Here is a 246,462-nt window from a genome sequence, read left to right on the forward strand (position 1 = left end):
AATTATGCGCATTATGCATTGTGTCATTTACTAACAACAATATCTCAGAATAACAATAATGATAATAGTAATTATAAAACTAAAATTAATAATGTCGATAATAATTAATTTATGTTAGAAATAATAGTAACATTAATATCTATCATTATCATTCATTACTACTACTAAAATAATTACTGTTGTTATTAAATTAATGTGTATTGGAATATTGGATCTAAATTAATAATTCTTTGAATTTAATAAAAATTCAAAAATTTTTACTGTATATTCATGAAAAATGTAAAATCTCCATTGATAAGATAGTTAATCGATTGAAACCGAGGAGTTTACACGGGTCAGTCACGTTAAGTTTTTTAAACCTCCTAGAACAATGAAAAAATCAAAATTTTAATTATTTTATTAGGACTTGATTTTCAAACTTAACGAACAAACAGCCTTTTATGAGACAATGGCTTTGACTGCATTAATTTATTTATTTATGAATTTTTAATTTTGCGCGGGAAAAATTCAAATTTTAAATTAAGAATCTACAAATATTTTATGAGTACAAAATTTCTAGACCAAACTGTTAATAACTTTGTATGCGTATTTTTTTAAACATATTTTCCTTATAAAATTTGATTAATTAACGAGACTAAATACATAACAGACTAAACATTGTTTGAGATTTACTATCTTCCGGCAAGCCAACAGTTCAAGATCTGGCGATTGACATTGGACAGTGTACACATTCTATGATTTTGTGGTCTTTGCCTATAGGTGGCATTGTTATTCAATCAAGTGGATTTCAAATAATTGTAATCTTTAGGCCATAGATATTACAATTATGCGTATGATGCATTGTGTCCTTTATTTACAATAATGTCATAATAACAATAACAATAATAATAATTATAAGAATGAAATTCATGATTTTGGTAACTATAGATTGATGTTAAAAATTATAGTAATTTTAACATTCCTCATTATCATTGTTATGACTAAAATAATTATTGTTATTATTAAGTTAATTTTTAAAATTAACGAACACACAGCCTTTTATACGACGATAGCGTTGCCTGCATGAGTTTATTTATTTATGAATTTTTAATGTTGCGCGGGAAAAGTTCGAACTTTAAATTAAAAATGTAAAAATATTTTATGAGTACAAAATTTCTAGAACAAACTATTAAACTACTTTTTATGCGTATTTTTTTAAACATATTATCCTTATAAAATTTGATTTATCAACGAGACTAAATACATAACAGACTAAATATTGTTTGAGATTTACTATCTTCCGGCAAGCCAGCTGTTCAAGATCTTGCAATTGACATTGGACAGTGTACACATTCTATGATTTTGTGGTCTTTGCCTATAGGTGGCATTGTTATTTAATCGGGTGGGTTTTAAATAATTGTAATCTTTAGGCCATAGGTATTATAATTGTGCGTATGATGCATTGTGTCCTTTATTTACAACAATGTCATAATAACAATAACAATAATAATAATTATAAGAATGAAATTAATTATATTGGTAATGAAAAATTGATGTTAAAAGTATCATTATCATTATTTACTATTACCAAAATAATTATTGTTATTGATAAATTGATGTGTATTAGAGTATAAAATCTAGATTAACAACTTTTTTAATTCAAAAAAATGTTAAACTTTAACTATAAATACATAAAAAATATAAAATCCCCATTGATAAGCTAGTTAATTGATATAAACCGAGGAGTTTGCACGGATCACTCACTTTAAGTTTTTTAATGCTACTAGCTACTATGAAGGAAACAAAGATTCAATTTTCTTGTTAGGATTTGATTTTCAAAATTAACCAAAAAATAACTGTTTATATTACAATAGCTTTACCTGCATTAATTAAATTATTCACATATTTTCTAATTTTGCGCGGGAAAAGTTCAATTTTAAAATTAAGAATGTATTAAGAGGCGAGCAAAAAAGTGCACTTAACAAAAAGATATGAAATCCGAACAAAAACAGTTTCACTGTAAAAAATAGCGCCAAGTCCACGTTCATGAAACTCGTCTCAATAACGTCTGCACTTTACAAAAAAAAAAATAAGACTCGTTTCAATAATTTTCATTCTCTACAAAAAAAAAATAAATACAAAAAAATACCAAGAAACCGTCATAATTTTGAAAAAATTGAAAAAAATTTGTTGAAAATTTAAAAATTAAGAAAAAATTTTTTTTATCGTACTTGGCGCGCGTCATTGAGTACCCCAAATTTTTTCAGGATAAATGAACATCCTTTTAATGTTTAAAGATTTATAAGTAAGTCAGCCTATAAGATGCATAAATGTAATTAATAAAATATTATTTCATAATACGTTTAACAAAAGTTAGGTACAATCAACATAGCATACGTATGTTATTTGAAATTTTTAAGTTCTCCGCACATCGTTGATGATTTCAATAAAACGTCCTCTCATGTTCGGTTATGCAATCTACTTACAAGTGAATACGTCTGCATACGGTGACTCTGTAGTAGAGTCACTGCGAAAATTGAGTTGACTAAAAAATGATACAAATGACCGACTAAATTGAGAAAATGCGGTGTGATTGCCAACTAAAATGTGTTAATTACAATTTAACAATTAAACGAAGCAATATCAAGTTTCTTCATTAAAGCTTAATGACAGAACTGAAAAAAATTAAATACAAAAATTTTACGTAATTTCAGATATCTTCACCACACCACCATATTGACAGTTATTTTCACTAAAAATCTGAAAAAAATTCTAGAAACGGATTTTATCACTGAAACTGATATTACTCCAGTAAGCAGTGTTTTTAATTAATTGAGTATACTCCACCAATGTGAATCTATAAATATAACAATGTATAAAATCATATATCATATAATTAGAGCTGATAAGATATATATAGAACTGTACATAATTACATTACATAAATTCAAGCGAAATCGTTTTTTCTCGGGTTAAAATTCTTCCGAAAAAAATTTGGGGTACTCAATGACGCGCGCCAAGTACGATAAAAAATTTTTCTTAATTTTTAAATTTTCAACAAATTTTTTTTCAATTTTTTCAAAATTATGACGGTTTCTTGGTATTTTTTTGTATTTATTTTTTTTTTGTAGAGAATGAAAATTATTGAAACGAGTCTTATTTTTTTTTTTGTAAAGTGCAGACGTTATTGAGACGAGTTTCATGAACGTGGACTTGGCGCTATTTTTTACAGTGAAACTGTTTTTGTTCGGATTTATAATCACGCACATGGTGCACGAATAAACATTTAAGCGGTCATCTAAAAATAATGAGAATATTGTCTTCGGACTTCAAAATGTTTAGATCTAATGAAAGTATAAGTTTTGAAAAATAAAGCGAAAAAATTTGTTTCTAAACGTTGACAACTTCCTTCGATAGCAAAAAGTAAGAAATACGGTTATTAACCTGAATTTTTAGAAGTCAATAGTAAAATGAAATTAATCTTGGTATACCGGCTACCTAAATGAGAAATTAAATACCACAGCAATAAAATATAAATTACTTACAGTATGATAGTTATAACATTACAACTTTGCCATGGAAAGATAAAATAGTATAGTAGTCATTAGTACAGCACACATACATCCATGATAATGAAATTGATGAATACAGTAGCCAAACGACAACTTTATTTATTTATGAGAAATAGAAGCGTTGTCATATTTAAGACTCTAAATATTTCAAAAATTATTGAGATCAATTCGGACAACTTAAACTTGTTAATATATTGACTCATTTTATAGTTTTAAGTAGATTTGATATCAATCTAATTATTATTGCATTGGTCCGTATGATGGAACTTTAAAAAAATCTTGACATATCTCAATTTAACTGGTCATGCTACACTAGTCACAAAAATTAAGGGATATAAAAAAAATTCCAAATTTTTTGGTGATTTTCAGCGAGCTGTAACTCCGAGGAAAATGATCGCACAGAAAAAAAAAAAAAGCAAATTGTAGCTCCAAGTGTCTAGTTTTTAGATATGACCATGAAAATTTTTTGTCATCGTCAGGTCTGGAGAAATCCTAAGAAAACTACTGAAAAAAATTTTTCGAAATTTTTTTCATCTTAAAAAAGGTCTACGGGCTTCAAAAAAATTTTTTCGATTGTTTCGTTTAAAAGTTCTTTTAGTAAATTTAATACCCTTTAATTTAACGTAATCAAAAGCCTGTACGATAATTTGCCGCGGAGTTATCGTCAATCAAAGCAAAAAATTTTTTTGACTTTGGAAATCAATAACTCTGGAAATAATGACCGTATAGGAAATTGAAGGAGGGTTTTGAAAACTACACAATATTCTCTATAAGAAAACGTAAACCGCTTTTGAAGAAAAAATTTTTTTGAATTGAAAACTCGGACTGAAAAAAAGACAAAAATTCGCATAATTAAGGATATTTGGATAACTTGGTATAACTTTGGATAAAATGGATGAACGAAGGATATCGTTGGTAATTTTTAACTTCAAAGTGTCCCCTAAAATCCCTAAGAAATTCAAAGCGCTGCGATTTTTTGTTCATAGTGCCCAGAAGCTTCAAATTCTGTGTTTTCGCAAAAATCACCATTATGAGCAATTTTGTGATTTTTATTCATTTTTCCATTGAAAAAAATTTTTTTCAAAATTCTTTATTTTTCGATCAAAGAGATTGATTTTTCAAGAAATTTGAAAAAAAAATTTTCAACTTTTTTCGAAAATTTTTTCGAAATTTTTTTATCAAAAATTTTTTTTTATTTTTTTTTTTATCGTCTTCAGAATGCTTCAATATTGTCAAAAAAATTAACTCAATTTTTTTCTGTCCGCTACAACTGCCTTAGTTTTAAATCTCATTTTAAAAATTCAATAAAAACAAATTGATATACCCCCGCGGAGTTCGGCTTTTCCTCACACAAAACTTGAATTTTACGTTTTCTTTTTAGCCTAAATTCCTTACGTGAATTTTATGTAAGCTTTTCTTTGATAAGCACCTTTTGATATGCCTCGTCGACATTTAGCTGCCACAGATGTGGCTCGCATTGTTACCCTCCTTCAAGAGGGCTACAGTCAGGTGGAAGTAGCAGCTTCTATGGGAGTGAGCCAGTCCGTTATCAGTCGGGCCTATGCCCGATTTAACGCGACTCAAAGTTACGATCGTCGTCCGGGTCAAGTAGACTACGAATCACTACCGAGCGTGATGATCGAGCTATCATTGGAGAAGCTCGTCGAAACCCTACTGCGCATGCCCACACGATCGCTCATCAATTTCGCAATCGTCGACAACGTCCTCCCCAACAACACATATCGGCATCGACGGTTCGAAATCGCTTTCGAGAGCAAGGACTACGCGCTAGACGCGCAAATCGCGTGCCTATGCTCACTCCACGACATCGCCGAGCCCGATTGGCCTATGCTCATGATCATCACCATTGGGGTCGTAGACAGTGGACCAGTGTATTATGGACTGACGAATCTCGATTTTGTCTTCATGGCAGCGATAGACGATCTCTCGTTAGGCGCCGTCGTGGAGAACGAGATCGGGATGGTTTTACGAGACCAGTTACAGCTTTCAATGGTGGATCAGTCATGGTGTGGGCAGGCGTGTCCTTCAATACCAGAACCCCGTTGGTCATCGTTCGTGGGACGTTGACTGCCGATAGGTACGTCGACGAAATTCTGGAGCCACACGTCCTGCCTATGCGCACACGCATGGGGGCAAGATGGTTCATTTTGATGCAGGATAATGCTCGTCCTCACACTGCAGTTCGTACGCGAACTTTTCTCCGCGCCAACAACGTAACAACGCTTAATCATCCAGCGATGAGTCCTGATTTGAACCCAATTGAGCATGTTTGGGACATGCTTGGGCGTCGATTGCGGCGAGACTATCCGCAACTGCACAATCTTCATCAGTTGACTCAAGCGTTGTTACGTTGTTGGCAAGGAATTTCGCAACGTGATATTCGACGATGCATCAACATGCAAGAGCGTTTACGAGCTGTGATTCGGAACAGAGGTGGCAATACACGGTACTGAGCAGTTACTGCCGTGCGTACAGAGGTCATTCGGCAGCTGCAAACAGACAAACACGCAGACAAAGACACACACACACACATACACACACACACGGACACACACACACGTGTGTGTGTGTGAGAAGCGTAAATCCGACCGAGCAACCTCCACGTGGTACGCTTTGGGTAACGCTAATGCCGGCGGTAAAACAACAGTCGAAAAAAATTGAGAAAATTTCGAAAAAAATTTTCGAAAAAAATTGAAATTTTTTTTTCAAATTTCTTGAAAAATCAATCTCTTTGATCGAAAAATAAAGAATTTTGAAAAAAAAATTTTTTCAATGGAAAAATGAATAAAAATCACAAAATTGCTCATAATGGTGATTTTTGCGAAAACACAGAATTTGAAGCTTCTGGGCACTATGAACAAAAAATCGCAGCGCTTTGAATTTCTTAGGGATTTTAGGGGACACTTTGAAGTTAAAAATTACCAACGATATCCTTCGTTCATCCATTTTATCCAAAGTTATACCAAGTTATCCAAATATCCTTAATTATGCGAATTTTTGTCTTTTTTCAGTCCGAGTTTTCAATTCAAAAAATTTTTTTCTTCAAAAGCGGTTTACGTTTTCTTATAGAGAATATTGTGTAGTTTTCAAAACCCTCCTTCAATTTCCTATACGGTCATTATTTCCAGAGTTATTGATTTCCAAAGTCAAAAAAACTTTTTTGCTTTGATTGACGATAACTCCGCGGCAAATTATCGTACAGGCTTTTTGATTACGTCAAATTAAAGGGTATTAAATTTACTAAAAGAGCTTTTAAACGAAACAATCGAAAAATTTTTTTGAAGCCCGTAGACCTTTTTTAAGACGAAAAAAATTTCGAAAAATTTTTTTCAGTAGTTTTCTTAGGATTTCTCCAGACCTGACGATGACAAAAAATTTTCATGGTTATATCTAAAAACTAGACACTTGGAGCTACAATTTGCTTTTTTTTTTTTTCTGTGCGATCATTTTCCTCGGAGTTACAGCTCGCTGAAAATCACCAAAAAATTTGGAATTTTTTTTATATCCCTTAATTTTTGTGACTAGTGTATTTTAGAAAATACAGATTGTTCCAAAGTTCATGTATTCATATATTTATATAAGGGAGGGTGAAAGCACGATGGGTCCCCTAAAATTTTTGGTACCTCAAAATCTATGAGGACAAGTAATAAAAAGAAATAAAAATATTTTTACTTGTAATTATGTCTAATAATCACTTACTGTAAAACGAGCAGTGTTAGTGGTGGAGGTGGTGTAATTAGCAAAGTTAAGACAACGATGCTGAAAACTGATGTAATGGTGGAGTTATACCGGTGTAAAAGCGAGGTTAGCTGAGTTCGTTTCAAATATTAATATTGCAAAAATTATAAAACATAAAAAATGTTAGTTTTTTATGAAAACGAACGAAATATTTTTCAATAAACGCATATTAAATGTAAATATTAGTAAAAAATATTACATCAATTGAACTATTAGGTACTGTGTTATACATTCTTCAATGATCATAAATTAAAAATTCTATTTTATATTATATTTTCATTAAATATTTAGGAACAATATAATAATTATTCTAATCTTAACTCAGATATTTTTCATGATATATAGGTATCTTCCACATTTATCGATACAGTTTTAATTCAAAACATTTATGATCTAAAATTTATAGGGCATTCCATGCCAAATCGACCACTTTTGACCCCGACCTCTTTCGTTCGGTTGATATTTTTTTGTCCCTTTTTACCCTATAGGAGACATTTTTCTCCTATATTAATTTCTTTCTTCTCCGCTAATTGGTATACCAAAATACACAACTCCTTCGTCGTTAAGCCGAATAGCCGACTCTTGTTCTTTTAAGTATTTCACTAGCTTTTTTTTTTAACTTGGCTAAAAACATGCTCAAAACGTCTATTACCTACAATTAATAAAATTACAATTATTAAACACTACACAGAAAGAAAAATGTGGAAATAGTTCCTGTAATTTTAATGAAATGTTTTTCTATACCATTTAAGGAGTGATTACTTCGATTATGGAAATTCTATCCATAATTTTTGGGAAAAGTTTCTACAATTCTTGGAATAGTTCCTATAATTGTAGAAACGATACTTATACTTATAGCTGTAATACTATCGGCATGATTTCCATTATATATAGGAATGGTTCCCATAATATATAGGAATAGTTTTTATAATATTATAGGAATGGTTTCCATAATTATAGGAATAAACGCTAGGTATGATAGAAGCCATCCCCGTATATTATAGGAACCAATATTAAAGTGATAACGCACATATAATGTAAAATATAAAAAAATAATATAAAAAAATCAGTAAGCCCAATTTTTCTGATTCATAATCCGTAAATCTCTAATGTAGTGACTGCAGGTTGCTCTTATGAATTATTATAATTGTTATTTTATTATATGATTTACAAAAATTTACTCCCAAATTGTAAAATCTCCGTCACCTTTCAAACGTTTGAATTTGTGGTTGTATCCATGTAGCCACAGACGCAAATTAACCAAAGAAGCATTTTGTATTTGAGTCCCTATAATTAAATATGCGGGAAATTAGAAGTAGTATTATAAACCTTATCAGTTTAGAATTGAAATACACCTACAATTATTCATGACGATGATTTTCTAACATTTCAGGCGCTTTATTTTCAGTTATGTCAGCAACAACTGTAAATAAATCAAATTACTATTGTTTTCATAGTAACATGTAAACGCCAGCTTTCCAAACTTTATTCTATTTCCACACAGCGAGCAAATCTCATACTTGACAACCCTCCTCCCACTGAAGCTGTGAGCTCACATAGACTTGGTATTAAAAGTATAACCGCCAATATTTGAACTTGGCTTGAAGACATTCTCATTATCAGAGCCAGAAGTCAGATTACTAGGCATCGACGCCAAAGATTTAGTGTCATCGTCACTGCTGTAACCCTCATGCTTAGAATCTTTCTTGAACTTGTGCTCAATGACCTGTGGAGCTTATGCCTCTTTCTCGAACAGTGGAGCTCATTGGAGTCTTGGTTTTCATCGCCGGTAATGGCTTCAAACACCGGAGATGCAGTGACGATGCTTTGTTTTGACAGCACCACCGTCGTCGTAGTGATAATTCTGTCTGAGTTGTTTAAGTCGACGGTTTTGTTCTAAGTGCTCCTAAGCTTTCTTGTTGAAATGTACTCTCTACTAAATCTGAGTTCCTTTCACTCATATTTGTTATAATTCTAATTCAGCAGCATGCTGATGTCCAAGTTGTCCTCGGATTTTGAATAACAGCGCAATCCTTATCATTAGTGACGCTATGATGACATATATTGATCAGAGATGTGTTGTTTAGAAATTGGAGCTTTCCACGCGTTTCGTCATTTAAGTTTCTGCCACCGTCATTAAACAACAAGTCTTTAGCAATCGCGGCTTGCCGCTCCAAAGAGTTACATTGCTCCTTAGCGATTCGTTTTCTACGTTTTTCCAAGTCTAGTAGACAACGTTTGTTTGATAACTTGCGATCCAGCTTGCTGACAGCCATTTTTTACGCATTTTCTCTTGATTTATTGTAAATTGTTAGAACCCTGATTAAAAAAAATATTGAGACAGAAAGAACTATTAAACAGAATTGGATTGACTAGAAAACCAATTCTTTTGAATACTTTTTTCTTTGTCTCAATACTTTTTTTTAATCAAGGAATTCTTATTCACATGACCTATTGACGAGCACATTAGTACATCGTATAAACTCATCATGGCTAGCTAAAATCGACAACGAAGTAACTTTACTTTTTAAACAGATTTTTATTAATAATAAGAATTGTTTGGCACTACACAAAATTATCCAAATAAAATATTTATCAAGCCAATGTGCAAAGTCGTTAACCTATTAGAAAACTGTTGGATTACAGCTAGGCGTCGTTTATTGGTTCAGCCTTGCATGAAACTGTCGTCGTTTCTGTCACCAGCGTCATCAACGGTCTCCTGATAACCCGTTATATAAGAAAATAAAATTTACACTCACTATTTTTATCGGTGACTTCCACTTGCTGTTGTCATTACTAAAACGTACATTTACAGATATTTACAATATTTATAAAGTTAGCTCGCACAGCTGACTGTAGAGCTTATACACGTGGGACGTAGGTATAGGCTACGTCATTAATGATGTTTTTGCCTCGACCACAACAATCGTGGTTGCTATGTGGAATGCCTGAATAAGTATTTTAAGCGTTGTGAATGCTTAGTGGGACGAACCCTAAGAAAATTCACTATTAACTTTCAATTTTTTTAAGTTATTGCTTTATTTACAAGCTTTTTTATTTTGATTTGTATATTTATTTGTTATATTTTGTGACAGGGAAAACTGAACTTCCCATGGTCGTTATCGACCACTTTATTGACGCCACGATAAATGAGGGTTTTCCCTTACCGTACGATTTTTGACAAGTAGTTCAGACTTGTCACCGGGCGTGCAAATCGAAAGTCCCCACTGCTGTCCCCAAAAACGAAGCGGGGTTGACAATAGGAAAGTTCGAGAACTCGGAGTCAAGGGTTATAAAAGATCCGACAAAAGAAACATTGACGCTTTTTGAGCCAGGCCCTGGAACAAGTAACGCTTTTTTGAGCCAGCCCTTGGAACAAGTAACACCTTTTGAGCCAGGCTTTTGAGCCAGTGACGCTTTGAGACAGTGAGGCTTTTGGCAAAACAGTGAGTCAGTGTAGTGCTGTGTAGTAAATTCTGTCATCAAGATTTAGGACCATCAAGAAGGAAGTCAATGTACGATTCGGAATTGGGAACCCTTTACTTGGAGTCAGATAGTTCATTGAAGACGAGAGAGAGACCAACCAGCCGCTGATTTCACCAGTTTCCACCAGGACATCACTCAACGTTTGGAGAGTTGTAAAAGTTAAGTCAGGTATTATTATTACAATTATTTCAGGCTAAGCTTGAATTTGAAAATTGAGAGGCCGAATTAACTGTAATAAAATTTGTCAATTAATGATCGTTATTGTCTCAGATGTCACTTTTAATTTAGTAGATTCTTTTATAAGTAAATTATTCATCAACGTCATTTATTAGTTATTACAAGTCCTTTAGTTATGGGAAATTATTTAAGTAGAATTATCTTGGTAAAAATTGAAATAGTAGAAACATTTGTGTAATTTAGATAGTCAAGGTCATTTTGGAATATATGTAGTTTGAATATTAAATGAGGCTTGTTAAATTTGTAGAATTTGAAATTTGAAATTTTGTAAAATTAATTCTAGGCCGTTGAGCTAAATTTAATTAATTTAGTAAATCTAGTAAATTAGTTATTGAGAAAATAGTTTATGAATTTAATTGAATAATTTTGATTGATAAAATTTGGTAATGAATTAAATTAGTGAATTTGGTATTTTGTATTAAAGAAATGTTAAGCGTAAAATTTCAGGAATTTAGATAATTAGTAATTCGAAGAAATTTGAGTAATTAGAGAAAGTGTGTATTAAGTTAGCGTCCGGTGGACGAATTTTGTATGGAATTTAGTGAGTATTTAGAAACGTTGTATAGACGCCCGAGTCGGGGGTACAACGGATTAAGTTAGGAAACCGCTGCGTAGACGCCCGAGTCGGGGGCGCAGTCGGGAATAGGTTTTAACTGGTATTCCGTCAGGTTGACGAGGTAAATTATGTTAATTGGTATTCCGTCAGGTTGACGAGGTAATTAATTGGTATTTTATGGTATTCCGTCAGGTTGACGAGGGAAAATTTAGGTTTTAAGGTATTCCGTCGGAGTGACGAGGTTTGAATAAATTGGCAAGGGCCAACGTAGGTGAGAGGTTCTCACAATTAAGTTAGTATTAAGGAAATTGTTAAGTTTGTAGAGTTGGTTAATAAATCAGTTAAATTTTTATAAATAAATTTTCTCAGTTTTATTTACAGCCTTTCTCGGACTTCTCACGACCCTGTCTTTTCCCTCTCATGCTTCCCCGGTTTCTGGGACACCGTGCCTAAAATCCCAGTGGCGCCCTTTCTAAAGAGGAAAGGGGTAGCTAACTGGACCTGGGCAAAACCCCACGGTTACAATTTGTTTGATTAAATTAAAATTTTCTGGTTAATCGGGACCTGCGCAATGTGTATTTTGTGTCATCGGGATTATGTATAATGTAAATTCTGCACCATTGAATATCTGTACTATAGCAATCTGTATCATCGAAATGTGGGTAACAGAGATCTGGGTAAAGTCGCCATCTGTCTAATCGAAATCTCGATAAAAGACACCATCCCCTTAAAGTGAAGGCACACGTTTGAGGCTATGAATACATTCTCATCAAGACCTCGTACTATGTCCGGACTCATTTTGCTCGGCCGGATAACTAACTCGGTCTTGATAAGAATGCGCCCGTATCCTCAAACTCGTGACGTCACTTCAAACCGTCTGAATCCCTACCTTTGCGCATATATATCGAAAATAACTTTTTTCAATGCCATGCACAGATTTTTGACTAATCAAGCTGTCCAACATTTGTGAGGGAGTTACATACAGATATTATCGTTAAAATGAAATGACATAGTTCTAAGATCTCAAACCGCTGAAATCTAATAAAAACTAAATTATTAAAAATTAGAGTATCGAAATTCATTCAATAGAAATAAAATAAATTGTAAAACCAAGAGTTCAATGAACGTTTGACACGCAAAGCACAGCAAAATCTCCACGGGTGTCTCAATAATGCTCTTTATTTTTATCTCTGAGTGGAATCCTTTCGTGCTCTTTGATTACAAGCATCCGTCAAGAATAAAAAAGTAAGAATACGATGTAGAGGATCTTTTTCTTATTTTATTTCTTCGTTTTTTTTGCCTTCTTGGGCGAGGACATTATTTTCACAAAGTGGTCACACGCGTTCATTTATACTGTATAGTTACAGTAGGTAGCAACTTTAAATGAAATGCATTCGTTATATAGGATACACTCTTGAATTCCTTCTATTTCTTGATTTAATCGATTCTCATTATAAAAAAACATAAAACTCATTAAAAGTCAAAAAAAGGAAAAGCTCTTTACAAAATTAATTTTTCAGTTTTTTTGGTTTCAAAGATATAAAAAAATTCTTTTATCGTTTTCCTTTTCAAATCAAAATTTATTACATTCAATGATTGAATATAATTTTTATTTCAATTTGAGATTGACATAATAATTATCTGTAGAGAGATACATCTATAAATGTTCATGGAAAATGATTTTATTAATCGGAATTAGCCCCAACCAATAAAGGGTTGGTGTCTAAAAAGCTAATACGTACAATAATGAATAAAAATTAATCTGTGTTATGAGGTGGCTTTTCATGAAGGATCCAGGGTGTGGTTGGATAAAATAACGACGGAAAAGAGAACAAGAGACGAGAAAATAGAAGTTAAGAGGATGAGGTCGGGTAGCATGCTATCCAGAGAGAGGGATAAAAGAGGGCGGCTGTGACGCAGAATGATGGAGCGCGGGCCGTAGAGAAAAATGAGAGTGGCGGAAAGGCGAGGGTGGAGGGACGCTGATGGATCGGTGCTCCACCCTCTGTACCACCTTTCCTTTCTCGTTTTCTCGTATTTTGCCTCTTTCCACAACTCTCATTCTCTCTTTTTCTCACACCCTGCAACTTGCCAGCAAACCATCGACTTCTAACCCCTCGTACCCCCTCATGGGGTGGTATTCGTTTTGCATCCCTTGCTTCCGTAGAGTAGAAGTGCTCCCGCGATATTACTCATACTCCACAAACCTCACTCGTGTTCTCTCTATTCGCCGTGCATATCTCCCCACAATGTTACATATTATTTATTCATTTAGCTACTGAATCTAACAACTTTTATCGTTTTATGTAATTCATTAAAATTCGATTTCACTTTGTGTAAAGATAAAAATATATATTCAGAACTTTAAAATTTGTTAAAAATGTAATATTTTGCAATTTTATAATAATGAAACATTTATCTATGAGTAACTTCATTGTCGTTCGATATTTTTAAAACGAATCAATCGATTGATTCACGCAAGACGGAGTTCGGAAGGTTGTTATCAACCAGAAGTTCTAATCATCTATTGATTAGATGATCAATTAGCTGAGCCGTTTTAAAGATATTGAAAAAAATAATAATGAAAAAAATGTTTGTTGCTTTGAGATAAATTTCAGATTTTTGAATCAATCGATTCAAGACCTTACAATCACTTTTTTTTTTTATATGGCGTTAAATTCCTTCAAGTGAATCTGAATCAAAAGATATCGCAGCTCTCAAATTTAAAAAAGTGTTTTCCGGAAACAATTTTTAAGTTTTTGTCAACTATTTTTCAGATTTTTAATTTTCATCTATATTGAATTAGTAAAATCATGTTATAAGTAATACGGATGTAATTTTTCACACAACCCTAGAAGTGTCATACTTAATTATTGTTTATTTCAAACAAATATTAATATTTACCTGCATAAGCGAATATATCAGCGTTGTAGATTAGTTTAACAACCAAACATACTTTTGAAAAGTGCAATATGCTAACGATGCTTAACGAGCTGTTGCTACTGACATACAAATCCGTATATTTATTCGTCCGCGTTTGATGTGAAATCCATGCAAAGTTTCACATCTGTTTTTTACAAAATCCGTTTGAGTTATTCATTTTGAATTATGTACTTGTATTTCAACGGATTCACGTCATGCCATATCACAACTATTTGTTAGCTATTAAATTTCATCAGCTCAAACTTTTAATCCCTTATCAACCATGATGTTTGATGTTCAAATACCTCTACCTGGGAATTATGCTGTTTTTTTAGAACATATAAATTTATGACAAAACATAGCTATAGACTAAATTTAAGTCTAAGTAAATAATGTTTTAAAGCGAAACCTTATTGAATCTCGTTATTTCTCAATCACGTTTTTAGCAATCAATCTTCTATCAGTTTTACTTTTGTATAACAATTAATATTTCTCCAGGGAAACCAAATAAATTGTTCGAGTGGATTTGTTTTGAGATGTTGATAAAGAGGAAACCATTTGGTCGAAGTACAAGAGATTAATACTTAACCTGGATTTGAAACAAGCCCACGATGAGTGTTAACAAACGAAAATTCCGCACGATATATCTCCCCATCGGAAGCTGAACATTGGCTCTCTCAACATTGCTGCTGTCAAAGCTTTCGCAGGACAGGGAGAGAAATAAATAAAGAAAGAAGAGGAGAGAAAGAGAGAGAAAACAAGAGAGCGAGGGAGGATGAGGGAAAGAGTAGCGTACTGCGACATAGAGAGGCTACGATTCGGCGGGAGCTCCCACCGACCGCTATTACTCAACTATTCACTCGGTAACGCAATCATACGTCACAAAGGCCTTTCATTTGCAAGCGCATTGTGGAAGCCCGTAATATTAATTGCCGCAGCTCGTTACCCGTTCCGGTCCTCTCCGTGTCTCACCACTTCGCTTGCCCTTCATTCACCCTTTTCATTCTCCCACATCTTCCACCAGTACTTTTCCTCTCTCTGTTCGCTATATCTCTTTCATTCGTCCTTCAATTCCTGCAGTGAGCAACTCACAGCAACCCTCTTCTCTAGTTTTACTCCAACTATTCCTGAATTACGTATTCCGCTTTCGTACAACCCAGCAGTCCTCTGTGCAACCATTCTCGACACTTTTTTGTTGTTTTTATACTTTTATTTCATGAGTATGCAACTTACTAGCGATCATGAGAAATTCGTCCCATTCTTATACTTTTATTTCATGAGTATGCAACTTACTAGCGATCATGAGAAATTCGTCCCATTCTTTTGCAAATGACAACTACAAGCAAACCCCGCAGATACTTTAGAAGCTATTCAGATTTAGATAAGCAGACCTAGAAAATCAGATATTCTTACGGAAAGTTACTAGGGTAAACACATCAATAGATGGAAAAATATTATTTCTAAAAGAAATTACATTAAATTTAGGAACAAAAATGTAAAGTTAATTTTTTTAAATAACTGCACATAATTCAGAGAGCCGGTAAACGTTATTTGTTATTACGATTGAAAATATTGAAAAAATTAAGGTATATCTATCACTGATGTCTTGATGAAATTGTTTTCCTTGTTCATCGCTATAGTCTCCAAGATTTTCGGGAAAGTAGTCAAGGTAAGAATCCATGAAGTGTAGTTTAAGGTTTATTAAGCAATCTAAATTTTTGTAATTTGTCACCAATTCTTCTACCAACGTCCTGTAATTTTTGCTTTTTTTATTTCGAAACAATGGCACGAAAGTCTGAAATTCAAAAATATGGTTTCATACCTTCTCCTTACATGCTATTTTGTACAGGTTTTAAAATTTTGTCAATTTTTAAATTCTTAGATCATATTCCATTCATGAAAATACACCCAAGTCATTAACAATCATCCCTAAGACCTCAGAACGTCAACATCCGTTGAAAACTCGTTTTTCGAAAAACGGAATAAAACCAATAATTTCCCAACTTTTGAAAGTTTTTAATTTTCTTAGCGGGAAATTAAAAAAGTAGACATCAGTCATGGAATCAAATGTCTATTTATGATCTATCTGAGAATGACTTTTTGGGACCTCACAACGTGGAGATCCGATGAAAACTCGACTTTCGAAAATCGGACCAAAATCAATAATTTCCCTTTAGTGGAAAATTTTCAATTTTCTTCGCGGGAAGTTATAAAGACCCGTGAAAAATTATTCTGATCAGACCTGATATGGCCTGATATAGACCGTTCATATCAGATTTGATATGGCCTGATCAGGGCTGATATGGCCATATCAAGATGTAGACAAACCTGAAGCATAATTAAAATTTATCATTTTTAATAGGCTGGCAATAGCCTAATCGGCTCGGTACCTGCATTTTGAAAGAGTGGAACCAGGGTTCGATTCCGACACGCACTAATATTTTTCAGTGATTATAAATAAAGATTACGGGCGTTACATTGCCAGCCTCTGTACTTGCCGGCTTTTCTGTGGTTTTCCCATGTAGCTATGGAGGTAAAATGTCATAATAGGAGTACCTCCATACTATTTAAGGCCATAATACAAATGCAGGTACTGATTATAACGCGTAAGTCGGCCACAGTCGCAGCGCCATGCGGAGTTGCAAGAATGTGTTGATTATAAAAGTGGAGAATATGTTAATAATAAAAGTGATATATATGTTGATAATAAGAGTTGAAAGATTGTGTTGAAAATATTTAATCGGGAAGGATACGTTGATAATAGAGAGTTGAAAAAGACTATATACGGAGACGCTGAGACAATCAGCCTTGTAAAAACCAGAAAAACGGTGAACAAGTAAAACTCACAACAATAATATAGTATTTTTGATTTAATTTTGTTGTTTAGAAAATATGAACGGCACTAATTCTTAGTTGATACAAAATTTATTTTAGTTGCTTGTACAACTTTATGTTAAAACCGATACATTCTGTAATAGAGTACAAAAACCCGACTCTTTTTGGAACTTTAAAGTCTTGTTTTGACTTTAAAGTCAACTATCTAGAAAAGGAACAATTCCGCGGCCATGCGCCATCTGTCGAATACTTTTAATACTAGTTTCGACAGTGCGGAAGATGTGATTGCTTCATGGTGATGTCTTTGTAACTAACTAATATGTTGTCATATTTATAAATATTTCATTGATTATTTAAATTTTTTCCAAAATTTTTAAATCCTTTTAATAATACACGAAAAATTAACTGAAAATTACATTTCATGACAAATGTGTAAATTTTACACAAAAGATTTTTTCATTTGGCATTGTAGTCCGTCTGAGTTTTTTGACGCATAGAACATTTTACGGGGCCCACTTTACCCCCTCCTCCCTTACTTGGATGCGTTCTTGAAACAATATATTGGTCTCGTCCTGACTCGAAGTCAAGGGCACTATAAGCACGTGGATTGGGATACTCTAGTTTTCTCCTTAGCGCGTATACCATTTTTTATCAAATCTTGAGGAAAAATTTATTAATTTCTACCTTCGTTTTCGAGAAGGTTAGGGTAAATGTTAAACTATTTTATCCGTTTTCACATGAGAGAAAAGTACCACTTTTTCCTTGAATTCAATTCAATTCAAAAACAGAGCAAAAATTTAAACTTTCAATACAGATATGTTGAAAATGATTTTGCAATTAAAAATTAAGGTAACGGTATCGCTCTTATTTTTACTGTGTTGATTTGATTCACCCTCACTCAAGCTTGTTCATTAAGTTTGACCCGTCTCGATCGCAAAACTTTAATTAGTATTGAACATTCGTCTTGGTTCAGTTTTCAATGGCTAATTTCATGTTCCGAACTAATATTACTGTCTATAATAATCTAAGAAAATGAATTTATTGAGCAAAAACAATGAAATTTTTCACTAGAATTCTGATCGATTTACTCAAAAATCAATTTCTTGAATATCAAGAGTGAAATATTTTGCAACATAGACAAAAATTTAAATAAAACTGTCTTGAAATGAATGACCATCTTAAAATACTTACTTTAAAGTTCGTTTTATTAAAATGCTCGCTTTTTCTCAACACGAAAAAAAATTTTTCTTTTCAATAACGATTTTGTCCAAGAATTATTCGATTAAACTTAAAAGCTTTCATAGAATGTGTAGCCATACTGTATAATGGCTTGATAGACAAAAAAGTCTGTAAAATCCATGCCAGTGGCTTGACATGGGTCTGTGAGTTTGAGTAATTTCGATCTGTCCGCTTAATGTTGATGTGAAAGAATAATCTGGTTCTGCGCTTATACACCTTTAAATTGAAGAAATCCTCTAATTTTTTCAAAAAATGATTTTATGGGCATAACAAATATTTCGGAATGTAAGAAGTTGGAAAATGAAGGGAACCAAGAAGACAGCTGCACAATGTTCTCAAGTTTTGACCTAACTTCAGCAATCCTGCTCGAAGGTTTTTCTGATTGAAAAAGGCAGTAATTTGTTTGACGTCTAACTGGTCAGATAGGCTGAAGAAAAAAGTTCGATTGGTGGCAAGAACTATTCTTCCTTCCTTCTCTTACCTTCACTGTTTTAAATGTAGTTGGCACACCAATTTGCCTTTCATGTAAGATCACACATCAAGCTAACTCCAAGAACAAAGACATCAAGTTGATAAATGTTACCATAGTCCAAAACCGCTTACGGCACCTCGTCTTCGTAACTGCGTTAATGACTATCTTTTTTCTGACTCACCCCGTTATCTTCGATGTTACTCTTGATTTTTGAATCTTAATTTCTCATCGAAATTCAAACCATTATCTTACAAATATGTAAAATCACATTTTGAGAGATGTTGATACATTTATTATAAAATTACTTTTCGAATAAATGTATTTTAGAATGATAAATTGAAATTTTCTTACAGAGTGTTTCATATCTTTTGATCAAAAATAGCTTATTTCACACATCATGAAATGTAAATTGATTATTTAGCTTCATCCCTAAAAATAACCGTAAAGTATCTTCAATTGTATTCAGCGATATTATAAATATTGGGCCAGCATGATGAGATATGATATTAGTAGAGCAGATCATTTTAGTTTGTATTAGGAAAGACATCGTTCTTTTAAAAAGATTAAAATTTTGTTTTGTTCTTCAACAAACCACACGGATGTGACTTTTTTAAAATTAAGGCAGTTTAATAAAATGTATCTGAATTGGAATTCAAGAATCTGTTGATATCAATTTTGTGGTTTAATACTAATGAATTTTTTGAAAATGATCCAAATAAAAAATATTTAATTTTTCATTTCTACACGTACTGCCAAAAAAAAAATTAAAAAATTTTTTATCGTACGATTCTATCGATTTTACAAACTAAGGGGTCAAGTTGATCGTGAAATTATGACACTTATTCCTTCTTTCGAATTTTTAGAAATTCTAGAAGTGGATTGTAAATTATAACATTCAAAATTTTTTTTAATATAAAACCTATCTTATCATCTGTAAGCTGTCGATACTCTGTCTATGGATACATTTCAAAATACATTAATATTTATTGATTGTGTACGATAAAAACTTACAATTCATTTTAAAATTACATTTACTTTTGCATTACTAAAAATAATAATAAATTATTTCATGCATGCATGTTTTTTCTCAAATGGGTTAAAATGATGTAATCCAATTTTTTCTCATATCACTTTGTTAAATATTTAGGAAAAAACGTAGACAAATTATATCGAGAAAAAAATCACTACAAAGATATAGCTAGTAATCATACTCGCATCTTTATTGACCATAAAAAAATGGTTGCTCATGAAGTCAGCTAAAATTATCCACACATGATTTCTTTCGCGAAAAGTAGTCTATAAAGATTGTGGTCTTTATATTTGAATGCATGTTTCAGTGAGATCTCTTCTGATATGAAACAAAATGGCTCCTGCCGGCTTGTTCACTCAATCGACCAAGTATATAACATTATATGCGGTTATATCTTTTTAACCCTCACTATACCTGTTACGGGAGCAAGCCATCATTATCATTAGGTTGTCAAGAATTGCGTTATTATACTTGATCTTTACAGAGCCGCATTGTACATCGCTTTAGGCGCGAAAATGAATAAAAAAAAAAAAAAAAGGGACGCCAGTATAGAAAGTGGGTTTGACAGCCGATTAAGTATGTAAAATTTAGAAATTTGAATAATGAGATCTTAATGACAACTCTAGTAAAATGAAGGCCATTAAACTCAAGTAATAAGAAACGTTTATTTGCAAACAACGCATTATACAATAACTATATTTATAAATGTAGCATAATTCCAAAATAAAAGTCAATTGCTAAAGAAATAAGAAAAGCATATATGAGGGTTAATTATTTTTTAATTTAAGCATAAATTATAATTGATATTTCGTACTCCAATTACTTTGAATCATTTTTGCTCTGTACAGAGAAAAATTGATAACGGATAGGTAAAAAAAAAAAAAAAAACTTGTGTAAGTACTCTAAAAAATTAATCCTAGCTTTGGAATAGTGTAATTTCCATCGTTACTGATATATTTATTGCATTTTCATCCAATACATTTAACTAGATTTATGAAATGTAAGAAACGTAAAAATAATATCGTTTTTTATAATAATTTTGTAATTGTTTTCTGAAGCTATGTCAATTATATATCACTGAATAAAGCCGCTTAAGTTCTAATGAACTGAAAATACATATAATTTTTGGTTTGGATTTTTCAACTTATCGATTAGGGAATTGGACTGTGAAATGTATAACGAAGATAAAAATTAACAATGCCGACTTGTAAAACATGTATTCAGGGGTAAAGTCGAGGTTTAACTGAGGCAACAACAGGTCGAGTCATCAGATATGCATAACTATAGACCCATAACTGTAGAGAACGGATAGATCAAACTTAGATTGATGTGAGAAAGAATAACCTTGAAACGATTTATGAGCAGCCTTTTGTCCATTTAAATCAAAGTCAAGGTCATCTTCGGGATAACAATCACATATTTCTTACGCTCTGCGTGAATTTGTATGCATTGCTGTAAACAGTAGGAAAGCTTACTCAATACGTATACGCAACAAAAAAAAAATAGAGCATTCACATGTTGGTAATAGTCAAAATATCCAAATTATACTCTACCCATAGCAAAAAATGACTACATAAATGGTAATTTTAATCTATTATAATTACAATAATCCCATGTTAATAATCCTTTGTTGAAATATTTTTTTTTTTCATTTAATTATTATTTAGAGTCAGTTTTTTAACTGCTATGGTCATATCGCCGACTTTAACTGTTAAGAGTGTTCAGAGAGTTTTTAAATAAAAAAAAAAATAATGAAAATGAAAACTACACTGATAAAAAAATTGACTTGACTCAAGAGCCAAACTCTTGTACCGAAAATTCCATTTTGAAGAAAATTATTTTCTTGAGCCAAGAGAATAAATTCTTGAAACAAGAAAATTCTCTTAGACCAAGAATAATTTCTTAGCTCAAGACTTTATTCTCTTGACTCAAGAAAATCATTTTCTTCAAAATCGGATTCTTGGTTCAAGAGTTTGACTTTTGAGTCAAGTCAATTTTTTTATCAGTGTAAAAATGGTAATCATCAAAAATTTGAGTTCTGTCCGAAAAATTACGTTAAAAAATCAATGAAAGCTTTGAACAATTTTTTTGCTCAAGAATTTTTTCTTTTGAGTCTAGAAATATATTTCCTTCAAAATAGTGTAATTGGTTCAAGATTTTTTTTCTTGAATCAAGTTAAATTTGGTAAGAGCGTATAAGATGATTCAATCATTCAAATCACTCAAATTTAAGTATATTTTATTGTTTTCCTGTTATTTTCATATACATTTTTATTTATTAAAAAAATATGGCTTATCATGTAAACTCAACGTTATCGGTTCTATCATTATAAAAACGGTTTTTCCAATGTAATATGACACGATATATACACGGCGAAAAATATGAAACTTTCATATGAAACATTGACATTTTCTACAAATATCCTGAAAATTTCAAAATGTTTTTTTTTCGATTTCTATTTTTTTTCAATTGAAAAAAAAATTTTTTTCATGTCATAAATGAATTTTTTCTATGTCACATGAATATTTCTATCATGTTAATAAAGAAAAAATTCCCATTTTGCCATTAGAAAAATTCCTATGTCAACATAGAAATTTTTCCGATGCAAAAATAGGAAAAATCCCTATGTTTTTTTTCACCGTGTAAGATTACCCTGTTCAGGACATAGATAAAGCTCTATTGCAACTTCAGACAAAGAGAAAAATATCGTCAAAATGACAATCCAGTATATCCTCAAATAAAGTTTAACCAAAATAACAATTCAGTTAAATGATTTAAAGATTCATTTATTTTACTCGAGTATACATCGAAGTGGCGAATTGTGGAACGTTGTATAGCTGAATTGGTTATAAGGTGTATCACTCAGAAAAATTAGTACACTGATAAAAAAATTGACTTGACTCAAGAGCAAAACTCTTGAACCAGGAATTCCATTTTGAAGAAAATTATTTTCTTGAGTCAAGAGAATAAATTCTTGAAACAAGAACATTCTCTTAGACCAAGAATAATTTCTTAGCTCAAGAATTTATTCTCTTGACTCAAGAAAATCATTTTCTTCAAAATCGGATTCTTGGTTCAAGAGTTTGACTTTTGAGTCAAGTCAATTTTTTTATCAGTGTATAAGGTGTATAGCTCGAATAGCGATACGTATTCTCATTCTGACAATAATTTTTGCATCGTGTATAACGGTCTTCAAATTATCTTGATGTCAACGCTACTTTTTAATGATAATTAAAGCGATGGCAATATGATTATTATGTATTTAAAAACTAGTGTATCTTGAAGAAATCAAAATGGAGGTTGAGAGATCAAGGTGTGCCATGTCAGAAGAACGTGAGTGACATTCCCTTAACGACATCCCCTTCCAATCCGTCGTAGAGACCCCCTAAACTGAACAGAATTGAACGGATCCCACCCCTATGAATGCCACACGGCTATGGCCCAGTAGAGACCTTCTCGTATTATCCACAGTGACAGGACGGCGAAGTTATTAATGACCGCGACAGTGACAAATGACGAACTGTCGGCGCAAGCAAGACTGATATCATGGCGGCCTTTACCTCTCCTCTCTTCTCTATGTCTATCTCATATCCCCTCTTCTCCCCGCTTTCCATCATCTCTGTATCTACCCTATTGCGTACACGGTTTTCTCTTCTACTATGTTGCTCTCCTCGTTTTCGTTCATCCCCTCATACAAGTATACTTACCTACAGTTTTTTACTTTCATTTATCCTTTGTTTTTTTGCTTGTCACTCCGGGTTCTGTACAATAAAAAAAAAGTTTTCTGCTCAGCACCATCTTCTGTTTAGCAACGAGTGTATCGTTACGGGTACAATCTGTACAACTACGAGTAGCAGTCTGGATGGCGACCGTCACGATTCATTCGGGTACCATTCGCGATACTATTGCTACTGTTAGTATACAGTTTTCCTAGCCTCACTTTTCTCTAGATAGTAAGGTTGTATCATAACAGTAGCAATATTGTATCGTGCAGAGCAAAAAACCTTTTTTTTAGTGTTTTTCTATCAATTTTATTCGATATACCGTAAGTATACTATAATTGTTTTGCTAATCATTTCTGCCAAATTTTCAAGTTTTTGTTGAGAATGGATCTGAAAGATAAATGATAGTTAAAATTTTTGAATTTTTTTTCAATACTCGTAAACTTATCACCATAGGCCATTTCTAGCCCGGAAATAACATACTATCCAATAAAGAAATTACATAAAAAAAATTGATGCACTCTGGTTATGAGTTTGCAAATCTTTTGAGGAATTATATTTTTTCCGGATGAATATGAGTTTAAATCATTATGAATAATCTTAACTGATAGAATATCAAAAAATTTTTGTGATAAATCGATGTTATTGGATACACAATACATATACTGTGTTTTTAAAATTAACAAGAATGAGTCACTCTGTCAAAAATTTCATACTTGAATCTTCGTATCCCGGACCACTACTTCAATGGAGCATACAACTCCTATCTGCAACATCCTGCATAAATTTTGCGTACTATATCATTGAAACCAATAACACATTCTGTATGAATTTGGATTAAAATATTCATAGTCAAAATATGTTTTGGCTGAACTTCTTCCAGTTTACATACATCATGATATACGCTGAGAAAAAATAATACTTCTACCAAGAATATATGTTGTTGACATAAGAACTTATATTCTTGAAAATTTCCAAAAAGGAATTGTCATCTGAAAAATTCGATTTTATTTCAAAAATTTTTGAAAAGTTGTAGTGGATAATTGCATGAGCTTATGAGAAAATTCTATGGCGCCCTGTTTGAATCCTTGCAAAGTTAATTTAAAAAAGCTTTAAATATTATAAACTTATGAATATGTTCAGGAAATGGACTTAAAAAAAATAACCAGTTTTCTCCCGCTGTCCTATTATATAACAATGATTCAAAAATTAATTTTTGTGAATAAATTAATAAGATATTTTTCATTGAACTCGACAAGCAGAGATGAGTACGAGTGAAGACATGTTTATTTTTTAGATACAACTTGACGTAAAACAGAAGACAGGGGTACACTAGGCAATGAAGGTCTTAAAAAAATTAAAAAAGATAAAAAATCATGGGAATAAACCTGGTTGTGTACAAAATCAAAATAAATATATTTACAGATTATCCATGGCAATAACTCAAAAGCGGTTTGAATAGACGGCAGGGATCCTCATTTTTATTCTTCTTCTACTTTTTCATCTTCTTCTTTACCATATCTTCTCTTTGGCTACGTAAATCCTACACATAGAACCAGAAAACCAAACTCAATCGCTTTATACTGCTTTGTATTCTACGTTATCCGTCGTTTTCTGTCCTTCCTTCTCCTCTTCGAAAACTCCTGCACTTATTTCTACGATCATCTGTCTTTCTTTCTCACCTTTCGCTTGATCATCGAAAAAAAATTCTCCTCTTCTTGATTTCACAACCGCAGCTTTGCACTAAGGCAACTTGATCCACCCCTCTACACTGCGCTATCCTCTCTGCTATGCCACTCTTTAAACTTCTGTCCTTTTCTTTATCACATCCCGACCGCCCGTTTGAATGAGCTTTTTGATTTTCGTAGAGCTCTAAACTTTCTTACATACTAAAACTTAAACTTTTAAAAAGAATTCATAACTCTTACACTTGAAACTTAAAGTTTGTCCTATAAACATTTAAAATTTTCAAAGGATTCATATCAAATCCTATAGTTCTTTATAAACTTTTATGTTTTAAATGAAATACATCCTCATCTGCTTACACAATCTTAATAAAATCATGCTCAAAAAAATGTTCAATCTCTACGTACGTCTCAACTAAAAATCGAATAAAATTTTAAAAAACCTAAAAATAGAAAACTCCTGATCCTCATTGAATGTTTTGTTAATTTATAACAAAAAGAAGCAATCAAGTAAATTAATTGTTGCCGATTATGTACGTAATTTTGTTTTGTAATATTTTGTGGTATTTCCGTTGCCCACTTAGCTTAACATCAGCTGAAATTTTTAAAAGTCATAGCGCGTACGTAAGAAAAAACTTTACCAATAATTATGGGACATATCACGCCAATCCAGCCCCTTTTTATTTGACTGAACCTTTTTTTTTTTTATTGATTGAAAACATTTTTTAGAAAATTTTTTAATTTTTTTACAACCTAAAAAAACTTCTGAATTTTTGAAAAAAATGGTTGTTTTCAATGAGTTACAACTTTTTTAAAAGTCGACTTAACGGACATTTTTTTTCTTCAAGTTTTTTTATTTTGAATGTACTTTGTGGAAAAAAAAAAAAAAAAAAATCTATAATATTTTCCACTTTTTCAAAAAAAAAAAACCTATTTTATCAAAATTAGCCGTTTTCAATTTTTGTTTTTTCCACTCAAAAAAATCTTCAATTAATCCAGAAAAAATTCCCTCAATTCCGGAGTGGGCCGATTATTCCTTATATTTTATTCCATCGATCGATAAAAAAATGTTTCTAACATGGACTTATTTCGCAAGACATCACTCTGGAAATCATTAAGGATTCTCAAAGTATCTCAGAATCAAAAAAAAAAAAATAAACTGATGATATTCGAAAAAAATTTTGATTTTTTTCAAAAATAAAAAAAAAGAAGACACTACAAACAATTTTTTTTTTTAATTACACCCAAAGATAGAAGTAACGAAAAAAAAATATTTTTTTGGATGTATAAATGACTGATAAACATTTCTCTTGTTATCAATAAAAGATAAATTGAAGACATCGAGTTAAATAGCCGTTTTAGATAACTAAGAACATGTCCTTTACGGACATAATGAACCTAGCAAAAAAAAAATTGATTTCAACAATGAATTTTTTGTAAGTACTAAATTTAGTTATGTGAATAACTTTACCATTTTGTTTTTAGTTCTGCTAGGCGGACTAAAAGAAAATAATCGATTGGACATTGTCAATGTAGCTGATCTAGAGTATTGAGGTGAATTAGCTTGTGACTTGAATCAGGGTAAGGCAATAGGGGTACTCCCTATGGAAGTCTAGTTGTTGTGGGAGATTAGAGAAACGAAACACGCGAGGTTGATCTTCTCATAAGCGTGTAAATCCCTCGGGGTAGTCTCAGAACTACGAAACAGCATGATTGCACTTCTCGAACACGAATGGATTCTATTATACTTGGGGTAAGAGAGAATGCTCTTATTGTCGTCAATCTACCCCTGAATTCTCTTGTACATTTTCACCCTCAATTCTAATGGGTTTGAACTTCTTTGATTTATTTCCCGGAAATATTATGTATTAAGAAATTAAATGCAATTGATTTCTTCGCGTTATTTACTATACACCAACATAATTATTCTTTACAATATTTAACCAAGAAAAAATAAGAAACTTAAAAAAAAATATTGCATTCAAAAGTTTTGAATTCTTAAATAATAAATATAATTTTTACGAAATAAAGTTTCAACCATTAATTTTCATAAGAGTATATCAATGCAAAACACATCATCGATAGTTACGGTAACCAAAATCACAATTATAAATTGAATAGGATTTTAATTCTTTACAGCATTTATTTTTGACGGAAAATTTTTTAAAAATTTGAAATATAATATTTTTTCATCTATTCACATAAAACGGAAACAGTGGCTGATATTCTACTGGACATTGTAGTAGGTCCTAAGTGATATATACCTGACGCAATTCTCAAGGTTCTTAAAGTTATATTATGCAAGACTTACTGCTGTGCGACACAATAGTCAGCTATGTAAAAAAAGTGTACAGTTTTACTATCGTAATGGTGATCTTCATGGTCCGATTGTGTTTTTATGTTTGTCCATTATTTTGGCTCAATTACAAGTTTAAGAAGCATTAGCTGCTAATTTTAACAGTATTTGTCAATTTTTCTTCTTTTGTATCAAAGCAAATTGAGATTTTACACAGGTACACGGCAATTGAGAAACCAAACAAATTACTATTTAGTTCCGAAGTTAAACACATTTACTCTTTCTTGGCGTAAAGTTTGTACTCTTTAAAAGTGAAAGAGTAACTATATATTCACTCATTTTTGGAGAATAATTGTTATCTGATTTTACTCATTTATCTAAATACTCATAATTCAAAAAAATATAATGACACTATTATTGTTTAAACTTACTAAAAATTATCAATCATTACGCTGTAACCTGAATTTGCTGACGATATTTAAAATTTATTTTTATAATTAAAAAATTTTGTTATTCGCATATAATCTTATTTTGTAAAAATGTAACGATATATTTTTATTTTGATACATTATAGCAAAAATATTTGCAGATCACGATTGATAAATTCATAGATCTTGTGAATTGCTCAAAAGAAGTTGCAAAGACCAGTAATAGATACACTAGTATTGGCCACTTAAAGTAATGTGTTGTTAGCTTTTTTATTTTTCTTATTTTATACTGTTAAAAGTTTAAAAAAATATAGCGTGGAACAGTAAATAAAAATTGAAATTAGCTAGGAAGAACTCGATTTTTAATTTCATAATGTGTTTCCTATCATAGCATTTTCATAAATTTTACCTAACCAAATAAAAATTTCCAAAAAAACGCTCTACTATACTCAATACAGTATTTATTGATCTAGCTGCTATTACATAGCATTTTTTAATAACTTCCATTTAATAAAAAGAAACTCTATTTCTAAGTTTCCATTTACTATGCAAGTGCAACAAGGGTAGTACACTGAAAAAAAAATTTTGCTGTGGGAGCTGTATTTTACTGCTCCAGTAACTGTACACACTCTATGGTTTGTTAGTCGGTTATTGCAGCGGTCTATTAAACAGCTCCGGTAGCTGTATGTTATTCAGCTCTCACAGCTGAATAGAATTGCTATAAGAGCTAAATGGAATCGCTGTAAGAGCTGTAAGTTGCGCTGTACTCAGGCGCGTTGACATACTACATAACCTTCAAACGTCATTTGTATCATTGAGATACAGTTAATGAATTATCATTTAAATAATCAGTTAAAAAAAGTAAATCTTTATAAATAAATAATATTGATTTAAAAATAATCGTTATAAATAAACCTTTCGTAATTGCTATTATAAAAATATGTGTTATAATAATAATAATAATAATAATAATAATAATAATAATAAGCGGTGCTTGCTACGTGGCCTCCAAGCGGCGCATCGCGGGAAACGCAGACCATAACATCAGGTCTGTAGGCGAACGACGTAGCCCGTGCAGTGGGCCAACTACCCACTGCATGGAAATAACTGAGTTACCACAAGATACCAACTCAGAAGTGCTCCCCACAACCGGTCCTTTTCGGATGAGGACCATTCATCAGGTGGGAGGAGCACGCCGGACCCGATGAATGATGACGACCCTGGCGCCTTAAGGACTTACTTTAAGTGGACGGAGGAACTGAGAGTCGATCTCTTGGTGTGCTACCAACGTAGCGAGCCGGGGGTGAGCGGCTATATGGCCCGGATGCACACTCTTTGGAGTGATATGCATCCGGAGCTAGCGCATTTTACGCCCAAACACCTGCGTAATTATGCCGCTCATCTTCGGCGAAATAGAAGATCGCTTGTGCCGGACAGAAGGCAGTCTAATAGATTTTCCTTTCCGGCGCAACTACACCAAGAGCGACGCCGTTCCTCCTTGGACAACAACAATCCCTTTGTAGGACGGCAAGTAAGTATATCTAAAAAGATAACTTACTCCCAACAACAGCTTGACGCGGTAAACGAAGATCTCCGTGCAAACATCCTGGAGGATTCCACCCTGCTCACTGTGAGCCAGGTTGTGTATGGTGCAGCAGTTTCGGCTTTTCCGAGAGAGAGACAATGTCTCTCGATCGAGGCAAGGTTGAAACAGCGCATCTCACAACTTGGCTTGAAAATTGACATGTCCCGGAAACAGGTCTCCCGCATTCAGTGTGTGATTGAGTACGACACAACTCAAACACCATACACGCCCCGAATTCGGCGCATTGCTGCTGAACTTCGGTGGCGTCATCACACACTGAACAAGAGTACTCTTCATGTCATCAAGGAAGAGTTTCTTAATAAATTGCGGGCTCTAGTGGCTGCTAAAAAGTCATTAGAGAAAAGGCTGAAGCGGTTGGTCGACAACTCGTTGTTTCGATCCAGCCCTTCACGGTTTCTGACACCAAAGACCGATGTTACCGGGAATTATCCAACACCTGAGCGGGTGGAAGCTTTTGGACTGAGTTGTATGGAGATCAACCAAACGTGAACGCCAACACTCCAGCTCTGCACGACTTCAAAGTATTCTGTCGGGAACACCGTCGACAGAATGCTGATGAAGAGAGCCCTGCAGTCAGTGTGGATGAAGTTCGTTCAGCTCTAAATGGCAGCAAAAATTGGGCTGCCCCGGGACCAGACGGCATTAATGTCTTTTGGTGGAAGAAGTTTACTTCTACCCACCTCCATCTGGCCCGCATATTTACATCATACATTAGAGCTGACGATCCGATTCCGGACTGGCTTGTAGAAGGGCGAACCGTACTGATACCTAAAAAAGGTGACTTGTCTGACCCTAAGAATTTCAGGCCTATCACCTGCTTGAATGCGGTTTATAAAATTTTTACAAAAATTTTAAATAACCGTATCTTGCAGCAGAAAGAGCCTGTATGGCAACAGATATATGAACAACGTGGCAGTAAAAGAGGCCTGTCAGGTTGCAAGGAGAACCTGATAGTGGATCGATGCGTCTTACAAGATGCGATCTACTATCAACGCAACCTGTCAATGGCTTGGATTGACTATCGCAAGGCATTTGACTCAACTCCACATGAGTTGATTTTATATCTACTCAAATGCCTGAGAGTCAATCCCGAAATAGTGGAATGCATTCGGCGTACAATGCAGCTCTGGCGAACGCGATTTCACATTGGAAGTGGAAACGCATTGCACGTAACCGGAGTTGTAGTAGTACAAACGAGGGGTCTTCCAAGGCGATTCCTTGAGCCCTCTGCTGTTTTGCATTTCACTGCTGCCTATATCTGTTGCTCTCCGTAAAACTCATGGGTACTCTGTGGGGCCTCCGGGTGATCGAAACTATTCGATTACCCATCTGCTTTACATGGATGATCTGAAGTTGTATAGCGCTGATAAAGATCATCTACAAGCGGCCCTCAACATCGTAGCAGAGTACACACGAGATGTCGGAATGTCTTTTGGGTTGGACAAGTGTGCGGTCGTACATCTGGCGAGGGGTAAGTGCTCTGATACTGGTGATGATGTCGAATTAGTGGATGGGAGCGTCTTAAGCCAATTAGACGCCGGGGAGTTGTATAGATATCTAGGAATGGAAGAGCACCGCATGCATGCGGTCTCTGAAGTCCGAACAACTTTCCAGAGCGAGTATGTTAGGAGACTCCGGAAAATTTGGTCCTCCGAACTTTCCGGCAAAAACAAAGTCTCAGCTACTAACATGCTCGCTGTCCCAGTCTTACTATACTCTTTCGGTGTCCTGAAATGGACCCGAAAGGATTTACGAGATCTCGACATCAAAACCCGTAAGATCATTAATATGAATCGGAGCATGCACCCCAATTCATCAGTCGCCAGATTATACCTCTCCCGGTCCATCGGTGGGAGAGGTTTGCAGAGTTTGGAGCGGCTTCACGACCGTTTGGTCCTGGGTTTAACTCACGAAGTTGTCAATTTCACTGCAGACGAGGATGACTTTCTTATGCAAATTGTACATAAACATGAAAATGCGCATAAGGGGTCATTCTTGTATAAGGCAGCAATATATGCGGCAAGAACCCTTGGTCTTGGAGAAATAAACGCTCTTATGGAACTCCGAAAGGAGGAATTTAAGAGCGTCATCAGGAACGCCGAGGAAAACCTACTCCTTGGCGAACTGATGGACAAGTCCATGCACAGCGTGTTCTTTAAACACGTGCGTGATCATGGCTTGTCCATCCAGCTGACGTTTTCCTTCTTAAAGTCAGCGGGCCTGATGTCCGAGGCTGAAGGGTTCATATTTGCCTGCCAAGATGGTGTCATTAACACTCTTGAGTACCGTAGCAAGGTGCTCCAGGTGCAGCTTCCGGACACGTCCTGTAGGAGGTGTAGACAACATCCGGAGACGCTTATGCACCTTTTGTCGGCATGTCCAGTGCTGGCGAGAGGTGCATATATCCAGCGTCACAATGCTGCCCTGAGAGTACTGTACTACTATCTTCGTCATTGCTACGGTATTGACGTGACACCAGTGCTGCCTTATTTGCCAGGAGATATTCCCCAGGTTGTTGAGAATGATAGTTGCAAAATTTATTGGAACATGCCATTTGCAACAACCCGGCGGATAGATCACAACAAACCTGATATTGTGCTCTTCGACAAGGCCACTCGTGACATTTATGTCATTGAGTTCTCGGCCCCGGCTGAATACAACATCTCAGCCAAAGAAGAGCACAAAAGACAAATATATCAGGATCTCCTGTTTGAAATTGGCAAACTTTACCCAGGTTACCGTGTCAAGCTTGTCGTCCTGATTGTTGGCGTCCTAGGAGGGATGAAACAGTCTTTTGTATCCTCACTTGCCAAAGTTCCAGCTTGCTCATCAAAAGCTGAGTTCTTGGCAGTTAGGATGCAGAAGGCTGTTTTACTTGGTTCTCTCCGTCTCTTAAGGGAACTGACTTTGGCCTGCTGTGATCAATAACCGCCTTGTTGTGCGGAGTGGTCCAGCAGTAACGGATGGAGCTCAGGCTGGGCCCTCGGAGAATCGGACTCCGGGGATAACCCCCCTGAGCATTTAATAACAAAATAATAATAATAATAATAATAATAATAATAATAATAATAATAATAATAATAATAATAATAATAATATCGCCGATATCGCAGGATATCGCCGAAGAGAGCCTTGCAGTCAGTGTGCAAGAGGTTCGTAAAGCCCTGAATGGCAGCAAGAACTGGACTGCCCCGGGTCCAGATGGCATAAACATCTTCTGGTGGAAGAAATTTTCTTCTACACATGCTCATCTGGCCCGGATTTTTACATCATACATTCAGGGTGACGAACCAATTCCAGACTGGCTGGTAGAAGGGCGAACCGTACTCATCCCTAAAAAGGGTGACTTGTCCGACCCAAAGAACTACAGGCCTATCACTTGCTTGAATGCGGTTTACAAGATTTTTACAAAAATCTTAAATAACCGTATCTTGCAGGAGATAGAGCCTGTGTGGCAACAGATATACGAACAACGTGGCAGTAAACAGGGCGTGTCAGGTTGCAAGATCAACTTGTTGGTAGATAGATGCGTCATTCAAGACGCAATCTACTACCAACGCAACCTGTCTATGGCCTGGATTGACTACCGTAAGGCATTTGACTCAACTTCACATGAGTTGATTCTCTATCTGCTCAAATGCCTCGGAATCAATCGCCAAACAGTGGGATGCATACAACGTACGATGCAGCTCTGGCGAACGCGTTTTCACATAGGAAGTGGAAATGCATTGCACGTAACCGGAACTGTTCAGTACAAGAGAGGCGTCTTTCAGGGAGATTCTCTGAGCCCTCTGTTGTTTTGCATCTCACTGCTGCCAATATCTGTTGCCCTCCGACAAACTCGTGGGTACTCTGCGGGGCTACCGAGTGATCGAGTATACTCGATCACTCACCAACTGTTTATGGATGATCTAAAGATATACAGTGCCAACAAAGATCATCTACAAACGGCCCTCAACATCGTAGCAGAGTACACACGAGATGTCGGAATGTCTTTTGGGTTGGACAAGTGTGCGGTCGTACACCTGGCGAAGGGTAAGTGCTCTGATACGGGTGGAGATCTCGAATTAGTGGATGGGAGCGTCTTAAGAGAATTAGACGCCGGAGAGTTGTACAGATATCTAGGGATTGAAGAGCGGCACATGCATGCCGTCTCTGAAGTCCGAACAACTCTTCGCAGCGAGTATGTTAGGAGACTCCGGAAGATCTGGTCATCAGAACTTTCCGGCAAGAACAAAGTCTCAGCTACTAACATGCTCGCTGTCCCGGTCCTACTTTACTCTTTTGGGACCCTGAAATGGCCTCGAAATGAGTTGAAAGGTCTCGACATCAAAACCCGTAAAGTCATCAATATGAATCAGAGCATGCACCCTAACTCATCAGTCGCCAGGATGTACCTCTCCCGGAACATCGGAGGGAGAGGATTGCAGAGCTTGGAGCGGCTTCACGATCGTTTGGTTCTGGGTTTAACATACGAGGTTGCCAATTTCACAGCAGACGAGGACGACTTCCTGATGCAATTAGTTCATAGTCATGAAAATGCGCGGAAGGGGTCGTTCTTGTATAAGGCAGCAATCTACGCGGCAAATACCTTAGGTCTCGGAGAAATAAACGCTCTCATTGAATTCCCGAAAAAGGAGTTCAAGAGCGTCGTCAGGATAGCCGAGGAGAAAAAACTCCTCGGTGAACACATGGACAAGTCCATGCACAGCGTGTATTTCAAACACGTCCGTGACCATGGCTTGTCCACCCAGCTGATATTCTCCTTCTTGAAGTCAGCTGGCCTGATGTCCGAGACCGAAAGGTTTATATTTGCCTGCCAAGATGGTGTTATCAACACTCTCGAATACCGTAGCAAGGTGCTCCAGGCGCAGCTTCCGGACACGTCCTGTCGGACGTGTAAACAACATCCGGAGACGCTGATGCACCTTTTGTCGGCATGTCCTGTGCTGGCAAGAGGTGCCTACATACAGCGTCACAATGCTGCCCTGCGAGTACTCTATTATCATCTCAGATATAGCTACGGTATCGATGAGACACCAGTGCTGCCTTATCTGCCAGGAGATATTCCGCAGGTTGTTGAGAATGACAGTTCCAAAATTTATTGGAACATACCATTCGCAACAACCCGGCGGATTGACCACAACAAACCTGATATTGTGCTCTTTGACAAGGCTACTCGTGACATTTATGTCATTGAGTTTTCGGCCCCAGCCGAATACAATATCTCGGCCAAAGAAGAGCACAAACACCAGATATATCAGGATCTCCTGTTTGAAATTGGCAAACTCTACCCAAGTTACCGTGTCAAGCTCGTCGTTTTGGTTGTCGGCGTCCTTGGAGGGATGAAACAGTCTTTTGTGTCTTCACTTGCGAAGATACCGGCTTGCAGTTCAGCAGCCGTGTCTCTAGCAGTGCGGATGCAAAAGGCTGTCATTTTGGGATCCCTGCGTCTACTTAGGCAAATGAACTTGGCCTGCTGCACTCACTAACCGCCTTGTTGTGCGGAGTGGTGCAGCAGTAATGGATGGCGCTCAGGTTGGGCCCTCGGAGAGTCGGACTCCGGGGAAAACCCCCCTGAGCAATTAATAACAAATAATAATAATAATAATAATAATAATAATAATGATAATTATAATATTTCAACTATTATTTAAATTTTTTTGACTGATTTACTTCTTTATTTGTCATTTTATTTACAATAAATTTTCATCAAATATAGTTTTATTTATTGTAACAAATATCCAGTCCAAATATAATTAACAACCTTGTATTTCTTAACTATACGACATTTAAAAAATTATTTTGAATGTACTTAGAAATCAACACGGAGAACAATAAATGATTTATTTTGGTTTTTAATTAACCCTGTTGGACGAGGATGATGTAAATCTTCATATTTTATTACGCTATGTAATTCTTCGGCTTTCAAAACTATATAAGCATAATAGTCATTGTCAAAAATTGTAATCAATTCTTGATAAATAAATAGTAGCGAATCTTTTATATGAAAAACAAATTTAATTAAACCAAATCGAAAAAAGCAATCAAGCTCTCCAACACAGATAACCATTCCAGGTTTATATGTACTACTATTTTTTTTTATCCAATTACAAATGCTTATTACAGTATTACTTAGTAAACATTTTTAAAATTTTGATTTGATTGAATTGGTAAATTTGCAACTCGATAAATTCTTGTTGGTCCAGTTTTTAAATCGTTAGTAAATAACGTATTAAAATAAATCATATGGGCCAATTTCAACTGTTGTTTTTTAGAAATCGTTTTGCAAACATTAACTTTAGAATTTGACGAATCTAATGCTGCCTTCGAGTCCTGATGCAAAGATTCAAAACAAGTACACCACAAGAAAATTAAAGGACCGGATTAATCCATAACACTTCATATTGGATAAGATGATCAGTAGCCGTTAGTTTTCGTTTTAAAATTTTGTGTGCTGAATAGTTGTGTTCTTGAACCAAATTCCTCAGAGTTATGGTACATTGTTTTTTGATTGAAGTAGAACATACAAGAGCAAGAATTTGGCGTAAAATAATCCAAAGTTGCCACTGCAAATAACCTTCAGGAATAAGGTATCCTATTATTATGCCAAAATGCCGGACAAATGTCCACATTTCTGATGCCGACATTTTAATTGTATTATTTTTCAGATTATTACTGTTGATTTCGGGTGGTATATTATCATTGTCAACCATTCCGAAATCATGATTTTTCAGTCGATTATTCAATTCATCCAACGTATACACCCTATTCGTAATGTAAAAGTTTATGATAGCTATCATATCTGAACGACAAGCTCCTTCAATTAAATCATGCCGATCTATTAGATATCTACCGATAAATTATTAGTTACATGGAATCCCGGGATTGTATGAAAAATACATTCGGATTTAATTCCAGTTGCACTGAAATCATACAATTTCACATCGTTTTCATAAGATGTTTTACTTCGCAAGTAGAATTTATCCTCCACAGTGGCTAATGACCTTTGAATTTTATTCATTTTACACATTCGGCAGCAGTAATTAGCAACAAAGCACTCAACAAATCCAAATAATGAATGCAAACCGAGATTATCTCCTAGTATTATACTCAATTTGAAATAAATCTTGTGTTTGCTATTTGATAAGTTTATTTCTATTCCTTCTGTTTCTAAAAACTTTAACTCTTCTATTAATTTTCTGAACACAGCATTATTTCCAAATTGTACTCGGTCTTTTGTATAAAATAGTAGAGCATGAAAAATTAAACCTAACGAAGATTGATACTCTAATGGAAAGCAAGGAATGAAAATATCTCGTAAAGGAAATAAATATGCTTTTGCTTCAATAAACTTTTCTTTAGCATGTTCATCGTTTTCTGGAGCTACAGATCTTCGACCAATGATCAATTCAATTGCAGGTAAATAATGACAACTTTTACATCTTTATCAGGCCTTTTTTTTAATATACATAAGTTATAAATTTTTATCTTAAAAGCACTGAATTCTTTTTGTAATTCATCGATTTTTTTCGGATACTGCACTTCAAAGTCAAGATTTATCTTCATAAAAAAAACAAATAAATACAGATTTAGTGAACATTATTAAATGTGGTCAGATAAAAAGTATAACTTACCAATATAAGACCATTTTTTATGCGTTGCAAAATTGGGAAACTATTTATATAGTCAGCACTGGTGGTGTCTTTGTTTTCTACTAACCTTTTCAATCTTATAATTGAAGTATTTTTCCAATACTTTTGGATCGTTGGCCACTCGTCAATACCGTCTTGCAAATCATCAATTTGCTGATCCAATTCGCTACTAGATTTTATTTAACGAAAAAAAAAAAAATCATCATAAACAATAATATTTTAAGTTTTTTTAATTCATTATTCATAACACAAAAGTACCTTGACCACTAAAAGAGTCGTAAAATCCCAAATAAACTGATGATTTTTGGAGTATTTTGCGCTTCACTCCTCGTGAAGCTACCACAAGTTTGGACTGTAGCAAAATCCCTTTGTAGTGACAATATCTTACGTATCATTTACTTTTGGCTTTTACTGTCTTCTCAGTGATTTCATCGTGTTCATACGAAACGTAATATATTTCTTTTTGTTCCGTAGGAAATACTTCCACAATAAGTTCGCTCAACTCTTTACTCAACGTATTTTTTACCTCATACTCACCAAAAATTTAAAATTCGTCTTCTGTTTTACAATCATAAAAAGGCCATTCGGCAGCCGAAATGGAAGTAGATTTCATAAATAGCGAATTCTAATTATATATATATATTAATAACAATTTACTTATTTATTAATTATACATAATGACTTAAAATTTTTTACATTTAAGAATTTTTTATTAACAATATTTTAATCCAAATTTTTAACATTATATTGTAACATCATGAAATAAATTGTCGATTTTTAAACATTTTTAATCTCAATAATTTTTTTTTTTTTTTTTTTTTATTAAGTGGAGTAAGGTTAGATGAAGTGAGGTAAGGTAAGATAAAGTAAGCCCAAATAGATGATTATGTACCAGTATATGATCACTCCATGTATTTGTATACATATATAGACAAATATAGGTATACAAATACGTGGAGTGATCGTATACTGGTAAGGTAAGAGCCTCAGTATATAATCGCGTACCAGTATATGATCACTCCATGTATTTGTATACTTATATTTGTGAATATAGATATACAAATACATGGAGTGATCATCTACTGGTACGTGATCAAATACTAGGGCTCTTTGGTCAAGCCCCTTCGAATGGCAGCAACCGAGATCAAATCGATCCAGCCGTTCAAAAGTTATAAGAGGTTTACATATATCCGCACACACACACACACACACACACACACACACACACACACACACACACACACACACACACACACACACACACACACACACACACACACACACACACACACACACACACACACACACACACACACACACACACACACACACACACACACACACACACACACACACACACACACACACACACACACACACACACACACACACACACACACGCGCACGCACACGCACACACACAGCCATACAGACACCCTCGCTAGAGAAGTCAGGGAAGCTTCCTGACACCTTAAAACGTCGAGATCTGATAAAAACTCGATTTTTGAAAGCGGGGTAAGAACAATAACGTCCCGATTTTTGAATATCTTCGATTTTCTTAGCGGGAAGTTAAGAAATTTGGACGCGTTATACTTATTAAACAAAAAATAGAAACGACTGCAAGAGTAAAATTTCATTAAAAATCTACAGACGAAGAGGTTAATTTGAGTTGAGGAGAATGAATTGGTATGGAAATTGAAGCTCATTAAATGGGCTTTAATACAAAATTTACAAAAATTAAATAAGTTATTTCATTCAAAAGTTATACGCGAAAGAATCTGCCAGAAAATGAGTTTTTATGATTTTGAAAATTTTAAAACCCTGTAATTTCTGAACTACTTGACCGATTGAGCTCATCTTTGAACTTGGCCTTAATTTTCGTCTGAAAAATAAGTATGATGAGTTTGGAAAAGATCCATGATGAATTGGAGACGCTATCGTCCGGATAAGCCGCGTTATATCGTATATATATATATATATATATATATATATATATATATATATATATATATATATATATATATATATATATATATATATATATATATATATAAATACATACATATATATACTTTTGAACTAATGGTATTTTCTAAATCAGCTTGACGAACTGAGTCAGAAAATAGCAAAATTTTTCGAAAGTTGCGTCATGAGGACAAATGCAATAGTTAGATTTCTATGAAATCTACTAAAAAAGTGACACTTTTCTCTTGCAAGAACCATATGGCTCGACAGGTGTAATAATCTTCTCGCAAGAATAAAAAATTTAGGTTACAAAAATGTTTAAAGATACTATGAAAACCCTAAAAGATATTACTTACACTGTAAAAAATCCGGAGTGAATTTCATTCCGAAAAACATCCGCATTCGGAGTTTTTAAAATAAATAAAATAAAGATGAATTTTCGTTCTACAAAAAAAATCTCATAATTAATTTACTATAAATAACTTATTATAAACCAACAAATAATAATAACAGTTATAATACTAATAATAATACTAATAATAATAATGATAATAATAACAATAAAAATTTTATAGCAGTAGGTATTTGATATTTAGGAACAATATAATAGTATATTACACCCCTAGGGAAGTAAAGTAAGAAATGTCTCAGAGCACATGCAATTGTTGGCCGAGGCAAAACCGAGGTCAACAAACATGTGATCTGAGGCTTTCTTATTTACTTCCCGAGGAGTGTATACTATTTTTTTCTCCGACGAAGGCGTAAAGCGGAAACTTCGTTTAGCGCAGCGGGGCTAAAGTTGACGCTTTACGCCCGGAGGGGAAAAAAATTTACTTTCATGGTAAGGTTGGTGCACATCATACGATAGTTTATGACTTATTGAATCTGATTTCTTTACTAAACAAAAAGAGTTCAAGTTTTAAACTTCATAAGCATGAAAATTATCATTATAAGCAATTGTAAACCACTGCTTATAAATACAATAAGGATAATTTTCTAGTATAAATAATTTTACAATATTAAAGAAAATATGGTAATCTTGATCATTGTAACCAGAAATGATAAACGCACCAACTCGATATTTATGTATATATATTAATTCATCAACTATATATACATTGGAGTTTATTTATTTATTTCTAAATTCATTTATTTTGGGAGTGAATGCGAAGTGAATTTTATTATTAATTAATATTAACTCCTTCTCGGAGTAAATATCACTCCCGCCGGGAGTGAATCGATTAAAAACCATTCACTCCCAAATCATTCCGCGTTTAGTCCGCAAATTTTTTACAGTGTATTGTTTACTTTCCAAACTGATTGTTTTGTATGAAAATTAGAGCACCTATCGAGGCCCTAGTAAAAAGGGAATTCCGCCGCACCACCGCTGTAACGAATTACAAATTATCAAGTTTAAATGCTACTAATATTAAATGCTTTTTATGCACATTGCAAATAATTTGTGCCAACTCATAATTTCTACAGTTCACAGGAAAGAAGATGATTGATAGTTCAGAGTCAATATTTATTTTCGACCCAAATAACGATAATGAGTTTGGTGTCTACCTAATGATAAGTTAATAGATTGAAATAGAAACAACAATTGGAATAGGATTTTTTTTTTGACAATTGTTTATAGATATGAGAGCAAACTTTGACATAATTTGTCCAAATTGGTATGTTTACATGCAAATTAGAAATTTAATGGAATTAATTGCACGCCTCATAATGCGGAACAGTGATTTACGATTGAAAATTTTTCTCCATCTCTTCTCTGCAACGATGTTCATTGTTATACTCTTGTCAGTATACCAAAACGAAATAATTCGTATAACAATAAATAATTTAATCGAGATTCATTCTGTGATTTTCAAAAAATGATTTAGTAAAATAGAAACGAAGAGAATATCAAACGAAACCAACAAATTTCTCCCGTCAATCAATGTAGAAGAGTTTAAGCACAAAAATGAATGATATTGGTCTTCTATACATCTATGTCGATAATGATCAATTTTTTTTTTTTACGCGCATGCGTTGTAATTCCAGCTGAAGCTCAGTTAAGTAAGTAAAGAAAATACCGCGGAATATTTAAAATAAACATTACGTCAACGACGATTAATCCTTTTCGGTACTTTTTTTTATAAATTAACAATAGAATATTTTTTCATAACAAAATCAATGAGCATCATGACTCGTACAGTATTGTTATATTTTCCAAACTTTTCAAACTTCTGTTTACAAAACTGAATAAATAAAAAAATGTTCTAATAGTTTATTCAATCATTTAATTTTATACATTACTATTATCTGTATAATTAAGGCAATAATGAAAATTTTTTTTCTGGTATATATAATATATATTATAAACAAAAGACTTTTTTTTTTTTTTGTTTAAATCGCAGTATTCCTTAATTATCGCGAATAAAAAAATTAACGAAAATCGCTTACTTTTTCGGTCGTCACAGTGGCTATCCCTCTCAAATTTAATATCATTTACATTGAAAATGTCTTGACCCAAATTAATGCTTATGCAAAGTATGCCATGGTTTTCAGCGATAAACAGTTTATTATGGTTAGTTTTTGTATTAGCTCTATAAAGAAATTCAAATTTCGCGCAAGATAATATTTGTTCATTTATTTATTTTATTTTGTATATGTGAATGTAAATACTATATGTTAAATGTTAATCCATATAATTAAATAATAAAGAAAATTTTGCGACGGGCATATTTTTATTATAACATATTTTTTTTTTCACTAATTGAATTTGGTTTCATCGAAAAATTCTTAACCTAAATTTTGTATGGTTTCCGGTGACAGCCAATGTTTATGTTATACGTTTTTAGAGCTTTTTTAAACAGTTCATTGGCTATTGATCTTATTATTTACGAGATTAAGACTATAATAAAATCATAATCCTAAAGTTTTTTCATTTATCATCCGTAATTCTTCGTAGTGACTGCAGGTTGCTAGTTTAAACTATACAATTATCATCAGCAGTACTTACTTTCAAAAATGATTACATAGATAGTTGGATTTAGCTTGTGATGTTAACTTTTGGTTCACTCATATGCAATAAGTCAGAAGAGAGTTAAGTTTAAGAGTAATCTTTACATTTAGAAAAAACTCTATTTCACTTGTCTATATATATTTTATATCTATGTATGTTTGTATGTAAATATCTATGTATATATCCATTACATCGTTGTAGCGCCAACGAGTCATTCTCGTTTTTGAAAAGTCACATAATTTTAAGTGATTTACAACTTTAGGCCAAACGCTGTTGTTGATCTTACTCACACTTTTACGCCATATGAATAAGAAGCTCGCGGGATCCAAGTCGTCTCAACCGGGTGGTCTGAGTAAAAGATGGACAGCGTGAGAGTTTACACCAATAACTATAAGGAGTATACCAAGAACAATATAAATTAATGTCATTGCATGTTCCGAACAAATGATAAATGATACAGAATTAATAGAAAAACGCATGAAATTTGATTACAAACGTTATGTATTTTGACAAGCTATTAACAATCTTCAACTTTTATTATGCTATCTAATTCTATAAATGTTAATAATGTATAGAAAAAAAAAATAATAGCTATGATTATTATTATAATTGTATATAAAATAGATATTTGTGTTTTGTAGTAATTATGTGTTATATATGACTGAATAGTTTTCTTAAATTGATAATTTCACCCTGAAAAACCGCAAGATCATCAATCAACTAATGCCAATGAGGCTGTCAGTGGAATTCATTAAGCTACTTGTACAATTTATCATTATTAGATATCACTGGTCTTAAATTTGACAGTTATTCATTAGGAAAAAACAATGGTTCTTCTTGACACCTCATCCAGATGTTTTTCGACATCTGCCTTCTTAAACATTTAACACCCACACTTCCGACTTCATTTAACGTGTTAAACATATATAATCATGGTAGATAATCAGAGTATTATATTTTAAACATTTAAATACCTTTCAGAATACAAAATAAGACGTAAAATTATGGTTAGTGGTGCTTAGATCTTCACTATAATTGGATTCTCGCCAATCTTATGGTTTTAGGTTATTTATTATTTTGCAAATTAATTTAAATGCAACTTAGTATCTTAATCATAACTTACTACTTAAATCTTAAACTAAATGTTTGATTAAATTTATAAAGTCAGAGTTTATTAATCATTTATACAATGCTTGAAATTACAAACATTACTAATCGAGATGAATCATAAGCTATATATTTTATTCGTAAGATGTTTTATATTTTAATATTTTAGTTTAATTCATTTATTTGTGTTTTGTTTTATACACTTGTAGACTTGATGAAAGATTCGAAATCAAAGATTTCATTTATTATAATTTTACAATAAGTGTTGTTTTTCATTTATCGATAACTCATAAGAAGCAAGTTGGTCAGGCTACTTTAAAATTTGTAGGATCGATCGAACGTACATTATTCCTATTGATATGTTTTTTATGGAGACGTTAAAATTTCTTCGATGGAGAATCCAAAATTTTTCATTTTTTTATATTTTTCATCCAAAAAATGTCATTTTTTTTTCCTCAACGCCGAAGTCTAACCAACTCTTGGCCTCGTGGCCTCGTAGCAGCTTAGTGGGAACTATGGACGACAAACGATAAGTTTTAAAGTAGGGGAGACGCCCATTCGACTCACAGCGTTAATAGTAGTTATCTCGTTTATGGTCAATCGATTTTAATTCCTAACAGCGTGTTTAATAAGTTTAATTATATATTGGTTAGATGCAAAAAAGTACTATGGAGTACTTGTTGACTATTAGTTTGAAACGTATCTATACACAGAAAAAAAAATTAACTTGATTCAAGAGAAAAATTCTTGAATCAAGTAAAATTTCCTTAAATTAAGAAAAATTTTCTTAAATCAAGAATTTTTCTCCTCAAATCAAGAATATTAAGCTCTTCAAAAATATATACTTGATTCAAGAACATTTTTTTTCTGTGTACAGAACGACAGCATACCAAGCATCATGCTCAATGATTTTATACTAAACGTATACTTAATATACACTAATGTGTAAAGTATTACACGTGTTTGTCAGTTTCGAAGACTTTGTGAAATTTTGCAGAAAAAGAGTTTCTACCTTTAAGCCACTTCTAATCGTAAAGTTTCAAAATTTTAGTATTAAAATAGGTAATAAATATTTATTAACTGCCGTGGCAATGATTTCGGAAATCAAACTTGATTTGTGCAATTTACCCTGCTCGAAATTGGGTTCTTTGAAATCACCCTAAGTATTAGCTCAACCAGGATGTAATGCTTTTCATAAGGACTTTGGCTGGAATGCTCAGTTGGGTAAATAGTCGGATGAAAATTTGATAACCTGTCGGGGTGTAACCCGATTATTCCCTATGAAAGTAGTATAATCACAGAAATACTAAAAGGTCTTAAAAACTTGCTGTTAAATATATATAATCCTGCATGAAGTCAGTGGGTCAATTTATATTCCTAAGAGGTACATACACAGTACAAAATTTTGCGTTCACTGAAAGAACAATTTATTTGTATCCATTAAGACTCGTTTATTATGAAGAAATCTCTTAATTAAATACCACCCACTAATACTTATTTGACACAATTAAATAATTTTATTTGAGACAAAAATACGTTTTATTAAGTGTATTTATTTGAATGTAATAGTTATTTGCTTATACCCAGGTAGGAAGCAACTATTGGCTAAGAGTTGGACCACTTGGCCCCGTCGTCTGCTGATGCTGCCAATGCTTGGGTCGGATTTTCTATTACCAAAAACAAATACATGATCATAGTTGAGTACATCTAAATTAAGAAATTGTAACTTTTCATTGATAGAAAAGTAACTACTTATTATAATTTCATTTGATATTTTTTTTTTAGGAAATGTTCTTACTATTATTTAAAATAGAGTGACTATAAATAATGAATAATTGAAGCATTTTTTAGCGTTAGATTTTCTTCATAAAAAAAAATTAATATTTTTATCAATAAAAAAATTTTATCTATGATTCAATTAAAGCACCAAGCTAGTTCTAACTTATATATGTCCAATGGTAACTTCCCAAGGCTCAATTTGGAAATATCGAACCATTGGGCCAAGTCTCGAGCTAAACCTGGGCCAAGCCTCGGATGTCAGTGACTTCCCAGAGCGTTTTATATATTTTTCAGCCACAAATTATTTTTATAATTTGTTAACGGTTAATGAATATGTCGATTAAAAATTTTTTGTAAACAAGTAATTTATTAAATTCTTCTATCAGTTTTCGAAGCATCAGGCTAAGTATCGAACAGGGTTTAAGTCTGTAGTGATTTTTCAAGGATTGGTTATATCTAACGAGATATTAGGCCAAGCATCGAACCAGGCCTCGGCCAGTCGTGACATCTCAAGGCTTGGTTTCAAAATTTCGAACCATTGGATCAAGCCTTGGGCCAGGCTTGAGCCAGTGGTGCACCCCAAGGCTCGGCTTGTGAATGTCGAACCAGTGGGCCAAGCCTCGGACCAAACCTCGGCCAGTCGTAATCTCCCAACGCTAGGTTCCAAAATATTGAACCATTGAGCCAAGCCTAGGCCACTGGTAACTTACCAAGGCTTGACAAAATTACAAATGGTCTAATGGGCCATTTGTCAGCATTGGGAAACCCTACCTGGGTAGTTAACAAATATTTCTTCAATCTTTTAAAATCATTTATTTTAGCCAAATCAGGTTTGTTAACTATAAACAAATGTGACATTTGAATGTCGATTAAGAAATCATGCTCTGTTATATAGTAAATAATATCTGATATATTTTTAGGGTTATAAAAGCAATGAGGTGACCCAGGAAAAAATGATCAGACCTCATCATATATGAATAGGTATGAGTCTTGAGGCCTAATCAAACATGAAAAATGATCATGCCTGATCAGGCATAAATTGACCTGACCAGGCTTGATCAGACAAGCCAGGTTTGAAAGCCCATTGATAAAAATTGATTTTATAATATATTTTAATAGTCCTAATTTATTTATTTAACCGGATTTCATTATAACATCACATTGATTTAAATAAAATAAATAATGATTTTAATATTAGGCAGGAGCAGAGCAAACCAAAACACCCCATAGGAAATATAACAAATTTTTTAATTCAAAATTATTTAAAGGCGATGATAAAAATAATTTTGCACTTTTTATGATGACAAAAAAAAATGTTTTTCGTCAATGAAAAATTTTTTATCACATCTCCGACTATACAAGTCTGATCAGAGCTACCCGGAAAAAAATGATCAAATTTTTATTTTTGTTTTTATCACTAAATGAAAAAAAAAAAGTCTATTATCGGATCATAAAATGTTGTCTATTTTTGCAAAAACATGAGTAATGGACATAGTATCAAGATTTTTATTGTTAACATTAGAAAAAATACACAGAAAAAATTTACTTGAATCAAGTAAATACTTTTAAAGAACTTCATTTTCTTGATTTGAGTAGAAAAAATTTTCATCTAAGAAATTTTTCTTGGTTTAAGTAAATTTTAATTGATTCAAATTTTTTTTTTTTTTATTGAAGACAATGAAACTCTTTAAAATTATTTCGTTGGTTCAAGAATTTTCGTCTTGATTTAAGTTAAATTTTTTTTCAGCGCAGTTATGAAAAGCTAACAAATCTTTTTTTTTTTTTTTTCTTCAAAAAAAGTCTATTTAAAATAGATAAATATATTGTAAAGAGTTCATATTATTGATTAAATTTTTGTAGAAGTTACTGATCAATTAAAAAATTTTTGATCATGAATACCTATAAGAAAAAAAATCGCGGAAATAATTGGGTATAATTCAAGATTCTACTGATTATAATTCAAATTTTATAGGATACAATCTCGGATTATATATAGCGAAATCTTACGCGGTATAATCTGAGATTTTACTGGGGGAAATAGAAGATTACAATGAGTACAGTTCAGATATTTATTAGTATAATCTGGATTATACTAGCTACTATCTGAAATTTCTTTCACTACAGATGTCACTAAGTATAATCTGAAATGTTATCCAGTGTAATCTTGTTCTTTCTGTAAACATAGACTTTAAATTTTTCTGAAGAGAAATACCGAATTGAAAAAGTAAATTATTGCTAACCGATACTTTATATCCATTTCTCCTTGAAAGAGGCAGCTACTAGTAAATTAATGATAAGATAACAGCTTTATGAATTATATACTGTTATCGTGTGTTAGATACTGCATTTCATTTGAGAAAGTATTTTATTAGAAGTGAGTTATTTTTTTCTTCGAAAAATCAATAACCACTTATTATCTATTACTATAAGCACTCGATTATGCAAAGAAAAAATAACTGTTAAAATTTAAAACTACCTGTGAATCTTTAATGATGAAAATATTATAATCGCATAAGATTTATTGATGTAAAAAAGAGAATATGAATTATTTTGTGGAGTATATTAAATCATTTGGGAGATAGTAAAATAAATAAATTTATGCGCTAATTTTATTTTTTTAACTAATGTATTTTTAATTATTTGTTTGTTTCGATCATTTTGTTCCCTTTTACATGTTTTAAATGTTATTGAATAATCTATTCTTGACGATTAAAATTATATTTAATATTTTAAATAAATAATATAATTGTACACAATGATTTTAAATTTCAGAGTCTGTTTTTTTTTGGTTTTAATTTGTTACAAACCAGTGTTCCTTTTGAAGTTTATATGCCCCAAATTCTTTTCGGTTTTATTGGTACAAATATTTGACTGTGTCATTACTATGAAGACAACATTAATCATTCTCTTAGACTCACATGCGTAAATAAGATCAATTTCTCCGTATCACTTGAATCCGCAAACTTGCCAAAACAGATTCTACGGTTATGGTTTAAACTATCATTTTTCAAGCATTGAATGTAACTTCTCAGTTTACTGTACAAACCCAAATGTCAATCACCCGTAATCCTGAACACATGCCCGTATGAAAAATCGGTTTTCGTAACCATCGAAAATTCAAAATTCCTTACATCAACAAATTCTATTTGAATTTCAAAGATCACCGTTGTCCTTGAGCATTGAGCATAACTGAAGCAAGACGAATTTTTCCGTTTTGTTGAGCCAGCGGGGTAGCCACTGTTGCCGATCCGACGGTGACTGAACGGGTATTATCCTGGAGTCAACTACTCTTTCTTGAGTTATGCGGTTATGCAAAATGAAGGCAGAGTGGAATATATACCTCTACTTGTACCTGCTAGTATGACCTTCAGCCAATTCTTGGACTCAAGGCATTAGTTAATCGTTAACCTGAACAATCTTCCTATTTTACTTGCAGCCGCGAATGCACTTTGTCCGGGAATTTGATTTACGGCTTGGGGCAAAAAGGCTTGTCAAATAAGAGCATCTTCGTATTTTTCCTTCTTTTTTCTACACTCATTTCTTAAGTTATGCTTTGCTTTTTTTTTTCATTTATTTTCTTGAACAAACTTAAATACTGAAGGTCATTGTATACTAGTTCAAAGTCAGCAGCCGCTAAAAGGAAACATTTACTACGTGTTAGTTGCAAAAAATCAGTACAAGTAGACGGCCAGGCTTAGAGATCTCTGGTTTGATAAGTTTTGTGAACTTGTAAGGATCGAGTGCAAGTTTAGTTGAGTAAGCGTGGGTGATGAGTTTAATTTATCTTTACTGTATTCCATTACATGTGCTCTACCTCGAATATATTATTATACATATATAGAGTAATTGTGCCGTCGTAAGATAACTGAATAATGATGTAGCCATCAACCATCATTTTCGAACTGCTATCAGCTCACCAATATACTCAATATCTTTTTTTGTCTACTGTAAGTTATTTTGAAGATACATTAATCATTATAAAAATTCTGACTTTTGACGAAATGTCATAACTTTAAAATATAGGCTCTTGACTTCAAGAGTGTACTTAACTTGTACCCAAACACATATGCGTTTGACATTAAATATTTTTTCCGGTCCCAACCCATATCTTTTAATAAATAGAAAAAAAAAATGAAATATATTTTGACTTCTTGATATACACAGAAAAATTACATAATTTGATTTTTTTTTTTTTAATAATTTTTCGGTCTTTTGAGAACTTTTTTATAGATCATGATAGTGATTCTATTTTATATTCTAAAAATATTCACCAAATCAATATGATTGAGTCATTTAAAATTTTAACTCATTAACGTTAATCAGAAATCTATCTTTTTATTTTAAACTTTTAATGAATACTTGGAATTTATTTAGACTTGATAAGTTGAAAAATTTGTTAATTATAATAAAAATTTTCTAACTTGAAGTAAAATTTAAATTTGGATATCTCACTATTAAAACAATATGAATGACAAGGTAGACTATAGGAAAAATGTGCAAATGTTTAATTAAATGATATTTAATTATAAAAACAAAAAAAACCTATCTTAAGTTAAAGATTTTTGTAATTTTCTAGTTAAATATTTATTTGATCGTTTTAATTGGATTCATGATTCGTTTTATAGTGGTAATTTGCTGACAAATAAATGATAATATAAAAACAAGCGCATGTACTTCACATCACGTCAAAATTATTAATTAAAGAATGATTGATTTTTGATAAAAATTGAAATTACTTTATACTTTTTAAAACATGACCATATTAAATACAATAACACCTAGTTTAATAAGTAAATTTATGTATAAATGTGTCCAATTTAACCTTTTTATGATTTTTAAATAGTGAAAACAGTTTGTACAGAAAATTGTAGAAATTTCTGTTTAGAATAGAGTTACGTATCTGATCAAATTTGAAGTTATGAGAGACTATGTTTTACGGTAGTAGGTCACAATCCATCCTTGAACCAATAATTTTTACATATATTTCATTTATAATCCGGTGCCATATAGCTTATTATATGATACTATAATCTAAAAAAACGTTTTTTTTTTCCATGGAGTACCAAATTCAAACATATAAGTTTGTTTCATCACGAATTATAATAATTTATATATAAAAAAAATCAATGCATAAATCATTCAACATGAATATACAAAAAGTGAAGACTGTCAATTTCTATGAAATATGTTGTACGACTGTTTATCTAATAGATTGCAAACTGGATTTTTTGGAAAGTATGATTAAAACTTTATTGCTTATGCTTCTATAAATAGAGTAGAAGCACCGTTTCTGGACACCATACCGTTTTTAGACATTTGATGTCCAAGTTATTTTATAAATTATTTATAAACGTAATAGCAACATAAATTCTGCTTATATGAATGTAAGCGTTTAAAAATTCTATGAAAATATTATTTTAATATTACAATCTTCTGCATATTCATTGCATTTTAAAGTGTCCACAACTAGCACTGAGTTGTCCAAAACCGGTGATTCTACACTACATTTACAGAAAAAGTTTAAAATAAGTCTAAGTATTATGAATAAAATTGAGTAATTATCAAATTGTTCTAAAATTATTTTTAAAGTATTAATAATATCTCACAAGTTTTATTTTTCTGAATGAAAAATTTGTAAAAACTCAATATGTGCATTAATAATAGTTTTAATCTATTTTTTCTTTAAATTTCATATCATATGAGATTTGTAACTTTTTCGTAAATCAACATGATTACATGATCAAAAGTAACTTCCCAATTAGGTTAATTTATTTTTGTAGCCAAGGGATGAAATAGGACGATATCAGATATAATTGAACCTAGCATTAACCGCCGGCTGAAGTCATTCCAGACGTCGATCATTACATTTTTCATATCATTCGTTTTAAAACGCAATGCTCAAACGACTGGAACTAATAGTCAAAACGAGACAATAATTTTAAGGTAACAGTGCGGTGTTAAATTATTGATTCATTTATATAATAATCTCGAAGTTTATTTGGAACAACAGTATTTCTGACAAGCATATGAAATATGATATTGACTTCAATTATCAGGCAGAAGCTAGTCGTTAGTCAAATTAGCTTGGGATTGTCCTATTTTGGCTGGTTAAGCAACATCAACTTTGAACACTTCTTGAAATCGTAGCAAAAAGTTATTTCATAAGCTATTTAAAAACAATATTTTACATCATGTTCTTGATATTAATCTCATCTTTGATGCAAAATTATCGAAAAAAATACACATACTTAACATCTTGGTTTATTTAAAAAAAGATATTCAACAAAATCAAATAAAACTAAATTTTCAATCCAATAAACATTAAAGAATTTGTTTGCTAAAAATATTGAAAAAAAAAAAAGTATGATTGTTGGTAAGGTCAACACCTTACATTAAAAATGATATCTTCATTCATCGCATAGGACTGTATTTCTGAGCTACGTATAATTTAAACATATTTTTAAAAACTTTCACTGAAATATTTCTAAAAATTTTTAATCCGTTATCCCACATCCTATCGTTAACACAATTTTAAAATTTAGAAGAAGGGGTACAAAAATATCTCACGCCCATGTTATACTAATCTAAAAAACATTTCCCACATTTATTTTCCCTGCTTAACGAGTGTTATACAGATTGAGTTAATTTAAGAAAATAATAATTAATGCTTTTTACCCGCAATCTCGGTTGTTAAAACAAAAACTTATTATTATATTTGACCCTCGCACGAAGTTCTTAATCCGTCGATATTTCAAAAGCATTCATAATTTTCATTTTCTGAAGTTAAAAGTCAAATCATTTCGATGTCATAATTTATTTCTTTGCAATGTATATGATTAATTTGGTTGTATTCAAGTCAATGATCTATGATTAATTAAAAATAGTTTTATTTCTGAGTATCGGTTTTTATAAAAGATTGATGAAATCAGCCAGAGATTTGAAACAATTTCCATGAATATCAGATTATTTATGTTTTAACAATAAAATGAAATCTATACGACACATTATGTGATTATCAAAAATGGTTTAAATAAATATTCTAAGCATTGAATCCGTTTGTCTTTTATAAAATGACAGGTTCGCTGTCAAAATTGACTTCGATCATATGATTGTTCGTGTACAAAAAATGCTCTAATCAAATAGTACCGAATGATATTTTTCTTAACATTTTTCTTCAAAGTTTCTGTAGCATGTTTTAGCTTTTATAAGATTCTGTAGTTTCAAAATGTGAGAAAAAAATCTTGTGAATGACAATTGTCGTGATTAAGACTTAAAAGTTTAAAAGAAGTTTCTTTTAGTTGACAAATTTTTCCTGAAATATTCTATAAGCTCGAAGATATAAAATTCGGTCTAACTTTTATTTTCAAAGTCTTCGAGTATTTGATAACTTCAACTTCTCTGAACAATCATTAGTATAAAAAGTCACGAGTCTCATGACTTTTTTTACAATTATTCGCATTGTATATAGTTATCTATCAATAATTCTTGTTCTGTAATAAATCCGTCTATTAATTTACAAAAGACACCTTTACCCCTTCACAGTCAATCACCAATAATAAGACTTTCATGTTATAAAGTACTTTATAAAAATTTACTGACAGCATCAAAAAACAATGTTTCGCGAGATTCAGCTCTGTAATGACAGTTCTTGTGATTGTATTGTTGAACAATATTACCTGAAAATACGTGACAGAGAATTCAAAATTTTTCATATTATTAATATATGTTTTTTTTTCTGTTGCATCTTTATATACTCGATCTTTCAAAGATCTTTATGCTTATTTAAGACATATATATAGATCGTAGTTATGAAGATAAATAATTATTTTCAAAAAAATTTCTGTAAAAATAATTAAAACAACTAAATCACTGAATTGAATGAATGAGAAAGCTTTGTGATCTTTACCTCATAATTATAGCTTTCCTAGATGTGGTTCTTGAGCCGAAAGAAAATTGTTGAATAATAATTTTTATAATTTCATGGCTCTAAATAAATTTAGAAAAATAATTCTAAAGGTCAAAAATTTTTTCTATGTATAATCATCATTTTGTTTTACTGATGTAGTTATTTTTTGAATTTCTTAGCACCGGAAATACGGTGTTTCTTAGATACAAATATGAGTTATTTCGACTTTTTTTGTTTCTTTTATTTTTTTTAAATTTTTTTATCAAGATTAATAAAAATTACTATTATAAAACATTTGGGTCACAAGAATTTTGAATGCTTTTATCACGTGAATCATTCGATCCAGATTATTTCTACTTTGATTATGACTCGGAATATACTAATAATTTTAAAAAATATTTATTATCTGATCAATACTTTGCTAAAACAGGTAGTAAAAAGATTGATAGTAGATACTACGGATATATAATAGTTATGCTATAAAGAATCATAATATCAATTTTTATAAAGAGCTTTGTTTATGTTTAGCACATGTACTCTCCTATTGAAGCATTAAATTAATAGCTAACGCTGAAAAATACATTAAAAAGTTAACATCAATGCGTTATTAATGTTTATGTAAACAGAATAAGATGATTAGATTAATTTATCATTCTAATGAAGTATAACGTTTTAATATTTTTTATTCTAAAAATAAATATACAATATTTTTAATTTAAAGACCTTAATCTCAGTATTTTTAATCGTTTTCTCGCTATTCTAAATAAAAAAATTAATACGATTCATACATAATAGTAGAAAATTTAATATTTATCCTGTAAATGCTTACACTTAAATAAGTTATATTACAATTTCTAATGAAGAATTGATTATTTCAAAAACTTATACATTAACCTGAATCTAAATTTAGAAATTTTTGTTGTTTTGAGTAAACTTGACTTGATTAAATCATTTTTTTATTCACTTCAAGGCCGTTTATTTTTCTGAAATGATTTTTTTTTCAGTCAACTTAATTTTTCGATTGGTGTCTGATTGTCCATTCGATAACTTTTGGGAAAAACATTGTTATTAAAGATGAGTTTTAGTTGAGATCATTTTGTCCCGAGATATTTTTGTCAGATACATTATCGTTGAGCAGATGTTTTTGTCTGCGAAACGTGATTTGTGAGACAAAATGACATGGATTCATAACCACAACGATATATAAATGCATGCAATCAGTGATATTGGTGCATAAAAAAATACGAAAATATCAATTTGAGAAAAATAATTATGAACAAAACATGTAATATTTAATCCTTAACATTGAATCTGAGCAACACAAATGTCTTGAAAAAACAAAAAAAATGATTATAATACGTTTTTAATCAAAAAATGGCTTCAAAGTAATAAAATTCGTTCACAGTCGGTATCAAGTAAATTAAAATCAGAAAAAACACACACGCATGCACTAAATTAGTAAATTTTAAGTTAATTTTACATAACTTCAAAAATTGATATAAGTAATAAATTTTCGTAGTATATTTTGGCCGTAAAATTCTTAGTTTTGAATTTTCCACTGTTGCAACTTTAATTTTAACATTATTAATAGCTCTGTTAATTCCTCTTAATTATAAAATTTGCATTAAAAATTAATTCAATTCTATAAAATGAAATTTTTAGTAAATTTTAAACATTTAAAAAGTTTTTATGAATTGTAACTTTTTCACTGCACTGAATAAAACAATACAAGACGAATTTAAAGACAATAAAGAATAAGTAACTTCATGCCGCACTTCAGGTTATAATTTAATGAAGTATATTTTATTCCGGATTTATTTTTATTGTTATTGTGGTTGAAAACTAATGATTCTTAAAATAGTTTAATATAGTCCAATAAAAACAAAAATTATGTGTGAAGTTATTTCAGTAAACGAAGTATTAAACGAATATTTTTTATTGTTGTTTGAAGATTTAGCAAAATTTTATCAAAATATGAAATCTCTTACGATCGAAGATGTATAAGACGCGTTTCAATGGTGGACCGGTTTCTTCCATACGTATTGGCCGACGGCAATGGCAATGGCGTCTTTTTTCACCATACTTTCTTTTCCAATATTTATTCCATCTCCATCATTCATTTTGAAATAACTTTTTAACTTAGGATTGCCTTTTTTTATTAGTATACTATTCGAATGTAATTTTTTGCTTATTAAAATACAATTTTTAATTAACATTCGACAATAGTTATACTGTTTATGTGTATATAATAGCTGTATTACAAATAATTTAAAAATAAATAAAATAAAATGAACAAAAAATCGCTTAAGGTTTTAATAAGTTATCAGTATGAAGTATGAAGTATACATTGTTACAATATAGTATATTGTTTTTTAAAAAAATTTGATTAACTTCTATCACAAACTTTATTACATTTTTATGGTCTAATTATAATAAGTTATTAAAATTTTAATCTATGTTATTTTTAATAGATAATTTTTCATAACATTAACTAAAATCATTATAAGAGCGCTAAATGGCTCATGACCACTTACAAATTATTTTCTCACCTTGAAACATGATAAAAATAATTAATAATTATAATTGCGAAAACATTATAATGATTGAATTTTCTACGTATTAATCATTTTCATATGTGCAAAACTTAAAGCTGTACAGTATACATATACCTGATGCTGTAGTTGTTGCCGCCGGTTAGAAAATCTTAAATCTACTCTGGGCATACATATATACATACAAAGACAGAGGCTCTCATTTCCAGAAGAAATATGAAGAAGCAATTTCTTTATGTCATGAATATAAAACTTTCTTGTATATAGAGATAATATGATTTATGTTTTATTACCGGGTGAATACATAAATCTATTTTTAATAAATATCACAGTGTATTTAAAATTCACTGTTCATTTGTATTTTTTAACAAACGCCATTATTGATCTACGATTATAACCAATTACGTAGTGATGATAATTAAGTAATTGATTTTCATATACTTGTAGTAGAAAGTAGTATAGAAAAATTACTTATCTTCGATCAACAATGGAAATATTCGCGTGAATTATGATAAATTTAAGAACTTTTTTCAAAAATCAGCTGAATTTAAAATTTTTGGAAGAAAGCTTCCAATTTTTAAATCTTTCAAAATAACATACTTCAAATATTTTTGCGGTGAATTGTAAGTGCGCATATTAAGGAATTTTAGATCCAACTCATCTAAATTTATTGTACTTTGAAAATTAAAAAGATCTTGGATAACCCCTAGAAATGAAACTATCGACTTAAGACTTTATAAATACAGATAGGGGAAGGGGGGGGGGGGGGAAAGTGGGCCCCGTAAAATTTAGGACTCAAAATTTTGGGGGCAAAGTGGGCCCCCTAAAATTTTTTATAAAAAAAAGTGCATAATAAATCATTTATACTTTTGACAATGATTAAAAGTGGTTTTTGTCAAAAAAACTGTCATTGATTCTGAAAAGTAAGAAAAAGAACTAAAAAGAACGGTTCATTAACATTAAAAAGCTACACGCTTTTTCCTATTAAAAAATAGCAGATTATTGATGGAACGATTTTATTAAATTTACTATAAGTTAGTCATTTAAATGTTTTTCGTAACTCTTCTCGGTGACGAGAAAAGGACAGAAAAACGTAAATTTTATGAAAAAAATGGATTTTGTGGTCAATACTCCCTTGCCAGTGTCAGCTACGATTATGCCACGATGAGCAGTTTTGTGGAATATTCAATTTTAAGTGAAAAAACCCATCGTTGATTGAAATAATGCTATGAAATGCTGCTGAGCTGTAAAAATTTAAGGAATCAATTCAAGTTTTACAAGTGTAATTAATGGGAAATCTTTTCACACCTTGATCGAGCTTTTCTTAGTAACATAGGAAGGCTTAAATTATCAGAAAATTCTTTTAGGATGTTTTGAACAAATTTTCATGATAGAATCAAGAAAAAATTAGTCGAAAAAGGCATCTTATTGCTCATTCGCGAAAGTTTTATTCGTCTAAAAAAAATCATAACTCAAAGCTTTTAAAATTTTCGAAAAAAATATTTATGTCAAGATTTTTGGAGGGGGCCCACTTTGCCCCACATTCTAGATTTTTTATTTTACCGGACATAAGTTATCAATGTTGAATCACAAACAAGGGGCTAAAAAGTAGTGCAAAGAGTAAGAGTAAGATTTCTAATGATGACTGCGTAACTATGACCAAGAATTAACAGATTTTCATATATGATTTGAAAACATCAGAACATCTTAAACGTTTGAAAAAACAATTTTTTTTTGTATCAAAAGATTATGAATGGAAATGCATTTTTTAAGGTTATTTTAGTTATTTGTCACCCATAGATCGTATTATAAAAAAAAATGATTTGGTATGCAACACCCGTGGACGCTGTCGTCAGAGCGCCGTACGAAAAGTAAAATATTTCGCTGTATTTTTAAGAGTCGGCGATATATACGATGAACAATTGTTTCAGTGCGTCTGACTGTGTTAGCAACCCGGTGTCAATAGCCATTTTAAAAATAGTCAACAAATCTTGAAAAAATATGAAAAATATGTCCCTTGTCATCAAAGTTACGATAAACAAAAATCGGAATAGTTGAGAAGAGTGAGAGCTAAATTAGAGCTTGACAGTCCTAACTGAAGTTAAACTTTCACAAAAATATATTATCGTAGTGTACTCTCAAATAATGATACTTTAATGCTTATTACCGGAAATGTGCACCTTCATCTACTATTATAGGTTAAATTACTGCATTCAATAGTGAAGTCTGATTATCGGGAATTATTTCATCTATCAGCCGTTATTGTTAGTGTAATACAGCAGTAATATTGGCGCAAAATCATTGACAATTAAATAGCATCAACCGATAAGTATATACATTACGGTTTACATTGATACTTAGATTTCATTACGCGCAAATAAAAAACTGTAAATAGTAAATAGAAACATATTTGGGGTTTAAGTACATAGGATAACGACTGATCTATTCCGATATTTGTATGTACATTTTTGTTGTTGTGATTGTTGTGATTGTTGTTGTTGTTGTTGTTGTTGTTGTTGTTGTTGTTGTTGTTGTTTACGTGTTCTATTGGTATGAAATTTAATCCGACTATGTGTACAAATGTGTTCATCAATGATATAGGTTTGATACAAAGAATTAAAATCAGGAGATGGTGGGAAAGTAACGATCTCGATGGAACGCATGTCAACATGTAGCCGCATCAGCGTCCGCGATTGTATACACGTATAGAGGATCTAGACACGGCCCACTGGATAACTTCTCTCGCCACTCGGCATTTTAGCTCATTCGCGCTCTCTTACTCAGTGAATTCAACCTCCCAGGATCCGGTCCGGCCTGGCCGGTTGGGGTTGCCAGGGGAAGAGATGGATCATCCATCGCGGCGGCAATGAATCATGGGAGTCGTAGCTGCTAACGAGAGAGAGTGAGCGAGATTCTGGACTGTGGATGTCCGTTGGCACACTAAAAGAGGGAAGAATGAGCTAGAGTGAAAGCTAGGGGATGGTAAAGTTGTGAAGCGGGGGTGGATAAGAGAACTAGTTGTTTGGGGACTCCAGGGTGGACGAGGAAGGGGCCGGTTACACGGAATGGCTTCCGGAAGTCCGTTCGCTCTATTTTTTATAAATAAAATCCGACCACAGTGCCACTCTATTGTTTGGTTTACCCGAAACGCTCTGCTGCTAAGGGAAATTTATATTTTCCATCAGACCGAAAAAAATACTTTGAGAAAATATCAAAGTTTTTTCCAAGTCAGTACCCGGTTGTTATTCATTCTTTTCACGATTTGCGATTGAACATTAATGATTAAAACTTTCAACATTTATTATTTTCATTCTTATTATTATTTTATTCACTGATAAATCTACTCAAACGCACTTGACTTGCAATTGAGATATCAAGTCAAGCCGTTTCCTTTCAAAACATACTGATCGATGATAATAATCTGAGAAATCGATACACACTCGGAAGTTTTGAAATCCGAGAACGGCAATATACAATTCCAGATTTAACGAGCAAGATCAAGTCACCGGATCTTTGAGGTCGCATAAAGTCTCCACTTTACACGAGGATGCCTGGGAGTTCTTCTAGTGTTCTATATGCTGGTTAACAACTAACTAATTACTATTCTTGATTCTTGATCATTTATATAGATACGTCTAGCACACCCTTTTCATCATCGTTAAATCAACTAAGTATTCTACCTTTCATGTCTTCATTAAAATCTCTTTGTTATTCAACATCCTATCCAAAGTCTGTCAACGTTGTTATTCATTTTAAATGTAATCAATAGTTATTATGTAAAATGATTATGTACCAAAAATTAAATGGCTTTATTATGTTTGAAAAAATCAGTACAGATTCATAGGAATAATAACAGTAAAATATTGGTTGTTTTTTTTTCTTTTTCATGCTTCTAAAGCTGAAAGTCCTTCTATTTAAGATCAAAAGAATTTTTGAGATAAAAATAAAATTATAAGCGACTTTTATATACGAACTTGTGGTAGTATTCTCATACTGCTACTGGAAAGGACAAGCATAAATTGTAAAGAACATGCATAGCTGAGAAAATATAGGACAAGCCGCATATTTATAGTTTAATTTTTGCAACACCAGGTATACAGACCATACTAGAAAAATAGGAGACTACTGAGTTTGACCTTATTGCGTCATGTTGCGTTATGGTACCTCATGGTGTTGAACAATTATACGGTACATAAATTATTTTACAAGCTACAAATATCAGAAGTCAATTGTCTGTCTGTCAAAAATTAAAATTTCCCCATTTCAAGTATGATTATGCTTTCCTTAAAGTAAAATATAGTTTTCGGAAGCAGGAATCATCAGTGTGACCCAGTAACGTGTATTTTCAAAAATAGATGAAAAAAAAAAAAAAATTAGATGATAAATTTCTTTGAACAAAAAATTAAAAGTATATTCGAAATTAATAGAATTTAATAGAAAATATAAGAAAAAATTAAAAGCGGTCAAAATCAAGTTGGTAGAAAGCGTGAACATAAGCAATATGAAAGCAAGAGAGCAGCAAGTGGCTCGTACGTCAGCCGGTGGCTCGTAAACGTCAGCGGCGGTACTCGTAAACGTAAACGTGATGCTATAAAGGGGATTCATGAGGATGTAACTGGTAGCCTGTGCTGTCGCAGAACGAAATTGCTGGTGAATACATAGAAAAAAAAAACACTTTTGTGAGGATGTAAATTTATATCTTCATCTGATAATCTGGAGCTTTTATAAAAATAATTTGAAATCTTAAGAAAGAGATTTCGTAAGTGCTCTATTTTTGTTTGCATATACTTACTTTATTCGTCATAAATATTTTAAACTTACGTTTCAAAATGTTTAGTTAAATATTGTTCAACTCTGTCGAATTTTTTTCTTTTACATTCTAAAATAATCAAATAATACTAAATCAGATAATCTTAATTGTTGCTAGTAAAAAAATTTTAGTTTTTTTTTTTTTAATTTTTTCCAATTATGTATGAGCATTGATATGACTATAATACTGTTCTAATGGGTCAGTCTATAAGTAAGCTGCTTACAATCAAGGCTTCACATGAGATGAGATAAGGCGAGACTGAAAGATGAAAGTTTTATATTTGGTAATGTCAATGGACTCGTGAGTGAAGCTGGCTAGATATAATTTGCCTCAGACTATCATTTCTTACCAGTATTTCAAGCGCTAATACGATTTAATGAGCCACAAGACTTCAATGGAGCTGCTAGCGACGGCAAAATTTTTTGTCTAGATGCAACTATCCTGTCAATGAAATGTAAATAAAATTCAACACATTTTCGAGTATTGATAATTTTAAAGATCTAGATTATGTTAGATATAAATATATGTATTGGGTGAGGTAGTAAGAGAAAATTTTAAATTTGACGGACTAAGCTGACTTTCCAAGCTGACAGCATGAACTGATAACTTCAAAATTTGAAGTTTTGCTTCAGTAATCTGTACCACTCATTCAACGTCCTCATCAGTCATATTGAAAACTAGAATTCTCTATAAGTTATTATCCAGTAAATTGAAATTATTTTGCATGAAAATAAAAACACTATCTGATGTCAATTTTGACGGTAATTTTCAAGTAAACAATAATTAAAACGAATTCGGCCAATGTTGAAATTTGATTTGAAATGATTTAGATTTTTTTTTTTTATTAAAAAAAGACATTTTTTCAAGATTAATGACGAAAATAAAAAAATAACCGTTATTACTGAAGTATAACAAAACAGTCTAGAAAAAAAAAGAATTAATAACTGTAAAATAGCTACATTGATCGTGGTGTTTAAAATTGCTGTTATCATTTCTGGATCTCATAAATAAATATTTTCAAGCCAACCAAAAATGATTTTTTCTTGTATCTGTCGGCTGATAACATCTTACAACTTTTCTAAGTTACTAAAATCATGGTTATTTTTACTATCTAAAATTATCTCAACAATTTTACACCAAAATTTGAATACGAATGAATTATTCGAAAAATATTTATCTTGACTTGATGTTACTATCAGAAGCAATATTAATAAAATTTTATGTCTTAAAGTTAATTACGAATGATCGTTGAATGTTTTGAAAGAATAAAATCACTTTTGATCAATGCAAGACATTTATTAAGAGACAGATACAAATTAATCGGCATTGTTTAACAATAATGATTAACAATTATCACGGACAAGCGTGCGGATGGAATCAAAACAAAGCAAGATGAATTTATGGAAATAGAATTAAAGGGAGAGTTTCGGTAAATTGTAAGGGGATGCTAGAAGGGTTATTAAATGGTATAAAAGCAATGCCGCAGGTTCTCGGAGCAATGATTAAGTTGGGTTGGAATCCCAGAGATCGGTTAACGAAGGTTCGTTGAGAAAACTTGATGGGGAGAGAGAGAGAGAGAGAGGGGGGGGGACAAGCGAAGAGAAAAGCAACATGGGGCGGTACGAGGGACTAAAACAGTGGCATTCTGTGTTTAATCATGCCTGAGCGAGTAAGGGGACTTTCAAAAGAGAAGGGATACTGGAATTTGCATATAGTTGATGATCTTTTGCGTTTATGAATAACTACAATGTACAGCTTCTAAAAGGATCTCGACACTCTTGACGCTAGAATGCTTGAAATTTTTCAAGTTTCCATAAGAATTTTTTATAATTCTTTATAATGATAATAATAACTATTTTAACTAATTTCTCTTCAAGTTTTATAAGCCGAATATTTACAAAGCTAGCGCTGCGATTTAAATTTCGATAATATAAATTCTTTTTGTATGATGACATGTGATATTTCTTTTACTGACATTAAAAATTAAATTTTACTAAAAGACATTTTGCAGTTATCTTAATTTTTTTTTTTTAATTGATTGATATTGTATTAAATTAAATTGAATCAAAAATATTAATAATTTTTATTTATCATAAAACAGATTAAATTGTTTGACCTGGATGATGATTCTTTATTTCCAGGACTGATATTTACTTTACTGTTAATTCGATAAATTGTATGGAAATATGATAGAACAAGTAATTATAAAACAATTAAAGAATCTAAAATTTGATTAGCTTAGATAAAAAAATATATTATAAATTATTATAAATCTAACAAGTCTTTACCTAAAAATTAATAAGCATTGAATCTGAAACGTTGGGCGATAAATGTTATTAATGTCAATGGCTTAATAGATTAACTGCCCAAGTTAAGAAACTAGGACAGTTTTAAATTTTAAAAGTTAATCTAGGTCTCGTTCGACCATCATTTTCTGGGTGGGTCTCAATTAGAGCTCAAACGTTCGGAATAACGAATCAAGGCTCATTTTGTCCAATCCCCATATTGTTCTATATAGGCTCCCTCTTTTTCTATTTCCGAGTATTATCTCAAACAATAAAATCTTAATAATAATAATAATATCTCAGTCAAAAATATCTTAGGACAAAAAATTATTTGTAACCTATATTAAATAAAGATTTAAAATTTGAGATTTTTTTAAAAATATTTATATCAAAAAAATGTAGCCACGTAAGTAGTGATAAGTTTGTGATTAGTTATTGGACACTAATTACATAATCTAAGCATATTCTGATATTGATTCTGGGTAAAAATTCTAAAACAAGAAAATAATTATTTCGAAGAATTTCATCGTCCTAAATTTTTTCAAATTTTTATTATGGCTTTTCATACACAGAAAGAAAAATTTTTTGACTGAAAAACAAAAATCTTGGCTCAAGAAAATTTTCGGGTGCCTGAAGGAAGACCGAAGTTGTGTTGGCCAAAGTAAAAATTTTTTTTTGAAATTCTTTTCTTGGTGGAAGTAATTTTTTCTTAATTCAAATTATCTTAGATACTTCATACAATAAATTTTTATATTTGACCAAGATTCTTAGATACTTTAGGGAAGCAGCGCCACCTACTTCAGCTAAGATAAAAATTTTCTCACCTCGAGGAAATTTTTCTTTTGAATATTTGATACCCATTTTATATTATTTTAGCGTACAATTATACATATTGGATGAAAAAAAATGATTCAATATTATTTGATCTTTCCATTTGACATATTAATCAATGAAAATATTAATTAAAATTTACTTCTATCCAGATATTTAATTTTTTGGAGCAAGAGAGAAATTTTCTCGAAACAAGAAGATTTTCTAGACTCAAATAAATTTTTTTGGATCAAAAGACACGTATTTCTTAAAGTGAGAGAATTAATTTTGTCGGGATAAGTGAAATTTCTAGTGTCAAAAAAAATTTTTTTTTCGCTCAAGATAATAATTGGGAAGAAAAATATTTTCTTGGCTCAAGTAAACCTTTTTTTTCTGTGTAATTTAAGAACGGAGGCATTTTTCTTTTCTTGAAAACTTTTTTTAGTATTCGTAACTTATTGAATTCGAGATCATCAAATTTATTTACAATATCTTCAGCATATCCTCTCATCAGTGGAATATCATACAGCTGAATTAATTCGCTTTGCTTCGCTCGATCGATAACAACGTATTCGGTTTTGTTGAGAATGCACCCATAATCTCAGCCTCATGATGTTACTTCAAGCTTACCAAAATACCTACCTTTGCGCATACTTATCGAAAATAACTATTTTATGATCTTCTAGTAACACTAGTAATAATTCGGAGCGAATCTTTTCTGGGTGAAAATAATTGGTCGAGAATCGAGAAAATTTCTGGCTACAGTTTAGACTAGTAAACGAACACGTATTAGGTACTTAACGTTGCGTTTCAAATATTGTCCCAATCTGGCGCTAGTTCATGTACAGAAATTTGGTTGATTGTGTCGGTCAACGCTTGTCAATTTTTTTATCAATAACGTATACTTAAATATCTTAATTTAGAAATTTATCTAAAACTAACGCTTCTAGAAAAAAAAGTTGTTGATGTCCCCTGTAAAAGAAGATAAATGCTGAATCTAAGTAATGATATTAAAAATAAAAATAAAAAATTGAAGATTCAATTTCAGCATGAAAAGTAATTTATTTCAAGTATCTAGTGAAACAATTAGAATAATAACTTAAATTATTTTTACTTTCTCTTGATACATAAAGGTCATGAAGAAATTATTTAGAGGGGTTATTCTATAAAAAAAGAAAAAAATTCAGGATGATATCTCAATCAAGGATAAAAAGGCTAATAATTTACACCGCCACCCAGTAGAAAGATGATTGCACTGCTACAGCAATGGCGCAATATAAACGTTAAGAAAATGCCCAAAATTATGATAATGATTCAAAACAGCTTTTAGTTAAGACATTAGAAGACATATAATTTTGGATGAAAAGCAGGCACGTGTAAGTAAAGACTCCTTGCAAATCGATTCTCTTGGCTTGTTTCATACACTCTTTTTCTTCTTTGTATATTATATATAGCTGATAATAAAGTTTAACGTGAATTATGGAGATAGCTCTGCGTCATTATACCATAAGATTTCTATCCACATTCGCTTTATTCACATAAATTCACTCACGAATCAATTTTTCTACATTGTATTGAGAAATAATACACTTGTCGTCTAGATAAAAATAATCATATCTCTTTAACTGTATCGAAGTCCCTTATTTTCTTGGACCTTTTGTATCGTTTCAAATTGTCACGCTCAAAATTCGAAATAACTGCCATACTGTGATGTGATGAGAGTGTTATTTATGAGTATGTTATCATTTTATTGCAGTATTATTAAAAAGAAACAAAATATGTAGCATGAAAAATTATTATGTAAAAATAAAGATCATACTTTGACTACATTTCGCTCATATAATAATAATTTGAATTTAAAATTTAAGAATAAAATTTTCATGGAGTTCAATTTATATAATATTGTTAATTTTTACACGGAACATTTAAAAACAAAAAAAATATTTCCATATTATGGGGCTTCTTAATGTATTCATCCTTAAAACAGATACCGGTTAGCAAATGTAAAAGCTTGTAAGTTGCGCGTGCATGGGAGCTAAAGGAAAGTGGTGAATAAGGTGTATGTTAAAAAGAGGGTGGGATAATCTTCCCGAGTTCCGATCAAAATTATAGCTGTCGATAAATGAATAGTTTACGAGCAGCGAAAATCGCTCGGGCAAAATATCGTCCTGCCGCGTGGAGACGTACTGCTCAATTCGCCCTTCTCTCACTATCTTTCGAGCTAACCAGATTGTTTTTTGGTTTTTTTGTATTCCATTTTTTCGTAGAACAAGATAAGTCAAAGACCGCATGAATGTCCGCACTAATTACATTCTTCAAAATTATCCCTAATATTTCTTATATAAGTATTCTTAACTAATTCTGTAAGCGCATCGAAAATCCATTATAGCCATCATTCGACAGAATACTCAGATCAATATCATAGTATTAGCGGAAATGATCATATAAATCCTTACAGTTGAATCTTTGATGAACAATGATGACCTAAAAGTCGACTTTCAAGACTGTTGATATGAAAGATTCTTTAGCCTCATCATTCGGTCAAGCGAGGAATCTTTAGTTTTACTGTGTCTATAATATGTCAAAACAATTTATGAGTGTGAATGTATGTGTCTAACCAAAATGAATTTATTGTTGTGTTTGATGGATAAAACGGCGGGTGGCTTGTTGTATACTGTCTAACCAAGTTAAGTTTCTTTGTTTACAGTGGAGAGTTATTGATCTTTTATGCTCTCTCTTATCGTTTCTTGTACTTGTACCGGATTTATAGTTCTTTAGGATCATATATACAACACAAACAAATCAATGGAATTATAATTTAATCGTACGGTTGTTCACGTATTTTCATCATTATTAATAATTTTTATTAGAAAGTTACGAAAGAAATGTAATAATTTTTTACGATTCATGTAATTTTCATAAGTATTTCGCGTGTGATCATGACGACCAACGGACGCACCTTAACATGCTGTACCACTTATATTTTTTTGATTAAATTTAAAGCAATATTAAGGGAACAATGTAGTAATATGATTTCATACATAACTGTAGCATAGAAACGATTCCATGTCGGCAGAGTAGCGTAGCATAATGTTCGAGTGTACAGCACTCCCACACATTATTGAATTGCGAGACGCACAATAAGATATATTTTTCTTTAGAATAAGGAAAAATAAGATTAGAATTGAATCCTTATGTTATTATAAGTTTTAGTTCCTTATGAAAATATGTTGAATCAACAAAAAAAGATAAATCTGAAGAAAAAAAAATGTGATAAAAAAATTGTGATAAGAGTATACAAGCTGGTGCTCTCTCTGCTATCTTAGTATGAGCAACAGCATGCTGATGGATGACAAATAGGTTCTCCACAACGCGTCACTTTGGACGTTGCTGGGGGGCTATGTATAGGAGATCTAGCCTCAACTGGGCTAAGAAGAAAAGAGATGAGCAAGGGAGTCAAGATGAAATGAGATGAGAGAGTTGGTAGAAGAAGACTCTGATGTGGATGAGAAAGCATAGATGCAGAAGGAGGGTGAATCCACGGGGTGGTGAACGGGTCGGCGAAGATAAAGTGGGACGTCTGATCCTCCGACGAGCGAGCAAAAAGATCCCTGCGCTTTAAGTCCCGAGAGACGGAAGCTGAGAACGAGGAAAAACTCTTCTAACGCCAGCACCTCATCTCTTACTCTTCACCTCACCTCTTTGACCTGCACTCTCATCCACCTCAGTTACGAAAAGACATTCCCTCTTATACTCGTGAAGAAAAGAAACTTTGAAGGAAAAGAGTCTTCTCGCGTTTGTGCTACCTTTTTTTATCTTTATTCTTTTTCTGATGTATTATTCTTCTCTCTTATTTTCCTTCATCAGTACTCCTCATTCTTCTTCGCTGGTTTTTTCCCACCTTTCTTTCGATGAATACTTTTGTTTATTTTTTATCTTTTTTTCTCCTTAACTACCAACTACGCTATTAATGAGTTAAGACTAACTTCCATAAATAGACCTGTCTGTCCATATGAAAACTAGTCTTTAAGACTCACATCCGTTCTTACCATCAGTGGTAGCCTTTTAATAAAAAATTTTATTGCTATTATAATTAGTAACACGTTTATGACAATTATTGAGATTAGCTCTCATTAAAAAACATATTATTAATATAATTATTATGATTATTAGTTATGTTTAAATCTTCTGCTATAATATTGTCGATATCCGAACTTTTAGTTCGCTAAAATACCTATATAGATAGCTATCAACAATCGGATATTGCTTATACATTAAGAATAAAGACTTCATAAACACAAGGATCCCTGATCGTTAAAGATAACAGCTATCGTTGTTGAAATTCTCATTGAAGTACAATATACTCAAATCAGTCAATATTTCTTTACTACTATATACCCACTATGATGGATGATTAGTACGTTGAGAATAACACTGAAGTGGTAGAATAAATCTGATAAGTAAGCGGTGCACGACGTCTTAAGATGGCCACAAATCCGCAACGATAAACCCTTGAAAGTGAGCTAAAATGCTGTAAACGTTGAGTTAGATTATAAAAGAAGTAAAAGAATCGATGAAAAACTGATGGTACAAGTCTAGTGACAGGAAATAAAAACAATGTATAAAATTGATCGTTCTTGTTAATAAACACATCAGATCAGAAATCAAATTTTTCATTTATTTTTTTTTTACCCTGTCATCTTATAAATAAGTAATGAGTATAAAAATTGATTTGAAATAAATATCAGTTACATGATGTTACCGAGTAGTTTGAAATATATTTTTAATATAACTTGAAGTTTCAACGTCTATTGAATCAATTGCAATGATAACAAATTCAAACTAATGTGATTTAATGTTTCATCTCATTTTAGACATTAGAATCGCTTTTGTTTATTTTAAACAATAGAATAACTCACACCATTGTCAGTTGAATAAAACGCTATTGATCTCAAATTGTGTCATTATGATAGGCTTATGACATTTAAACATTAAATTTCAATATAAAAGTGATATGAAAAATCTAATGTGTAGAACGGAATAAAACACGATGTCAAACTACGAGAATGACAGCTCTCTCTTAAAATCGTCTCGTATCATCTCTTGTCCCACAAAATACAATTTTGAATTATGTGATGAGAATAGTTCTCTTTCTTTCAAGGATTTTTTGGATTTAATTTTTAAGCCCAAGAGCTGCTATATATTTTCGTGCCATGCTCATATGTTAATCATCATATGGTAGATTTACAACAACAAATAAACGTTAATAGAAATTAATCAAAAAGATCACATGTTATTCACAATTTTCATAATAAAATATCACAAAAAAATTCACCGAAGAAAATTCAGATATTAAATCATACATTTGTTAACCCTTTGAAATTTTCAGATTTCGATAAGTCTCAGTGTAAGCTATGTGGAGAAAATTCCATTATCGTCGTCTATTGTAACACTGTGAGAGTAACAGTTTATTTATAGTAGTGTATATATGCGCCTTTTTCTTTCATTTCTCAAACCTCTTCTTTACATAATAGACTTTTATTAACTCACTCTCAGATAAAGACATTTGATTTAAACTGAGAGTACGAATTTAAATTCAAAAGTTACAGTGTTAATATAAAAAGTCCAGATGAAAATTTTAATATATCAGAATGATTCAATTTTTTAATATTTGAATAATTACTTAAAAATTAGAGGATTTTAATTTATCAACATACACGACTAGATTGGTAATAAGTACACTAAAAAAAATTTTTCAATTTTCTTAACGGGAAGTTAAAAATTAACTCGAATCAAGAGAAAAATTCTTGAACCAAGAAAATAATTTTGAAGAGTTTCATTGTTTTGATTCAAGACAAAAACTTTCTGAATCAAGTAAAATTTAAGTGAATCAAAAAAATAGTATATTACATACCTAGGCCAGTAAAATAAGAAAAGTCTCAGATCACATGTAATTGTTGGCCGAGGCGAAGCCGAGTGGTCTGAGGCTTTTCTTTTTATTCGCCCAGGTGTGTATACTATTTTTCTGCTCGACGTAACCGGAATGTGGTAACTTCGTTCAGCGCAGTGGCCAAAAAGTTGCCACTTTCCGGCCGGAGGGCAGAAAATTTCTCGGCTTCGCCTAGGCCAACAATTACATGTGATCTGAGACTTTCCTTATTTTACTGGCCTTGGTATGTAATATACTATAGTTTAAGAACTTTTTTACTCTCATCAAGAAGACGAAATTCTTCAAAATCGTTTGACACAAGTTAATTTTATAACTTCCCGCTAAGAAAATTGAAAATTTTCAAAAATCGGCAAGTTATTGGTTTCACCCCGATTTTCGAAAATCGAGTTTTCATCAGATCTCGACGTTTTGAGGTCCCAGAAAGCGATTTCGACTATTTCCCTGAGGATGTCCGTATGTATGTATGTATGTATGTATGTATGTATGTATGTATGTATGTATGTATGTATGTATGTATGTATGTATGTATGTATGTATGTATGTATGTATGTATGTATGTATGTATGTATGTATGTATGTATGTATGTATGTATGTATGTATGTATGTATGTATGTATGTATGTATGTATGTATGTATGTATGTATGTATGTATGTATGTATGTATGTATGTATGTATGTGCAAGCGCGCGCATGTGTGTGTGTGTGTGTGTGTGTGTGTGACCCTCTCATAACATTTGAACGGCTTGACCGATTTCATTGCGGTTGGCGCCATTCGAAAGAACTTGACTTAATTTAGATTTTGAATACACTTTGGAACGGTTCGGACCCGTAGATTTTGAGAAACCTCAAAAAAACCACACAAAAAAAATTTTTTTAAATGTGGTATTTTTTAAATAACTTTTAAACAGCTTCATCGATCGATTCCAAAAACTAATCAGCTCTAAACATCAAAAGACCACGTCGATTGACGTCAGCTTGGTCAAAATCGGTTGAATCGTTCGTGAGTTATCGTTGTCGAAAGAAAGCCGAAAAAAGTGTTTTTTTCGGAATCACTCCAAAATTCTTAGTTTGATCAATTTATACTCAATGATTCTTTATAAGACTTTAAAAACTGCATCGAATGCTGCCAACCGCGTGAAAATCGGTTCATTCATTCAAAAGTTATTGCGGTTTGAAAATTCAAAAAATTGTGTTTTATCAAACTGCTATTAGAGTTTTGAGCTCGAAGAGCTCAAAATGACACAAAAATCATATTTTTGAGCTTGAAGTGCTCAAAAACGCTCAAAAATGTGTTATTTCGAGGGCTTGCACAAAGTGAGCTGGAAGTTGCAGGGATGGCCTTTAGGGTCAACCGTCGTCCTAATATTTTTTCTTTGAATCAAGTCAGTGGATGCGGACAAAGTTTTAAGCCATGCGCCATCCGTTGAAAATACTAAGTACTAGCTGATGAATATAAAAACCGGCTGCATAAGGGAATAAATTGTTGAGTAAGGGTGATAATTGGGGGTGTGAGATTATTTAACAGACAAAAATGATCGGTGACAGAAATTACACACGGATCGACATCCATTCTAATTTGTTTTCAGTCATATTGTTTTATAATGATTTTTTTTTCAAGTGGCGAGTATATTAATGCTCTGTGATTTTTATACTTTTATTATACACACGTTCAAGATAAAGTATTATAGTCGTAAATGGAGTTTGAAAAATAGGTTGACTTTGACCAATTGAGAGTTATGCACAACCTTAAATGCTTCACGTTATGAGGTGTGAAAATCACTTTTAAAGAATAATTTTATAATTTAACAATTCGGATTATTGCTTCAAATAATAATCTTAGAAAACTTACGTAAAACTTCTTGTCAATAGATAAACTTTTTTAATAATAACTCTCTTCAATGTTTTTGAAGAAACATATTTTTTATTTTGATCTATCAGATCTTAAATAACATTTTATTATATTCGTTGTAATATTAACTTCAGAGATATTAATCACTCGGATATATTTTAAAATATAATAAAGACATAAATTATAGACAGATGAGATTCTAGTCGCCTTAATCAAAATAGACACATCGGAAACACACTAGAGGATGACCGACGTTGAGAAATTACGAGCATGTTTCCCTCCAGGTAATCTCCTGAAATGCTTGGTCAGTACTGTATATACATAAATGTAAGATGTATAATACCAGTACTCAGAATTAATTGACCATCAATTATTAATGTTTAATTAAAATACTATCACACAATATTATTTGATATTTTAAATATGTAAATATTTGCCGTAACACATAAAAAAAAACGAAAAAAAAAAAAAGTTTAGTAATACAGCATAAAAGCAAAATATAAATTGCTATTCACTATAATATCCAAATGAAATCTGTTCTTATAAATGGCGGAAGAGACACGAAGAAAAAGTAAATACGATGCCGACTAAAAACGAGATACATCTTAGCACAGCGCGATAGGAAATCTATAAATGAAGGCTGGTAAAAAAGTGGAATTCAGTCCGATGGCATCATTAATAAAAGTGTCAATGGTGTCAGTGAACTAATGTCGGTAGTCACTCGTTAGATATAGGTAACGAAGAGGTAGCGTTCCTATCTTAGGAGGTAATTTTACCCTCAATCCGAATCGTTCTTGAGTGCTACTTCTTCTTTCCATTTCGATATATTCTCTTTTCTTTTTTCTTTTTTTTTTTTTTATCTTTTCGAAATAGTTATGTTCACCGGTACTTTTTTTAAAAATAATACTTTTTGCGTCTTTGACTTTTTAGTTAACCACACAAAATGTTATTCCGTAAAGATCTTCATCTTCCACTGAAATGAGCTTCATTTTTGGTCACCGGTTCAGTTGCTACTCGTATATCGCTGTAATTAATTATCATTCAGCATTACATGCTAAAGAAAGCCGTTTAATTGACCACAAGAAAAAATCTTTTGCATTAATGCCCGAATTTTTCATTATCTTTTCAAGCTATATTTAACAATTGTCAGCAACTCATGATCATTCGTTTTCGCCAATTTCAAATTCAAATCGGTAGTTTATCGACTCATATCTTACAATTAATGTAACAATTACATATGTACATAGAACTCTGGCAATATCTGATTAATAATTATTAATTATGTACTTGAAATTAAACTTATTCATTTTTGTTTAGGAATTATAAAAATGACTCGTATGTACATGCAAATATTGACTCCATTAATTTTTCTTACATTCTATGTACATATAAGTATAACATTTGAAGTAAAAATAATTCGCAAAAAAAAGAAGCAAGAGAAACTACTTGACACGACGTTAGTAAATTTATCAGTGTTGAGAACGTATTTTATCATCGTCTACTACAAAAGTGCACATACGATGCTACTCTGTTTTAAATAAAAAATTGCTCACACGATGCAACTTTACTTTAATTACATTACTGTCATCAATTAATATTTTAAAAATGAATTAGTTCTCGATTTTTTTTAGTTATGAGTCATATGAAAATAATATGAATCATAAAATATATGGAAACTGTTCATTATAAATTAAAAAAATGTAATCCGTTTAATCCTATGAAAGAAAATAAGAAACAAAATAAACGGTAAGAAATTTATGAGAATTTTTTCCATACATTGTGTGAATGGTTTTTATAATGCTATAGACTGTGGAAAATTTTGGTGTTAAAATAATCCTGAAACTGATTAGTTGTTAGAATTGAACAGCAAAACCATTTAAAAATAAAAGTTATTCCAAAAAAACCACATTTGAAAAAAAATTTTTTTTTAGTTTTTTTAGAATTTCTCAAAATCTACCTGTCCAAAATCACAAGAAATCTAAATTTGATAGAATTCTTTGAAACGCTACTAGTTTAGTTCGAAGAGCTCAAAAATAAAATAAGTGAAATTTTGAGTGCTTACACAGAAAAAAAAATTAACTTGATTCAAGAGAAAAATTCTTGAACCAAGAATATAATTTTGAAAAGGGTAATTATCTTGAGTCAAGACGAAAAACTCTTGAATTAAGTAAAATTTTCTCATATCAAGAAAAATTTTCTTAAATCAAGAATTTTTCTACTGAAATCAAGAATATTGAGATCAAAAATATATACTTTATTCAAGAACATTTTTTTTTCTGTGAAGATATGGAGTTAGCGGGAAGTTGTAGGGATAGCGGTTAGGGTCAACCATTTTCCTAATTTTTTTTTAACCTCCCGCTAAGAAAATTAAAAATTTTCAAAAATTGGGAAGATTTTGGTTTCATCCCGATTTTTTAAAATTTTTTTTCGATCATATTTCTTAAGCGCATTAACCAATTCTGATGCAGTTCTTGGAAATCAATGTTGTTCTTTCAACTTTAGAACTGATTAGATTATGGAAACGATTACTTTAGTAATTTTAATGATATTTCAAAAAAATGTTTTTTTGATAATTTTATTTTTGAGACCTCCATTTAAGTTTATAAGAACCCTTTTGAATGCTACAAGCCTCGTTTCGATCAGTCAAATCGTTAAGAAGATGTGAGAAGTTCACACACACACACACACACACACACACACACACACACACACACACACACACACACACACACACACACACACACACATAGCGATATCCTCTTAAAAATAGTTAGAGTAACTTCCTAGAAATTCAAAACGTGAAATCGATTTTCATGGCGGGAAATAAAAAATTTCTTGGCTATCATTTCTGAACTAATCGTCTGATTTTTCTCATAATCGAACTCGTTCAAGATAACCGTCTAAGGAATAAGTATGCCAAGTCTTATTAAGATCCGTTAAGAATTGTTGGTGTTGTCGTGTTTACAAGCTGTGTTATATTATATACACTGATAAAAAAATTGACTTGACTCAAGAGCCAAACTCTTGAACCAAGAATTCTATTTTGAAGAAAATCATTTTCTTGAGTCAAGAGAAGAAATTCTTGAAACAAGAAAATTTTCTTAGACCAAGAATAATTTCTTAGCTCAAGAATTTATTCTTTGTTTGGCTCTTGAGTCAAGTCAATTTTTTTATCCATGTACATAAATAAACTTTTTAGAACCATTTATATTTTTTAAAATAAAAATTTACGAATCGGTCCGATTTGAAGTTGAACGCCCTATTTAAAACATATAACAATTATTTTAACAAATAATAGAATAACAAAATTCTTGTCGTCTGTATATTGTTATTTGATATCACGTAAAAATCTATTAGCATATTTACCTTCTTTAGCACACCCTATGTATGGCATACCCTCTAGTCTACAGTACATACTATACGTATAAAAGTAATTCTTTCCTTGTCAATTTTAATTGGTCCCGCAATTATCTATGCAAAAGGCACGAAGGGACTGAGAAATACACGATTGGAATATCAAATCCGTAGCCCCAAGAGAGGGAGAAAGAGTACCGGTACGCAGTTCGCATAATGATCGTAGGGTATGCTACAGAAGGGTTGTCGTGTTAAAGGGTTATATGAAGTAATCAAGAGAATGAAGAGGTCAAGAACATGTATTTATGTAGGCAGGGTGGCTTGACGTCTTACTTGGCCAATCGAAGTAATATTAATTAATAAAATGTCCTAGTCTTGGTCATAATAAGTCTACCGTCATGAAATTTTCTGGTAAGAAAATTTAAATAAGCTTCACTTGAGATTAAAACTTGATTAATTATACTTATTTTTTCGATGATCCTCTAATATAAAATTTATGACTACACTGATAGAAGGATTTCTTAGCATTTAAGAAAATTTCTTTGTTTTTAAGAAATAATTTCTTAAACATAATTTCTTAATGTTTAAAAAATATTTCTTAGTATTTAAAAAATATTTCTTAAATGCTAAGAAATGTTATAAATACTAAGAAATATTTTTTTTGATGCTGAGAAATGATGTTCAAAAAATGATTTCTTAAATACCAAGAAATTATCTTAAATACTAAAAAATCCTTCTATCAGTGTAAAGTGAAGTTAGTTGAGTATTCAATTTTTCGATACTCATAATAAAAATAGACCCTGATTCTTTATTGGTTTAGGATTAGAGCGCGCAGTTTGAGTTTCTAGTGTGATATCAATATTGATGATAATATTTTAATCAAATTAATTTGGATTTATTATATAGATTAAAATTTAAAAAAAAGCAATATGCTCATATTTTTTCAAAATAGTAGTGTTCAAAATACTCAATAGAGGGTGCATGATCGCTAAATCATCTTCTAAAAAAAAGTCAAGTATGAGGTGTTAAACATAATAAGTTCTCAATAATAAATAATTTTTTTCACTTCTCTGAGAGTCTCATCTGTCACTACAGTTTATTAATTATTCAAATGGTAAACTTATTCTAATCTTATATACGATATGATGATTGTCATAAATATTCCTTCTATGAAACATATAAACATTAAAAGTTACAATCAAAGTTTATTTTTTATCTCATGTTTGATTAACTTAATCAGGTATGTTACGAAAATTGGCCTTATCAGAAAATTTTCTGCACGAGAGCAATCTTGCAGAATTAATTGCTATGCATATTTTTAACATGAAAATTATCAGTCTATTAAATAATATATGTTTTAATGTTCGACTTTATTGCTATCTTTGATTTCATTTAAAATGAAATTTTTTCATCATTCTGAATTTTAAGTGTCACATAATTTATAAGAGTAAAAAAATCTGAAAAGATCACATAAATTTGATACAATAAGCATGGAAACCTATACACAGAAAAATAAATTTACTTGAATCAAGTAAATAATTTTGAAGAATTTCGTCTTCTTGGTTTGAGTTAAAAAATTCTTAAACTAAGAAATTTCACTTGGTTTCAGTACATTTTATTTGATTTAAGAATTTATTGTCTTGATTCAAGACAATGAGCTTCTTCAAAATTATTTTCTTAGTTCAAGAATTTTACTCTTGGTTCAAGTTAATTTTTTTTTCAGTGTAATAATGGAAAAAGTAAAGATTAAAAAAATATTAAATAATATTTTTGGAATGGAAAATGAAAGAATTTGTAGACTAAAAGAAAAATAGTTATCCGTAAAGTGATTGAAGAAATTAAATAAATAAGGTACTACCCTTTTTTGGTTTTACCAATGATCTTTTCCCATTTTCCAACCATTTTTTACTACATCTTTTCATCTCTTTTTTCATTCGCCCTCATCTTTTCCACTCATTACAGTGTGGATTTCGTACTTGTATACGAATCTACGTCTCAATGTACAGGGAAAACGACGATTCCACGTACCCCGACGTCGCCTGACGCGCTCCACTGACGCTCTGGGCGAAGATTAATGGCTTCGAGCTCTGAAATCCTAGAAAATAAATAGCGAGAGGGAGGAACGAAATGTTAGAAAGAAAACGAGAGTGTCCTAGAAGAATCGTTGAGCAAGACGCGCGCCTGTTGTAGAACCGTCGTATACACTCTGGGGAATAACCACCATTGCTCTTTTTTCATCTGTCGAAGGAAGTAAGAACATGTAGAGAGCTAGAAACTACCCCACCCGGATGATGGATATCATGAGCCCATTATCGCTCGATTCGAATAGAGGCTGAACCATTTCTTTTATGCTATTCCTTTCTGTTCGTTTATTTTTTGTTTGTTTCACCCGATTATTTATTGTACCGATGAAATTAATTAAGAAAAAATATTTCATTTTCTCGAACTTTACTCATTTTTTCCTCCTTAACTTTTAATATGGATATCACAGTTAAGTTAATGAGAAATCAGTAATTATAACTAATTAGATATTATTGAATTTACAACTACATTTTAGTATTCTTCTTCCACTTTGATTCTATTTCATAAAATAACTCTTAAAAATACAATTCACACTATCCATTAGTTTGGATAATGCATTTTTTTTTTTTAGCAATAAATTTGTTTTTAATTAATTCAAACAAAAAATTCGGGAAATCCCAAAATGCACGCCTCATAACATTTATTAAATTTCTAACAAAAAACAAATTAAAATGGTAGTTTTTGACCCACTCTATGTAACGCTGGATTATTTACAGAATAAATTATTATTTTTCTGGAGAAAAAAAAAACTAAATAATTTTGAACTTTAAAATGATGATTTTTATTGAAAAAGTAAGAAATTCTATCTTTACATCTAAAATTATTCTTGTGCATTCTTTTAAATTTGTTTAAAAAAGAAAATAAGAAATAATTATTCTGATTAGGTAATTTTTGAAAAAGTTATGATGATTTGAAAAAAAGTCAATTTTTTTAATTTGCTTTTGGTTTTTTTAGTTTAAAAAAATTTAAAAGGATACCGAAAAATGTTTTTATTGAAAAGAAAAATTTGATAAATATGAGCTTCAAATCGAAAGAGATTCATTTCGAAAAGGATCAATTTGAAATCAAAATGGCTTATATGCACAGTAAAAGTTTTTGCGTCATTCCCATACAAAGTTGCTGTTAATGGAAACAATCCCAACCATCGGCCGATATCTGGCAGCCAACGATTGGCCAGTTATAGGGATATGTCAACGGGCCATACTTGGTTAAACGCTGGTCGCCGTCTATTGCGGACATTAATGTTTTGTAATTAATATCCATTTATCGCCCAAAGTCTGGCTGTTCTTGGCCAATTATTGTTATTTTATAATAACACAAATTTGGGTTTTCGGAGATGCATCACGCGAAGTATAATATTTAAAAAATTAAAAAAGATATTGTAATGTTTATTTAAGATTATTATTGATCCAAATAGAAGTTATATATAAACTTATATAAATAAATAAAAAAAAATATATAAACTTTTATACAAGATTATCGTAGATCTAAACAAAAATAATGAGCAAATAAAACAAGACAATAAAAATTTTAAATGTGATTTCGAAGTTTGACTTGAGAAAAGGATGGCATAATTTTTGAAACAAACATATAACTATTGGAAGGATCAACTGTCCCTTATTAGAAAAAGAGATTTAAAAAGATTAAAATTGTTTGAAAAAATTGAAAAAGATTTTATTTTTACTACTACATAGATATACATTTTACATTGAGGTAATCTTTTTGAATCTCTTTTTCTAATAAGGGATTAGCCTAAATAGGTTTGGTGCAAATTAAATTTAGAATGAAAAAAAATAATCGTCTTCAGACATTTAAAAACTTTATACAAAAATCGACAAAATTGAGTACTAATAAATTTCATAATCTGTATATGCAGTAATAAAATATATTTCAATCATCCAAATAGCTAAGTAGAATTTTTCAGTTAGATTCCAGCATGCAGCGCAGCCGGTAATGATCGAGACTTTCACGCAGACGAACCAGGTTCGATTCCCACTTCGACTTAACCTTTAAAATTTTTCGGAATATCCGACTAGGATCGACGCTCCTGTGCTACATCTTCTACTACTTGACTTCATAACGCCAATACGATTATAGGAATAAAAAATTCTACGGCATATCGGCTAAATTTTTAGTTTTTTTTTTTTTTTATTTTAACATACTCAGCCGATGATCAGCCATTAACGGCCCGATAACTTTTTTTACAATCGGCCGATAATCAACTGCCGTTAATGGGCCGTTGTTATCATTTGGACATTCAGCCGTCCGTGGGCCATTAAAAGTCGCCAATGATCGGCCGTCAATCAGTATCCTTTGCCCGTCGATGGGCCATCCGAGGGCCGGTTTTCGAACTTTATATGGGTTGCGTCAAAAAAGATTTTGTTAAAAATTTTTTTGTTAAATATTTAACACAAAAATTTTTAACACAAAAATTTTTTACTGTGTATACAAATTATTTTTTTTTTACAAGTAATTTTTTCTTTATTATACTTTTAATAAAATATTATTGTTACACAGGTATAATTCAAATATAATAGTAACAATTGAAATTAAAACAAAGCTTAACCTTGACCAGTTGAGAGAATGACCGCTTCGCGTTGTGAGACATGCTATCATTTCTTTCATTTGCTGCTATCATCCACTTCGTTTGTCATTAATCTTCTCTTCCATTCTTCAATTTTAAATAACGTTTAATGTAACAAAATATCTAATTTCATATTTAATAATTGAAATTTTTATTTTAATTTTTTGCCCGTCTTTAACGAAAAACTATTACATGTTGTTAGATTTATGATCTCTTTTCATCGTTCCTTTTTTTCGAGCACAAAATATGAATTATTTCTATCAAAAGTAAAGTACAATGTCAAATCTTATCGTGAAAAAATATCTTGCACTTCTCATAAATCACAATGTAATGAAAAAATGAACTATTTTCAGAGATTAAGTTACTAGCATACATTGTACTAATGATATAACTATATTTTTTGTGTTTTAGATACGGTTGAAATGCTAAAGAGTGAAAAGTGCTGAACGTCAACATTAACCGCATCACAGATTACGAATTGGTGAGAACAAAGTGAATACACCCATGAAAGAAAAATTCTAATTGTGTTAATTTACATGATGCCCGTAGGCTTGTCTAAAGTTTCCCTTTCTCAGCCAACCTAATTTTTACATTGCTTTTGTTCTTTTGGCTTGAACAATGAATAACAATATCAAAACGTACTTAATCATTTTAGCACTTCAAAAATGATCATGTAAACTAAAAATCACCAGGCGTGTGATTTCATTCAAAGTAACTCTGTTATACTGTAACATGGCAAGAAGTTCAAAAGTAAGAATATTTTTATTGTCAGCAAATATAGCGATCATGAATTATTTTAAATACAAAATAGATAATGTAAAAGATTACAGTCTGATTACTATCTTATTTGCATAATACTTGGTTTGCAAAGTTTTTTTAATATGTCCGTTCTCTTTTATTTTCTCTTCCGCAAAACTAGACTGTGCATCCAACCATGGATAAGTATTCAGCGTCATCAGATTAACAACTACATTGTATAATTTACCAATTATACCATTAATTATTGTCAAAAGAATCAATTAATAGAAAGAACCGCATCAAACAATTTATAAAATACTAATTATAAATTCACTTTTAAATAATTCACGGTAATTTTTATAAAATTATACTCTCATAATAATTATGAGAAAGATAACTTATATTTCTAATAAACACAGTATTTTAATGCATATGTAATTAAATTTATTAATTATTCTAATTTCGATAATACTGAAATTAACAAGCACCTAATAATTTCTTAGATCATTATGACAATTAAATTAATATGAAAGAAATTTAGTAAAAAAATTTTATCAGTAGAAATTCCAAAAATTGTAAGTGGAAGTTTTTAAAAATATTATTTTCATCATAATTAATCTATACTATCATTATAAAGAGGAAAAATTTGATTGTTTGTTTGTTTGTTTGCATCGAATAGGCTCCAAAACTACTGAACCGCTTTGAAAAATTATTTCATTGCTGAGAAGCTTCACTATCCCCGGGTGACACAGGATATATTATATTAATTTTTATTTTGAAATTTTTGTTAAATACCCGTGCAAAGCCGAGGCAGACTGCTAGTTGTTTATAAAATTATTAAAAATTTTCAGATATTGGCTGATTTTAGTACCATTAATTTTACATTTTTTCTCTTTAAAATAGTATAAATTAGTTCTAAAAAAAGAGGAAAAATGGGGATTGTTCCTATTTTTGCATATAGAAAAATTTTAACGTGAGCGTAAGTATTCTCATTAAAATGAAAAAAATATCTCTAATAACAAGTAAAAACTTTACTTAAATAGAACAGGAACTCCTTCTTTATTTACACATTAACTTTTGTATGCAAACATGAGAAAAAATTTTGATTTCAACAAAGCCCAAATTCCTATAATAATATGGGTATTTTCATAACACACAGTAAAAAATTTTACGTCATTGCGTCAAAAAACTTTGTGTTAAATTTTTAACACTTTTGTGTGTAAATTTAACACTTTTATGTGTAAATTTAACATTTATTCTGTTAAATCAACACAAAAAAGTTTTAAATATTTAACATAAAAATTTTTAACACAAAATTTTTTGACACAGTGACGCAAAATTTTTTACTGTGCACCAACATAAAAATTTTGCCATATCGACATAAAAGAAATTTTTTTGTAAACATAGGAAAAAAGTTTCGTCATAATAAGAGGAATTCCTATGCTGCAAAATAAATTTTTATGACATAGTAAGAATGTTAATATAGTAAGAATTGATGATATGTTACCAAAAGAATAATTTTTTTGCTAACTTGAAAAATCTTACTGTGCCGTACACAAATAACTTCGATATTGACAGGTTAAAATTTACAATATCAACATAAAAATTTTACCCATACAAAGACGTTAAAAAATCGCCATTTTTTTTTCTCTGTGTGGGTATATTTAGAATGTACGATAAAAATAATTATTTTTAATAAATAAATATGAATACAGATGGTAGTAGAAGACAGAAAGCCCGGTGTGAGTAATATTAATAACATAGGAAAGTAAGAAAAAAATAAATAATATATACTTGATGCTGTATACAGATGATACGAGGGCTAGGGTAGGAGAATGGCTGCGGAACTTGCGTTGATTGATCGGCAGTCTTTGCTTCTCCCTTTGAATCAGGGTGCTTCTCTCATCCTGAGGGGTATTGCTTACTATATTCTTCACAGTATGCTTCCGGATGTAGCAGCCGCCGACATGCCATCAGACAACGTCCTCTGCCTCAAATCGAATCTTCTTGTCTCTTATGTAAACTGTTTTGTTGCCAGCCGTTTCATAAAGCCACTTTCAAAGAAACCTTAGGGGTATCTTACACTGTCTGCATTTTTAGATCCAGACCTATTTAAAATTTTTAGAAATTTTAATGCATCATCCTTAAATCTTTTTAAATCATAATCTATTTATCATAAGTAACTGTAGATATATTTTTAAATTTAAATAATGCTTATGTGATATTTTGACATATAGAATTTCATTAAGGAGTCATTTTTTTATTGTCAAAGGCCATATGTACGTTGTTTTTTATCTATTTTTGAGTTTATCATATACTTTGCGTTCCTACTGATGGAGTCAAAATACAATTAACGAAACGATCAAATAAAAAATGACTCTATGTTTGCTTTATTATAACTTTTATTCTAATTTTTGAGACTGACCAGATTAAAATTGTTTGATTTAGCTTGATATGCCTTGATCTGAGCTGATATGGATTGATGTGGTAGTATATGAAAATGAAAAATAAATTTTTATTATTATTATAAGCGTCCAAAAATTAATCTTTATTTTGAAATTTGACACCTCAATCTTAACTCTTTCGTAGGAAAACTACCACTATTAAGCGATTATTCATTCTGCATCGGAGATTTTCAACACCACACAGAAAAAAAAAATTTACTTAAATCAAATAAATAATTTCGAAGAACCACCTTCTTGATTTGAGTAGAAAAATTCTTAAACTAAGAAATTTTTCTTGGCTTAAGTAAATTTTACTTGATTCAAAAATTTTTTGTCTTGATTCAATACAATAAAACTTTTGAAAATTATTTTCTTGGTCCAATAATTCTTCTCTTAATTCAAGTTAATTTTTTTTCTGTGCATCTTTGGTCAAAAAATTGTAAAAAAGTAGCGTTATATGTATTCTTACAAAAAAAAATCTACAAAATATTAGTTCACTTTCATAATAATAAAATCTATATTCAAACAATATGTTTAAATTAAAACATATTTATGCAATTGAAATAAAATATGAACTATTTTTCTAACACATGTGCTCCAAATGTCGTTGGAAAGTAATAAAATTTCACGGAGAAAAATATTGCATAACAGTACTTCTGTTCTCTCTAAGACTCATTGATGAGGGTATAGTAAAATATCTGAAGAAAGCAACCTACATATGAATTATAACGAACCATAAGGATCCTCACTTTCTTCTCATTTTAAAACTGCACCAAATGCTTCTACGAACTTGATTTATTTAGGTTTAACATATTTCGTAGATTTTGTAAAAATTTGACTATTGTATATGTTTTTACAACTTTCTAAAAATTTTGCATACTAAACTGGTTCAAGAAATAGTTTTGGTTCAAAAATTTCTACATGTGTTAATTGAAAAATATTATCCTAACGATAATCAAATGAGAAATGAGATCAATATTGTTACTAAATTAAAATATATTGCGTAAGCTCGGATTGATCTAAGAAACTATGGTCAATAAACTAATAAACAATTGCATAAACTCTTAGTCATACTTTAAAATTACATGATAAAAAAAAACCAAACACATGACCGGTATCTCGTTAATGGTTCTTTTGGCTTTAATATCAGTAGCAGTTTTAAAATATTGTTAAGCGAGATATGATCGATGTACCAAGTATCAAATAATCGATTATAAGACGTATAATTATAACGGTAGAAAGTAATATAGGAAGTGAAGCATTAATATTATATTACATTAAGAAAAAAAAATTTGTTTACTGCGTCAGGATGAGTTTTTCGATATCCAGTAAAATCAACAAAACTATATGTTTATTACAGATACTTCATAAGATGATACGGGCAACATAATTTTTGCGCATTATATACTACGTGGCAAAGTTGGCACTGAACAACGTATTTTATCAACTCAATTACTCTAAAATCGAGCAGAAAGTAAATAATTTTATGCTTGTGAAATATATGACTTGATCAAGTATATGATAGTTGTTAACTTAATTATCTATTTATAACCAGAATTATTTGCACTATAATTGTAAAGATTGAGCATTTGTGATTTTAAGCATGTACTTTGAATGAATCAACTACGGTAATCAAAATTTTAACTACGACTAATATCTACTCATGTTGAATTTGATATGATTTACATTATTTCTAATCGAAACAGATGAAGGGGTAGAATTGAAATGGTTTGAAGTGATCAAAAATGAATTTATTCTTTTACAATTTTTTCAGAAAAACAAAATATTACTACAGCCGAGTTTTACTCAAAAAAAAAAAAAAAAAATTAATATTCATGGTTTCTTTTTCAAATTCAAGAAAGATTTAAAATAAGTCAAATTCTAGTCGAATCGAATTTTTGGATCTAAGACACTTTTTTTGAACATTTTTTTGTTGTTGAACATTTTTTCCAATTATGATTCATAATTTATAAATTTGATTCCTTTGAAAATTGTTGTTAAATTATTTTTCCTAAAGTTTTTTGTTATTTTTACAAAAATAGCTTATTTATCTATTTATCTGGACTATCCCGAGTCGAAATCTCCAATGTTTTTCCAACGTTTCCAACGTCTCAAACGCGATTCCAACGTTTGAGACGTTGGAAACGTTGGAAAAACGTTGGAGATTTTGACTCAGGATTTTCCATTTCTGCAGCTGTTTAAAGTGACAATTTATCCATTAAATAATTGTAATATACACAGAAAAAAAAATTTACTTAAATCAAGTTAATAATTTTGATGAATTTCATCTTCTCGATTTGAGTAGAAAAATTGGTAAACTAAGAAATTGTTCTTGGTTTAAGTAAATTTTACTTAGTTCAAGAATTTTTTGTCCTGATTCAAGACAATGAAACTCTTCAAAATTATTTTCTTCGTTCAAGAATTTTTCTCTTGATTCAAGTTAATTTTTTTTTCAGTGTATGGATTGAAAATTCTATAACCCCCAGAAATTTATTTGCATTCAAGATCCTGAGTTCGAATACCGTCGCCCAGACTATTTGAGATTTAGAACTGTATGAATTTTTCATAACCGAAAAAATTTGAAAAATGGTTAAACTTGTAGGTCATCCTTGAAACTTTTCGCTATATTCGAGTTCAAAATGCTTTAAAATGAATATAGATATAGATAAATTGGACAGGCATAAACAATAATGTCTTTACCTAAATTCTTGAAATAATTTTTTTGAGACAGAATGTTCAATTAACGAGCCATCCAACATATGATATCCAAAAAATTAAAAAAAGATCAATTTTGACTTAGACATTATTGCTTATTACTGTTCCATTAAAAAAAAAAAAAAAAAAAAAAAACATTTGATGAATTTTCATTCATATTGTGTGAATGTTTTTCTTTCTTTTAAAATTCAATCTCGTGGACACTCAATTTATTATCCTTTGTCTAATTTTTCAGTTAAGCTATTAACAGTTTTTACTTAATTTTTACATTTTAATTACTGAATCGAAAAATGTCCTGTAATTTTCAAAATAAAATTCATAACGACACTTAATTCTATTTTACACAGAAACTGCAAAGGTATTCAAACTGCACAGTACATTTTTCCGTTTCTTAAAACTTTTATCAAGCTACAATGCTCACGGTAATATTTTCCATACCATAGTAGACGTTGTAAGAGTTAAAAATTTCTTCCTTGTGTATGGAGCTTTTATACATGCCTATTCATCACCTATTTGATTATAATCCCAATAATAACTCGATTTCGTGGAATCATATGATTGTAATCAAATTATATTAGAGTGATTAAAAGCATTTTTTGTTCCTAATGTTACTTAAAGATTAATTTAAAAAATCATTTGACAAACTACCTTCCATTGCACATAGTGCATTACTTTTTTATAAAAATATATTAAAAAGAACATTGAGATACGTAATTTTTAATATGGCCAAAAAACATTCAACTATTATCAATTGACACAAGGGTACTAAATTAGACTAATTAGCAGTAATAACCGAGCTAATAGAAAGAAAATATTTGTTTAAATATACCTAATTAGTAAACTTATTCATTAAATAAATAAGCGAAAATATAAGTTATCATGAGAATAGTAAAGAACAAAACAACATACATCTCGATTCGAATAAAAAATCCACTGAATGCCTACAGCTACTGATTTAAAATAAATAGACAGCGGTTTTTCTGCACTTGAATAAATATGACAGTAAAATGAATTACAGCGATTATATATAAAATTTATATATTTATACGGCAAAATAATTCATGAGTATCACTTACTCATTTTATCGTCAAGAAATTATAATTAATAGTTATTTTTAGATCTAAGTTGAAAGTTTTTCATTATCATCTTGGTAATTGATAAGAAAAAAAGTAACATTATTTGACCACACCCACCATGAAAAACTAGACATTTCAATTGAATTTACAGAAGAAAACATAAATGCAATAACATAAGTCATTATCAAAACTCGGTACTCAATAAAATTGACTTGGTTCAAGAGAAAAACTCTTGAATCAAGAAAATGATTTTGAATACTCTCATGATCTTAACTCGAGACGAAAAATTCTTGATTCAAGTAAAACTTCTTAGTGCAAATATTTTTTTTTGATTCAAAATGATCAAACATTTTATAGCGATGTTTTTTTTTTCAAGATTTTTTTAGTAAATCATGTTAATTTTTTTGTTTTGAGTAATAAATAAATATTGATAGTAAATTGAATGATTTGAAATTAAAAGAAAAACTGTAGGGTAGAAGTACCGTTTTTGGCCACCTTAGCACCGTTTTTGGACAGTTTGAACATTATTTGAATTAATTTATAAAAAATGATAATATTATAACCATATTTTTGTTGAGTTTTAAAAAAATTTATATTTATACAAATCGAGTTTGTAATGGTTCATTAATATAAATTAATTTCTATCGTTTATTTGAACAATAAATGGCCACAAACGGTACTTCTACTCTATGTAAAAAAATTTTACAATTCTTTTTGCGATATCAACATATATTACATATGCTATAACCCACAACATTATATTTTACAAAAGTACAATACGACTTACCTTGATTAAAGTAACATTTTCTTGTTTAAATTTATCCAAATAAGAATTTACTCTTCAAAGTTTTTTTAGCTGAGATCTTTGGATCAAAATTTGAATTTGCTATAATTTTGCTTCTTCACACCAGGACTTTATTTAATAAAAAGACAAGTATTGATCTTTTTCAATGCACAAGTAAGGTTTTAATATCGTGATTGATAAATCTTTCTCCTTCCTTCATTCATGAATTATTTTCAAATGCTCAATCGTTAAAAAATATGAAAGCGTGTGCTATCGTAATTACAAAGTAATATTTTAGAGTTGTCAGAAGGACCGAACAAAAGAAACATTAGTAGGTTCAAAATTCAAAAATTAATATGTTATCGACAAAAAAATATCTTCGTTTAAAATAAAAATTATCTCTATCTTCTTTTTTTTTTTCTTATAGACAAAATAGTCGATACAAAAAATATCCTCTGAAACCATTCACTACATATATAGTGTTTGTGATTTGTTATAGTAAATAAAAAAAATATCCATTAATTATAAATATATACTCTTCTACTTAAAAATATAAATACAATGAAAACTGATTAAGTTGTTTTTAGCAGTAGCACTAGAACTTAAAACCATCTAAGTAGCTATAAGAGTACATCATTAATCATCATACTAGTTAGTGCATTAGCGTCTATATTTATGAATTTTATGCTCGAAAATTTGTCTTTTACACATCAGTGTTTTATAAAACTATCAATCGAAAATAAATAAGTAATAAATATTTTTAGGCGAAAAATTTGTTAGATATAAATTAAAAATTTTGCAGTTTTTTGTGATGTGAAATGTATTTTTATACCCTTAGATGTACATTTAGATAAACGAAAGAAATTACATTACAAAACAATATAAAAATTTTTGTATTTATTACTTACTTTCTCAATGAATATTACTCCCTATGTAAATTAAACCATACCTTTAATTCTTATACAAATTATACTAAAAAATATTCTAATACTTAATATTCATTAAAACAATGCAAGCAGACATTTTTATTCCCCTATGATGCAAGATCCAAATAGAAAATGCCTTCTTGAATAAAAATCTTATGGATTCTTCTTCAGTTATTATTTTAGAACTAAAACGGTCTAAATTATCATTAGCGCAATTCAATAAAAATTACAGTATATGAAGATAACTCTAAAAGCAACCTTATAATTTGTTCACCAGGTCTTTAACATAATTTTAAAAAATTTAAAGCACCGTCGGCTGTTTATAGCGTGTCAAAAATTACTTAAAAAAATTTTTGTTTGCATAATCATACTCAATTTCAAGGTTCTTAAAATACTCTAATTAAATTCCAGTTAAAATAAAATTTGCCGTATTTTAAAATTTAAATAAATGTTAATTTCATACCAACTGTTGCTTAGTTAGATTTCAAAGTTTATTAATATGCGATACATTTTTATTTAATTGTAGAAGAACTTTGTGAGATAATTAATTTTTATTCGAAACATTAATTATGATTATAGAAAAAACTTCAATACTTAATTAATGTCAAGGTTAACTTGTACAAGAATGAATCGCAGGTAATTTATGAAAATTTTAATTCAATAAATAATAAAAACAGGTGTATTTATCAAATCATGCGTATAAAAAATTAATTAATAATGATTAACTAATGCTATTGATACTCACCTAAACGTGTTTTTTGTTATCCGCTTCTTTGTCTTACAATTGAACTTTGATGAAAGGGATGAAGATTTACAACTAGCGACGGTATTTAGGGTTGTGTACTTAATTTTCATAAAATTTTTGTTAAATCATTTGACCGTTAAATATCGGCTTATGAATTTAAGTGCGCACGTGATAGTACTTAAAAATAACCATAGATTGATAGATCGATAGGATGTAGTTATTGACTTAGATCACTGAACTAGTTCGAGTCAACTCGGGTGAAGGTGAAGAACCTGGAGGGTGAATGAATTTGATTACAAACAAGTAGGTAGTTTTGATTGTATGAGCAGTTAATTTTATTGAAAATTTACATACTAAAGATAAAATCTCGTGCAAGGATAGAGGAGCGTGTGAACTTATGAAAAAATCGATACGAAATGAGAGAGATTAGTTCATGATTTTAGCACGGAGGGTGGCAGCACCTCGCTATGATTTTCTGGCAGACATCGATGGCAGTGTGTTTTTTGGTGTTAAATTAGACTAGAACGATGTATTCGATGAGATATGGGCCAGCGAATGGGAAAGCGTTGTGAGTGTAGCAGAGGCGTGCCGTACCTTGGAACCAACGTGCCCCGGACCAGATCCACGACGTGGACTAAGTGCTGGGTGGAGTCCCATCTAGGCACTACCTACCCGTTGGAACCATCATCGTCTAGACTAGTGTACTAGAGTTCTTGTAAATTCAATGGCTGCCTACTGTCACTAAAACGCGCCAGATTTCAAATCCTCATCTATTAGCTTCATCTTATGAAGACACTTATAATCATTATGTACTCTATTCATTTGTATTGTGTTGTTCCAAATAATAAATAAATATTTTTTAACCACTTTTCAATAGCAACTTAATTCATTTCATTATATATTGCATGGATATATGTGTGTATAGTGCGAGAATGGTCGTCGCGACACTCACCCTACTAGGGTGAGGAAGGGTAGTCCAGTTCACCAAGTGTCATCAGGACATCGAGCTAATTGTACGAATGTTTTGCTACCCTCTCAGAGGTCGCGAACGTGTTACCCTTACAAGCTTTTGCATTTAGCCCTCGTCCATCGTTTCTAGGTAATACATAACCCTGAGAGTATTAGAGGCGACGTTAATGGAATGGTCAATGGAATTTTACTTTTCAACTTTGCGTAACTCAACTTTATGGTTAATCTGCAAAAAAAAAAAGACCAAGTTTATTAAATTACATGCTTTTGAAAAAAGTCATTATATTTATTGAACTAAGAACAAATTTATTCTTACATAAATAATCTATGCACAAAATTTTTTTAATATATGTGTGAATACATCCCTTAATTGGTGGTAATTATTGTTATTTTAATTAAAAAGTTTCCAATCCATACCAATGTTATTTGTTAATAATATTTTGAGCTTCCCTCTGGATTTACAATAGCTCACGATACTCAATAAGAAATTTTTCGTCAGAGTGTAAATTTAACCCTTATTTGTGTAAGTTTATTTAAGAACATCAAATCGTATATAGTAAATCTACAATCTTTTTTTATACGCCGTTTTATTATTTATACTCATGAAATTATATTAATTTCACGGAAAAGTTTTCAGTGTGAATTTTTCCTATAGTTTTGTGCCCTTGATGATTAAATTTTGAAAATTAGTTAGTTTTGTTTCAACATTAATGGTTTTATGAATTTTTTAAGACAAAGTGTTAATATTGAAAAGTAAATTGTAACAAGATTCATCAAGAGCGATGATAGACATGCACGTGATATACGTGACACATTGTATAGACCAGGGTAAGTTAAAAGAAGGGTAGCTGTTTTATTGATTTATGGCTCATTTTGCGTTATATATACGTTTATTATATCAGCAACTTTTAGAGAAAAACTTGTATAACTATAAAAAATTATATTATTTACAAATTTTATTAAACGACAAATAATAAAGATTTTTTATGAGTGTGATTTGAACAATACTTTTAGTTGTGACTTGCAATGAAGTTAAGCAATGTTCATACCGAATATTTAATTCGATTATAAAAATACTCTATCATCTAAAAAATAAAAGCTTCTGAATCTTATTGGATACCAAAATTTTTAAAATTGATTGGAAATTAAGTAACAAAATAAACGACGCAACTGACAATGAGATACAATAAAATACAGTGTGGTATATAAGATAACCATGAAGCATAAAGAGTCAATAAGACACGAAAGAATTTTACTAATGACTTGAAAATAAAGATATCGATTGCAAATTCCATGGTTACAATAACCAAAAATTTATTCGTTCCATTTTACAATAATACAATAATAATTGAACTGAAATATTAATATCAATACGAAAAAATGCATTTACTTTAACAAAAACAAATTAACTTATTTCACGCATTAATTTACAATGTACATGTATATAAAGCGAGTTGATTGATGCTTATTGTAGGCTACAGGCAATTAGCACAGCAATAAAACTGTCATAGATAGTACTCCACCAGAGTATATTTATCATAATACTTCAATTTGAATATCACCATTCGAATTTCAATGCCATTAAAACAGTGCAAGCTCAATACTTGACAGTATGCATTTATACTCAAAACAAATAATTTATGTCTTTGTTCGTCTTGTCTGTTTTGGTGTTTTATTTACTCTTTAGTAACCTTTTATATAGAATTTGAGTAGTGTTTACCAAGGATTTTCTTATAGTACGACTGACGAAAAGTTAACATTTATCGGGAGAGATTATATCTTAAATTATACTGCATACGATGTAATGAACATATATAATCAATACAATATTACTTATCAATTTTCTATTTACAATGCATAATAATGAATGGACATTACAAACTACGATCTTACAATTTACCAATTGCGCTTGCAAGTAAAACAAATCAATGGCTACTCACAAAAAAATTCTTCAAAAAAAAAAAAAAATAAAAAATATTATTAATCCTTTCGGTTTAAGTAAATATGACTGTTTCAGAAAATAAGGACGCTACAGTTGCTTAAATTAAACTCTATGAAGTTAATTGACCATTCCAATTTAATTATTTTAGCAGTAAACGTTGATAGTTTCTTCAGCGGTACTATTGCACACTTGAAGTGCAAAGCATTTAACATGTGCATCACCATGACAATGTGATTTTCTAATTTTAGCAGCCAAAGTCAAAATCATTATCTATCCACATCGTATAATTATAAATTTTTTTAATTAATCAATAATAGTTTCGCGTTCAATCTATTATCATTTCATGTTATGATTTTATACTACTTGAAATTGTTGTCATAAAAAAAATATAACAATGAAATTTTCTCAAAATTAAGGAATTAATAATACATTTTTTACAAAGGTTGAACTATTTCCTTTATTCTCTATACACTATTCAGATCTGTTCACTTTTCAAAGTCAGCTGAAAATATAAGCATAGACCGTCAACTTTAACGAAATTTTATTCTAGTACAACAGTCCCCATTGTATGTTACGTAGTATTATGGAGACTCCAGGTGATTCTTACCCTTCGTATTAGTTATCATATCATATTATATAATGTTACTAAGGTGTCGGAAACTTTTTTGTTATAAATAGTTGCTATATCTTAATTTGAATGCATACTGCTCTTCACACTTGAAACAATCATGATATATAAAAAATTTTTTTTTTAATTGTTTTATTAACGCTAGTCACGTAAAAAGTGGTATTAGTTTTGTATAAGGTGGTGGGTAACTAAACTAGGCAAAGCTTTCAATGTGTAATATGTAATCTGAACCATCTAAATTTTTTCTCGTGTTAACAAAAAATTTTAGGGAACTTTGATTTTTTTTTATCATAAATCCATTTTTTCATTACTTTATATTGGAAGATCAGAGTTTCGCTCGACTTCATATTATGTCTCTTGTCTTAGATTACTTCTGAAACGGTCTGATATGTTCATATTTAATTTTTAAAATGTCCTCATACGGCCTGATATGGCTTGATTCTTACCTTAACTTTACTAGATGAGACTTAATATTTTCATATCAAGCTCGATGTAGTTATATATTCTCATACATAATTTTTCAACTAAAAGTAGTGTTGAAAACCTCTGATGGATGGCACATTATCGCTTAAATTTCCCCTAATAAGTGAGATAAGTTTGAAGTACTAAGTTCTAAAATAAATATGATTTTTTTTCTCTTAGGAAGAACTTTTGTTTAATACGATTTTTGCGAATTTTTGTTTAATACGATATGACAATTGACGAACATATTTTTTATAAAATAAAAAAAAATTAAAAAATTAAACAAATTTAAATTTTTTGTTCTCATAGATAGCTTGATACGGTAATACATTACAAGATAAATACACATCAGCCCTAGTTAAGCCAGCTGAAACCATATCAAGTTTAATAAGAACATTTTTTGGTGGAGTCTCGCTGCGCTTACCCTTATTATATAACATTGTCAGTCTTGTTGATAATGCACCATAATCTTATTAAAGTGACGTCACTTCAAGCATGATTCTAAAATAAGCTTTTCATTATATCAATAATCAATGAAAAGCATTTTGATATAAATTTCAAGTCGATCGATTGAGTGATACGTAGTTGATTACCATATCGTATCTCAATAAAACAAGAAAGAGACATGTAGAAGGAAAAGTTTGAATGGCCTCACCTCTTTGCTGAGAAAAGTGTCTGTAAAGTCGAGTGCCAAAGTTCATCGGTGAAGATCCCAGCGCTCTCCTCTCGTACGGTAAACGCGTGTAGCAAGGCCAGCAAAGTGATAAAGCGGCCATAAATTCTCTGGCGTATACTCTTTCCTTCTTGTACTTCCTCGTCACCGCACCATTTCCTTCTATTCTGCTTCGCATGTTGTGTGCAATCTCATTTCGACCTTCGGGCACTTTACCCAACTTGTTTCACTGTTACGTCCAAGTGACCCATCTGCTTCGAAAAATTTCAAATCCACCTGCAAAAGAAGAAATCTTTGAATTAGATTCACTGCAACAGATTTTAAGTTCTAATTGTATATTGCTCATGAAAAAGTACTATCAAAACAATTATTTTTTAACTATGTTAATGAAATTTTTAAATTATTCATTAACCACACATTTATGGTCATTTCAACCAAGTGTGTATCGTTCAGTAGCATTACTTGCAAATTGAATAAGGTGTTAATGATAAAGTACTTTTAAATAAATGTATAAGTACGATAAATAAATATGAATTAGTTAAGTAAAATTACCTTTTCAGTGAGCGTAGAGAATAGACAGTATCTATTAAACTCTTTCTCATTCAGCGGAAAGTTATCTTCTGATCTTATGATGAATAAATATGATCCAGAATAGAAGTTTGAGAAAAAAATTTCTTGAGCGAGTTGGTTAAGAATAATTTTTCGATCCAAGTGTAGCAGACTTATATCATGACCATGAGGCTATATATAAGTAACGGATAAAGAAAGGCTATAAGTGCAAGAAAGAAACGAGAAAGAAAGGACAAGAGAATCCAGTAGTGGACGTCAACAATTTGAAAGTGCAGCGTGATGATGTACCCTGTAGAGTTGAAATGGCAAGAAAAGACGCAACAGCTGTTCAGGTCAATCAGAAGTTGAAAAAGCAAGTAGAGTCCCGGATATACATGCCTACCTAGAGAGAGAAGTAGGCACGGTATGGTATGTATTGCAGGGGCGAACAGACAGAAAATCCAATAAATCATCCCGTCACGAACCATGAGCCAAGGCGGAGCCTCTCGCCTCGTATTAGCCAATAATAATCCTCTCTGACTCGGAGGCCATCTTGGATTATACAATGGTTCCTTCCGCTTTAATACGTACATAAATGCAAACTCACAGACACCCTTAGAAGAAGACCCCCCAGAGTCATATCAACTTTCACATCGCACACGAATCTCCGATTTACTTTTCCCGTTTTTCATTTACTATTCATTTATAACCATACAAGTATTACGCACTGGTGATACCAATAATCCCCACTCCCACCCCCACCCATCCCTTAAATACAGATTCTAATTAACGGTAGAAATTCGTAACTACTATAGTTTGTGATATTTTTTACCCCCTTTCCCCAAAAATGAATTTTCAATCATTATCATATTCAACCACAATTTATTTCTCGTTTCCAAACACAGTTATTATAATTAATGTCGTTATTATTAATATGGACAGACTCTTATATATAATACAGTATGGTTTTTTAGACTCGACGTGGGCATTAATACTATTAACGTTTTTTTAATCGTTACGGCCCCGTGTTATTTTTTTATTTTTATTTAGTTCTTTAGTTGTTATTTTTTTTTTTTTTATTTTTTATGAGAAACCCATAACACTATTTGACGCCCATACATTCATTCAAAATAAGCATCTTATCATTCTTTCATGATAGTATTCCTTACTCATATAAGTAATGGTAATTTTAGTAGCTATAAGTTGACATACTTTTTTTTTCATGTATACATTTAGTTTACATATTTTGAGACACTACAAAATAATTATATATACGTATATACTCTAAAATCATAATCATCAAACTATATTTATATTTATAGTAATAATAATAATTTATAGTAATGTATGTAAGTTAATAAATTATTACTTATTACGTATTACCGTTCATAATGCTTACATATTATATATACATATTATATATACGTTTATATATATAAATTTTATCTTAACCCCGTTTTTCATTTTTAATATTGAGATTTAACTCTCGATGTCACGTGTGTCACCTATTATTATTATTTTATTTACTTATTTATACATTATTTTAAATAATTTATTTGGGTTCATTATTTATACTTCTGATTTGATTTCTTTTTTTTTTTTCTTAAAATTTTTGATTGCACATTTGGACAATGTACATACGTATATCGTGTTATCTGGTTTTAATGACGCATGTTAATTTTAATTATGATTAATGATGTTATTTACTCTAATATATCTATTTATTTACTTGAAAATATTGAGCATGCTTACACAAATTATTGAGACCAATGTAAAAATTGTGTAAAGATTTTTTGCAATATATAAGCAGCGCAAATAACATAACACTAATCATTTATTTAAAAAATGTATTACAAGATTTACAATGTCACTGTAAAATAATAAAAATATTATCGTAATTTTTTCCCCTCCCTAAACTCTCAGTGTGCCCATTGTTATCTCTCTCTGAAAAATTATTATCATTTGTTATTATTCGAAATATTTTTTTTAAATAATATACACATATTATATTAATATATTTAATCTCCTGTATATGCTGTACTACTACGTTGTTTAAGTTTTGTTTTTATTATACAGGTACCTATTATACCGACGTGGTATCGTATACAGTAAGGTGGCTCGCGAATTCCAGGCCGCTACACCAGACGTCGCTCTTTGCATATTGCCGATAGAAAAGAAAAGAAGATCCGAGGAATCATCTTCTAAAGATATTAGTCATTATTATTATTATTATTATTATTATTATTATGTTATCATAAGTATTAACAGCGAAATTACTTTATTTTATTAATATTTTAGAGTAATATATGATAAAATAAAAAAAAAATAAAAGTTACATGTATAAATCAATTGTAATGTATTTTGTATTTTATCAAATTAAGTTTGTACATATAAGACAAGTTAAAAACTCCCTGCTTATTTATTATAAATTACTATTAATATTATTTATAATGCTAACAACTAATAACATTTTTAAATCAAATTCACTGAATTTTTTTCAGCCTTTATACAATAGAGCCCTTCACCTAAAGATCAATTATTATCTTTAGCTGATAACTTGTTTTTTATTTTTCTGTATTATTTAATAAATAAATTGAATTTAAAAATAAATAAACCAAAATTTTAAGTTACAATACTGCACAGAAAAATGACAATTTGACTAGATGACACAATGATTTTATTATTATTATTATTATTATTATTATTATTATTATTATTATTATTATTATTATTATTATTATTATTATATTAAAATAAATGCGCCCATTTTTACATTTCATAAATATATTTATCAATTATTCAATAGTTTTGCATAAATAATAACTGTACAGAAAAATATTAAAAAATATTTTTATTAAAAACTGCAATTTATTATCGGTGATAATTATGCACTGATAGGTACGAAAATAATAAAGTCTGACCTGAAACTCTTCGTCGAAAATTCATACGACAAAAATTGAACCTTTTTGGAGTATGACAGCAATTAATTTTTTTTTCTTTTTAAGCTCTAATTTAGTATTTTTTTCCTTGCTATTGAGCATTCGAAAAATAGGAACATAAATAAAGATAGAAAATTCGATGTATGTAATATATCTTGTTGATATTTTATTAATCTTTGTAAATGATTGAGAATTTTGACTCATCTCAATACACAATATAATAAGAAGCACAGAAAAGATACAAAAGAAATAAAATAATAAATGGAAAAAGTAATTTTTTTGCACTTTAAACTTCGTGTAAGTACGCATTTTTTTACTTGGTAAAAAATATTTATTAGACATTGATCAAAAACAAATAAAAGATTTCATTTTTTTAAAACTATAATATCATAATAATAAATACTACGAAACTAAATAATAGTACGAGTTGGCATTAATTATTTATTTCTAATGCCTTATATATATATATATATATATATATATATATATTAGGGTGGGTCAAAAAAATCGAATAATTTATTTTTTACTTTATACTCTGAAAAATAGGTTCGTAGACACCTAAAAAGAATTCTCTCCAAGTATAAGCTCTTAATTATAACGGGAAGGTCCTCCGCTTTGCGGGTTTCTAATTTTTTCGAATAATCAGATAAAAAAATTTATATCTCGCTTCCAACTGCTTGGAAAAATATTCCGTGGCATAGATTTTGTGAGAAATTGAATGCTTTACAAAAAGGTCTCTTATGACTTTTTTCAAAAACTCAACCGATTAAAAGATATTCATAGTTGAAGTTTGGCTATTTTAAGGAAAATATTCGTTTTTATTATGAATTTTATAAGTCGATGAAAAAAATTATTTCGGATTGCGGAACTCATGATTTTGTAGGAAATTTACTGCTCTACAAAAATGGTCTCTTATGATTTTTGATTAAGTGAAGCCGTTACGAGATATTCATCGTCAAACATTAACGAATATCAATATTTCCAGTTTTTGATCAATAATTCGATAAATTTTAATTTAAACTATGAGTTTCAGGAAAATTTACATAAATTTGAGTTTCGATCGATAAAGAAATGTTATAAACAATTTTTTTAATATTGTTTTCAGTCTTGAGCTTGTTTGATTGCATTAAAACAAGAAATTAGAGCATTTTTTTCGACATATAGCCAATGATTAGTTTAATTTGAAGTGAATGACATATTTCTTTGTCAAATTTAATATGAAAAGTATTGAATCAAGTAAGAAACAACCAGTATTTAACTTTTTATAGATAAATTTTTTATTGAATTATCAATTGCAATATAATTGTCTATATTTTTAACATAACAGTACGCTATTACTATAAATAATTTCTTTTATTACAATTTGGGAATGTTTTTTGATGTTCTTTGACAACTTGCAATAAGTACTGGAATTGTTCTTCATTTTTGTCAAGCATTGATTATATTCACTGACTAATGCAACAGCTCGCTCTGCTGAATCATTGACAACTTTTAGTTGTTGAAAGTATTCTTTATTTTCGAGATAACTCTCATTAGTAGGCCATAATTCAACATCGACATCAAGAAAGTCATACGGTAGATCGAAGATTTTGAAAAGATTTAATGACTTTTTAGACACAAAGTCACTCAGAGTTCTCTGCGCCAATGAATTCAAATCTTTTTAGCAATTACAAATCATTTAGCTTTAGAATCTGTACCTTCACGAGTATTAACAGCTTCAACAATACTTTTTTACTTAATGGAACGCCATCGTCAAACAGTGATAAAATGGCAAGTTCATCGCTCAAATACCATAAGTGCGAAATCATTTTTTCACACGTAGCTGAAGAAATCAAAGGATTGATATGTTTGTACTCCAATAAATTTTTCATAAACTGCAAGTCATGATAAGCAGCAGTTGTTGCAGAAGTTGATGAAAACCAAGCTTTTAAATACAATGTGACTATAAAAATACAGAAATGACGAAGACCATGCAATTCTTTCTGAGAGAGTTTGAATTCATCTCTGAATAGATACATTTTCAAACTATAAATGGCCTTAGCCATCCATCTAGCATGATGAACAGCACCAGGACGTTTGAAAGAAATCTTTTCTTGAGGCATTTCTCCAAGGAAAATCAATGATAATTCCAATAATTCTTTATCTAACTTATTATAACATTTCTTTATCGATCGAAACTCAAATTTATGTAAATTTTCCTGAAACTCATAGTTTAAATTAAAATTTATCGAATTATTGATCAAAAACTGGAAATATTGATATTCGTTAATGTTTGACGATGAATATCTCGTAACGGCTTCACTTAATCAAAAAATCATAAGAGACCATTTTTGTAGAGCAGTAAATTTCCTACAAAATCATGAGTTCCGCAATCCGAAATAATTTTTTTCATCGACTTATAAAATTCATAATAAAAACGAATATTTTCCTTAAAATAGCCAAACTTCAACTATGAATATCTTTTAATCGGTTGAGTTTTTGAAAAAGTCATAAGAGACCTTTTTGTAAAGCATTCAATTTCTCACAAAATCTATGCCACGGAATATTTTTCCAAGCAGTTGGAAGCGAGATATAAATTTTTTTATCTGATTATTCGAAAAAATAGAAACCCGCAAAGCGGAGGACCTTCCCGTTATAATTAAGAGCTTATACTTGGAGAGAATTCTTTTTAGGTGTCTACGAACCTATTTTTCAGAGTATAAAATCAAAAATAAATTATTCGATTTTTTTGACCCACCAATATATATATATATATATATATATATATATATATATATATATATATATATATATATATATATATATAATATTCTCTAAACGATTATTTTACGACTTCAGATGAACTATATAAATTCAATAAAATATCAAATTATTTACATCTCTCTGAAAATTTTATATGGTCGACTCCTATTGTTACTTATTTATGTCTTCTTTTCTCTTCCGAGCATTTCACTTTGATTAAATCGAATGGAATAGAGAACTTAAAAATACCACCCGTTTGATGGTTTCTATTGTTTCATTTTTTTTTCTTTTTTACCACAACTTGCTTCACCCTCGCTCGCTGCAACAGACACGTTTATCCTTATAAATAAAAATGTTTACTTCTAAATTAAATCGTACCTATTATATAACTTTCAATTTAAAAATACGTTAAGAAATTTTTTTTAGTTAAAGAATTTTAGCTGTTAATTTATCAATTTTTCATGTACTGAAGTTACTTGATGAAACACGACCATTTTTAATGATACTGTATTTTATACTAAGTCTGAAAAAAATAATAATTTTTTAGTCACTATTGTGAGTGATAATTACTTTTGTAAGACCGTTATTTTTTTTTAAATAATAAATAAAATTTTAGTTGTAATTGACTATATGTTTCGATTAAAAAAATTTTTTTTTTATATTAAAATTTCGAAAAAAATTTCAAATTCTTCAGACAAAACCACGCAAATTTGAAAATCTTTAAAAAAAAATTTTTTTTTCTCAGTCAAGATTTTTTTTTTTCTTTTTTACTGAGAAGCCTGACAAATAACATTTGATTATTTTCTTGTCATTATTAATTACTACCAATTAATAATAATCAAAAAATCTTACATGATTGATAGTTGAACTTTTTTAGATTAAGCATATTATTTTTTTTCTTCATATGCTTATTCATTCCTAAATAATTTCATAAGAAAAAGTTTAAAATTCTTCATCAATGATTCTTGTGTTTTATTTGTAATAATTAAATGTAAAATTCAGGCCAAATTTATATTTTGAATCAATGTCTTTTCGTCATGATGAATTGAAATTTTTTCGAACATTATTTTACATGTAAACTTATTCCCTATTCCATTAACAAAAATTCTTTTTGAATACAAAAAAATTTTATAACATCATTATTATAACCCGCCGCATTTTTTGTACAAAACCAAAAAAAAAAGAAAAAATAAAGTCTTAAAATTTAAAAGTCTTTAACAAATTTTTTATTTCATCAGAACAAACTACGGGAATTTTAAAATAATTTTATTCAAACCTCATAAGTATATATTTTTTGTAACTACCAGTATCATCTTATTCAGTACATCTACCAGTTTTTTATACACGTACATTAAATCAAAATATTATATTAAATATAAATAATAACGACGGGCTCTTAAATTGCACGTCAACGTGTTACCGGTCGCAACGAACGATAGTGAATGAGTATAATTTTTATCCTTATTCATCATAGCACATCAAATTTAAAGTCAAATTTTACAATATTTATATTTATAAATAAATTTATTGATGCATATAAAAGGCTAGTCGTACTCGAGACAGATGAGTTTGACCATATTTTACGTATATCAATTCTAATAATTATTTTTTATAATTAATTTTATTATAGGTATTAAGTAATGAAAGAGCAATATCGCAAATAATATTCCACATCAATATTCAAAAATCATACTTTACTTACATCTCGTTAGACATAATAGTAATAATAATATATCTCTTAATAAACATTTCGAGCTCATGAAAAAATTTCACAAATTGTTTTCATTTCATTTTTACGTAAACCATCGTTCTTACTCATTTTTACATTATTATAATACGAATATTGTTATTCTCAATTTTTATCAATGTTTATTTTAATAATAAGAATACGATGTCATAATGATAGTATTGATAATAATAATAATAAAAATAATTTAAATGATAGAACTTATTTTACAACACAGCACATTAATTTACCGCGGTGCGTTTATTCGACTTCCGGAATTACAAATTGACTCATGAGAAAATTATTGTGAGGATTTAGTCATATGGCATTAGAAAAAATTTTCGTTTCAATTTCCGGAAATCGAAAATTATGTCACGCTAATGCATTAACAGAAAATGCCCAGTACCAAATCGGGGGCTGATTCACTACATGCTTTGGACCAATTTATTCAAATCATTGTTTTTCTTGTATAAAAATCATTATTATCATTATTATTACTTATGCCTGATTATTACTTGCGCTAGATATAGTATTTTTTACGGACGGTTGTATGCGCTTTTGGTTCCGAAACGTTAGGTGAATTTTTATTTGTGAAATAATTGGTAATTGTAATTTATTTACAATCGTACTAAGCTTTTCAGATTTTTTGAACGTAATAAAATTTACAGACTTAATTCAATTATTTTTATTTTATCCGGTTATATGACATTTCCATGCGTGTCTTGCGTTTTTTATACACCCGCGTTCGTTTTATCAAAATTAGATTATAATGTCACTGGTAACTTGACCGCGCATTCACAACAGAAGGATACAGTTTTTTCGACAAGGTTGTTTTATGATAAATTTAAACCAATAAAACGTTTTTTGTACAGATCACATAAAAGAACCCAAGCGTTTTCATTTTTGTTTTAAATTTATGATTCACTGAAAAAAAAACTTCTTGATTCAGGAAAAATATTCTTATAAAAATTTACTCTTGTTTCAAAATTTTCAGTTCTCTCAATTTCAGAAATTCTTAAAAAAAAAAAAAACTCGAGTAAAGAGAAAATATTTTTCCATCCAAGAATTTTATAAATTCTACTTGCCATATCAGAAATATCAATTCATTCTTAACTCAAGAAAAAAAAATATTTTCAACGACAAAATTAAATTTTCTGGAGCGAAGAAAAATTTATTATTAAAAAAAAATCTTACTTGGGCTAAGACTATTTTGATTTTTCTCATTAATTTTCTTGGTTTAAGTAAATACTTAAACTAAATGAATTTCGTAGAAAACTTTAATTGTTTTGTAGCGACAAGAAGTTTTTTTTGCTAAATGAAACTTTACTTCACTAAAAGAATATCCGTTTTATTAATTACATTCTTGATTTACGAAAATTAGTTTGCCAAAGAAAATTTTTTCTTGACGTGGTCTACAAATTTGCGGATTTATTATTTTTTAAAAGGAAAATTTTTTTTGCTTTTTTGAATACAGAAATTTGTTCCTGGACCAAGAGTATAAAGTTTTTAAAAGAAAACGAAATTGTTTTTATTTTTTTTTTTTTTAATTGTTTTGGTCAAGAATATTTTTCTTGAATCAAGAAAGTTTTCAAAACAGTGTAGCTTTGATTTAAAAAAATCTAACACTGTAGCCATGAGATGAGATTTTAATGAGACTCTTTCAGTACTAACCTGGTAGATGAAAATAATCAAAAGTAGGGTAGCTGTTTCATAACCGATGACAATTACCAGCCTTAATTTATATACACACTTGCTAATATTTTTCGATGCACTTAACATTTTTTTTTATAATTATCAAGCACTGGGCTTTTACTCTTTAAATCAGAATTAAATACAATTACAAATCGTTGACTGCTGATATACATAATGATGATCGGTACAAAAAAATTATTTATTATAAATAAATTTATAATAATGATGATTGGTAAAAAAAAAAAAATAAAATAAAATAAAATAAAAAAAAATAAAACTTTGCTGGATAAAAAATTTGTCGTATGAAATTCTATAAATTTTTCTACATGCACTATTCGTATTCTCTATTATTAAATTTCACTGGACCTGTATATGAAATAAAAAAGTGTGGTTTGCTTCATCCTCCCCATGATAATCTCACATTGTCACGCATAATAGCGTGTCAAGACTAACAGTTGGCACGAATTGAAAATTTTTTTTCATCCTCATCGAGCCATCGCGGTTGTAGGGACATTATCTAAATAATTTTCGAAATACCATAATAATGTTCTTCTATCACTAATATAGATTATCTACACGAGCAAACGCTTATGTACGCGTTATATAAATAAATGTACGACATATGAGAATAAATAATCAACTGATTCTAGATTTTGAACGCAAATTATTATCATATCCTTGGTGACATTTATATATATTTATATATTATAATATACTAATACTTACATTCTTTCATGTACATCTCACATTACACAATATATAATATTAATATATTCTCAGACTTGCATTGTACCATTCTTACTAGTTATAAGTATATATATAATTTATATAAAGAACAGTCAATGTTAAACTATTCAGTCAAAAATTTTCACTCTCTTCTACAAACTAATTATTTTACTACTATCAAACATTTTGAATCACTAAGTGTCACTTCTAAGATCAGAATATCTTCGCAATGAATTATGAGATTTGAGAAGAAATTCAAATGTGAAGGAATTTAAAAATAAAGATATAATTATCACTTGTAACTTTTTATTCAAAAAAATTGTCAAGTAAATCGGAGAGAGCGAGAATTTTTGACTGGATGAGTTAACATGGAATGTCCTGTATATATCTATAAATAACATTTGCAACGCCACAGCATTCTTTTATCGAAATTCTTTTCCGTCTATTTAAATTACATGTTTTATATTTTGTATCTCTTAAGAGACTTCCGTAAATTGCATTCGACAAAATGTAATAGAGGTTAACGCGGTTCTGATTATATCAAGTAATCCAGTTTTTTTTTAAACATTATCATTATTTTTTATTATTATTATTTTCATCATATTGTTAAATCCATTATTAATTTGTATTTTTTTAATTTTTTTTTTAAATAATTGCTTATTCCCGTGACTTTATTTATCGACCTGAATAAAATTTTCACAGTCAAACAACTTAATAATCCATCACCTCTCGGTCATTCCACTTAATATGTTTTCTTTCTCTTTGTCATCTTTTTGGTACGAGCAACTTGATTAACACGACAAGGTAAGCGTCATTACTGAGGAGGGTAATTTGCAAAACATAAAAAGGGGAATCTGGGTATTTTATTTCTTTAAGAGAGAGTTGTCAAGCGAGTCTCGGGAAGGGATATCGGAGGTAGTGTTGGAGACAAGGTTCGCGAAACCCTGAGAGATGAGAAGCTCTTTGGAAGACCTTGACTCTTCTTTCAGGTTCTCAACCCTGTGGAGAGGTCTGGGGCGAAATATCGGTGTCGCCGTCGCCTGAACCAGGCTCACCCTTCGTTTTGTTTTCTTTCTTCCATTTCATCCGCCTGTTTTGAAACCATATTTTTATTTGTCGTTCTGTCAAACAAAGAGCATGTGCTATCTCAATACGTCGTCGTCTTGTCAGGTATCTATTGAAGTGGAACTCCTTCTCCAGCTCAAGTGTTTGGTAACGTGTATACGTTTGCCGACCCCGTTTCCTCTCTGCAACAAAATAAATTACATATACTTAGTTATTTATATTTACTTCTCAAATTGTTCATTTTATTATTATCTTTATAACACCGTAAATCTATGCTTTAGAAACAAAATTGTTTCGTCTGTTTTCTAACTTAATGATCTTTTTTTATGTAGTTTCATCTTTAAACAACGATATATTTATAACTATTATAATCAAAGGGCTTTCCAATCCATATTAACGTTATTTCTTGATAATATTTTCATCTCTTTTCTGTGCGCCCATTTTCAGACCTTAAATGTAAAAAGTAAACAACAATCTTAATCAAGTTAACATTGTTATAAAATCTGTCAATCAAAAATATTCAACATAAAGTTCTTAGCAACAAATAACTGCTCATCAACAAACTAACTATAAATATTAAGTTCTACTGCTGCCTTGTAGACAAAAAAAAAATGTTCTTGAATTAAGTATATTTTTTTCAAGAGCTTTGTTTTTTATTTGAGTAGAGAAATTCTTGATTTAAGAAAATTTTTCTTGAGTTGAAGAAATTTGACTAAATTCAAGAATTTTTCGTCTTGATTCAAGTTAATTTTTTTTTTCTGTGTAAAACATTGAGAGAAAAATATTGTAAATGTTAAATTTTAATCAATTGTAACCTTCAAGAACCCAAAATCTTTAACAAAAAGTATAGAGCACCTAAAATTGATTTAAATTTAATAAATTTCAACAACAATCCTGATACTAAAATAAGTGTACAACCTTACATACCAAAAACCATATTTATAGTTTTAATTGACGTTACAAGAAGGGGAGAGATTGGGATCCTCGCAATGTAGCATGTGGAAATCATTACCATGTGCATGGTTACCAGAATTATGTTCAAAGAAATAGCAAGAGGCACTATAATGGATTCATGGGATTTTTAGACATTATACCGATAATAAGTCTACTATGTTACACAGTTGATATAACCGGTATAATACTAAAGAATTCTTATTTTTCTTTAAATGTAATTACGACTGTTATGTTGACTTAGGAGACGCAGAAAAAAACCGACTATTTTTTTGAGTATTTTGTGGAAATATATTAGTTTATATTATGACTAGAATTTGAGTTAAATTGAATGTTATAACTCTTAAAAATTTGAATAAGTTAATGATTAAGAACCAATCGATTTATCATAGATGTAAATTCAAAATTGAGTTGTGATGATTTTTTGTCAGTTTTTTTTTTTTTTTTTTTTTTTTTGGTATTTTGTATACTTCATTTTTATTTTTCAACACATTAACTTTAAAGGGAAGAATTGAAAATTTCTTGATGCTCATTTCTAAACCAAAAGTTAAATCATTTAATAATGAGAATAAATTTTCATGAGAAAAATTTTAATCTTTGACTATTTGGGAAAATTTTAAAAATTTTCGGTGATCTCTGAATAATTTTGAATCAGTCTGATACTAAAATAGAGCTCTTAAAGCACGATAAGCTAATATATTTCTACAGGAGACTCTAAAAAATTGTAGGTTTTTTTTGTATTATCCCAATTTACATATGGATAAACATTTTTGCATGCTTTAAGCGCGATCGCACGAAGGCATAGCTCTACTCGGGCCTAAAAATCAAGTTTCCTATGTCGTCAAGAGAAATTGTATTTTTAATCCATCATCCTCGTAAAAATGTTTAAAAAAATACACTGGTGGCAAGAAGAATGATTACTGAACTAATTAAAAAAACTGCTATGTAAATTAATTATCGATTTTAGTGAAAAAAAACCCGTTTTTTGAATTGATATTGCTTCGTTTAGTTGCAGGTAATTGAAACATTTTGATTGATATTCACATCAAATTTTCCTATTTTGGCCGGCCATATGTGTATTATTTTAGTAAACAGTTCTCACAATGACTTTGCGACCGACACAACGTATATATGCGTATCGACTTGAAAGTAGTTGATGTAATGAAAAACGCGAGGGCGTTTTATTCGCATCATAAATAATTACTGTACGTGGGAAATTAAAAATAAATAAACAAATATTAATGAATTTTTTTAAATAACATATATATGACATGAACGCTTAAGGCATGCACATTTGGTTGTACCTAACTATTTTTTTTTTTTTCTATTTCTATGATTGCTATCCGTAATTATAATCGAGCCTCATGGTTAAAAAACAATTCAGTAACTTGAATTAGAATAATAAATCTGCGGTGGCGCATAAATATGTACTTAATAAGTGATATAAAAATGACAAAACTAAAAGTGAAGTATACAAATGAAAAAAAGGGAGAAACAAGACCATTAATTTCGGTTTACAGAACATAAGTATATGAAAGATAAATAAAAAAAAGGCAAGAAAAACATCAGTCGACGAATCTCTTCAAACAACCACAATCTGAAAGGGTTGGCGTTTGCCACGAGTATGAGGGCATGAAGGATGCTTTCAAGTGGAATAGACGGAAGGGGAAACATGAGATGAAGGAGAGAAATAATGGGTAACACGAAGAGAGGAGAAAGGACCGAATCGACAAAAAACAGAAGAGAAGAAAGACTAAGAAAACTTAAACTCGGCGTGCATTCGAGGCAAACGCCGCCCGTCGCGCTGTCGACCGATGAAGACGGATGGTGGTTCTCATGAAAAAATAAAAAATAACTAAAAAGACCAAAGAGAAAGATAATTCTCCAGGGATATAGAACCAAAAAGAAGATAGTGAGAGATATGAAGAAAGTAAGCGATAGAGAGTAAAGAAGAAAGAGTGAGAAATGTATAACGTTGTGAAGAGACACACTGATAGCGAAAAATGGACTAACAAAGAACGGCATCACGATGGGAACATGCCTCTCTCTTTCTCTTCTTTTCCTCAGGCTATACTCTCAAATTAACAGCATACCGATTTCTAGTCTTCTTTAACAGTACAATCGACGAGAATTCCAAAAAAAATTCACCGGTACGAATCTCATCTAAATGATAAACGTCTACTCGCTCAATCATCTTGAATAATCTATTTCCGAAATTATTCATTGCGAAAAAATCCGGCAGCACTAGCTTCCAAATTTTCCGATGTCTATTAATTTTTTCATTTCTAAGATACTATTTGTCTTTCTCTGAAGAAAAAATACATCAAATAAGCAAATGCATTCATTTTTTAGCTCTGAACTTGCTACTGATTCTCTGACATTCATATTATGGCTCTCATTCTGTCTCTTTCTCGCTTCTCTTTATCTCATCTTCGTAATAAAGTACATGGGGTTAATTAAAAAGGCATTCAGCTGGCTACATCTACCAAGGCCTATTAATATGTGTGGGCACGGTTGTAGCGTTTTTTTCCCCGACATCAATGATTGAGGGAACGAAATTCAGTTACCATCAAAATACCGTAACCAAAAATTATCACATAGTTTCAATTTTTTCTACACATATACTGATTTATATCCATAATGATTCCAAATAACTTACACAGCAAAATTTTTTCCTTGTTACTTTTCAAGATTTGTGTAGTTTTTGAGTTATTTAATAACTATCAAATAACTAAAGAGCTATTCGATAATTTTTGATATGGGATGGCATAATTTAAATGTTCACATTTTGGAAAAATCTTTCCTGTCTCGATGTTATGTCAATGAACCACTCTGTTGGAGAAACCTTATCAATCTATATTCGGAACCAAAGTATCCACGAAGAAACCATAATAGAACTCTATGACATAACAACCCAGTATTTTTAGCTCAGTTTAGACGAATTAGCGACTGTACAACTATGCCATTTAGCATATAGGCTCCTAGCTCCGAAAGTGCACGAGCTATCGTAAATATCGTAAAAAAATGAAGAAGTAAAAAATACTAATTTAATATTGCAAAGGTAAAAATTATCATACGTGTGAATAAAATCGATTATAAAAAAAGTATCAAATACTTCTCACGTCTCTTTCACTAGCACCTTATATATTACATATTATATACGAAATATATGTAAGTGTATATATGATTTCACAGTATGGGCTTTGCTCGCGTCTTATGATCGCCTTTTCGCATACACAGAGGTGACTTTAAGTGCGGGGCAATAAATTAACAACGTTGGGTTACGCAAGGATCAAATGTCTCTCGAAGTATGCCAAGAGATTTATGAGTCTACTTCTACTGACACAGCATACAGGAATGAAACGGAACAGAACAAAACAGAATAAGAACGTGTACGAGTATTCGCTTATTATAGGCACTCGATTTAATAGTGTACAGTGAGTTGCTGCTCCTGCTGTTGCTGCTGCTGTGTTGGCGTACATGAATTGCTTCTCTTCTATACCAGCTTCAGTAAACTGGCCCAATCTGGTCAATTCTTTTTCAGCGTTTTACCTCCAGGACACGCAGGACTTTTCAGATTAACAACTTGCCGGATGTTGTAATCGAGTTAATAAGGCGCGGCTCAGCCACTCGCAGCCCAATTAAGCTAAGCTTTCCTTGGCCACCTCTAGGCCTAACCTTGAAATGTTTCTCGATTAGATACCACGACCCCATTAATTATATTCTTTCTTGTTAAACTGTCCGAGAGAGTCTGAAAGTGAGAAAGATAATAAGTTTCATTTTAAAAAAACACGTGATTAAAGAGATCTCCGTTTCAGAATCAAAATTCTATATTAATCCTGTATATTGTGTGTGCGTGTGTGTGTGTGTATGTGTGTGTCTGTACATAATCGATAAGAATTTAAGATGGTCAACTAGTAAGTTTTGATATCAAGTCGAAATAACGGGGATTATAATCTGGAATCCAAAGGAACAACGTAGAAATGCAAAACGATTCGAGTGATATATACGTTTTAGATTCTATTAAAAATACCTCTTTATTTTTTTATACTCATTTCTGAATGTGGAAAAATTATAAGTCAAATGCCATTATGATATCCGAGGCTTTCTTTCATGGAAGTAATATTTCATCAGCCACCCTCTATTTTTTACTTCTGTCTAACATTTTTTGTTTAACATTTTTTACTGTCACGATACACTTCCGGAGAAAATATCGTTTTAACGATCAAAGAAAATTTAAAATAACATTAATAAAAATATATTTTTTTTTTTTTCAGGCTCAATTTTTACATATTTTTGGATTTTATTTTTTCTTGTTTCTGTTATGTGGTCTAGTGAATCTTCAAATACAAGCGAGAATATAATGACCTGGTTCGTCTTCTGATTAGGTGGTAATGCGGTTTTAATCTTCACTCTATGGAGTTAAAAAAAAATTATAAGCGATCAACAGAGACTTATGAATAACAGAACAAAAAAATCTTTATCCTGGAGTTTATAATAAAATGTTGGATCGAATAAAAGAAAAAATTTTCTATTCCATCGGTGGTATCGTTCACTCTCTCTTATCTTCAGTATGGCGGCCTTCAAAAACATACAGACCCAGCGAGATTCAGAGGATCATTCATCATCGTCAGCATTTCCTCCGCCTCCTCCGGGCCAGACTTCCCCGTTTGGTTCTTTAGTTGCTCCTCCTTTTATCTTTCTTTTCTCTCCTCTTTTTCACTTCATAGTGACCCTTTTTGAATATCTCCGACATCGCCATCGCTGAAAGTTACCGCCGTAAGAGATTAATTTTTTTACCAAATTATTTTAATTTTTACTTCGATGATTTATTTATAGACAGTTTTCACTAATCAACTTCCCCAGTCGTTATTAATTGGAATAAAATTTGTTTAAAAATACTGTGGTCACATTCTATGACCAGTTTTAGCAGAAAAAAAAATGGACAATGATTTTATGTTTGAATTTTATCAACCAGCAGCAACTCTTCAAAAATTGATTACATTTCTCCAAAAAATGTAGAGCAACTTTTTCATTTTTACCCACAGACATTTTCTTTCGAAATTATAACTAATAATAAAAAAAATTTTAATCCATCTGTTCTAGCTGCGATTAACAACGAAATTCATTTGCACTCTTTTGTTTCATGAATAAAAAAAAAGTAGATAAAATGCTTCAACATTTAAAAAATTCAACGATATTTTTTTTATGTTAAATGAATGAGAAGAGATAAAGATAATATAAGAGAGACCACATCTCGAATGGATGAAGATTTTATCTCAATGTTACAATGTCGCGTGACACAGTTATTCATGTTGCAAGTCAAAATCATAAATCTTTTTAAAAGAAAAAAAAATTATAAAATTATTGTCAACATATTTTAAAGAATAAATGTAGTAGTATTGACAAACTAGTTGTTGAGAATACTTCATTTTTATTGTATAATCTATGTTTTAATGCTTGTGGTCATAATCCAATTTGTTGTATGTATGCTTAACATATGGAAAAATTTATTTCCATACACTAAGAATAGAAATGATTTTTATGTATTGGTTAATAATACACAGAAAAAAAGGTTCACTTGAGCCAAGAAAATATTTTTCTTTCTAATTATTTTCTTTGACACAAGAAATTTCACTTATTCCAACAAAATTAATTCTCTTGCTTTAAGAAATACGTATCTTGATCTAAGAAAATTTATTCAAGTCAAGAAAATCTTCTTGTTTTGAGAAAATTCAGCCTCTTGCTTAAAAAAATTTAGTTCTTGATAGAAGTCAATTTTCTTGTCTTGAGAAAATTTCTCTCTTGCATCAAAAAATTAAACATCTAGATAGAAGTAAATTTTCTTTAATATTTTTATTGATTAACATGTCAAATGGAAAGAAAAAATAATATTGAATAATTTTTTTTTCATTCAATATTTATAATTGCACGTTAAAATAATATAAAATGGGTACCAAATATTCAAGAGAAAAATTTTCTCAGGGTAAGAAAAAGTGTTTTCTCAGAATTACTCCAAAATTCCTAGTTCGATCAAATTAAACTTAAAAATTATTTATGAAGCTTAAAAAACTGCGTCGAATGCCATCAACCACGTAGAAATAGGTTCATTCATTCAAAAATTATTGCGGTTTAAAGATTTGGAAAATAGTGTTTTATCAAATTTCTATCAGAATTTTGAGCTCGAAGAGCTTCAAAGTATACAAAAGCTATTTCTTTGAGATCGGAGAGCTAACAAAAAACACATAAATTGTATTTTTGAGCTCAAATAGCTCAAAAACGTCATAAGTGCAATTTCAAGCATAGGTATAGAATTGACGGGAAGTTGCACGTATGGCTTTCAAGTTCAACCGTTTTCCTAATTTTTTTTTTTAAAGAGAATATGTCCCATGTAAATAATAATGTATAACAAACATTAATATTAAATACTACCGCCGGTATGTAAAAATGTTAAAAAAATTTTTTACAAATTTTAACACAACATTTCTAAATAATTTTAGAAAATTTTTGACATTAAAAATGATTGAATTGATACTATAGATCGTAGTGTTTAAATTTGGATGATAATATAGAGGATGAAATCTCAACACCGTTCAAAATTGTAGAAAAAAATCTATTTTGGTGGGGTAGTTTATCAAACCAATATTTCGGAACCCAAATATGCTATCAAAAAAATTTGGTTGCAACGTAATTGCACATTATTATTCATTTACTGTTTAATTTATTTTTTTTTTTTTTTTTTTTTTTTTTTTAGACAGGACAATATATTGAAGCCAGATTCCTCCTTTTGTGCCGCTAATATACATATAAAAATTGATGAAGTCGTCCCTTTTCTATTGTTACTTTTCCATAGCTATATATTTCATGATTGTGATTAATTTTTCAAGTGTCAACTCAATCTCTTCTGTAATATTTTATTCGATAGAAGTTTATGAATGATATTTTCCAAAAATACCTTCTTGACGTGTTTAGTTTATGTTGTTTTCATACGCACGATAATACCAAATCAATGGAGTTATTTGTTTATGTAGATGTATATCTACCTAACATAGGTTATTATTTATATTTCACACTGTAGTAAGCATGCTAAATAAATATTTGTAATAACAACTCTATTTACTTCAGTTGTTATCCTATTTATTCAATTAGTGAAACGTAGAAATCAAATAGATATGTTACTTAATATTGATAATTTATAGTTAGCGTAATTCAGATTAATTATGAAATTAAAATTTTTCAATTTATGTGATTAATACTTCAGCAATCACGTTAAATAACAATCAAATATGTTATAAATATTATTGACAAATTATCGTTGTTTGAGTTAATGATCCAGTAATAAAACAAATTGCACATTTGATAAGGATATAAAGATGAAAAGTGATGCATATTTCAATAAAGTGAAGGTATACAAAGATGGAAAAAGTGTAAGTATAATTTTAAGTTTCAGATTATTTGCAAGAATTTCAATTATTAACATTAAAGTAAGAATAAGAATCATTTTTTGATAATTGTGGATGATAATTATTGAAAATAATAATGATATCAAGAGTATATAAAAAGTTATAGTATGAACATTATGTTGTATACTATTTTGTAATAACCTTTTCATTTAATTTGTCAATCATATAATAATAATATATTTTTATAATTAGAATTAATCGCATTATTATTTTTGGAAATATAATTCATAGAATAACGACAATATCAGCAAAAAAAATTTATAATACCGTTTTAATTACTTTATCGAATTATTCAAAATTAATTTGATCTGAAAAAAAATTATCCAACATATTGTAAGCTTCGATGAAATCGGATTTTTTATTCGAGATTTTTTTTTAATGACTATACTTTTAAATTTGAACATATTATTAATCAAATCAGTAAGAAAATATTATTATATGATTTAAAACAATAAAAATGAATTTAGATTCATTTAAGAAAGTGAGATGAGAAAAATTCTGATAAATAATACATAAGTATGTTAATAAGTTACATAATGGATTGCAAGAAATTTCGAAGCAAAATTTTGTTTAGACTTCAAGATATCATGATAGGTAATTAAAATTGAATTATAATATGAATTAATAGCGAATTTTGCTAGTCTGGCTCATCAATTAAACAAATTTTGACTGTAAACCAAGTATCGACAACTGTTAAGAATTTTCAAGTGATTTTGTCACTTTTTTTTTAACTAATCTTCTGTCTCAGTCCGTTATAAACTAGTAAAACTAAATTTTCAATGATTTTTTTGCAAATTCAAATTATATCGATAATTAATATTTTTTTTTCAATGAAGTTAGTCAGGATTATTTGTATAATTATTGCTGCTAAACATTCATAGAATAAAAAATTAAATTCAACAAAACTAAAATTTTATGATTCTCTATTAATTTTTAAAATTATTAACTAATGTCATAAAGAAAAATACGTACATTTATCACATATAATTCAGGCTATAATGAATCACTATAAAATAATTTAAAAAAAAAGGAAAAAAGAATCGATAGGGTCCCGTAAAATAACACAGTTCAAAAAAGTGCAGTAGTTTTTTAAAGTAACTTCTACCGACATCTATGATCAACTTATAAGAACTCGTACATACATAACACGTGTGTGTAATGTGTGTGACCGGTGAAGATACTCCTCAGGAAAGTCTTTATACTCGTGCAGGCACCGATTCAACATACAGAACGTTTATCGGCCAATCATGATATACTTGTACACGTTAGTTTGTTTCCACATACGACCGAGAGATGGTATAAGACGGTTAAAATTAAAGCAAGAAACACGTCCACTACTAAATATTAAACTAACACTACATAAATAAATAATATCCCAGTAAAAAACTTGGAATAATTAACGCACCCCTAACGTAAAAAAATATTAAATATAATTGCACATAACTTAAAAAAAAAAAAACTTACACTTAAAACCTCTGTACTAGTCTACAAGTCTGAAGAAACTAAATCTCAGGGAAAACTGCTGAAGGAAGAGAGTATGACATCATTGTATGTAAAGATTGCGAAGGTCCTGGCGAGGGTTAGGCAATATTTCTAGTAATAATTCACCGGGTTCAGTCAATATAGAAGTAAGAAGGTTGACGAAATAGGAGCAAAATCAGCAGGAGGTCTGCAACCTGCTTTTACCCATCCCAACTAAGCAGCAAAAACACAAAGCTCTTTAAATTACGACCTGACTATTATTACTTAGTTATAGCCGTCATAAATCGTCAGCCCGTTACGTTTCAACTAAAGTCATTTTAACACCCGTAACGAAAAGAATAAAAGGGATCAAACAAGACTTAATATTTCAGTTTTTCAATTTTTGTGCTCTTTATTTTTGCAATTGAAAATTTTTTTTTCTCAAAAACATTTGTAATATTAAAGGTGCTATTGTTGCTCACTGACACTATTTTGAACTTCATTCCATTATCCTTGTACCTCTACAAAGGGTAAATTCTTGCTTGAAAATATTTGAGAACACAATAGTTACATGAAACAATTTCAACAATATTTTAGTGGATATTTATTCGAAAATTTGATTTTCATAAGTTAGTTAGCAATTTTTTTTATTTATTTACTAATTTCATTTGTTTATACACAGAAAAAAAAATTTCTTGAACCAAGAAAATTATAATTAAGACTGAAGTTATTTGGAGCAAGAAGAAATTTTCTTGGCTTAAAAAAATTTAACTTCGTTCAAAAAATTTTAACTTCATTCAAGAAATTTTCAGTCTTCCTTAAGATTTTCTTGATTTAAGAAACTTTACGCTTGTCTCAAGACTTTTTTTCTTTTTGTGTGCGTAAACATTTTTTTTTGAAATTCAAAGTAATTAAGTATTTGTTAATAAATCGTGAATTCAATATCGTTACCGCCTTTTTAATATCACGTGTTTTATTTTTTAAGAATTTTTCAGCAGACGATAAAAACGGTTCATTATGACCATTGGTAGAATAGAATTCGACAAATTATAAAAATGATTCAAAAATGCTAAACTCATGTATTATTTATTATTTTATAAACGAATATCATAAAATAAAAACTTAAGAATGATCAATTTCATAGCAGAAATGTTAAAGTGATATTAATTAAATTTTAATTATTATTAAAACTCGTTAAAGACTTCAAAATTTTTAGATCTATTTCTACTCTTTAGGACTTTATTTTTTCTAACCGACCGAAAAAAATTCAAGCAAAAACCAGAAACCTCTAATAAATCTCTAATAGTATAGATCTTTAGTAAGAAAACACGATAAACCAACATTTTTTCGTTCAAGATAAAAAAAATAAAGTCGTTTTTCACTCTGATCTATATCTCAAGTCCAAAAGTATCTAATGTGATGTAATTGGTTATAACCGTACATCTTAGCATATCATTCTATTTTGAAGTTTTTCTCCATTTCGCACTTAATTTATCAGTCCCCTGTCATCTCTCTCTAATTCGTAAGTCACAAAGAATTAGTTAAATGATTCTCAAAGCTACATAAAATTAATAAACAAACCAAGTAACGTCATTATTTAGTCAATCAGCTCGGACAACTTATTTCAAAATGAAAACAAAATTTTTGACAGAAAGTTTTTTCAGACTGAAATAGATTTAGACCAGTAACAATAACAAATTAAATTAAATTATTAGTACTATAAAAGAAGAGAAGAATGAGACAAAACAATTTTGAACTGAAAGTAAGGAATGGCTTCACACAAAAACTATATTTTTTCCATCGTTTGTATGAAAACTTGGAATTTTAGTACCTAGCATCTGTTCGAAAAGATAATTCAAAGTTGATGTACTCATGCTAAAAACATTGCGCTCGTCACATAACATCCGGTAATCCTAGCTAAGCAATACGTTATAGAAACAAGAAAATTTTCTTAGACCAAGAATAATTTTTTACTTCAAGAATTTATTCTCTTGACCCTTATTAAAAAAAAAAAAAAAAAAAAAAAAATATTTAAAACGATTTAACCCATGCAAAATGTATATCTATATATTTGTCAAGTTAAATTGTTTTTAATCGCTTTGAGCCATTTCGAATCGTTTCAAATCTTTTTTTCTAATCAGGGGACTCAAGAAAATCATTTTCTTCAAAATGGTATTCTTAGTTCAAGTGTTTGACTCTTGATTCAAGTCAATTTTTTTTATCAGTGCAGCAGATAGAAAAAAATTAATTCACCTTTTCCCTGTTTCCTATATAAAATATGTTTTTCAAGAAGTGAAGTTACGATGTACTTGTTGACTATACATTGATCTTAAGTTGCCTTTAAAATTCCAGTTGAGTAAAAAAATAGTTTATACGAAACAACCTTTTACCGTTACGATCTACATTTTACCTATTAAAATACAATTGGAGTAATATAAAAATTATTCTTGTAGATCCGGTTTATGTTTATGTAGCTACGTGTTTGTAAAAAAACACTACTTCAGAGGTCAGATAAAAATAGCAAATAGATTATTTAAGTAGCTTTGTAGACATTATTCAGAACTAAATCTTATTTATAAAAAAGACTCAAAACTATTGCAGCTAAGCATAAACTCATAAAAATTTTGAACTTGAATAATCTCAATCAAAAACGTGACTTGCTCATCAAGATCACGTCCTACATGAATAAAAGTACTATAAAATTATGCGTACGTACACTATCCGTTTAAAGAGTGCGACAGTGCTCGATTCTTATATAAAATTAAGATGAAATATGTGTGAAACCAATTTACTCGTAATGTGATTAGTCAAGTATATGATCGTGAAAGTATATGCAATTCTATATTAAGGCGCGCACACATTGTTTCTAGTTATAGGAAACAAAGGATTATTTAGCATTAAATGAGCTTACCGAATTGACTTCTCATCCAAGGGTAGAGTGGGCTAGGTAAATTAGCGCTCGCTGCACCCTGAGGTGCACTTTGTTGCTGTTGTCCTAATGGTGACGTTACAACACCTTGATGTTGTTGTGTCGGATTCTGTTGCTGGTTGTGAATGGCAACAGGTTGGGTTTGATTATTTGGTTGTTGCTGGGACTGTTGTTGGTACAGCATATGTTGCTGCTGCGCCTGAAGATGCTGGTGTTGTGATTGTTGCTGCTGTGTAAGCTGGGACTGCTGGGCCTGCATGTGAGGATGCTGGGCATGCATTTGGTGATGCATTTGTGTATCCACAAGTGGCGGGCTATCTGGACCATCAAGAACAGTGCCTTGATGGTCAACTGCTGCAGCTTGGAGCTTACAACTAGCATAAACAATAGGTGTAGAAGAGTGACCATTTGGTGTGGGTGTATGACCCATGTGGGCCATCCCCGTTCCTGGAGATGATGACCTGTATCCAGCCATACCGTCCATACTCGAATGGTCTTGTTGTTGTTGGTAGTAAGCGGCATTTCTAATGTCCATCCTATCATAAGGTGGAAACCTTGGGTAAGGCATACCTTGTTGAGTTCCAGCTGCACCATAATGATGTGCAGGAACTCCCTGCCTGAGCATTGATGGATCACAAGGATCAGCAGCTTGTTGTGGCTGCTGGACACTCTGACCCTGCTGGGGCACCTGAACGGCAGCTCCATAGTGCTGCTGGTGCTGATGGGGGTGTTCCACCCCGCCATTACGCAGGTCTGGGATATATGAATTCGCAAAGTAAGAACTCATGCTACTATACTGTCAGCTTGATCCCACACTTTTCCACCAACTTTTGTGCACTGAACACAAACACAACTATTTCACAATTATTCAAAATAAATTTATCAATTATTTTGTTATTCAAAATTTTAATAAATTAATTCTTTTGTACTTGCGTAAGATCATCGGTATATCACTTGTCACTCACTTTAACTCGTAACACTCACACTTTTTAAAAAGACAACTCAGACATGAAAATTTTTTAACTTTTTTTTTTGACTTATCACATCACATTCACTGGGCTCACTTAGTAAAAACATTTATCACATTAGACTATAACTTGGAACAACTGAAGCACTTTTTATAAGCTTATATTAATAGGGAGGAGAGCGCTATTTAAATATAATTTTATATTCATTGAAAAAAGGCGTCACTAGTCAAAGTTCGTCGTCTGCTGCATTTGGACGGTGAACTTTCTCAGAATCTTGAGATACTGCAATAAATAATATTTTTTGATCTTCCGACCAGCTCGCTGACGACACTACGCCACACCTGAAACAAAAAAAAACATTTACGATTTACTATGAGCTCAATTAAAAATTTTTTTTTCTATTTTTATTGCAATATTACGTTACACAAGTCTCAATGAATATGCCAGAGAGAATAAAAAATTTAATACATAAAATAACTTTGCCAAGCCATGTTGAAGACTGGGGACTCATCTCTTTCAATGATAGACGGCGAGGTACACACGTGCTCGTCACGGTGACGACCATCACCCAGACTTAAAAGTCTTCCATCGACTAACTCGTTAGTTGTGGGTGGATCGTATGATGGTTAAATTTGGAAAAAAAATTGCCGACTTTACTATTATCGTAACCACCACAATGTTATAAAGATTAACGAGCTTCGTTATGTTATATTTATCAATATTGATTTTAATTAAATGCTTGACAAACATTTATTTTTTCGATATCCGTCGAACAACTTCTGATGTAATTCTCGATAAATTTTCATTTTTGTTTCAGATTATTACGAAACTCTGTTGTGAAGAGTTAAATTTTTATTAAATGTCTTCAATTTCTTACAATGCTGCTAATATTTCATTCAATGTTACTAATTTTGATTCAGGAACATCAAGATTTGATATGCAACGATGAAAAATACCAGGAAAGATCGAGTTTGTAAAATAAAGTAAAGGTGAAAACAAAGGGGTATAAAGTAAAGGACTAGAAGAAAAGAAAAAAAAAGAAGACCCATATGACATGAGCTATTTAAAATTCATTGTCCTAGACAACTCTTGAAACTAGTCCTTGTATAAACAGAATTTTCTCCAATAATTGTGAATATTTTAACTATTCTAGAAAACTGATAATTCCTTCAGTACTTAATTGGGTATTTGCATGAAAATGATTTTGCCCTAAAAATGTAATTAACGCATTCTTTAATAAGTAAACGACTAGGGAAAAAAATTAAAAATTAATTTAAACAAGTAATTTTTAAATAAATAAATAAATAAAAGTGGTCCTAAATGATAAAAAAGTCACGTGATTCGAAACGTGTTGTGATTGGTTTGACGTCATTGTGCATATATTAGCGCGATTATTTAAATCCATATAAAGTGGTAAACTGTATTTTACAGTGTTTAAAAAGTTCAAATTAAGTTTTTATAACTTTATTACTTTAAGTTTCGTTTTATTTAATAATTAATGTAAGAATTCACTGAAAGTATTAAAAAAAATTGATAATGGATTTCGCGGAAAATTTTTCTTAAAAAACTGACGTGAATAGTGGTATATGGAGGTTATGAACATGTTTAGTGTTTATATATGCCGAGTGGTACCAGTTTGACAGTATTGTTAGTGATAAATAATCAATAGATAAACAAAAATGCCCTGAAGAAAAGTAGATCCTGGTTATAGTCAGGCACGATCTGACAATTTACCCCGAGTTGATGCATTTATGGTTGCGTCTTTTCTCGCCACTAACTCTGATTTTATATCAGCAGAAATGCAAGGAGCAAAAGCTAACCGGTATGTATAATTACAGAGAAATAAAAATATTATAAGATATTTAATAAATTTTTAAGCTAGTCGATATATCTTATTATTTTTGGTTAATTTATTTTGAATTATAGATCTGGGAGACAGTCATATGGAGATGCTGCCATAGAATTTGTCCAATTGAAACTTGATGGATCAGAATGTACTCTTAAATGTCTCATTTGCCCTGAGCACAGAGTACATAATAAATCTTATAGAGTGACTTTAGTCCTAAATATTGTGGACGAAGAAATTTTATCAATTCAGTGTCATGATTGTGCGGCGTCATCAGGTAAATGAAATAGTCTATAGATATTCCGGTGATAAATTCATTACCGTTATTATTCATATTTGATCATTTTTTATAATTGTTTATTAATTACGTAAACTTGCATAATACATAGGTTATGTGCTAATAAAATTAAATATATTTTTAAAAAAAAGATACCTGTAAATTTATTGTTTTTATATCTTTGTTAGGTGGATGTAAACACTCAATTGCTTTTCTCATGTGGTTACATAGACGATCTGAAGAACCGTCAACAGATGTTGAGTGCTATTGGCGAAAGTCTGTTCTTTCTCAAGTTGGCTCATCTATCAAATACATTATGGTGAAAGATTTTGCTTCTAATAAAGACACCGCCGCTGTGACTAAGCCCTTTAATACGTTAGAAGAATTTGTGAAGAGAACAAAAGGAAAATCTGTACAGAGTCAAATCTTGAAGTATTTCAACCCTGTAAATACCGAGCAAAGTCTTTCGATATACAATTTACTCGTTGAATTTATTAACTTGGGAGGAACATCATCTGAGGAATTTTTAGATTTTAGTACTCATCGAATGCCTCGAGAACTGTGTGAACTTATCGAACAAAAGACTCAAGATCAAGCTGACTGTGACCTTTGGTTTACATTAAGATATGGACGAATTACTGCATCAAAAGCTCATGAAGCATCCCGTTGTAATACAACCGATGGAATGTTGGTGGAATTGCTGGTCGGTGGTCAAAAATTACGAAACACAAAAGCTATGGAACGAGGTAAACAATTAGAAGCTATGGTTTTACGAAGAGTTGAGCAGAAGTTGAAGAAAAAGTTTAAAAAATGTGTTGTGGAAATTAAGTGTCCAACATCTGACAAGAGTTTTCGTACATATATTGACACAAATAATTATGATAAAGTATCAATCAAATACATAACTCAAATGCAAATGCAAATGCTTTTTACAGGAAGAAAAAAAGCATTGTTTATTGTTGCGGACCCGAAATTTGAAAAAACAAATAATTTTAAGTCTATTATTATTGATTATGACTCAGAATTAATAGATAAATTATTAAAAGACTTGAATTGATTTTGGAAAAAATGTATTTTCAAGCGTTTATTTAACTCTTTAAAATAATTAAAGCTAAAAAATAATAAAAATAGAACTATTTTACTTGCATAAAAGATATTTATTTAATAAGTTTTAATGTTCATATTATTATTGTAAAAAAATATAAAATGTTACAGTTTCACTTGATGCCTAATGACTTATGTCTTTTTTATCAATGCTCCTTGTAAATTCGTTAAAGCAGCAACGATTGTCATAATATTATCCATTTGAGAAATTAGCTTTATGTTAACACACGAATGAGGTTCACAAATTTCAAATTCTCGTATTCTTCTTATCAATCTTTCAATATGAATACGGAGACTTGCAATTCGCTTTGTCGCAATGACCTCTTCATGACTTGGTTTCTGTGCAGAGCTTACTGTAGGTGGTCTAATTAACGTGCAGCTTTTTGCAATAACCAAGTTTTCAATATGCTTAAAGCCTCGATCAGCTAGTACAGCAGCACCGGGTTTCAAACGATCCAAATATCCGGATTGTGACACTATTTCAGCATCAGATGTTCTACCACCGAATCCTGGTGAAATGAAATTGACGATTCCATCAGGGGTACAAGAAATTAAATATTTAATCGTATTACATTTTTTGTACTCAGACCAAGTCAGTGATTGTTTGACAGGATCTGTTGGCTTCTCTATTTCGATTTCTAAGCAATCAATAATTGATTCAACTGCAGCATAGCGACTTCGGAAGCTTATTGGCAACTGGCGTTTAATTCTCGAAGATGAAGGCCAAATAATGAAGTCTTTTAAGTATTCTGCCATAATAGGCACAGTTTTCGTAAAAATACGACTTATATTTGAAGTAGATATTCCGAAATCATCAGCTAAAATGGCGAAACTTTCATTTAATCTTATCTTCTTCGATGTAATAAATATATCTACGTCACTCAAATTTGAAATCTGTAAAATATCAATAATATCCAAGCAGTCATTTGGAATCCCGATATATTTACGAGGAAATTGTCGAATTCTTTCAAACGTTTGTCGTAAATTCAATTTTTGAAATTCTTCTTGATGGAATTTATTTTTCCATACATTTTCCGTACTTCCATTTGAGGATAAAATATTATCTGAAGTAGTTGGGAGTGAACTTATTGTCGTGTTAGAAGTGTCCATAAGTTGATTATTACTATTACTATTATTACTATTATTATTATTATTACTGATTGGTGAAGAACATGAAACATGAAAATTTTTATTTTCTGATGATAGGTCAATTGGGGACGAAGCACGATTTCTGGTCTGCGGTTTACATTGAACTTGAGTACTTCTATATAAGCTCCGTATTTTAACTTGAACAGCAGCATTCACTTTTTGACTACGAGTAGTAGGATAATCCTGACAAACATTGGACACATAGTTTTCTGAATCTTGATATGTGGTGGAATTAACTATGTCTATGCATTGTAGATCCATTCTTTCGATTGTATTACTTAAATTTTGGTTTATTGTAACCTTATTAATATTAAAATCGTCTTTTTCAAAGTCTTGCTGATCTAGTTCCATCGGGGAAGTCTCATTTATGTTAATAGAATTTGACTGCTCAAAAAATTTATGTGGCACAACATTATTTTTCATTCGCTTGTTACCACCAACCGTTGTCCATTCTAACCAATTTTCCATGTCCACTTGTAGCTAAAACTTATTAAAATTTATAAATAACTTATCAACAACTTATAACTTATTCATTAATTACTACGCTTATGAGAAAAAAAAATTTAAGTTTATGATTTTATTTTAGATGAATTTCACGTATTTTTTTACCAATACTTACGTCAAAATGATCTTCACAACAATACAGCCGACTTGATGCTGAGTAATAATTTTTATTTCTACATGCATCTAACCAATTTTTTCGTTTCGATGCATTTAATGGAACATTTATAAAAATTTTATTTGGCGTAGATTTACCAGTATTTTCACATGCTGGCACGATACACCAACAACAACCATTTTTTGATGCCATCAAATAATTAAATAGTTCTTGATTATTATAATAAATAACACTACAAAACGTATTTTTTAAACAACAATCACAACAGCTGATTACACGTGCTTAGAAAAGTATACTGCAAGAGATTGGCGCCAACAATTTCAAACAAAATATGCACTATGACGTAACATACGCGAGAGGGAATTACTTATTCGTTTAAATTTCGACTATTTTTTATTTATTAAATAATTTAAATATTTATGGAAAAGAACCAAAAATTTTTTTTCCAAAAATTCAAAAAAATTCTACAAAAATATAAAATACTAAAAGTTAAGGAATATAAAAATCTTGCAAATACCCAATTGTTCACATGCGCTGATTTTTATTTGGAACATTTAAAATTTTTTTGTGTTACCATTATTTTAACAAATTTAATCATTCGAAAATTGTGTGTATAATATGTTTATTATTTTTTTATAAATTAAATTATTTATATTTACGTTATTTTTCATTTTATTAATTTTGTATTATTGGAAAGATTTTTGAATTTAAACAAGAATAAATCAGTTTCAAAATTTTTTATGTTAACTACGTATTTTAATATAAATATAATAAGAGATAATAAAATTTACTATAACTCCATTGATTGAGATCAAGCATGAATTAGTTTTAAAGAAAAAAAAAGTTTTTTTAAATGGCACATCACCGTTATTAGTCAATTATGAGCCCGATAAAATTTAACTCAAACATTATATAGTTAATACACATGTCTAAAATCGTCAGAATAGTTGGACCTCAGAGCATCATATTAAAATACTGAGAATAATTTGATTTTCTAATATCAAACTAAAATAGCAAAAATTTCTCATTTTTAAATATTTCAATTTTCCTAAAGAATGTTAAAAATGCTTGGATGAGTTGACGATTCTTTTTGATTTTTTTCGAGAAAATAAATTGAAAAAATTTAGCTCCCCGTATTGGCTAAGCTGTAAACTTTCTTCTCAAGAAGATCTGGTCAGACGATAATGTCTAATGATACTAAGTCAATCTGCTCTACCGACTGTCATTAAATTTTTAAAATTGTTTATAGTCAAAATTTAAAATTAATATAAAAAATGAGTTTGAGTCAATAATGAAGAAAATGTTGAATGATATTAAAGAAATAAAAAAAAAAAAAAAAAAAAAAAAATAAATAGTGTGTTGTGACAAGATCCATTAGCAAATTAAAAAGTAATATTATTATACTCAGCCTAGTGGAGCATACGCTTAGTCTGAAAAATTCATGAATATATTTGAGTGTATATGTGAAGATGAGACTTCACCTGCGCCCATTGAAAATATATAAATGGACATACGTATAGAGAATCGAATGGAATATACGGTTGACAATTTTGCGAATGCTTTGTTGTCATCAACAGCGGCAGCGCAGAGTGTGATCCCAGGGGCTAGTAACCGACCCTTGGGAGTTGACGGTACACGCGAATGTGGTTCGGGTCGGACACGGGACGATCGCGATTAACATTCCGGCCGTTAGCTCGCTGTTCGCGCGGCGCTTTCATTAATTCTAGCGTATTGATTCTCCGGATTGATGAATGGTCGCCGATAGCGATTCTATGTGCTTCGTATCCCTCCATATAAATTTTATCGCCCTCCCTTCCTACTTCTCTTCAACACTATACTACTCCTACTATTACTACTACTATACTTTTATCACCATTACAATCATTCAACTTGTTTTTTACGCCAGAACAATTCAAAGTACACAAAAATTAAACTGTTTTAGTTTAATCGTTTTGTAATCGATGTTATTATTGCATTTTTTACCTGAAGATCCTTGATTTATGGGTCCTTTACATTCCCAAAAAGATAAAAAACGTACATGATTCAAATTAAAATAATAACCATATAAAAATAAATACAGTTATTTCTAAGAATAAAATAATAAAAGTTATTTCTAAGAGTTTTTTTGTCTTGAATCAAGCAGACATATCACCGAACAAATTATGCAATTATAAAAAGAAACTTGTTTAAAACTAGGAAAATAGTCTGAATGACCAACTTTTTTGTTTTGCCCAAGTTAGAAAGAGAATAGAAAATAAAAAATGCCACTCTGAAAATTTGACAAAGCTCAGAAAAAATTTTATATAAAATAAAAGAGAAAAAAAGTTGAAAATAGTAATCTAAAACGAGAAATAAGTTTTTTTTAACCCCTCACATTTTTTGGGTTGAGCAAAAAAAATTTTTATTTCTTCGGAAAAGTTTTTAAGGAGGATAGCGACTGTGAAATTTCAAAATAAAAAAATTTTTTTTTTTTATTAAATCAAAGTTGGTATACATAAAAAAATATGTATCTAGAGTTATGTATGAAAATTCCGAATATTATCCGAGTTGTAGTCATTTTATGGGACAGCGGGTCAAATGACTTTACATGCGAGGCACTCCGACAAAAACGTGTTTTTCTCGAAACTACTTTTTTGAAACTGGTGGGAACTGTAATTTGCATAAATATGAACCAATTTGCAATTTTTTGATTACCGTATTTTTCTATTCAGTAGCTATCGCTGCACGTAGGGGATTTTGAAAATTTTGATTAGTTAATTTAAGGCTGTTTAAATCCAAAAAAATGACAAAAATTTTTAATATGTCGTCATTTTTTTTTAAATTCAAATTTTCAAAATCTCATACGTGCAACGATAATCACATGTATGCAGATTACAACGCTGTTTCTTTTTTTTGTTTTAGATAATCCGTTTTTGAGTTAAAAATTATACACCGTGGTGGGGAAAATTTTTTGGTGCTCCACAAAAATGCTAATAACTTTGTAACATGGTATTTTTTAATAGAAATTTAGGAGAATAATCTTTAATGTATACTTTATAATACAAAAAAAAAACCCGATCTTCAAATTCCTTTTTTATCCCCGTCAAAAAAGTTTCCGAAAATCACTTATTTTTTCGATCCTCACCGTGGCTATCCCCCTTCATAGGGTAAAAACAGAGAAAAAATTTTTCAATTAAATTAGGTTCAAAAGTAGTCGATTTATCACGGGAATTCCAGGGTATAAATAAGAATAAAAATTTTTTACCTTGGAGTCAGTAAACTAATGACAGTGAAAAAAAAGTAGGGCAAGAAAATAACTAAACATAATGTGTCATGTGAACGATTTAAATTTAAAATTGAGTATTTTTGAGTGGCGGCATCCTTCGGAATAATGATTAACTTTTTTGATGAGTTGAAAACTAAAACAGTGCGATGGTAATCCAAGAGATGGCGTAACCGATATTACGATGCAATAAACAAGAGAATAGAAAAAAACGGGGTGGAGCTGGCTTGACAGCTGGGTGGGTTCGGGGTAGAGGTGATTGAAAAGAGGGTGGAGCGTCACGTGACGCCATCGTAGGATTGGGAACGATGACGTCATTTTGCTACGATGGCCTCTATTTATCAAAATGGCTTCAATTTACGATACATCCCGAGTTATAGATAATATTTCGAATTCATATCTATAATAAAACATTGAATCCTATTAAATCATATCGAGTGTCTGTCAATGTTCAAGTTCATCAGAGGTAAAATAATCGTTTTAAATTTGATAGTGCAGAGAGATGCATTATTTCAGAGATTGGTTATTAAGTTACAAATCCAATAAAATTATTTCAGGCTATAACGATTAATTCACGCAAGCGATGCTGAAATCAATGACATTGTAGCTTCATTTGGTCACAATGATACCTTTATTGACAATTATTTCATAGATAGGGCAGTTTTTTTAATCATAGAGATTTTGGGGAAAATATATATGGAAAAAAAAATTTTTTTTAATTACCGTTAGGCCACAGTAATTATTAATCTTTGCGTAACTTTGATATATTACTACTTTTCAAATAAAAATTACGAAAAAATTGTTTGAATTTGCAATGAAAATTAAAACAAATTTTCTTAAAAAATTCATTCTTCATGTATCATTCTGGTTTATCAATAAGTCAAGAAATTTATTAGAATCTGCAGTCATATCTTCCAGCTAAATAACAAGAATTTTTTAAAGAGCGGTCTTCACACGTACTAAAGGTGATTAATTCAAGACAAAGTGATGCAATAAATATTCTGTCAGAAACTTAAATATTGAATGCTTCACATTGACAATACCAAATTTATTTTACGTTAAGTAGATGTGAAATCTTAAGAGTCAAGAAAGAAATGAAAACTTCCCACTGTTCTATATTAAGAATTAAAACATATAATTATACCAATAGTATATTAGTCATAAATGTTCAGAAAAAAAAAGTTATTAACACCTTTCCGATGAATTATTGCTCGTTATACATTACAATTTCTTAAACTTATCCTTAACATATAAAAAACTAATTAATTCGAGAAAAAAATATCCGTGAAATATTACAGCTCAGCACTACAGAAATTTGAATCTAATATAATGATTTAAATGATAAAAGAAAGCCAGATTGATTGAAATGTTGTATTAACGTAGTAGCTTATGAGAATTTTAGGATATACATACGCTATTTCAGCGAAGCTATCGATTCTTCTAGAAAATAATCCGTTTCTTTTTCATTTTATTTTTATTTTTCAACAGATGTCTATTATGTTTTTATGACAGTCTCTTCATGAGCATTCTTAATACGAGTTTTAAATTTTTATCCAATGTTTATTAAGAAATAAATAATTAAACGAAGATATGTCTTCACATTATATAATGATATATTTGTCAAAGAATTATGTACATGGGAAAAAATTTGTGAAGTCTTCGAGAAAGAAATAGTTAAAAGTTTCCTTTGATAGACCAGAGGAATTTTTTTATAATTTATTTGTTTTAATTTTTCCTTGCTATCGATAAAACGTGAAAATAAGATGCATTGATTTTACATTGAACTAATCGCTTTTATTATGAACTTCGAAAACTACAGTTTATTTTTCATAAATCATAAAATAGTTCAACTTAAAGTGGCACTTAAAAATAAATGAAAGAAAGAAAACAATTGCTTAATGAAATTGAAATTATTATTATTAGTTTTTTTTTTTCATTAATTTTGTTTACAATGGTTTTCCTTTGTTCGACTGTATCTACGGATCTATTTGCTTTTAGCTTCAACATTGTATCGGGGCAGACTTCCTGGCTTTCAATCATATCTACATAACCATACGAAAACATCAATGACCAATGTTGGTCAATGATATTACTTATTATATAATTTTAATGTGAAGAACATCATCAGTTTTTATCAAATTTTCATTTTCCGGTAATCCATTATTGTAAATACTATTCATCTCTTCTAAAGTATGAATAAAGTGACATGAATTGAAAAAATAAAATGTTAAGACTAATGAAAAGGCTTTAAAAATATTTTATTAGATTTAACGCACCCATTAATTTCGTAAACGAAGTTTTCTCAACTAAAAGAATTTTTAAATTTATTCGGCACGCGCGAATGATCTACTCTTATCGATACCATGATGCACATAAGCGATTAACATAATCGTGTTGAGCGACGGGAAACCAGTTTGCAAGGACGCTCAGGGATGACCACTAACACAGATTATAGCTTCTCTGATTATCTATAGTCTCAAATACACCAAATTATATAATGTAAATCTGCACTGTAAAGCTTCAATTTTAAAACATAACAGTTGATGTTTATAAATAAAATTCCATTGCACTTTAGGTAAGAATTATTTTTAGTTTTTAATCCATATTATTAACACAATTTAGATGGGAAAAGTTTATTACCCCTATTATCATTTATAACAGTAATAATTTAAGTTTGCTACTTTTCAGCTTTAGGTCATGGATTTTTTCAGCTGATTCTTGGTTTAAGAGGTCTCGGATATTGACCTTCTCTACAAAACTGTTACAATTCTAATGTACAGTATACTTGAGTCGAAATTTAGCTTATCATTAGGATATCTAGGTTCTTATTTCTTTTGTAATTCTTTAGTTAGAAAAATTTTAAAGTATATCTAGAATTTAGCGCGCCAATATTACATTTAATATTGTTAAATTTTCAATTTTATTTTAAAATAGCCAATTTTATTTCAATAAGTCATTAAAATTTTTGATATAATTATACTCAAATATCAGATATCATAACAATGATAACATAAATTTTCTTTAAGTATCATTTATTTATTTATTTATTAAATAAAGTACATATCAATTCCTTCGGCTCTGTAAAATATTAATACCATGAGGATTTAAATATTAAATGATATATGGTGTGCACATGTTTTAGTGATCATAAATACAACTACGAACTACATTTACGAATTCAGATGATTGACGTTTGATTGGTATAGTGTTTTTAAACGAGACTAAATTTTTAACTTTGTATTGAATTATTGTAACAATCTCTCTTGTCCAATACGTGTAACAGTTTTCGAATAGCGAGCAAAGTTTACAACACGCAAATTTTGTGACTACACCACCAGGACGTACATTGTTATTCGCATTCTGTTGTAGCATGATGTGTGGTTATAACTATATCTCTTTTACGTATGCCACTCTCTCCATTCACGTCGTAGCTATACATTTTTGTAATTTTTCGATTTTACCTTTATTTGCATCGCTAATAATTGTCTAAAATATTTACAAAATTGATTCGATTATTTTTACTTGTTGTAAAAAAGTATTAATATTTGAATCACAAAATCAATAATCATTATTAGTTCTAAAAATTATTCAATTTGAACCCGAGTGTGTAAAAAGTGATTGCAAGTTTAGGACCCACTATAAAAAAATTTATGTCTTATTTTTTGTGCTTAGAAAATTAAGCTAAATATAATAAACTGAACCATAAGCGAACGATTGGTTTTTAAGATACTTCTAATAAAAGACATTGAAATCCGACTAAAGTTAACGACGGGGGTCTTATAAATTACAAAAAGTTGATCGGAATGATATCAGATACAACTTTTAACTTCTTACAATAGCCAATACAGTGAAGAAAGCTTCTTGAAAACGCATTTGATCTCCAAAATGAAGCAATAAAGGTCAAGGTCATCAGTTGAAGTGATGATTGGTTTAACGAAGTGTATTTCTTTTTTTTATTTTTTGATTTTTGTTTCTTCAATAACAACTGATCACATCAGACGATAAAAGTGATGAAATAAACTGTATCCTAAAGAAACATTTTAGAACACTAGTTTTAAACTTTAAGAAAAAGATAATAAAAACTACATTGTAAGAGATTTTAATATTTAGGTAACATTACACAGAAAAAAAGGTTCACTTGAGTCAAGAAAATCTTTTTCTTCCTATTTTCTTGAGCGAAAAAAAAAATTTTTTTTGACATTAGAAATTTCATTTATTCCGGCAAAATCAATTCTCTCACTTTAAGAAATACGTATCTTGATCCAAGAAAATATATTGAAGTCAAAAAAATCTTCTTGTTTTAAGAAAACTTAGCCTCTTTCTCCAAAAATTTTATTTTTGATAAAATATAAATAAATTTTCTTGCCTTGAGAAAATTTCTCTCTTGCTCCAAAAAATTAAATATCTCGATAGTAAATTTTCATTAATATTTTTATTGACTAACATGTCAAATTGGAAGATCAAATAATATTGAATCATTTTTTTTATTCAATATGTAAAATTGCACGCTAAAATAGTATAAAATGGGTATCAATTATTCAAGAGAAAAATTTTCTATAGGTGAGAAAATCTTTTTCTTAACTGAAATAGGTGACGCTACTTCCCTAAAGTATCTAAAAGTCTTGATCAAATATAAAAATGTATTGTATCAAGTATTTACGATAAATTGAATTAAGAAAAAATTACTTCTACCAAGGATAGAATTTCAAGAAGAATTTTTACTTCGACCAACATAACTTCGGTCTTTCTTCAAGCACGCGAAAATTTTCTTGAGCCAAGAATTTTGTTCTCCAGTCAAGAAATTTTTCTTTCTGTGTAGAAAAAATACCGTTTTAATACCGTAATAAATACCGTTTATCGATGCAAAGCGTGACGTCCCTGAAGAAGTTATAGGTCAATTTTTCCGGCCAGCGCCCGGTTTATGACTGTTATCCTATTTCTATATTAGAAGTAGGTGCTGCATCATTAAACTGAAATGTTACTCCATCATATACTGCCTTATATCATTGATGAGATTGAAGTGATGTATATATATACGTATATACATCAGAAAGGATGAAATGTAAGATCGTACTGGTGATCGATTGCTTCACGTAATTAACTTGGCTATATACATGAACCACGAAGGATTCAGGAAGTCAAGCGTTAGAAACCGATAAGCGAGCTCCAATAAACTTTATCATCATACCAAGTTAACCAACAAGTAGCAACTTATCCAAACTATTCAACTGTGTGGAACTCAAAACTAAAAGGTAGACTCACGAAATGTTCTTGTAATACACAGCTATCAAGATTTAAATGCAATAGAATTTACCCTTTTTACTGTTTTTAAATTAATGGCACCAAATAATCCTTATTGAATCTGTCAAATCATTTATCATCATTATTTATTTGTAATTTTCAATTCTTTAATTTTTTTAAATCAAATATCACAATCATTAAAATAAACTATAAAAAAAAAATAAAAATAAAAAAGCAGAAACTAAATTTTTTCAAGGAAATTTTTTCAACACCTATTCAACGTAGTTTTTTTAGAAATACGCCATTAACAAATGGTCAACATACCTACCCTAGAACTCGCAAGGTTCGCCCATAACTTTCACATTTTTTCAATATAAAACCTAACGTTTTTTTCGAAGGATATTTATACATATGTCCATAAAACTGGCGTGATCTTTTAAACAGAAACTTTCACTATTTCTCCTAAAAGTACAAGGTAAGTGGACTCAATAATAGAAAATTATAATTTACAGGTAGCTTTAAAATGGCTATAAAATGCATAAAGTCAAATAGATCCCTAAAAATTCGTGTATATGATCTATAGTTATGATATTGATTTTTGGACGACTCATATGATGCGACGCCTTAGAAAATGGTTTATGATCGAAAATTAGCAATTATAAATTGTATTTTTTTTTCTTCAATATTATATTTTATACATTCAGTGCTAAACAGAAAAACTATAAATATATAATTAATGTAATGGTTGCTATGGCTTTACATGTTAATGAATAGGTGTTAAAATAACTGTTATTATAATTAATGTAATTAAGTTACACATTCTTAACTCGTATAAGTGAGTGAACCACAATATTAATTGATGAATTTATTAAGAGAAAATTATAGGTGTAAAAATTAGTTCAACCCATACAATTAAAAAGGTAAATAAAAAATTAAACTCAGCTAAGAAATTTAATACTTGTATTAGTTAAAAACTTTTTGACAATATGTATACTATGTTTATAATTTTATCAAATAATTATTTACAAAAAAATAAAATCATTTAATGATGTGATAAAGATTAAATTACATTTCGTCTAAATTCACGATGTTTATTAGGATTAATTAATAATTTCTGTCTAGTTATAAGTAAAAAAAATAAAAAAAGGGCTACGGTTGTGGATGAAGTAAAATTTTCATGACGAGTAAACATTTTTTTTGTCTCAGAAAACTTATAAAAGTAAAGTTAAATAGTTAAAGTAAATAATTTTTTAGTTCAAAACTGTTTTTGAGATATAATGAATATTTTTCAAAATCATAATACTCAATATTTATTTATTTATTTTTTTTTTTTGAAGAATAATATTTTGGAGCGCTTTGAGTAAAAAATAGCAGTTTTTACTATTTCTTGTATTTTGTTTCCAAATTATAATAAAAAAAGAAATGATAAGGATCAAATAAGCCAAAAATGATAATAAACATACGATCAATAAAGTACGCGTGTTCATGAGAATAATCATATATTTAGAAGCTAAAACTTAATGAGAGTATATAATAATTTTTTAGAATTTGTTGACTCAGCATCTGAATAACAGAAATAGACTAAAAGACCGTGTTTTAGGAGTTACAATAAAAACGAAGAAAAGAGAATTGGTGCGAGAAGATCTAAGGGAGGAAAAGTTTTGACGCCTTTTAGTATAAATCAACTTCTGATGTACTGTGGCACCCTCGGCCCGAAATGAAAGAACAGACGAAACACGCAAACTTTGCTCAATTTCCGTATGCTTTTCGCTTCGTCCGACACGGTTATATCATTCGAGTCCAAATTCATTTTAAACGACCATTCATCAAATCTTTTGACCAGGTTTATTATAATAAAAATATTGTGACTGATATTGACAGCAAAAAAATAATTAATATAGCTGAAAAAATTAGTCAAGTGTGAAGTTTTCTCTATGGTAAAAATTAAAAAAGCAATTATGAATATCTGCAACTTTTTTTTCTGCCCTAGTTTCTACGATTCTGGTAACTATTGTGAACAATAAGTGAAATAAAAATCTGCATAATAATAAAAGTGGCCCTCATCATGAAAGTCAATAATTTTCAAGCCTCTAAATATTAGATGGATTTTTTAATCGTAAAATTTTTAAGTATAAATCATAAAAATGAAACTTGAGTTGTTATAAAAAATACATTGCATAGTATTTTTGTACAGTTGTAAATTTTGTTTTCCTGGTATTACGTAAATAAAATTCCATTATAAACATTGTATGTTTAGTGAAATATACCTTCAGGTATACTCATGAGTAGGTAAACGTTTAAACTTCATTGAGGTTTATCATAAATCTAAGACGTGATTTCTACAAATTGTCCTGTTTATTTCTGTAGAAAAATAAGACTTGTACAAAAACTTTTATGATTTCTCCTACTTGAAAACTTTTCTACAAACTCTTCGTATTAGTGACCATCAATAGAATTCGAGGTTCAGTTAGTGTTTGGACTTCGGTGAAATCAACACAAAAATTTCAGTTTTTTTCAAGTGAAGTGTTGCTTGTGATTAATATATTTTTTATATTAAAGTGATGGAAAATAAACGAATAAGTGTTCATCAACAAATTAATCGTTCTAAAAACAAATTGCAATTGCAAATAAATGAAAAATGATACAGGGTAGAAATACCGTTTTTGGCGGCCACCTTAGCACCGTTTTTGGCCAGTTAACATTTGAATTAATTTATAAAAAATGATAATATTATAACCATATTTTCGTGGAGTTTTAAAAAACTTATATTAAAACAAATTGAGTTTGTAATGGTTTATTAATATAAATTCATTTCTATCGTTTATTTGGACAATAAATGGCCATGAACGGTACAGTGGCCACAAACGGTACTTCTACCCTAACTATATTCTGAATATGTAAAAACAAAAGAAATCCGGGAAACATTTAATGTAACCGAAAAAAAAGTTGATATAAAAAACATTAGTCTTTTAAATATACTACACAATAAAAAATTTTGCATCATTGCGTTAAAAAATTTTGTGCTAAATATTTAACACTTTTATGTGTAAATTTAACATTTATTGTCTTAAATTAACACGAAAAAGTATTGAATTAACACAAAAAAGTGTTAAATATTTAACACAAAAACTTTTAACAGAAAATTTTTTGACGCATTGACGCAAAATTTTTTGCTGTGTAGAAATTTGAATAGCGCACTACGCGCACGCCTTAATTTTAACCAATAATAAATCGTAGCCCGGTTTTTGCGAGTTTCGACCTATGACTAACTTTATTTAGAGGATTGATTGAACTGAAATTTTTTAGTATCTTACAATGAAAATTTTGCTAATATTTATAAATATAAAATTGATTCGGTTAATCTGGGATTAAAAAAAAATGTTCATAACAAAAATAAAGAAAGAAGTCAATTTTGTCACTTTTCTTTTTCTTATTTCATTTCAGCTAAATTTACATAGAAAATCGTTAAATATCATCTTCGATTGTTGTTGCAACTGATATGTTTGGTCTCAAAATACGAAAACGATAGTTTCCACGCCAACTTCTATTGGTTAAAAAAAATATCTGTCCCTACAGAAGAATCTAAACCTATAGATGTACACGAATAGAAGTAAGGATGAAAAAGAAGAAGGGAAAGTTTGGCTTTAGTATTGGTTGCCAGTGAGTCTACAAACAGGGGTGGTTCGACAACTTGACAAGAGCACAAAAGCCATAGTTCAGTACAGCACGGCGTGTCATCATGGAAACCGTAGTACAGCAGACAAAGAAGGATACCATAACGAGAAAGGAAGCGTCGCAGCGCTTTCTAACGGAAGGGTAGGTGGACCAAGAGATTCGCGAGGGACTGACATTTCGAACAAAGGGAAATTCTCTTCTCGCACCCTTCGTTTCCACTTTGGTATCTTGGTAGGAGTTTCCGTATTAAGCTGTTCACTCTGTGTATATATAAATTCGAATCACTTCTCATTCTCACTAACACCTTTGTATGTGTGTTGAACCACGTTAAAGCTAAACTAAAAGCATATATCTTCACAGAACTCCAACTAAATTGTCAATTTAAAAATATTTACCTCGTGATTCACTCAAGAATTAAGATCATTTATCCTCCATTTATCCGCGTGCATAAATATAGCATTGTGCAATATTCAAAATAGTTTTCTAGGACATTAAAACGTCAAGCTCTGGCAAAAACTCAATTTTCGGAAAACGGGCTAAATGGCTTTTCAAATTTAGACATTTTTCAATTTTCTTACCGAGAAAATAATAATTATTCTATTATTTTAGTTATCTGCGGATTTCTAAATCTTTTTATCTGTTGAGATTACGAGCGAAACATATCAAAGCTTTTATGTAGAGAATCAAATTTTCTACAACGATGGATATGGTCAAATTAAAAAAAATTTTTTTTCCGTAAAGCATTAATATCAGACGATGGAAGTTTTTTGTGGTTTTTGTGGAGTTAAGACATGAAACTGCGCTTCTGATAAAAATTATTTTACGACTAGAAGAAAATTTGTAGATGATATGACTAAGAAAATGAAAAACAAAAAAGGTTTTTTTTTTTTATTATGGAGCAACTTCATAGATAATTGTCAATAATAATCTTAATAGAGAATAATGATTTATATAAAAATGAAGCTCACAACTTTCACACAATACTTGATTTCATGCAATAGCCATAAAGCACATACCAGATGTCGATGGTCACGCTATTGGCAATAAATATTTTTTCTAACCAGTCAAATGGCAAGAGATAACCCCAGTAGTCTTTACATATAAGTTATCCATTCATGTCGAACGACTATACATCGTAACCGCAAACTATATTCATATAACACACACAACAAAATATAATTTAAAAGGCGTGGTTATGATTTATCGCATTTGAAAACACCCTACGGGAGATTAGAGAAATGCTTCGATTCAATCGTGTTACTCACTTTTATCTTTGCCACTCTACAATAATAATTGATAAAATGTGAAAAGATATTTTTTTCGATGAAGAAGTATATTTCTGTATAAAAAATCGATACGTTGAGCTTAAGCAACTTTTTTTTGCGCGACTCACGTAATGTAAAGCTTTAGAGAGTGCTTTGTGATCGAACAATTTTTGTTTATGCTTATTCTTCGTAACTTTTTTCATTGTTGTACTGTAAATATTGATTTTGTAATTTTTTAAAATTCATTTTATATGGGAAAAACTAAAATATTTCGGAAAATCCAAAAGTACACGCCTCATAATCTCATTTTCCATATTAAAATTGATTAAAATAAAATACAAAAAAATTGTATAATTATTTAGTAATTCGAAAAAAATACTTCTAAATTTTTTGCGCCATTATCCACCCAGAAAAAAAAGCTGTTGCGCATGTATTGTAAACGAACCTTATTTACATAGATAAATGTATACAAACGATTAGTGGATTTTTAGTTTATTGCTAATTATAAATAAACTACATTGAATTATTAGACCGTGATTTTCGAAAGGACTTAGTTTTAGATCATACTGAAGAGTAAAAAAACGATGGACTTGATCAGTCAAGTTTTTCGGCAGTTATCGTGACCACGCCAGTTTTCATACAAACATTTGTCAGCCGGACGTCCACGGAATAATTTTTTTTGTCCATTAAAAAAGCAAAATAGCTTTTGAAAAGGTCATAAGTGTTGGTACTAAAGTTTTTCCATGAAATTTATGGGTAAATAGTTATTTTCTATTGCACTTCTACAAGTGCGATAGAAAATAAATAGAGACAATTTTAGTTCTAGAAATCGCTTGATTTTAGTGAAGCGAGTGTAGAGCACAATCTTATCCGCTTCGCTTATGAAGTATGCAAAAATGCAAATCAAAATAAATTAACAACTGCTCCTGTTAAGCATTAGAAAAATGTTCATACACGAAAAAAAAAGTTTAGGAAAAATTACAATTATCCCATCATAATCCAGGATCAGACTTACAATAATTTTGCTATTTAAAATTTACGATGTTAAAACACAAGAATTTGCATATTGACTACTTTTATACGCATTTTTTTTTTATCACTCTACTGAATAAATCAACAATAGAATACATTTTTTATTAAAAATTTAATGAGCATTATGAGTCGAGCACTTTTGGCATTAAAAAACTTTTTAACTTCCTGTTATGAAAATTAATGATTCAAAAAAATTGTTGTTATAGGTTTTGACCCAATTGTCCAAAATTCTCATTAGATCACCTTTCGAGATTTCACGATTTAAAAATAATAATTACTACTCTACTTTCTGTCATTTAAAAAACGATAACAAATTAATGGTGTCACAATAAACAAAATAATCAAAATGATCTATAAGTCATTATTTATTATCATTATTATTTGTTATTTTGTAATAAAAAATAAAAATAAAATGATAAGTATTACTCAACGAAGAATAAATTAGATTTTTAAATATCAATTATATCTTTCTCCTCAATAGAGAAAAACTTGTTTGATTCATCTAAATATTCCAAGGATAACATCTCGCATAACCATTAAAATAAATGTGATCAAACGAGTGTGAAGATTTTGTTTAATTAATTGTATTCGAAAATTATATACTGCCAATTACCAGCCAAAGAAAGGTAAATTTTTTCAGTTATCAGAAGTAATGAGCTGTTAAATTTTTAATCAATTACAAAACTTTTATCGGGCAATATTTCATCGGTACTAATAATTAATGGTTTTATAAATGAGCCGATTAGTAGTTAAAATCAGCAACGTGTTTACATCACTCTACGATAATTTTTTTTTTTTGGAAAAAAAACCGATCATATTAAATAGTTATCGGATTTTTAATTTTTGTATTTTTTTTATCAATGTCAACTCAGGGTGAAAAAAATTAATTGACTCAAAAACATTTCATGTTAATTTGCTTATATTTACACCTATATTCAGCCGAGTGTATTTATTCATTTTAATCAGTGTTGACTCACCGAAACATTCAATATCAAATTTGTATAGCACGAGTATAATGAGAACGAGCATTATCCCATTAAATTAAATCTAATAATTTATCTTTCGTTTCAAGTCCGTTATATATTACAATTTATTTATATATAAACTGACTATACACAGTAAATCAGAAACGCAGCGAAGCATTTGTGAATCCACCTCAACTCCTCACTGTTATCCCCGTCTAGAAACTGAACCGAGTTGAGCGTCTACTTGGTGGTTTTATTTGGATTTACTAGAGTCAGATCACTATCATGTTAAAAACAGAATTATATTTTTACGAAAATGCATGAAACTTCAATAATTATCATTGGAACTTTACATTAAGAATCCATTGTCGACATTCATATATTATATGCACATACGATAATTTCAATAATAAAAAACACGATGAGGTTCTCCACTAACGATTCATTCGGCACGTGGACTGTGGAAAGAAGCAGGGTTTCGAAAACGATGAGAAAAATTAAATAAAACTCTATGTTGAAATTATGCTGGGTATGGAAAAATGGTCAAGCGTGAATAATATTAGATAATCAGAAAGTCTCTCTGTCTGCATGAGAATTATAAATTATAACTTCAGTACAAATTGAGCACAAATCTTTTCGATCTCTATTGGAATTATTATTGTATAATAATCTATTTCAAACTTGTATGAAATCATACATGTACATCGCATAATAATTCTATCAAAACATAATAATAATATGAAATATATACCTTAAACCAATAAATAAACATCTCTATTTTTCTTTTAGTGAAGCAAAGGATTATAGACTTCGTTTAACTAATGATAAATAATATTTTTTGTAGGTAATACACGTTAAGTTTAGACACAATGTTTTTTCAGTTAACAGCACGTACGAAGAGAAAATTATGAGAATGGTTCTCATACACACTTATATGGGAACGGTCCTCATAAATTCTAGAAATAGATCATGAAATGCACGAGTGCTCAATAGTCAAATCCAGTGCAAGCCGAATCTGTTAAACCTTTCTCACTGAATCCTATTATATTTTATTGTCTATTGCAAATAAACAAAAATATGATGAAAAGTTAAGTGGATTTCAAGGATTTAAATTTTATCATCTTCACGGCTAACACTATCAATCTAGCTATTTACTTATTTTTTCCAATTTTTTTTTCCTCTGACCGCTTCATTTGACAGCATGATTTTATTTTTGTTCGAATTTTTTTTTTTTTTTGACCACTTTAAAAGATTCAGAATTTTTTTACTGCAATAGTTCCTGAAATATGTCATTTAGTCTACTGATAAAAACATCAACAATATCGAAAAGAAAAATTCTTTAAATCAGAATATTATTTCAAAGAATTTAATCATTTGGAAACAAAGAAAAAACTTATTAAATAAAATGAAATTTACTTGAAGTAACAACAATTTTTTTTACAAGAGAAATTTTATGATTGATCGATGATGATCAAATTCTTCAAAATAATGTTCGTTTTAAGAATTTTTTTGTTTACTCAAGTTTATTCTTTTATCGTTGTAATTCTTTTGATATTGAAAATTGTGAATTTTTTATTAACCGGTTTATAAGTGAAGAAAAAATTGAATTTTTCTTTTTATAGTAAAATCATTAGCTATTTAAATTTATATATGACTCTCAGTAGACAAATATTCCGCCATGGGAAATATTTTCTTCGACAATCTTTAATGTAATTTATTATTTACAGTAACTATTAATTAAATAGTGGTGTTACTCTAATAAAAAATGTTTGTGTATGAAAAACAAGTAATATTTGTATATTGATCGCATTTTTTTTTTATTAAAAAAAAAAGTACAATGGTCAATAGAGAAAACAAGAATATTTTATTCCTAACTGAATTGTTTGTCCGTCTTAAAGTCTAGCATTCAACTATGATTTTCTACAATATTTAGTAGAGATATGTGTTGTAAAAAAATTTTGTTTTTATCTTGTCATTGGATCTTTATCTGAACAAATGATTCGTGAAAATTTTGTAAAATTCAATATTTTACTGCTCTGTCAAGTGTTAGTAAACAAATGAGGTAAATATTTTCATTTCCGTGTAAAGTTTGTGAAAGATAATTAAATACCAGATTTTCGCAAAGCGCGTTTTGCTTTGTTGACTTTTTTTTCACTTCCAATATTAAAAATAATTTTGCTAAAAATATACAAATCATCAATGTATTAGTATTTCAGAAGAAGCATCTACTGCATACAGTGCCGAAAGTAGCGCGATGATTATATAGTAATCGAACAATAATAATGCGTGTTGCACAAGACTCTATTCTCTGACATTATAGAAACCGCTATATTACCGCATATTGTTGAAAAATGATCATGCTGTCTTCCACAGTAAGTTTTACCCACCACAGTATAAAGTTAGAATCACAGTGAATATGGTAATATAATATAAATTGTATATTTCTCTTCGTGTCTATGCATTTATTTAGGACACAATTGCTTTCTGAGTAAATCGATTTAAAACTGACTTTGTTACCGTTATAAACTATCACAGAACTTTAATAATATTTTTTTCTACTTTTTCATTTATTGTACCATGCTCGATACAAGATTTGAGTTTCTTTTCTCATTTTTACTATAATTTATATCATTTTTACTCTATTTTTCACTATTGCAAAATTGTTTTGATCGACGATCAGATAATAATCGAATGATATTAATTTTTAAAGGGCTACATTGTCTCAAACTACACTTAAAATAAGTAGTTTAGACTATGTAATGTGAGCAAATATCAAGAGCTGTCACAAATATTGGTGGTTATCTGCGGGAATCGAATCCAAGCCCTGTCATTCTAATGGTTCTATTTTGTCATTGATCATTTTAATCTATTGAAATGATAGTCAACTTAATTGATTAAAACCGATCCTCTCACTCACGTATTTTTAAGACAACAAATTTTTTTGTTTTATATTTTCCTTGAAGGAAAAAAAAAGTATAGATTGACACTGATGAAAAAATTGACTTGATTGATGGCAAAAAATCTTGAGTTAAAAAAGTAATTAAAAAAAAAATCTTTGTTTTTAATCAAGCAGAAAATTTCTTTAATCAATTAAACTTTACTTGATCACATTTTTTCTCTTGAATCATGCTAATTTCTTTATTAGTGGAAATTTAGAATTATCCGTCAAATGATGATACTAGACACTAAATGATTCGAAGAGGTATTATTGAGTTACCATGAATTATAATCATCATTAATTGCGATGTGTATATATAAATAGAAAAGAGCAAAAAAAGAGAAAGAGAAAAAGAAAGAAACATCATTATGCAAGACGACTTTGTTATCTTCAGATAATGAAGTGACTTGTTGTCCTTCGCTACTAGGTTCCTGGCAGCGGCATTCCGGTTCTGTTTGAAGACCATCGGTTTAGTGAATCGCCCAGCAGCGTTCCTCAGCCGCCAAAGGAAATCTCACGAGATCCCGATCCCAGATTACTTTACGAAGGTGTCGTACTTAACGGTACATTTGTTTCCCTGAATCTTTTTTTTTTTTATTATTACTTAATACCGTGATTTTTTTCCCAAATAAATTTTCGTACAAAAGCAAAATATATTATACTTATTTTATTCGTACATCACAAAACGTATAAAAACTCTCTGTCTGGTATACATACTTAAGGTAAATAATTTTTTACAGAGCATATGTATATCTATCACCTGTATCCACGTGGTTAGATATCACGTCAAGATATCATACAGCATTTACTATCGAACAATTTGCATTCTAGGTAAACCAGACGACAGTACTTGTAACATTTACATAACTCACAAAACCTAAGTATATATGTTTTTAATATTATTTACTAACACACAGCATAGTACCCAAGAAAACTACTTAAATATATGTATAACTTGGTTGTATATGTGCTATGTGTATATTGGCATCGTCTTATCGACTTACTTGATGTCAACGACGCAAAAAGCGTCATAGACGACTGTACAAACAATGCCAATTACATATACACAGGTGTCGACCGTCTTCATTCCTTTAAAGTCATTGCAAGCAATACTCGCGAGTCGTGTACATATTTTACATGGAAAAAAAAAATATATATTAATATATTTGTTTATAAAATATTATAGTCGACGTTAATACTGGTTTAGAGTATCCTGCGATAAAAATGTTGGATCAACTGCGATTATTTTACGATAAGTTTTGTGTGCTTACTTATTTTCAAAAATGTGAGCAGTAGTATCACAAATATTGTGTTAATTTAGGTCACATTAAACACTAACTTGAGAAAACAGCTTATTTATGAAAAAAATTTTATAAATAATCAATAAATACGACTCACATTTGCAAGATTTATTCCATCAAATAAAAAACTATCAGAGATAGATCCAAAAAATTGGAACTAAATATCAGCGACACGTGCGTAATGTCCACCATGTTTATGTTGCATCAAGCACCACGTGAAATTTTTCAGTGTCATAGTTATAAATACCCTCATTTCACACAATATTTAACTTTTGTCAAGTTGACAATTTACCAACAACACATACTTGTTATTTGTAAAAAACAGCATTTTTAAAAATTAAATGAATTAATGGACAATAAGTAAATTGATTAAGACACTGATCACAAAACATCATAACATAATCGATTACAAGTTCGTAAATGTAGCGATAAAAAGCACGCGCTTGTATTTTCTAAATAATCGCGGAACCGCGGTAATATGCGCCCACATTGAGAAGCCGGTTGGACGCAGCCTATACGACCCCGGTGAGCCAAACCTTCTGACTCGATGAATGCAGACAGAAACGGAGCTACACGATATGACGGCGGACGCACAGTCACAGAGAAAAAACACAGTAGAGCAAGAGAAGGAAAAAGTGAATGACAGCGAGTAGAGAGAGACAAAATAAGCGCACAAATTGAAGCTTGTACGAGAAACAACATATATGAGCAAAAGAGAAACGAAGTTTGGCTAGAGCGGGACAGGAAGAGAGGGGACGAGAAACGATGTGAGAAATAAAAGAGGGACGTACAACTCCGCACTAACACTTTTATAAACTTATGCGTGTCTTACATATGTGAGAACACGCACGTGTGTAATGTATGTCTGTTCGACCCTAGAAATGTACTTGCACACACACACACACACACACACACACACACACACACACACACACACACACACACACACACACACACACACACACACACACACACACACACACACACACACACACACACACACACACACACACACACACACACACACACACACACACACACACACACACACACACACACACACACACACACACACACACACACACACACACACACACACACAAAAGCGTCCCGTTTTTCGGTGGCGTACTCGTGTGAATGTGTGCAGAGAACCGTATCCTCCCGTCGAGCGTCGAACGGACGGGAACATCGAGCTGTCAGCGCACCCCAACCCAACCCCTCGATTTCAAACCAACCCCCTCCTGATGAGGTATACTTCCCCTTCTTCAAACTCTGCACACGCCACGTCCCTTTCGCTTCTTTCTCTACTCGTCGTTCTCGATCTTGCTCACTCAACGACACCAAATTCCCCTCTTAGTTCCTTCCTCATCCGCCCCCTGCTCTAGCCCTACACGCTCCAAGATTCAACCAAATGCTTCCAATGAATTCTCCATGAAATATATTTTTAGGTTATCGGAATATTTAATCACATTGTTCGTATTTTTTCTCCGTTGGGACACTATTTTTATGTAATGAATAATCGGATTGTCGGTTTTCAATCCTGGGCCACAATAGTCAACTCGAATGAGAACATTGCTTTCCAACGCCATTTCAAGTCGGTTTACGATTTTCACATTAGTGTGTTATGTCTGATCTCTACTAATGTTGCAGTAGAAGAGATTAATGGTGGCTGAAAGGAATAGGGAAGCTTTTCTTCCATTGCATCAGCAAAAAACTGGAAAAAAATACTCGTTTTTATGAGTAGAAATCATAGTGATATTGGTTGAATATTGTAAGAATTTTTGAAGAAGTTTCGTAAAGAACTTTTTGAATATGACATGATGTGCTCATTTATTATTTTTAATGTGTCCTGATATGGCTTGATTGGGACTGATAAAGGTTGAAGGTCAATCTATCATTATTCAATAATTTCTGATAGAGTCTGATGTGTTCATATATAATTTTTTCATAAAAGGCAGTATTAAAAACCTCTGATAGAAGGCGCATGTCTGCTGAATTCTTCCTTTATAAGAGAGTTAAATTTGAAGTGATAAAAAACTATTAGTTTTTGCATTTTTCGAAAGATCTCATCCGTCTAACTAAATACGATTATACTAAAAATGATGATGATAAAGTCATAGAAACAAAATTCATATTTTTTACATATGGTAGTACATGACCAGATTAACCTATGTTAACTTAAATCAGCCCATATAAAAAATGATTTCATGGGAAAGCATTTCTTCTATAAATGTTTCTAATTAACACAACCAGATGTTTGTGACAAAGGGGATGGATCTTTTTTCACGATAGAAAATGGACGCTGTGAGGATTAGTGTTCCCAAGAATCGTGGCCAACTGATGATGACTCTATCCAATCCTCAAACTCGATTTCTCATACGTATTCATTTTGATGGTCGTGGGCTGACCGGCGGCTAGGGTACCCGGCACACGGGGAACAGTACGAGTAAAATCCAGGGGGAAGAGGCGCCTATGATTTATTACTACCATTACCTTCTCGATAATTATATACTGCCCTATAACCGCCCTCTCGACGTCCGTTTCATGAAAGCCTTGAACGAAAGGAGCGGTGGTGGATGATATCCTGCCGGCTGGCTAGCTGGCAGACATCACACAGACACAGAAATTATAATCACCACTACACGTTTTGGCCAAGTAACGTACATAATGCTAAAATGTATCTCGGTGTGGTTAACACTTTTTATATGTAGCTTATAGCATTATAATGTCGATTCAGTCATGTGAATCATTGATCGATACTTGGACTTTTCTAACCTTCTCGATTCGCGAAATTCTTATCGCTTTTGACCTATCGACCCGTAACCAGAACTCGGAACAGACTTCAATGTATGAGAAATCGTGTAATCTATCATACCAGCCAACAACCAATATTCGAGTTAATCATTTACGATAAATTGCATACCTGTCATTCTCGATCGTTATTTATTTTATAATAAATAAATAAATATGTGCTTCAATTATTTGATAAGTTCTAAAAACTTAAGTGCTTTTCACGTTACCCAATAATAAATTATCAAAAATAAACTAAAAAGGGAAATTCATAAAAATATTATCGAAAGATTATGTAAAAAACGCAAAAAAAGTTTTACTACTCACCCATATGCAGTACGGAACAAAATCTCCACCCTCGTACATCTGTGATCGCGGTCGTAAATATTGGAAAAAGAATAGGGGTCATGGCAACCGTTACTTTCTCTGGAACTCCCTTAGGAGCACTTATTAAGCTGATTCGCTCGAGATAAGCAATCATCTAAGTATTTCTTAACAGTTTCGTTTTTATTTCAATTATCAATTAACTGCCGCTTAATGTATTGCATCCATCAGTGCAAAGTACAAAATATATTTGTACACTGATTTAAGAGCTATGTTCTTGATTCAATAATTTTTCTTTCTTAAACTCGTTTTTTTAGCTTGAGAATTTAACTTCTTAGATAAAGAGTATATTATCTTTGATCGATACAATCAAATTCTTTATCCACTAACAATTCATTTAAATTAACAATAATTGCCTTTTTTTTAATTTTTTTTACACAAAAACTTTTTATTCTGAGTTCAAGAACAATTTTCTTTTTTCAAAATAGCTAAGAAATTTTTGAACAAATAAAATTTTGGCAAAATTTTTGATAAAATCGATTGAAAAAATTATCTTAACTACAAATACCAAAGTTTTTTGTTAAATTTTTACACTGTGAAAATTTTTGTTCATAGGAAAATTCATAAATGCTACTATATACAAAATTTTAGTGTAAATTATTGAATGATGAACTTCTGGCTTTCTATTCTCGAGTTAAAATTCCTTGATTTGTGAGTGTTGATTTTAAATTAATTCAGACTGAATATCTTAAACCAAAAATAATAATTTGAAGAGATGATTTTTCTTATACTAAGTAGTTTATTTCAGTGCAAATAAATTACAGCTATATGATGATGACAGAGTCAAGTATAAAAGCTTTAATTTACATAACAGTAATAACTACAACTGATTGAGATGTTGTGCAATGTAATGGTTTGTAGTTTAAGTATTGGATACGGTTGATTCACCATGATAAAACAAGTAGTCTATTAAAATAATAAATTGTCACATCCGTATCTTCCTACAGAGTATAGCTATGGTTAAAATACAATTTATATATTGTTCACATATTGAAGCGCATAGAAGAATTTATGCACGCATACAGCATACATTTGCTAAAGAGTACGCATTATTTATTATTATTAGTATTGTTATTACTGTGTACACATGAATGTAGAGGTAGTGGTTTTCGTATGTTTAATATTTGCATAATAACCAACCTAAAGTGAGGGAGAAATGACATACATAAGCTACACGTTGAATCAACAAAACATAAAAACCCATTATAGTAATAATTTATAATGCTTCAAGTTTCTAACGTGTGAAAGCAGTAGAAATATACGTATGTGTATATATAAAGAGGGAGAGAGAAAAAGTTTATGAATCTCCATGAGAATGAACCGGCTGATGTTCATCTGTTATTATGATATCATATCGTACACGCAATCTCCCATATTTAGTATAAAATAGAATCTTCCTTTTTTTAATTTTACCCGTGTGTGGAAAAAATATACATTCTTTCTGTCCGAAAAAATGATAATTAACGGTTTTAAAAACCGATTTTTTATTCACACAATTCTTATACGTATTCAAATCATTTTCATAGATTTAAATATTCGTAGCTGGCCACATTGTGGCTAATATATTTTTAAAAGAACGGAAATAGGTATTAAGTAGATTTAGAAACATCGAGGTATACTGATAGAATTTTCTAGAAAAAAAATTACTTTGCTATAGCCCAACAATATCGGAACACTTAACGCTCATTAGAGTTTTAAGGATTTTTTTTTGTACTACAGTACCCAGAGCGTGCAATCGAACGCAAAAAGCATTGGCATTGATTGTGCAACCGTGCCTTAATTAGCTCTGGAAATTTAATAGAAATAATTCTTTTTGTGAATTAAAAATAATTATGAATTGAAGTTGTTAGAAAAAAAATATTTTTTTCTTCATTTTTAAGTTAACAATCAATTCTGAATTTAAATTTTTATTACCATGGACGAGCAGTAAAATAAATTGAAATTAATGAGAAGAGTCTGAAAATGATCCTTGTCGTCCATTTTGAAACTTTCTGCTCTAAAAATTAACTAACTTTAATCGGGCTAATAAAATTTGACGCAATTTTTAGCACAAAAGATACCTCGATTTTAAAAATCTATTAGTCAAGAAAACAATAAATTATTTAAGAAAATGCTATTGTTGAGAATGTTTTGACAACGAATTCTCTTGAACGAAACAACCATTTTGACTAGACTTGTGGCATTTATTACAGTCAAACGTCAGAAGTGGTATACTTTCATGCATGGATCAGTAGAGCAATAAAATATTTATTCCGAAAAGTGCACGCATAAAAACGATTTTGTTGAAATAACAAATGACGGGATAACTGAAAAATATGTTGTGGTAACAAATTAGTGTAGTTATAGCAAAAAATCCATTAGTTGCATTAACAAAATGTTTCAACTTGTACTAACAAACCAGTTTATTAAATTTGTTGCTCTAACAAAATTATTTGTTGCTATCACAAAATGATTGCTGCAGTAAAATAATTTTGTTGCTGTTACAAAGTGATTTTGTTGCAATAATAAAACTAATTTGTTGCTTTTCAAATGTGTTCTTATAAAATTTACTGTAACAAATTTATTTGTTATTCCAACAAATTCTCATTGTTATTCTTACAAATTTTTTTTATTATTTTAATATACAATAATTTTTCTGTTCCAACAAAAAAAACTTGTCATACAAACTAAAGTATTTTGTCGAATCAACTAAAAGATTGCGCTGTATTAACAAAACTGTTTTGTTGTTACAACATGTTAATAACTTGTTATAACCTTAATTTTGTTATTTTAATATATGATTCGTTATCCCAGTGTCAACAAATGTATTTATTATCACAACATATCTTAGGTTATCTTAACAGAATTTTTTTCTGCGCGTGTGAGAAGTTTGATTTACAGACAATACATATGTCGTACCAGAAGAATTGAAAATTAATTGATCACGTCTAAATCAGGATATGCTTTCTATGCATAAATCAGTAAAAACTCTCTAATAAGTGAATATTTACTAATTTTAAGTGCCAATCGAACCATAATAGTTCGGTTTTTCCTTTGTAAAAAGTCAATATTTATTTATATGTGGAAATTTTCAATAATTTATGTTTAATAGGAAGTATGTTTTAGATTGCAAGTCTTGTCAGTTCGTTAATTATTTTTGTTTTTCGGGAAAGAGAATATTTGAAGAAACTGAATGAAAAATTTTTGTATCATTCGGTAAGATTTTGTTATATCAAATCAAATCTATCAATATGATATTTTCATCAAACTTGATTAAATTTTATCAGAAAATGCTTAAAAGCTTTTATCTTCATTACACAATCTGATGTGACTAGATCAGGTTCCAACTGAACAGATCAAATTAGATTTATTTATGCCTAAATTTTGATCAAATTAGATTTGATTTGATTTGAACAGAACATATTTAAACTTTTTTCCCCGAGTAGCAAATTTTTTGAAGCAAAAAATGTTTCTCAGTTTATGTAAATTATACTTGACTCAATAATTTTAATGCTTCATCCATGGCAAAATTCTATCCAACTGATTTTTTTTCATCATAATTTCATCTTTTCAATAAATTAATTTTTTTACAAGTGTATAAATGTATTATGAACTTCAATACCTCGAATATTGTTAGATGGCATGATCACAATAACAGATGAACTTGAAGTCAATCGATACAATTGACGTTCGATTAATGTCATGATTTTGATAAATTTTTGATAAACTAGAATATTAATAGATGAAAAAAGTTAAAAAAATTAGGGCTTGTGATCGATAAGCTTGAATTTAGATATAAGATATAGTGTTGTTTGGGCCAATGCAATTAGCAAGCCATAAATCTCAAGCTAACGAGACAGGGCGCCCCAAAGGCGTCACGACGTTTTCGCGAGAGCCGAGCTTCCTTCCTTCAGTCGCGCCAACTTGCTCTTTACTCTTCTCAAGCAAGAGAACTTGCAACTTCTCGTTTAGAGACGAGACAACGTGGGCACGATATTCGAGTGACACGCGCTCTACTACTCTTTACCTATATATTACTAGAATATGTGCTTGGCGACAACACTGACGACGATGTTTCTTCCCATCTCCTTTCCACCTTTTACTTCTATACTCTTCTTCAGACGAGCCATGTAACTAGAAAACACACTCGCTATCCATCTTACAACACTTGACGAAAATAACTTGAATTTAAGAAGTTTGGAAACAATATAAAGACGAAAATTGAGAAGATGCACAAGTTTATGTTATGTTTTCGTACCAAATACAACCTAACTGATCGTAACAGTGTAGAAATACAAATAAATTTTAATGATCACTTTTATTTTCGTTCTTTTAAATAATTAAAATTTTTTAGATTACTTTAAGCGATTTATCACTGCAATTTATTTATAAATTATAAAATAAATCACAATTGTAGAAAATAATATGCTTTAAGATACATTTTCTTCAGAAAATTTCCAAAAGTATCAAATAATGAATTTTTTTATTGTTAAATATTTTTCTAGTTAGATAAAATACTTTAAAAATTGAACATTCTCTAAAAGTTTCCAGTTCATATTTCGATTTCTTAAATGAAAATTTTTTTGCAGACCTAATTTATTTTTATAATAAATTGAAAAGAAAAATAGTTCGTTTTCCGCTATCCGAAGAAATAATATTCTTGTAAAAAAAGCTAATTAATTTTAAAACGGAAATCAAAAATTTTATTTTCAAAACAACTGCAGGGATAAGGAATAAATTTGCATATTATTGATTCTCCTAAAAGCAAAGGTCGTTGAGTAAAGGACTTGAGACACAAATACCTGCACGGAAAAAAGTAAACTGTAATATTCACTCGGATTCTGGTTAGTTTTTATAGTTTCAAACAGTAAAGCGGATATCGGGGTGGCAAAAATGTAAATATTACAGAACTTAATGTAAAAAGTATAAAAGCCACAATTTATAATTTAATATCCAAAATAAGTAATTAGTAGTTGTCACTATAGTAAATAACGATTCTTTTATTTTTAAAAATTACAGTTTCAAACAGTAAAAATTGCCATTTCAATATATAGTCCATATTATGAAGAGAAGGAGAACTCAGATAAAAGAGAAGGGGGTCTCACTCTGGGAGAATTTAATATTTCAAACAGTAAAAATTATACTTTTAAAATATATATTTTACCAGTCTAACAAGTCAATAATTACAGTATGATTTTTAGCGTTTCGTTTAAAATTTACCATTTTACTTTGTAAATATTGACGTTGCTTGTATTAGAAATTTACTAACTTTATTCTATACTTTTTACATATCATAACAACATTTTTTAGGTACGAAATGATAAATATTAAAGTCTGAATTGTTAATTATTATACTTTAACATTTTAGACATTTACATGGCGAATATTACTGTTTGAAATAGTATTTTCTTCCATGTAAAGAGTAAATTGTAAGGTTTAAATTGTAAATATTACAATGTGAATAGTAAAATCATGATTTTACTGTTTGAAGTGGTAATTTTTAGCAGTTGATCATTACTTATTATAAATCGACTGTTATTTATTACAGTTTACTTTTTTCCGTGTGCTATTTCACAACTGAATTCTAATTTTTCGATCTATATTATTATTTTTTCAGTTTAAAATTCTCAAAGTCACACTATTTGTCTACATTTAATCCCAACCCATTTTCCACTTACCGTTTATTCATTTCTACCACACAACTTTTCAACAAAGTGGATTGATTTATAACTGTAGAAAATACCAAAAATAAGAAAAGAAAACTATCTATATTCACTATGTACTTTGTAGAAAACCGTGTTTACACCACCGTGTTAGTCACAAATAAATAAAAACGCTAAACATAAAACTCACAATATCCCGTAAAAACATCCTTACAGCAAAACAGCAAAATTTATTCATTTTTACTTTTTATTTTTATTTTTTTATGTTCAAGGTATAAATTCATCATATTGAATTTTTTTTTTATTTCCAAAAAAGATTGTGCAATGCGATATAAATATTATATAGCAATTAATTATACATAAACCAAGAACTATAATTTTATTGATTAATTTGATCTATCTAAAAAGTTATCAGAAAAGGTGAGGTATAAATAGAATTAATTACACCGATATACATATAATTTAGCAGGGTTTATCCTAAAATAAAAATACATGATATATAAACTAAACTAAAACGTGATAGAGAATATTGACCTTGAGAAACAAAAAAATAATTCCCGCCGTGAATAATTTGAGGATAGAGTATAAAATAGGAAAAAGAGAAACTATAACGTAACAGGACAAAAGAAGTTTGTGAGGACGAGTATCGCTTGGTTTCAAGGTTATAGATTATTTAAGAATTATTATGGTCCGGAAAAGAGAAAAGAGAATATAAAGAGAGGAAGAAACGAAACGAAACAATATCCAAAAAGGAAAAATAGGTGAAAGTTTACGCAAGAGGTGCATTGTCACGAACACGAAGGAATACAACTGAACGAATAGAAATAATACTGAAAAAATGGTAGAAGAAGAGTGGAAAAGGAAATAAGAAAAAAGTTGAGCTTCAGCTTCGTGAGAGGTATTGTTGGTTGCGTCATTGGGTGGTAAGGTATCTTCTTTTATCCTCCCGCGGAGTCGGTCGAAGCATGTATAATATCAAAATTTATGACCACTACGTTCAGACCCTCTTTTGGAACCGGCTACAATCCGTTCAAGCTGTAATCGAGCCTTATTCTCTTCCTTCTTTTGCTTACTTTGAAATCACTTGCTTTCATCCATTTCATTCAATCGTTTGATGCATATAATAATAGTCACCCTCTTTCGTACTTTTTTTTTTTTTTTTATCATTATTATTTTTCTTATTCCGTTTGGCACTTTCGGCTACTTATTTATTTATTTACTTGTTCAATGATTTAAATGATTAATAGTAGCAACAAAAAATGTTTTTGATAATTAATAGAGTAAATATTCAAATAAAGATGAATCTAATTTATTAAATGTATCATCAAGTTGTATATAAACTCAACACTTTTTGCGTGACTGCTATAATATTAATAATATGACGACAATAAACGTTTGCTTTAATAGATCATATCGTAAGTTATAAATTTAACGGTCTGACTCGAAGAGTTATGTACTGAAGAAAGTCGAAAGTCAGGCAGAAATAGAAGAGAAGAAGATTATTGTTGAGAAAAAGCACACAACACGAAAAAATTACACTCGTACGGAATAAATCATAAAGTTGTCGGAATTGGTGGTTCGTCTTCAACTTCCCGATATAGCTTTACGAACACCAATGGTTACTCAAATCGAAATACCAAGCTATCAACAAGACATTTTTAATCGATTTCACCAAATCTATTTTTATCACCATTTATTTTTCGACTCTTAAATTATCATCACATCGAAAATTTGATTAATGCAATAAATAGAAAGATAATTTTGATATCTATTCCTACATTTAGCAACGAAATCATTTTTCTTAATGATCTTGAAATTCTATGGGTGGCAGCCAAAATATAAATCTTGCTAAAATTCAAGTCTTTAGTATTGACATTAAGAGGTCGTAAATCGAAAATTTCCAGGTTCTATTTACATAACATGAAAAAAAAATTTTTTTTCATGAGAATTTTATATTTTGTCCGGCAAACATCACGAAAAGAACAGTTCAAAATTATATACGTAGGAAATTGAATGTCTCGTGTGATTTTTTGATCACACACGTATTTTAAATTTTAAGATTACCTTCTATTTACGGCGAATTTATTATTGTTTTCATGAAAATTTAATATTCATAATGGAAAATATTCAATTCCGACTGTATTATCACCATAATTTGAGATGGAGTTCCGTAGAAAAAAGTTAATATGAAGTATAAGTTTGACTCAACTAATTTTTCCGAATAATTGCAACAATATTTGAAAATAAATCTTATAGAAACAATCATTTTCGGTGATTTAATGCTAAAATTTTCATATCATATGTTTATATGTGAAGTGAAATACTTGAAAATATTGATAAATGTGCCTGTTATTTTTGTATATTGTACTGATCAGCATTATAACTCTTAGACGTATTATCGAAGTAATTATCTCAAACTCTAAAATTTTTGATACCCTCAGCCGTTAGCCAGCACCCTTCATCAAATTTCCAATCACCCTTGACCATTCTTTTAATTTCCTGTTTCGTCGACAGCCCCTCGTTTTTCTTTTTCTACACATACGTAATATAGTACTGTGAGCGGAAGTTTAAAATAACACACAAATGCAAATGGTCCCTATAGCACCAACCAGTAAGATTTCCTATCTTAAAAGCATTTATTTATTTCCATTTTTGTTGGCGTTATGTACATGCCTCTCAGTCACGTTAGCTTAGGTTTAACGCTCTATTTTCAAATCGGGTGTTGAATATACAACAAAAATACAAAGTTCGACTTAATTTGAAACATAATTTTTGCTGATACAAAGTTGTCTAAGTTTTTATGATGTCAAAATGGTGAAATTGTTTACAGTAAGTAGTAGTGACGTGTGTGGTAAACAGTAATTAAGTAAAAAAGAAAAGGATATAAGAGGAGCACTATTGTGGAATTCGATTGGCATGTCGATAAAATTTGTTGAACGTGCTCAAATAAAAAGTGAAATTGTAACGCGCTGTTAAACGTAAAGTCAAAGTATTTTAGTTGAAACAGTCAGCTACTTGGTAGTTGCTACGTCCCTTATTGTTCTCTCTTATTCAGTCTCTCTTGTTCTTATTCGCCAACTTTGACTCGGCAACTCTTCAGACAAGTGTGCAAGAACCGCGATGAATTACGGTTAACAATGGAATTTGTGTTTCTTGCCAGGCAGAGTAAGCAATGGCGCGAGGTCCTTTGGAATTTAGCGGCGGCACAATTACAATTAAGAGCGGTTAGCGAATTAAGGAACGTAGTTGGCACGCGGCACCGAGAATTCTACGTATCGCAAAAGACTCTAAAGCGATAAGAGATCTCTTTACTTCCTGGTAACCAATGATTTTCCAACGATTTATCTGTCTCTCTCATCCTTTTATCGGCACGTACGGTTTTCGTAATGAACTTGGAATGACGCGGCCACCCTGACGGCCCGAGACTCAATTTTCTGACCATAAAAATTATCCGCCAGCATAATTTTTATTATGACCGTCATCATTCTTTTAATTAGATCAAACCGGCTTATGAACGTAAACAACAATTGAATTGATAAAGCTCACCTCCGTCTTCGCTTTTTTCGTCGTCTTCGTCGGCGTCGTCGCCACTCGATGCTCCCCCTGACAGAGGGGGCAGTTAAAGGCGCCCGCGTCTTCAGGGCCGTTGTTATACGTTCGACTGGATTCTCTTCGACCTTGTCTCTCTGCACCAGAGGTCGTGAATTTGCCCCAGTGCTGAACTCCGTCGTGGCTGAAAACTCCTGTCACTCGATTGGCACCTATTACCACCGATGCTGCTGCTACTGTTGATAATGCTGCTGCTACTACTGTGACTACCACTAATGCTACCACTACTACAACTATTTCTCCTACAACTACCAAGCCACCTAAATACCAGCAACTTTTCGAGGAGACTGTTAGTGTTAAACTTGTCAATACTATCACCGCCACCACTGTCACAATCAAGAATAATCACCGTGCTAGTGTCTGTTTCTCTGTCTGGATAATGTTTTTTGAAAGTATTGTTTGATGGCACCTTTGAAACACCATTAGTCCCGACTAGGCGATCTCGTTGCTCTAGGGGTAACGGACCCGTCGGTGGCCCATTAACCATTACCTCTTCTTTCCTCCAGCACTTTCGTATCACGGAAACTTTACACTTTTTATTTATTTATTGAAAGTAAACACTATTCGCTGGTTGATTCCTTTCCACTCACTAGTCTTTGATGGATTCTTGACATGCTAATCCAAGAACACTTTTCAATTACTGTTCTCACGGAACAATTTCGGTGTTATTGTTATTCGATTCCATTCAGTTGTTCTATTATTTGATAATTTTTTTAGTATTCTTATGACTTGAACCAGATAGTTAATTGATTTCTAAATCTGTTATTGTTTTTCAATTGCCAATAAAGAAAATAAAAAATAAGCGAGCGATTCATTTAGTGGTGCATGCGACTGCTTTATTTTACGGTATTATAGATTTGAAGTTCATCATCATAGATTTATGATTGAAACGTGACGACGAATCGGAATGTTACTTCTTGAAATCAATTTAACAGTGATTTCCATTGGATTATTGACAACTGTGATTTTACTTTTGCTCTTCAATAATTTTTCATCGACTATACATATATTCTCAGTACTTCTCCTTCCTCATAAGAATAGAGTATTTATAGACCAAACAACATTCTCAAATGTTTCGGTTTTAAATCTACATACTCGATACTTTGAGATTAATATAGACTTAGTTAAATGTAAGTAAATTAGACTTTTATTTAACAATGTTTATTGTTTAGTAATGAAAATAAATGTATGGAATCGCAAACGAAATTAATCAATGTTATCCGAAACTGATGAGTCTATAGGAGACTTTCCACTTTCAGAAGAATGTAAACATTTTTTTGTTATAACTCCAATTGTTCAGGTACTAAATTTATTGTAAACACCTATTTATCAAATAATCATGTCATTTAAGTGACAACATTGTCTTTTGATGATAATACGAAAGAAATAGGTTATCAACATCATAGGTTAATTAAAAGACAGCTTTAATTAAAAACAAATCAGAATTAGTTTCAGCACAAGAATTAATTTCTTCAACATCAGTTCACAACAGGATTTAATCGAAATAACGCATTGTTCATGAACGTTCCAATCAACTAGGAAAACTCAAGTAACGATGATTGACATTGGTGGCACAGATAAAAGCCACACAGTATTAATAAAAATACAAATACGCGGGTCGCGGTCACGTATCGTATTCAAGAGATGAAATGACTGTGATCCGCGAATTTAGTTGCGGCGCTTTCGCAGCCTCCGTGAGGGACCAGAAAGCGCCGTGACGCGAGACGTCCTGCACATGCGTTAAGCTTCACCCACCCTCTCTGGGTGCTAACCAAATCCCCCACCTACCTCTATTTTTCTCTATCCCTTCTTTAACGCTTTTTCCCGCTGCCGCCCCTTGAAACTCGCCACGGTAGCATGACATACCCTTTTCAAACCAGGGTGTACTATCGCGCACTGTCACGCCATCCCTTTGTGCATCAACAAAAGCCTTTACTCACAAATATTCACTTGTTCACACATATACTCATATACATTATGCGTAGATCTCTACTGATCAACCTTATTATGATATTTGGTTGACATTAATGATGTAATGATTTTACTGGTCTCTATAGACTAAATTAACCTCATTAATAAAAAAGTTTGAATAACGAAAGTCATCCAACAAACTAGCCCCAAAACTTTCGGCTACGATCGAAGCTCAAGATTGTTTTGTTAAAATTTTGAAAAAAATTAATTTTCGTAAAGATTTTTCCTAAAAATTTTTTGGGATTTTGCTGTCTTAATATGTTTAGAAACTATTTAAATAAACATTTAGATATCATATTCAAAATATTAAAAACAAGTAAACTCGATTTTCCAAAATTGCAACTTTCGAATACAACTTTCAAAATTTTTAAAATCGTCTAATTTTCTCGACAGCAAGTCAAATTTTTCGGTAGAATTTTCATAAATGTCGTTCATTAAATATTTATATCATATTTTAACATCTTTCTGAATGAAAATAACAACAATAAATTTTTTTTATTTTTTTAAAAATATTTTGGTCGAGAAAACCAAACTCTGGTAAAGGAGTTACTTGAAAATGTGAGGATATGAGGTGAGAGAAAACGGAATAAATTGAACACGAACTTTAAATCTCTCAGATACGTGCTTTGAGTATCCGCCGATTTTATTAAAGAAATATCGAAAAATCTTGAATCCAGCTATATACTTAAAACTGTTGATGGATTCAATCAACAGCTCTTCGATGAATTCTGTGCTACCAACTAATTCATAAATCGTAATACAAAGAGAAAAAAATCCAAGGATAAAAGTTTTATAATATCGCTTCATGTATTGCAATCAATTACTATTAATATACCATACATAATATAAGATTCTAAAAATGTTTTTGATTTAGAGATATAAATATCAATGGAACTTGCTTTAAATAAAATTAGTTAAATATTTATAGTTACTGAATCAAAATTATAACTTTCTTACATTATTCATGTTTTACCTACTTACACATATTTACTCACAACCCTTGACACCAATAATCTTTTGGACCCAAGGCACGACCTAAACTAATTCTTTTACTATCTCGAGTCGAAAAAATGAACTTAGATTAGCTTAAATAAATTGTTTTCTTATAGCAATTGAATTCATTTAAGTTAATTTTTTTAACTTGGGGCACCTCAAAATTTCACGTACTCGTCGAATCTTTGTTAATCCTGTGTAAATTTATCATGAATTTATTGAGAAAAAATATATGCTTTCTTGCAAAAATCAATATATAAAAAATAACAGTACCAGTAGAATTTTTGTATAAACACTAGTGCCAAATAAAAAAAAACAAAATAATAAAAAAAATGCTTCCGTTATCAAAAAATTACAGGCAAGTATAATTATTAATCAAGTAGAATAAAACATAAGGGGTATTCCATACCAAATCGACCACTTTTGAACCCGACCCCTTTAGATTTTGCTAAAACTTTACCATCCTTTTCTACCCTTTGAAAAACATTTTTGAGAATTTTTTTGTCCAACTTTAAAAAAGTTATGAATTTAAAAAAAAAATGGCTTTTTTATTTTCAAATAGCCATAACTTTTTTAGCAATTGACTTTTGGGTGCCTTTTTTTTTTTTCAAATTTTTGTTTTTAAATGAACTTTTCGAAAAAATACACAAAAAAAATTTAACATGATCAATTATATAAAATAATCGGTTTTTTGAGTAAAATCGTCATTTTTTTTAAGTTCGCCATTTTTTTTTCTCAGAAAACCGATTATCAATAGATAAATGTTCCAAATGCTTCTTTTTACAACTGAAATTTATCCTCTTAACTTAAAAAGCTTTTTACAATCATAGTGCGATAAATTGGCCGAGTAGACGTGGGAGCTTTTAATTATTAATTCATCAGTAAATGTTAATAGTAAGTATTTAAAGTTATTAATAAAAATGATAAATAAAACAAAAGAAACAATTTCCCCGAAAGTATAATCTAACAAAAGATTTAATTGTTTCATTGTAATTATTTATCAATCTTTTGTTTTTTATTTTCACGTACTCACCATTGCGTGAAAATATTCTAGCCGGTATTTACAAAAACTTCCGAAGATTCTTACCTGCAACAAAAAATAACATCATTTAATTCAATCATATTCTACAATCTCAACTAAACGCACTATAATAAATAATTGCACACTTTAAATCAACGAAGAATTTATAGTGGTGGTTTAATGACGAGCGTTAAGCTTTTTTTGAACCTCAGCAACATAGTCTCCTAGTTACAGTTTACACGCGCAGGTATAAGAAATAATACCAGTAACTGGCTAGATAAAAACTTGGGTTTCATAAATATTTATTCGTTATAGTGTGAGATGCTTTTTTCATTTTTGCGATAAATGCTGAATTTTTCTTTGCACTGGAAAAAAAAAAAACACTTGTGAATCCTGTATTTTATCACAATCGCACGAGGGTTTAAAAAATTAAATTCAAAAAGATCGCAAGGCATTGAAAACTACTTTTTTTCGAACAGTGACTTATGTTTGACTATTTATACCAATGTAGGTAAAATTTTGAATAATAACCATGGAGGTCTGTGTGCAGAATGTTACAGTTTATATTGTACTAACGACTGTTGTTACGTGAGCAACACATTCATAACTGTTTAGAAAATATAATATGCAGTGACTGAAAGTGAAATGCATATTATTACTATTTAGCATAGCACTGAGTTCTGTGTTACATTAAAGCTGTCGCCGGAGTTTACCTACTGTCTGTCTATACCTACTGTGAATCAGGTCATCCTTCATAAATTTTACGTCACCGTGAAAAATTTTTTGTATAGAGAATAAGCATAACTAGTCAAACATATTTAGAATAAGTGTGAATAGTTGTCATAACTCATAATTCAAGTATAACTAACTCAAATAAAAATTACAATACTTCAAATATTAAGTATATATAGTTATTATCATTAATAACTAGTTGTTGATATCGACAACGAGCCATCAAACAACATTTGAATATTTAACATGTCTACAGAATTTTTTTTGTAATCAAAAATATTTAACCGAAATTAATTGTTATTTTTTTTTTTGTACATAAGTGTTGCTTGTAGAAACTTACCGCATATGCTATTTATCAAAAACTAAATGTTAACCTTTTTGTGATGTATGAACCTCACAATGGGCTCATAAATTATATCTCAATAAAAATGTCATCAATGCTTCTATTTCATCACATTTTCATGTGGATGTTCATAATAAACGACCTTTTTAGTTAATAAGACATAAAATGAAATATCTACCAGATCATTACTTGTTTAAATTTTTTTCTAAGAACTTGATATTAATTAGAAGAATGAAACAAAATCTGCACATACAAAGAAAAAATTTTTCGTTGAAAAGCTGATTTTTTTTGACAAAAAATTATTTAACAAAATAAGAATTGTTTTGGTTAAAATAGAAACATTCTTTCTATTGTGTTGTATACAGAAATTGGAGCTGAAGTCTGACAATTTTCAGTTTTTAAAAATAAATCTTGTTCTTAAAAATTAGTTTCTGCAGAATTGTTCGTTGATTTAAATTCTAATTTAATAAACAATTCAAGGGAAAAACTTTTCTCAACAGAATTTATGACATATTTTGCACTATCTGAGATTGTTGCTATCCAGTACAAACAAAAGAAGGGATGAAATCGGTCATTTAAAATGTAGAATAATTTGAAGCAATTGATACCTCAATTTGTGTTGGTTCATATTACTTTTCTCTGTCTTCCTTGTAATGTAATAATACTTTACCATTGTAAAAAGAAGATTAATTAAAAAAAAATTTTTTTCGAGGAATAGAACTTAGAAATTTCAATCGCCATGTAATTATTTACCGTGTAATTAATTAATGTAATTAGTAATTAACTCAATAAATAAATCTAATTAATTTTAATGGTTAGTTGTTTTTCTGTGGAAATTATAAAAAAATATCATTTCGCATTGTTACCAGTAAAAAAATAAAGTTACCGAGTTTTGGCATAATATGGCAGAGCAGCTGATACTCCTTCGCTTATATATGTACATATCATTATCTACACACACTCCCTTTTTCATACAAGATAATCGAAAATGAAATATGAACCTACTTATTTGAAAAAAGATTGATTTAATCAATGTCGACAACCGATATATATATAATGTTCTCTGCTTTAACAACCAATTATTCATCAATTATTAATATCGAATGTAAATGATGTGTAATGATAAAAAAGTTCATTTCATTCAACAGAAAAAATCTTGAATCAAGAGAAATTTACTTAAAACAAGAACAATTTCTAGGATCAAGAATTTTGGTCTTGATTCAAGAAAATTATTTTCTTTAAAATGATATTTTTTTTTTGGTCAGGTTAAATTTTTTATCTGGATGAATATACTGAAATAATTTAGCAAAACTTTCTATTTCTCAACAAAGAAAAGTCTATTAGAAATTAATTTAGTAATATTTCATTTTTAAAAAAAATTGTCTGATAACAGTTTCACAAAAGTGAAAATTTAAAAACAGGAAAATTGATAACAAAAAATCGGCAAACAGTTTTTACGTTCATAAATTCCCCAAAGATTATTAATAATATATAAACGATACGAGGATGAAGGATCAGGTGATTTAGTTTTGAATTATTAGTTGCAACATTTTGTATACTATATTGATACTTCTTTAGACACTCATAATAAACAAACTGGACTCAGTAAAATTACATTTAAAATCCTTGTCATATTTCAATATTATTATTGATATTCAAACCAAGCAAACTTCGATTAAAATCATAAAAGTTATTCTCGAAAGCGCTGGATTTAGTATTAAACCTCTCGCATCATGAATATACATACGATATTTTGTGCTTTTGCTTTTCCTCTCTTCATATTTATTAATTTTAAAAATAAAAGCAAAAAAGAATTAAAATTTAACATAACCAGAGGTTTATATTTTCTTACAAGTAAAAGAATCGTAACGGGGAAAAACACAACAACAGTATAAATAGTATTTTATGCCAAGAAAATGGACAAGAACTATATATCGGCTGTGAAACAAAGATGAAAGTTGCCAACCCGTGTAATTAAACTTCTTTAAAACTTGCAATTTTATTTGTATATTTTTATTTCTCTCTCATTTTCAGTGAACATGTTTTTTCTACTTTATTGCTGCTCACGAACTTTGTTTTTTATTTTACGTTGAATTTCATGGTTTCAATGATTCACCTTATTTACAATGATGATTGAAATGAAAACAATAATTATGAAAAAAATAAGGAAATATTTGAATTTATATACAAAATATACTGATGTTTGGAGTACGATAACGTCGGTTACAAAAACATTGAGCGATGTCACGGGATGGTAGCTACCTTTGAAAAGCGCATAATATAAGCCATATATATTAAATTTATGAATACGCTTGTGAAAGCGCTTGTCCAGCCGGCACCTATCCTCATAGTCATCAGAGATATATATATATATATATATATATATATATATATATATATATATATATATATATATATATATATATATATATATCTATATAAAACCACAACGAAGAGACTTTCTGATTCTACCGGTAAAGTTAAGTTGCCTCTTAGGATGTTCTGCGCTTTCTTTATCTTTTTTTTTTGTCACTTTCCTCCCTACTTACTTCCTACAGTTATGTAGTGACAGCCCATAATTCCTTCTCTTTTGATAGCCGACTCTGTATCTCACGATCGCAGATACAACCGCGATGTCTGCAAGCATAAGTACTGACCCCTGCATATCAAGCATATGCGTCGCTAAAGTTGACCTAGTTTCCTGATGAGTGTTTTACGATCTTTATTTGCTCAATGATATTCTATTGCAGGACTAAATCATGTTTATTACTTTGTTGCAGCAAGTTACCCCGAAAAAAAAAAAGTATCTTCATTAAAGAAAATATAGAAAAAAGAAAAGTTGAAAAATTATAGTTTAAAGTAAGATTTAAAAAAGCTGGATGCAAGAATGAAAATTTTACTTGGTAAAAAGGTACAATTTTTTTCAAAATGTGTTGAAATCATAAAAATGGAAGAATTTCTGGTATTCTAGAAATAAGTCTATAATACCTCGAATTGATGTTACCGCATATCTTAATTCAAAAGTAAGAAATTCTTGCACAAAAGGAAAAAATTTTTGGTAAGAAAACTAATTTTCTCGACTCAAGAATATATTTGTTCCAAAATAACTTAGGTTGTACGAAAAATTTTTGGGTTGAATCTTCTTTTTCTGGATGAGCAAAATACATATGTATCTTATTTGAAAACAATGAAGTACTTTGTTGGATTTATAATATTCTTGAGTAAAAAATTGTTTTCTTTTCATCAAAGAGTTTTATTTACTTGATTAACGAGTGAATATTTCGAATTAAAAGAGACTTAAACCATTCAAAACATGAGTGCAATTTTGAAGAGAATTTTCTTTTTAAACCAAGTAATTTTTTCCTAGTTGCAAAAACTTGAATAAACGATTTTGAAATTCATGATTAGATTATATTAAAGAATTTTTTATCTTTTATCCACAATCAACTATTAATCTTCTTCACGTTTCGCTCCCAATGAGCACCACTGGCTGAATCTCGTTTAAATTCACTCAGTCGTATCGCGCAGGGACTCACATTCGAATTCTATTATTTTCAATTTATGAATCACTCGATACTGTAAACCCATTTTCACCACTTCGCTGTCCATTATTGCTAAAATATAAATGATTTTTGTTAATTTTTTCTCCTCGATTTAAGGAATTTCTTTGGTGTAAGAGTTAAAGAAAAATATTATAACAGAATATGATGTATAAGTTTAAGGCGAAATTAACAAGCAAAACAATGTTTGTGTAAATGTAAAATGTCAAGATAAGACTGGATGACGAATAAGAAGGAGCATAGATAGACGAATTATATGGTAGCTTATATATCGTGGCCACAAGTCCACTAACTTCGACCCTGGCCTAACCATGTAGACGTATAGCAGAAATCCAGCTGTAGTGGCAGACTCTCTGCGAGAATAGCCGCACGGGAGTTACGGTAGGATCGGAGAAGTGGCGGAGACGGAGGCAGAAGCGGCTGCGAAGCCGGGCAAGTTTCGCTTGAGAGCGTGACGGGGGTAAAGCAAAGGGTGGCTTGTCACGGACCGGGGAAGTGGGTTGAAAGGAAGGTCTTTGGGTGGTGTGCAAAGTGAACGATGCGAAGAAGAGAGAGCGACTATACCAAGGGTGAGTTTGGGAGTGAGGGGATGAACCCGCGTTGGAGCGATGGCAGAGTATTGATTTAGTGGGTTGCGCCGTCTCCTTCTATTTATCTCTTCGCTCTTTCTACATCTCGTACATCTCCGCGTCTTCCTTTATAGCGATGGTGCTATAAAATCTTTTTCGACTAAAACGTTAACGTTCACCATATTCTTAATATTTTATGCATGTCATCTATTAGTATTTATTTCAACTATATCTATCATCAAATAATCTTATCGATAATATTGCTTATTGAATTACTCAAAAAATCGATCTTTTATTTTATTTCTTGCTGTTTAACTCCAGTTATTTAGTACAATGTATGAAAAATTGATCTGATTAAAAAGAAAAAGTCTTGAACCAAAAAAATAATTTTTAAGAATGTACTCATTTTTAATCAAGCCGAAAAATACTTAAATTAGTCAATGCTACTTGGTTTAAAGTAAATTTGATTTGATTCAACAATTTTTCTACTTGATTCACGGCAATAAAATATTTATAAATGATTTTCTTGATTCAAGATTTTTTTATTTCAATAAAATTAATTCTTCTATTAGTATATGAAAGGATTCATTAACTTGTTACACTAGAGTCGCTATTTATCAATCTAAAATTCAACCTCATTTTAAAAACTGTAGTACTCTGACGTTGAATTATAATTTAAAAAGGCATTGTTTATTTATTTTATTCATGAGAATATAAGTAGGGTAGAAGTACCGTTTGTGGCCACCATATACCGTTTATGGCCATTTATTGTTCAAATAAATGATAGAAATGAATTTATATTAATAAACCATTACAAACTCAATTTGTTTTAATATTAATTATTTAAAACTCAACAAAAACATGGTTATAATATTGTAAATTTTTATAAATTAATTCAAATGTCAGCCGGCCAAAAACGGTGCTAAGGTGGCCAAAAACGGTACTTCTACCCTAAATATGGCTAATACTCTTTCGGGCTTCACCTTTTTTTAGCTGACTACATTTGATTTCGTATTTCAAATTGTTCCAGATTTTTGATTATTCATGCAGGGGTGTTGATGTTTGCAGTTTGTTTTAGATTGGGATTTTCATTGAATTATTGTTAACCATATTTTTTAATTTTTCAACTCAACATTTGTAACTAGTTTTCTCAATGTAGAATAAATACTAGTATAACTTATATAAATGTTGATAAGGAATTACTATTTTGCAGATTTAACCTGATGATGTTGACTCAGAATATTCAAAGAAATATTGCCTCTGAATAAATAAATTGATTTATCGGTAATGCTACTACTTCACAAAGTTTAATTGTTTCTAAGTACATTTCAACATTTAATTTGTTACAAATAAAAAATATCATACCTCTTTGTTAAGAGTAAGACAGCTCTGTGTTAAAGTCACATTTAAAAGGTGTTACTCAAGTATCGAATAACATTTCAGTGTGATAACAAACGGATCGATGAAACAACACAAATGATTATGTTGAATCGACGCACTAAAATTTTAAATATTTTACACTTTACACAATGACAAAAAATTTTTTACTATTTACATTAAAGAAAAAATAAATTTGCATCAAGAAAAAGATCTTGAATCATGAACATTTTATTTAAGCCAAATAAAATCAGTTTAAAAATTTTTCTACTTAAATCAAAATTATGAATCTGTTTAAAATAATTTTCTTGATTCAAATAAATTTTTTTTGAGTAGACTAAATAATTGTAGGAACATCAAGCTAGTTCTGTGTATGATAAACCTACAAAAACATAAAAGTTTACTATAAACTAACTGAACTTTTCAAAAAAAAAAAAAAAAAAAAAAAAAAATACGATAGCTTCAAAAAAATATGTTAAAAAATGTTGCAATTGATTATATCAATGTATGTTTATCTATTTATATTTTATCATTATTGTATTCATATTTTATGCTTCAAGAATGTACATAAAAATTGCTATGCTATATAAATTTTATTGTTATATAAGTATTACACTGACAAAAAATATTTAATACTCAATACTTTTATGAGCCAAGAAAATAATCCTCTTCATAAATTTTTTATAGGACTAAAAAACCTCTTATTATTAGCCAAGAAAATCTTATTAAAATAATACTAAATACATCGAATTAAGCAATTAATTCTTAGAAAATTTATTGTCAATTATTACGTAAGAAACTTTCACGAAATAACGCAAAAAATTTATTTTTTTAGCTAAAGATGTAAATAGTAAAAGAAGAAGATCATTTTGTCGGTTGTGTGGTGAAAATGTCTGGACAATTCCAAAATAATGAATACAGAAAGCTGCATGGGATTCAAACACAATTCAAATCCGTGCGATCATAAAATTATGCAAGCTAAGTAGCCCATAGATCAACGAAACAATTTCACACGGATTGAAATAGAGTTGCGTGGTTATGACTGAAACTAAAAAAATAATTTTCTTGAGTTGAATTTTTCGTTTTGAATTTAGAAAAAGTTTATTTCTATACGACCATTTATTTTATAGCACAATGACGCGTAATTAACTTTTTCCGTATAATTATTTTTAATTTTTGAACAAAATTTTCCAGTATCAAGAAAATATTTCCTTGAATCAAAACATTTTCCTTTTTTCGGAGTATTCCCTTGAGTTAAGAAAATTTTTCGTGTACTGAAAAAATAATTAACTTGAGTCAAGAAAAAAATTTTCAAACCAAGAAAATAATTTTGAAAATCTTTATTGTTTTGATTCAAGACCAAAAATTCTTGAATCAAGTGAAATTAACTTAAACCAAGAAAAATTTCTTAGTTCAAGAATTTTTTTACTCAAATCAAGAAGATGAAACTCTTCAAAATTATTTACTTGATTCAAGTTAATTTTTTTTTCTGTGTATGTGTTTATAGAGTGATTTACTTTTATAATTTAACAAGCGGGTAATAAAAGATGAAATGTTAGTAAATAGATAGATAGTTAAAATACTAGTGGTTAACTGGTAGTTTAAGTGTGTCGAATGTTTATAATTTTCAACAATTTACATACATGGATTATACATGTTTAAAATCAACAAGACAGTTAACGTATGCAGACAGCATGATAATATTCATAACACGTTAAGTTAAGTGACAAGGCCAATGAGTGAATTCAATAAAAGTGTAACATGTAACATTAATACAAGTAAACCTCTTTTGATTGATCAGGTGTAACCCAGAATACGACTATGATGGTTATACAAACAATAAATTACAGCTACAAATGGTCATAAATTACGATAAATGACATAAAAATTACGGTTAAGTATATTGAAGCATATATTTTTAGTAGAAAGATATTTAGGTAAATAAAATCATTATGAAACAAAGTTAAATTTATTTTATTAATTATTTTTAATTACAGATTTTATAGAAAGATTTATGAATTAAAAAAGGTAATGTAAAAAAATAAGTGTGAAATAATTAATTATTCTTCACTCATTCATTACATATTCGTAGAAACGGTTAAAGGACGCGGACGGGACCGACCAGATACAATCTCTATACAGTTAAGAGGTGTTTACAACTCCGACAGTGAATCTGCGGGTAAGTGGGAGAGAAGATGGCAGTAAATATTCCTCGGGTCGTATTCCACACGGAGGTTTGCTGCTCTCATTCATTCTTCGTCTTTCTCATTGCCTTTCATTTTCTTACTCTCTTTTGTGCTGAATTCACCACTGCTATATCCACGCGTATCATTCACCGTAGCAACCACCCTTTAGTGAGCTTAGATGAGCCGTTGATTCGCCAAATTTCAATTTTATGTTTTACTTTAGCTTTTTTTTTTTTTTTTTTTTTTTTACATTTAGTCACTTGTTATCGTGCTTTGATTCCTATTTACTCAACGATTATTGTTTTTGATTACCCTAGTAATGAAATTTTATGCACATAATAATTTGGGTTCCGTAACATTCTAACCAACGATAAAATAACCAAACACCAATATCTCAGCAACAAAGAATTAGGCAGAAGATTGAAAGATGGTTTCAGAAACAACAATAAAAATTATTTGTAAGTATGTGATATGGTTTTTCAAGAAAAAAAATTTTTTTTATTCAGGTGAGAAATGCTTCATCTGAAAGTCTTCAAAGTGATTTTCGTGGTTCAAGAATTTTTCTTATGAATCAAGTTAAGTTTTCTTTTTTAGTATATTACTTATAAATCGTTTTTTTTTTCTATTATCTACTTAGCATTTAGAGTTGAAAAAATTATTTTAAATAATTTCTTTCAAAAGGCATCACGATGTGTAAAATAGATATTTTCTGCCAAAAATATCTGTGAAGTTTATAGTCAACCCATTTGTCAAGTGTTACTTCTACCAATTGGAAAAATTTATATTAAATTACGAGTTAGGTCGAGAAAATAGTTATTTATTTAATCATTAGTAAATCATTAGATTCTATATAGTTAAATTTTCGAACGGAGGCGTTAGAATATAACTTTGAAGTTATTTGATTGTAGTATTTCTACATTATTAATTATAACGCGATGGGGCTGTGGATTGATATTAATGAATGAATATACCGCATTGCTCCTCAAGGTTTGAGAATAAGTATGTGGAAGACGTTCAAATATTCACAAAGTAATATTTTAAAAAGCTTAAGTTAAGCAACAAAAAAGCCGAACGAGTCAAAGAGGCTGATAGCTGTCACAAGCCTGTAAGCTTATTTAGGGTGAAAAAGCATGACGGAAAAATGTACAAGAGAAGGGGAAAATGCAATTTACTAATGGCGACTGACGGAAACGATTGGTATGGCGTCGTTTTTTTTGTTGGGTGTAGCGGAAGTATTAGGACAAAGGTTACAATACAGAGGGTGCGCCTCTCCCTGGCTCAAACTTTTTCTGCCAATCTTTTTCATTCCTGCCAACTTCGTTTCCCCAGGGAAACGATCACGTATACCAAGCACGAGGAAAGTTCCTGAGAGGAAAATTGCGACGAGCCGTCAAGACTCTGGAAGGAATATTAGAAATTCCTTGGTTCGCTTCAGCGCTGAGCCGTGCTTCGAGGGTGGTGAATAGCCAAGTTAAATCTATAGAAGCGGAAAGATACTGTGAATCACTCTCTACTTCACTGATGCTCTGTACAGCAATATATTTCCAATTGCTTGAAAGAAGAAAAGAGAAGGAGCTATTTCTACTCAAATTCTCAAAGAAATTATTTTTTTTTTTTTTTCCAAATATTTCTTGTTTTCAAACGATGGTAAGCCGATGATTTCTTCAGAAAAAATATACTTTAAACTTCGAATAACTTGTATAAAATACTTTCGATTTTACAATGACGTCTTTAAAACTAGGGTAGAAAAAAACACTAATTAGATGCTATCTACAAGTTGTAACATCTTGTTTTAGCCAAGTCAATGACTTTTATGGTGATAGCAGATGTCTGAGGAGCGTTAAACGTTTTTTAATTCTTAATCATGAAAATAAAAAAAAACCAGTTTTTCATTTAAACCACTCCCATCAAGTCTGTAATTTTGTAATTCTATATAATTTAACGCTCGAATCCTCTACCTATACAGAACATATAGCGTTTTTGATTATCAAAAAATTTTCGGTTGTGTAATTTTATTGAGCTGTTCGAGTAATTTCAATGTTTTTGAATTTTATCAATGAGTTAATTTAGTTAATTTAGTACGTGCATTTGTCACTGAACTCTAAACGGCTGGACCGATTTTAATGAAATTTGTTGTGCGTCTTGAGGTGGATTCGAGAATGGTTTAGACTCACTATTCAGTCCACGGGATAATGTTTATTTAATAGATTTTTTATTTTTTAATTGTTGTTGATCTTGAAATGTTTTATATTGGATCTGGTATATTGAATGAAAAAAAGTGATTCAAAATTATTTGATCTTCTCATTTGACCTGTTAATTAATAAAAATATTAATGAAAATTTACTTCTATGGAGATATTTAATTTTTTGAAGCAAGAGAAAAATTTTCTCAAGACAAGAAGATTTACTTTTATCAAAAATCACATTTTTTCGAGCAAGAGGCTGAATTTTCTCAAAACAAGAAGATTTTCTTGTCTCAAATAAATTTTCATAGAACAAAATACGTATTTCTTAAAGCAAGAAAATTAATTTTATTGGAATAAGTGATATTTCTTATGTCTGAAGAAAATTTTTTTTTCGTTCAAGAAAATAATTAGGAAGAAAAATATTTTCTTGGCTCAAGTGAACCTTTTTTTCTGTGTTTTCTTCATTTCAGAACTATTTGCAAATATCTAAGAAGAAATTTCAATATTGTATAAAATCCTTAATTTCAATTCGATTCGCAATATTTAATATTTCACGTAATACCAATTACTTGAGTTTGAAATTTCTTCTGTCCAGAATCAAACTAAAGATTAACTTAATCACTCATTCAGATTTATAAGAAACATGTTCTTTTTATTCGAACAGCTGATGACTTACAACGAAGTAACTACATTACGCTTTAATTAATTATTAAAAACTTGAAAATTCTGAATATATTTTAATTATGAATAGAAAAATATTCTTAAGATGAAATTACTTATTTGATTAAATTAAAGAAAAATTTTTTCATTATTGTAAATGATTGTTTTGTATGAAAGACAATAATTATAGAAATAAACACTGACATTATTCGAATCATTTAATTTTACGTTCAACGTTCTACATCGATACGTTATAAACTGTCATTTTTAATGATTTAATGAACTTGATAATGTTATGATGCTTTATAATGTAATGTTACAATGCTTTCATAAAACACCAAGCATCACAAAAAAATTAAACTGACAGTACATAATTTTAAATTAAAACATTTTCTGTTTAGGAAACAACGAAAGTAGTTTTTTTATTTAAAAAAATAATGAATCAAAACAATTACGAAGTTTGCTCTTTTGGTTTACCAATGATTCAATTCTCCACAGGATATGATGTAGTCCATGAAACGGAGATGGAGAAACGTGAGAGTTGGTTCAAACGCCGCGGGATTGATGCAGCTGCTGTCTGATCGTCCCTCGGGCGTGGAGAGCTCAAACGCGGCAGTGAACGGAGAAGAGGGATGTAGGTGGGGGATGAGAAAACGTCGGTGATGGCAGTACTATACGATACGAGCCATACGAGAGTGCTTCACTGCTCCGCGTATAACTGGAAATGAAAGGGCAATACAGCCGATGAGCGATAATTCATTCGAGAATCGAGCTGGCCAGCTGAACCCAATCGATCCTCTCTACGAACGCTCCTCCGAGAAATAAACATCAATAGTTCAAGAACACCAGAATACAACATCCTAACAACGTTGTATTAAAAAGCCACTCTCCATACATGACACATTTAAGAATATTCCTAATATAATAAAAAAATTCCAAAAACGTTTAATTTTCAATTCATTTAATTTTTTTAAAGGGTTGAGATCATTTTCAGGGAATACCATTTTTCAAAATAAATTTGGTATTTTTCTTTTATATTCTGAAAAGAAATTCTGACTCAAATAAAAATAACAAAATTTTCAATTAAAATGGGCAAAAGAATAGTTGAATAAGTAAATTTATAGCGAGTATTTATTACAGTTTTTTTGAATACTAAAAAAGTTCTTTCCTCCGAAATTGTAAAAAATAAACTTTTTCTGAAAATTCTTATTTATACTTTAAATTTCATAATTTCAAATATAAAATAGCTGAAATGAACGTGAAGATGCCACTCAAATTACAGTTTGAGCTGTAAGATTCACACTTTTTATGTACGAAGTATGTTTTTACTCTGAAAACGGTAATCATTCAACTGCTATCTTGGTCCGTATGAAAAAAATGAATTACAAAAGCTCGTTCGACTCATTTCAATCAACTGATAGTAAATTGTGATCTGACAACAATGTTTTTCTACCGTATATATTCATTTCCAAGGTTGTCTATACAAAAACATATGATACCTTAATTTGTCATTATATATAAATTGGTAATGTAGAAAAATATTTGATTAATTTATTTGCACAAAATGATTTTGTAGATTATTTTTAAATAAAAAAATATAATGTTCCGGTATGTATACATCTGATTATAGCTAGCTTAGCTCGTTAGTACTTTTCTTAAACTATTAAAATTTATTGAAATATATCAATGTGTTAGAGCTCATGTTGAAATTATTGAATTATCTAAAACATGCAGTTATGCAATATTGCCAAATATTTTAATGCTATTTTATTGAATAATTATCTAAATTGATTTAAATTTCAATGTTATTTCATAAAGTTAAAAAATCAAACAATTTCAAAGTATATAAGCAACATATATTATGATATTTCATCTTCAAAAATTTGCACACTGCATCATTTATTGGATTTCAATAATAGCCTAGAAAAATTTACACTTATTAAAAAGGTAACCTTTATTAGAAAGTAAACATTTTTTCTTTGACATTGGTAATTAAAAAACTTGCTTAATTAAGAAATACAGCAAATGTAATTAAAATTGTAATAATGATGAAAACATATTATTTGTAGTATTAAAAAATAATATTTCGCTTCTACAGAAACCTAAGGATTTTTAGTTATTAATTTTTACAAGCTATACCTTGAGAGCGTGAGTAGCCCTGGGATTTTTTCCGGGTCTGCATGCGGGATAGCAAAGGAAAAAGTGAAACTTTCAACGATATTGTTCGCCAGTTTTTCTCGGCGCAAAACAAAAATAGGGACGTGAGGCCAGCTTCATGGTCGTGTCTCTTAAGGGCATATAGCTACAACTTTCTTCTCCATAAAAATAAAAGCTTTTGCTTTTTTCCCTCGTCCGGTTTATGTTACTTCTGTTCTGCACTGAGTCCTTGTTCACTTTGTGTAGCCGTTACGTCATTCAAGACCACTAAAATTTTACCACCGTTAAATCAGGAATAATCTCCAAATAACATTGTTACCCGGATAATAAACTGCTAGAAACACACATTCAAGTTGTATACTTGAGAGTTGGAACACCATACAACGATAAAAAAAAATTAGGAAAATGGTTGACCGTAAAAGTCATCCCTGCAACTTCCCGCTAATTCGATACCTAAGCGCTCAAAATTTTACTTATTTTATTTTTGAGCCCTTTGAGTTCAATAATCTAAATATTTTGTTATTTTGAGCTCTCCTAGCTCAAATAGATAGCTGTTCTATGATTTTGAGCTCTGAAAGCTCAAAAATCTGATAGAAGTTTAATAAAACGCAATTTCATGAATTTTCTAACCACGATAACTTTTGAATAAATGAACCGATTTTGACGCGGTTGGCGGCATTCGACGCAGTTTTTCAAGCCTCTTAAAGAATCTTTAAGATTGAATTGATCAAACTAAAAATTTCGAAGTAATTAAAAAAAAAAAATTATATTTCGACAACGGTAGCTCACGAACGAATCAACAGATTTTGACCGAATTAGCGGCGATCGACTTATTTTTCCAGGTTAAGAGCTGATTAGTTTTTGGAGTTGATCGATAAATCCGTTTAAAAGTTATTCTAAAAAAAAAACACATTAAAAAAATTATTTTATTTTTTTTTTAGATTTCTCAAAATAACACACAAATTGTATTTTTGAGCTCGAAAAACTCAAAAACATCATAAATGTGATTTTAAGCACCTAGGTATATAATTAGCGGGAGATTGCAGAGAAGGCCTTCGGGGTTAATTATTTTCTTAATTTATTTAGTATTTCTTGAAATCTAGCGGTCGAAATTGGTTCAAAATCAAAAGAAATTTAAGTTTGGTGGGACTCTTTAAAAGGCCACTAGTTTGGTTCCAATCGATCAAGCCGTTTAAACGTTATAAGCAGTTTACATACGGCACACACACACACACACACACACACACACACACACACACACACACACACACACACACACACACACACACACACACACACACACACACACACACACACACACACACACACACACACACACACACACACACACACACACACCGAGCTGGAAAAACTCTAAAAAGCATCGAAATTGATATTTTAACTGGAGATAAATTTTCGAGGATAACTCACAGGATCAACTGTCTTCCGTATTTTACTCATTGAAATCGTTAATTCTATAAGAATGTATCTACGGCTAAATATTTCAAGAATCATTCAAAAACGAAAATGTATTTTGCACCTCCTCTTTCTATGGGAGGCTATGAAATATAATATGGGTCGTATCAGGCTTCAAATGTAGCCAGTAAAAAAAGTGGGCTGTCAGTGTGAAACGAAATGCGAGATTTAGATGTCATCCAGTGACGTGTCTTGTTCCGATCTCAACGACCCATAATTCTTGTACCTAACGCCTACATTTGCTGGACAACATATGTACATATACTGTATTGAAAGTTCAAATCTCATCGTATCGAATTAAATTTATTTATAAAATACGCCTAAGTATTCTTAATACTAAGTTTTTGAATAGTTTTTATTAAAAAGAGTTAATTAATTATTCAAGCGTGATGTTCTACTTTCACATTTTAGTCCTTTTGTTTTATCAGTAAGTCAGTCGAGGGTCTAGTTCCTAATAACAAAGTAAGATTGTCTTAGAATAAGAAGGGATTGTTATTTTATAAAAGAAAGACGCTTAATTGTGAAGTGACGCACGCGGGATTAGCTCACCCAATCAGGCAAAACATTAGAAGGGCGGGCTTAATTAAAATCCCCTTGGAGTTAAACTACCAAGACAACGTTACTCAGATGCTCAGAGTTTAATAGATAAGAAACAAAAACGTAAGCTTCAAGACTACGATGAATAAAATTTTCATTCCGTCTTAAAAATTTATGCACGTGATAAAATTAACTTTTTATCTTCGCTAAAGAAACAATTCAGTATACGCTATACACGTATCAACTTTGCAAGAGTTCACAAAAATCTATTAAAAACAATTGTGTAGAAAAAAAATTTTTTTTAGTTGTGTGATACTTAAATGCAGAAGTTAGGCAGGCAAACGACATCTAGTAAATTTATTTCTAGAAAAGGATTATATAAGTTCTTAAAACAAGGTTGTCGAAATATATGTCCCCAATAAAATATCCCCAAATTTAATTTACTACATTTATTTTTGCTTCTCGAAATAGAGTGAATTATTTGTATATTTCTTTAAATTACAGTAAGCGTCTGTATCCCTTACAACAATCCAAGTGTTCCGATCATTCAAGATTTTTTTGTTTTTTCAATAATTTCTTATAAATAAAATATTTTTTATAAAAAGCAAATAATCCAGATTTATGTTGGAAGTTATGGATAGTTAATCATAATTAGGTTTTATGTTTATAAATGAAATACACAGTGGCTAACAGTCATTTAGGGTAGAAGTACCGTTTGTGGGCACTGTACCGTTTATGGTTATTTATTGTCCAAATAAACGATAGAAATGAATTTATATTAATAAACCATTACAAACTCAATTTGTTTTAATATAAATTTTTTAAAACTCAACAAAAATATGGTTATAATATTTTAATTTTTTATAAATTAATTCAAATGTTAACTGGTCAAAAACGGTGCTAAGGTTGCCAAAAACGGTACTTCTACACTATTTAGTCTTTATTTAAAAGACTACGTTTTTGAGAAGCGTCCTTATGCTTGAAAGAGTCGGTTTGTACTAACTTAAAAACTAATAGGAAACATTGACAATGAGGTCCGTAAAATTACATATTTTTTACCAAAAATATATGTACAACTCCGAAAAGTAAAAGAGAACTTTGTGTAACCCAAGTGTCCAGGGTCATAAAACCAAGGTAGGACTTACTTTCCCCTTTCGAAAATATTTTTCAACTAAATATTAAGTTTCCTTACACATAAAATCTAAGCATAGAGTAAAATACTAAAATAAAATAAAATTGTAAAATAAGATTCAATCTTTGCTCAGAGAAATTCAACAATTTATGATAAAAATGTCTATTTTGATAATAAACAACCTAATCCAATTGTTGACATTCAACATTAATTTCTAATAAAAAAACGTAATATAAAATTACTAAAATTGTTATTCTTATTTTTATGATTATTATTGTTAGTGAGATGATCATATCTGATAATATTGATCTAATAAATTTTGGTGGTATGTAAAAGTGGATCACATGTTCACATCATAACTTGTTTGAAAAGATTGAGCAGGTTATTCGAGTTGAGATAAGATGCCAGCGTGTAAAAAACTGAAACGACTTGTAAGTGGATCTATAAATCTTAATCGGTTGTTTATCGAGCCCATATTTACTCTATTACCGGACGATCAATTCAATTTTTTATGAAGGCCGATTACATTTAAGTCGAATAATCGTCCAGATCCCGCACGTCGATAGTACCTCATAAATTTCGGTGTCGCTCGGCGGTATCTCATGGTGCGAGGAAGACGTACATATACACAGTCTCCCACATTGTTTGCGAGGGAAACCATCTAAAGGGAAGGTACAATGAACGAGCACAAGACAGCAGCACTATCTCTATTGCCACCCTCTGATGTTGCCGGAAAGTAAGTTAACGTAACAGATACTACGGTCTCTGCCATCTGCCGTAGTGGTCATGAACTTTATTTGAGATAAACAGTTCCAGAGTAAATCAACAGAGGGCTACATCCCTTGTTGGCGCTAAACTTTTATTTTTAAAGAATTTATTCAAATTTAAAAATTATCTATTCATGGTTTGCTTTGCTTTGTTTCAATATTAAATTACATTAGATTTGCTAATAAAAATTATTATAATTAAATTGGCAACTTATGGATACATTAGAATTGAGTATTTTTTTAATAGAAATAAAAAGACATGTTATTACATTTTCTATAGCAACAACAAAAAAAAAAAATCATTCAAATTTTTTGCCAAATCACTTTGCCATTCATTATTGATTTTTAGTTTCGGATGTTATTATTAAACCTACTCTTTACAAAGTTTATGAAAATTTTTATTCAAGGCTGTAATTGTTTCATTTTTTTGTTTCAGAGACTGTAACAGCTCATTTAGAGACTAAAAAAGTTCATTAAACCTTTTTATTTTAGCTGCTATAATTTTTTGATTTTTTTTTTTTTTTCGTGTATTATCCGTTCTACAAATTGTAATTTTTTAAGTACTTTTCTTCTGTGTTACTTAAAAAATTTATAAAAAATATTTCGAAATTTGAATAAAAATTAAAAATAATTTATTATTAAACATTTATGTTTTTTAAAAGAAAAATTGATGACAGTTGTGATCTCAAAAGTTTGTTAAGAAAAAAAAAGACTTTTTATTCGATTTTTATTTTTTGAGCAACTTTAAAACTAATAGACTCTAAGTTCAATCGAAATTCAAGTCTCAAAGAATTTTTTCGATTTATAAACTGGGAACTGCAATTGATCAATTTATCTGAAATATCGTACTTCAAAATTTTATATGCATAAGTATGGAGTTCTTATCAAATTTAATGTAATTTTCGAAAATCAAATTCAAAATAATAACTTTTTAAAATTAAAGAATCTTAACATAAAATTGAGATGAAATGTATGTGGTATCAATTTATTCGTGATATGATTGGTCGAATATATCATAAACACGAAAATATTGAAAATATATGTAAACTCTATATTCAGGCGCGCAAATTAATCCTCTTTAAAAATATTGATTGAAAAGAATTAAAAATGATGAAATTCGAATTCTTTTCAATAATTTCAATTCTCTTGTTTGTATATATATATATATATATATATATATATATATATATATATATATATATATATATATATATATAGATAGATAGATAGATAGATAGATAGATAGATAGATAGATAGATAGATAGATAGATAGATATATAGATATACAATTTGCATGGAGTGACCGCTTCTCAATTCTTTTCAATCAGTATTTTTAACCAGGGAAATTCTAGTTCTAGTCTTAACATAAAATTGAGATGAAATGTATGAGGCATCAATTTATTCGTGATGTGATTGGTTGAATATATCATAAACATAAAAATATATATAATTCCATACCAACATTCAGACGCAACGTATACTAGTTTATATATAAATCATAATTTTCTTAAGAGAAAAATTGTAAAAATCTCTTACGATAAATATATTAGCATGTATAAGAGGTTGCAATTACATTTATATAGTGCCGTGATTTGAGTAATCTCATCCATACAATGTAATGTAATATCGATCAATCTTATTGAAACATTACACGTATTGCATACCAGCAAGAACTTTTGAGTTAATATGTGCTATCACCGCGGGCGGTCCCGTCGCCGTTCTTCCACGTGTGTTCATGTTTGTAGGGCGCGTGGCTCTGCTTATCAATCACTGCCATCGATATACCACTGTAATACCAATCAAGTTGACGTTCTGTATCGCGACGGTATGGCCAAAGTTATAAAACTATGGCGATAAAAATAAAAACAACGCGATAAAAATAATGAAAGTTTCGCCACCAGCTAAAAGTCTAATTGGTGGTCTTATATTAAGAAGATATTTGCCGTTGCCAAGATCTATTATTATGTCAGTCATGAAAAGGCATATATCCAATACTTATGCGCCAAAATTTTTCCGGTTCTTCCGCATAAGAATTATTCTCATTATAATCATCGATCACAGTTGAATATTAATAGCCTGATACTTAAAATAACTTAACGTAAATATTGTGATTTATTTATTGAATCAAAACAATCTTTTTTAGAATGCAAATTAAATATAAAAAAAAAAACTAGTGGCACTAAAATGAGATTTTGAGATTCGTAATGCTATTATTACAATTTTTTAATCATATGTAATTAAAAAAAATTGCCATATAAATTTGATACGGTTTATGTGGTATATTTGGATGTAAAGAGTTTCAGAAAAAATTTTTATTTCAGCAAACATGAGCGATTCATTCATCAAAACAACAAAACAGCTATTTTTTTTACGTTTTTTCAATCAATTTGAGAGTAGAAAAAAATTTAACTCCTCAAAGATTATGAAGGCATCTCGTAGATAATTTGTTTCAATTTTTGAAACTGCATTCAAATTTTTTGTTACTGCGATATCAATAATTAAGACAAAAAAATTGATATTCCCGAGAGAAAAAAAATTAAAAAAAAAGGATTTATGTTGGACAATAAATCTTTCTACTACATGAAATGGTTTAAATGAAAAAAATTTTTCCGTAATTTTGAATCAAAGAAAAGAGGCGAAAAATTTGTAAGATTATTTCTTTGCTCTGATTTTTAATCTAAGCTCAAAAACGTTATAAGTGCAATTTTAAGCGCTTAGATATGGAATTAGCGGTAAGTTGCAGGGATGGCCTTTAGGGTCAATCGTTTTTCAAATCTTTTTTTTTATGTATTAATTTCTATAAAATTTATTCCTAGCTGGATAACTTTTATTCTCAGGTTTAGAAAAATTTTAAATTTTGAATTTGTAACTTCTGCATCGTATATGCCTCAAGATTAATTAAACTGCGATTCTATCAGGTTGAAAGTATGTCAACAGTAATGTTTTTCAACAGAACGCATGTATGGAAAAGATCAACAAGTTGGTGACATTATAAAACTCGATTTTTGTGACAGTATGTCATAAATTTACTTGTCAGTAACGTGGTATTAATAAGCTGAATTAATTATTGATTTGTTTGCAACAATAACAAAAATGTATATGAAAAGAACAAAAATGTTTTGTTACAGAATTGGAAATTTTTGATCAAAAAAGTAACAGTTACAACGGAATCACCCATATACCATAATATTTGCACAATTACATGATCTTGTACTACAAACTAATTTTCATCAAGATTTACGAAGCCGTTGTTGAGTTCTAAAAGTATTTACTGACAAACAGACAAAAATTTTTAAAATAGGAGAATTTAGAACAGTGAGTCATGAACCGAATATTTATCATAAAATTTGGCAAAAAAAAATTAAATATATAGATAGATTCTAAAGATTTGTTTAGTATTCTAGATATTACGGATCACTAATTCTTAATGAGTAATAAATAAATTTTATCGATAAAGGATCGACGAAATATTTTATTCCAGCAAAGGAAGATTGAATGTGATTATTTTAAAAACTAAATATTTCTATAAATCCGCAAAGAGAAGTAGAACCATCGCAAGGTTGTTTGTATTCTTTACCAGCCTGACAACCAGCAAAATTTACTGCTTTGTCGGTTTATAGACTGTACTATTACAAAGTAAAAATTACCCATGCTATTCTCTTTTTATCGGTCTATTTCGAAAGATCACTATATAGTATTCTTGTCGCAACTAAACAGAATACTAAGAATCCATTACAGTTTACTGTGGGTTTCTCAGTGAATAAATTGTTCAATCTGTCAAGTATATGCATACATCGTATATACGTAAAGAACGGGCTTTTTGTTTCATATACACAAACACACAATGAACTATATAAGCATTTAAATAATGCAATAAGACCGTGTTTAATAGGTCCACATTATTTTCTTATTAATTAATTGATTTACTTTTTAATTGATTAAGCTTCCTATTATTTAATTAACAGAGACTTTTTTAACTAATTTCTCAAACGTTTTCTCTGAATAAAATAATTGCGTTAATTTTTGAACTGGTGGCTTCGTTTACCGCGATTTAGAATCCTTTATTGTTGCATTCTACATTAATTGAGCTTTCAGTTCACGGAATCCGAAGACACAGAAAAGACAAAGCGAGTAAATAAACACACTACATACAGTAGCGAGAATCAAGTACCAGAAGAGAATGTGGAAGAGTATTACATACCAAGAGTTCTATATATCAACAATATTCCGCTTATAAATGCTGATCTCATTCGAATCGATTGATAGAAAAGTTATCTGGTAATCTAACGTTCGAAACCTTTTTATTACGAAATTGAAAACTTTGCATTACTATTATTTTATTTAAGTCACACAGTAATGATTTTTCATATATAAGAAAGCAATTCACGATAATCCATTTTACAATAAATTAATTAAGGACGAAGTATGAAAATAAAAAGTAACACTTTTATTAGGATTAGATTAAAAGATTGTCAAAATATTTCTTGAAAAAATTGTGAACTATACACAGTAAAAAATTTTTCGTTATTATGTAGAGTGTAAAAATTTGTGTGTAAAATATTACACTCTAGTATGTAGAATTTAACATTCTAATGTGTTAAATCATTAAATCAACAAATAAAATTGAGTTTTTTTGATTTTTTTTCGGGTCAATTTTAGACTTCTACTCATTTTTTGTACATGGAAAACTACGTCAAATGACGGAAACTGCACTAAAATTATTTGTTTCGTTTCATAAACGTTGTAATTTAAAATTCGTTTAAAAATGCTTTCTAGACTAAATGTTCCAGTAGTTGACCGGGCACCAGTAGTTTATCGCTTTCATAAGAAAGTCCAAAAATTGTTATTAACTGCATTTTTTATGACCTTGAAATTCATTTTTAACTATTGTTGAACTTATAATCATTACAATGAATAGGTATTCCAAATATTATTTAATTTTTGAACATTGAATATAATTCATGAAAATTTCTCACAGCATGATTTTACTAACGTCGGTCAGTTACTATAGTAGAGTATCCGAGAGTTGAGTACATGCTTTAGTTAACAAAAAATTCCTATTGGGTTAATCGTCAAATTAAATTCGAGATAGTCTTTAATAGTTTAGTTTTAACAAAATGTTTGCCCTTGTCTAAGTAATAAATATGAAAACATTATACATTAAACATAAAAAACTAACTAGAGTTTAAGAAATAACCAATGTTCTATAATCGGTCAACTACTGAAACATTCCAGTCAATTTACTGGATGAAACCGGTCAACTACTGGTGTTATTATCTCACCTGTATTTAAATGTAAATTTATATGTAATTTCACTAACAATTTAAATAAATAACATCACATATCAAAAACTTAAATATTTAAAGTTTAAATAAACTTTGAATTATTTTCTTATAGCAAAATGAATAAATTACGATCAATTGAAATATAATCACCTGATTTTATAGCTTAAGAGGCTCAGAGAAGAATAAAAGTAATATTTGTTGTTCGAAAAACTTAAAAAGAAGTATGTAAAATAAAGTATGTGAAAGAAATTCACAATCAACATGCTAATTAAAAAGTCATATTATTGACTATCAAGAAATTATAGATATAATTTATTGTAAAATATAATAAATCAGTATGAAATGTTAATGCTTAAATGACACGAACTGAATCTTTGTACAATCGGTGTTATACGATTATGGAGACATAAAGAAACAAAACAAGGATATGAAATGCTTGCTAGCGGTGTTGATACGATAGTGGCAGTATAACGGAATGATAGGCAGCGTGTTAAAAACATCAGTAGGTATGTAATTTATGTTCGCATGCAGAGATACCATTGAATATCTTAAAATATCCAAGATATATATATTCTATGAAGAAAGTGAATACTTCTGATAAGTATACTAAGTATCTAATTCAAATTACACAGATTTTGTCTGTAAAAAAAGAGTTTTACCTAATTTTTGAGAGGGGTCGTTATGCCCGAGGAGGCCGTCGTATATTCTCCCCTGTATGATTCACTTTTTTGTTAAATTTTTCCGTTAAATCAAATTTTTTCTAATTTATTTTATCACAAATTTATCCCAATTCGCAAAAAAAATAATTTTTTCATTACAATTTTTTTTTTCGAGTGGTCCATTATGCCCCACATATCACATATTGGCCCAAAATATCATAAAAACATTGCAGAGGTCATAACTTGACAGAATTTAAAAAGTTAATTTTTACCTAATTTTGGAGGGGGGCCGTTATACCCCAGTACTCCACCCTCCCCTATGAGTAAAACAATAAGGATACATCATATTACTTTATTTTTTTTTAAATATTGGGTACGATAATAAAATTGATAACTGCCTCATTTTTCTCATCAAGAATTATTTAACCATCAATTTTTAAGAGTCGGTCCCAGTTATTGCAGCTTTACAGTTTCTCTCGATGAGTGCAAGAAGAGAAAAAGATCGGACCCGTTTTTAAAACATAGTGTCTCTGTAGATTAGAAAAAAGGATTCAAAATGATTAACATTGTTGATTCTCTTTAAAAGAAGGAATTCAGAAGAGATAAAACTATTTACAACTATTGAAAAGAATTCAAATTTCACTAATTCTAATACTATTTAATTATGATCATAATATTTAATGAATAATTTTCTTCAATTGAATTTTCTCAGTTGTTGGCTCTTCTTTTCACTATTTTTTTGCTTTACGGGATAATATCCTACGACAAAATATCCTCAAGCTAAAATACTTGAGAGAACATACCCATTCTTAACAGATTTTGAAACAGCTATACTCGAAGTTTGGCTTTGGCTATTTGTGAATTCCCATCATTAGTTTTTTGACAAAAAAGCACTTTAATATGGAGAACCATGGGCAAAGCTTTAATGGGAGTTGAAGGCAAAACCTTCCATTCTGAAAATTAATTATTTGATAACTCGATAACACTTACAATTATATTCCGTGAATTAGTTTTTGATTCAGAAATTTTGGCTTCGCAGTTACTAATTATACATAAATTACAGTTCAAATAACCAATTGACTCATTAATATAAACTTTATCTTCTTTCATGTTTTTTGTTTATTTTACTGAGTAAAGAAAATACTCTATCATAAGTGTAACAATAAATAAAAAAAAAATAAAAAGATTAAAATTAGAATGAAAGTTCTAGTGTATAATATTGTCATAGTTCAAAGTGATATTTATATTAATGCATGATCTATTGATTCATAACAATTGATTAACTAACCAACTATAGTATCGGACATACGTAGCTAAAAAATTCTTATCAACAATCGTAGCACTGGTATAATTTCTCTTATCATTTCCTACAATTAAACATTGGCTTCTGAAAAAAATTAGTGAATTCGTCATCAACTTCTGTGAATACAAGTTTAAATACATATAGTGATTGAACAAGCAAATGAACTCCTACACGAAATTGCATAGACGCTAGTAGCAATTACGAATTGCGTGATATTCAGCGATAACTCATCGCCGGCAGCGTTCTGGCGCTCCTGGTTTATAAAAGTAAAGGTGCCCAAGAAAAAATTATGTGAATTAGCCCTTCTTTACAAGACCCTCTTGGAGCCCATGCTAGGCATATAACTATCGACATAATTTCACAACTCCACAATTCTCAAAACTAACAAATATTTGAACAAACTTTCAAACATATTGAAATAGTGATAACTATTTGTAATTATCGCTTCCTTTGTAAAACTTTTTTTTTACAATTTCAGACTGTTAAAATTAACTTTTCTAATTGTTTATAAAAAAGTTCATTCTAACTCTCATGATACTGACAATTATTATCCTATCAATATTGGAATATAATTTATATAGTTCAATAAAAATTTTTATGAATATATTTAACTAAATTTGCAATCATTACTAGCAGACTGTGAGACTTAATAAAAACACACAACCCCATACAAAGTTGCCATTAATGGAAACAATCTCAACCATCGGCCGATATCTGGCAGCCAACGATTGGCCAGTTATAGGGATTTGTCAACGGGCCATGTTTGGTTAAACGCTGGTCGCCGTCTATTGCGGACATTAATGCTCTGCAATTAATATTCATTTATCGCCCAAAGTCTGGCTGTTCTTGGCCAATTATTGTTATTTTATAATAACACAAATTTGGGTTTTCGGAGATGCATTACGCGAAGTATAATATTTAAAAAATGAAAAAAGATTTGATTTTTACTACTACATAGATGTACACTTTACATTGAGGTAATCTTTTTGAATTTTTTTTTCTAATAAGGGATTAGCTTAAATAGGTTTGGTGCAAATTAAATTTAGAATAAAAAAAAATAATCGTCTTCAGATATCTAAAAACTTTATACAAAAATCGACAAAATTGAGTACTAATAAATTTCATAATCTGTATATGCAGTAATAAAATATATTTCAATCATTCAAATAGCTAAGTTGCATTTTTCAGTTATATTCCAGCATGCAGCGCAGCTGGTAACGATCGAGACTTTCACGCAGACGAACCAGGTTCGATTCCCACTTCGACAACCTGTAAAATTTTTTCAGAATATTCGACTAGGATCGACGCTCCTGTGCTACATCTTCTACAACTTGACTTCATAACGCCAATACGATTATAGGAATAAAAAATTCTACGACATATCGGGTAAATTTTTAGTTTTTTTTGTTTTTCATTTTAACATACTTAGCCGATGATCAGCCATTAACGGCCCGATAACTTTTTTTACAATCGGCCGATAATCAACTGCCTTTAATGGGCCGTCGTTATCATTTGGACATTCAGCCGTCCGTGGGCCATTAAAAGTCGCCAATGATCGGCCGTCAATCAGTATCCTTCGCCCGTCGATGGGCCATCCAAGGGCCGGTTTTCGAACTTTGTATGGGACGTTTACCTCTTTATATTAATCATTCACATTTATTTTATATAGAGCCGCTTATAAACGCTGTTATAACATTAACTGTGTATTATTGCACTATCAACATTTATAATTAAAAGTAACTGAACACGTACCATACTTTAATGTCTGTATATGCATATGTCGCAAGTGTAAACATGTGATTTTTAATCGATCTTTCTCATTCATTACTCAGTTTTAATTATTTCACTTAAGTCAGATATTAATTTAACTATCATAAATATTAGTACAAATTGCTCTGGGCATAGCAATTTATATTTTTTAATTTTGATTGCTATATCGAGACTTAACATTAGATAAAATTGTAAAATTACTTTATTTTCTCAAAGTATGCAATTTATGCGTTCGAGGCGAATCTAATTAATGTCTCTATACTGAAATTATAAATTATTTCTGAGTGAAAACTGTGCTACAATAATTTTTCACTATTTAACTTTAAAATTGCTTTACATGTAATAATTATTGCCTGAATAATGCTTTACTTATTAATAATTATCTGTTAATTATGCTCAACAGTGTTTATAAATAGAATAAATCGTTAAATTAATTATGTATGGATACACGAGATCTTACATTACTCTTGAAATGTAAGCAGTAATTTAATATTATGATTTTTTCAACAGAATATTTTAAGCCAAGATTTATGTACTCGATAGATAATTTTTCAAAGAATTTGTCATGTAAGTATCAGAAAGTAGAATAATTAATTTTAATGACAGCTATTTAATTATCGTCGTAAATCTATTTTAAATATTGAATAATAAGTTCATGTTTTATTGTAATGAATTTCTTTCTTAGTGTTAAGTAGCTTATCATTTAATCACCCTCAGATATTGACTAAATAATTAGCACTTGAATGATAAGGCAAGAATACTGATATAATAATGAAAATAACACGTATTTGGTAAAGAATATGAGTACGAAAATTATAAAAGACCATTTGAAGTCAAACAATAATTACACTGATTATTATGGGGTCGGTCGGCAGCCATCGAAAAATAAATTACAGGTGTGCTTTGGTGCATGCAGTCAACACATTGCGTACAGGTCTTTTTTTAAATAGATCTATATCAGATTCTTCCGTGATATACGCATGACATCCACACAAAATAGAAGGGAAGAGATGGTGTCAATACCACCTGCTTTATTTATCCACATTTTATTGGCCCGAACTAAAAAATGATTTTAGTTTTTTCAACGAACGACGTTGCAGATATATCACGAACAATCAAGTTGATTTGAAGATAGAAATTATAAATTTTTATCAACACAAACAAAATAATTTACTTAAGCCAAGAAAATTGCTGTTTTTATCAAGTTTTTCTAAGACTAAAAAATGATATTTTTGAATTCCAAAAATTTTATCCTATGTTTCGTTATCGGAGTCTCTGTTGACGCACAAAAAAATTTTTTTGTCTCAATATGAATATCATTTTTAAATTCAAATGATGAAACAAATATAAGTCTACAATGAATAATTCGCTAAAAAACAATTTAATTTTTTAACAATAATTAAAAATACAAAAGCTACACTCATAAAAAAGGTTGTACACAGTAAAAAAAAATTTTGTAAAATCAATACAAAATCTGTGTTAAGTACGGTCCACGCAAATTTAGTGTTGAAATTCAACACACTTTCTGTTATGTTAACATAAAAAAATTTTTAACACCGACTGATAGATATTTTAAAAATCTCTCAATTCTGAAGATGCTAAAGTGTGACTCTTGTAGGAAAATGCAAGTGTGTTTTTAATAAATTCATCAACTCATATTTTTTTTCAAAACATCAATTTAAGAATGAATTTCATCATAGAACATTTTTTTCATTTCGGTCTACATTACTTATTTTCACAAGCTTAATCGAAATAAAATTAAATTGCTTCGAAAAGAAAAAATTTTGCGCTCTATTGGGAACTTTTATAGCTTAATCTAAAACAAAACAAGAATTCAGGGTAAATATCGTCAACAATCAAAGTTCATAAGTCTACATAGGTATACTGACTCCAAGTCATACCAGATTCCCATCCCAAGAACTATTAATGAAGCAGTTCCCAATTTTTTTCTAAGAAACACTTCCGACAGGATTGTTTCCAAGCTCCAACTAAGAATCGTCAACTATACTATTCATGTCAAATCACGCTGAACTATAATTTGATTAAACTATAAGACCAAGTAAATTTTGTTGCTCCTGCTACAATCTCTGTTAGATTTTGCACTATTCAATACACCCCCTTCCCAGTACCTACAACTCTCTACAAGTAATAGCGATATAATCTAAATCTCCTAGTGATATTAGATGATACTAATGATATTCATTCCCAGATTCAAGAGACTCTATAATTATCATTTAGATTTCCAGAGATGGAAGGAACAAACAATATTGTTTAATTTCTATATCTCGTCTATATTCCACTAGCTAAAAACTCAAATGTTTTTACATAAATACGCTTCTTATTCTTAAGTGTTATTGATTATAAAATTGAAATGTTAAATTTCATTGTAAAAATATTCTTATATTTAATAACTCGACTTTTCATCTACTCATCGACAGTATGTCAATGGTGTATTCATGTAACACACTTTAAATGAATAAATAATAAATAATTGTAATGATCCGGTAGGTAAACTTTTTAAAAAATAATGGCTAAATCTCAAAAATGAATTTCACTTCTGAATTCTAAGGAAAATTTAAACATCGTTGACAGTCTGATTTTAAGTGCAACATCGTAAACCGGGTGGATGCACACTGTTTTTATTTTTAGTACCGTAATTAATATACAATTGGCAAAACACTTGTTGATGTAATCGAAGTTATTAAAGTGGTTCAAGTGAGGTTTGAATTTCAACCACCTACCTTCTGAAATAGAAATAACTTCAGTATGGAGGTTCAAATGGTAATTAAGAATACATTCATCAAAAATATCACTGAGCATGCTCTTTGCAACTAAAAAAAAAGTCAGATTTTCCATCTCAAGCAACTGCATACTTGAAAGCTCATTTTTATTAATTTCATCTCTACGTTCAATATAAAATATTCTGAATTATCAGTTTTCATTATTGATAAAAAGAGTATGAGTGTCGAATTAAATGTAAACAAAGTATAAAAAATTAGCACGTATATCTAAAAAAATAAAAAAAACCGTCGATTTATCGATATCTTTAATTGAAAAGAGCAAAGATAAATCAATAGATTTTAGTTGATATAAAGAAGTGTTGGTAAGGAGATTTACACGGAGGTATTTGTTTGAATTATTTTATAGTGTCCGATCATACACCTTATTATCCGATTGTCGTCGTTTATTTACAAGTAGAGGCAGAGGCAAGGTATTGCGTTTATAAGCTGCGCGAGTATAAAGCAAGACAGTTTGGTTTCGCTTTCGTCTTCTTGCGGGATACTCTTCTTGGATGTTTTACTTTTTTTTATACATATTTATTTATCCTTCTTCGTTTAACACAAATATTTTCCATCCGTTTGGTCTCTTGTCTCCACACTATGTTGGTCTACATTGGTTGGACTCTTCACCGTACGGCGAAGATTGTCGCGCGATTAGTCTGAAACCCCAATGTCACGCTGGAAGATGCATGGCTTTTGCAGTTCAGCCGTTATACGTGTACACACGCATTTTTATCAAAGACCCGTGGACCGTTTATATGCGGTAACGCCGTAAGTGCATAATCGCTGATCACATCTGCTTGCACTTTGCGTCAGACTCCAACACCTTGTATTTTCTTTCTTCCTCTTTATTCTTTATACATTTATACCTTTATACACATACGAGATGTATATAAATATACGTAAAGCTGCGCACCGTTTCTGCATATCCTTCGTCTTCCCAACACGTTCAAACTCTTCTTCCAGATCTGAGTATCACGTTGAGCTCTTTCCACTTACGTATCAAGCAGACGTGCATATTGCTTACAAGCTTTATTTCCGTATCATACACGGGCATCCATTTATGTTTTTGCAAGTATACATCAAAGTAAAACCGTTGTAATTTATTGTATTTTTCATTCCGAATTTCAAATGCTCTGCCATCTTCATTTCTTAGCATTTATTTAAAGCAAGAAAATTATTGTTCATTAAGGACGTTCTAAGAAAAAAACCGTTTCCTTAAGATTTTTAAAAATTTTGAGTACTTATTCTCATAAGTATCCTCTATACGCAGGAATTTTTTTAAATAGTCCTTGCGGCACTAAATTTTAAAATATTAGCATTTAAAATTTGTATATTTTACATACAAACCCTATGCAAACCGACGTTCAAGCGAACGTTTTATTAAATATCAATCGTACTTTTCTTGGGATTGTTTTGAAAAACTGAGAATCATTAATTGAAGATATATCAAGTATTTTTGATCAAAAATAATATAAACGAGGGGTATTTATTTTTTTATAAAAAATATTTGAAGTTAGTGACTTTCGATATTTTACGTGAGTGGAAGTAAGTGAGCGATAGTCTATAAAGAGAGGCAGCTATCGTGCGTGAGAAAGAAAGCAATAGCCATAACCTATTGGTGTCTTTTTCTTGTCTATGAACATCCTCAAGTTAAATTGTTTTAACTTATGTTGCTGTATAGTGCACTTTACACAATGACGAAAAACTTTTTACTGTACAATCAAACAATATTAGGAATTTGGATAAGTTGAATAAATCAATTAAATAGGTTAAATTTTTATTAAGTTTCATTGATATTTTTTTAGGTAATAATTGAATTTATTATCTAACCCGAAAAAAAAGTTATATACTCTAGGATATATCCTGAAACCTACTCAAATTTGCCCAAAAATGTATACGCATAGTATATATCTGAAGATTTGAAATTAAAGTAAATATCATCGTCATTTAGTTGAGAGTATAAAAACATCTAAAATAACTTTGTAATCAAGAACGAATTTTATGTATATATGACCTCTGTTGGAATTTCTACATACTATTCATGTATATTCGAGTTTATAATTTTGTGCAAATCTCGAGATCTCGAGATATATCATTTTAAATAGGTCCATAAATTTACATTTTTTACATTATTTACTTAATTGTCCAAGTTCCAAGTATTGATTAGTTGATATTGTCTATAAATTTGTTTTTCACGCCAAAACACTTCTGTTTGGAGTCAAGGAAAGGTTCTTAAATCAATAATATTCATATTGTTAAGCGAAAACCCCAATATCTTATTAAAAAACATTTATTTCTGAATTTATGCAATAAATTTATTAATTCTAAACTTTGATGTTCCATTAAAGACACTAAAATTTTTCAAAATCATTGTTTCGGTTCAAGATTTTTTTGACCTTCGAAAATGATTCTTCTTGCATAAAATGTATCTATGTAAGTCAAACAAGTAGTTTTATGGATTTTTTAATGCAACTTTTTTGATAATTCAAAAATACTGAAAAACGAAACCAGCGATAGAATTTAAATCTATTTTGAACTATGCCCTTGTAGACAATTTAGAGCATATATACTATCAAGTTAAAGACCCACTTATTTATACGAGCTGTTCAAGAGCGGTGCTGTAGTATGATAGTTTGAAGCCAATGAACTGATTTTCTTAGAGTTGAATTCTTTAATTTTGAATGAAGAAAAATGCATAGAAAAAGTTTATTCTATATAGAGAGATAGAGTGACGTATTTTGAATAAAAACATAAATAATTTAAGCTTACAAATAATTTTACATTATTTAAATATTTCTGAAATTTGAATCAAAATTTTCAATTCAAAAAAAATTTTTTTTTTATTGAAATTTTTTTGAGTGGATAAAATTTTTCTTCCGTCAAAAATTTTATTTATTTTTTTTTTTTTCAGTGTGTTTTTGTTCAGTTGCCAATGAAAAAAAAATGTTGGCTACTGAAACAATATTTTTTTTGAAGTGTAAATTTAAAAGTTGCAAGAATATAAAATATACCAAAACATATCTTCGACTGCTGAGTGCGGCTGATAAGTATAAGAAAAGGTGTTGATTCTCACCCTTTTAAGTTTAAACACAAAAGCTATGCATATTGTATGTATTCGTTAAGACATTTGTATGGTAACACGATGGCAGTTCTATCGCCGACGGTTGGAACATTCGCACATCCAAATAACGAATGGCAAATATCCTCCTTTTTTAAGTTATGTAGAATAATCGCATTAGACAAAGTGGTTTTCTTTTTAATAGATGAAATATAACATGATTATGGGGATTAAAAAAAATTAATTATGTAAATATTTGGTAAGGTAAAAAATTGCGCAGATAAATTAGTAAAGAAGGCGGATTTTAAAACCTAATTTCGAAGGAGTAAATAATAAAAACAAACAAATATATGGCGAATATGAATGATTCAGTGAAAAGGAGAAAAAAACACAAATATACGGACCGACAAATAATTCACGAGGACTCATTATTCAAGCAGCTTTTTACTTTAATCACATTAATGAAGCATTTAATCTCGCCGCATGTTTAACAAGTTGACGGTGTGTGGCCTATCTTTACAGTTTAAGTTGGCGAGAATTTTTTACTACCCGAGTGAGGCAACACTGTTAGTCTCCAACCTGCACCTTTCTTATTATTTTCATTAGTCAAACGATCTTCTTCTGAGACTTCTCTTATTGGTAGTGATCACTAATAATTACACCTTGTTTAAGCTTGTTTGCACCTACATGGTGGTTCTCCCGAACTTTTATTATAATATATGATTTTTAATATAATATATGATTCGACGACGTATCAAATAATTTAATTGAAAAGAACATCATAAGATAATAACGTGTGCTGCAAATAACTCCAGAAAAACAGTTGGGAATAATTAATTTATTCGCCACATATTTTTTTAAAATGACATATTTGTAAACATTGGTTAATTATTAGTTAAATATTAATGTTGCGCATTCCCGACGACCTTGTAAGCACAATTATTGAATTTTCAAGTGCATTATTAAGTTTAAAACCGATTTTTTGAGATTTTCTACACAAAAAGTAGGCTTAATTAAAACAAGAACATTTTTTTCATAAATTGAGATTCTAATGTCCAAAATTGAAGGAGCTATTCGATATTTAGCATCTAAGTAGCATTTTAAGGCCATTTCTTAAAATTTGAATAAAATATCGTTTCATTAGGTTCTTGAGAACCTTAATATTTTTCGAAAGTGAGCAAAGCCTTAATAACTTCTCAAGTTCCTTTTATATAAACTAGAGACAGAATAGATAAAACTATTGGGATTAGAATATTAACTTACACAGAAAGAAAAATTTCTTGACTGAAGAACAAAATTCTTAGCTGAAGAAAATTTTTGGGTGCCTTGAAAAAAATCACTTTGAGAAAATTTTTCTCTTGAATATCAAGTAACGTATTTCTTAAAGCAAGATAATTTTATTGGAATAAGTGAAATTTCTTGTGTCAAAAAAAAATTTTTTTTTCGCTCAAGAAAATAATTAGGAAGAAAAATATTTTCTTGGCTCAAGTGAACCTTTTTTTCTGTGTACTTGACAAATTTACGAAGACTGTTTTAAAAATAAACTTACAATGAATATTTTCATGAGGTTTCTTCAAAAAATATGGAGTGAGACAGAAGGAAAACTAATGCCGTTTATGATAAGGTACTTTTTTTATTACATTTAAATAATAATCCTTTCGATTTCTTTCAGTGGATGTCAACTTCAAAATAGGTGGTAGTAGTAAGGTGAAAATGCCTAGTTAAAATTAACAATAATATGGTTGATAAATGTAAGGCCTCTATAATCCTAGCTCTATTTTATACTGCATTTTTTTGTATCTTCATCTTGATAGCTTGAAACAATAAAACTTCGATTATACCAACTATCAACAAATGAATATTGACCGAACGTTTATTTCAAGATAAGCCTAAGCCTTAGCTAAATTATTCTATAAATTTAAAAAGCTAAGCTTGAACGGAACCATTAACTAATATTCGCCTGTCTAAGTTGGCTAATTATAAGGAAGCCAAGGTCAGATCAATTATCAATGTTTGCCATTTCTACTTCGGTAAGATATGATTGATTTTTTGGGAAAATTAAAAAATCCCTGATAGCCAAGTTGGTCACAACTTTTTGCAATCTACTGCCACAACCTGTCACTAAGTTGGCAGCAAGTCTTGAAAATGAACTCGGTTGGTGTCAACATGTTCACCAAGTTGTCGACAAAAACTGTTTCTGAAACTTTTTCACATCAAGTTGACGACAAGCTTCTCAAGAAATTTCGCGATATATTGCGACGGTAGATTGGTCTTCTTTTCCTCAGAAACTTGTAGCCAACTTGATGCCAACAGTTACAAAATCGGAGCTTGACCGCAAGTTGTCGCTAAGTTGGTGGCAACTATCTAACACCAACTTTGTTGGTCTGAAACTCTGACTATCAGGGATCAATTACGCGAAATTTTTCTATCGTTATAAAAATGTATTTATTTCATTCGAACAATTATTTTAATAAATTTTTTGATGAATGTCTTTAATATTTATAAAGAATAATGCTTCTTATTTTTCTTCTACAGATGTTGTTCCAATTGGCTTAATTTGATCAAATCTCATTCTGATATGAATAAATAAAACCCCACACATCGATTCAACCTTTCAAAACAGGTTATTTTCGTCCGGACCTAAACTCGTGTATCCATCCGGATATCATACCTTCCTCTCTCCTGACTCGGCCCTAATAATATATTTCGACATTTGCCTTAAGTATATTCCAGTCAAAATCAATTTTTACTAGATTTTCATTTTATGCACGAAAATTTTATTGCATCAATAAAGTACATTTTTTATAAAACACGTCATATAGAATTTTTGTAATATGAGAAAAAATTGATTCCCATGACTAGGGTTGCTAAAACAAATCTCGGATTGCGAAATGGGCAAAGTTGGTCTTTAGTATAATCGGTTAGCAGCGTATTTAGAATTTAGAATCTAGCGTTGTTTTGCCAAATGTGTAAATTTGGTAAAAATGAAAGTAATCCACTCTGTCTTACTTTCTGTAAAATTGTCGAGTTTATGCAAATCTATATAATTATAAGACTTGAAAGTTTTTTCAAACCATTAGTTTGTGTACTCAGTAAAAATTTTTGAGTCATTGCGTCAAAAAACTTAGTGTTAAAAATTTTTCTGTTAAAAATTTAACATAAAAATTTTTAACTCAAATTTTTTTTTACGCAATGATGCAAAATTTTTTACTGTGTATAAATCATTTAGATCTCGACCAAATGCTACTCTTGTATAAACCTTAATAGTTAAGAAAAATTATTAACTAGTTCCGCGTACACACATATACTACTTTGAAAGTAAGTATGAGTCAGGGGGAGTTTTGTCTAGCACTAAATTACATTATCAATCTTTAAATATGCGTTTATTTATACATTGACTAAGTAAAGTCATACTATTAGATAAACTTGACTTTTATCTTCAACTTCAAGCTTTTCATGGCCAGAAGCCTATATTTCTTTTTATGGATTGTTAAATATTCCTTTAAATATTTTTCTTTTTAGAATATGCTCTAGTTTGATTATGACTATGGTTCTTTTTTATTTTTAAAATATTTTAGTAATTTTAGGGATTAAGAATCTTGAAGTTTCTTATTTTTACCTCGGCAAATATTTTTTCTAATCTTCAGCAAAACAATTTTTTTAAAATACAGTATTAACATCTGTTCTTAACTTACTTTCCTTCTACTTTACGGTATTTTCTTTACGCCTACAACTGCTAGCTACCAATAATTTTACATAGTTAAAATAACCACACCTATCTACCCTTTCCTAATTTTTTTTAACTGTTGTAATACAGTTGTAAAACTCACAACAGTTACTTGCCTGCTCACAAAAAAATAAGTCGAGTATCTATCTATTGTCTATTTTTTCCATCATCTATTGACACATAAACTCGAATTAATAAAATCATAGACTCATTAAAAACAAGTATTTATCAATTTAGTATACAATTTTTTCTCTTAAAAATTTCACGGAAACAATTAAAAAATAACCATCATCAAGAAACTAATCTTTTTTTATTTTTTGGAAAATTCTAAAAAAAACGTGACTATTCCGTAACAAATTTTGAAAAAGTTGTGGGATTTATCATACGTCATTTGAGGTTGAAATTTTATCTTGAATAACTTTTGATCCAGTCCCTCGATCTAGCAAAGAATCATCAAACATTTTTGTAGATCATTCAATTTCTTATAAATTGATTTCCTCTAAATTTCCTACATGCATTAATTTTCACGATGAGCTAATTCATTTAAACAATAAAATTCCAGACGAAAAAAAAAATTTTCTGTGTTATTAAAATGGGAAATTGAAAATTGTAAATAGATACCTTTTAATATTAATACTAAAAGCTCAAAATTAACCGGAAATTATTTTCCATCATCTTGATTTATATTTTTAAGTAACAAAAAAAAAATTAAATCTTCTTTTTTGGCCTACGCTAATAGTGCATACATTGATTGTTATTTCTGTTAAATTTTCGAGTTTCTTATTTGAGGAGTTGAGTTTCAAAAGGGTATCTTTTCATTTTTGAATAATCGAAACAAAAAACTGGTTATCTTCAATCATAAATATTTTTATTTAGCTTTTTTAATTTAGCTACAAAGTGCTATCGATTATAAAGCTACAATTCGATTTTTATTCCGAAATCTTAATAATTCTTGGAGTAATTAATATTAAAAAGTTAAAAAAACTTTTCTTTTAAAATATGAAAAGATACCTTTTTGAAAATCAGCTCCTCATTCATTTAAATTAATTCTATACGGTTGTTTACTTAAATTAATTGTCATAGAAAAAATTATTTCATTATATTGGATAAACATTTTGGTGGATATGAAATCACCGACCAATCTAAAAGCATCGAATGAAAACCCATTGATACATATGTGTACGTGCACAGGAAGAAGCATTTATAATACTTGTGAATTCAGAATAATGTATATATCAAAATATTTTGAATTTTAATTATGGATTTCATTGCAATTAAATGAAATTTTTATAATGCAAGAAATTGAAAAGAAAATGATTATAAATTATTAATCAAAGAAGCTATTTGTCAAAATAATTTAATTTATTAATGAAACTAATATTTTGATGAAGAAGTTAAATGTCATATCAATAATACAATATAATTTGCAGTAGACGCTTACATTGTATCGAGTTGATTATACGTAGGTGTAGGAAGCAGCTCTTGAGGCGATATCCAACGTCACTTACCTGAAACAATAAATTTCAAACAGTTACACAATGTACATATAACAAGTTATGCTTGCAAGTATATACACATATTTTATTTATTATATTACGACTATTCTACTTATATATCTATATGACAGCATTATTGTCGACTGTATTATTTACTACGGTATTATTTCTATCGTTCAAAATATTTCTAAATAATTTTAAAACTTGAAATAATTCTTTCAATTGCTGAAAAATTCACGCAATAATTTTGGTGAATTAAACGCTTTATGCTTTGTTTTGCGATTGTTACTCCAGAGTTGTTGTCTATGCCCGCATTAGATGAGGACAGAATGACAAATAATAGGGCGTAGGGAAAAGAGGACATGAAATAAAACTATTGCTGTTTCATGTCGATTTGATCTGTTATTATTTTTACTAATTGTAATTCAAAGAAACGAGTTAGAAAAATGATTTATGAAACTTTTTTTTACAACTAATATGATTTCTGTTAGAGAAAAAAATGATTAAACTAATAAACGTTGTATATAGACTATCATTTAAACAAAGTTAAATCAATGCCAATAAACGGAATTAATTTTTTCTTGAAAGTATTGTTAATAAATTTTCAACATTAACTAAAGCGAGAAAAATTCTGTTATTGTACGCAAAGTATTTCTTAAACGATGTACGATTTTGACATTAATAACAATCAGATATGACAAACATTGAACTAATTATTTGTTTGTTTGGAATCTGTACATAATTTTAAGCGTTAATACCTTTTTTGAGCAAACAATCTGTAGTCACAACTTGAATTGAGGTGATTTGTTATACATTAATTAATTTTTTATAGTTTGGAATTTAAATAATTTTTTGTCGTTAGCAGATAACATGTCGAGTATCAATCTCCTCCTCCTTTTAAACAAGAAGTTGGAGAAATGTAAGTAAACATTGATATAAAAACACCGTTCTCAATAATATATAATTATAACAAAACTCGCCTAATGTATTACGAAACCGAAATGTGTTTAGAATACACTATAACATAAGGGTTACTAGTGTTCTCGATCCTCCTTGGAATCCAGTCAACTGGCATTTCACAAATGTTGCTAATTTCCATTGGCGGGATTCTTACGCTGGTGTGACCTTGATATGTAATATAGTGTCAGGAGACACGCGAGGGGGATGCGTGTACGCATTTTGCCCTCATCAGCGAAATGCACTCGCGCACTCACAACTTGCAGAGATTTCAAGTAGAAAAAATATATCCAGATAATTAAATAAATTATTCGAATAAACAATTAAAATCCAGGAATCATGCATCACTCTACAATACAATATTGCGTCAAAAGAAACTACAATGAACCACAAAAACACGATCAAACGTACTGATCACAATGTGAAACAAGTGTTTAATAGGGCTAAATCGACACATAAACCGTTCTGGCCACACGTCGCCACATAAATATAATAGGAAGGAATCCCTCGTGATGATCGAGGAGCAATGCTGGTCGACGGCCACCAGAATGCTCAGTGGTGGGGGATACTATACTGCGATGTTAAGAGACTAAAGGGGAAAAGAAATCATCGGAGAATGACGAAAGAAAAGAGGAGAGGTTTACTACACAGTACAACACGGCGGCGTAAAACACAGAGAATGTTCAAATGATCGATGAGATTCTGCGCTGTAGTTGGCATCAACATACTCCCCCACCATGCACCATAATTCAGTCAGGTCGACACACTCCAGAGATATGTCCCCATTTCTCTATCCAACAGCCTTTCAAAACCCGTGGTGGGGTACAAGCACGTGGGAACCTTAAGGTTCAGCCGGATTTTAGTAGATGGCACTCGCGGCGATTTACGCCAACGCCATCGGACGGAGTTTCGTCCAAGCTTATGGTCTAGTAGAAAAAACGCGGGGATATCGCCGTTAGGTAACATCACTTGCTCATATATTTCAATTAGATTAGAAAACCCTTTTATTTTATTATGATTTTACGAGGATTTTCAAGAAAATTCATATAAAGTAGACAAACATATCTAAAGTTTTTATCGTTTACATCCAACAATATGCTCTATTGACAGACTGTATTACCGCAATTTGATGTCCATTTGATGACACTTTATGGATGTCGATAAAAAAAACTCGTAAAACATTCATAAAAGCAGAAACTGTATACATAGAGGAAATGCATTGTACATTAAATTACCAATTGAATCATAGTGGTTTCACACTATGATAGCAAAATCTAGAGGGAAGAATGCTTGAAATAAAAGACTTGGTGTTGTGTTATTAAATCATAACGTAATTAATCTGATTGAAAGCCAAAGTTTTTTGACCCGGTGAGTGGTTCATAGCAGGTGGTGCGAAAGTAACTTAAAGCACGGTAAAGCAATTAATCAATATAGCACGAACATCCCCTCGGGAGTGTGGTGTTCAGTAGCAGTGTCCTCCACCCTCAGTTCGACTGACTCTTATTTTCGGAATCTCTGTCCGGACAAGTCCTAACACTGAGGAGCACCTTGGAGAGAACGCACCCTTATAACAAGTTTCTTACTCATCTTTTTCGTTCAATAACTCTCCATCCAAGATGGCCACCGCGGTCGTTTCTCATTGGCTGGGGGTGAGGTGGTCTTGTCGGTGAGCTATACGTATGGGGGAGGTGGGTCTTGGGAGGGTGGGATAAGGGGGTTGAAAGCAGTGACGCCATCTATCTTCCGTTGCCTTGGCTCGGCGTAACATAAGGCAAGATAAATTGCGGGATCTCCTGGGTTCTTGAACCTTTCTGGCAAATTGCATAAGAATATCCACCGGCCCCTTACCCACCCACCTTGTCTCCTCTTTCTCTTTCATCTCTTTCTCTGACTCTTCACCAACCGCTCCTTTACCGGCCGTTCGACCTCCCCCGTCACCTCGCGGCTCCAATGGAATTGGAATTAACTCAAATAAATCACCCCAAGGCTCTGCAGCAATACTACGCGTTCTACGTTGCGTTTGCTGCTTCCTCTCTTTTTCTCTTTCTTTCGTTCTCTTTTCACCTCACGGCTCAAGAGAGTTTAAATTTTCTCTCCTTCGAAATGATGTTATGTATCTCTTGGGATTGGTTTCGCGATAAAGACAGTAATTCACTCAAGACATTCCAATGTCGCGTGGTAGATTACTTTATCGCCAAATGATTATGTCGCCTAATATAAAAAAAAAAAAAATATTTATTTTTATTTAAAAAATCCTGAAACTTTAACATATAACGGTATGAAATTTTTGAATTGTACTATTTATAAGTCGAATAAAAAATTTTAGTCAAATGTATTTTATTTTCACAGTAGTATTATAAGTAATAAACTACTGTGATTAAGCTATACGACGAATTGATTGATGGAGACAAATAGTAAGGGATAGCTATTTGAATATAATGAATGTGATGAGAATAGTAAAAGATATAGTATAATATAACTATCCTATAACAATTGAAGATTTAACTGCATAGCCATTTTAAGAGCTATAAAACACCCACGACATCTGCCGGCATTCATAAGAAAAACGAAACAAGATATAAGCGAGAAAGAGAAAGATGCGTTTATGCGCGCGCGTCTCACGGCCCATTGATCGAATGAGCCTATGGTTTGTAAAATTGGAAGGATGAGAAAGCACTACATTCTGTTCAAATAAAAATATTAATAAATCTCTCTATCATTTTTTATACACCAAAAACAATTCAATCGATATTTCCCAGTCGATCTATTTCTCTACTTTCAAGTATGCATATTTTAAAACAATGAGAATTTAAAATACATACTTAATTGAGATAAAAGTGATAGTAGTATAAATACATTATCGTAAAAGTAAACATAAGGTTTCAATTATATCATGGATCTTTAAAGCGCTATGCATTATTCATGATTATGATTGTTAATGATAGTAGAAATGGAATTGTTTAATTATTATTCTGCTATGCAAATAATAACAATAATACTAAGAATAAACATAAACTAATCATAATAACAATCTTACAAAGATTGAAAGTTTATTATCGTTAGTTAATTTTTATAAATTTATCATTAGCGGAATATTTAGTTTTAAAATATTTAAATTTAACAAAAAATATTAGTTGGGGTACATATGGATTAATGACTGGATAAATCGTTTGTAACAAAATGAAAATAAGTAAAAAAGTAACAAAAAACCCGAATAGCTCCCTATTTTAATCGGTACACTCGAAGCGATAATTTGAATGATATGGGATAGTATGAGACTGTAGTGATTGAGTTGAGCGGGTCAGTAAATTTAAAGTAAACTTTACGATTTGTTTGGCTCAGTAACTGGGTAATGGAACTCGGTTATATAGTTGTGGTTGTGCAGAATCATGTGATCATGGCCATAAACGTGCTTGTTATGTGCTCGTGAAACGGGGAATTCCCTCGTGTGCAACGCGGACCGGCTTACACACATAACAGTCACATGTATCGTATCGTTGGATTGTCGAGTGTAACGTTTATTACGTATCGCTGTAGCTGACTATGCTGCCATCACATAGCCACTTTGGTAACTGTCTTACAGTATCTCTTTTTCTCTTTCATTGCCATAACATAATGCTTAGATATATATCTATTACTAGTATTTTCTCATTCTAAGCTTAGCCTCTTTCTATTCGGCGAGGAGAACCTTTTCAAAGATTCTGCTAGTTACCACACTAGTCTCAAGTCTAAACTGACAAAAAGAGAACATGAGGTTAAAATATGGATTGGACGTAGCAAAGAGAAATGATGGCTCTAACGAGTTACTAATTTTAGTTTCCCTGGGTTAATCCTATTCTGATCTACCGTTAAACTTATTTTAATTTTATAACTATAACACAACCTGGCATATCCTATACAGCGGGCTCATTTATTTGCTCACCCTAATCTACTATATATCTTACGGCTTGAAGGCGCTGAACCGTTCATCAAGTCACTTGATGCTTAATGATAATAATGAATCGCTAAAAAAGAAAAACTAGGTCTTACTAATAATTTTCCTCATTAGCGTTAATGTTATATCTACCAAGCACGAGGAATGAAAGGAAAAATTACATCACAAGATCAAGGAAAATGAAGTGTAGATATATTATTCGTTAAATTATTTTCTGATATGTCTATATATAATTTTTTGTCTTGATATGCCCATACATGTTCTGAAAAGGACATTAATTTCCGAAATAACAATCATTTTTCAGTTTTACTAAAAAATGACAACAAATTATTTTTTTATTTTCACGCATACTTTGATATGGCCATATATAACAAAATCAGGTCACGTATGGCCATATGAGAAAACTTTTTCACAGGTATTGTGACGTTTTACTACTGGTCTATAGCAATTGATTGGTCCATAGTGTGGAACGATGATGTATCGTGCAGTCATATGGACATCACAACACATCTGACGTCAGCATTTACGCATGGCTCTGGTAGATGACGTAACTAGGAGAGTGCCAGCCATACTGGGTAGAGGGAGGAAGAAAAGGGAGCCATTATAGAAGGGGCGCGACTAGGCTGAATCCTCCCCACCGACCGGCCCACCAAGGGAACAGCTGTCAGCTGCGTTGAGAGTCCAGACTCTCCTTCCCTTCTCATGTCTGCTTGCTGGCCTGCTCGACGGATCTTCTGTCCTACAGACTCCTGCCGTGTCGCATACCCCAACTCGTCTAAAAGCCTAAAGCCACCCACCCCAATGTTTAAATATTCCAGTGGGTGAGCAGTGAGCGACCGGGATGAGAATAGCTTTGTGAGAATTATGGCCGACTCTGAAACTCAAATAACTCTTCCATTCGCAAGCGTATATGATGCTAGAAATATCTTTCACTTTCTTATTTTTTCCACAAACAAATTCATTTATTTATTTTATTTTATTTTATTTTATTTTTTTTTTTTTTACCAACTCTTCGTCTTCGAGTTCAAGTTTTGCGGGTACTCGTTTATTACATTGTCCAATTGACTTAATTTTGAGTTTAAATTACGATTTTTAGATTAAGATATTTATGTTGAAAACTAAACAAAAAAATAACAAGGAAGAATAATATGTACGTATATCAGATTTCACATATCAGTTATAATTTATAGGCTCGATTTTTGATGACTATAATTATGTATTTATGAGAAATTTATCATGATGGATCGATTAGAATATTTATGAAAAAATTTATGCCGAGAGATTACCAGTTAAGAAAACAAGAATAAATATAAATGCATACTTTACACTCCGTTAGGCGAAAACTACCTTCAAACCGTAGTTGATTAAATAATTAATATTTTGTTGGTTTTAACAAAAGTGATATTCAACAGATGACCTATCAAGAGCTTGGGTGTAAAACAAATTAAATTTTCTATATTTAATATTTCGTTTCGCAATTAAATCGGTATCAAGTTATCTGTAATCTGTTGAATTTTCTACCGGGATAACACTTTCTAAGATAGTACTGTCGATACTGCAAGAGTCAAATGTAAAATACATAGTTTGGTTTGATTTATATATGGTAGACGCACTTGTGATACTTTAGAAAAAGAGATTCAGATAATTTTTTATGAATTTACTCTAATTGTTTTAATTGCATCCATGTTCTGAATCAGTAGTGTTAATATTGAAAAATATTTAAGATGTTCTTTCTCATTATATCAATTTTTATGGAAATCGAAACGGTATAAACTCTTAACACTTAATGAATGCAATAGTTTTAAAAGTTAAATATTTTTTTATGCGTTTTTTGTTGCTCTTAAAAAAATTTTTGTAATTGTTATTCTAGCATAATCTACTAATATACTAAATTTTGGTTAATTCTGAATAATAATTCTCGACCAACAATAACCCTCTTAAATTTAGAAAACGTATATTAAATTAAATGAATAACTATAGACTAATGGTGAGCAAAAATAGAATCCAAGAGCTCTATAAATATATATTAAAATTATAATAAAGATAAGTTCAAGGAAAAGCATGAGAAAAGCTCATTTTGTTCTCAACTTCTGAAACTTTTTACTTCGGAATGTGTATTGTGAGTTTATATATACCTTACTTAACAGAGCCTAAGAATTTTTTCTTGTTAAATTTTTAGACGGAACCGCAAGGCTTACGAATAATTTATTGGCTTTTAAATGTAAGTACACGTAAAAAAATTGTAGGACAAACAAAAGAATAAATACCGTTCCTGGACTTTAGAAAAAATTAAAAAAAAAACATTTCGAATAGCAGGTAAACAGTGTTAGAAGTTTCATAAAAACTGGTATTATTCAGAGGTTGTAACCAATCGTTGAAGGTCAATGTGAATCGTATATAACTACAGGGATTGTAAGTCGTAAGATAAGAAATTATGGAAGATGGTTAATGCTGCGTCCTTGTTCTATACAACTATATATGGTATTTGGTTGTATTGGATCGTATCTGTTCTCTTGACTATACTTCGAAGGTCAGTGGTGACTTGTTCGATAGAGGATCATGAACGAAGACCGCAGTCGGTCAACCATATGCTTATAAATCTTTATTCGGCGTTTTTCAACAAGTGCCGCTAACATTCTCAGAGAGGGGATCTTGAGAGTAGAATAGCTTGAGAGAGAAAGATGAAGAAAGAGACTCGTGAAAAAATAATAAGAATAAAAGGAGGAAGCTGGTGGACTGGAGGATCGAAAAACCTGAACAGTCGAGCAGAGCCAGCTTGTTATAAGCTGGTTTTGTAAGTCTTGAAGATGGTTATATAGGATGAGTATGAGGATGAAGGAGAAGTGGAGGAGGTGGAACAATGTGCGTCGCAGTGAAGAATGTGGTCCGTCGGGGTTCGGGATACGGGTCTGGTTGGCGAACGATGCTTAGCTCGGACTCTGCCGAGATGCCCATCGAGAATCAGGAGATAACCGTTGAGGACATCCGAAGGGTGCAGTACATTCTTCCAGCAACGGCAAATGCGCGGGAAATTTACGATTACTCAGATCGTTACGTCATTTAAAGTCGATTCACTCGCGCGATCCTTCCGAGGACAACGATATACTACTTAGCTTTCAGGTTTTCGACGGGCGTACGTTACTCCGTCAATACCTATTAAATTTACCGTTTTATATATTTAAACACTTTACTTCTGAATTACGTAATATTTAGTCACTTGTTTTTGATTATTCTGACGATTTGCAGATATTTATACCCATAGTTTTCTTCAACGCACCTTTTTTATTATCTATCACTTAAGTTTTCTGCCATTAGTCGTTCCTCATCGATCTGATTGTAATGGAGAAGGAACAAGAATTTAATTAATGAACTTGTTTGAGATTAATTCTGATTATATCTGAATGTCTAAACTATAGACCTTTTGAAGTTCACGATAAATTTCCATATAATTGATTGAATTTCTGGGATAGTTATCACAAGCAAGTGAGAATTAAAGTTGGAAATAGAAGTATCTTTGCACTGAAAAAAAAATTAACTTGATTCAAGAAAAAAATTCTTGAACCAATAAAATAATTTTGAAGAAGATAATTGTCTTGAATCAAGTAAAATTTCCTTAAATCACGAAAAATTTATTAGTTTAAGAATTTTTCTACTCAAATCAAGAAGATTAAGTTCTTCAAAATTATTTACTTGATTCAAGAACAATTTTTTTTCTGTGTGTCACTACAGTACACAGAAAAAAAAATGATTACATTACAAAAAAAAAAAAAAAAAAATAAATTAAATATTTTCTTCATGATATTTTTCTTGAACGAAGACATGGTAGTCTTATTGATTCGAGAATTTCTTCAATCAACAAGTGCGTGAACTTAGGAGAAAACATCTTCAACCAAAATTGAAAATTTAAGAGATTTTAATAGTTCTATAGCAATGGAAAAATTTCTCAAGAATACGAAAAATGAAAATCTTTTAAATAATTATAAAGATTTCTAAATCAAAATCGAATTGTAGCTTCATAACCGAAATTATATTTATAATTGAAGATAACTAGTTTTTTGTTTCGATTAATCGAAAATCAAAAGATACCCTTTTGATACTCAACTCTTCAATTATAGTAAATACAAAACTTGCAACAAATATAGTAGTCTTGATGAAAAGTACAAAATTGTTTCAAGCAAAAATTATTAATTGGTGATTATAAGGTACAAGAATTAGAAGGATTTGAAATATAAGTAGTGCTCGTAAATGGATGATTGAGCAGTTAATAGAGTCAAGTATTTGTAATGAAAGAACTACATAAATTAAATCTGAAAAAAAAGTGAAGCTATTGAAAAATTTTAATTAATTTCTTGAACATTATTGAATGATGCAATTTAAAACAGTTAAAAAAGCGTATTCTAACATCCATTTTTCTATAAAAGTAAATGGAATTAAAATTTATTTGCTCCAAATGTTATAATTTTCGATAGTTCGATGGCGTATTAATGTAATCGTTTGACAGACAGTGATTTATGACAGTTAGTTTCACCGGATTATTTCATTTTTTATTTGTATTTTTTTTTTTATTTTTGAATATATGTGTACATAGCTTAGGATAAAAGTATGCACAATGTTAATACTTAAACACTCAGAGGATTTGCTGGCAATAAATTAATGATAGATATATGGTGTATTATAAAAAAGGGCATACAGATTATAAGTCCACATATACGTAGTATAGAGAGAATTTTCACGGCAGTTTTAATACGATATCCCTGTGCTCGAGATAAGAAGCTTGGATGCCCATCCTCTTTAACGTTGTCCGCTTGATTTATATCAGACAATTTTTATTATTCGTACGCCTCCCACTTCTTATTCTCCCTTCTACTCTGCATCAACAGTTTTTTTTATTATTTTATTTCTATTCGAAATGGCTCATAGGTACCGTGCTTGCGTGGGTAGAATAGAGAAAAAGCTGAGTGGTTGCGTTGTACGATGGAGAGAGGAGTACAAACTTTTCTAAGGAAAAAAACCACTGAAAAGATCGATGGGAAGTAAAAAGCGAAAGAAAAATAGTAAAAAAATACTGAGGAAGTACGATACCGAGAGAAATTCTCTAAGAAAACTATCGCTAACGCTAGGCAGTAGTTTATCGAATTGGAAAGACGAACTTGCGGGAAAAGTTGGTTGATTGGTAGACTACGTTAATTCACGGCGAAAGAACGATAATGGGCATTGACGTTAATGGGAAAAATTAAATGAATAGTTTTTTTTTTCCTTGATTTATAATGTTGATACATTATTATCTGCAATGATAACAAAGTAAAGAAATATATATTCCCGTATAAAATAAACATATATGAGTAAATAACAATTTAGGGACATTTATTTATTTTTAAAATATTACGGAAGTAACTTCGTGAATGCACACAGTAAAATTAGTTTATTACATAGATTGTTTGCATGACATCGCCCCACATTAAAAACCGTTGAACTATTAAGTAAACTATACATTTAATTAATTTTGGTTTTTAAAATTTTTTTTACACTATAAAGGTGAGTAATGAATTAAATGGAGATCATAATAAATGATAATTGTATTTATGTGTAAGAAATTGGTAATTTAGGGTTTGATTGTCGAGATAAAAAGTATAGTTATTTGATGTAGACAAGTGGATTTATATCGCAGAGTTCTCGAGCATGAAGCTTTTTCATTTTCATCCAACGAAATGTTAATTTAGTCTCAAAAGCTTAATAAAGCACGAATAATGAAAAAGAAAAAGAAAAAGTGTAGTTAATATATGGTATCTAGTATTGCTTTTAAACTGTAAACATGTGTACGACACGAATGTTCGAATGTATACACAAACGTACTTATCCGTCCTTTGTAACAGTGAGAGTTTTGTCGGGGCAAGCGGAGGAAGGGGTGCGGTACAGAGAATTATGATGCCGCACAATTAGCAGTTAGTGTGAGAGAGATCGATTGCCGCTGTGAACATATATCAACTACGTAATACTGAACGTATAAAGTACCTATAATGTACTCTCATGTTTTATTTACTATGTTTTTCAATTTATATTGTGGATACGTTTATGAATATGTACTGTCTTTTGCTGTACGGTGATTTCTTTTAATTTTGGGTTTTTTTTTCGAAAATCTAATAAAATGGCGCACAAGGATTGCTTTTTTTCAATCTACTAAGAAAATATGTTGTCAGTTTATATTTATATGTTTTAATAGCAGTCTTCAAAAATTAGCTTGATTACAAAATTTTTAAAAGTCACTCCAGATTTGAACAAGTTGTCAAATTGTCAAAAATTGAATTTGTTTTGTTTTCAATTATTTTCCTGACAACACCACTATTTGGAATGTTAAAAATAAAAAATATTCTTCAAATTTTGATTTTTAAAAGTTGCTCAAAGCTTTTATCAATTTAAATTCAAAGTAGTAAACTTCAGATAATTCCAAGTGACTTGTAAACATAGTTATTCAGAAGTGTGTAATATTTTTTTTCACTCCGCAAGTTTTAAAATTTTACTAGTTATTGAATTCAATTAGAAAAAAAATTATTTTTTTAATTTTGGTCACTTAGAAATTAAACGCTTGAAAAAACACTTTACCTTAAAAATTAAAAAATGAAACTGCAGTAACTTCTAAAAATTTTTATGTAGAGATTAATAAAACAGAAAAATGATTGATAGTTGAGCGAAAAGTCGAAAACACGAGAAAAAAAAAATTGTGATAATTTTTGAAATTTTTTTAAATCCCTAGCATCCCATAAAGTTTCTTAATTGAGCTGATTTTCGGTGTAATTATGAATGCAAATTCATGATGACAACGTTCGTTTAATTTTTTCAAATGACTAAGTCTACTATTTACTGATAAAACAACACGATTCAAAAAAATCAAAATGAAAGTGAATAATTATTAGATCAATTCTTGATACTTATTTAGCATGACTGAATTTACAAAATCAAAGCGATTGTAAAAATGAGTTTCAAGTTTTACCTTTTAACATTAAAACAAAGATGATTATACACTCCCATTACGTTTACATTCACTGTCATGATATATATGATGAAAGCTGAAATGGGTTTCTAATCTTAAACGCTTCTGTTTCGTCGTTGCACACATCAGACACAGAACATAACACCTCACATGACACATCAACAGGACACTTCTAAAAGACGTGACTGTTTTACAAGAGATCAGATGAACAAGATGTCGGAGTACACGTCGGTACCTCGTATGAGTTCTACAAAGAAGCGTGTGCCACTACAACACTAACTTACGAGGCGTTTATGAACCATAAGTAATTCCACGGTAGTCGAGATAAAGTTACTCAGGAAAGTTTATTTGACTTGAAAATTTAAGTATTCATCTTGACGTCAAGATTAAAGATAGAGAGGAAGAGGAGGAATGAGGAAGAATTAAATAAAAGAAGTAAAGAGAGTGAAACGGGATGAGTGAACAGCAAACAGCGTTGCTGAGCCTCAGACAGATCAGAAGGACCGCCTGGCACCGTCTGATTTACTATAGTGGACTTAGGGGCTCCCGGACCTGTCTACTACAGTTGGCATCCTCGGTCTTCGGTGATAGGATTTCGTGACTGGGGTAAATGGGGAACACTCGAGGGTTGTTTAGAACATAAGGGTGGGGTCCAAGAAACCTTCACAATCAGATGCTCCTGCCACTGCAGCTGTAACATATTACATACATCTGATTGTACACAGGAGCTTCTATTTTACATCTACCAATTAATATGTACTAAAAATTTATCTTCTTTCAAGCCTACATGGCGTAAAGCATCAGTTGAACCACTTCTACCGCCTTTCAACTTCAAATAGACCTTAATAGCTTCATTTTGTTAAATTAACCTGAAAATTAAATTCTATTTCAACTCCTATAATACCATTTCCACTTTCCATGAAAAACCATGTTTACACAGAAAAAAAACAATTTCTTGAACCAAGAAAATTGTAAGGAAGACCAAAGTTATTTTGGAGCAAAAAGAAATTTTCTTGGCTTAAAAAAAATTAATTTCGTTCAAGAAATTTTAACTTCATTCAAGAAATTTTCAATCTTCCTTAAGATTTTCTTGATTTAAGAAAATTTACGTTTGATTCAAAACTTTCTTTCTTTCTGTGTACAATAAAAATTAGACAATAATTACAACTTTGTTTTAAATAATTGGTTAATAGGATAGAGAGACTGTTTGTGGACATTTGATGTTCAAATTATTGTAAAAATAATTTAAAAACGTAACAGCATCATGAATTATGTTTGTATGAATGTAAACGTTTAAAAGTTCTATGAAAATATTATTTCAACATTATACAATTTTCTGCACAATCATGAAATTTCAATGTGTCCAAAACTAGCACTAAGGTGTCCAAAAACGGTCGTTCTACCCTATTGCTTAAATTAAAGAAAGATGTAATAATAAATAATTTTTAAGAAAAAAAAAGTAAGATTATGTAGGGTATACCCTATAGGGCGGTATTGAAAGCGCAATTTTCCATTTGATCAATTATAAGTCTAATTAGCGCACTAAATTTATTAGATTTTTACATTCAGATTGTAGTCTATTCAAGTAGTCGCTTCAAAATTATTATCATACGTGAAATAACGTCTTAAGTGTTATAAGTTGCTCAACATTCTTTATCAGAAACGCTATAGTTGAGCAAAAGTATGAGGTTTATTGAGCAATAGATGAAATGGAATCAATGGTGAAATGAAATAACTTGAATACAGAAGGAAATTAAACTTTTTTTTAGTCACAATAATTTTTAAGGGTAGATGTAGAATTAAAAAATAGTATTTATAAATATGAAATTGATGACGAATATTGCGATTCGAAATTTATAACGCAGAAGTATTATTGGCTGGTCAAAATAATGATTAGGTCATAAATAATTTAAGTATTAAAAACCAAATAACTATGTACAAAAGCCAAAAATATAAGCAAACTTCGGACACTTAACTAAGTATTTTACCTTCAACATTTTTAATCCGGTAGATTAAGAATTGCACTTTTCGTTCAGAATTTAAGTACGTAAATCATTTACACACATATATTTCAATAGTTTGATGAGAAAATATAAAGATAGGTATTAGTTATTCATATTTTGTACGAATAAACGCAAAAAAATGATGCGAAAAGAAAAGACCCGGTTTTTCATGAGAATACATAAATGATTAGTTGTAACTCACGGAACATACGTAATATAGCGTAATAAAAAAAATAATTACTGTATACTTAAAACAAAGATAATCCGTTTATTGAATTTACCCACAGAAATTATTGAGCTTGATTGCTTCCGCACTATAAGCTACTTTGAATGGATTACTAATTGCGATTTAATTACACACAGTGTATATAAATAATATCTACATTATACATTGAAACTAATAAATATCAAACAACCATGATTTATTGTTTAAGTGCACTGTAATTTAATTTACTGTATAATTAATCATTTACTACATAAATTTTAATTATTCTCTCAAGTAAAAAATCTAATGTGTATCATAGAATCACACATAAACTTCCCCATTCATTAAAACAATTTCCAAGTATTCGCGTTTATTTTGTTTTATGATAACGTATGTATTTAGCTTATTCTAGCCTATCATAACTTACTTCACATCTATTCATTTAGTTATTTGACTAGTTGACATAAAAGACGTACGAAAACATATGTTTCTTTTGGAAAAATTTTTTCCCTTTTTTGGTCGCCCTTAGGTAATAAAATAAAAAACACGTCTGGTAAATGAGGATGTTTTTTTTTTGAAAGAAAAAAAAAAAAAAAAAAAAAAAAACTCACTAGAAAATACCTTAATTTCTTTTAGAGACCTACTGTACAGATTAAAAATGTCAAGGACAGTTGTAAATAGCACCCGTAATAAAACCAGAGTTTTTGCTGACTATTAGTTTCTTCAAGCGGCTGTCACGCTATAGGACCATAAAACCAACACATGATGTTTACATCCCGACACTAAATCGATGTTGAATGAGCTTTGTGAATTTTTTTTACTACCCTTTCCGCTTTTACGACATTTTCCTGAATACCAATTTTTTTTTCAATTTATTCTCATAAATTAAATATGCTTAGTTCCAATACCAATAAATAAAAACTGTTGTGCATAAGAAGTTTAATTTGAAGTTGTTAAAATTTGAAATTCTTTCACTAGTAAATTAAAAAAGAAAAACAAATACTCGACTCAAGAATAATATTTTTTCCAAACTATCATTTTTGTTTTGGATACTCAACTCGTATACGAATATAAATAAAGAATTATTTATAAATAAATGAATTATTTATTTATTCAAGAATTTTACGATTTTAACAAAGCTCTTTACTGTTTTTAAATAAGTTACATGTATACTTCGTCCACACTGAAAAAAAAGTTTGAGTCCTATTGGTATACTCTTTTTTAATGGATTGGTATTGTGAATATAATATAAAAAAATTCAAGTATTATCGCAATACTCTGTTCGAGTGAGTGACTTATATTTTTCATACGATACTATTGCAAGTCCAGAGAGTATAGTAAAAAAAGTTCCCGCGTAAGACTCACGCGTACTTCACTTCTTTTTTCCTCGTGTTTATATACCGCGTTTATACCTTTAACCTAAACTTGGTTTTTAAGAGCATTAAAAATATTTATATAATTGACATTAAAAATAATCATTCATGGATCCGTGGGTGAAAAATAAATTAACTGAGTGGAATTTATCATCTTACCATCAAGTGTTTGAAGGTACGCAATTTTATAACATTGTAAAATTTAAATACATTGTCAACCGAGGTTAACCTTTATAACAATAATTATAACATCTTAACATTAGTGTTTTAATCATTATTTTTCAATAAATGAAATAAAAAATATAAATAAATTAATATAAAATAATTAACATATTTGAGTCGCCAGGAAAAACAGATATTGTTACTTTTTTTAAATTTTAATAAGCAAATATCTGACAACTCTTATGAGTTTTTCATCAGTACAAAATTACTACATAATAAAATAAATATTTGAAAAAGGTAAAAAAATCCGAGTAAAGTTTAAAAAAACTTTTGGTTTAATATAAGTAATTTATTTAATTGGATCAAAACATTGTCAGACATTTGTTGATTTTAGAAGATTTTGAAAACTAATTAAATTAATATTAATATACCTAGTCACATATACCATGTCAATATTCTGTGACTTACATTATAATTATTATTAATTATTTATTCATTTTTAAATTAATAGGTTGATTGTCATTTCTTTAATCTATAGCAATATTTAGTTGGGTGTACTGTAGTTATAAATTTTGCGGTTGCGCTCAAAGTCGGTTTAAGTGTATGACTTGAACGAGTTTCAGTGAAGCGCTTAAAAATATTGCGTTGAGACTCAAATATTGTTTAAGTATATTCACAATACCAAGTATTGCAATATCACTGAAATTTATATACTTTTTTTTAATGCAGTGATTTCTTTCTCTAGAATTAAGACACACGGAGACACTACATCTAAATATTGCTAATCTCTTGGGTCGAAATATCTGCCTAAATTAATTCTGCTAGAAAAGTGAATCTTAATCCAATCCTACTAAATAAAATTTAAAAATTATACTGAGCCTATGATAATGCTGAAAGAGCACAAAAAAGCATTGAATGGTCATAATTAAGACTTAATGAGTCTCAAATAATATAAATCGAGTTTAATTTAATTTTAAAACTAGATTGGTCAATAAAATCTCTAAATATATACCAAGTTGGTTAAGAAAACTATATACTAACGGTAGCAATAGTATCGTGAATGGCACCTGAATAGATCGTGACGGTCGCTATCCAGACTGATACTCGTAGCTATACGGATTGTACCCGTAACGATACACTCGTTGCAATACAGTAGATAGTGCCGAGCAGAAAACTTTTTGTTTGGAGCATTAGAGAATATCATGTAAAATACTGTAGTACTAAACTTATAAATGGTTGCCTTCTCAAAAAATAATATTTAGTAAGGTTCTTATGTAATCCCAGGTTCGTTTCTGCTATTTTTAATACATAAAAGTGTTTTTGAAATAAAATGTTTAATTCCTACAAATAAACGGAAATGTTATTAATTTGCAAAATAAAAAAATCTTGAATCAAGACAGTCGATTGTCTTTAAAATAATTTTTTTACATCAAAAATATTTCTATTGAATCGAGATAACTTTTGTATCTACGCAAATTTCATTTTAAAAGTTGTCATGTAGATTAAAAATGATCTATTATACATCTATATTATATTTGCATAATTATTTTCAATATGTTTATCTTATATTAAAAGCAGCCATAAATTTGAAGAAGATATTTATATGAGTTTATTATTGAAAGTATCATAATAACGTTATTATTATACTAGTAGAGTTATTATACTGGTCTGGTACGTAATGTTGATCCAGCTAACAAGGAGAAACACCATTATAATCACTACTCGGTACGTAGGTAGCTATGGGTAGTTATATTGGAGTACGTGAGACACTGTCAAGTTGGGGCATGTAAGCAAGAGTCGAGGAATATCTTATCTTACCAGGTATAGTATACATCCTATACATACTAGTGTGACAGTGTATTACGCACAATACAGTCATAAGTGAACCTCAGGGCTAATGGTTATTATATTATAGCTTCACATGTAGAAGATATGTGAAGCTATAATATTACAGTGACCAGTGATAGGGTAAAGCGCGTTGAGGAATGGTAAAATGATGAAACCAAATGAGAGGAATAGGAGTAGATGAGTGTGAGGGAAATGTCAATGACAAATGGTACTACCCCGAATGAACAGTCGGTTAGTCCCGCTATTATATGTGAAATGCATAACTGTCATCACGTCCAAACTAGATCAACGAGGATGAATTCAGGTCGACGCGACAGATTATCATGGGTTCGTTGACCTTTTCTGTCAAGATTCAACACCACCACTCGAGAGACAGTGACTGATTGCATGTGATTTATCTTAATATCGACTGCTACTACTTTTGCATTTGATACCTATGTCCTATGTTCTACGTCCTGTTTGTTTCGTTCCGACATATTCCAATTGTCCTGCAGATATGATGCGACTTTTTGTTTTATTTCCGCTCATAAATATTAAACTCAATACATACTATACACTGTATAAAAACATCAAGCTCTCAAGTTTAACCATATTTTAAAGAACAAAAAAGTGGGATTTTAGAAACATAATAAATTTTTGCCGTAACGTGTAAAATAATATTTTGCATATATAATACAAAAAACGAAAAATATCTTGTTTTAAATGCAAACAAAAAAAAATAATAACAAAAAGAGTGTAGAAAGTAAGTGCAAGTATATGGCCGTAACCACAATGTGGGAAGTGAAACGAGCCAAGTGGCATGGCTTTTAATGGAGTGAGGGACGCAACATTAACTTGAGAATCAAAGGAGAGAGAAAAGAAAAGACCGAGAGTTAGAGAGAGAGAAAGCGATGAAGAAAATGCGGGTGTGAAATAGCAAGTAGTAAGAGTAGAAACAGCCTAGGAGTGTTTGGCTGAAGGATACGATTCATAAACCACCAATTACCTGAGTAACCCTTAACTGGGAACAAGAATTAAGTGTTATTATTATATCTTGCTGTGTATTTCAAGTGCTTAAATGCTTTATATTGTTAAACTTATTTAACGGATTTCTATTAAGATATAACTAACTGGTATTGATTGTGATCGAACAAAAGCCAGGATTGATTGATTGTTTGAGTTATTATGGCGTGATCACGATGTATAGTCGCATAAATTGATCAGTTATATGTTATTTTACTGGTTTGTTAGTTTGCTATTTTTTTTCATTTATTTACGAAAGTCTGCGGATAATATTTCTTGTTAGCAGTTTCAAAAGATAAATGGATTTGTAAAAATATTTATAAAAGTTTATTCACTTAAAAAATAAAAAAATTGACGTGGACGGTCAGAGACAAAAAAATAAGATTTTAAGCGTTTGAATGGCGCTACACCAAATAGATGATAAATCTTGCAACTTTTTTATATCAGGGTGTACTTGAATGAGATCTTTGATTATAGTCGGTGCAGTAAATTCAATTGGAAGAGTAGACTACGGCGAATACTCGGAAGCGCAGCTCTCGGATATTGACGGTTCGGCAGGAAGTACTTGATATATATAGCAGCGCAATTTATCGAATGATAAATTCCAGATAGATAGGATCGCGGCTAGATTAAACGACAATTCCTTCTCGTCCTCCATTCTGGATTCCCGTAGCTTCTGGATTCACCTAGCTCTAGTTCTCTGTCCTTATTTTATCTCAACTCTCAACTCGTTTATTTCTGTTATGCTTCTTTTCGTCTTTCTTTCTTTTACGAAATTAAATATATTGTCGAATTGCAGTTGTGGCAGCCGTAGAGATATAACCACCACTACATCTTCGCAAACCCTTATTTCTTTTTGCATCTTTCATATAATTTTCTCACTCTTACAACCCTTAGGCGACATTTTGCCCTTCCTTTGGGTTCTTCTGCCACATTCTGCCCTTATCTGCCACTGCAGACTTTTCCCATCCCTCTTCTGCTGGCTCTGCCTTCCCAAACATACCATCACCCTCTTGTATCTAAAAGCCACTTGACTCACCAATCTCCCCACACTTTTTTCTTCTACATCTCCCCTGAAGCTTATAAGATTATGATAACTAACCACTGCCACCAATTCACCTCGATTTTTTCTGATTAAATAGTTTACTTCTTTTCAGGAAATAAAACTTTATGTTAAATTTTGTGACAAAAATTATTATTAATTTTTATTTTATCACCATAGAATTTTATTTTTAAATTAAAAAATTCTATAAATTAATGTTTTTACACCTATCAGTCAAGTGACCAGTAAATCTAATTTAAGCCAACGGATGGAAATTCCATCTTCCCTATTGGTAGAGACATTCTCTCTTCACATAAGTTCGATGGGGATTCATCGAACTTGAATACTAGTGAAGCTGACATCTTGTGGTATCTGTTCGAGTTATAAAGATGTTCATTGAAAATGAAAGAATTGAAAGAAACTAAATGAGAGCAAAGACAAACCTTGAAAAAATAAATGGGGTTGGTTAACAAGCCAGGGGCCCGGTAGCTTAACTGGTAGAGCTCCTGACATGTTATCAGGGAGATCCAGGTTCGATTCCTGGCTTGGTAACCAACCCCATTTATTTTTTCAATGTTTGTCTTTGCTCTCATTTAGCTTCTTTCATTTCTTTCATTTTCAATGATCATCTTTATAACTCGAACAGATACCACAAGCTTTCAGCTTCACTAATATTCAAGTTCGATGGAACCCCATCGAACTTATGTGAAGAGAGAATGTCTCTCGACCAATAGGGAAGATGGAATTTCCATCCGTTGGCTTGAATTAGATTTACTAGTCGCTTGACCGCTAGGTGTAAAAACATTAATTTATACATATATAATTCGGTTGTAGAAAAAAATAATAAAAAATTCTATTTTTAATTGATTATTAAAAACATTAATATTCTAATGAATACAAAAGAATAGGTAGTGAAATGTAAACATTTAATTGTATTCAAGGTATACATTAAGATTAAGTAACTCTGAATGTAGAGCATAATTGAATATGCATTAATAGAAGTAACTCACTCTAGAAAATCTAAATTAAATAGTTTGGGTTATAAATACTAGAATTATTTAAATAGAAAAATGGGTATGTTTGTATTTTCAACCACCCATTGCAACCATACATGAGTACAAAAATGAAATATAGTGATCATTCTAAAATACAGAGATTACTTTGAAAAATTTCATTTGCTTTAAATCAGACAGAAAAAATAGGAAAAAAATTAATTAAATCAACAACTTTTCTACTCAATTTAAAACAGAGCAATCTTTAAAAATGATTTTCTTCTGTTTATATTATTTTTGCGCTCAGTAGGTATTTGAAAATTGTAGTATAGCTTCTTATGAAATTATCACCATCAATCACTTTGTTTGCACACATAATAAAATAATGTATTGCGTATCGTTTTAAAGATTTACAAATAAATCTCTAATTACTGTACATCATGCTAGTGATTATAGCTTCGAACATTCATTGTTCAATTAAACTGTTTTTAATTCTAGAAAAAATATGTCAGAAAACAATAAAAAGTATGTCTATCCTAGCGCGAAAAAATTTTTGGACAAGGTATGTTCCGTTGATTAAATAACTGTAGATAAATAATTTCATCATTATTTACTTCCGTCTTCTTTTATAACATGAAAAAAAAATTGATTCGACCCAAGAGAATATTTGATGGAATAGAAGTCTTCTGGAACTAAGAACTTTTTTTTGGATTAAGAAAGTTTTTGCTTCTCCCAAGGCAATTTCGTACCTCGTAAATATTTTCTTGCAAATAAATTTTTTTGTATAACCCAAAATTTCATGAACCAAGAAATTTTTTATGGAGATAAATAAAAAAAAAGCAATTATTCACAGTAAGCCACATATATTACACTATGAACAGACATAAAAGGAGAAAAAAATAGTGATACTGATTTGTTTCATAAAATGTGCAAATAAAATTAAAAGATGAATATCATTAAAGTAGTAGACGGTAGGTATAAATGTAGGTAAAACGAAGCCAATTCAGAGTATGCTTCTCGTATCGCGCCTCTGAAAGTGTATGGTGTTGTCTTGTAGTATTCCCCAGTAGATACAGCCCCTTTGCTACTAACCCCTATCAAGGGGTTGGGTAGAAGGGTGAACGAGTGGAGCTTGGGCGAGTAGAGAAGAGCAGCAGCGTGCTGCCCGCACCAGGCGCCCCTTCGCATATTTCACCGAGAATTTACGAGTTTCGATACGACAGGGAAATTGCAAGAATGGCGGAGTAATCTATCTTTTCTTGCTTCCACCGACTCTTTTCTTTTCTTCGACTTTCTTTCTCAAACTCCCATACAAAGACATGCGCTCTTTTCCTCCTTCTCCATTATATTTCCTCATTTAATTTTATTTCCTCGGTCAGCTCCGACTATCAAACATCATACACACTTATATGGCCACCATTTGTATTATTTTGTCCAGTCCTTTAAAAAATTTACGTCCTTTGACAAATTAATCGAGTTAACATACTTTCCCGAACAATAAGTACACTCATATTATACTTTTTTTATAGGCTAATAAATTTATTGACCATACATTAGAAAATAAGAATTTTTTCAAAGCTTCAATAATTTATGTAATGTAATAAATTTATATTATTATTATTATTATTAGGAATACAAAAAAAATCAAGCATTTTTTAAACTTTTTATTTTTTGCATCACACTATCCATGTACTTTAAAGATTAAAATATACATCTCTTAACTGTGTGTATTTAAATTCAAACATTTATTTAATAATCATTCATTTATCAGATAGCGGAAAAAGTTTAATATCTATTCATAAACTAATAAAATTAATCACTCTGTGGAAGCTTTAACATGACTTCACGCGATATTCATAACCCCAATTAAATAAATCCTTCCGGTGCTGGACAATTAACATGTATGTTATTTATCTGGCTCGATCAATGAAACGCCTCATGGTCACTTAATATATTATATATTTTATTTTACAATCTCTCTACAGCAATGAATGAACACGGTCTCAGACAGTAATGTGTCAGTAGTTATAGTCAGTTGTTACCTTGTTGTGTGCTCGTGTCGGTATCATATCAGTTCAGTTTCATCCGGAGTTCGCATCAGACCATGGAAAGCTTAATTAATAAAAATAAAGAAAATCTCAAAGTATCATCACCAACGTCATCATCAATTGGCAAGATCTTGGTATGTAAAATGGAATGCATTATTCAAGCCTACATACAATGTGATGTATCAAGTACACATGATTTAAGGAAGAATTTAGATAGAAGATAATTTGTATAGTTGATAGAGACAGTTGATCTTAGTGAACAAAGTGAGAAAGTTTTAGTTATAAAATAGTTATGAAAAAATTGGATGTACATTTCAAAGTTGGTTAGACAAAGCATGGATGGTGTGGGTGCGCGCGCATCCCGTTGCTACATTAGTTGCTTTTACTACTATACTACTGGCTCTTCTATGTTATATCTACGGGAGTGTACCCTACCACGCGGCTGCCGCCACTCGGTTTAATTTAACACAGCAGCTGTAATCCCATCCATTACGCCCGCGGTAATATACGATCGCTCGAGATTCATACTCCGTTTTTTCACTAATTAACAGACGGGACAAATCGCTCTACCGATCCCCCTCTGTTAGTGGAACGCGCACGTCACGTTGCTTACCCCTTTTTACAACTCGTTTTCTCTCACGGGAAAAATCATTTTCTTTTTTATTCTTTTACACTTCATCATTTTAAATTTATATTTTCTAAGGTACGCTCTATGAAAATTATTACAAAAAATTTATCACACCAATGAATCTTGCATTAATAAAATGTTATCAAGTAACATGAACTGAGCCCATTAAAAGTTTATTTCAATGTGTTTAATATTCAGTATTATAATTATGGGTTGATAACAAAAGATAAAAAAATAAGTTTGTTTGGCGATCACAAGGTCTGAGGAAAAAGATATATCCTATAGGATAGACCATGAATATATGCATAAATATGTGTGTACTTTGCGTTGTCACACACCCAGTGGACATAGCAAGAGATTTAATTGGATTGAACGCCATCACCTGGCACTTAATCAAGTAATTAATTTTACCTGAAATATAACCAGGAAGTTCTTCATCCGAATGATTTTTTTTGTTTGTTTGTCAAGTGAGGCTTTTGTGTTTACATTACTATTTCTGATACAGTAATTTATAACACAAAATTAGATTTTTGAAGTTTTCTCTTTAAATGTAAATTTATTACCTAACTACATTATCATCATGTAGCTCATTGCTAAATGGGTTTTTTTTTCTATTACGGCCAGACTTTTTTCAATTATTAACCAATCATATGAATTCAATTAATATATTAGAAATTGTTAAAGCTTATAGTACCTTCTGTTAATGAAAAATATGCAGAAAAATAAAAAAAAAAAAATTTTTTTTTTTTAATTTATTTACAAAGTAAATTGCCATCTTTTGACAAGATGTAAAATTATGTTAAAAAAATAAGAGAATGTTGGTACATTTGCTTGCATTTCAAATAATAGTATATTATGTAACTGAGTGGATAGGGTTTTAGACTATAAGAAGGTTGGCGTGACGAGCGAAGTGAGTTTCCCAACACACGAGTACCGAAAGTCTGATTTACAAAGTTCTTCCATAAGGAAATGTAAATAATTTATATAATACTTTAATCAATATTATAATTAAAAATGAATGGACGTATTACTATGAAAAAATAAGTAAGTTCAAACATTTATAAATAAAAGATATTTCATTTTTAACGTTTGTAATTAATATCAGCCTTATTTTCATATTATACACGGAGAAAAAAATATTTTTAAAATGACTATCCAACTTATCCTTAAATGAAGTTTCCTTAAAATAACAATCCAGATTTCTGGTTTAAGGATTCATTTGTTTCCCGTATGTAGTTTCGTTAAGGATCTGTATAGTTGAGTCAACTAAATATGCCTAAAGTAATGATACGGATTGTCATTTTGACTATCCGCTGTATAGCTGAATTGGCTATACAGAATATCTCTAAGAAAAATGAGTATACGGCGTACAATCAGAATAACGATACGTATCCTCATTCTGACGATATTTTTTTTCTCCGTGTACGAATATTTGTTATTTGATGTTAGCTAAGGATTGGACTTTTGCAAAGAAGTAAAAATATTTTGTGTTATATTGAAAATTCTGTTTGAAAAACTGATTGTCAGCTAGCGTACACTGATAGAAGGATTTGTTTATAGTTAAAAATATTTGTTAATATCTAATAAATGATTTATTAAATATTAACAAATATTTTTAACTATTAACAAATCCTTCTATCAGTGTATATTTATGTATTTATTAATTTTTCACATGAAGAATTTTGTTTATTTTATCATTACATTGTGTTTATGCATTGGGTGTCTTGGTGACATCCAGAAACGAAATCAATTATGAACACAAATAAATATTAATTCGACTAACCTGAGTTGTTTCATCTGATAAAAAATTATATTGGTCTCTTTTAGCCTTATCCTTAATGAATCGATAAAGAAATTTGAAGCTCATTAAGTTAGAATTGATGAAAAAAATACACTCAAATAAAATAAACTACGGATGACTTGAATAGAATTTGCTTGGCTTAAATATATTCATAACTCTGGTTGACTTGAATGCGATTTATTTATGACAACTAAATATTTATCCCGTTATTTCCAAGTACGGAGTTTCATAGTCACGAATAAATATTATTTAAATAAAATAACTGTCTTATTAAATTTCTGACATTTAAAAGTGTAGCGTTTAAAATTGAAATATGACTAACATTTTAAAAATTTCTTTAGAAATTATTTTAAAAAATCTTCCCTAGAGTTCGAACAAAGTATGATTTACGAAAATGGTGATGAAAGAACCAAGCGACATGGTGACGTTTGCATTTGATCAAACTCGTACATATGTCTCTAAGAAGTGAAATAGAAAATTTGCTTGTTCAGCAACTCCAGTACCTCCTGTTCGTGATCGCGGCATGCTCTTTTAATTTATCTTTTTACCTCCATTTCATCTCATCGTTCTCGCTCGGTCGTATCTTTATTTGGGGAAGGAAAATATATCAAAAACAAAAAAAATATATGATGTTAAAGAACAAATCAAGTTGCCCGTTGGCTCATTTAAAGTTTTTAGTGGCTGGGTTCCAAATATTTGCTTTAGGTTATTGCGATGCAAAGAGACTTTCTGGACAGATATATAACTTCTATATGTACACACAAAACAGATAACTAAACCTAGTAAAAGAGCGAAAAAGAGTAATGCTGAACTACAGAGAGAAATCTCTCAGTTTGTGACATTGCAGTATTAAGTTAAGATATACACAAGTTCTGAGAGACTACTAATACAGCAAAGCTTTATATTGTTGTATGAGTAAACCAAATTCTGTCTCTTTTCTTCTGCATCCCTGTATATTATACTCGAGTGGCATATTCCGATCTCCATCCTACTTATTCGTATATTCTTCTTTCATTGCTGTTGCTACTCTTCGCTGTCTCATCCTCTATAGAGTTACTTTAGCTTTGCCAAACCTTTTTCCAACTCTGCTTTCTAACTTGCTGCCAAATCGAGAACCCTTTCTGTCATGTATATTATTATTGTACTTACGTATGACATTATCAAACAAATCGTCATGATACGTTAAGTGCGATACCTTTCTGAATTTACTCTAACTGATTATCCAATCCTTTTATTCAAATTTTTTATTATTTCTGTATAGTATTGCACTATTTCATCTCTTCATTTCAAGAAATGAAGCTTTTAAATTATTAAATTTATTTTACATTAAGAAAAAAATTTTTTAATGCACGTCACTTGCGTGAACGCGAATTTGAAAAATGATTGGAATCTGTAGCACTTACATGTAGTAATTCCCGTGCAAAAAAAAATTCTGATTCAAAATGAATTTAAGATTGAAATTTATATTTTGACATAAATATGAATTAGTTTTGAGATCAATCCAAATTTGAAACTGATTTGTAAATAGAAATTAGCACACCTATAGAAATTTCGATTCAGCTTTAGAATTTAAATAAAGACTTAAGAATATTTCATAGATCAAATTTATCCTAAATATTTAAATAGTATCTAAAATAAAGAATTTTACTCGAATAACAAAAACATTTCTCACACTCCTTTCATCTTGTTTTTTTCTAAAATTAATTAGTTATTATTATTTACTCAAGAAAAAATTATTCCTGATTTCTCAAAATTTTCTTAATTTGAGAAAAGATTAAAATTGTTTAGCTGTCTATAATTTTTAGAGCTAGTAAATCTTATTTTTTCTTTTAAATAATATAATTTGGAAAACTGTGATATTTTTTGGAATTAAAAATAAGTTCTTTTAATCGATATCTCAAGCTACTATCTGCCGTGTCAAATCAAGAACGTGGATCAATATGTTTATTTTTCACTTAAATCGTAGTATTACAGTGCTCTCTCCCTAAGATATTTTAGTTATGTCTCAATTTTTCCATTAGTTATTAACAAGAGAAAAAAAGATAACCTGATATCTTAGGGAGGAAGCACTGTAGATCAAGTAGGTTGAAATCCGAAACAATAATCATTCATATTATGTCTACTTCATTTATCTATAAACTAATCAGTAAATTAATTTTATTATTATGAGTATCCTTGATAATTTGTATTGAAATTTGTCATGCTATTGATAGTTATTTTTATAATGAGTGTTAAAAGTTAATGACATTTAAGAATACTTTAATTCATAATTGTCAGTAAGACAATCTAATCACCTTTACGACTTAATGTAATTTAAGTTGGAGCGACCAACAAGCTTGTAATTATTATTATACAGAGCAGAACCCCAAGTAGTCAATTATCAAAACATATATGCAAAGTTATGTAGGCGTATTTGCAATGCGCTTACGCCCCGGTAGATTCTACCCTCTTCGTGAATACTTGATGCTCTTTTCGTTAGCCGTTTCCCAGGAAAAGAGTTACGCCGAATACAAAATTTCAGTAACTTTATTTAATTTAATTTTGGCGCAGTTAAACAAAAAAATGTCTGAATAAAATAGATTACCTTGGCTTAAACATTCATTCCAAAGGATTTAGTGAGACTTTTAACATCAAGTAACTTAACTACCACCGTAAGAATCAAAGTCTATTTCTAGTTCTCTGCCAAGTATTCGTACTCGAAATTCTGAGGTGTAGGATTTACTTAACAAGCTCAATTCAAGTCATTTTAACAACATAAATAATGAATTAACCAATTGGAAGTGAACGATGGTAAAGAATCCTTCCAATTTTTCGTAGTTTTTGAAGATAAATATCTACTTTAATTGCATGATTTTTTACAAATATTTTTGAAGTATGTTTACAAAGATAATACGCGTTGATATCCGACAACATATCGTCAAAAAAAAAAAAACGTTTGAGACGAAATATTCCTGTGACATAATCTTCAGCGTAACATCACAGTTTTTATGGTTTTCAAAATAAAATTGCTGATAGGTTAAAAATGTTCTCAAAGAATTTGACAATTTTTTTTAACGTAATGCAATACTTGAGATGTACGATAAATGTATGGTGAATTTGAATGCTCTTTTTAGTAGCAATATCAGCAAATGTAAATCCAAACATGAAGCGTAAAAAAATGAAGTCATTGAGGAGAAAGAGAGAGTATATGAATACGATTATAGTCAAACGTACTGCTGTGATGATACAGAGAACATTCTTCCCCCCTATAAAACGGTAACAGTGTACAACTCTAAAAGCAATAATAAGGTGAGTAGCTACATGGTTTTAAAACCCATCGATCAATGTTGTCCATTCGACGATAAAACAGTACGATGCTGCTTCTGTAATTGACGGGGATCCATCATCCGCTTTTCGTCTTTTACTGCTCACGAATAAAATATTGCTGATGACACCCCTTCAAAACCATATATTTACAATCTCAAAGGATCATTGGTCATTCATCCAAAGTTGATTTTAACAACCGTAACATTTTAAATTGTTGAACGATTATACTTGTTTTAACTGCACATAAAAATGATCATAAATGTAACACACGAAAAAATTGTAGGGTATCAATGCCCATGGGAAATGGGAATCACTTCTGAAACAAGTTGGTTTCCAAGATTGAAGGTTGTAGATTGCGATTTTGATAGCAAGGGAGCTATCTCGAATGATTTCTTTATTACTACTCTCTTTAGAAAACCTGTGATGAAAAATCACTCTGAGTACGATTTTTTACCCTCTAGCGAATGAAACTTTATTGTATTTTATTCCATACTTTATTGTCTTTTTCAGTTATATCTATAAACATCTACTTTTATGGGTCATGGTGACTACAAACGAAAATGGATAAAGTTAGATCATTTAGAAAGACGGATGTTTCGAATATCTTCGATGAACAAATTGATCACGATGTAAATTACAAATAAAAGTTGATTGTTCAGTTACATCTTTTAACATTTCTTTGGAGTGTTCGAATAGTTGTTTTTGTAATGTATATTATTATGCCTGAATAAAACAATAAGTAAAACAGGGTAATCCTAAATTCATCCCCTACGAATGTAGAAGAGATATAAAATAGGAGAAAGATAGGCGAGCTCTAAAATCCACGAGCTTACTTAATACCCCTATGATGTATGCGATGACCACGACTAATTCCAAATAAATAATTTGAAATACACAGATTATGTTAATAGCCTCCAATGCAAATCAGATAAAATGAAGAGATAAATAACACATGTATGCGACACATTGTGTGTATGTAATAAATAAATCTGCTTTTGATTTTTTTGGTTTACTTGTTTAACGCTATTGTATAATGCAATTACTTTTGCTTGAAAAAAAAAAAAAAAGAAACAGTACAGGTATAAATTTAAAATCATAAAATTATATCAAATTAATAATTCCATGCTTAAATTATTTTACGAAGAAAAAAAACAGCTATGATTACCGTTGCGTTGTGTTTTTAGAAAAATGTTTATAAGCAGTATAGAGAGTGCTGCGTAACACGCCTGGTTAGTACCAACGCACGACTTTGTTATTCAGACAGCAGCCAGTAGTTTTTATATAGCGCCCTCTAATGTCCCAGCATTTTAACCTCAATTTGCTCTAAAACACTACACTGTAAAAAAATTTTTGAACTAGGTGTAGTAGAAGTAGTATAATTCACGATAATTTTGCGTTCTGAAGTTAAATATCGACTCTACACGCTGAAAAATTTATGGTTATCTCCAATTGTCAAATTGTATGAGCGCAGCCATTTGTAATGTAATCATGTGTTTCACAGGCTGGCAATAGCTTGTCGGCTCGGTACTCGCTTACCAAAGTGTAGGACCGGGTTCGATCCCAGCGTGCACCACTGAATATTATTTTCACAATAATATTTACGCGCATAACATTGTCAGCCACATGGTGGTGATCTGTGGACTGTTTTCGAACAAGCTAAAGGTGACGTTCACTTCGACATAAAATGAAGAGAGACCCCATAACACGTTCGAATCAGATTCAGAGCCCTACGGACACACAGCTGGGCCGGCATGGAGGATCTCTCTGTTGTCAACCAGTGAGGACCACTGCAAGGCCCGGCGATGTGACCGTATGGGTCAAATAATACCTGAAGACCTCTCACTTTGATGGAAGCCAACGTGTCATAGTAAGAGGGTCCTGCACCACCAACGTTGCCCTTGGAGCACAGGCATCCTCCATTGTAAAGTGCCTTGTCCTATATAGTGGGCTCTATAGGATGGACCGTAATGCACCCACAGTAACTTACTGGAACATGATTCCGGACCCAAGAAGCCCCAGGACTGTACTTTAGCGATACCGGCTCGACTGAGGTGACGGAAAAGAGGTAGAGGGCTTAGCTAATCGTTAGGTGGCTCGCTAGTGTGGGCCTAATAACGAAGACGCCAGGCACACGGCCCTTCTCGATGGATCAGCGAGTACGGGGCGCTAGTACAGTAGTTGTGTAGGCATTGGGACTCCGCAATCATGGCTCCCCCACCATGTAAACTCAAAAACAATAGTAGATTGCAATAGTTAATCAGAGAATTGAAATTGTCCTTCGTAAGCTCCGGGTACAATGGCGAACAGCTGAGTGCCCGGGTAAACAAAAAACAAATTCAATCATGTGTTTCACTTTTTTGAGATTCTTAAGAAGAAATAATTAAAACGCGCGAAATTATTAAGAAAATTTTTCTAATTCTATTTATATATGTAAATAAATACTTAGTAAAATTGAATTTCGAATTTAATAAGATGAAATATTCTGGATATTTTAGCGATCGATTACTAACGAGCTTATTTATGAGTATTAAGTTCAAGAATTGGGATAATAAGTTTTAGAAACCCAAAAAAACTTCATTACTTTGGAAATGAATATAGAAGCCATATATTCCATTTTTTGTACTTTTGTTAAAATTTTTTAAAGATTTTGAAGATTGTTTGCTTTAGCCTGTTCAGTGAACGATTTGTTTGTAAGTGATTTGGAGTGAATCTTATTATTTGGTGAGGCTAGAATTGTATAGACAATGGAATTATATTAATGAGTATGAAGTATACAACTGTATTGTAGCAGTTATCTATTGATTTTTTACCAAAGAATTATTTATTACTATTTTAAGAATTTCGATAGATCGATTTTATCATTTCCAATTCAATTTTTCTATCATAGTGCATGAGAAACGAATAGTTATGAAAAAACCATTTCTTTACATGCATCCATTCAGATCACATATTGAGCTAGCACAACTTTTATATATGATGACAGTCAGTCTGCTCATATTATGAAAATCATAAAACCTTTTTTATATTATTAAAAATAAGAATAATTTTGGAGACATAAAGTTGTGAAAATAGTTTCAATAATTATAAAAATGAATGATTCGATTGTAGTTTTTACACTTTTACAAAAAAAAATTTTAATAGGCTTGCATTTCGATCAAATAATTATTTATACAAAAAATCTTGCGATTAAATAAGACATTTATCGAAATAATTATCTATAATGAATCATCAAGAATGCAACAAAAAATTTTTTTTACAATCTCTTTGCATAATGATTATGTTTTAAAAAAGTTAATTACTATTCACCAATTTAAATTATTAACTGGTTACTAGCAAGCACAATGTCTTTAAAAAGAGCGATGATCGAAACAAGTGTTTGTATATAGCTGAAGTTTTTTGAGTAAAAAATGTGATCTGATGATTTAAGTCCTTATGAAGGTGTCAATGAGAAAGAGTGCGTTAAGATTTAGCAAGTTTTTTCAATGAGATGCCGATGACCGTGCCAAGGGATCCTTTGCTCGATTGAGTTTAAAAAACACGTTACCAGTGACGTAGACTCGCGCGTGTACAAGTTGGATACTAAGGTGATACTAATTGAAACGAGAAATTCCCGCCACATATCACTGAGAACGTCCGTCTGATCGTTGTCACGGCAGCCTCGTGCGATCACGCAAACACTTATATCTGCACTGTTGGTCAACATAACCGTACACTGCATATATCGGGGGTTGTTATATACACAGCTTCGTTGTATACCATAATACTCGCACCAAATAACGATAGACGATCGTTGCACGCACTAAGGAAGCGTTCAAGTTACTGAAGTAAACAGAACATGAATTGCGAAAGCTGATGAAACATACTAAATCCAGATCTTGAAGGAACATTAATCATATTATCAATAATATTATCATTTTTACTTGTAAAGATTTGAAATTATCCAGTACATTATCATTGGAATATGATTAAATTTTATTTTCTGCATGACCAGCAATTTACATTATTTAAATCTCGTTACCATAAGAGTGCTAGTCCACGAAATTGTTGAAGATGAGCTCTTGCTGAAAGATGTATAATTACATGCAACGAATATATAAAATACCAATATTATGCTATGGCATAAAGTCGTGAAACTACAGAGTAGAGAATCGGTAATGGTAAGGGATACAAATGAATCAGTTTCACGGCTCGTAAAACAAGACAACGCAATTGATGCCGTCCTCATACATGAATCAACAACCTTTTCTATATTTACATAACAACACTCGACTGTAAGTTTCACCGCGAAGGGGAGGCTTTGACAGATTGAGAATATGGATGGACATTACCCACGAGGGACTCTTTCTTCAAGAGGGTAGATGTGGATGAGATGAAACAGAAAAAAAATAACGACTGGGACTGAAGCAAAAGACTTCTAAATCATGGAGAACAAACAAAAGAACGTTGAAGGATTCATGTGGCAATATACATCATTTTTTAGCTCAATCAATATGTTTTTAGAATATTTGTCATTTTAAATTCACATTAACTTTTTGCTTATCTAATATATTTTTTGACATGGATATAAATATACATATACTAAAAAAAAGATTTACTTAAAACTTGAAAATATATTGTCTCTATAAATTTAATCTTGAAGTAAACATACTTGTTTTTTGACCTCAACAATTTTCTTTGAATTAATATTATTAAAAATATTGAATTAAGTACATAAATATCTCTTTGGTTGGTGAAATATATTCTTTACATATGGTAAGACTTTTTTATTCAAAACCCTATTGAGGCATCGAAAATATTGAGATATTGTCTAGCGATCCTGCTATCTAGAAACAAAATTCACAAGACGTTTTTGATCAAAATATTGTTTTTGTCAATTTTAATGCTCTGAGATATTATTTGCTGAAAAGTTTTTGACAAGACAATTTTGGAAAGACTTTGTCGAAGGCATTGAAGGACTGCAAGTAGAAATAATGGAAAATAAAACCAGTAATAAAATTTGACTGAATTAAAATGTGCGATGTCATCAAAAGTCGCAAATAGGCTTTTCTTTATAAAATTCATATTGTACACAGATAGAAAAAGTAACTTTATTCAAGAAAAATTTTTGAACCAAGATAATCATTTGGGAAAATTTTACTATTTTGAATCGAGTAGAAAATTTCTTGACTCAAGTAAATTTCATTTATATAGATCAAGAACATTTCTGGTTGATTCAACGCAATTTTTTTTTTTGTATTTAAAATTTTTTTCCTGAATCTGGTTAATTTTTCCAGCAATGTAGATGGATTAATAAATTTAATTCTTTCTTTTTGAGTCAAGTAGAGTACTTTTTTTCGTTGAGAAATTTAATTTCCTGAGACGAAATATTGCAATTGTAAATAAATCTTAGTGCTAATTCACAAAAGTAACATTAATAGATAATTCAAATCATTCTTATTAATAAAACGAAGGAACATCATGTAATGAAATAGAGTAAATTATTCATGAAATGCGTTCGTATGATAAACAAACACCATGCCTAATGGGAACCGCATAGAATATCTTATTCGATTGAGGCCAAATACAGCTAAGTAATACTATAGGCACTTTAACAGTATCCACGCTTCATCAGTATCTCCTGAAGGATACTATCAAGTAATTCTTATTATGAAATCGATGTGTATATTGATTTCCCATTTCAGCCAGTAATTACAAAATTGAATTTGAATCTTCAATAATAAATCGATCTTACTTGAAGAGTTAAATAAGTCGTGTTGTTGGCAATATATTCTCTCGAAAATAAGAAAGGTATATATGATCTATAGTCATGATGCGTGTATGCATGAGAATTTAATGAAATGATTTTGCAAAAAGATTATAGATAAAATCTTGATTTTGTGTGATTGTATTCTAAAATGTAGACAATCGTCTAAGGTGGGCGACAGTACTTATCGAATAAACCTGTGGACCAAGAACGGCTGTTGCAGAATACAGCATGTCTCCATATGTGCTATGTATAAGAAGCTACAGAGAGAAGGAGAAGTAAGGCGTAACAAGTCTGCAAAGTAAAAGGAACCAACGTAGAGTCACCCGCGCAAACGGTGACATGCTGCCGAGCCGGTTGTATTGTGAGACCCTTTTGTAAAAGATGCTAAAGCTAACCGAAAGAGAGAGTGAATAAGTTTCCCGTGGGCCCCGTCAGAATCTCCAAGGCAGGTGAATATAACCTCACTGCACTAGTGCCACCGCCGCAACGTATACTGTGTAGAGAATTCAAGTTTATATTGTCGTTTTGCAATTACACATACTCACTTCTTATTCTTCACATACTCGGGTAAATCCGCGGTAGTTTATATGCTTTTTAGTAAAAATAGCATTTTTGCACAACAAATAAAACAATGTGAAGATTTGGTCATGAGTGCAAATAAAAGGATAAAAAATAGAGGAAATATTAAAAAAAAAAAAAAATGGAATATAAAAGAGTGTACAGATTCTAATAATTATTGATTTAGTAACAAAAAAGTTATTCTGTTGCTAATTTGTAACGTAAAGTGGAAAAAAAGAAACTTAGTTAATAGCATTCAAATGATTTTGGTTCTTTACTGCTCTAACAATGAAAAAAGTTACGGAGGAAAGGCAAAGAAAATTTCTTGATCGTAAAGCACTCTTTATTGCTTCAAGTAATATATAAGACGTTCAATATTTATCTATCTAAAATTTCAATCTATGGCTATTACTGTTGCACAAACCTCAGTGTTGCAATTTGATTTGAAAAATTCGATTTTAAGCATCAATACTAATCTCCGTCAACACTGCAGATTACTTCATATATCATCTCAATTCATAATTTGGAAAAATATAGGTGAATGGTAATTGAATGCTGTACATTAATCACTCGACCTATGGTCATTCATACGCATCAGAGGCAGCGTTGATTACTCTATAAACGACGTATTTGCTGTCAGACGAATCATCCATATTGCATAAAGGAAATCGGGAATTTTTTTTTTTTTTTGAGATTAGATTTAATTATCTCAAATTTTCAATCAACTAAAAAATAACTGGTCCCGAGTATGTTTACTTCGGGAAAGGCAAGGCGAAATGGGTCTTGGAAATTTTTGATTCAATATTAACCCCTTTAGAAGAAAGTGCTCATATGTAGAGTTTTTTTCATTTGTTAAACTCACTTTCTAATTAGATGCAAGATAATACTGTTGGCTTAAGATTTCTGAAAAGATTCTACTGAAAAAAAATTAGGAATATTTATATTTAACTAAATAAATTTTTAGACAACAAACAATTTAATTGGAAAACATTTAGCAATAAAATAAGAAAAATTATTTTTCAATAAGTATATCTTATTTTTTCATTTAAACAAGAAATAATTTAATCTAAAAAATAAAATTTCTTGAGGTGTGGAAAATATTCCTTATGTCAAGAAGTTTTTGAGGGATAAGGTTTTTTACCTGAATGTGAGCAAGAATTGTTTGTCATTAATTTCAATTTTTTATAGATGACTTTTCGAGCATATTGATAACAAATACGTGAATCGATAAAAAACAATTAACTTTGTATAAAAATAAAAATCTAGAATCTAAAAGCAAGTAAAATTTAATTTATCCAAGAATAATTTCGTTTCTCACGAATTTTTGTTTTAAATAAAGTTCATTTTTTCATTAAGGTATTGCAAAAGTTCACAACAAAATAATACGAATTAAAAAACTGAAATAGTTAAATTTTATTAGAGGGTCCAATTTGTCCCACATTTAAAAATTTTTATTTTTCAACCAACCTACACAGAAATAAAATTTACTCAAATCAAGTAAATAATTTTAAAGAATTTCATCTTCTTGATTTAAGTCGAAAAATTCTTAAACTAAGAAATTTGTCTTAGTTCAAGTAAATTTTATTCAATTCAAGAATTTTTTATCTGGATTCAAGTTAATGAAACTCTTCAAAATTATTTTCTTAGATCATGAATTTTTCTCTCAATTTAAGTTAATTTTTTTTCAGTGAAGTTAGTTAATAGCAAAAGCAGTGAAAAAATGAGCATACGAACTGTTTTTGTCACCTCCTATATGTAACTCGAAAAAAAGATGGTTTTAGGTGTGCACATTTGAATTTTATAGACTCTATGAAATTTATGTTTTGATTATTCGTCTAAATAACAGACGAGTCTAGTAACTAAATTTAGCAAAGTAAAGTACCTAGTTGTATAAGTAGATATTGTATGGGATAGACTGTCAGGATTAAAATTTTATATCGGAAGAAACATGATACTGAATATTCTTACGAATATGAACAAGTCATGGCGCCAAGCGTATATTCCTGAACGATTTTTATGACCTCCGTAGTACTTATAAAATGAAAAATATCCAATAAAAAATTTGCCCACATTTGTATGCGACTTCGCACGCACACGTTACGCACTTTTAATCGGCTCTCAAGTACGTGACTGCGTATGCTCGCGTGTCAGAAGAGTCGTGTGCATCCCTGGTTGTTAGCAGAGTAAACGGGACACAAAAAAAATTTTTTTTTTCATTGATTCTTTATTCTTCGAAGGATTTGCTTGATCTTACTATTGAATTCACTATGTGTGATTTAAAATTGTTCTAATACCGCACTGATAAAAAAATTGACTTGACTCAAGAGCCAAACTCTTGAACCAAGAATTCCATTTTGAAGAAAACAATTTTCTTGAGTCAAAAGAATAAATTCTTGAGCTAAGAAATTATTCTTGGTCTAAGAAAATTTTCTTGTTTCAACTCATAATTCATAATTATATAACTGGTGTATGTATTGCAACAATGTATTCCAAAACAAGGCACATAAAAATTATAGTTCGGCGTGTTCAATTTAAGTACCTTCTATGATAATTTTGTAGTGTAATTTTGATTGTTAAAACTCTTGATTAATTTATATCACCAAATGATATAAGATGTATGATTATTTCAAGCATTGAAGTAGAAGCTAGCCATTATAAAATAATGGATGCCTTTTTTAGCAACCGCAAACTATTATACTCGAAAATATAAGACCGAAACCATATTATTATGTTTGTAGTTTTGAACAGGACACGCGGTATTCGAACTATAGCGTCTCACTGGAGACTTCCGTACACAAACGCTTCGGCGTTATCTAATTTATTGCTCCGAGTCATCTACCAAGTGTACAAGAAAGATAATGATAGGAAAAAACCGATTCATTCACCGTTCTACCACGATGAATCTTGGTAAAACTTACTTGTATAAAAATATACTCGTCGCACGTGTTGAGGCGCTCGCATGTTATTGTCACTTTTTTTAAATATATTTCTTGTGAGAAAATAAAAATATCGAAAGGCAAAAATCAATCATTAGTAATGATAATAATAATTTCTGTTTTATGGTAAGAATTTATTAACAAAAAAATATTTGTTAAGTTTTTCAGAAAATCACGGTAAAGTCGTGACCTCGTTTTACGTAAACTTCTCGTCTAAAAAATATAAAAAAAAAATCTTCGAGTGTAAGGACGAAAGAGTATTTTTGGTTCTTAATGCGGTGAGTAGTGTTGAGTCGTGTTGCAAAAACACGAGAGTATAAATAAAAATAATAAAACTATAAAGTAAATAAAATAACATAACATTAGAAACGGAACTTCGGGGAAGCTAAGATGAGAAAAAGACTGAAAAGTCAACTCTCCGAGGATAGACGCATATAAGTTGCACATGCTTACGAACCTTCCCGCCAGAGGCTGCAGAGATGAGAGATGAGAGACGAAAGAGGAAAGATGGCGGCCGCCAAAGTCTCTAACCGGTTCGTTTATATTGCTCTCTATTCTTCCTTCTTTCTCGTTCCTTCTATCTCGAATATTGCATCTATTATATATATTCCTTCTAAAATCACATTTACACGATCTACAATATCTCAAACAATCTCGGTTTATAACTTATTACTTCGATACTTTTTTTTTTTTTTTTTTTTAATATTGAGATTGCAAAAAAGTAGAAAATTGCTTTCAGCATTAGTGCCGAGAATGTGTACCTTTATCACAAAAATTATCAAAAAGTACATAAATACTATGAGAGTAACTGAAGTAAATTTGCCCCGGAGATATACTTTAAAAAATATTCTTCAAATATTTTTGTTCGGTTGAAGAAGTTAAATTTCAACAGTTTCGAATCTTCAGAAAAAATCTATCTCACAGTAAAAATTTTGTAACATTGTGTCAAAAAATTTTGTGTTAAAAATTTTTATGTTAAATGTTTAACACTTTTTTGTGTTGATTTAACAGAAAAATGTTAAATTTACAGATAAAAGTGTTAAATATTTAACACTGTTTTTTGACACAATGACGCAAAATTTTTTACTGTGCATTTATGGCTGAACTTCTTAGTTTTTTTTAAATTTAATTTTCTTCAAAATCAAAAATTTTTAGTTTTTACTTAACATTACAGAATTATTTTCTTATTGATTGACTTCAGAAAATCTATCGTATGGAATTCATGATTCAATTGAAATTGGTTTAGTCTCAAAATTATCAAAATAAAAAAAAAATGATCCCTGATTCGTTATTGGTTAAGATTAAAGTGCGCGCATAGCGCAAAATTTAAATTTCTAGTACAATATTGAAATAGGTAAATTTATATCTGTCACCTACAAAATTTTACAATTAAAAAATATTTAACTTCATCCTCACGACCACTACTGACCCAATAATTTTTCTCGTTGATACCGAATAAATTTCAATCTTTTATTCCTTGTTTGTATAAAATTACCAGTGAAACCTGTTTGCAATAAGTTGCATCATAGTCTTTTTTAATAAACTAATCATTTTAAGATATGCACAATAGATTATTTCATAAAAAACTATTGACATTTTTTATTTATTTAAATAAATAGAATCTATTCGAATGTGCTTAACTATATTCATTTACTGGATATGAAATAATATAATAAAAATTTTACATCCAAGTAACCACTTCACATGTTAGATTTAATGTTTCGCGGTTGAGGATTTATAAATTCTGTAAACAAATTATATTTCTATATGTCATGAGTCAAGAAATATTATTTATGAGTGAACAAGAACAGTATGAATTGATTTGAATCGTTTATAAATAAAATATTAAAAAGGTATACTTTTATTGATTGAATGAAATTTCTTGAAATTTTATCATCAAAGAATTTAAATAAATTATCACATCTGATTAATACATCTTAAGTAAATCAGTTTACTCTAAATATTGTAGACTTTGATTAAAATCAAATCGAAATTTTAATTTTGTTGATTTATAAAAAAATTTCGTGATATGAATCTTTTAAGCAAAAATTAGTGTTTTTAAGTAATCTATAAATCAAAACTATTCAATTGAAAAAAAATTTTTATTTTAATTGTAGATGATTAAACTACAGCATTTCTCATATTAAGATATCTTTCAAATAATTTATTCTCATTATATGAATGTCTCCATACCACATGTGTTGAAGTGTCTCCGCAATCTTGCCATCAGTGCATTGGCATATTTTTCTGACATAGTACACATCAAAAAAAAAATTAACTTGAATCAACAGAATAATTTTGAAGAGTTAAAATGTCTTAAATCATGACGATAAATTCTTAAATAAAAAAAAATTTCTTAGTTTAAGTGTTAAATTTATACATAAAAATGTTTAACTTTTAAATATTGTGTTGTATAAATAAATATAAGTGTTAAATATTGAACATGATATTTTTTAACGCCAATTTTTTCGACGCAATGACGTAAAATTTCTTACTGTATACTTAGAATTTATTTATATTTTGAAATGAAGGGGACACAAATTTTTTAAATTTCAAGATTGAGAACAGAGAATGAAAAATTAAGATTGATTTTTAATGTACTCATAAAAATTAATGATTAGTGATTTTAATAGTTATCTAGCTTCATAAATAATTTTTTTTTTACATTTTTATGAAAACGCATTCCTCATTTTAAAAGCACAAGTGAGTAGTATAATTTACGAAGTAACATATGATAAGATAGTTTATCGTCTGACTTTCATTCGCTGAGAAAAATTATTTGCATACATTAAATAACAATTGATTGGTAATCCATACTATATACTTCAAATAGTAACATCAATATATTAATATAGTCATATAAGTAAATTAAATGAGTTTTACAAAAAAATAGTCATAATGATAAATCTGAAAATTTAGTCTTTTACATTAAAATTACCTTATATTTTTGTCTATATCAATGCTAATAAATATTTTTCGTGTATTTTTAAATATCACTTGAATTAAAATGATGAGAAAATATTTTTATCTGATCGTGACGATCAATTGTAGAATAAAATCGAACTAAAGCATACACTGATAGAGAAATCACCTCGATATTAAAAAAAATAATAATTTACAATCAAGAAAATGATTTTAAAGAATTATATTATCTTGAATCGAGCAGAAAAGTTTTTTGAACCAACTGAAAATAACTAAAACCAAGAAAAAAATTTTTTTAAGAACTTCTCTTGATTTAAAGCAACAAAATTCCTTTGAATAATTTGTTTTTTTTTTTTTTTTTTTTTTTTTAAATCAATGTTATTGTTTATGAGTTTCTTACAAAGATAACAACTGAAAAATATGTAAGAATTGCTTCAATTTTCTTCAAGTCTTCTAGCATTTAATAAATTCTCAACTCAGTAATAAAATTAGTAATATGTAAATCATGATTCAAATCGACTGGAAAAAATTAATATCGTTTGTCGGTTAAATGGGTTTTATACTTATTGAGGACGTCATAAAATATTTTACACAGAAAAAAAAATTTCTTGAACCAAGAAAATTGTAAGGAAGATCGAATTTATTTTGGAGCAAGAAGAAATGTTCTTGGTTTAATAAAATTTAACTTCATTCAAGAAATTTTCAATCTTCCTTAAGATTTTCTTGATTTAAGAAAATTTACGCTCGACTCAAAACTTTATTTCTTTCTGTGTATAATCTGCGTAAATGTAAATGAAAGTGTTATTCCTGATATTTTACAATGTTTTTTAGAAAATGATAACTGGTAAAATCTCATAATCGGAAAATATTTACGACAAAAACTATGGCGCATACTTACAACGTAAAATTTTATCTTAGGGTTCATTATTTTTACTTTTAAAAAATGTGCACTTAAAACTTCCAACTATTTTGATCCTATAGCTCTTTGCACTTGGTTACTTTTTCAACCTGAAGTCACACTATTCAAAAATTAATTGCAGATTTTTCATCACTGTACTTTTCACTATTGACCTAAACATTTTTTTGATACTGTTATATTCAAGAGCTCGACGCACTTAATTACTTCTGAATTGATAATTGTTATTAAAAGTAAACAAGAATGGCCTCGTCAATATAATAAAGAATCCGTCAGTTAAGATTATGTTTTGTAGATAAAGCTGTGTCTATCAGCCATTATGCACTATGGCGCGGCACAGAAACGAATAGGTCAACACGAGACTTGAACACCGCTGACCACTTTGCTGTTTACCCCCCTCAATCATCAACATAAGCGCGCTTTTACACCTACACCTTGCCACTGTCCATCCCCTCTTCATTCTATTGTCAGTATCCATTCTCCAACTGTCTGTTACTTCTTCTTCCATATTATTATACTTCTTGTTTCCCGCATTCTTCAGTATTCGCCCGTCACATTCGTACGTATTATTTCATATTTTAAGAAATCATACAATAATAACTCATGCTCATACGACAATTAAAATTGCTTCATAAGGTTGGATATTAGACCTTACCGTACTATCAATGTTACTGTTTGTATCATACCACAAAATTCTAGACCTATTTTTATTTTTGTATCAAAATATGATTCTATACTTAATCAAAAGAATCAAAAGTTATTTCCACACTTGTAGTTAAAACAATCATAAGTTATTCACTTAGCTGAGATATTTAGAGGAACTCAGTTTGATTCCAAGTAACATTTAAATTTTTAAGTAAACTAATATTTGGTAATTTTTTTAACTAAGAAATTTTATGAGCCAAAAATAATTAAAATTTCTCAGGAAAAAATTTTGTGAACTAAGACAGTTTATTACATGGAAAGAACAAGATGACACTGGATATCATCCCAGATTATACTGAGTAAAAAAAATTTCAGACAGTAGCTAGTATAATCCAGATTACAATGGGTATAATCCAGATATCACGCAGTATAATCTGGATTAGACTAACTACAATCTTTTGACATTTTTTTTCACCACAGATATTACTGAGTATAATCTGGGATGATATCCAGTGTCATCGTATTCTTTCCGTGTAGATCAAAAAACTAAATTTTCTGACGATAAAAAATTTTTCTCAACTTAACGTGCGGAATAATCCATGTCGTTTACGTCAAATAAATCAGTAAATTCAACCAAGGTTCACGAGTATGTTGACAAATACACAAACAGTCAAAAGCTATTGTAAAATTATAATATGTATATCAGGAATGTGGACTAGATAGGATCATAATAACAAATTACATTATTATTTCTGCGACGTTTCGGTCATTTATTAGACCTTCATCAGGCATCTGAAAATTACACAATTTGTATTAGAGACTTAACGGAGTAATTTAACTTTAAGTTTTTGTTTATATAGTATGCTGACCTTCGAGAGTAATTTATTTGAGGTATTTGGAATTATATTTTATATATGGATTTTGAATCGAATATTTCACGCAAGCAGCGCTAATTTGTATGACGAATGCTTCGCGGTATAGTACATAAAGTTTAGATTCGAGTTAACTGTTGCCACGCAATAACAATTTTATAAGTGTCGTGTGTACTTTATTTCTGAGTTAATAGTAAGAATAATTAACGAATCTATCAATTTTGTTAATTTTGTGATGATTTATATGACTAAGGCAACTGTGCAATGTAAGATAGTGATTGTTAGAATTCGTATTATGGTAAATATTGGAATTGTATCAATTGTTATGTTATTTTGTTAGTTATTAATTTGTGTAATTTTCAGATGCCTGATGAAGGTCTAATAAATGACCGAAACGTCGCAGAAATAATTATGTGATTTGTTATTATGATCCTATCTAGTCCACATTCCTGATATCCATATTATAATTAAGAATTATGGATGATAATGAAAATAATGCTATAGTAAAACTTGTAACGTTTCGTACACGAAAAAAAAATCGGTAGAAAAAATTACATTTGTCCCATCGTAATCCAGAATCAGACTTTCGATATGTCTTCACTAACTTACGATATTATTTAAGCAAGGCATTCAATTTCTTTAGGATTAAAAAATGATTATACATTTTTGGTGCATTGTTATTAGTAAGAATAATTGCTAATATGTCTTGAAAAATTTCTGCTTATTGTAAGAACAAAATGGAATGTTTATGTTTGATTTCTTAAAAAAACAAATATAAGTTAAAATAGTGAAGTTTTTTATCAAGTAATATTCTAACATAATTATAATCAAAAGTAACTTTCTCACATTATTTGATAAGTGTAAAAACATGATACCGTTGAATTAATAACTTTCGATGTAAATAATAATCCAAGTACATACGATTATTTTAAATTAAGTGTACGATTATAATGTTGAGTCAGTTATTAAGTGAAGTATGATAGTTACAAATTGTTTCTTTGTACAATTATTATGCGATCAAAGTTGTGCATAAAAGTCATAAGCGGAACGAAATTCAATTTTTTTCAGTAATAAAGTCAGCAATGCAGTGAAATTTATGATACTTATAAAACAAATAGAAACAAATGTTTTAATTTAGCATTTAGTGCGTATGATATCCGCTTATCTTATACAGATCTAGATTAATTGTAATATTATAATAACAAGTTTTAATTAGTTATAGTCGAATTAAAATGGAACAAATCCAAATGTAGTTTTTAGTTTCAACACGCAAGATCTAAAGACATCTTTGGTGTATTATGTAGCACCTACCGCATACTCACGCTATTATCAATGAAGACACGCGCTTAATTTAATTCAAAATGAAAAAAATTATAATATTTTACTTCAAAACTTTCAATACTATATCATAACTTTTTAGTAATTTTAATAAGGCTGTTGAAATTTAAATTCTTTTTTGGCAACACGTGCCGCTTATATTCTCAAAATTTTAGCATAGTTGGATAATAAAACACTTATATTTACAAAAGTTAAGTATATAATTTATTTCACAATAATACAGTGATATCTGAATGAGTGGAACCCGAAAAAGTGAGAAACCTCTATTACACTGATAAAAGAAATTGACTTGATTCAAGAGCCAAAAAGAATATCATTTTGAAGATTATGATTTTTTTGAGTCAAGAGAATAAATTCTTGAGTTAAGAAATTATTCTTGGTCGAAGAAAATTTTCTTGTTTCAAGAATTTATTCTCTTGACTCAAGAAAATCATTTCTTAAAAATGTAGTTCTTGGTTCAAGATTTCGGCTCTTGAGTCAAGTTAATTTTTTTATCAGAGTACGAAACTTTTTTTACCGATAAACTTCTTTAATTGATACTTACTGTAAATAGAAAATCTAACTAAATCCAAGAAAAACAATCTTGAACCAAAAAAAGCACTTTTTGAAGAATTTTTCATTTTAAATTAAGATAAAAATTTCTTTAAAATCTGGCGAAGGAATTCTTGATTTAAGAAAATTTAGGTTTAATTTATCAAAAATTTTTCAAAATATTTTTCTCGGTTAAAATTTTATTCTTTTAATAAAATTAATTCTTTTCATCAAGTCCATGAATTTTTTTATGAATTGAAAATTTTTTGAAATTATTTCATAGATGTCTAAATAACTAAAACTTTTTATCTTATTCGTGAGAAAATATTGATTTCGTATTACATCAAAGTATATTATCCAGTTTTCAGGACGTGTTTATTAGTAAGTAATTTTTATTTTCTTTCTTAGCAATTCGCATTTAATTATTTTAACGTTTAAGATCATTTGTCAGCCAGTTCCAAAACCTCGAAAAGGAAACTAAATTATTTAACAGCTAGTAAAAATGAAAGTTAATAACAACTGATGAAAATAGAAAATCGTAGTACTAATTATGTAAAGAATTTAATGTTACAAAGTTTACTTTTTACAGAGTTACTAAAAAATCAAGAAAATAGGCAAACTAAATTTGCTAAAAGTCAAGAAAAATTAAAACGAATTCGTTTGTCAGAGTAAATATTCAAATCTTGAAAAGTGTTTAATCAAGCCAATAAAACAACTGCTATATCAAAATACCCCAATAAATCGACTAGATAAAAATATTTTTCTAAAAAGTAATAAAATTATTACATGGTTTTCTTAGCATCAAATATTTTATATTGAACATTATTCTAGTAGTCTCAGTTTACTCAGTATGTACCACCTCCATAAGAAATCAGACATTAATAGGCTATAGAAGCAGTCGTGAAAGAGCAATGTGCACACCAAGGTGGACGCGAGATATCGAAAACCAGTTTCATCTCTTGAACGCTTAATTAAGGATCGTCGACGAATGAAAAAGGCATGCGTAAGTACAGTGGAGCTAAGATAATGAATAAAAAAAATAAATAATAGAGGATTATATCAAGAGTAGAAAGATCTAAGTAACATAAAAAAAATATTGAAACTAAGTCGTTGTCTTCTGGTCTTATATACGGAAACTTCTATCTACGTTAGATTAGTCACATAGCACATATTCAATTAAATATGTCTACGCCAATGTCATAAGATAGTATTCTATCCCTTCTGATGAGAATTCATTTTACATTTGTTATCTTTTAACAGCTTTTATCACGCCGCTGTTAATATTACAAGTGGGGACTAAAAGCGAAATTATAAAAATATATATGTCCATTTATTTTTTGATACAGAAACTTGTTCAGTAGTTTATCGTACGGTTGTGGGTCATTACAATGAGTAATTATTATATCGTTTACTGCGCAAGTTCAACGAATAATCATACACATATTTGTAAAAACAATGTAACGCTACATTATTCTGGATACTATAATATTATGTATTGACTTGACATCAATAAATTATCATACAGTGTACAGTCTATAGAAAATAGTGTATAAAATCTGAGTAAATAAATTGTATTTGTAATAAAAGAAAAAATAAATAGATAAAGATACTTTTTTTATCTTTAGGAGTTAGTTTCGATAGCATTAATTAATTCGTTTTGTGCGTGTTTACAAATTTTTATTCTTGAGATTATAGAACCCAAATAGAATAAAACATAGAATAAATGCGTCTCTGCTTCCTGTTCGATTCCCGTTACCAACATAACTTCAACTCTCAAGCTTTCAACACAACTATAGATTTAAATAACTGATTTTAATTGTATTATAATATAAAATATAATTAAATTTATTTTAATGCTAAATAATTTTTTACAGCCATATTCTAGAAGCCACTCAATTTAATTTCTTTCTTCCTTCTTCTATTACAATTATCATCAAACAGCAATAGTTGGAAAAAATATTTCAATTATACTTCAAAGTATTTAATGGTAAGAATACACCAAATTTTAGTATCCCGCCATTCAAATTCGAAATAGGAAACTAAACAGTAAAAAAATTACTATCCCACTTTTACTATAGTTGTGTATCATTACAATAATTACTAAGCGCTTGAAACTTATCAACATTATTCTGCGAAAATTGTTTCTTCACCAAATAATAATAGTAAACTTTAATTGTTTCCAATGTGGTATACGGTGTAATAAGAATGGCTGCATTTTGTGTCGCCATCCATAAAATTTACGTTCGGATACTGAAGATCTGAATAATCTTTGATAATGACATTTTAAGAACTAATAAAGTGTTATTAGTGACTGATATGTATTTATTTTTAAATCTAAAAAAATATTTAGAGATTGGTAAATATCAGTAACTTTTTCAATTAATTTAGTACAAGGTGTATAAATAGAATTATTGTAACGTGTATAGTATTGAAATAATGATGTGCAGTTGACATGTAGAAGGTGTTTTGATGTTACTACTTTGAAAAATTTTTACATGCATAATATAATCTTCAAGGTAGTATTTCAGTTGATTACGAAAATATAAATAAATTGTCAGAATATTAAGATCATAAGTATGCTACACAAAAAAAAAGAAAACTTGAAAAAAAAAAAACATTATAAATAGTAAAAAGTGTCCCATCGCATTCAAAACTAGAAAAATTACAGTTCGAAATAACATTTTTGTAATTCAAACTTTAAATGTTAATTTTCAAAGCTTTCAATGTAAATATTACATTTTACAATGCAATTCTTATGAAATTCATCACGCAGCGCCACGTTACATTATATACTGTAATTTTTCTATTTTTATTTTTTCCGTGTATTTACATTGAACAGTGAAGGAGTTTTTTTAAATACGTCCAACAAAGTTTTTGTTAAAAATTTTTCATGTTAAATATTCAATACTTCTGGTCGGTAACTTAATTAAATTACTACTTTGACGGAATTACATAAAATTATTTATTAATCGACATTTAATCAATTATTATCAGCTTTTTATTGACTTATTTAAAAATCTTGGTTCATAATAAGTAACACTAATAATTTTTGTACATATTCTTCAAGCAATATCAAAATCGGTTAACAAATGGTTTGTTTTACGTTATTATTCGAAGTATAACAATACTGTTTAATACTTCGAATAATGTGAATAAATATTCGGATATAAATTATGCATGTATTTTGAATTCTCTATTTATAGTTGAAAAAGTTTTTCAGTTGTTATGCTGCGCAATTGACATTCTAGTTAATAATATACATAATTAAGCTATAGCACAAAAGTTAGAGCTGAAAAATAACTTTAGTATCGTAATCTTAGTATAACATCTCAGCGAGATTGTCGGGAACAGAGCTAATGCAAGCAAAGCTACGCAGCTCTGTTAAAAAGGACCTTCACTGTTTCACTGTATGTTATGGCGCTCCTTGATGACATCATTGGCCACCTATGTCCTGTTCATACTGATCTCCTAGTCTAAGCACGTAATTTCAGTCAGAAGGAACATAAAACAAAATAAGAAATAATGTGCATATTTTTGCAAGTTGAACTGATAAATCAAGAAAATTGTAAAATCGTGGATGACATTGTGATGTATTATTGTAATCTACTTTGAATAATTTACACGAATTCTAAAACACTTTTTATTAGTAGGTATTAATATTCTTCGTTGTATGATAACATTAATTATACAATAAGCCATGCAATTAAAAAATTGAATTTTTATCGACCTATTCACTTAATTAATGTGTATTTTACATGATGCGTAGGAAAAAATTGTCGAATATTAATTTTCAGTATAATTAATTTCGTATTAAATCAACAAAAAATAATACATTGTATAAAATAAATTTTCTGACGGTTTTATGATACTAATAATTATTGTTATTTGATAATATTAATGATTTTTATGAACACTTTATCAGTATAAAAATTTATAACTCTTCTAGAACGTGCATTAAATTATCGTGATAATGATTATGCAAATAGTAGTTTAATATCAATAAATATAAAAAGAAGTGAATTAAT

The 246,462-nt window shown here is 30.2% G+C and overlaps 1 protein-coding gene and 1 long non-coding RNA gene across 4 annotated transcripts; one reads left to right on the forward strand and one right to left on the reverse strand.

Moving 5' to 3' along the window:
• Positions 1-100,094: 100,094 nt before the first annotated feature.
• Positions 100,095-239,429, reverse strand: LOC141529303 (homeotic protein antennapedia-like). 3 transcript variants are annotated; one of them, XM_074245806.1, is made up of 5 exons: positions 239,034-239,429; positions 197,630-197,696; positions 159,933-159,986; positions 117,851-119,177; positions 100,095-105,246 (listed from the first exon to the last, which is right to left on the reverse strand). In XM_074245806.1, exons 4-5 carry the CDS (start codon positions 118,653-118,655, stop codon positions 104,993-104,995), a joined length of 1,059 nt encoding a protein of 352 aa, XP_074101907.1. In that variant the 5' UTR covers positions 118,656-119,177; positions 159,933-159,986; positions 197,630-197,696; positions 239,034-239,429; the 3' UTR covers positions 100,095-104,992. The 3 variants fall into 3 exon arrangements, with proteins under 3 accessions (XP_074101907.1, XP_074101908.1, XP_074101909.1); XM_074245807.1 differs by lacking the exon at positions 159,933-159,986; XM_074245808.1 differs by lacking the exons at positions 159,933-159,986; positions 197,630-197,696; positions 239,034-239,429 and adding an exon at positions 198,443-198,602.
• Positions 239,430-239,784: 355 nt separating this feature from the next.
• On the forward strand, positions 239,785-242,096 carry LOC141529309 (uncharacterized). The gene is made up of 2 exons (XR_012479577.1): positions 239,785-240,866; positions 240,932-242,096. It is a non-coding gene; the product is annotated as an uncharacterized LOC141529309 (long non-coding RNA).
• Positions 242,097-246,462: the final 4,366 nt, after the last annotated feature.

This window comes from Cotesia typhae, unplaced genomic scaffold (genome assembly GCF_013202065.1).
Source record: "Cotesia typhae breed Kobodo isofemale line unplaced genomic scaffold, CoteBio_Ctyphae contig_48, whole genome shotgun sequence".
Classification (NCBI taxonomy): Eukaryota; Metazoa; Arthropoda; class Insecta; order Hymenoptera; family Braconidae; genus Cotesia; species Cotesia typhae.

Bases quoted from the DNA above. Each gene is read 5' to 3' on its own strand.
- LOC141529303 (XM_074245807.1), bottom strand. From the start codon at position 118,655: ATGAGTTCTTACTTTGCGAATTCATATATCCCAGACCTGCGTAATGGC. The intron at 105,247-117,850 runs GTAAGCTCATTT...ATTTTGTTGCAG, and splicing joins TTGGATGAGAAGTCAATTCG to AGAGGAAACGGGGTCGGCAA.